The sequence below is a fragment of the Polyodon spathula genome, chromosome 5 (genome assembly GCF_017654505.1).
Source record: "Polyodon spathula isolate WHYD16114869_AA chromosome 5, ASM1765450v1, whole genome shotgun sequence".
NCBI lineage: Eukaryota > Metazoa > Chordata > Actinopteri > Acipenseriformes > Polyodontidae > Polyodon > Polyodon spathula.
Window position 1 is genome coordinate 65,935,235 of NC_054538.1, and position 288,358 is coordinate 66,223,592.

The 288,358-nt window shown below is 37.3% G+C and overlaps 8 protein-coding genes across 17 annotated transcripts in view; 4 read left to right on the forward strand and 4 right to left on the reverse strand.

The window, feature by feature from the left end:
* The first annotated feature begins 206 nt into the window (after positions 1–206).
* On the forward strand, positions 207–36,967 carry LOC121316182 (sorting nexin-17). Of its 2 annotated transcripts, none has more exons than XM_041251055.1 (14): positions 207–716; positions 15,795–15,869; positions 17,063–17,180; positions 18,250–18,314; positions 19,410–19,520; positions 23,615–23,705; positions 25,193–25,280; positions 26,350–26,419; positions 33,270–33,362; positions 34,407–34,610; positions 35,718–35,843; positions 36,121–36,198; positions 36,443–36,517; positions 36,880–36,967. In XM_041251055.1, the coding sequence occupies exons 1-14, from the start codon at positions 657–659 to the stop codon at positions 36,919–36,921; spliced, it is 1,296 nt and encodes a 431-aa protein (XP_041106989.1). In that variant the 5' UTR covers positions 207–656; the 3' UTR covers positions 36,922–36,967. The 2 variants fall into 2 exon arrangements, with proteins under 2 accessions (XP_041106989.1, XP_041106988.1); XM_041251054.1 differs by having other exon boundaries at positions 208–716; positions 35,715–35,843.
* Positions 36,968–48,215: 11,248 nt separating this feature from the next.
* On the reverse strand, positions 48,216–58,747 carry LOC121316184 (zinc finger protein 513-like). Its single transcript, XM_041251061.1, has 5 exons — positions 58,048–58,747; positions 55,404–55,535; positions 50,752–51,414; positions 49,666–50,426; positions 48,216–48,952 (listed from the first exon to the last, which is right to left on the reverse strand). The coding sequence occupies exons 1-5, from the start codon at positions 58,085–58,087 to the stop codon at positions 48,884–48,886; spliced, it is 1,665 nt and encodes a 554-aa protein (XP_041106995.1). The 5' UTR covers positions 58,088–58,747; the 3' UTR covers positions 48,216–48,883.
* Positions 58,748–59,113: 366 nt separating this feature from the next.
* si:ch211-278j3.3 (E3 ubiquitin-protein ligase RNF19A) lies at positions 59,114–92,180 on the forward strand. Of its 4 annotated transcripts, none has more exons than XM_041251057.1 (9): positions 59,114–59,298; positions 70,140–70,953; positions 73,101–73,306; positions 74,159–74,306; positions 77,508–77,670; positions 78,373–78,487; positions 82,067–82,198; positions 90,699–90,909; positions 91,874–92,180. In XM_041251057.1, exons 2-9 carry the CDS (start codon positions 70,418–70,420, stop codon positions 92,058–92,060), a joined length of 1,698 nt encoding a protein of 565 aa, XP_041106991.1. In that variant the 5' UTR covers positions 59,114–59,298; positions 70,140–70,417; the 3' UTR covers positions 92,061–92,180. The 4 variants fall into 4 exon arrangements, with proteins under 4 accessions (XP_041106991.1, XP_041106994.1, XP_041106993.1 ...); XM_041251059.1 differs by having other exon boundaries at positions 59,115–59,298; positions 90,720–90,909; XM_041251058.1 differs by lacking the exon at positions 59,114–59,298 and adding an exon at positions 69,441–69,534.
* Positions 92,181–99,928: 7,748 nt separating this feature from the next.
* LOC121316185 (pulmonary surfactant-associated protein D-like) lies at positions 99,929–108,158 on the reverse strand. Of its 2 annotated transcripts, XM_041251062.1 has the most exons (7): positions 108,004–108,158; positions 106,747–106,969; positions 106,158–106,247; positions 105,805–105,885; positions 103,081–103,170; positions 101,630–101,713; positions 100,629–101,397 (listed from the first exon to the last, which is right to left on the reverse strand). In XM_041251062.1, the coding sequence occupies exons 2-7, from the start codon at positions 106,943–106,945 to the stop codon at positions 101,024–101,026; spliced, it is 918 nt and encodes a 305-aa protein (XP_041106996.1). In that variant the 5' UTR covers positions 106,946–106,969; positions 108,004–108,158; the 3' UTR covers positions 100,629–101,023. The 2 variants fall into 2 exon arrangements, with proteins under 2 accessions (XP_041106997.1, XP_041106996.1); XM_041251063.1 differs by lacking the exon at positions 108,004–108,158 and having other exon boundaries at positions 99,929–101,397; positions 106,747–107,278.
* Positions 108,159–109,968: 1,810 nt separating this feature from the next.
* Positions 109,969–114,005, reverse strand: LOC121315321 (pulmonary surfactant-associated protein D-like). Its single transcript, XM_041249355.1, has 5 exons — positions 113,598–114,005; positions 112,925–113,104; positions 112,423–112,497; positions 111,120–111,203; positions 109,969–110,649 (listed from the first exon to the last, which is right to left on the reverse strand). The coding sequence occupies exons 2-5, from the start codon at positions 113,097–113,099 to the stop codon at positions 110,276–110,278; spliced, it is 708 nt and encodes a 235-aa protein (XP_041105289.1). The 5' UTR covers positions 113,100–113,104; positions 113,598–114,005; the 3' UTR covers positions 109,969–110,275.
* Positions 114,006–119,392: 5,387 nt separating this feature from the next.
* Positions 119,393–158,672, forward strand: LOC121316186 (low density lipoprotein receptor adapter protein 1-like). 4 transcript variants are annotated; one of them, XM_041251064.1, is made up of 11 exons: positions 119,393–119,577; positions 140,447–140,589; positions 141,881–141,993; positions 145,851–145,965; positions 146,250–146,322; positions 147,930–148,010; positions 148,133–148,213; positions 149,000–149,136; positions 150,523–150,557; positions 155,459–155,487; positions 155,846–158,671. In XM_041251064.1, exons 1-11 carry the CDS (start codon positions 119,493–119,495, stop codon positions 155,914–155,916), a joined length of 963 nt encoding a protein of 320 aa, XP_041106998.1. In that variant the 5' UTR covers positions 119,393–119,492; the 3' UTR covers positions 155,917–158,671. The 4 variants fall into 4 exon arrangements, with proteins under 4 accessions (XP_041106998.1, XP_041107001.1, XP_041107002.1 ...); XM_041251067.1 differs by lacking the exon at positions 148,133–148,213 and having other exon boundaries at positions 155,846–158,672; XM_041251066.1 differs by lacking the exon at positions 155,459–155,487 and having other exon boundaries at positions 119,396–119,577.
* A 10,770-nt stretch (positions 158,673–169,442) lies between these two features.
* On the reverse strand, positions 169,443–228,215 carry LOC121316187 (fibronectin type III domain-containing protein 4-like). The gene is made up of 6 exons (XM_041251069.1): positions 226,525–228,215; positions 213,469–213,584; positions 211,404–211,608; positions 183,507–183,593; positions 181,619–181,752; positions 169,443–171,532 (listed from the first exon to the last, which is right to left on the reverse strand). The coding sequence occupies exons 1-6, from the start codon at positions 226,598–226,600 to the stop codon at positions 171,494–171,496; spliced, it is 657 nt and encodes a 218-aa protein (XP_041107003.1). The 5' UTR covers positions 226,601–228,215; the 3' UTR covers positions 169,443–171,493.
* Positions 228,216–284,647: 56,432 nt separating this feature from the next.
* The window catches only part of si:ch73-340m8.2 (tyrosine-protein kinase Src42A), a 25,575-nt gene continuing 21,864 nt past the window's right edge, over positions 284,648–288,358 (forward strand). Inside the window, exon 1 of one of the 2 annotated variants that reach the window (XM_041251071.1) lies at positions 284,648–284,990. In XM_041251071.1, coding sequence (XP_041107005.1) covers positions 284,698–284,990 — 293 coding nt within the window. In that variant the 5' untranslated portion in view covers positions 284,648–284,697. The remainder of the gene's footprint in view (positions 284,991–288,358) is intronic. The other variant, XM_041251070.1, reaches the window with a different exon arrangement.

The following is a 288,358-nucleotide window of genomic DNA, read 5'->3' on the forward strand; positions in this document are numbered from 1 at the left end:
ATTTCCAAATTATCGACAGGTTGTAGGATTATATATACTTTTAAAATAATTAAAAACAAGATTCATTCTGATGTGTTACCAGTTTTCCAGCCGAATGTACCATCTAAAAGAGGGGGGTACAAAAGGTGCTAATTTTTTTAAATTTTTATTTTACTAAAATAAACTATAAGATAAATACATTTTCGGTGATTTCAGTATTTTTGTTAAAGCGTATATTGAAAGTCAATGTGGTGAAAACATTTTTTAATTTGAAAGAAAAAAAATAAAAATAAACAGGTTTTAAAACACCTCTTCCCAGGGTGGAACTACCTGCATTTTGCAACATGGCTGCTGTAGGGGTATTCGGGAAAGTTTAGCTGTCGAGTTAAGTTTTATTTTAATCTCTTCACAGGGGGAACCGGTTGAGTCAAAACTAGTCGTTTTTACAGTTGTCTGCGGTGAAAGGTAAATGTCCAATAATTGCACCCCTACAACCAGAAGCTTTGGACTGTTCGCTTCATATTTTTTTTTTTAAATCGGGAGGCTATATTTATCTGAAGACTATTACTAAGCAAGCTAGCACTCCGTATGAACTGGTATTTTCCGAAGTTGTCTGCTTTTTCGGACATTTCCGTGTCTAGGGAAATAGCCACGGGCTACTTTGGAATATTAACAACATGCATTTTTCCATTCCTGAGACCGAGGTTTGTTCAGGAGAAAATGGGTCCACATACGTGGTAAGTACACCGTGAGTGTGTGCATAGTGGTGTTGTTTTTGGACCTTGGCTAGTATGTGATTACTGTAGTTATAACGTTTGAAAAATAATGCGCAGTCTAATATATACAACGTTTTTTATGAGATATTGTACACGCAGCCAACATTGACTGCTTGGAAGACAACATCTGCATCGACAAAAAGGGGGTATTTGTTAAATACATTGCATTCTGTATAATAAACACAGATTAGAAAGTCTTCTAGTGATCTGTTTACTGTACTTATAACAAAGGTAGCTTGAAGAGTCTTTGTGCTGCCTTCGTCTTTTTATTTATTTGTGTGTGTATTATATATATATATATATATATATATATATATATATATATATATATATATATATATATAATACACACACACACACACACACACACACACACACAGATATAGGAAACATGTGATTAATTCATTACTTCTGTAGTTCATAAAGACATTTGTATGTACGAATATTGACAAAATGTAACCAGCAGAAGCCAGAATAAGTAGCTACGTTTGATATTTGAAACAATGTGACAACGGTTTGTTGCACTGCAAACAACGTTAATTGACAAAGTTGGGTGGCGCCGGTATGTGTTGTTGTCGCTCCCACCCGTGTAATTTTGCTTTCTCCTGCACTATGATACTGTGACGTGTAATAGATGGTATATCTACAACTGGCTGTTTACTGTTTTTAATAGTAAAATGTTTTTACTGAAATCTATACAGTATATAGTACTTTTAAGCTGGGATAGCTTTTGGAATCGTACAAACTGTTACAGGAAAGATGGGTTGCATTTGAACCGTCATGGAGTAGGCATATTCCTAGCAGCCAACATTGAAAAACACCTATCCAGTCACTTTAAGGAGGGTGGAAGGGGATTTAAATGGCACAAGTCATAGTTTAAAGGTAGAGCAAATCAAGCGTGTTTCATGCCAGCGTGTACACCGTTCTAATATATTTTTAAATATAGGTCAAAACATAAATAATCCGTGTACTATAGAAAATAAACTAGTTATTGAGGTGGGGGTTGGGTGATGTAAAGATTTATTTACAATTGTTAGTTTCCTGCTGTACCTGCTGTAATTACAGGGGTGTGTGCTACAGTAATCTTAAACCCCTTTCAAACTGGCATTTCTACCGGGTTCTGGCCACCCGGGTCTCAATCCCCCGTAGTGTGAAACTAGGTACCTGGGTCGTACTCAGGTTAAGCGAGACAAAATGCATGACAGCTGACGAAATAATAAACATCCGTGCCTGTGTGAAGGTTTCACTTCTGCAAGGAATGTTTTTGTTTATTCTGTTTAGCCATATTTATGTTGCTTTTAGACCAGCAGGGATGAAGAAACATTTGCTTTAATCAACATTTGGGCCTATGGCTCAGTCCAGAGAAGCTTGGATGGAAGCGTCAGTAACAAGCTGCTTCCGGGGCATTGATACGCGCATTGTGTACTTGAGTCTGTTGCCCAGGTCAACCCTGCTTTATGAAAAGCAGTGTGAAGTCGTGTACCGGACCCGCATGACAGGGGTAGGTTCCGACCCAGGTACAGCATGCCAGTGTGAAAGGGGCTGTAGTCAAGTTCCTGTTATCCCTGCTCAATCACATGCTCTGCATTGGCACGAGCTACGTCTGAGTTTATTTTATGTCAGATCTTTGTCTAAGGCGGCTCTGTTAATTAGTGATTTTATTCAGGATTACAATATTGATATTTTCTCATTAACCCTTTAGACCCCATAATAATGAAAGAACCCTTCTGTAGATTCCTCAGAATTTTGGCAAAAAAAAAAACTGAGAGTTCGTCTGTTTTATTCAAATAACCATAATTCAAAAGCCATGATAAATCTGTAATTGCAAATTTTAAACAGGTCAAATCATTTTTTCAGATAACACCAAACTTGACAGTTTTTGTAAAGTAAAACTTGTTTTACTTTTACAAATGTAACTGGATAAAAAAAAAAAAAATGCAAGAAAACTGTTTAAAAACTACAATATTACAAAAAGCAATTCAATTTAAATATTAAAGTTGATTATTAAACCTATGAATTTCTAGAAAGGTTATGGCTTTAAAACTGCAATAATAACTTTGTAATTGCTATAGTAACATTGTAAAATTCTTAAAGAAAGACTGAGAAGTACAATGTTAGAGAGGGAATTTCAATTTTAAGATCCCCTTATTGAACAACACAAAAGAACAGCAAGGCATTAAACTTACTTTTAAAATAAAACAAGTAAATTTCAGCTCTGGCCATTATAAACAAGAATAAAACCTAGATAATTAACCAAAACACTCTATAAATAGCAAAGATAATAAAAAAAAAATAATAATTCCGATGGCAGCTGCAACACAAAAACATTTTATTTATTTTTTGTAATTAAGAATTAGCTTGCCATCTTTACCCACTCCACACACTCCATCCTCTATATACCACCTCATCATAAAATCACCCATGTAAACCATCATGCCATAAGAAAAGTCAACTTTTACCCTGGTTACAACCGGAACTCTAAAAACACACAGGGCGTCATCTATACCAGTGCTGGATAGTCTGTTCTTACGGGATTTTAAAATCGCGAGCTTTGTTTGACCCAGGAAAAAAATGATCGGGGTACACTGAGTATGCTATTTAAGAGAGTACTTAATACTCAAAATGAATAACTCTTTAGTAAAAAGCACCTGGGCTCAGGAAGGCTCAGATCTCTCCCAACACCCTCTCTATAAAGCACACAGAGTGCAGGCCAAACATTGCAGTCAACTCGGCCCTGCTTTTCCATCAGCACTCAGTCCAGTATATATATATATATATATCAATATATCAGAAGGAAATATTTCATCTTGAAAGTAGTCATTTTGATTGGAATACGGCAAGCTGCACTAGGATGCATGCAGCAAACTGAAATGACAGGTAGGATAACAACTTATGTGCCTAATATGAAACGTATGTTCTGTATAATTTTTTGATATTACTATTAGAAAAAAAAAAAAAAAAGCATTTCGGTTTTACAGGTTTGTATGTACCAGTTTACACGTGTTTACACAATAGCGTTCAATGGAACTGCGTCTGTGTTTACAACACAGCTCCTGGATGCAGGCAGTCAGCTGGCAGATGCTACATAGAATACAATGCATCCGTCATAAATCAGTCTCTTAATATAGTATGGTACAAAACCTACAGTACTTAAGAATGTGTTGCATATAGCCTAGTCTGTACAATACTTGTTTGTGCGTATTGGCAGAATCCCTCCAACCAACAAACACAGAGTGATACATGATATTCAAGTGTCTCCGCTGGCATGTGTAGTACTTAGCTTGATCTTTTGTTCTCGAGTCATCTGTTGTAATTTACAATCACACATCAAGGATGAACCAAAGTTGTTTAAAGGTGATGCAGAAGAGTACCATCTAATTTAATTTCCACCCCAGTGTTTATAGATAAAGGGTAACAAATAAATGTCATCAACTTGTTGGTGCCTTAAACTGTTTTAAACTGCTTTCCTGTTGCCAAGTACTTGCGAATTGACACCCTAGCCACCTGGCTTGTTTGATGCCAGCCTCAAACTTTTAACCAGCCAGATCACTCACCATTTTATTTGTGCCCAACTGTATTTCCTTATCTTTAAAACTGTTGATCACAAGACCAGTTTTAAGTCCTATTGCAGGAAGTGTTTTTTTTTTTTTCATTTTTCATTATGTACACCCAAGATATCATGAGTTATTTCTGGCTGTTAAAACATGTGAGCCTGCTCAGTTGTAATCCTAACTACAAGTAGTCTTGGTTTACAGTCCATCAATAATAGGATTAGATGAAATAAAATACAAAATTGAAAGAAAAAACAACAAATTAAAAAAAAAAAAATAGAAAAATGAGAGTGAATGTTATCCAAAGATTTGCAATTGAATGCAATGCAAATTACTTTGAAAGGATTCTAGTTGCTACACAGCACGCTGTCTAACTGGCACTGTAAAGTGTTCCCGCTCTGCATATATAGCTATGGCCAAATGTTTAGCATCAACCTGTATAATTAACAAATTTCGCTTCATAAAGACGAATAAAACCTGCTGAAATAATGTTATGTTAACATGTTGAATTGCATTCCACTTTGTAGTTTTCTGTATACTTAACAAAAAAAACTGACATGATGGAAAATGAGACATTTCAAAATCTAACATGAAATGCTATACTACTGTTATGGCTTCCGGTAGACGTCTGTGATTTTTTTAAAATTTTGTAGTTTCTTTCATTTACAGATGTTTAAATAAAAGATCAAAATTATATGTTCATTTAGTTTTATTTTTATTATTTGAAATGGTTTCAATCCTAAAATTGTAGGTGATGCAAAGCTTTTGGCCATAGCTGTACTAGACTGTATTGAATAAGAATGTCGACCAGTGCACTGTTGATGCATACTTGGTGCAGTGCAGAGGACGGTATCTGATTTTAAAGTAGCAGAAGTCCTAGCCAGGTTGTTTATAAATGCACAAAGCCATGTCTGGGATTTTCTGCATCAGCAAATCTGTGTCGGAAGGGAATTCTTACCCATGTAAATGAGACAACGGAATTTATTGCATCTGTGTTGTGCTTGTGCCCAGGAGCAGCTGTGATTAACTCCATCACTCTACTGAAGCTGTCAGCTCTGCAGTGTCAGTTTACAATGCTCATTTGCATTGGGTTGATCACTCTTGTGTTACCCAGGAGGGTTAAGTAAAATCAGATTGAAGAAAATCAATTTGAACAAGATAAACTAAAGCCTTTGTTTCTCATTTCAATAATCCTTAATGCAATATCGAATTCTGAAATGGAATTACATTTGATAATACAAAATATGAAAGTCAAATATTTAAGTATTACAAAAAGTATAACTGTCCTGAACACAGAGTAGAGTAGGGCCTACTGTAGCTTTAACACATCTGTGTTTATCATTTTTGGTGATACTGTACTACAGTATTTTCTTTGAATCAAAATCCCACCAAAAAAAAAAAAAAAAAAAAAAATAAAAAAAAAAAACACACCCATGAAAGTGAAATTTAGAATGGGCTTACAATGTATTATTATTTTATATATAATTTATTTACTGTTTTTGGTGAAGGTAACTGCAAAGTATACTACATAATATGAGTGTGTCTTCTGATTAGTTGAAATGCTTGTTTACCCAGTGTTCATACAAGAGAGCCATTTGGAAAATGACTAGGTTTCACATCTGCTTTAAATTAAGTGCTCATTTTTTTTTTTTACCGCTTTTGACCTTTGGGGCACATCAGCAGTGTCCTGCTACCAGAACAGGTATTTTATGAGCAGCACTGAGCTAACCAAAGACTTTGTGCTGCAAAACTTGAGTCCCCATTTTTGTATTAGTTTAAAGGCTGAATTAACCAAAGCACTGTGCCTAAGGGCTACTCCTGTATTTCTGTAATGCAGAACAATAAAATGTACTGTGCCAGACAAGAATGACACGGTCTGTTGAATAACTATATATATAGATATATTATATATATATATATATATATATATATATATATATATAATCTGTGTGTGTGTATTCAAAACTTGAATTGCGTTTTAAACAATACATCCTTTGTTTGAATCGTCACATAGGGAGTACAGTATCCATTGCAGCTTGCCCTTAAACAAATAAAAGCAATTAGGCCTTAGATCACCAGTGAAGGGTACAGTATGTCTAAAGTTACAGTATGAATAACCTAAAATGTTTGAAGCCATAACACTGCTAAGAAATAACATACAACAGATTAAAAAAGAGCTGCCAAAATCAGTCTTTGCAGGCTGTTATAAAATACTGTGCTGTAGTGTAGTGGGAATTTCAAATTGAGTGTTAATTTGTAAGTCGTCAAGCTATGACTTTGTTGATGAAAAGGCTTTTGAGCGTTTATCAGTAGAAACTGTACTTGCTGAAGAACTGTATACAAGGGCGTGGGTGCTGGGGGTATGGCAGCACCCCCCGGCTTCAAGTACAGGGGTGTTGTGCATCTGCAGGTGCTGTGATAAATCCTGCTAGTTTTATGAATCTTATGAGCTGTGTGCAGAGTACGGCACCCTTTTCACATGGCTTTGGAACACAAATGATAATCAACCAATCAGCGCTGACTGTCACAACAGGGGCGGGATATTTTATAATTCACGCGGTGGCAGTTTCGTGAGAGTTGATTCTTTGTTGGAACATATCATAAGCAAGTGTGTACAGACTTTTTTTTTTTGTTTTTTTGTAAATTCTTCAGCAGCACCGCCTGCTAAAATCAGCTAGTCACAAATGGTGCTATGGGGGAGGCAGCTTTGTGGAGCAACACTAAAAATGTACACAGTGGCATTCTGGTTGTGTCAGATGCCCGTTCTCTAATGAACTCATCAGCATGACACCAAAGCACAAATCAACCTTTTGAAGTTTTCTGACCATTGTGGTCATCAACGACTACTGTAAAAAAAGAGCTGTTCAACCTGTTTTGACAAGTAAATGTTTCTAAATTGCAGTATGTAAGTGAATCATAACAGTACATGCTACATTTCGATTTGATTGCTCTAAATGTTTTCTAGTGAGCATATTGTAAACATTGTAGCAAGGACTGTGATTTTTAAATATGTTTTTTGTTTAAATAGATAAACAGGCGTTGATTAGTTTTATTAATATGTTTAACATAATCACAGACGAATGCGTGGCTTCCATCATATACAGGGGTTACAGTTTTGTTCAAAGGCTTTCAGCACCCCCACTACTGAAATTTTTCCAGCGCCACTGCCTGTATGGGTCTATAAATATGCTTGGGGAAACTGCAGCACTTGCAGAAATCCTGTGCAAAAACATGGTCCACATCTTCATACTGGAATTCCGGAGTGCGCTGAGTCTTTAATTCTTTATGCCTGTTCTTCACACATTTCCTGAAGGTTTGGCAGCTGCCTCTTCCTGCTGTAAAAAGAGTCCCAAAAATGCTGACGTAAGGTTTATTTAAGCGTGTTTTCAAATGAAGACTATCTATTCACAACAGTAAGATAACATAATAAATAATAATATATATATTGACTGTAGTATGTTGCATAATCGTATTATCTTAACATGCTGCATCTGCTAGGTTTGGCATATATTTAGTTGGAACTGTCAAGCCTGTGGTGATGTACAAAAATTCTCTAAATACTGTACAAATGAAAATGTAATTGTGCCATACTGCTGCCTACATACTGTAATAAAGTGAATCTGACAGGGACTTCTTACAGTATATTCCTAATGTGTGAATTCTTTATCTGTACTGAAGAATGTCCTATCCAAATGTGCACACTCTTGAATAAGTTATTCTCTAGGTGTGAAAATGTTAAGTTTGAGAAGGATCATAATATGAAATGGAGTAAGTCAAGAGAATAACAATAAAGTATTTTTCTTCCCCTTACTGTGTTTTACTAATACATAAATCATTAATTTTATTTTACTGAATTAAACTGCCTAATTCCGCCAGTGCTTTTCCACATTAGAATGAATAATCAATCAGGTTGTCGATGTTTCTTATTGAAGCAGAATAAATAAAGTGGAAATGTGAAAGGTTATATTTGGTACTATACCTGCCAAGTTTCATTGGTCTATTGTTTGTGCATACTTTTTTTCCTTGGCAGATCGGTCAACTGGTCAAGATAAGGAAAGATGGAAATAAGACTCTTTTGCAAAGCAGATTGGGCCATTGCAATTTCTATAGGAAGCTTATGACTTTGCACTTGAGAATGTTTCTCTAATTAAAATATATAATATGTGATTAATTAAGCTCCAAGTAATACCTGGAGTTGATCAAGCTGCTACTGCATGCGGTAGGAGTCTTTTGTGTCTGTGAAGTGACTTTCAGAATACTATACTCTAAGGAAGTTCCAACCTGGCAAGCTGAAATGCAATCCCATTGTTCAGTGTATGCAGTTGTGGCACAGGCCTTTCAACATCTTGCTTCTGCTTTTATTTTTTTAAACATGTTTTATTTAAATTGAAACTAAAACACAAGGGAGGTATTGTTCTTATGAGTGCGATTCAGGAGATGCAGTATGAAAGGCAGCCCAAGGGTGTGCTCACACTGGGTTTGTTTAGATGGTTTGGAACTCAGTTGGTACGTTTTGATGGGAAGTGTGAACTATAAAGTCTGCTTGGGAAATTAACATTACCAAGTCCAACTGAAGAAGCAGTCTCTCTGTTTTGGCAAACGCACCTGTCTGATTCGCTTGCTAAACGTCACTGAACAAGTGCTGGACTCAGACCTGTTGCACAAAAGAAACAAACTATACAACTAACATGACTTGGAAGTAATTCTTTTGTTTGTAGTTTAGTTCATATTCTGAGGAAACAAATAGAGCAAAAAAACTACTAATTTATTTAGGAACTACATTGGGGTTACTAGACATCACGTGAAAACTGGCATTGTCACAGTTTCAGTCTTAATTTGTTTTCCCGGTTGGAAAAACAGTAAAATGTTGATCTGCCCGGTTTTGCTATTGTGTCTGTGTTTTTTAAAGTGTAAAACTGCATCAGTGTGCTTACAAAAATACAATAAACAATGACAATGCATCTAAATGGAAGCCGACTTATTTTACAACGCAAAAAACAGTAAAAAAAAGTCCAGTTTTTTACTGGGAATCTGAACAGTAGGAGAAACTGAATTTCTGACAGAAGTGTGGCACCAAAATCCAAGCTGAATGAACAAAACTCACAAAAATAGTAAAATAATTCAATCTCATTTAAAATTGATTTCTTTAATGTCAGCAGAAGGATTGCAGAAGGCCACACAGAATTGCGTAGACTGTAGGGATTCAATACATGTATTAATTACATGAGTGAAGTGCTCCCCCAGTACTTTCTTCCACAGCAATATGTAAGACTCTAAAACAAGCTATATTAAAAACCAGAGCAATAATACATCAATAGCTGCCATCTTCAGTATGCCCTGCTGGATATTGTAAACATCCGGTTCACACACCATATAAATGAACTGAGTGCACTTACAAACTACATTGTGAACACAAACAAACTCGATCCTGAAAAAAAAAAAAAAAAAAAAAAAAAAAATGGAACTTTAGTTTGCATCCAAACTTGGTCCCTTTGCCTCGGAGATAATTGTGAACAGCAAGCAGATTGATACATTGTTTGTCACAGACCCAGTGTGCAGCCTGTCTTTTGTTAAGCACGGTATGTACAGACAGTACTGCACTCCTAGAAACCAACTGCCTCTTGTTCATGACCTCTGGGCATCCAAGTACAGTACTGGGAATATTTGATGTTTATCACTGTTCATTACTGTTCTCAAATCATTCCAAACTGGACATGTGCAGGCATCCATGCTGGAGCTAAGTAGCGGTAATTTCTGAGTGTTAAGGATTGCATGGCGGTTGTGGTGGTTGTTTTTTGCTTTATGGCTGTGGGTAGAATACTGTGGTGAGGATTCGAAAGATTGATTCTGCTCTCATGGCTGACCCCCGCTTACCTCTCAATCTCCAGGTCCTGTTCTGTATGAACAAGGTTATTTGATTTGTCTTATCCTCATGGCTGTATTGAAAGTAAGAGGCAACGATGCGAACTAGGAGTTTTTGTTGACTCAGAAATGTCTTCATCTAGACAGTGTGGGGAAGCTATAAAAAAAGGCCAACAAGATGCTCTGATATGGTGTGAAAAGTGTTGAATTTATATCAAGGGAAGTAATGTTAAAACTGTACAATGCATTAGTAAGACCTCATCTTGAATATTGTGTTCAGTTCTGGTAAACTCGCTACAAAAAGGATATTGCTGCTCTAGAAAGAGTTCAAAGAAGAGCGACCAGAATTATTCTGGGTTTAAAAGGCATGTTATATGCAGACAGGTTAAAAGAATTGAATCTGTTCAGTCTTGAACAAAGAAGTCTACGCGGCAACCTAATTCAAGCATTCAAAATTCTAAAAGGTATTGACAATGTAGACCCAAGGGACTTTTTTGACCTGAAAAAAGAAACAAGGACCAGGGGTCACAAATGCAGAGTAGACAAAGGGGCATTCAATTATACAAGAAATGAATAGTGAAAAAAAGTCGATTGCTTGTGGTACGTGACTGATTGAGGGGGTCAAATTACTGGGATCAATAAGCTACTAACAACCAAACGAGCAAGATGGGCCGAATGGCCTCCTCTCGTTTGTAAACTTTCTTATGTTCTTAACTTATCTGACAGTTACTAAGAACAGGATTTTTTACATCTTTTGGCAGTCTTGTGAAGCAACAAATATCAGCTTCCCTTGCTTTATGTAAACAAAACACTACTGTTTGCAGTCATGGTAGGTACAAAATGGAGCCTTTTAGTTTGAGGGTTTTTAGATTCTATTTTTTATATTAACTTTGCAATGGAAATTATTGTTTTTTTACTGTGGCTAACAAACCACATGTCTTGGAATTCGCTATTCAGTAAAAAAAAAAACAGTACTATAGGTGCCTAATGAATGACATCAGTTGAGGCAGTATTTTTTTTTTTTTTTGGTGAAAAAATATATACAGTAACTTTTATGCTTGCAACTTTAGGCTTACTGTGCAGTAAGTCATAACTTATCACAATTCGAGCTGGGACAAACAGGGGATTGTCATTTTCGAATATTCGCTCATAATTTAAATGCTCGTTTTGGATATTCGTTCGTTTTCAAAAAGTAATAAAAGCCATTATATTGCTCAGAACACAGGCAGGGGCAGGGGGGCATGGCCCCTGTGTGTGTGCCTTTTATTTTACAGCAAGACTTTACAATATGTAACACGTTAAAATAGAAAAATATCCCAGGAATAAAGAATAAGTTGTGTAGGACTTACTTTACCCCAGTGAATTAACTACAAAACAAAGGATGCCAAATAGCAGTTCAAGTTAAACATTGTTTTGTTTATTCCTGAAATAAATAGTACATAACGCTGACACAGCATTTTATTTCATTCCATGCCATTGCTGTTTTTTCCCAGTAATTAGCGACCATAGACATGATTTCATCAACTAATAACACAAGGTTTACATGTGCCTTTTTGTAGTTGAACAGGCTAACAAACTGAAATTTAACTTTAAACACTTAAAATAAAACAAACGTGGAAATGGCGTTGTAATATGAAAGGGGGGGGGGGGGTGGACACGACCTCGCCATTTTGGTTCTCATTTATTACATTCCACGGAACAAAGTCGCAACAAAACATATGTAATACTGTATGTAAAATATATATATATAACACACACACACGTCACTACACAACATTTACAAGTTGGGCACTGTTTAAGCAAGGCATTTCAGAATTTTTTTTTTTTTTGTCCCATGAGATTATATCCGTGCCCATGCATAACCTAGTTTGTTTACTTTTTGCTGTCTAAGACTTTAATTGAGGCTCAGGAGCTTCTGTGTTGATCCTGTTTGTGTGGTGGTTATTGGTGTGTGTGTTTTTTAAAATCATATCACTGAGCTCTTTTTCATTTGCCATTTTTTAAGCTGTCGCGCAACTTCTGATGAGGTGGTAAATAAGTGCAAGGTGTTTTTGTTTATTCGAATACATGTCAAAAAATATTTGTTTGGGTATTTGTCCCGGGACTAATCCCAATAGGTATGCATATTAAACAAAAGCAATTTTTTGGGGGAAAACACCTGCTACTCCCCCAGGTAGGCTACATAGAGATTTTTATCATTTATGTCTGACAGCTTTTAATTGTCAAAGCCACCACATCCATAAAATTGTTCTTGAAAGTAGGGATGTCACGATATGAAAATTCTGTGACGATTATTCTGTGCGGTATTGTCACCATCATTTGCGATACATCATGATATTTTACAAAGAGCTACATTTTTAAAATGTTATCTGTTAAGCTAAAGCAAATGTGGTGCTTAATTATAATACAACAGCTATTTACAAAACACATTTTAAAAACCAAACTCTCAGAACCGTTTTTAAACATCTACAAAACATAGGTATCAATTACTTTAGATAAACTAAAGTGCCATTTTAATCAAGATTGGTCCTTGTTTGTATTTATTTAATTTTTAAAAAGGGTTTTTTTTTTTTTACTGGATTAGTTTGGATGTTTCTCATAATTGTTAATCTGATTTTTAAGGATGTTAAAAATGTCTTATTCCCAAATCCAATAGCTACACTATTATTGGGTTAAACATATTTCTAATGGAGCTGGTCACGTCAGCCTGCCCTAAGCTTTACTCCAGTACCAGTAATTGAGCGTATGAAAATGAATAAATAAAAATAAAATGTGAATACAGACTAGATGTGGTAAGCCTCTCCTTACAGCTTTTTAAAATGCTTCTCATTTAGAAATTTCTAAAAAAAAAAAAAAAAAAAAATTAAAGGGTGAAATTTTGGGATCACAGTAACGAAAACGCTGGGAGTTAAAACCCAGGGTTTTTTTTTTTTTTTTTTTTTTTTTAATGAGTTTACTGCTGACCTGTACATCAATAAAATGTTAAACATTAATTAAATGAATGTTTCAAATCAGTCATTTAGTTGAAAATTAGAAAACAGCCGCAAGGATATAGTGTGCGCTGAGCGTTTAGGGAGTAGCCAAATATATTAACGTTCCTGTTCGAGTACCACACTGACCATGTCCTTGTGTCTGTGTTAAAATGTTTGTCCTCCTTAAGCTATGTAGCTGAAATATAATTGTTTTTTAATCATTAAACGGGAATACTGAAACGCATTAGGATGATTATACATGGAACTGGTTTTACTTGACTGTTTTAAGTAAACGCTGTGTTCCTTAATGATGTTGCTTCTTTATAAAGTGATTAATGATGATCTAAATTCTTGAACATATTCATCGTGTTGCTGCTCTTTGAAAGAACAGCTCGACATAATTTACAAATTGGCCCTCCCTCTTCAATAACTTGACCGTTGTCTTTTTTTCAAACCAAAATGATCCCAGATAACTGATTTATAACCATTTTTTTGTTTCTGTCGTTCTCCATATTTTTTGTGCCCTGATCTTTTTGTGTCGCATTAAAACCCAGTGAAAGGTTCATTATCGTCATCTGCTGTTCCTATTATAGCTTTTTTTCTGCATTCTGTCCAGTTGATGTGTCTTTCTCAGTCTCCAAAATCATGAATATAAAAAAATTAATTACCGAGGTTAATTAAAACTATTGACGATTAGAGTAATCGTTAGAATGTATATCGCGATTAACTTTTTATCAACCGTATTGCAACACCCCCTACTTAGAAGGTTGGCACTAGAAAATACTCATCTGAGAGGAACTGTTATTCCACTCTGAATCAAAGAAAACGTTAATAAGTGTAACTGATTGCGTAAATATATAATGCACTATTCTGATAAACTAGCATGGCAGTGCAGCATATCTTTTATTAGATGTGCATTACAATTATTCTGAATTTGATAAGAATGGCTTCAAGTGTATTTGAGAATTTTACATGGCTGTGTGTGTGTGTTTGTTTGTTTTTTACTTTTAAGTGTATCTGAAGGAGGTCAGTGATTTCCCTTGTTTAGCGTCACATTTATGTGTTATTTCAGTAGACTGTTGGCCGTATATGACTCTGGTACTCCAAATTCCTGTTCACTTTACCGGCCCATGTAAGTGGATAGATTAAAGTACAATGTGCTTCAAGTCTGATTTTCTGAGTTACTGTACTTGCAGACGCTGTTACAGAAATGTATTGTAGCTCTTCAGATGTATTTCAGTAATGCTTCCCTGTTAATCTGCTTTAGAAATTTGGAACTGGAAATGTTGCAAGTAGTAAGTGGGGCTACTGTAGGAGATTTACCAGTGTCAAAAGGAGGTTTTTATGCTAAAGACATAGTAAAATCCCCTGTCGGATTAATCTGTCTTAAAGTGAGATACTGGATCTACTCATGTCAAAGTCCTTGTTGCACTACTGTGGGTGGATTTTGGTACAACCTAGAAAAGAAAATTACTCCATGTTCGCATTCAGAATTTTGTAAGCAGTCTTTGCTCTGACTACTTTTGACAAAAGCATTGAGTTTATCAATTTTTACAGTAATGTTAGCAATTTAATCAGTCAAAGTAAAGCCCACCTATACTGCAGTACATTTAGCAGTAGTCAAGGGTGTTTATTTTTGTATGAAAAACAGGCCTATTCATATCAGATTTGATGCTACAAGCAAATGTGTAACACGACATACTGCACCACAGCAAAACATGTAGTCTTGATAAGAACCGTTCACTGCCTGGGATGTGACAGGGCGACAGGATTGGTGTCTTTTTAGCGATATTGTCGCACTGCAGCTAGGGAACTGACCAGTGAGGAACAGCTTCCCTTGTGTGCCTTTTTAGTAAACATTGGCTGAAGAAAACATCATTCTTGTAGTTTTGAAATACCCGGAGCTGTACAGTAAAGGACAAAAATTCTAAAGACATGCCGTTGAGGGAGAACGGGGGTCTGGTAAAAGCTGGCCTCATCAAGTTTCAGCTCCTGTAAAAGACCCAAACTCTTTCTCTAGCATCTATGGTTCAAATAAGTAGCAACAAAAGTTCGTCCTCTTCCCTGGAAGACATTTTGCTGTCAAGAACACTATCAGAGGAGAGTCTCCTATCATACTACGCGTGCCTGCCGCCACTGGTGTGAAAGATTTTAATTCGATCACAGGACAAGCTGAATTGCGTCTTGTGAGAAAAGGTCTTTACAGTAATTCCTACTGGTTGCAGAGTAAAGGGTTGTCTTGTTTTATGAATACAAACAAAAAAATGCTTACTCAAACATTTTTGGCGGCTTTTAATTAGTGTTATCTTGGCAATTTCACAATCTAAAAATATGTTGCAATAAGCACTTGCAAGAGACATTTGTTTGTTTTTCTTAACATTCACAATAGAGCACAGTTGAAAATTCAGGAAATCCAAATCAGTTAAAGGTCTTGCCAATCCACAGTCCTCTAAAAGGAAGCAGTTCATAACCCCAGCAAGCTGACTCGAAATGTTCTGCCCAGTAAAATTTTCACTAAGCATCCCTGTGAGAAGAGCTTGTACAGCATGAGTTTGCAAATCTGCCAGTTGTTTCGGAAAGCTGCCACGGCCTCAGACAGTATGTCAGTATGTCTTATAGTACTGGATGTACCATTGTTTGCTTCTCTCTTCCAGGCTTACAATATCCATGTAAATGGAGTGCTGCACTGCCGGGTCAGATACAGCCAGCTCCTTGGACTACATGAACAGGTACAGTAACAGTGCAGGTTACGTTTAGCAAAGCTGGCCTAATTCAGAATCTTTTAGGAAGAAATGTCTACACTGACATAGGGCTGCGAGGTCTGAACCCTTTACATCCACAGTTCACTGAGATTGGGTGTTTCCTGGTACAGTACATACAGCAAACTTGGGAATATCACCTTGAACGTCTCCTGCTAGTGTTGGGCAGTATATGCAGGGAGTCTGTATGCATCGTATTCCGGAGAACATGGGTGGGTTGCTGTTTAAATAAAAGGGGAAGGGCAAGATCTGTATTGCCTTAAGGTCATAATGTTGATCTACTTTAATTTCAATACGGGTTTAAAAATAAAATTCTCCAGGCGCTGGCCTAACCTGAAGACATTTTTTTTTTTTTTTTTTTTTTGGTGGTTTGTTTTCTTATCTCTTCTGCATACACTGCAATTTTGTTTAAAATACTTTTTATTAATGTAGGCGTGCCTGCACTTCCCGATTTTCAGAATCCAAAATGAACCCACTTTTTGCCTTATTATATAAATTTTTGCCATGATGACCACTAATCATGGCACTAATGTATCACACAGCTGTATGCAATTCTTAAAATAATTGTGCTGCAATAAAGTGTTTATCAACCTTCATACTACACGTGAATGTAGCCTGTAAGATACAGCAGTAAGATGCTAATTTGGCTATGACCATATGAATTAAACAACAAATCCATGCCATTAAATGGCAAAGCTTCGCTGGGAGTTCCAGCACAAGGCACATATTGATGTAACAAGCTGCTTAAGCACAGCAGAATTTCTACAAGTGACTCGGTCTTACCAAGCCATATAATTAATTACAGGGCATGGCATTTGGAATTAAAGTGGACTCATGTAAACTACTCATCTGTGTACAGTAGCTTCTGAAGATTAAGCCTTTCAGAAGAAACAATCAGGTCACTCATAAATCCAAAGAATGTGTAAAGGGTTAGGCTTACCTGCTTTCTGAACGTTCATGTCTTCTGCAATCAAATCTGATTTGTCAAGTATTTACCCTTGTATTTATGAATCACGTAATTTCAGCTCTTATCATATAAAAATCTAGTCTAAAGAAAGTAAAATTTATTTCAAATCTTGACCGGTCTCGGAGCTTTAAACAAATAAAGTATTCAAACCCTAGACTTTATCTTTTTTTTTTTTTATTAATCTCTCATCCCACAGTTAAAAAAAGAGTTTGGTAATAATGTAGTCCCAGCATTCCCTCCGAAGAAGCTTTTTACACTCACACCAGCTGAGGTGGAACAGCGAAGAGAACAGCTTGAGAAGTATATGCAGGCTGGTGAGTATGCTGGAGTGTCGAGCTCAGTTTTGCTTCATTAATTTGTCACAGAGGGAACTTTACTTTTTCTAACACATTCCTGTAATTTTAGCTGGTCAAACATGCAAACGCCCATCTTCCTCCATTTGAAAGGGCTGCTAAACTGACATTGCTTGGGTCCCAGTGTGTATGCCTGTGATTATGATCACTGAACAGCAGTGCTTATTATTCTAACACTAGCTCATTATTCTGACACCGTACTCAATAACTCAATTTCGTAGACCTCAAGGTGCAATTTTTATACAGTAATCTGTCGCGTATCTGCCTGTCACTTATCTGCCTTCATCAATCTCATCAGCAAGGTTCTTTTATTATTGAATAGTTCAGATATTGCAGACCCTACCAAAGGTTTCGTACACTGTGGTGTATGTGGTCTGTGTGCCACCATTGCTGGTAGTGTCGCGTGAGCTGTTCAGTGTGTTGATATGTAAATAAATCCAACTTCAACCTCCGTCTCGATCTCCTGCCTGTCACTCAGCAGTGAATGCACGCAGCAGGCGGCTACCTTGTTACAAGCATTAATACCCTGTATCTTTCTAAACAAGGGATTTAGGAGGGCTAGTTAATAAAAGCTAAATCTCAAAACAATAATTGTGTGAATATTGTAATTGTTGCAGCTATGTATAACGGTATTCGTTCATCCAACTTTTTACATGTGCGCTCTTACTCTGGTCCCACCGCTGTCAGAAATGTAATGGATTACTGTATTTAAAATATTGAGGATTTTTGTTATAAACTGTAGTGGGCATGTTTTTGTTTTGTTTTATGTGCATTTATGTGAACCTGTTAACTGATTAATATTGTATGTAAAATAATAACTATTTATGAATCCATAAGCACTGTCTCGAACAGGAGGATTAATTGCAGCGGTAGTTATGGCAACAGTACTGATTAATTAATTAATTAATTAATTTTATTTATTTATTTTTAAAGATGTGCCGTGAGACATTTAGTCAGATATTTGCTTTATTCTGTTTTTGCTAACTGCTACTGTATATAAACGTTCATCGATGCATGTGTGCTCCTGCAGTGCGACAGGACCCTATGCTTGGAGCCAGTGAAACATTCAACAGCTTCCTAAGAAAAGCCCAACAGGTAGGTCTGTGTTTTAAAACTTAGCTATGACGTTAAATCAGGTTGGTGGGTGTTTAGAATCTAGGGGTATAAATCACACTTCTATATTAAATGTGGTTGTGACAGGAAATGGATTTGCGGTGACGTCAGGCCAGAATGAGGAAGCACACAGGTACTGCAGTTGCAAAAAGACGCGCAGTTTTATTTTTAACACAAAAATAACAAAAACAAAACGTTTGCTCACAGAACGAAAACAAAACAGGTGACCAACTCCCAATTAGCAGCAAATTAATCACTTAATTAATTTGGGAGATGGCCTCCTTCTGCACGAGGTTTCCTCATTCCTGGCAGAGGACGAGTTACTCCCTCGCCTCTGCCAGAACACATTTCAAAATAAAAACAAACAGTAACACAGCTCGGCTACGCCGTCATATATATGTATGTGTGTGTGTGTGTGTCTGTGTGTCTGTGTGTCTGTGTGTATATATGTATGTGTGTATATATATATATATATATATATATATATATATATATATATATATATATATATATATATATATATATATAAACCAACACAAAATAACACAGGGGCGGAGGGGGAGACCCCGTTCTAAAAATAACTGAATGGTGGATGTAGGTCAGCTACTTATTCATGATAGTGATTTCTCTATTTTTATGTTTACAGACTTGATGGGGTGCATATTATTACTATAGATGTTCACGTAAACAATACTGCCAAACCATTAGTTTCATTTGAATTCTGTCGCTTCATATTTTATTAATGTGCAGATTTAAAATAAATGCAGCAGCATAGACGTGTGGACCAAAAAGCAGTAATGAAAGTGTACACTGTATTGTGTGTCTTTTTGTAAAAGTGATTTATTGCAAACCTCAAGTTTTAAAATGTTTTTTATTTGCCATGTCTAATCTTTGTGTTTTTTTTTCTTTTTTTAAATTAATTTTTTTAACCCCAACATTTCTCTGCCATGTCCTGATACCTCACGTTGCCTGGGGACAGAGACATGCCATTGTTGGATGCAGTGGGATGAGCTACTTTGGCTGTCCACTACATTGAATCATAGTATTGACTTTCATTCATTCCTTTTTATCCTGCAGGAAACTCAGCAGATTGCCACTGAGGAAGTTCACTTGGATGTTTACTTGTCGAACAGGCAGAAAGTGAAAGTGAACATCCTCACGTCAGACCAAACTGAGGATGTCCTAGAGGTAAGACAGAGATCTCCGGGGGAAGCTTATGAAGTGGCACAATATATAGCACCAGAAACGATGTACTGTAGCGCTGAATATTTAAGCGATAGAGCCTGTCGATGCGGGCTGTACCGTGTGGTAGATGGCCGTGACTGGAGTTATGCGTCCCGAGCCGTAGGCAAGGGCGCTAACGAAAGTCAAGGTCATCTACCACACAGTAGAGCCTCCATCGAGAGGGCTGTATCGCTATTAGAAAACGAAACAAACTTTATTTTCTCTTAAAAAAAAAAAAAAAAAAAAAAACCTTCTGAGATTTCGCCGGGTAAAAATAGTTCCTAACATAATTAGAATATAAAAACAACATACATGTAGAGAAAACGCTATTATTAAAATTATTTAACTAATATATTTATTTATTGGGGTCTGTCTTACTGTTTCTTAGTATAATTTATCTGGACATGTAAAATTGTTGAATAGTCCGTGTAGTACTGAGTCAGACTTGAAACTTCTTGTTGGAGACGGGGTGTTAGAATGTTAAGGGAAAAACCCGGTATTCATGGGCGGATTGATTTAAAATTAACTTCCAGCGGGCATCTATGCAAAATAGAAGCCCGCTAGATCTGGAAGCTGATTGGCTGTTTGCACTCAATAATTTTCTAAATAAATGTAATTTTTATATAAAATAACTTTTTTGGGGCCTTCCGAGTGGCGCATCCGGTAAAGGTGCACCGCGTGGAGTGCAGTGTGTGATCTTCGCCCTCCCGAGTCAACGCAGGGTGGTAGCGGTGGGCTGAGCCTAAAAATAATTGGCTATTCCAAATTGGGGAGGAAATAATAAAAACAATTGCTGACTATTAAATACAAAAAAAAAAAAAAAAAAAAATCACTTTTTGAATTTCTGCTGTGTATTGTAATAAGTATTTTCTTTTGAAAGGTGAAAGAACAGTAAAAGACTGATAAAATGTAGCTTTAGAGCAAACTTTGCATGGTCCTCCCAACGATTAACCAACATTAACTGTCACAAAAAGCCTGTGGATTTTGGTATTGCCATATGTCATGCCATATAAATAATGTATCAGTGATCCTTAAAGCGATGCACGTGGATGTTGTGACCTGTTGTGCTCGTCACAAAATTTACATAATCTGTCATACTACCAAATTACTGCAGTAATAGTGGATTTGAATCTGTGTTCTGTACTTCCAAACTCTGCTTCTGTGCCATTTGATAAATCTGTATTTTAATGTCATTTTATTTGAACTTTTAACCTAAAAAAGGTTCAGTCTGTTGCACCCCAAGTATGTTCTGGAAACTGTTTATTGGTCATACATAATATTACAGTGGCTGTGTTTTTGTGGTATTTCTTAGTATTGCAGTGGTGGAATTAACTCCCACCTTTCCACATGGTATATTTGAGATGTGTCGGCAGAAAGATGAGAACTTTTGCGTGTGAATCTAGCTAGACTGAGTCAGTGGGGCATTTGGATGTGACTTGGACTCGAAGCATGTCTGCCAATGCTAATAGTTTTTGCACGCCTCGTTGCCGGGTTAGAAATTGACTTGAACAAAAAGAGGCTGTCTATTAAAGTTTTACATCTGTTTAAAAAAAAAAATAAAAATATATATATATATATATATATATATATATATATATATATATATATATATATATATATATATATATACACACAAAATATATAAAAAATCCACAAGCTTCCATAGTTGTAAAGCTGTCAGTTTTTTTGGTTTTCAGTATTCACAGTTTGATTTAATCCTGGCTGTACCAGGATATGTATAAAATAAGACACTCTCTTTTTAGGGTTAGTATGGGGTCGAGTGTGCTTATTCGAAAAGTACTATGCACCATATTTACTGGATACTTTGGAGAGGTTAACTGGACAATACATTCTGACTATTTAGCCATGTTACACCTACTGCTGGTGTGTGTATTCCATGCACTGTATAAGAGTTGAGGTCACCCAATGATCAGCCTTTGTTACTGAAATTGCAGGACTCCAATCTTTATTCAGATATTCTTGACCTTTGCAACTGCATTCCTGTCTCTGGATGATATGAGATTACTCTATAAAGTAGTAATTATGTTGGAACGCTGATCTAGCAACTCTTAATGAGAGTGTTTAAAAAGATACTTATTAACAGTCTGTGCATTCTTTTTAAACATTGCAAATGCACTGCATGTGAGCCGCTGAAGGCTTTGCCATCCTAGTTTGTTTTTAAATGATTACAGTGAAAGCATGGCTTAATCTTTTATTAGGCTGCCAAGACGGTCGCCAGACAACCCATTTTGGTTAGGGTGCTGTTAGGATTTGAAGGTGAAATGGTGGATAAATACTTTGGGACTCGCTAACTGATGACAAGAGTTTAGGCTGCTTGTTTGTTTTAATAGTGTTATGCTGTATAATAATATATCTATATTATTAAATGATCCATAATTCAAGTTAAATGATGCAAATTTGTATAATAACATTAACGGTTTACAATTCAAAATTCAGGAAGTATACAATTTTAAAAGGAAAGCTTTAGCCAATATCCTCTACATTTTCAGACGCAATTGCTTCGCTACAGATACCTCCAAGCTGATTCTGAGGAAATTTGGTGGGTAAGCAAGCACTGACGACCATAGTGAAGCATTCTGCACGCAAAGCTAATATGCTTTCCCACCTCCCTTCTTTAAAATCAGTCTTCAGTCTTTTGACGAGCAGTTTTTCTTTGAGTAGTTTGTAAACATTGCAAATTATGGTCTAAGCAGAAAGTTATGAACAGAGCAAGCAGGATTTCATATTAAGCAGGTAAGAAATTAATTTTCTAAAAATGTTGGCTGAGCTGATATGAAGTATCCCTTTCGCTACACTGAACATTTATTGCATCTCCTTTTAGGGGAGTCTATAGCATATTTTCTTGTCAATCTGCTGCTATTACTATAAGATGCCAACCTCATACTCTGGTAAAATCTATTGGTAACCGAGGGCGCTAATGAAAGTCAAAGTCAACTAACACACAGTAGAGCCTTCATCGAGAGGGCACTATCGCTATTAGAGAGAGAAAAAAAAAAAAAAAAGATTCTCAGGCTGTGATTGCTTGACTCAGTAGTTGTGGGTACAGGACTGGTTGCTGTTGTCAGTGCAAATTATTGATTGGCTGGTTTTGGAGGGTAATAAAATACATTTGGATCAATTGTTTTTATGTTTAGTATTTGCTGTGAACTGAGCTTTCAATACAGCAAGTCAAAATGAAAAAGCTGGCACTTGCGTGGATTGATTTTAAATTTGATTCACATGTATGCTGTGACATTACAGCAGTCTTCTACCATCTACTAGATGCCCGCTATAGCTGGAAGCTGATTGTCTGATAATACCGAATCGTTTTCTAATTAAATACATGCGCCTAATGTTCCGTCCTTATAGTAACAAAATTGTGTGCTAAGTGCATCTAGTAAATATTAGTTAATTGTAACTACTGTACATAGCAGGTGTATTGGTAACTGTGTCTTGGAGTGTATCCCAATACAATTAAGGCAAAAGAGCGCAGGCTTTGCTTTGGAATTAATTTTAAGTAAATTTGGTCTGTTCCTTCTGTTTTGTAAGTGACGATTTAAAGTTCAAAAGTAAATATATGTCTATTTATATTTTGTCTATTTGTAAAGACCTTCTGTTTTGAGGCAGTAGACACACATTACGTGTAACAATGTAGAACAGTTACAGTCTCTTCTGAAACACACAACATTGAGTACTGAAGAGCAGAACTCCAAAGAAACTTTATCTTGTGTTATTATTTTATAAACCATGTTCAGAACTCATGCTAAGGAGAAATGCACTTTCACCCACACATTTAAAATATAACCAGGAAATATTTCACCAGCACACACTTAACAGAGCATTTTTGTTTTTCCGCTCTCTTTGCAGTACAGACTTGATCAGCTAAATCACTTTTTCAAGGTGATGGGTCCTTTGTGTAGTGGATATGAGTGTTAGATACCTTGTCTGTTGTTGCCATTATTTTCCAGGCAATCCTAATTTGGACAATCTGCTGGTAGCTTCTGTCATTCTGTGACTGCATGTTGGTTTTATATATTTTTATTTTTTATTCTATGTAGGCTGTAGCTTCGAAGTTGGATCTTCCTGATGACCTGGTTGGATACTTTAGCCTTTTCCTGATTCGAGAGGGAAAGGATGGGGGCTGTACTTGTGAGTAATATTTTTTTTTTTTTTTTTTTTTGCATTGTTAAATGGTCAGGTTAAGATATGGTATGCAAATGAAACATTGCCTTTCATCAGTAAACCAACTTTAATTGTTATAAAAGGCTGTGTTTTGTTAATATAGCATGAATTTGCCAAGACTGGTTTCACTAATGCTCTGCATTAGAGTAGATGGTCAGCTGCAGCGCTGATATCCCTAGTTGCGGTTCCCAGTACTGTTGGGTCTGGATTTTAAAAGTTGGCAGCTCCTAAAGACTAGGATTGTGGCAATTATTTGGGAGACCAAAAAGCAAGAAAAGAAGGGTCCCAGCTGCTTGACACAAGTTAACAAAAAACTTTTTCTGTGGTTTTTTTTTTTTTTTTTTTTTTTTTTTTTTTCATTGCAACATTTTTTTCAAATATTGTTTTGTAACCGTATAGATCACTTTTGTTTAGGGTTGCATTGGCGACACAGTTGAGTTGTAATTTGTGCAGCAGTGTGTTAGGAATGTGAGTGACAGCGTTCAGGCAAAATACACATATAGGCTCAGTGCACTGAGCATTTGTGAGATAGAAAAACCTCACAAAATGTGGCTTTAATTATTACCATAGGATTTTGATTTGTTATTACCTATAGTTTATTTAACTGGTTAAATGACGTAGGTGTCATGAAATCATTAGGGAGTTAATTGAACACAGCTTTGACCTTTGGCCTTAATGCAAAGTACAGGGATGGCCTTTTTACTGAGGTGGCTTAAGGCAAGGTTTTACTGTATTCATTTCTTTTCAAATTTGAAGTCCTTCAAATATCCCACGTTCAATTTATATGAATTATAATTCATAATTATACTTCCTGTTATGCATTCCAAGTCACCAGAGTGCTCACGCAGTAACATGCACTGTCCTTGCGTGAAAGAAATGTTTCATTCCCACAAACACTATCAACCATTGTAATTAAATATATAATATACTGGATACAATAATACAGGCTTATAAACGGTAAACTGTGTATGGAAGTCGTCATTGTTTCGGATTTGCTCTTTCCCCTGATGTTGAGGATGCCTTGCTTTTGTGGTCAGACGTGCAGATTTCAAGTGCAGTTTATTTGCAATGTGTGCTTAAGATCACTTGCTGTATGCTGTATTTTTTCAATAAAATGCACAGTACTATTTGGATTTCAGTGTTACTGTAACAGTAATAAAAACTGTCAATTTTCATTTGTACATGATTTGTGCATCATCTGACCACAAAGTACATGTTTTGAATACTACAGTAATATTCCCGTTGCCAGGGTAATTGACTAGTTTAGTACATGTCAGCTAATTTTAACATTTGTTAGCTTTTCATCTTGAAAAACGAATTTGTGATTTTGAGGTTTTGAACAGCTGATTTCTGCTTCTATGGTTCTTCTAATTTTGATTACTGCATGAAAATTGGCTTGTGGTTCTGTGATTTGTGTTTTGATAACTTTTATTTTTGTTTTTCAAAATCACTAGTTGTACGAAAGATGCAAGAGTTTGAATTGCCGTTTGTATCTGTCACCAGCCTTAGAAACCCAGAGTACCGGATCGTCCTCAGGAAAAGGTACAAACCCGTTGCTAACCTGTTCTCAATAACAGCCACTTCATCATCAAAATGTCACATGTCACCTTTCTTGCTAATATGGAGCCTTGTGATTAGAAAATGACAGTTAAGTCCCCAAGAGTCATGTATGTGCAATGAAAAAAAGGCGCCCTCATAAACCATTATATATATATATATATATATATATATATATATATATATATATATATATATATATATATATATATATATATATGTGTGTGTGTGTGTGTGTATATATATATATATATATATATATATATATATATATATATATATATATATATATATATATATATATATATATAAAAAAAATACTCTACTCTAATTATCTACTGCGCTTCATTCTTTCGTAGTGCTAACTAAAACACGGAACCTCTTCAAAATAATTATTTGAGAAATGTATCTAATACATTATTGAAAGTTACAGCATGAGTTGTTCTAAAAGCCGTTGAAAGGACATTTCCTAATTTGGTAATAGCTAATATCTGAGACATGCAGAACTTTCCCAGTCTGGGTGACTTGAGTGCTGCAGCCTTTAAAGATGTAGTGATTCGTTTACTCCAGCGCACTCTGTTTGTTCTCATAAACACTAAAATAAACCCACTAGTGTATATACAGTTTGTTACGGTAGCTATAAGGTCATCTTCATGAAATATTTTACCTGCGTTAATTAAAATCGATCAGTGTGTTTTTAAGTCACTGTTATCTCAACATTCGGACATAAAGGAGTTCAGCTTCGGATGATTTAATAACTCGACAGATGTTTGAGTGGGAAACATGACCTTTTATTGGTTTGTTTTTATTTTGGGAAGTTCATTCAGCAGGAAAGCTGAGCTGCTTCTGCCTTATATTAAAACGGGTTGTGGCTCAAGTTCTTGTAGGTGTTTTCTATTGTAGGTCAAACAAGTGTGTCAAAGGCTGACCTTACACTACATTGTTTTCTTGTATGCAGCCTAAAGAAGAAAGGTTTAAAAGATCTGCCAGTATCCAGCCTTTCTTTCTGAATCGCTAGAATAACTAAACCTGTTTAATGTTTTTTGTTTTGCAGTTACTGGGATTCAGCATATGATAATGATGTAATGGATAACAGGGTTGGACTAAACCTATTATATGCTCAGGTAGGTTTATATGCTCAGGTATCCCTGATTTATGTAACTGACAAGGTGTGTCACTGCCAAGTGCATAATGATTTCTTTGAAAAGAAAATTATAAAGTACATCATCATTGCAATTTATGTAGGCTAGACATGACAAAGGCTACAATTACTTTGACTGTGTGAAGATCTGTGGTATGCTGCTTCCTTGCCCTAATTCATGTTTTTGACCTGGAAGTTAGGACTGGGAGTTTGAGAATTCTAGAGTTTTTTTTTTTTTTTTTTTTTTTTAATGTAAACATATATTTCCCCAGATAGGTAGGTACCTTTTCAAAAAAAGAAACACATAGCAGATTTTCTCTTCAATCTCTTAAAAATTGCAACAAAATTTGATCAAAAGAATTGTGTTTTATTTAAACACATTTAAATCACATTGCCAGGATCGAAAACACGTGAATATTCCTAAAATGAACACCATTTGCTTAAGACTTGCAATATTGACGTACATTCACTGCACGTTAGTGCTGCATGAAACAATTATTAATGTAAACTATTAATGTAATTGCTTTGATTATTTCGATAAATACCAACACATCACTCAATAGCTAGCAAGTTGAACCATTTTTACAGATTTTTATGTACGCAGTGCAATAAGTGTCTCTGACTGCACTTGCTTTGCTTTTCTATTTCAGCAGCAAAAAAATACTCTACAATTTCTAGAGTATCTAAAATAAAGTATTAAATAAGGAATTCTCTGCGTAGTATCCTACTGATAAAAACTGTCAAAGTCAAATGATGGCAGCTAACTAATACACTGAGACAATTAAAATATACCACAAATAAACTATCATTTTACAAGTAGAAACTATTTAAGTTGACCACTTCATAAGACAAAAAGCAGCTATGGGTTAATTATTGTTTTTTTATAAATGTTTTTCTAACAATAGAATGGTATGGAAAAAAAATGTAATTTTCTTTACTTGTAAAACAAAAATGGTCTAACTTTTCTATTACATTTCACAGCGTGATGTACTTTAAGCAAATAACCCGTTTGATTTCAAATCTTAATAGTCCTTTCAATAATTATTTTGCTTTTGTAGAAGAGCTGCAGTATAAACAAAAGGAGAAATGTACAGTTTATAAAATATCAGAACAATTTAAAAAATACAGTATCTTTTTACTTAATGTTTTACACTTGTATTTGATATAAAGATCCTTCATTGAATAGTAATTTTAATAACTTATGGATAATAGTTTGTGTATTTCTTTGTTTCATTCTTTTTTAACTCTACCACTTAACAGTGAACGCTAAACACTAAGCTACATTATTATTGTTATTATATTATTCAACGAAGGGGCTTTGTTGCAGAAAATATAAATCTCTTAAGTTGCGAGTCGCCAAGCGTTTTGAGATGAACACATCAGCATAGTTAAATAGACATTTCAAAGTAATGAGGCATAGAACACAAGTGGGGAGCCTGATAAGTAAGAAATGCACTTTATATTTTCATAATATTAGGCCTTTAGCTGACACAACTTAATGTATTAATTACATCATTGGCCTTCCTTTCATCTGGTCATTTTACTTTTTTATATTTAGTGATTCAAAGTCCAATTTTTATTTTATTTTATTTATTTATTTTTTTAAATAAGAATAACAATAATCCTACTGTTAAGTCATTGACTGTTTGCATAAAGAGCAAGTCACCGTGCCAGTGGTTCCATCTGGAGGAAGAAAAACATCCCATGCCTTTTTTTTGCTTCACTGCTTTTGGACGAAACTGCTCTGGTCCACTGGAACAGCTGGATGTCTTTTTGTTTTTTGCGTTTGAGGATGATAACTTCATGTCCACCATTTCAATATTTTCATCGTTACTGCTGATGATGGAGCGGGAGGCAGACTTTTACAAACTGAATGCAGGCAGCATGAAACAGCAAGAAATGTTGTTACGCATGTTTGAAGGGAGAGGGAGTGTGGGGGGAAGGGATTTTGATCCTAGTGTAAAAAACTGGAGAAAGTAGGCACATGAAATAAAACAAAAAAAGAAAATGATGTGCGGAGTCTAGCCTGTATTGATAAATTTATGGGAAATGTTTTCCATAAATAAACGAATGCTAATCCTACTGCCTCTGTGTTCACAATCTTTATATATTTTTTTCCTGTCTTTTAGCTCTGGGAATATCTAGACACTTAATTTGCTTTTCCACATTTACTATCGCTTAAAAAAAAAAAAAAAAAAAAAAAAAAAAAACTTGCCTGTGTGTATTAGGGGGAGGGGCTCATATCACTGATCTGAGTGTTCACTGTTTGTTAAAGAATCACCGTGGCTGTGAGAACAAGGCTTAAGCGCGCTCATGATAACATTTTCATGATGATGGCAAAATTCGTCTTTTAATCAATTAATTCAAATAATCATTGCAACACTACTGCAAGTGCAACATGCTGAGATGTGGCTATAAAAGTGGAGGGTCCTCAGCTTGCATGTCTTATTGGTGTTCACTGCAAACAATTTCAAAGTTATGCCTAGGCATACCGAAGCGCAATAGAATAATGCTATGGGACATTTGGATGCCGGTGAATCTCAGTCCGCCATGGAACAGCATCCTGAATGTTTCCCAGAGCACTATAGGACGACACTGGCACTGATACCAGCAACGTGGAACAATACTTGACTGCCTAAGATCCTGGTAGACCATGTGTGACAGTGGTAGCCCATGCCTACGTCATTTATGTGACATGTTCACCACTGCAGCCTCTATAACATCTGCAGTACAGTATACAGGCGACGTCATGAATGTTTTGTGGCCAGCTGTGTGCGACAGGTTGACAGATTTAGTGGTGGGAGTGTCATGGTGCGGGCGGCAATCAAAGACAGTGGCAGAACCAACCTTGTTCATGTCCAAGGCAACCTGACAGCTCATCACTGTTGTCATGAGATCATACAGCCTCATGTGATCCCATTCTGAGCCATCATAACGTCATTTTCCAGCATGACACTGCACGACCGCACACAGCCTGGGGCCAGCACAGCTTTCCTTACTCAGAACAATGTTCAAATGCTTCCCTGGACATCTCTATCACCAGATCTGAACCCCATTGAGCACTGTGGGACGAGCTTGATCGATGTGTGCGATGACGTCATCCTGAGCCACAGATTTTACAAGGACTTTTCCAGGCACTTGAGCAAGAGTGAGTTGCCGTTCCCCGGCATGTTATCCAGGCTCTCATTCGATCCATGGGCAGAAGATGTCAGGCCATCATCGATGCCAATAGTGGGCATACCCGTTACTGATTTCTGTTGACCTTTAACCTTGTTTGACCTTTGAAAGTGACTTTATTGAATGTCTTAATGATTTCTGTACAGGTTAAGATTCTTTGGAACTGTCTATTTTACTATGTAAAACTGCCATACTAATGCAGTAAGACAATTCTGGGTGCGTTATTTTGCTTATAAAATGGCAAAAAAAAAGAAGGAAAATTACACAAACTATAAGAAATATATTGTGTCCTTCCACTGAGAAAAAATAGTCCCTGAAACTGTTTGATTGTAACACATGTTGTACTTTTTTATTTGCCATAAACATTACATTGAACATTGCCATTTATAGTAACATTTTTCGAGATGACATTTGTGAATTGAAATCAGACTGATTTCCCACTTCTGAGGGAGGATTCAAGAAACACCAAACACTGCACTGCATTGGCACTCGAGGGAGGGGTTTCAGAGGGTTTTTTTTTTTTTTTTTTTTTTTTTTTTGTGTAAAGAAATTATCCTATTCGGGTTTTGTAGTCTTCAAGAGAAGCTGACGAATAATTTTAGGCTGTTTTCACACTGATGCCAGTAACCGGTATAATTTCTCTAGATTGTAAACCAGCATTAGATAATATGTGAACAAAAGGACTTCCTTGTCAGTTGCGCAGTGCCGGAGTCCTTCCCATCCGCGACGAGCACAATCGAATTATATTCCAAACCCGACCTTGTTTAAAAGCCCAATGGTTGTGTCAGCAGAGAGCAGGAGAGATTTTAATTTTGTTTTAAATATGTTTCTGAAATCAGAGGGTAGTGGTGAGATGTATCTGCTGTGTCGAGTTTAAATATTGCATACTCGCTAGTCAGTTTTATAAGGCGCTATTTAGTTTAATAAGTAGATGCAGCTACGTATATATACAGTATTACATGCTGAGTGAGACTTGCGTGGTGATTTCTCAGATATCTTTTGAATAATGTTACCGCTACTGCTTGCCTCTGAGTTTTCTTTGTTCTGTTCTCTGACTAAATAAATACCAGAGTATATTTGCCAATTTTTCTGTAATTGTTAGTAACAGAGATGAAAAAAAAAAAAAGTTATTTCAGTTGTATGTTGACATGTTTACCTACAGAAACACTGTTTGGATAATTGTTACTATTAAGGCACAGTAATATTAATAGATCAGGTAAAAATTGGTCTATGATGTCATAACCGTGCGGTAAGACAATTAGTACTGCACGGTCATGTGCTCTTGTTCAGCCAATCACAGCACTTAATTTATCCAACCCATTTTATAAAAAGTACATTCAAAAACACCTATGTGTTTTTTTTTTTTTTTTTTTTAAGTGTGTGTGTGTATATATACACACGTACATACATACATACATACATACACACACTTAGTCAAACTTCCAAAGGCTAGATGCATTGGCCCGCCTTTGAATACCAGTCCCTGCTTTTCTGTGACTGACATGTTTTCAATATTGACTCATTTATGCGACCGATGTTGACTTGAGCTTGATACATTTTCTTCACTAACTGCGTCAAAATAATTACTGATTTTAAAAAAAAATCTAATACAGCTTTTATCATAAGGTGTGGATTTTTCTTTCAGGCAATTATGGCAATATAGTCCACATCCTTGTAAAACCCGGCAACAGGAAATACTTCTGCTTTGCTTTTCAAGGGACCGTGTACGAGTTCCATGTACTGCCGTTCGGCTTTTCTCTAGCTCATTGCACATTTTCAAAAGTGCATGGATGCTATACTGACTCCTGTGCGGGTTGGCTATCTCGGCGTAAGCCTCAGTTTCATAAACATGATTTGCTACTCTGTTGGACGACAGGATCTATAAGCTAACTGTGTGCTTGGAGCTTTTCAGCCCAATGCACTAGTGATGGTAATGACCTTCCATAGACCTCTGCACTAATCCTCATTTTCTCCTTACAGCATTTCTGCTTACCATATCAACCACTCAGTGGAATTGGAGGCCTTCCATCCACCTATTTTTCTAGTCTGACAGGGAGAGAAAGTTCCATATGCTCTGTCCAGTGAGAGCATTGGTGTATTATGTTGACTGCACCCAGAGTTTTTACAGCAATCCGAGCAATTATTTGCTTCGGGTCTAAGTTCTACGGACAAGCCCTGTCTAAACCGCCACTGTCGAGGTGGATTGCAGACATGGTTAGGATTGCATACGATCTAGCCAACCTGCTCTCATCAGAAAAGGCCACTGGTCACTCCACAAGAGGCCTTTCAACCTCTTAGGTGTTATTGTACGGCGCAGCTGTTGCAGACATTTGCAATGCAGCAGTATGGGCCACGCCTCATACATTTACCAGGTTCTACCGGCTGAATGTCATAGATCAGCAGAACCCTGGTTTTGGGACCAGAGTGTTAAGAGCAGCCACTTGTTATGCTTGAACACATTTATATTATGTGCCTGTAAGTCCTGGGGTAGTTAGCCATACACCCTTTTTGGACCTGGTGTTAAATGCTGAGGTTACTGGTGTAACCTTGCAGGATATACTCTGCAAGAGGGTTCTCCTTCACTGTACTGTGGACTATAGGCCATGGACCTTTATTGGTCCTCTGCCAGAAAGCTAAAGATAGTTTTTCTTCCTTTTTAGCACATCAGCCGATGCTGCAAGTCCTTTACTTGCGACAGATTGCGTATTATATCCCATTAAATAACGGTTACGTCATACTTAAAAGGGAAAGTTAGGTTATTATCATAACACTGGTTTCCTGAAATAGAAATGTAACCGTTACCCTTAAAGGTCGTCGAGTTCACTCCAACACAGCAGGCCTGAAGAGAAAGTGGAGTATTTTCTCTGTTGTATAATAATAGTTTTAGAAGTCTTTCTCAAAAGATGTAAGGTGAGAGTGTGATGTTTTAAAGACGTTGAACAATCATGCATCAAATAAAATAATCTCTGAACTAGGATTATGTGACTCCAAGGTCTTCTTTACAGTACAGTGCAGCATACCGGAATTGTGCAGGCTTGAGCTCTGAAGACTTGCTGTAGATAGAAATTCAGTGCTGATGCCGTTTATTATGCAGTGCTCGCAAAATACATTTCAAAGTACGTCTTCCCGCCTTAAAGATTCTGTCCGATATCTATTCCCATACCAGTTGGAAGCATCTGCATTATTTCACACTCTGAATTTCAATGGTATCTTTTGGTGCCGCAATGCCCTGCAGCCCAGCAGTTTTTTTTTTTTTTTTTTTTTTAAAGACACGTACAGTGCTTGCTTTATAAGACTGAGTTGTCGTTTTCTACCTGTTTGCCAGTTGTAGTTCAGATGATCATTATGCATGCTTGATGCTCACGGATTTGCTTTTTTATCTACTTTAATTATATTCTTTAAAAAAAATCTAGTTTTATATGTGGTCAAATAGCTATAATAAAGGGGCATAAATGATTCAGTAGGCTAATTCATGCATGTAACAGCTGAATTGTGAAAAATGCAAATGCAGTTATCAGACATGGGTTCTATGGATTCTGCTTCTGTTGTGCAGTATTGTTGAAAATGCTGCACAATCTTATTTTCCTGTTTTAACTGTAGATTAGTAGCACTCCTTCTCTCAAACTTGCTCACTTTTTCTCTTTGTGGGCCTGCAGACGGTTTCCGATATCGAGCGGGGCTGGATCTTGGTGAATAAAGAGCAGCACAGACAGCTCAAATCCCTGCAGGAGAAAGGCTCTAAAAAAGAGGTGAGCAGAGAAAGCAATACCAATCCAGAATCTTTATTTATTTAGGTATTGTGAACCCTGCAATACTTATTAACCTGTATAGTAATTCGTGCTATAGGAGACCAGCTCATCTGATATATTTCTGTCGTGTGAGCTGTAATGGGAAAGAGGAAGGAAACATAGTATCCTATAAATGCCCATGAGCATCTTGGGGGTTTCAGTATATTACTTTTACAGTGATATTTGGAAGAAAATTAACTAAAAAGTTATGTGACATTGAATCGGCCCCCCAGGTTATTATAGCAAGCTGTCACATCTGTGTATCCTCCAGAAAATAGCCACTATTGCTGTGTTAAGAACTGGTGACAGCCAGGTCCAGTACTAATGAAATACATCTATTGATTCTGCATTCGATAGATGTCATTTGTTAGATTGCTTGTTGTCAGCAGGTTTATTAGTGCTGCCAGGAACTAAATAATTCACTGAATAGATGAGAATGGGAAATCTAATTTAAAGAAATCTGGCAGTCAGTTGCAGGTGCTAATTGGTAACCATCATTGGCACCTGCCATAACCAAGACAGTTAATGGTGAGTTAACAGACTCCAAATGATATTGAATGATATGTGGGTACAACTGTGATAGTCCAATGTTGGTGCGAATAAGGTTATAATGAATGATGATTTACAGTGGAATGCTATGTGTTCGTAATAGCTGGGTGGAGTAATAAATCAAAAGAAATAGTCCATGCATGTCATGTCAGTGTCACAACAAATAGGCACTTCCAGATGTCTGGAGGCTTGTATGTAGCAACATAAACAAAACAAAATAAAAATGTCAACCTACATAATAAAAAATAAATCGGTGCAGTGTGGAAAAAATCATATCTAACAAACCAGAAGGCTCAAAATTGATTTACTTTTACAGCAAAGGCAGAGGGATGAATGTCACAGTCATGTGTGGGGGATATGGTAGCATCTGTCCACCTGTCTGTCTACTAGATATGTTGAACAGTGACCACAAATTATTTTAAATGAAACCTGTTTTTGCTTTTCTCGTTTTTGTAGTTTATCCGCTTGGCTCAGACCCTGAAGTACTTTGGCTACATCAAGTTTGACCCCTGCATCACAGACTTCCCAGAAAAGGGCTGCCATGTGATTGTCAGCGCTGGTAACAATGAGTTGAACTTCCATGTCAAACTTCCAAATGACCATATTAAGGAGGGAAGCTTTAAAGTGACGCGCATGCGGTGCTGGCGGGTTACTTCCTCAGTAAGTAGAATTAGTTGTAGCATCTGCACTCACAGTAATCTGTAATGCAGTTCACCGTGATTTACATGCATTTGATTTTAATTTACCAATTTAAAAATATCATGAAATGAATTGTGTCCAGTGTAAAGTTGTTTATAGTCTGACAAAAACATATCATGTCTGTGTATTACAGGTGTGTTTGCTATTTTAGTGTTTTTAATAGAGTATCATATAATACCTTTTACATTTTATTTGATTATATATAGATAGGAAGATATATAATCAATCACACTCTCTCTCGCTCTCTTTTTAAAAAAATGTTGTTCTTTTTATTGATTTTTTTTGGTTTTGTGGGTTTAATTTGTGATACATGGCTACTGTAGTGATCCAGCAATGGGGTTGCTAAATAAAGTACTCCAAGGGTCAAGATTTTGGATCCCAACATAGCCCTCGACCTTCCCCTGGATGAAAGAGGAGGCCATACAAAGTTTGGTTGCACTGGCTCCTGCGGGGTCCGAATGCATAAAGGAACAGACAGACAGACAAACTTTCTTCTTTATAGATTAAGATAAAGCCCTGTGTTTTTCGCAAATACGAAATCAAACGAAATCAAACGAAATGCAACATATAAAATGAAAAATCATTATAAAGAAAACCCAGAGTTACATTCTTAAATTGGGAGGTTTAGACAAAAATACTTTAAATACTTGCACTCGTAGTTGTCAAGGCTCAGCTGCTACCATAGACACGGTGTGAAGGGAAACGGAAGCTGTCACTGGCACTTGCGCAGATATGTAGGAATATGTATGTATTGTGAACATGCCACTGCTGAAGTGGAAATACATTCTCTCGCTCTCTGTGTGTGTGCATATGCACATATATATTATAATTTTTTTTTTTTTTTTTTTTTTTTTTAAATATATAGTTTCTTTATATAGAGGGTTTGACTCATTTTGTCAGAATGTAATAACAAATTTGTGTTGTTTTAATGTTTAACCATTAAGCAGAGTAATTTGTGTGATTTTGTAGTGAATTTGTGCTTACTGACAGATTCTGAATCAGATGACTTTGCTGTGTAAACGTTATTTTACAATAATACTTATTTTTCCTTTTTAATTTTTTTAGCAGGTCCCTGTGGTTAATGGTACGGCAAATAGTGGCACCTCTGGGAAGTCTGACATTAAATTGGAGCTGGCGTTTGAGTATCTCATGAGTAAAGATCGCTTGCAGTGGGTCACCGTTACCAGTCCACAGGTAAGCCACTGCTGAAAGACTTTAACACCAATGTGACCACCACAGGGTCTAACTAGCACATATTACTAGTGGCTATCCCCATTGTGCATATAAAATGTCAAGGCTGAGTGATTGTGTTATTTTTCTTCTGATGAATATAATCGCCTCCAGGGGGCTTACATATCTTGCTGTACTTCTTGGTGGTAGAAGGCGCAGTGCACCCAGATGTGTGCGAGATATGTCCTACTGTACACCCAGGCATGGGTTATTGCTTAATTAACGCTCCTTGCACTTCTAGGCAATTATGATGAGCATCTGTCTTCAGTCTATGGTGGATGAATTGATGGTAAAGAAGTCTGGTGGCAGCATCAAGAAGGTACGTATCTGAAACTGGAGTACCGTAGTATTATTATTATTATTATTATTATTATTATTATTATTATTATTATTGTTATTGTTATTGTTGGTAGTTTAGATTTTTGTTATAAAGAATGTTGTATGAAAATGTTTTTAAAAATAATAAACCTATAATTTAATTTTGGTTTTTTGTTTTGTATTTTTATTTGTACTGTTTATTTATATATAATATATATTTTTTATTTATATATATATGTATATAGATGCTGAAGAAACGTCATAATGGTTCCCTCCGTCGGTCTGATAGTCAACAAGCTGTGAAATCTCCTCCTTTACTAGTAAGCAGATTTACTGTATCTGTAAGTTTTTTGATTTTGGATAAAGATCTAGTTAACATCCCTTGAGTTTCATAATCCTGGTCATCCTCTGTAGGGTCTAGGTTTTGAGTAGAAGTATACAGTGCAATACAGCACTTACAGACATCCTCTGATACTTTAAACGATGTGTAGCTATAGCAGTTGCTCTTAAGTCGTCTTCCAAGACTGCACAAAAACTAAAAACAACCTGTCCTTAGTGTTAATGTTGTTTTATTAATACAAAATAATCTGCACTTGATTATAAATAAGATTGCCTCTTGGCCGTTTACAATGTTAGGTGCAATGATCGTTTGGTATAATATTAACTGACTGTTTCCACATAGGACTCCCCTGACTCAAACAGAGAGCCTGTTGTTAAACGGTAAGTTTTTTTTTTTTTTTTTTTTTTTTATATTATATCATGTATCATGTATGTTTTGCCTCATCTCGGTTTAAAAGTTTTAAACCGCAACATCAATAGATCTAAGAATAGTAACAAGGGATTTTTTTTTAAAACCCCACCTGAAGACATTACACACTATTGTTGTGCTTGTGTGTTTATAATGTGGTTCTGCATCATCCACACGAAACTTGCCTGTCTACAGATTAAAAGGCGACAGTTTGTTTTTAATTGAAAGCACTGTGGAGATTATACACACAGCACCATCTAATTGTGCGATTTTAAGTTTAACCAGCTTTCAATTAATGTGTCAGTTCAGTGAGGCCTTAAAGGAATTTTATTCCGAACCGCTGTGAGTTTGTGTGTGTCTAATATATATATATATATATATATATATATGTATGTATTAAACTCAAGAGCAGTGGGGTGTCGGAGGACCAAATCTTATTTTATCCCCCAACCATAACCCCTGTATTTCATCTCTCCCACATACACATATAACATAAAACAGTGCATACTACTTACACACGATGTACTGTATTTAACTGTTCAACAGTTATCCTCCCCGTAATTGCTACTGACTGTGCATTACATTACTGAAACAAAAGCCTGCGATATAAATGACCACAGATACTAGGCTACTGATTTCTGTATATTCAAATAAATAGGCCTACAGAAGTTAGTAGGCTTTGTAAATAACTAGCATTTGATATAAATACGCTATGAATAACCATATCGCCCTATGCTTAAGTATTACTTTTAGTGCAGAGGGAAAACAATTGTAGGGTACCAGGTTTAATCAAACAATAGACGACGCACTTGTGAATTTCCACTATTTATTTTACTTTCTTTTCTGCAGGATCATACTGTAGTTCTGACATTAAAACATGTTTTGCCTATTTTAAAATTGGCTTGATTGTATAGAATATGATACTGTAGTCATGACAGTTTCATAACTGTCACGGGCGCTGGGTTCAGCGCCCCAGAGCTCATTGAGAACTTACATTGCTTCCACACACGAACTTCTCAGGAATCACTACTGCGCATGAGCTCCAGGGGCGAAAGGCTTCAGCACCCCAGAATCAATTGGAAACGCAGGCTTCTGATCTGTTCCGCCCACCTCATTACTGCGTGCGGCAGGGGTCACAGAAATATATGCTGTAGTGCTGGTAAAAATGATTGTAATGTTAGTAATAGTTGCTACAGTTTAATTTAGATCATTATTATTACTTATTAATTTAAACTGGTGGGGTGGCGGCCTTTGCGCCTGTATACACGAGCCGCCGCTGATCTGTATTGTGTGTATTTTTCATTGCACACATTACCTTTCATTACCTTTCTTATCAAGAGTAGCAGAAGAACCAGCAGGCAGCATACAGTTAATTGACCCAAGGATCTTCATAGAGTTGCTTGTAGTTAATAGTGGGGGGGGGGGTGTAACACATGGTACTGACAAGACAATTCAATAAAGAGCTGATACATTGGTTTCTCTGTGAAATTAGAAGAATTGTAAAGATATTTAAATATAAGTTCTTGCTTGGAATGTTCCCATTTACACAGGAGTTCATAAAGTTATATCTTAGTGACACATGCGGGTAGACAAACAAACAAACAGCAGATGGCTTAAAGCATACACATTTGTTCTCTATATAATTGATTTAAAAATGTTCAGACATGCAAAAGTGTAAAATAGTAGACACTAAATAAAGGTCAGGCACTTTCTGTATGAAGTATACATTCAGCTGTGAGTGGGAACACTTTAGCAGTACATTGTTTGAGGCAAAGTTAGTCATCTAAGAAGATTGAGCATGGATAGTGGAAATGGCAGGTAAAGAGAAGCTTGAAATTGGTATCCTGGGGACTGGAAGATGAGAAAGGGAAGCAATTTTATTGAATTCGGTCTTTTCTTAAAAGCTGATTTTTATATTTAAAATCGCTTTTAGATGGTGAAAGTAATGAAGAGGGAGGATAGTGTGTATCGCATAGCGAATGCCACCCTGTCTGTACAACAGGAAGTTTGGTTATACAATTAGAGCAATATAATTTCCCCACCAAGATGGAAAGTATGGAGTTATGGCATTCATGTGTTACTAAATTGAGTCAAATTAAGTGTACTCATGCTACTGTGCCTGTGCTATCTGCAGGTACGTTTCACTATCTTGCACTATTCTATGCTTCTGATTTATTAAGCATTTGTAACGTAGTTGTTTTCCTTCTAATCCTTTTTATTATGTTTTGCTACAGAGTAAGCTCACCTCGGTAACCCTGCGAGGGATCAGCACGTCCAACTCTGCCAACGACATCAGCGGCAACAATATCCATGGCAACTATGCCTTTGAGGGGATTGGAGACGATGATTTATAAACATACCATTCCAGTCATTGCTTGAAAGTTACATAACTGGCAGCAGAAAGCAAAATGTGTATTACAGAATTCTGCAAGATTCTTAGCCACCTGAGGGAATTTTCATTTTTTAATTATTAGTATAAGTTTGATTTATTATTTCTAGTTGCCTTAGAGCAGTAAAAATCTGTACTATGCATTTATATTGGGGGTGGGGGGTCAGTTGATTATCAGTGTTTTGAAAACTGTGGGTGGCAGGAACATCAAGTACCTTAGTCTACTTCAAACAGTTGCTGCTGTTAATCTTTGCCAAAAAAAAACACATTTGCAGACTGAACCTTTCATTATCTCCATATGTAGCATTTCTTCTAGATGCATTTTATCTGAAAGGAAGTCACCAGTTCATCTTTTCAGTGTGTGTGTGTGTGTTACTGCACTGAATTGTCTAGGCAGTAACCAGAGCAGATACAATGAAACTATTACATTTTGGTTTACAAATTGTTCAAAAGATTGTTCTGGCCTATGATGATGATGATGATGATGATGATGATGATGATGATGATGATGATGATACAGTTAATTCAGTCAACCTTGTTTCTGACACAGTCTCCAAACAGCATTGCCAATTTCCGACATCAGGGCTGTTCTGGTAAAAATAGAACACTCGTGATGCATACTGTATATAGTTATAAAACAAAACAATTTGTAATCTTTTTAAGTGTATTTGGATTGTAAATAGTTTATAATTGATTGAAAAGTCTGCTTTACAACAAAGCACGGTTTTGAGATTTAAATTGAAGTTTGAACTATACAATGCCATAACAGCATTATGCTATTTGTACAGTAATACTGCAGGTGTGTAAATCGCTTGTGTATTTTGGGGGGAACCTCTGATGTTTATAAGGCCCTTAAGGTGATTTTGCACTTCATTGGGACCGCTGTTAGGTTAGTGGGGCACACCGCTTTATAATTTGACATGTGTATAGTATGAACAGAAAACAAACAGTACTTCAGATAAATAAATTACTCAAGCTTGTGTTGGTTAGTAACAAAATAATTTGTTTCATTTAATTTTTTTGCATTAGCTTATATGCTAATAAAATAAATTCAGTTTATGAAGTTCACCTTTGTAAGCTTGTTTAGTGAGTTGTGTGTGAATGTGGTCGAACTATCACCCTTTTACTGCCTTACTGGCATAATTAAAGCCTTAGTCCGCTAAACCCCTTTTGTCAGTACGCTGCTTATATTTCTAAAAGGTACAGTGAATGTCCACTATATCAAATGATACCAATTTGTGGCCATCCTCTGTTCCCTCAGGGCGAATCTTGCAGTGTTTGGTAGAGTTCTGTTGGCCAGTTCTGTAGAACAGCTTGCACTTGTTGAACTAATCATTTTGCACAGATTTTTGAAGGACTGGAATGGGGCAGCTGCCGTCAAGAACCTTCAAGGAGCCTCCAGAAACGTTTGCATGGAAGCTGGAAATGAATTTACATTTTTATAATTTTTCCAAAAGAAACCTTTCTCATAAATGCCAAATGTATAGTTTACTCAAGTATTTTGCACAAAAGGAGCATTAAAGATCATCATAGTCACTTTTTTTTTTTATATATGTACATGCATTAAAAAAAAAAAAATAGTATTTTGAACATTGTTACTAATATTCTTGAACATTACTAATATTCTGTCTCTTAATAGTTAATGTAATCCAAGAAAGTAGATGAAATGTAATCTAATATGTATAAAATAGAAACTAATATCTATCATTGTTTACAAAATCATAGAAAATAAAAAAAAGCGTTATTCTTTCGGAAAGGAGTATTTACGGTTTACAATACACTGCGTGAGTTCATAAAAACACGTGTTTTCGTGACCGTACATATTATTTTCTAGTGTATCCGTGACTTCTAATACAAAATGTTTACAAATTCCAGTTCATATTTTAAATTTACTTGTCGTACTAGTATTTAGTTGTGCTTTGGAAATGGACATAATAAGGCTATTCCAATTTTTTTTAATTTTTTTTTTTTTTTTTTAATATTTTGGTTTAACATATAAAATGACAAATGTAGAGCATTTTTTGCATGATTCCGTGATTTAGTCTTTCTAGGCAGAGACCAAGACAGGAAGCAGCCCCCCAAGTTTGTTGACTGATTGATTGGGACTCATGATCTGTATCTTAAACACTTTGTTTTAGAGCTTTTTTGTTTTGCTTTGTTTTTTATTAAACATTGTAGTAGGAAACGTATCCATATGCTTTCTGAAATAATGTGAGCTGCAGGGAGAACAGATGGTAGTTTTAAATAAACTCTTAAATGTTTAGATGCCAAATAAATTACATTTAAAATGTGCTGGTGTGTGTTTTACTGAATATACCACAACATGTACTTTTTAAGTTAATCGGCACAATCAAATTTTTTTTATTTAAGTGAATATGTATTAAATGATGTGTGCAGGGAACAGAGGTTTCAGTGACCTAGTTTTTTTTTTATTTGTTGATGATGATGATAATAATAATAACAACAACCTGGAAAAAACCTCATTGAGATGAATCCAGCAGGTTCTTGAACCTCAAACTTGCAAAGTAAAAAATATTTAAACATAAAGCAGTCTATAGCAGTATAATGTCATTTATGTACTTGGGCAATAATTGTCTTGGGGAAGTTGGAGGGATTGAATATTAATAAAAAGTTTTCAGTTGGGACCTTTGTTTTTCTCCCTTTTAAGAAAAGGGTTATGTAATTCCCAGAAGCCTTCATTAAAAATGTGTTTTTGAGATCTTTATATGCAGGCAGGGCTCATTTATTTTTCCAATAAAGTTGCTGGGGGGACTGGGGAATCAGGGCAACTGTTTCCAGACCAGTTTGTTCTCTATAATGATGAAACTGTAAATCCTTGTACCAGCAAGCAGGGTAGATTGTTTTGGGGGGGTGTTTTCATAGTCTTGTGTGTTCATAAAAGTTTGTTCTGCTTTAAAAAGGGAGGGGAATTTTAAGAATTATTAACCTGATTTTGAGAAAGTTTAGCCAGAATTATGACCAGTGTGGAATTTGACCAATATACCCTGTGCAAAGGGCAGAACCCTGAGGTTTCCTTTTCTGTGCACCTGAGATTTGCAGGTCTTGGTATGTTACTGGCTTGATTTACAGTGCAATAATACAAAGCCCATATGTTATACCTATGTGAACTAATTTATTCCAGGTCATGTAATATTCATGCGTTTGCATTTTCTCAGACTCCTGATACTGCAAGGCAGAATTTCAAGATGAAAGATCAAGGAAATAAGAGATTCGATTCCCATTACAATAACTTGGGCTTCCAAATTGATAGATGCTTCAAACTGGAAAAAAAAACCCGCCAGTTTCTTGAGAGAATTGGATCAGAGAGCTCTAAGAAATCAAATCAATTAAACACGACTCTTTCAGTGATAGTAAATCTTTTTAGATATATTTTCTTTTATTTCTTTGTAGTAAGCTACGCCTACGGCACACTTTTTTAAAGTCCATGGACATACTCGCACGTCACCTGTGACGTCACCTACTTCTGTTCAAATTGTTCATTTCTTAAAGGCACAGTGCTCCATTACATTGAACTTCGATCAAACTCAAGGCTAGCAAATGTAAAAAAAAAAAAAAAAAAAAAAAAAAAAAACTAGAATACTAATAAAGAACGTACAAATGTTTTAACTGCTTTAAAAATATGAACTTTGTGTTTAACATTTGGTTACTCTCGTAAAGTACTTCAACATATCGGCCAACACAGAAACATTACATGAAGGGCCCAAATTCTCAGCATGTAAGAACAAGCCCCCCATCCAGTACAAGGGAGCACAAATATTTTCTATATACCGTGTCAGCAGTCCCCTAGAAACGTACACATCTATGTTGACGATGGTGATGATGATGATGATAATAATAATAATAATAATAATAATAATAATAATAAAAACTACCCGACACTGTACGTTTAAAAACATCTGCAGTCAACGTTTTTTTTTTTTTTTTTTTTTTTTTTTTCACGGCACAGGATAGCATTTCATTCGACGACTTGTGTATAATATATACCGGTACTGATCCCGGCGACAGTGTTTCGTTGGTTTTTGGGTGTTCTATTCACCCCAAGTGTTTGTTTGTTTGTTTGTTTGTTTGTATTTTTTAATGAGGGGTTTCGGTTCTAGGAGGTAAATACCCATTTGGTAATGGTTATCAAATGGTTGCTATTTTAGGGGACCAGGGTTATGATAATAACCTAATGTTTTCAACTATTTGTATATGTGTACACAAACTGCAGTAGGCTGCACTGTCTGTGCAAATCTCACAAAGATATAAAATGTACTACCAAATCGTACAATGAAATTGCGACCCTAACGTCCATTAGGGCGGGAATGCTATTTTATAAAAGTTAACTTGGGTTGAAATACTGTGTAATCAGATTTGGCTTACATTGTATTAAAGTTTAAAAATAAATCATTATTTTCACTTTGTGTTTAAATCCAAAAATTAAATGCCAACAGAGCTGAAATAGGATTCAGGGAATTTAGCCTTGTGTGATAACTAGGAACCTACATATCCCTGGGATGATCTCTATCTCATACAGTGACCACTTTGAACAAGGAAATAACAAAAAAGTCAACATTGGGTCCAAAGTGCCACAGAAAAGCTTAGAGAGACTAGAGCAGACTTGAAATGACAACAGACTTGCTCTCTTAGCTGTACATTAATTATAATGGGGAATTACATTACAATAATATTTAGGAAACTTATTGTACTATGGTACAATTCAGTCAACTACCACAGTGAATTGTAACTGTACTGAATAAGTATCTCATAAATTCAGAGTTTCCATTATTTTTGCTAACATTTTTTATTGATTTACCAAATATATATATATATATACACACACACACACACACATTGCAAGTACATTTTTACACAGAAAAGTAATTAAAATAAGGGTGTAGACCTTTATCTTATGAGTACAATTTTAGAGGCTAATTGATAATTAGGGATACAAATTCAGCTCAGGGCATGGCACAGGAAAGGATCCCAAATTCCAGTAAAATCATGACTTTCATAGAAGGCGGTTTGAATCATGGAGTCTACCCGCTCTAAATTTCGGAGTAGAGGAGCGCTTCCAATCACAGAGGACCAGCGTGGCAGCAGAAATAATGCCCATTGTGATCAGACAGAATTCCTTATTTGTCACCTCTGGGATCTCAGGAAAAAAAGAAAGAAATGTCATGTATTGCATGAGCTTTACAAAGTGGTAAAAATGCACCGGACGTGATGCGACAAGCGTATGTGTCGTACTACACACCTCACCACAACAAAAATCCTTTTTTTTCATACTAGCCATTCACACTGTCTGCGATGCGATGGGTGACACTAAAGGGATATGAAAAAAAATAGGGTTGGTGTCTATTTTTGAGACAGCTAGTAAACTAACCAATGAGGAAGAGCTTCTTCAGTAAGCAATGGTGAAAGAAAAGATCATTCTTGCAGTATCAAAATACCCAGAGCTGTACAATAAAGGACACAAAAATTATAAAGACACTGCAATGAGAGAGAACACCTGACAGTCCATTTCCAGGTAACTGGATATAGCTGGTGTGTGTTGATACATATTTACAACATTGATACATTTCACCCACTCTCCACAAAAAATGACTTTGTATAAAATATAAACCAATGAACATAAACTGCTAAATAAGCACCACATTCCTGTGAATGTCAAAAGTAGAAATATGTAGCAATGTTTTAAATAACATGTTTACACAGATACACTAATCACAAATAAACTGAAATAAAAAAGGGGGTAGCACCTGTCTTTTACCTTAGCAAATTTGTCAACACCAGCTTGTAAGTTTAATGTTTTTGCTTTGTCTGGTTAGCTCGCAAATAAGCTTTTATTTGATGACCCAATACCAACATTTGCTTTTGGAAAACGCGAAAATATTGTAACGATCCTGGGTCTGTTGTAACCACGCTCGGGAAGGTTCTGCGACCGAGACAAGGTTCAACAGCAGCAGATGTTCAGGGGTGTCAGAATCGCCACCAATCAGAAGCTTGATTTGCAGTGGGAGCGGGACCCGTTGCAACAGCGTTGTTACAAGTCAGGGAATAAGATGTTGCAACAATCAAGGGATTGAGAGCGGGAAGCTGTGCATGCATGGGATTGAACAGGGGGATAAGTAGGAGTGAGGGCAGTGGCAAATGGCTGCAGAGACGAACAAGGGCTGCAGCGACAGAGCTGCAGAAAGATTGAAGAGAAACAGCCAAGGAGAGCCAGAGAGAAGCGAGACTAAAGAGAGCCAAGAAATAAACCAGAGACCGCACTTAGCTGGCTGTAGCAAACTGCCAAAACTGTGTGCTTTGGACTTTGTTCTTTTATTATTTGTCCCAGTCTTAACACTATGCTGTTCAGCTGTAGCTGTATCACTGTTAAGTGTAGTGTCTTGGCTTAATAAATCGCTGCATTTGAGAAACGGGGGAGGGGGGGGGGGGGGGGGGGTTATAGTAATAAAATTCACTGTTGTGGTGAAAAGAATTATGAATCGTCCTCTAAAAGAAAGAGGTGACTTTAATGGCTGGTAAATCAGTATTTCAACCTTGTATTTAGATGATTTTTCAACTAATGAAATCTTTGCAGTGGGGGTGATGATCTTTATGTGCTCCAACTTGTGTCAGGGGTTCTATGTTAAAGAAAATGCAAAGGAACATTAGAAAACGGTATAAAATTGTGGTGTTAATTTCCCAAGAGGAAGATGATAATGATCGCAAAGAAAACAGCGTGTCTTTTGGGCAATGTCATCTGTTCTTGGAAGGGTGTCACAGATGTTTCGCTAAAACAAAATTTTCTACAATTCAAAACATTCATTTTCTTTTGAATATTCATTAAATTGATTTACATTTTCTTCCCATTCTTCATCCACTAAAAATATAATATTTTTGTCAATGCATTTCAATAGGGTTTTTCATCATGCTAGTAGTTACTAAGCCTGGCAATTGCCAGAATAATCATTGGCCAACATAATCAGACGATAATGTGTTAGTGAAGTGACAAAGAACCATGTTTGAATGTTATTTGATCCTCTGACACCTAAATGTCTGCTGTATCTTAGGATACAGTGTAGGGCTCCTTATAAGGTCAGAGTCAAAATAAAATAGCATTTTAATCAAAATAGTCTATTTCCTAGAAAACGGTATCGGGAAAATATTTAAGAGACAAAAATCAGTAAAAACCAGACACCAGTTTAACATAAATAAAAATCCTGTAATTTTTAGGTAAAATTCAGAATAACCCGGAAACACGGAACACTACTTATAACCAAGGCAAGATCAATACTCCTGGAGCTTACAGACATGAGTTTATAAAGATATCAAATATACAGCACTTTACGAATCACACGTTTGGTAGCCATGTTGTCGTCATTGTGCTATGTTAGACAGCCTTTGAAACTTAGAAATGGCAGATCTTTTATACATTTCTGCAAATCAAGTTATTCAGTTAATTTGTGAAATATATATGGTGGCATGTTTCCAGACAACACCTAATTAAGACATCATACACCGATGCAGACCATGCTGTGTGCATGCAAATGAGTACAACCAACAGTTCTATAAGTTTTGCTGGAGAGAAATGAGAACCCCATTTTTGCCCTAGCAAAAAAATAAAACAACAAATCCTCTATTGTTTGCCAACCTTCCTGTTCAAGTTCCAATTTGGAGTGAATGCCTGTATTAACCGAATTTGACACATCCCATTAAGAGAAATTCAATAATGCATTTCAATGTCATGGTGGATGTTTCTGATTACTTTGCTCTGGGGCCCCCACAGCTTTATAATCATGATCACGATGGGCAGAAAGATATGTGCCCTGATGTGAACTTTAAAGTTTTGTTCAGGGCACTGAACACACATTTTAAATACAAATACTTGATAATAAAAGGAAAACGTACCTAAAGTTTAGCTTGCCGTGGAAAAAAATCAATGTGGCTATCAAACTTGAAAGTGCACAAGGAAAGAAAGGCTTTGAAGGACCAGACTGTTCAACTCCTGAAGTGATAATAGGCACTAAAAAAAAAGTAATTCTTTTCCAAAGACTCAAATTAAGCAACCCCAACCATTTTTTATGCATATAATATTTTAAACGCATTTGTCTTGGGAATGTGTTGTTGGAATTTTGAAGGCCACATATGCAAAGATATACCTCTTTAAAAACATTTATTATATTTATGTTGGCATGTGCAGATCATTGAGTAATGATTTCCTTTGGGTTTTTCAGCCAGTTATAGGAAAGTGCCCAAAATGGTGGAGTTTATCTTTGAAATAAAACCAGGAATCTAACTAGAAGGGGTGGTTGCCTAAGACCCACACAACAGCAGCTGCTTAAAGAAAAATACAAACAAATAAAACAAATCTAAACACGTTCTGCCCACTGCAGCATGCAGCACACGACAATGTGTACGGCAGGTCTTTAAAATGCTCTTCACAAGCATGTTAACAAAATAAAATGTATTTCACTTTAATAAAACATTACAGACAAATACAGAAAATGTGAATTAAACAAACACAACCTGTTCAGCATAAACTTTTTGGGTAGCATAAATGTTTAGGACTTGACAATACTGAAACTTCAGCGGCTTTCCTAGCCTTTCCACTGGTGTCACAATCACCAAGAATGGTCCAGTTCTAAAGCACTGCTACATCTGTAAAATATTTTTTAAAAATACAATTTATCAATGCTAACTAAAATAGGCAGAGGAAAGAGCGACACAAAAAACACTGTTTAATTTGGGAAAGCTCAGTATTGCGGCTGTCCAGATCATGCTTGATCTCTGTTCTTGACTGGTTACGTGCAGAAGACTGAACCAAAAAAAAAAAAAAAAAAAAAAAAAAAAAAAAAAAAAAAAAAAAAAAAAAAAAAAAAAAAAAAAAAAAAAAAAAAAACCCAGAAGATAACAGTAGTACAATAATTTGTTAACCAGAAATCAATAAAAAAAAAATACTGCATAATTAATTATCATTGGAAGATTTTAACAAACAATGTTTCATTAGTAGTAAAATTATTACTATTAGAATATATCCAAACCAACAGCTTGCCATTTTAAAAACATTTTTGGCCAAACCTGGAACCTATGAATGCATGCACCCAAACTAACTTCAAGATGTCAGAGTTATTTTTTATTTTATGACAGTGTTAGTTCTTACTCCATAAAATGATCTGAATTTTTCCACAATTACAACATGTACTATTTATTAGTAAACACTGATACTCTTTCAAGTAAATGTTAGCTTTACAATACTATTGTTAGCTAAACACTAACACTGTTTAATTTTACATTTTGTTTTCTGTTGTATACGTTATTTAAGGTTTAATCCTGCAACATTCCTACAAAAATAAAATTAGGATGATTTGTTTTTAAATTATATTTTTTTTCAGAAAATGTAAAAATAATTTAAGAAATATGACCCTCATCATATATTCAGAGGATAAATAATATGAAACTGAAAGACACTTATTTAAACTGCCTTCCATTCAGATTATAACAGTGAACTCCATGGGGTGTCCACAAGTATTGTATTATATTTACATCCCTACCTTGCTCTTACCTTTGGTCTGAACAGCCCCCCATGTCTTTGTGCTCACCAATATAAATTGGCAGCAGTCTCTCTTCCTGTGAAAATGTCAGATTTGATCTACTCTTGTCATACAGTTGACAAAAAGCAAATTTCAAAACAATTATATGTTGTGGAACTAAACAAAAATAGACACACACACCCACACCAGTTTGGGACATTACTCCTAAGTCCCTCATTATGGCAAGTAACCTTATTCTGAAAACACACTACAGGCCAAGCCATTTCAATTTAATAAGTCCTTGTTATACAAGGTGTTCATGACAAGTATTAAAAAATAAAAAATAAAAAAAATCTACTGAAATAAAATGATAAAAAGTTTATTACACATCTTTTCCACCAACGACAACAAAATGTACACATTCTAATTGACCAAATGTTTTGAGAATGTATTAAACAGAACAACAACAGGGCTGGGGGCTCATAAGTGTTTACTTCACTGAATTGGGAAACAAATCTTTCAAATCAGAGCACCCCCCCCCCCCCCCCCAAAAACACATGAGCTAGACTGTAGACTCCCTGCCCTCCAAATCAGAGAGTTCTGAGAGTTCTCAGTGTAGGTGGCAAAAAAATATATAACAGTAACAGCATGCACCAAGCAATGCCTAACTGATAGGCTTAAGACAGAACAGATACTGGCTGTCTGCAGCAAACAGGAAGAAAATGGTACTGAACCTTGTTTTATTCCAAGACCCAGGCTGGCATAAATTTATCAACCCCCCCCCCCCCCCCCCCCTTTAGGAAAAATCACCTGCGATTCGTCCCCTGTTTCTGCCTGCTGCAGTTTAGTCCAGCCCTCGGTGGAGTGGCCATGTTTCTTTTGGTGCCGCTTGTAATTGTCCCAGTGGCCTGTGGTGTAGGAGCACTCCTGGCACTTGAAGGGTTTCTCCCCAGTGTGCCGCAACATGTGGCGCTTCAGGTTCATGCTCTGGTTGCAGCTGTAGTTGCAGACGCTGCACTTGAAGGGCTTAGCGCCAGAGTGGACGCGCTCATGCCTCTTCAGGTTGGCCAGGTTGCCGCAGGCGTAGTCACACAGATCACACTTGTAGGGTTTCTCACCTGTGTGAACACGCTGGTGCCGCTTTAAGTTATCGAAGTGGGCAGAGGCGTAGTCACACTGCGGGCATTTGTAAGGTTTCTCTCCGCTGTGCGTCTTCATATGCCGGGCTAGATGGTTAGGGTAATGTGTGATGAACGAGCACAATGCGCAGGAGAAGACCTTGTCAGTTTTTTCTGGGCTGCTGGGGGTCTCCTGGGAAAGCACCTCAAGACTGCACTTGCTGCAGATCTGACTGGATGAGTTGTCTTCATGCATAAAGCCATCATCCAACACAAGGCCACACAGGCGGCAGGTGAAGGGGAACAGGAGCTCAGGGAGAGTCTGTGATTCCTCTGTTACGTCCCTAGAGTCTAGCAGGCTGTGGGAATCCATCTCTGGCTTTAAACTTGCATAGCTCTGGAGGAAGTCAGTGCTGCTATTTACATGGAGGGTCAGGTCTGAGACAACTGCATCTGAAAATAGAACAGAACACATCACTACAATAAAAAAATACCATTATTACTTCATAGAATGGAACCTAATTGACAGTACATTCCATTTACACATGTACATAGACAGCTGAACAGAGACCTCGTTATACCCCCAGTTTGATACTTTTGTACTAAAGAATTGGATATACAGTTTCTTCACTATCTTTGTGCACGAGGACATGCAATGAAATAGTTTCATTCATTTTCTAAAATTTGCCTTTGCACCCGTGTCAAAATTAGATCCCTTATCTTGCTACCTAGAATCTATTTCCTAAAGAAACCCTGCCCTGTGGTGCAAGTAACTTACCTTCAGTCTCCAAGGGAGGCTCCTCCACTTCATGTCCCATCATGTGTCGCTTGAGGATGCGGCTGTTGCTGGCTCGGTAATTGCAAAGATTGCACTTGTTCTGCTTGTCCTGTGTGTGCATGCGCTCATGCCTCTTGAGGTTGCCCAGGGAGTTGCAGGCAAAGGCACAGTACTCGCACTTGAAGGGTTTTTCCCCTGTGTGGGTGCGCACGTGTCGCTGCAGGTTGACGAGCTGCGCTGACGCATAGGCACAGTGCGGGCACGTGAAAGGTTTCTCTCCATTGTGCGTCTTCATGTGTCGTTTCAGGTGATTGGAGTAGCGCGAGGAGAAGTTGCACACCTTGCAGGAGTAGACCTTCCGGTTGGAGCCGCTGTTTTTCTTGGCAGCGCGAGCCTCCTCGGGTTCCCTTCCGTCAGCACTGTCTGCGCCGCACTTCAGGCAGTAGGGAGTGGAGAGGCCTAGGCCTCCAATGGAGTTGTCCAGCAGCTGTCCACACTGCTTGCAGGAAAGGTAGTGCTGTAATGTGTTGTGGGAATTCTCTTCCTGGTCACTCTCTGTGTCTCTGGGGTCTTCAGCGTCGCTCTCCATGCTAAGCCGGTTGTAGCTAGAACAGTCATCATCACTCAGAGAGTAGACCGGGATGACAATCTCAGCACCTGAGTCTGTAAAAATATTAAATAAAATATATTTTTTTAGAGGTCATCACGGGTACCCTTCGGGTTTTTAAATTACCCGACACTACCCAAGTTTTGATTTACTAATTTGAGAGGAAAAGGGCAGGTCTCTGACTGGAATAAAGACAACGTTAAAACAAGCTTTTGCATTAAGCCTTAACTGACATGATATCAATGTTTTACAAAAAACAATAACACACTGCGAAAAGTACACCTCAATAATAATAACTAAGGCGACTATCAGGAACTAAATCAGATACAAAACATCATAACATCCTTTTGGATTTATGTTAGTGAAAACTCTGTGATCCATTACCGTATGGCTTCTTATACAGAATACTTTATCTACAGTTATTGGGCAGCTATAGTGTTTTTTTTTTTTTTACCAAAAAGATAAAACAAAGCAGCTTTTATTTTAAAATACATAAGCAAATAAATAAAATTAAAATAAAACAATGTGGAGCACATTAAGTAAGTGTGCTTCCTCCTTTGAATGAAATATTTCCTTGGCCGAGTTTGCAAATTCCGTTTTCTCCTGCTTGGTAAAGAAATCCACCCAATGCTTTGCTTGGATACCAATGTCATGTATTCACAAGAATTTAGTGATCAGGAACGGCACTTTATTGTTACAACCAAACACAGATGCACGTCTCTTTTGCGGCTGCCGTCAAAACCCAGCTGGCTCAATTTACGGTATCTATTGCGACAGTCCATAACGTAATAGCTGTGCTGTACTACTGCATTAATTTTGAAAATGAACATAACAGCCACGTTAACAACAACAACAGAATATGGCCAATATATGAGATAAAGAATCCTGCAGCATGATTCAGTATTACATATTGGAAGCCACGTGGTTATTAATGGATCACATAATTATCACTGTCACAAACCCAACAGGATGTTATGTTATTTTCTTTCCGATTTAGTCATTACACTGGTATAGTGGTTTAAAAGGTAAACTTGAAATGGTACAATCCTACCTTAGAGAGACTACAGCAGGCTTGAAATGACAACAGACTTGCTCTCTTAGCCATAAATGAATTATAATGGCTTACGAACATTTCCTTGATGAGGGGAATTATATTACAATATTTAAGAAACGTACTGTACTATGGTACAATTCAGTTAAATGACCAATTACCATAGTAACTGCACTATACAAGGACCTTTCACTATTTCATGGTTTCCAATATTTAAAGAATTCTCAGAAGTCAGACAAGTCCGAAGAGATAGTCCAACTGTATACCTTACATGAGTTTTATGTAACAAATACATTGTAGAAAACTACTGAAATTATAAATGACAAATATAAAAAATAAGCAAGCATTTTCTAGACAACTTTTAAGTGCAGCACAAATAATACTAGAGTAAACATAACCAAAACACTACTGAAAATATATCTGTATATATAAAGTAAACATACTAACGGGCTGGACAAAACATGCCCAACGAAGCACATTTATTATCCAAACCTACCAGTGGGGGGGACAACAACAACAACTACAACAACTACTACTAATTTCAAACTGAGAACCATCCAAAATGCACCTGACCAATCATTCAACATAAAGCATTTACATATTTTTACTTACAGGAGAAAGCTGTGTGGCATCTATTGGTTATAAAAAAAATGTGGTTGCAATATATTTAAAGCAGGCTTGAGAATAGAGTTCCCTTCAGCATCCAGCTCAATTCATACTGTGCAAATCCAGTGTGAGAATGAAAAAAAAGCAGAAATCTGCCCAGCTCACTGCAGCAACTGAAAAATGCAGGTGGCTGTTCTTGGGTTTTATTTGGTTCTTTAGGCCCACTTCAGTAATAATGTTTAATGGATTTGATGATGATTGATGATAATGATCATCGTGATGGTAATGATGATGATGATGATGATGATGATTATGATGATGATGATGATGATGATGATGATGATGATGATGATGATGATGATGGCAGTAATGATGATGATGATGATGTGGTCACCATGGTGTGCTTGATGATCATGATCTAAATGGTGATGGTGATGGGGTTCAGATGCCTTTCTGAGAATTTATTTTTGTTGTCATGAGGAATGAAAATCCCCTGCAATGTAAGCAAATGTATGTAGTCCTATGATCAACTAGATCTACAGGTATTGCCAAAGGTTTTGCATCACCCTATAGAATTAACTCATTTTGCTTCATAAATTCAAATTAAACCTGCTGAACAATTTTACATTAACATACTGAATTACATACTGCTTTGTAGTTTTCCATCTACTTAACAGAAAACTACTAAGGTTTCTGGTAGACGCGATATTTTTGTCGTTTCTTTGATTACATGATGCTAAATACAAGAGGTTCATATAGTTCTTTAACACAATGGCTGTGTTGACCAACGTTTCCATGTTTTGCCAAGTTATTGACATACTGCAGTCCGTGATTATTAGCATTACAATCACAATATATTCTGGATTAATTTAATACAGCCTTTTAAACAGAACTGAAACTTTCCCAGCAGATGTGTAAATTAAAGCTGCTATGAGATCATATTCCCATATTATTTATTCCAATAGATACTACATGCAGATTTTTTTGTAGAAGTCATTAAGAGTTTTAAACAGTTGAATCAAAAGATATTTTAAAGTATATATTAGGGATGCAAGTCGGTTATGATTTTTTTTTTCTTTTTTTAAATCAGCTCTTTCAGCTGTTTTTGACATCCAAATCGGTTTTCGGTAAAACCAAAATGAAGGTTTAAAAACGAAAAACCAAACTGCATTTGTAAATTTGTGGCTACCTTAATAAAATGAAACTGACTTGCTCACAGAAGCATTTCATTTAAAGCAGCTTCCAGATATTTGCCTGCAGCATCCCTTTGTTTTGCAGCTTTGCCCTGTTCGCTGTTTATTCCAGTTCAGGGCCTCGACTAACATTTCATTTACTTCAACACTTTTACATTTGGCTGTTTTACAGTTCAGCATCATTACCTTTTTTTTTATTATGTCTACACATACTTATACAACTTATGTCTGAAAAAAGAAACAAGGACCAGGGGTCACAAATGGAGTTTAGAAAAAGGGGCATTCAGAACAGAAAATAGGAGACACTTTTTTACACAGAGAATTGTGAGGGTCTGGAATCAACTCCCCAGTAATGTTGTTGAAGCTGACACCCTGGGATCCTTCAAGAAGCTGCTTGATGAGATTTTGGGATCAATAAGCTACTAACAACCAAACGAGCAAGATGGGCCGAATGGCCTCCTCTCGTTTGTAAACTTTCTTATGTTCTTATGTTCTAACTGCCGGCCTAATGCTGAAACTACCAAGGCTTTCATTAAAAAAAAAAAAAAAAAAAAAAAAAAAATGGTTTCGGTTTTCTCCTTTTGTCTGTGTCGTTCAGTTTAGAATTTTATGCAAATATCGGTTAGGTTTTGGAAAACCATAACCGTTGCATCTCTAGAATATATGTTTAAAACCTAAAGATGAAAAACAGTTCAGTATTTTACAAGATTTTAACAAAACTAATGCATTGCAAGTTTGCCCCCTACTGTTAAAACTGATTTTTTCGTTTTTTTTTTTTTACATTTGTATCTGTATTATATAAAGGAAGGGTTATGTGTTTAACCTAGTGCTTCAAACCAGACTCAAAGAACAGATCCGAGAGTTATGTGTAAATCATTTTTACGTATGTCCAAACTGTAAACGGACCGCCGATACCAGCCAACAATGTGTATCCCACGCTGCACTGTTTATAGTGGAAACAGGTCTGTGTTGTCCAGTAATGAAGATTTGTGCCGTTGTAGCAAGTTGGTCAATGCAGCCACTGGTTTAAGGGATAAACGATTTTCATGGCCATCTGTGGTCATTCCCTTGTGAAGTCACAGATTGTTGCAAAACATCTCATACAGCTTTTATAGGTCCAGTGAATCACACCACCACATACATTGCACTTAGCGAATATCATTCACAGTACATTTCAACTGAATCACTCACAAACCTTCAGAATCTTTCTCGAATCCTATGATCTTGTCATCGCTGTCTACAAACTCCAGGTCCTGGCCCAGGAGGAAGTCAGTCTCCAAGACAAGGTTCCCTGAATTATCCACTCCTAACCCATCTTCTGAATCCACTGCAATCAAAAACACCTTGTCATTAGACACACAACCAAAACAGCAACAAATATATGTGCAATATATGCAGAACTTGCTTTTTGATGCCATTGGCAAACCATACAGTCATACGACACTGCACAGCTAATATCAGCATTACACAAAAGGCAGGGAAAATGTAGGATAGACCCACAAATGGTGTACAAAGAAAAAGTAGCTTTAAAGTAACTTTATTTTTTAAACTTAAAAAGAAAGCAGTTTCCTTTTGGTTTTACTTAACTATACAGTATATAGAGACATATCAGCGAAAACTCCACATTTTCATAGATGCAAGAGCCAGAGCCATCTAGTAAAAAGACACAACGGATCCATATATATATATATATATATATATATATATATATATATATATATATATATATATATGTTTAACATACCTCTGTCAAGAGAAAGTGTGTTTGAAAATAAACATTGAAGGTATGTATAGACTTCTGATGCCATGGTAACCACGCATTTAATTCTCTTTGAATTTAATGTCTTTGTGATACCATTCACGATCTCCTGTTCCTTTTTATTTAAACCTTCAGGCATCATGATATCTAGTTACAATCCATTTATTTTCTTTTATTCTTCTATGCTGTACATTATCTAATTTTATTCTTTCTAAAACCACAAACTTTAGCTCATCCATGGTGTGACTGTTCCTTGTAAAGTGCTGAACTATTGGTTCATTTACTTTATTTCTTATGTTTGATTGGTGGTTCAGTATTCTATTATATAATGATGTAACTGTCTCTCCTACATATTTTATTTTATTACATTTTACGCAAAACGTACCACATACAAGATTGCTATCCTTGCATGAGGGATTTTTTAAGACTGGATTTTTAATTTTTTTTGTTTTGCTTTATTTGTGATTTCACTTATCTTTATATTTGCACACTTTACATGTGATTTTACAGGTTTTCACCTCCATTAATGTATCCATGTTCATTTTATGATTACTGTGGTCTAAAATGTCAGTCAATGTATGCATCCTTTCTAAAAGCTACGATCAGTGCTTTCGGAAATATTACATTTCCGTAAATGCTTCCAAACTATTTTAAATACTGGGTAATAATTTAAAATATATGTAATTATTAATGGTACTCTCTTAACCCTCTCTTTCCTTTTCTTATAATCAAGTAGTTCATTCCTATTGAGTTTGTCAACTTTTCTCAATTCTCTCTCAACAATTTGTTCTTTATATCCTCTTTTCTTAAGATTTATTTTTAATTCCTATATTTATTTTTAAATTCCTTTATCCCTATACACAGTACTTTAGGAATTGCCATTTTAGTATAGATAAGATGTGCAGATGACATATGTAGGTACTGATGTATATCATTAGGTTTGAAGTAAAGATCTGTTTTAACAGATCCTTGATCAAATTTAACCAAGGTGTCTAAGAATTCAATTTCAGATTTTGTCCACTTTAAATCCTTCGAAATGTTAGGGTGGTTATATTGCTAATTTGTGAAACTGTATAAGAGATTCTTCTCCATGTGTCCATATTCAAAATATGTCATCCACATATCTTATATATTCTAATGGTTTCTTGTCCAGTTTACTCAATAACATTTCCTCCAGTTTGCCCATATACATGCTTGTAAAATGCACACCTCATTTTGAGCCTACTGTTGTTGATCATTCTGTTGTAACTTTCCAATTGTGAAATAACTATTTTCTAAAACTATCTTGATCATATTTAATATTTCTTCCATCGGTATCATGTTCTTATCTACTCTATTTTGCAGCGCCTCTTTACATGCTTCAAATGTCATGCCTGGGAACACTGGGGTAGAGGGATTTTACATCCATGCAAAATAAAATGGTATTCTGTGGAAGTTCAACCTTTATATTATTAATCTGTTTCAGAAAACATAACATAATTTAACATAACTAGGTACGCTTTCAACATGTGGCTGCAGCTGCCTTTCAGCAACAACATATGTTTGGTTATCAATTGTACTAACAATCATTCGTAGCGGGTGTTTTTCTTTGTGCATTTTTGGGTTACCTCTAACCAAACCTGTTCTTGATTTTGCAGAAGCATGTCATTTTTTAATTCTTGTTGTTAATTGTTTATACTTCATATGTATTTCTATTTTGCAATTCAGTCCCTACTGCTTTTATATAATCATTTTTGTTCATTACTACCAGCCCAGAAACTTTATCTGCTGGTCTCATAATGTCAATTGCAGTGTAAAGATAAATTTCCCCTCGGATACGCACACAACGTTTTTTTGGGTGGGATAACTCTTCTTTTGTTCAATTCTTGACCACTCAATAGTGCTAACTTTAGATATAATAAACTTAACGCATTGAGTGGCACATTTTTGACTTGTAGTCCCCCTGAGATCACTTTCATGTGAAAAACTAGTGAACAGGGAAATGACACTGCAAAGTCAGAGATATGTATGAATGACTTGTTTTCTATGTCCTAGTACAAATGAAAACGTTACATGCAACACACCATATACAGTTACTTACATTTCACAGGCTGCGGGTTGGACTGCTTCCTTCTGGGCATTTTCAGACCACCTTCAGTCTCGTGTCTCAGACTAAAAACCCGGAACTCTTCATTAAAATACGCGTTTTCTGTCCTTTGATTTTTTTCTTAGTTTCACTGCACGTCTATCATTATTAGCAATATCCCCAAGTATCCAGGAATATGAATCAGACTCGTACATGCTGTGTTCTACATCGACACAAATTTAATGCCTGTTTGTATTACGCATCCAGTAAAGTCGCTGTGGGTTCATTTAAATATTATTATTTAAATATGAACCATGTGCAATAAAGCAGCAGCATACACACGCTACTCGATGGTGCCTCGATAGGAAAATCTAGCTGTACAGTAGTTACACAGACCCGACTAAACTTAATAGCATCTAAATGCAGCTGTTTCGGTCTCCAAACTATTTTGTGTGCGCTGCAATACAACCAAAATTACAGTAACAAACTCACTCTGCCTTTAAACTTTAGCGTAAGTAAATGATTAAATGTTTTTATGTTTTTATTTGACCACTATATCTCAAAAAATAAAAATAATAGACTATATTTAATAATTAATTCGCGTAATGAAACCGCCTCCATTGTATACACTTAATTCTACTTCCTTCCAGCTGTCTTGGCTTCCGCCAATCTATGTGTTTCCGTTTCCACCACAACAGCAGATACCGTTTTACGACAAGTAATGTTCATGGGATTTGCAGTCCTTTTTTATTTATTTATTTTTATTTTTTTGTAATGAGAATATATGCTGTGTAGTTTTTAGAATTGTATTTCTTGTTTAATTTAAATAGTATAAGGTATGACGCCGATTAGTCTGGAGATCAGGTGTTGATTCGATTCGGCTCACTGCACTAACCAGGCAACACCACAGTCGACTGAAAATAATAATAACAATTGTAACTACATCTTGTCAGGGAGGGTCACGTAGAAGCAGAGCCTCGTTATCCTACCCTCATAATTAAAACCACCGTGATGGGATATTCGCTCCCCCCAAATAAATAAATAAATAAATAAATAAAAAATAAAATAAAATAAAATAAAATAATGCCAGAGACGGTGTATTGTCAGCAATACCAACAATAACTGCAAAACGCATCATTTGATTGGCAGGCAAAAGCGCAGACGTTTTACAGCAGGGGCGGGTTTGTTTTGGGAACTCAGCTGTTGGATGGGCGGAGTCAGTTACAGTTTGAGAACCGAAGCAAAAGAGCGCTGATTGCAGGGGAGGTAAGGACCATATTCGGCACACTAGGTTGAGATAAATGCTTGAAATGTGAAATGCATCTTGATACGTTTTCTATATTTGTTGGTTTAGCTAAAACGAAATGAATGCATTTCTTTGCTTAAGGGACTATCTATTTAAAACAAAGGAGTAGGCTGGAAGGGGGTAAATCTGTTAACCTTGCCACTCCCTGCATACGCTTACCCTGTGATGCTCTGACCGAGCTCTTATTAAATATTAATAAGGCAGTCCTTAATATTCAGAATTGGACATGTATTTGTTTCATATTTTACCCATGTGACTGTTATTAATAATGCAATTTGTTATTACAGTTATTTGGCGCTGCAAGTAAATTAACAAAAACTGTGATGCGAATTGCTGGAGATACCACTAGGCTGCTGTATCATTAGATTGCAGCCATTCGGGAGGCAGGGGGGAATCAGCGGAACCGCATGTTACTCACAATAGTAATTGCATGTTGTAACAAAAAATACGTTTTACAGTTTGTCCCGTTACCTTTTCGTGTATGCATTGCTACCGGCGCTATGTAGAATTTTCAGCGCACAACTTTATTAACCAGCATGATCTTACAATTCGCAGTGTTACTTTTGCATAAAGCCGACGGCAGGTTTAACTCTTTACCCAAACACCGACTGGTACAAGCAGGGCCGGATTAAGTTTAATGGGGGGCCCTCTTTCCGTATTCATTTGCTTCCCTTTACTGTTTTGCTACCACCACAATCGATTAACATTAATGTCAAATTATTCAGTCTTACGTGATTCGATGTTTGCATTAGCGGCAGTTTTGAAAATGAGCATTGGCCACAGCGTTAGTCACTGGCAGTTTCAAGTACAAAATGGGAAATGTAAATTGCACTCTTTTGTCGTAATAGCAAGTTATCTCAAAATGTGTTGTCCTTACAAATATGTACGTGTATAACAGGGTTATAATAAATGCAGCCAAATGTTCAGCAAATAATACAAGACTAGTACACAGCGCTTTCTTATGGAATGTTGTTTTATTATTATATTTTGAGTCAGCAGAATAAGCAGAGCTGCACACGCAGAAACAATTTTTTTTTTTTTTTTTTTTTTTTTTGTGGGGGGTACCAAATGAAGCAGGTTGTGTTTTAAGACAACCTAAAAAACTTCATGGAAACCCGGTTGAAGAGGGCTGTACGAGATCAGTAAGTCGCACAAGGCCAAATTGGAACTCGGGCGCAAACATAGCATCCGGTATTTTACTATGAATTAGATTATTTGCATTTGGAAGGAGAATTTCTCAGTCTAAAGAAAACTATACAGAACTACACACAACCCGAAACTACTACCAAAACAGTGAGAAAAAAGGTACAACTTATTCTTATTTTTCCATGCAGACTGCCCCACTGTAATCCATTTAAAACTAGGTAGTTCCATCCTGTTGATTTCTCTCCAATGTATTTTCCTAAGTACTGGTACCTTCGCATGCATTTGTTGGTATTGTATTAAAATAGCGTGTCAGCGTTGGTGTTTTTTAACACATTTCTTCCTGGCGATGACACTGTACTTGCTGTGTTTATGCATTTCAGCGTTGCTCTTCCCTTACTAGGTGCTTCTGTGTCAGACATTTACAGGTTCTGATCTGCCTCACGTTCGCGCCGCAGCACACCTGATAAAAGTGGCACATGACTTGATCGCAGGTCAAGTCGTATGATCAGGCAGTTCCTGCTAGTCCAACACAATACGACTTGGTGAAACAGACCTGTTGTTCTGATCCATACAGTCACACGGTACTTATTCATTTTTTAGATATTGTATTATGAATGATATATGCTTTTGAGGCCCCTCAAAATCTGAGGCGCTGGGCCGCAGCCCAATCCTGCGCTGGGTACAGGGGAACAACAACCCTTGCTTTCTTTATGTTTATATGGTAATGACATAGAAACTGCCTACTATTGGATAGCAAATTCCATAGGTTCCTTGTCAAAGTTCATTTTAGTCTCTGCTGTAAGAAAAATACCCAGAAGACTTCACAAATATGATTATCACCCGCTCCCTCTTTCAATCAGAATTACAGTAATACAGTAGTTACTTTGATTTTAAAAAACAAAACAAACAAACAAACAAACAAAAACGCCAGGGATAAGACTCTTAAGAGTTTAGTTGTCTGTATTTCACTGGGAATCGCCCTGAATTGCTTATGTGGTTGATGCAGTCCGTGGGGGGGGGGGGGGGGGGGGGGGGGTGGCAGTAAAATGCATCTCTGGCATATCCCAGCAAGTGCGCTGGAACTAGGGGTGCTTTGGCTTTGCATGGCTTCCATCATATCCAGGGGTTACAGTTTTGTTCAATGGCTTTCAGCACCCCCACTTTAAAAATTGTTCCAGTGCCACTGTATCCCAGTGGTGTATTGGCTGATTACATCATCTCTAGTTTTTACATTAGAGTTCAGCCCCTTAGTTCAAGCCCTAAATTCTACACAGAATGCATGAGCAAGTGTTTTTGAAGGTATTTAATGAAGTAAAATATGGAGGCAGGTTGTATTGCATAATGGTAAACCAAAAGGCCTTTTCACTCAGCGCCACATTATATTCTGAAAGAAGAAGAAATGAACTGGTATGGCTGGCAACTACTAGCAAAATGAAAAACAATCGGTTCTGTGTTTTAATAATAATAATAATAAAAAACTATATGTTACATTGTCAGACATATACCTCAAACTATATTGACTCAAGTCACATGGTTCTATCTGCAGAATTATTTAACATAAGCATTATTTTATAAGCATAATTTCCTGTTTATCTGATTTTAAGTCTTTTAATTAACTTTTCAATTTTGAACCCCCCCCCCCCCCCCCCCCCCCCCCCCAAAAAAAAACACATGTCCACGAAACAGTTGGACTATATGTGTACATGCTTTTATGTTATTATTATTTAACTTGCTTGTTTGTTGTTAAGTAAAACATCTCCTTTACTACAATGTTTAATATTAATTAAAGGATTATCATCTAAAATAGCTTGACAAAACTTTTGATGCTTTTATGATGGGTCAGTATTTTTATGATACTAGCCTACTTGCACAGTACAGACAACAGTGTAGTGTTTTAGTTTTCAACAAACAAGTGTAATATGTGTGTGACTGACTTCTGCAAAAGAAAATGCATTCATTCTTTATCTTTACATATACTTCGTGCCTGATATGTCATAATGAAATGCTTAGATAATAATAAGTATTTTTATGGCCGCCATTTTAAAAATAACTTTGACCATACCTAGAACCCCCTTTAAGACATGTTCATACAGTTTTAACATTAGTTTTAATGGATTTGTAAAATGTAGGAAAAGACACTTAAATCTATATGCCAGTTAGTTCTGAAGTTATGGAGGTATACAGTACAGTTGGCGGCCATTTTGTTTTTCCCATTTTTGAGGGTCAGCAACACAAATTTCAGCTTGGTATACAGCATTTTTGGATTCAGCTGGTCAAAATCATTAGCAATCAATTGTATACCACATTTTAACACAAAATGCCTTATAACCCATTTTCCAGACCTCTTTATAAGTTTTGGGACCAGACTAGTGGTGTTATCTATAACTTTAAACATTTAACCATAGGATACATTGAACCTAAATAGAAAATTAGTAAAATGTTAAACAACCATCTTTTATAAATGTTGAAAATGAGTGGTGCCATTTTGGGGAGGTTGTAAATTTGATATCAGAATCAGGAGAGGTAATCTAAAATGTGGTTATGATAACTTCATAGAGACTAGAAATAACACACGCTAATCCTGAAATTTAGGCTGTTAGACATGTACTAAACGGTATAGCACACAGGCTCTGTACAGTAGTTCTTCACAGGTTTCATGTGTAATTTAAGTGGCATTGTAATGAGATAATACAAATTGCAGTCCGTTTCAAACTGTGTTTTACAGGGGAGTATGACTAAGCAATAGTGAGATTAGTTTGAGCTTCTTTAAACACAAGGATTCCTTGTTTGAAAAAGTATTATTTCAGAGTACAGATTAAAAAATGTGAATCATTATTTTTGAGTGTACTCTTCCAAGTAGCATGTGCAAAAATGATAAAATAATAAAAAATGCCCATAGCATAGTATACTCCAGAGAACTCTTGTCTGGTGCTGAGATCCTTGACCAATACAATCATATTCTTAATAGCAAGTAAAACAGGAATCTCTTATTTGTCTTTAGACACCCGTTTCTTTTTCTGAAACTATGCAAAAGGCTTGATATTTTAATAGCATTATTGAAGAAGCTGCTCAGTATGACAGTTGTGTTTTCTCATTTTCCACAGTTTGTTTCCTTATAGTATACATGGAATGTAAAGACTTAAAGCATTATTTTCAGACAAATGTGATGGTTAATGGATCTTTAAAAAACTGGTATTAGTGAATACAGATATTGTTTAGTTTTCCTCACATTATCTGTGTTTAGTAAATTGTACATGTACTATTCTTTACTGTATGGGTTATTCATTATTTGATTGCTTACAATACTTCACACACACACACACACACACACACAGGTCGCATTAACGCAAAATAAATCCATTGGACGGAAAAATATTTTGTCTTGCGTTCACGGGACGCACAGAATGGGAAAGGGACGCAGACATGCATATTCGTGGAAATCTGTTACACTGCAACAAAAAGACCATATGATGCTTGTTTAAAAAAAACTGTTCTGCAATATAACAGCATTGATTAAGGTAACCTCCAGTCCTGTAGGTGGCAGCAGTAAGACTCATTTTTGGCATACGCAGCAATATTAAGGATATCTACTTTTAGGCCCTGTCCACACTGCACAAGAGATCTCGAGAACCTTACTCAGAAGCGTTGTAACTAATCCAGCTCAAAGCGTCACACCGAAGTACCGTTTCATGTTTAGTCGGACGTAATGCGCACACGACTGCTATTAAAATGGTTGGGTTACAGTTTCTAGCAGCGCAGTCAACAGTGGAAATTAATACGGTAGGATCCCACCATACACTGCATTTTATTTTAAAATAATGTTTTATGCCCCATATTAACAGAGGTCCAATTGTTTATCCCGATCCTACTTCTACTAGCTTCATTTTTGCAGACACCTAATTTAGCGCTGTTCTTTTGTTATTTTCCCCACTAGATGTCCTGACAGGTGTTTTTTTTTTTTTTTTTTTTTTTTTTAACCCATAAAAATAAATATCTGGTGCGGAGTGTACACTGACAGCAATTCCTTCAGGTGTCTGTTCTGAGTATTTCGCGAACACATCACAAAGCATTTTGGAATATTGGAGGATACGCAAAAATTGCAGTTCGATATTACAGTGTCCACACTTCTGACAGAACCGGAATCGAGACTAACCCCCGAGGTAGACCTATAATGACCTATTCCACTATTCATTTAAATATGACATGTAAATTAAGTATTATTTGGAGTTTTGGGAAGAAACAAAAAAAAAAAAAAAACTGATGTCTACTGTTATACTGTTTCTGCCTGAAATGTACATATCTTTTTTTCTAGAATAGATCATGGTTTAATTAATCTACACAGAAACACAACAGAGAAGCACACAGAATATATTGTAGGATAAGTAATCTGTATTATTTTTATTTTTTTTAAATAGCAGGAATATATGTTCTAATCCAAGGTTATGAATGTAGCATGGCCAGGTCCTGTTGTAGGTGAGCACCCAGGGTCTGGAAAGTAGGGGTGGGATTTCAGAGAATACAATTGAGACTGCAATGGCCAGGTCATTTTGTTAAGAGAAGTGCCTGGTTCATTAAAAAATAGAGGGTTATTTCAGCACATATTGCGCATTGTTTGACTTAGACCTTTTTGTATCATTCGTTCATAGCACAGTTGTTTTCTTTATACACATTTTATATAACATCCCCCCCTTGTTTAGGATAGCTTAAAACAAAACGCCCTCTGTACAGAAGTTACAGCATAGTGTAATATTTCTTAATGTTTGTCATTTAAGGTTTAACTCAAGTGTTATATTACAGTACATTACTGAGTGATACATGCTGAAGTGTACAACGCTTTCAGTATCTTCAGCTTCTGTGTTTATGATGAATTGGTTATATTTTATCAGTTATTTTTTAAGGCTTATTTTGTATTCAGAAATGTATTGTGTACCGGCTGTGCATATGAGTACTTTTTTGTTGAGAATTTCACCCCTGGGTTCCACTTTGTGGTGAATACACTGCCATAACTTGCATAGTAGCCCATAGGAAGCACTGCATGTTTGTAATTTACAGTGATGAATGTGACTAATAGGTCTTCTCCACCCACGTGCTTACCACACAGTTTAATGTTTTCTACAAAAGTAGCTGCTTTGCCAAAATTGGCATTAGCACTTATGTAAAATTAATGAAAACACACGATGCAGTATTGGACACACATGGCTACGTGAAGATGCTTTTGTTGCCAGTTGTTCCCAAGAGGATATGTATGTAACACACAATACTAGACTGATCTAGCCCATTAAAGAAAGTGCTGCTGTAGGACTACCTTCCTCCATTTATATCCATCTGGCTCCCATTCTAACAAAATCAATACTCACACAGTGATTGTCAAGAATTATGACACCAATGCTTCATTACTGAAAAAAGCCAGCTCCATTTAGTGATTTAATCCTTCCACATCAGAAACTGCAGCAAACAAAGACACCCCTCCCTCAAAAAGAAGGAGCAATTTAATGAAATGCCAATTGGAAAGCTGCCATAAGCACAGTGTGATATAATAGGATTTGCCTTGTCAGTTCAAAACTTCATCTTCTGTCATTGATCCAGTTTTCCAGAGATTCTACTGATACTGTAATATGACTACAGTGAGACTGCTGTTAAAGACACCAGCCTTGTTCAAACATTGCTTCCAGTCCCTGTTGAAAAGGTAGTTCTGAAAGAAACACCTGTTATAACAAAACCATGTATTTTTTATTTAAAAAGTACGTATATTAGCATGACTGGGCTTGCACCTCTCCGATTTTATATCCAGTTTTCATTCACACTTGCATATCCAAATTTATTGCTCAGCAGTATTCACTTTCACTGGGGAAACAGCTGGTTGGCTAATGACAATGAAGAATGTCATTTTATAACCCACTTTCATTTGAATGCCAATAGATTTGGCTTGATAATATTTGTGATGAACCTCTTGACTTTTATTTTTATAAAGAAACCCCTTAGGGTCTAGAACAGTTATGAATATGGTGTCAATGTGTATCCAGTGGACTTCACTTCACATTTCTGAACAAGGTCTCAGTGGAATAGATACTTTAAACCTCAGGAAATAAAACATTTTACAGAACGGAAAACTGTGTTCAACTTATATTACCAAGGAAGTATTGAAGGTGTTGGTGAATTAATTACATTCAGACATGCTTTAACTTTATTTTATTTATGTAAATTAAAAGGTAATCTTTGTTAAATCTACAATCTATAATCAAACTCGTTGCTTAGTCAGGAGAGCTGCTTCTGGCCTCCTTTTGCAGTTTTAAAAACAAAAGATTTAGATGCAGATTAAATGAAAGCCATCTTGAAAGTAAGAGATTGCGGCCTCAAAGGTTCTCTTCCTAGTAAAATATCAATGACAACACTTGCCAGTTTCCCATAATCTGTATGGGTTTGGTAGAAACAATATTAGGTACAGTAGCTTTCTGGTTGAACACACAGGATAGTTGGGGGAGAAAAAAAAAATATATTGAACGAAAAATCCCCGTGGTATGAATAAGATTGATGGCTAATATACAACTTTGAGGAATATTGTACATATACTTCATCCTGGAATCATCAATTCTGTCATTTTTGTTGCCCAGATATGGGGGAGTTCTGTTGATCACGACTGTGACTTTAATGCATAGGTACTTTTTAGTATTGGAAAATACACATTGCTAAGCAACAAGAAAGGTTGCATTTCTTTAGTTTTACTACTTTGTGTGAATGCAGAGGATAATTTTGTCTAATTTAGGGGTTTAGAGCAAAGAAGAAATTGACTGCAGTACCCTGACCCCATCACTCTGAACCTTTTCTAAATTTAATTAAACAATTTTCTGTGGTAGGAGGGTTCACTATATAACTCCAAAACACAGAGTACTCTATGCAAGTGAAGGCCCTTCAATTATTGAATTGTAACAGAGAAACTTAATAAAGCGTTGTGTAGTAGAGGTGGCACCCTGATGCTTCATGGATTTGTACACCATTCTCAGCCATTGCTCTCATGATCTCAATTTGATATGAGGATGGACTAAATAGGTAGGGTCAAGTATCATCTGTCAAGAAAAACAGTGTGTGAGAGACAGAGTTAACAAAGAAATACAGTAACAATTGCCTAATTTTCCATTATAAATACATGAGTACAGCCTAATGGCGAGCCGTTTCATAGATTCATAGCTATCCCCTATTTTGTTTAAAGGCTGTGAGAACAAATGGTATGAAAGCGAAAGGGTTCATTGCAGTGCTGAACGATTATTCTTTGTGTTTGTGTTTTAAAGGGCAATTCACATTCAAACCTCAATTGTGCTCCCCTTGTTAACAGTACTGTACACTTTTATCTTGGTATCCCCCTCATGTCAGTTTGTATGAACGCATGTACAGTACATGAAAAAGAGCCACTTGTTTATTTTTATTGGAGTTATATTGAAAAATGGCTTATAAACAGGGTGAAGAGTTCAACTCTGGATACAGGCGTAATACATTCGGTATTCCAAACTGGGACCGACCAAATTCATGACAAAGGAACTAAATTGATGAAACGTGTTGGTTTAGTCATGGCATTCACAAAGGTATGAAAGAAAAATCAAGTTACAAATAAATACTGCAAGTTACAAATAAGAAGGCTCTGTGAGAGCCTTCTTATTGCAACCTTCCTGATTTCTATGCATTGTAACGTCATTCCACGCGCATTGCAAGAGCTCAAGGGTGCCAGACGCCGGCAGTACTGTAGTTAGAACATGCAAATACTGTAGCTGATCAGACAAGCACAGATTTCACAAGTTTTGTTTGTGATTGCGAGTGTAGGACATGATAGAATTCTAGTCAGCATGTCCAAGGTAATTAATAAAAGTATTGCAAAGAATGCAAAACCTGGAAGATTAATATATTTATTCTGCTGGCACAATGGATAACCACACTAATAAACCATGCTTAAGTGCGCTGGTCTACTGCTCTTTTGAGCTGAGTGTTAATATTTGGCAGCATGTCTAAACTCGTAATACATTTGCTGGAAGGGTTTTTGAGTCTGTCTGCCTGGCTCTTCTGCTGTGCTTGATTACAAGTCAGAGTAGCATGAAAGCACCTTCCTCACTCTGGCATCCAATATACTGACTGGCCAAAAAACAAACAAACAGTGGAACATTCACATTTTTTACAGGTTTCTGTGATTTGGGCCTGTAACAGGATAGTGTCAAGAATGAGACTCAAAGTCAGGAATATCTGCAGTTTAAGCGCTGTTGTGCACTTTTAATACACGAAACACGGGAACAGATACAGGCACAAGGGCCAAAATAATAGGTTGAAACAAAACAATATTTAGCTCTGACTGTATGCTGGGCATTTGCCCTCACTACAGACCTCCCAACACAGTATAAACAGTTCCAAACTCACACCAACCCCCAAACAGGATTTTCCCCTCCTTAAATGCCATGTGACTGGAGCCTAATTAAGCATTAAGCATTCTCATGTGTTTTATAGCAGGGAGGATTTTCCAATTTTACTCGGGTGTCTGCTTTTTTTGTCTCAATTTTTTGATCTTCAGTGATGAACCATGCTGGTTGGCCTGGTGGTGCCCTCTCTGTTTACTGTTCACATGGATGGATTTAATTAAGTCATAACTTTTGTGTGCCTATACTCTTAACACCACAATGAGGATAGATGTATTGATCAAAGGACAGAACAGAGACACAATGAGACAGTGGGATTTTTGTCAGATTGTCAGTTGTCAAAATGGAGCTCTGTAGCCCACTTGATCCTTTCAGTTTTATGGTGCTGTACATTTAAACTTCCAGGACATGCTCCTATCACAACACTGTTTTCAAAATGTATAAAGCTAAATTGAAAGGTCCCATTGAGATGACATGTTTAATTTCTATAGACGTCCCAGGTAGAACATCTTCTATGCTGGTATTTCTAATAGCTGGGATGGTGCATGTTGTTTTAGGTCATTTTTCTGAGTTCTCATCTATTGGTCACCAGATCATCACTATTTCTCCTCCACATCACAGTTGGAGAGCTGCCTACAAAGTAATCCCACTTACTAGGTGAGTAAGCGAAATATATATAAGATATTTGAAAGAGGCTAAGTAAAGCAGTAGACGATATAGCAGGAAGTCATTGAATAAGGGATACATTCTTATAGTAAAACAATTGCTACGCGGGTGCTCAACGAAAGCTTGCGCTTGTTAACATCAAGGAGGAGAGCATCCGCTTCATGAAGAGAACTACGACACAAAGCCCTTCCACTCCAAGATGATGCTTATGAAGGCAGAGGCAATTTGAAATAATAATAATGTAGCAAGTGAGGAACAAAGGAAGTTTATTTTTCTCTCTAACTTGCTTGTAGTTGATGAACCTTTTCACAGTATATTAATAAGTAGCATTTGAAGCATCAATAAACATGTTTTAAAGAGATGGAGATGGAAATGTGGAGAGGCACTAGCACATTAATATCAGTTCTGAATGTTGCTTGTTCAGGATCATGGTAGGACGGTGAAGGTGGGGAGCAAGGTTGAAAATAACAAGAGGATAATAGCAGTAGTGTCATGAATAGAATCATCTGACAGTAATGCTCTGCTTTTGGGAATTTAAAATGCTTGCCAGACACTTTGATTTTTCTGTTGTTGAGTTTGTCTTTTATTGTTTGCAGGGTCATGCACAGCCATTGGAAGTGACAATTAAGTGACAGTGAATGAGGTTAAATGTGCTGCTATTAATTAAGAACATGACCCTTCAGCTAAAATGAATAAGCTATGTCTCCCACTCACAAGGATTACCTCATTCTTGGACCATCTCCTTTTTGCGCATTAACTCAATTCAGGATGCTTCACTTCAGAGCTACAGACTGTAATAAAGAAACTTCATAATTCTATCACTCCCCCTCTTTTATGCTGATGCCAGTCCAGCTTCCCGAACTTCCGCCAGACCATGAAGAGGCCCAAGCAGCATCAGCATCTCAGCTTCTTCAGCTTCTTCAGCCGGAAGCCCAAATCCGACCCCAGGCTGGACAAGCCAGTGGGCCAGGAGGACAGAGCGCCCCCCAAAGACCGAGATGAGATTGCTATCACACTGACGCCCAGCGAGCATGGAGACAAGGGCCTTGTCGGAGGAGAAGGGGGAAGAGGCGGGATTGGTCTTTCGTCTGCTTCCTCTAGCCACGAGCAACTGCTGCCCTACCTGGAGTGCCCTTTGTGCCTTCTCAGCCAGCCACGCTACCACTTCCCCCAGCTCTCGTCATGCCCCCACCGCACATGCTCTGAATGCCTACGTCAGTATCTGCACATCGAGATCACAGAAAGTCGGGTGTGCATTGCTTGTCCCCAGTGCCCGGAGCTGCTTGCCCCAACCGATGTCCGCACTATCCTGGGTGACGAAGCCTTACTGGAGAGGTACGAGGAATACCAGCTGAGGAGGTTCCTGGCTTCTGACCCGGATACCCGATGGTGTCCAGCACCAGACTGCAGGTGGGTGTTTGTACTCGTATTAAAGGGCTATGCAAGTCAAAAACAGACACACTGTAGTTTTGTAGTTCTGTGTTTTTCACAGGAATCCAATGGAAACTGCTTTTTTATATTTATTTATTTTATTATATCCACTATCATGTATCCACCCTAACCGTTTATCCACCATGATCAATCTCTTCAGCAACGTTAGTTTATTATTGAACAGAGAAGATTAGTTCAGAGATTGTAGATCCTACCAAAGTTTTCTTACATTGTGTTGTATGTGCTTCGTGCACAAACATTGCTGGTAGTGTCATGTGAGCTGTTCAGTGTGTTGATATGTAAATAAATCCTGTTCACCTGCAGGGCCTATCAACTTCAACCTCTGTCTTGATCTGTCTGTCACTCAGCAGCGAATGCACGCACCCACACAACAGTCGGCTAATCTGTCAAAACAATAATTGTGTGAATACAGTAATTGTTACAGCTGTGTATAATAGTATTTAAAACAGGATTCATTCATCCAGCTTTTTACATATCTGCTCTTACTCTGGTCACGCCGCAGTCCGATATGCGACAGACTGTATATATATATATATATATATATATATATATATATATATACACACACACACACACACACACACACACACACATATATATATATATATATATATATATATATATATATATATATATATATATATATATATATTAAATGATTTGTATAATTGTGTTGCTGATATACAAGAATAAGAATGTAGAGCCATATAGTTAGTGAATGCATCCTCTTAATTTATAACATTTATTTACTTAATACTGCAAGTTACAAAATAATGCCATTCATAAAAGAATAACAAGCATAAGTAGTTTACTTGTTAGTGCATGGTAGAGAATGAGACTATTCATGAGAGCACTAACATGTGCTTTCCATTATCTCAACATCTTTTAAGCCACGGGCATGCTATAACACCACTCAGCATTTCTAATGCTATCTGTACACTTCATCACGATACAGGACTCCGCTGTTCAGGCTCGGATTGAAGGATATGGGGGCTCTACGCTAACCCATATTTTGGGGGTCCTATACATATTATGGCGAATGGTGCTATTGGCATATTGGTTAATCCGACCCAGCGCTGGGGACAGGAAATGTGAGCAGAGCAGGGAACGGGGAGCGGGGAGCTAGCCAATTGTATATGGAGCGGGGGAGCGGAGTGGGGTAGTTGCTGGAGCAGACATTTCCAGCCCACTCTTTCACAGCACTGAGAAGAACTGATTAGGACTAGGGATGGATCTCTACCAGGAGGTAGAGGGCATTGGGCATTTGGCATTGTAGTCATTAGCAGGAAGCTGCTTGCGTGAGAGTCTCAGAGACCAGGTATGCTGGAATCGAGAAAGAAATGCCTTGCCATCATAAAATCCGGCCCTATGCTGTTTGTTTTCTTGTACAGTTACTCCCCTGCTTCACTTTAAGCCAGTTCCCACTGGACTGCACTAATGTCGTTCAGTGGTCACAGGCCCTACTCTGATTTGCTAATTGTTTATGGTCATAGGCTGTGCAGTTAAATTCAGGTAAACATGAATGGATTCACCATGGCAACCTACTACTGACTGGTCAATTTTGAACATAGGGTATTTTTTCAGGGGGGCTTAGGTCAGCCAGGGTGTCCTTGGCTCACCACACACCAGCAACCCCTATAGACTGTTGGTGCGCCTGCGAGCTTGCCTGTAAGCTTCCCAGAGCTGCGTTGTCCTCCAATGCTGTAGCTTTAGTTTGACTATGTGGTGGGCCTGCAGAGGGAAAAGAAGTGGTCAGCTGATGGCACACACTTCGGAGGACAGCGTGAGTTCATCTTTGCCACTCCCAAGTCAGCGCAGTGGTAGTAGCAGAGCTGAGCCTGAAATACAATTGGGTATTTCAAATTGGGAGAAAAACTGGGTAAAATCAATTGGCAACTACTAAAAAAAAAAATATAGTAAAGGATTAAATAATGTCTGTTATTCAACACAATAATGCTGTGCCACAGGGGTCTGTTATTCAATGTATATTACAATAAGCTGTGCCCCAGGGGTTATATATATATATATATATATATATATATATATATAATATATATATATATATATATATATATATATATATATTATTCTTTTTTTTTCTTTAGCTATGCAGTGATAGCTAATGGCTGTGCAGAGTGCCCAAAGCTGAGCTGTGGTCAGGAAGGCTGTGGGACCGAGTTTTGTTACCACTGCAGGCAGCTGTGGCATCCAGACCAGACCTGCGACCAGGCCCGACGGAAGAGGTCCCGCAATGCCTCTGGAAACAATGACGCTTCCGCGGTGTTCATTTTTAATGAGGAAGCAGGCAGCGGTACTCTTCATTGTTTAATTTCCCACAGTCAAAGAGTTTTATATCCATTCTGTCACATTTCAATACAGTCTTGTTATTATGTAAGTCTCTGGAGCTTAAACTGGGTACAGTTGCTGCATAAGTGGGTCAATTTTGGTTAATTACTTAAGATAAAAACAATCAATGTGATTTAATAGCTTAGTCAGGTGCTGCTTCTTTGAGTAAGATTGATTGAACTTACATGAACCAGGTCCTTTGCATTGATGGGAGATCCACTCAACAGTTTTATACAAAGAAGTATGCTGTATTGAAGTATTTTTTCATTTGACAGAAAGACAAGTGGATTGGAGCCTCAGTCAGCTTTTCAGCTTATAGAGACCATTGTTTTAGCTAAACTTACAAGGCATGAGTCCTGGGGATCCCACATTTTAATATCAGAATGGTGTGCCATTAGTTACGTTAGTTACATGTCCTTTCTGAATTAGCTGTTTTTTTTTCCATATGAAGCAAGGATGTGCTGTGCTCTGTGCGCTGCTCCACAGAACAGGCAAACAACTGGGAGTACTATCTGACAAGCTGCCACGTCAGTAAATGGCTGTGTTAAGGGTATCAGGCTTCTCTGTTAGTCCAGCTGAAGGAGCTGGCTGTTTCAGATGATGGTCACATGGTCCCTGATTTGAATTCATTCCATAAAACCTATACTACTCTACAAGAAGAGAATACTCTGGATGTATACAATATATTCTCAGACACATATGTTGCTGCAGCATCCGTCACATGTGCCAAACTACATATTATTGTTACTTTCGGCTAAACAACACAGAAGTACAGGATGCAGAGACACCTAACCATGACTGATTTCTCTTGTTTCAGAGGTTGAGGAAATTAAAGCCTGCCCACGATGTGGGGCTTATATCATGAAGACAAACGACGGCAGCTGTAACCGAATTAACTGCACTGTCTGTGCCTGCCAGTTCTGCTGGCTGTGCATGAAGGAGATTACTGACGTGCACTACCTTAGGTATGTAGCATAAGGACTTTGATTCTAGAAAAAGGTCGGATGGCACAACCAATGTAACTGTTCAGAATTCACTTCCAAGTATGCTACTTTCATGGCGCAAAATGGTTTTATAACAATGATAATTAGCTACTCTAGACATACTGATCCAGGTATACAGTTTCTTATAGAAATAATCTGTTTAAAACATTCTGGCTGGTCTCGCAAACAAAGATTAGCTCTAATCTTGGACTACCTAATGTTACTTTACAGACCAGTATTATTGTCAGGGTCTGTGAAGCCATGTCCATCAACTAACTATTCATTATGAAATATGAGCACCTACATATACAGTACAGGGTCCTCATTATGTTCATAAGGGGTAAATCATTGTTTTTTTTTTATAACAACAATATAGCAGACAGTCCGCTTCAGTTCAGAAAAGGTTGATTAACCCCCCAGACTTCTTTTGAAGAAGATACTGAGGATGGATAAAAAGAAAATGTATGATATAATATATCTGGACTTTCAAAAGACCTTTCACAAAATCAGACGCAAATAAGGTTGCACAAACACATGGATTTGTAAACTGAGAGTACTTGTAGTTGAGGCCATGAGATTATAGCTATTGGTTCTGGCTCTTTCTTATCAACATAAATGATGTAGCGAGGAAGCAAGCTTGTGTGTTTGTGGGATTCAGATCGCAAACTGAATTAGACATAAACATGACAAATTAAATATATGTTAAGAAATGTAAAGCATGTCGATCACAAAAATGCTGGATTCAAATACCTATGGGTATCCCTAAAGTAGAACAAGCCTGCTAAGAGAAAGACATTGTAGTAGCAGACTCATTGTTGACAGCAAACAGGCAATGTGGAGATGGAATTGAAAAGGTTAAGAGAATGCTTGGCTATATTGTCAAAAGCTTGGGTTTTATTACAAAATGTTATTATAGCTGCCACATTACAAAAAATGACATTGTAGCTTAGGAGAGAGACCAGTGAAAAACAACTAGACCAATAAGCCTAGGGGTAAAATATATGTAAAATACATAAATAGAGCCCTGCGTTTTTCGCAAAATACAAAATAATGACTTGCATTACGTGAGAGGTAGATGTTAAAACTTCATGCTGATTTGAAGTCGGCTCTCGCCAAGGTAAGCACCAACTAAGACGCAGCTTTACAGTAAACTAATGTGATCCATCTGCATCTCCACCCATTTGCATTTATTTTTCTTCTGCCTGGTGTTGATGGCTGAAGTGTAATGCTGGCTTCAGGGATCAGCTTATTTGCCTCCCCAATGCATCAGCACACACAACGGCTGCGATGCTGGCTTCAGGGATCAACCACAGTGCGGTCTCCCCAGGGCATCAGCATGACAACCGTTTGGATTGAGTTAAGTAGTGTACATTTCTGGGGTCTTCAATTGGGCACCTTCCATTCTCTGTGTTTTGGCCACTGAACCCGACATCTCTGAGAAACCAGGTTGTAGAGTGTGCCACAAATCCTCGACAACCCGCCTCCACTGGGTAAACCCAGGCTCTCCATCCTCGCTGTTCCGCTTCAGTAGCTAGTTGAGCAGACCGAAGTTTCTTCCTCTCATACGCCTCATCCACAGCATCCTCCCATTGCACGTTAAGTATAGTCGCAAACCATTTGCAAACAAGTCGAAAGTCTTGGGTGAAATACTTGGGTGTACCCAAGTACCTAATTTTCACGAAAGTTAAGGTTTACTTACAAGCCTTGAAAACACATTTCTATGACATTTCTGGTTTTCCCAGCGTGTTGGGAGCAGTAGACTGCACACATGTGCCACTAACCCCTCCAGCTCATTCTGAACATCTGTATCGGACCATGATCTGTTTTGTGTCAATTGTCTAGGCTACTAAGTAGGCCAAGTTTAAAAATAATAATAATTGAAAAAAAAAAAAAAAAAAAACCAGCTCAAATCATTTAGTTTCAATTTAAAATAACATTTTATTCACATTGTACACCAATGTGTACAATGCAGCAGAATGATTTATTTTGTAATACTGGTAGGCTAAAGTAAAAAGAAAGTGTGCTAGGTATTCATTTGATTTTACTACTTTACTGTATATTGTATAGGCCTACTTTACAGATTAATATTTTTACATAAGTAATGTGCAACCTACCCAATACACATTAGTGTTATTTCAGCACAATATTTTACATTTAAAATGCATTGAGCACTATAAATATATGTGTGTGCGATTTTATTGTATTGTTTTAAACCCAACACCTACTTATGTCAGACAAACATGTCTGGTTTAGCGATAGGCTACTGTATGATTATGAAAAGCTTTTTATGGGTGTAGATGGGGGCCCCGCTGTATAATCTGATGGGATTGAACTGCCTTTCATTTTGAATATATATTCAAAATAAGTAAAATGAAGGCCGAACAGAATGTATTATTTGGACTCTTGCACCCTTGCACATTAGACGTTATCCTTCGGGCAGTCTCTGCTGCAGCAAACTCAACTCCCACTATGTATTTGAACAATGTTGCATGACTCTCGCAATGTACAGTGGTCTTTGTCTTATTAATTAGTGGATAATGATTACTAAATACTTGTATTTAACATGTGTTCTTGAATTATATTAAGTGTAGGGTGCCAATACTTTTGTCTGTTCTCTAAAAAAATACTCATAATGCTCTTTTTTTGGATTTTGGCGAGGCCTCATTATTTGTTGTTAAGGAAGGGTTGAGGGATAGGTCACCTGTTCACTTTAGATCATCATCATCATCATCATCATCATCATCATCATCATCATCATCATCATCGGCCAGGGGCCTGTCTGCTGGCTTCATCTATTTAATTCAATCATTAATTTGTTCATTAGTTCAATCATCATTAGGTTTGAATGCAGCGCCAAGTGCTTTGATGGATGAGGTAATGGAATATCATGCAGATCGCCACACTAGCATCCCATAAATTGCTTGGCAATCCTATTGGGGGGAAAAAAATCACTCAAGGAACATTTTAATACTCTTCAGTGCTAAGACAGTGACATTATTTATATCGTTTCACAAAGCAGATTATGTTCCTATCCATAATTCATCACTAGCTGTCTAGTATCGCCTCCCATTATACCCTTCCATATAGGGTCATTTCAAAGTGCTCTACACTAAGAACAAAAAGGTAAATGAGACGGCTGTAGGTTTCATGTTCCTCATTCTGTCTATTTGATTTTCTTTGCAGTCCTTCTGGTTGCACTTTCTGGGGTAAGAAACCCTGGTCTCGAACAAGGAAGGTTCTGTGGCAGGTGGGCATGCTGCTGGGAGCGCCAGTGGTCATTTCTCTCGTCGCAGGCATCGCCATTCCAGTAATAATAGTTGGGATACCGATCTACATGGGGAGAAAGGTAAATGTTTTCACTATTCACAACTTAATTTATCACAAGTTGCACGGAATCCTTTTCGAACAAAACCATGGCAGGTATTGTTTTGGGGTTTTTTTTATTTTTTTATTTCTCGGTTTTTAAAAAACATTTTAAACCTGCTCCTTGCATGCAGTGGAGGACAAATCTTAATATACAAAACTGAATAAAGTTTCTGCTTTACACTGCTCAAGACAAAATAAAATTTATCACCAGAAGTGTAACCCACATATAATGCATCCATCAGTGTTTTACATTCCTGAGGTCAATAGTAATGCATTACAAATCAACCAAAGCTTAGTAGCAGGGCACATGAGCCTTATACTGTACTAAAATATGAGGAATTAAGTAATTTGGTATAATATAAACATACATAAATTAATAATTAAATAAATTGAACTGCACTGTTCAATCACCCTTACACCATGTTTTTAAGTTACATTGGATATTCAGTAATAAAAACCTAGTTAAAGGGCTGGTTCTTTTTCATTCCTGTCAAGTAGTATCTCCAAGGTATCTTGTTGAGCCTGGCAGCTCCTCAAATGGGGCCTGGCTCATTGGCATGCCCTCAGTTGCTAATCATGTATTATTTTAAACACACTAACATACCTTACAATGGACTGTGTCACCTCGCTGTGCCAGGCAGCTCACTGATGTGCTTTGGTCCCTTTTTTAATAATTTCCCAGGTCTACAGTCGATGTAAGATAAATAATATCTCAGGAAGTAAACAGTACATGACTGTAACGAGCGGGGTTGTCATGTCAGTGTTCGTCTCTCCGGTCATAGCAGCTGTGACTGTGGGTAAGTAAACAGGGTAAAGCCTTTTTCTGTTTGTTTATGACTGTATGACTTACCTGTTGACCTGAGATTCATATCCAGTGAAGGATGTACTGCAGCCAATCAGCGGGTTTGTTGTAATGCTTTCCACATGCTTTGCTTGATACTGCACTTGTATATCAGTCATTAACTGTCCTAAAATTGCTTGTTCTTACAGTTTCCTCGTTCCTTGTTCTTACAGTCATTGACTTGTTGAACAGCTTGCAGACTAGATGAAAATATAGTATTAAAGTTTTTTGCACATTCCTTACTATATAATGGAGCTTTTACTGGTTGAGCAGTTTCAAATGACTTGTAAATTCCTGATTTTGTTCTTGAGACCAGCAACTGTACAAGCCAGCACATAGATAAGTGGTCAATTGTGGCCTGCAGGCCAAATCTGGCCCGGGGACGTGTGTCGTCTGGCCCATGGAATCCTCCTTGGCAGGGCTGTATCAAAGGTTGAGTGAGAGCGGAACTTCATTTTAGTATTACCACAAGGGGGCTGTCATGACCTTGTGACAGCAATACAATGAGTTCTGGTGATAAATTTCCCTCCCGACCTGTGAGGGCGCTAAAGAACGGGAGGGGAAGTATCTGGAAGGGCTGGCCTGACGTTCGTTTCCGGGACCTAGAAGTCGGTCAGCCTAGAAAGAAGCGAGACACTGTTGTAAGACCGTATTGACCTGAAAGGTAAACGAGGGGCAGGTGCAAGTAATAAAGCAGCTGCAACCGTTTACCTAGATGTTATGCAGGAGTACATATAGGGGCCAGGGTAACGCTGATCTTTTCCTTCGTTTGGGTTAAATAGTGGGAGAGAGAAGGACAGAGAGAGGAGCTCTCAGAGTTTAAAAAAACAAATACATGTTGTGTGTTATTTTTGTCTGTCAGTGTAATTGTCTGTTCTTTGTCTCACAAATAGACAGTTAAAGCACACCTCCGGAGCTGTCGCTAGGAATAAGCACTCTCCGGAGCACCACTGCACTGAGCACCTGCATGTCTACACTCACCCAGGACTGGTGACCGTGTCGTTGTTGTGTTCAGGACTGTGCCTTGTTTTTCGTTATCCCCGTGCTTTACACATTGTTGTGTAAATGTGTAAGTAGTGAGCACAAATGGAGACAGCTTCTTCATGGTCGCTTAATTCTCTCAACATATATAGGTGGACCAGAATGATTCCAGATTTGCTGTGTTAATTCTGTTTTCAGCAATGACTATGTCTGCAAATCTACTAGTTGTAGTTGCAGAGCTGCTACGTCAGTTTTGTAAAGCACTTTCGTCGCACGTGACGAGAAGTCACCATCAGGGTTGATTAGAAACGGATCACGTCCTTGGGAATGTTGAAGTTGTCAAAGTGAGCACTGAAATTATCTTTCTGTCTGTCATAAGTCCACTGACTACATCGTTAGTAGCAATTTCCTCTTGGTGCTTGCATAACCAAAGTGCAGCAGCCTACGCAATATTAAGTGTGGCAGAAATATATCTAGTTTCTTCTCAAAAAAGCATCCAGTTTTTATACTAGGTCGATGATAGTTTTGTCTTGTCCTTGTAATTTGAGAGCATTGAGGTGGCAAAAGATGTCAGTTAGGAATGTCAGTAAATGGCTTGTTTTTCGTGTTTAGATCCATGCCGGAATGTTGAACTAAACTCATTTGTCGCTTAATAGATGCAACGCAGATGGTATATTATTTTTACTAATATTTATTTGGGGGTTACAAAGACCTACTATCACAGTTGTTACTTATTTTCCTTTTTGGTTTGTTTTCAACCCACCTGACCAGCTTTTTTAATGACCAGCCGGTCTGCCATGCGCCATGCTGCAACACATTTTTAAGCATTATCTGGGGTGGGTGAGGGGGAGGGATATTAGAAGTGGCCAGCTGCAGCTGCCTATGGTTCATTTGGGTCGCCTTAAAAATTCAATTGCCAACCACTGACGTAGATCATCTTCAGTACAGTCCATCTTCAGATCATTGCAGGACAAGCTTCTCATTGTCTAGTCCCCTGAACCATCTGCTGTTAACATGGAACCATCCCATTTCCAGAGGAAAACAAGATGTCTGCAATATTTACAGTTCAACATTCCCTACTGTTCATGTTGACCAATCCTAAAACAAACAGTGGCATTTCACACATGTTCATCAACTGATGTGTAGTATGAAAGTTACTGGGATCATTTGTCTTCTCTCTCGACCTCATTTGCAGCCCGTGAGGCATCATTAGATACTACGGTTCTGTGAATTTCCTGTTTCAATCTTACAATAAAAAATGAGACAGAGCTGTCATTACTTATGTCTTTTAAAAACGGATTTACTCTCTTAAACGGGCCTGATCCCTCTGATGTTATTCTTGTAGCAGTCTAAAAGGTTGATTCGGTAAACCTTCTCAGGAAAATTCAGGGAATCCCCCTGAATGTTATCAACCATCTATTGTAAAGTCAGTCTGGATAACCATATGTAGGTGGTTGATGCAATCCAGGGTGATTAATAAACTCAGCAGTTTATCTTTGTTTTGAGGCTCACAAACTATGTTTACAATTTATATTGGCCAAATGCATACCTTTTTATCCCACACAGGGATGCATATCGCTGCCGACCGATGGAACTAATTGAAGTTGTTGAGGGCTCTCAGATAGAGGAATGAGTAAGGAAATTACAGTAGTCTGTCGGTGCATGTGTGTGCTTAAGTGACACTATGTTCTCTATGGATAAATTGATCTGCTTTAATAAATATTAAATGAACTGAACATATTTTAAAATATACTTGTGGCAGAGCAGAAGCCCTGATGCTGTAAATAAATAGTGTGTGTGTGTGTGTGTGTGTGTGTGTGTGTGTGTGTGTGTGTGTGTGTGTGTGTGTGTGTGAGAATGTAAGATTGGCAGGGGCAGGGTTAAATCTATCCCTGCCAACAATCACAGGTGTGGCCATTCCACAATTAGGTAATTGGTGCTAATTGGGGATTGTCCACATCTTAAAAGAAAGGAGAAATCCTTACTCTGGTGTAGTTTGGAGGGCGAATGTTTGTGATGCGAGTATTGTATTGTATTGTATTGTGATTTATTATTTAGTTTGAAGCTTTTATTGTGGCCATCATGCCAGTTTATTTTGTTCTTGTTTTTGTTAATAAACGTGCGCACCAGCGTTTAAAATGAAGCTTTCTGTCTCTGAGTCTCTTTCCTGCCGGTAACAGCCTGGACTGTGACACTACCCTGTCACAATACTAAAGATGATCATGAATGGTATCCATTACATTAGCTTTATGTGTAAAAATAATCCCACAAGGTAAAACACCATGGCTCAAGAAGTCTTTGAGTAGGTGCAGACTACCAATGAATTTACAAATACAGTAAAGTGTGTACCACTTTTTCAGTGCTAATGTAAAATTTTATCTACAGAAGTGCAGAATTATTTTATCTCTTTACTCAAGGTTGAGAACCACATAGCAGATTGTTTTGGATTTTAAGTGAGCTTTTCCCCTATGTAGAAACACTTCATCTGGCAGAATTAAATGGGAGAATGTCGTTAAGTAAGGCCTGTAAAACAATGTCTTTCTTTTACTCTCAGGTGTGGGAGTCCCGCTCATGTTAACGTACGTGTACGGCGTGGTGCCCATGTCCCTCTGTCGAAATGGTTGGTGTGGGGCTGAGAAGGATCAAGCAGAGCCAGGGAAAATATATCTGGAAGATTTAGCTAACTGTAAGTGCTGCACCTGGCCATGAAAACCTCTTTTATCTTGTTTATAAGGTAGCTTGGGAATAGTACAATATCAATATCTACCAGCTGAAAAAGACAAACCCAGAAATCATATGGCTGGAATGTACTGTATATCCCTGAAATAAAAAATCCCTAACATACGTTGTATGATGTACAGTGGCTCTCAAAAGTATTCACCCCCTTGGACTTTTCCACATTTTATTGTGTTACAACATTGAATCAAAATGGATTTAATTAGGGGTTTTTGCCACTGGTCAACACAAAAAAGTCCATAGTGTCAAAGTGAAAAATAAAATCTACAAATTGTTCTAAATTAATTACAAATATAAAACAGAGTAGGGGGTTTAGTTGTTTTGTTTTTTTATTAAACTGGAATTTTTGTCAGTGCTTACTATCTATGAGAAGATTTATTTTCGGTATTTTAGTTTTAACAGAAATCAAACCGATATTGAGAGGTACAGTAATATTTTTCATAAGAAAAACAATTGCATCACACTAACTACTGTTTTCTCTCCTGTTCTTGTCCTGCCCCATAGCAACCAATACACACTCCCAAAAGAATATAGTGCTGCAGATCAGAGCCTCTCACGGCCCCGCATCTAAAATGCCTTAAATCATATAATAAAATATTGCAGCGTTTGTAAAGCATAGTATTATTAATAAAGGCCACCCTCGTATAATCGCTGCCTTCGTTTAAGGACCGCAGTAGTTTTGATCAATTTTTTTAAAAAGCTGTGGTGCCTATATATATATATATGGGCTGTCAAGCAATTAAAAAAAAGAATTGTGATTTAATCTTCAGACTTAAAAAAAAAAAAAAATCTCAGTTAATCTTGGTTTTAATCGCATATTTAATTGATACAATTACGGCATCCATCTCATTTTTAAGTTTGTGATTATTGTTTTTATTATTATAATTATTATTATTATTATTATTATTATTATGGAGAAAACAACCCAGTGTAAACATCCTGTTTTCCTATTTCTGGATTCTTGTTATAGTTTTATATTTACTTACAATCCAACATTGTTGTTCAATTGTTTGAACCAACTGCTAAATCACAATGGAGTCAGTTTATTACTCAGCTTACTGCATTTACAATGATCACTTTCCTTTACAGTTTCCTTTACTCATAAACCTCTGTTTAAATAATAACAATAATAATGATCATTTTAAATGATCTTTTATTAATAACTTGAAATTGTCTAAATAAAACACAATATCAACTGAGTAACGGTTACATCGTCCACAATTGTAAATAATATTGTTTATAATAAATGTGGTTATTGAAATAAAACAAAACTACAATGTTAACGGGGCTGCGGTCAGTAGCTATCCCACAGCTCTGGTTATACTTCCAGTATTGTACTTAGCTTGAATCATGGTTTGCAGTGATCCTGAATTTCTAAAATAGTACTCTGTCGAAACTGATGAGTTTCATTTGTTGTTGTATGGTTGATGTCTGTAGCAGAAAAACTATTAAGTGTATTTTGAGACGTGAAAGCATGTTTAGCACGCAGGTGGTACAGCAGACTAGATGCACTTCTGTGATACCAAAAGTAACCCTCTTTCTATCCAATGAACTGTAACAAAAATAAACTTCTCATTCACAAGTCCTTCAGTTTGAGTGTTTTGCGTTAATCGCAGAACATAACTGTGATTGACAGCCCTAATATATATTAAAGGGCGTTATGCGCGTCGCAAATGGCTGGTGTGCGCAAAATGTGCTATATCACTCCAGCACTCACTCACCCAATCACTGATGCAGGTGCTTTCTGAGGTACTACAACAATGGAAAACACCCAGTTGTCATACAAGGTTCCATTAACATCTATATAATGATTATATTTAAAAGAACGATTGTGATAGCAGCATCACTAGTTTTAATACATGTTTAAAAAATGAACAGGGAAGCTGCAATCATGATCGGTCTTTCGGACTGAAACAAAATGAATCACTTTCCCAAGCACGTGTTCTTGGTGCTGAAAGAATAACTCGCAAAAGAGAATCAAGAGTACAGCACAGTATCATAGAAGCCTGTATACTATCTGTATGTAACAGAATGAGCCGGCAGGTACTCAACAGCTACCTGTATAATGTAAGAAAGATTTACTTTAATAGACACATACAGCAGTATATCAACCCTAGAGTGATCAGCAAAAAACAGATGGCTAGCATTTTCCAGTCTGTAACAGCTTTCAGTTGTCCTGGGCGAGGCTTGGTTTTAGCACTTTTTCTTGGTAGTTGCTCTCCTGGGCGAAGGAATGTTTTTTTATTGCGTGTAATGTTTTGATGGAACTGGTGGCAACTCATTGGTCATGTTACGCTTGTCTTCCAATGCTGAGGCCAAACATTGCAGCACCTGGTCATGGTGCCAAGTAAACTGTCCTTGACTAAGACCCACCTTACATCTTGTAAAAATGTGCCTTAATATTGCAGGTGATGAACACAAAGGACATGAGGGATCCACTCCTACCCAGAAGTTTAGGTTATGTGTTGATAAGAGAACATCATGAGGAACTGATGAGGAAACTGATCCTGCTCTGTTCCATTGTCTATAGGTCTTACCTTGCGTTGTTCCACACTCTCCCATCTCATCCATTCTCCCTGCTTGGCCTGGGAAACGGCCTTTACACACCTCATCCTCTCCTCCTGCTTTTGCACCACGTTGACTACCAGCTTCCTCCGTTGAGCTGCCTTGTGCCCTGTAGGAGGAGCTGAAATGAGACCAAGACCCCCTCTTCTATGCTGAACTTGCCCTATGATATCACCAATTCGAAGGGCAGCCTTTGCATCTTCCATGGCTTTCTTTGCTGCCCACTTTCTTCCAGTTTTCAATACAGGTACTGCCTCCCTTACGCATATGTCGCGTGATTCTACTAATGTCATTTTCAGTCGGACCTTGGCGCACTTAAACTCCTTGGGGAGAGCAGAGACAGGCAGCTGTAGTATTCCTTTACCATAAAGTCCCACTCTGCTGAGGCAGCATGGGACTCCCAACCATTTCCTAACGTATGAACTGATTAAAGCTTCCAGCTTCTCAACTGTTGTACCTTGTACAGAGTCAGTGGCCACAGCAGCCTCGGCAGTAGACCAAACTGAAAGCACCAGAGTTTTAGTTTGTCCAGTAAAGCGCTGCTGTCTGTGCTCTTCAACCCTTCCAATGGTTGTTGTCTAACTTCTCCCACACAAACTATGTCCTTTAAATCCCCATTGTATCATCTCCCAAGGCTTTTCACTGGCTTTTTGGACACTGTTGGTTTTGCCTCACCGTTAATGTAGAACTTTTTATCTACTACTCTACCTTTTAATTATAGAGATGCTTCTTGATTTAGTGGGCTTGAATTGCATTCGTGCCCATTCAATGTTATTGGTTAATTTGCACATTAGATAAACATTAAATACAAATGTATGCATGTCCGCAAATTTCATATGCTTAAGCACAAATTTGAATTGCTCTGAAGGCCAAATTTGAATGAAAATGGCAAAGTTTTGCGCAAAGCGTGATAGATGTGTTTAGCTAGGTGCCCCATCCTCAGCAACATTGGCAAAGGGCCGCAGTGCCCAAGGGATATTTTGTCCTTCTCTTTCATGATGACACTTATCCAGTTAGCAAGTCGCTACAGTATATTTTTATTTAAGTTATATGTTGAATAGCCTACACTGTCCTGTGGTCAATTGTTTCATTTCTCCATTTAGTAGTTTATTTATATAATTCAGGGGTGCCAATGCTACCGACTTGTGTTGAGTTTTGATTCTGCATTCCATGTGGAGGTTACATTTGAGTGTAGTCTCATCTGAGTAGTATTGGTATGTACTGTACACCTATGATAGCTGCTTGGTAGGGTATTGTTCACAGTCCCTTGTCATGTAGTATTCCAATTCTGCGCATTCACACGTAGCTCTTGTGCATTTCTGCTATATTGGTAATGAATGCGCAGGTGGTTTTGCGAGGCACAAACACATTTGCGAATTGAGCAACTGTTTTTTTCTTCCATGTTGGAAAATATCAACTTTTGTGCAAAAGCACTAATTTTTGCGAGGGGATTGCGCAAAACTTTCAATATCTGGGCCTAGAGCTCCTACCCGAGTTTTGGTTTCTTTTTGTTACTTCTGCTTTCTTATGCCTCTAGAGCCCCACCACAAAGCTATCGGCTAAGCTATTTTTATCGAGGCGTCATTAACTTTAACAAGCAGTCAACCAGTTGACCAGTATCCTTAATCTGTTAAAAGAAAAGCAGCTGTGGATTTTTCATGGGCGTGCACATGCGAGAACTTGTGACATCTAGTGGTCAATCCATTACACTGCAGCAGGGAACAAGCGCTTGTCATTCTCATACTAAGTTTGATTCTGCACCACAGTAATCAGATCGGTGTAAATGTGTGTCAATTGTTTTGTAATTTGCCTGTGCCTGTTCTGTGGGGAAATAAAATCCCCACAGATCATTCATTCGAGGCTGTTGAGTTGAAGGAAGCAGGAAGCTATGCCCTGCTACCGAGCAGTTAATAGTGAGTACTGTGTAAAACTGTGTGTTTTTGTTTGAACCTTGTTGACGGTGGAGAGACAAGTGTTTGTGTTTTGTTAACTGGTAAATGGCATATCCATGCAGGTTGGTTAGTTTCAGTACTTTTTGTAAATGTTTAGTTGGTCCCCCGAAACGAGTTAGGATTTTCTTGGTTTTTCTTTATTTTGAAATTAAAAGTGCCCATAAAAGAGCTAAAACTTGAAGTCTGTGTGTCAGTGTTAAAAGGGCACACGAACAGGAGCGAAGTGAAATCTTTCACATGTGGTGGCAGTGTGTGTGGGTGCCCCTATAGACCCAGAAGAAAAAATTGAAGATCTAATTGAAAGAATAAAAAAAAATACAAAGAACAGGAGATGGAGGCAGGAGAGTGGCCTCCTGGAACTGGAGCCAACAGAACTGGAACTGCTGCTCCAGATGTGGACAGCACAAGAGAGAGAAGCCCCGCTGTCTCCAGCTCAGGAGGGAGAAGCCCCGCTGTCTCCAGCTCAGGAGGGAGAAGCCCCTCTGTCTCCAGCGCAGGAGGGAGAAGCCCTGCTGTCTCCAGAGCAAGAGGGAGAAGCCGCGCTGTCTCCAGAGCAAGAGGGAGAAGCTGCGCTGTCTCCAGAGCAAGAGAGAGAAGCCCTACTGTCTAAAGAGCAAGAGGGAGAAGCCCAGCTCTCTTCCGCGCAAGCGGGACAAGGAACAGACAAGGGGGAGGTGAAGAGGGTACCTCCACCTCAGGCCTAACCTCCACCCCTACAAGTCAGTCCTCCCCTGTGCGGCGAGGTCCCTTGCCCCATGCTCATGGATCCCCTGCTGGAATGTGCTGATCTCCCTCTGTTTGACCTAGCGCCCAGGTCGGGGCACTGCCAGGCACAGTTGCACTCTCCCGTCCACTCCCCCAGGAAACCCAGAAATCAAGATAAGGGGTGAGATGTGACGGGCTTTCCACCTTTCCTCCCGTTGTGTTCCCCCTGACACATACATAAAAAAAAAGTTTGTTTGAAAAACTGTGCATACATTACATACATATATATATATATATATATATATATATATATATATATATATATATATATATATATATATATATATATATATTATATATATAAACTGAAAAATAATGTACATTTCAGAGTTATACAAAAAGGCCTTTTTCAGGGAACAAGTAATGGGTTAACAACTTACAGCTGTTCTGCAGCAATGGAAGTAAATTAAGCCTTGAAAGTTGATGCTAACAATTCCTACAGGTGTCCCAACTTTTGTTGATTACTTACAAACCCAGTCTGTTTGTAAGTCTGTATAAAAGCAGTGTTGGAACAGACTGTGTTACTACACCCTCTTAAACATTATTTGGACAGTATTGTACTGCAGGAAGTAGTATATTGCTATCATAATTGCGAGAAAAAGGCAATTAACAAAGGAAGACAGACAGACCATTATAACCCTTAAAAGTGAAGGTCTTTCCTTTAGAGTAATTGCAAAGAAAGCCAAGGTGTCAGTGAGTAGGGTTTCCTCCACCATCAAAAGGCAACTGGAGGAAACAAACTGGAGGAAACTCTGACAGGAAGAGGTCTGGCAGACCCAAAGCCACAACAGAATCAGAAGACAAGTTTCTGAGAGTCAACAGCTTGCATGATAGGCAGCTCACAGGACAACAGCTTCAAGCACACCTTAACACTGGTCGAAGTAAGCAAGTCTCAGTTTCAACTGTGAAGAAAAGACTTTGAGCTGCAGGTTTGACAGGTCGAGTGGCAGTAAGAAAGCCATTTGATTTCCATTGTAGAAGAATGCCACAAGTGTGTTCGGCTGTTATATCTGCAAAAGTTGGCTACTTTGAGTCAAAAATTTGGATTAAATTTTGTTAAACAAAATGATTCCATGATTTCTTTTTTATTTCCAAGTGTTTATTTGTTCTATGCTTTAATTTCAGAGCACATTGAGACATTAAACTGCATAAATGTCAATAAAGACTGGAAAAATGGAGGTGTTCTAAAACTTTTGACCGGTAGTGTATATATATATATATATATATATATATATATATATATATATATATATATATATATATATGTATGTAATGTATGCACAGTTATTCAAAGCTGTAGTGGTTAATCTGAACACTGTCATATGAGGAGGAGGGGGTTAAATGTCAGCAAAACTTGCAAAGAAAATGTACAAAATGAAATTTACTGGTTGCATAAGTATTCAGCCCCTTAAGTCAGTACTTGCTAAAAGCACCTTTTGCAGCACTTACTGCTATGAGTATTTTTGGATAGGTTTCTACTAGCTTTGCACAGTAGGATGGTGACATTTTTGTCCATTCCTCACGAGAAAATTGCTCCAGTTCTGATAAGTTTGTTGGGGATTGTCGATGGACTGCAGATCTCAAGACTTGCCATACATTTTCGATTGGATTCAAGTCAGGACTTTGACTGGGCCACTCAAGAACATTAATTCTCTTCTTGTTCAACCACTCCAGTGTGGCTTTGGTTCTGTGCTTCTGGTCATTGTCCTGCTGAAATGTGAATTTCCTCCCCAGTTTCAGAGTCTTGGCTGACTCAAACAGGTTTTCCTCAAGGATTCGCCTATACTTTGCACCATCCATTCTCCCCTCTATCCTGACAAGCTTCAAAGTCCCTGCTGAAGAGAAGCATCCCCATAACATGATGCTGCCACCATCATGCTTGACAGTTTGGATTGTATTGACTGGGTGATGTGAAGTACTGGGCTTGCGCCAGACGTAATGTTTGGAATTTAGACTGAAAAGATCAATTTTTGTCTTGTCTGACCACAAAACCTTTTTCCATATGTCTGTATGCTTTTTCGCAAACTTCATAACTGTTTTAAGATGAGGCTTTTTGAGTAATGGCTTCTTTCATGCCAACTCTCCATACAGGCCAGCTTTGTGTAGGGGCCGGCTTATCGTTGCTGTGTGAACACTGACTCCCATCTCAGACACAGAACTTTGCAGATCTCTCAAGGTCATTATTGGCTTCTGAATGACATCCCGAACCAGTTTCCTGCTTGCCCGGCTGCTCAGTTTGGGAGGGCGGCCTGATCTGGATATTGTCTGGGTGGTATGATGCATCTTCCACTTCTTAATGATGGACTTCACTGTGCTGAGAGGGATAATCAACGCCTTTTTAAATTTTCTTGTAACCTTCTCCTGCTCCGTGCCTCTCTACCACTTTATCCCTGACTTGTTTCGAAAGCTCCTTGGTCTTCATGGTTTCTTTGTTGGCTCACTATGTGAGCTGCAGCTTGAAAGTCTTTATATACCTGAGGGAAATTATCTACAAGTTAAACCACTTTTAAGTACACACAGGCTGAAACCATTTCACTAATTGTGTGACCATTCAAACAAATAATTTGCACCTGAGCTGATTTATGGCTGCAGTAGCAAAGGGGTTGAATACTTTTGCAACTGAGATTAATCTGTTTTTCTCTGTAAATCTTACTTATTTATATTCTATATGCATTTTTTAACTTTATCAATGTGGAGTAGTTTGTGTAGATTCTACATGTAAAGTCTAATTTGAAAGCGTCGTGGAGTACGTTCAGGTGCCAACAAAATGTGAAAACTTTGCAGGGTGGTGAATACTTCTGCGTGTGTGTGTGTATATATATATATATATATATATATATATATATATATATATATATATATATATATATATATGTGTATGTATAGGAGTGTGTGTTAACAGGTACTGATTAATTAAATGATTGTATTACAATATTATTTTAGAACATTTCTTACATCCACTAAGGGCACAATGTTGCAGGGGACAGGTTAATGATTGCAATCTGATTTACTTGATGTACTTGAAGTGAGGCCACAGGGGTGACTTGAATACATTACATAAGATAACACATTTATGTAACATATTTTGATGAAAGTGTTTTTTTGTGTGTTAATTCCTTGATATTTGCAACCATCAATTGACCATGTAAATTTAAACTTCTTTTTAAGATCTAATGTTCTCTTATGTAGTCAGTGACCACTGGACTGGTCAACCCAACCCAGCGGTCAGTGAAGCAAGTGTCCATGAAGTGACCACTCTCCCCAGCACCAGCAGAAGCCACCCAGACAAGGAAAATAATAAAGAGCAGGACAACCAATCCGCAAGCACCGTGGCCCTGGCAGGGAGCATGTTCAGTGACGCACAGGACCCCTCCTTTTGGTAAAATTCCAGTTTCATTCAATATTCACATAGAGCAAAGTAGCATAGCACAGAGACGCAACTCCTTGTTGGGCATCTGGGTGGGGTGTTTTTAAATCTGCTACCCATAATAACATCAAAGTACTGGTAAAAGGTGATCATTGATAACCAGGTTCATACTTGAAGTACTAGGAATATTTCCAAAAGTTGTTGGTACAGTAATGCTGTACAGCCGCTATGTATGCACTGTACTGTTTATATGTTTATGACCCTGGAGCACCATGGTTACATTTACAAGAGAAGTTCAGATATTGTAACTACTGTCATTTGTGTATGATTTCATGTTAATCAGTATTCTTTATTGGAATAAATTAAGACATTTTTATAGTAAGGACCTCCACTGTATTAATTGTGTCATTGTGTGGCACATTGCTTCTCCCTAGATTACTCAACTTTCCATTTTCTAACAGGTCCACAACCTGATGTAGCTGATTGAAGTAACTGAAGGTGTCCACTTTCTCTATGAGTCTTTTACGCACGTGGTATTACATATACTAATTGACCCAAAATGGATTACTGTTTGTTTGAATTACCCCTCTGCAGACATTACCTTGCACATTACCTTGAAGGCCAAAGGGTAAACGTTTCCCACCTGTGCAAGTTACATTGCATGAAAAATGTACAGGTGGACATTAAAGCCTCATATTATCATACCATGCTTTGCTTCGTGTGGATGCAGGTAATAATAATGAGTCTGAAATAGTTTTATTAGGTCTCTTAACCTGAAGATCCACTTTAGAAGAGGAGTCTATTTGTTTTCAAAGGAAGATAGCACTTGTTTTTCCTGTCGGAGTAACAGTTCTGTGTTTTAAAGCAGATGGTACCTGCAGCAAATTATGCAAGGTTATCAAACTGGTGGCACTGCACTTGAACTGAATACAGGTGAGGCAGCATGGACCTTATGCTGCTGTCTGTTGTGTTTCAGGGAAGGGAATAACATCGAGGTGCATGTGGAGATTGAAGCCCATCCTAGGGACGGTCGAGAGCAGAGCCTCAGTAGCATCCTGTCCAGCCAGAGCCTGTCAGTGGAGTCCCTGGGGTGTTCCCGGGAGCACCTGTGTGGAGGCGAGCTGAACCGAGGGGCTACACCCGAAACAACAAGCATTGTTTAAAGTACATTCAAACAGCTACACCCTGGCAGCCAGCAGTATTACCTTCCGCTGCTTCAAACAGCATCCAGCTATACAGCAGTTTGAGAGCCGTTGTCTCATTCAAATATTTTTATCCTGTTTGTTGTTGTTGTTGTTGTTATTATTATTATTATTATTATTATTATTATTATTAGATATTAATAAACATTGTTTGTAATTTTAATTTTAATTTAAGTTTTGTTATCTTTTCATAAATTTAGTTATTTTCATGCAAAGAAATGTAGCCTGCTCCTCCTTAACACTAAGATCTACATTGAATCCTATATAACTCCATTTAGCAGACTAAGGGTATACTGTAACAGTATCAGTGACTCTTTCTCAGTCACATGGATACTGTCTTGGGTTCTCAGCTCCTGTTTAGGAGATATTTTGGAAATATGGACCACTGTATCCATAGCTTCACATTGAAGATCACTGCTGTAATAATTAATGAAACAGATTTAAAAAAAATATATATGTTTTAGCATGGATACGGTTGGTTTTTTAGTGATTTGAGAACACCTTATGAATAGTGTATTATGGCAAATAATGAACCATGGAGTTGTTGATTATAATGTCAATGTAGGTTACTCTTGTTTTATTATGAGGTATGCACAGATATTTGCTAAGATAGTCTCGGTGAATCTAGACAAATCTAATGATTTAGCATAGCTTTATAGTACCCACAGCTGTTTTCCCACAGCAAAATAACCTGCCTGGTACAGTACATTGTCTCTACTTCTACTAAACACTGTACAAAGACAGGGACTTCAATCTTTCCACAAAAAGTTAGTGAAAAGCCTAACCACTTTCATAATTCAAATATAATTTTTACATAATGGAACAAACCACTTTTTAAATATCATGTTTATTTTAATTAACCTGGAAATGAAAATGTTTCTCCACAGTCATTTAATGTTTAGAATACTGATAGTCATAACTGATGATTTATCGCATTGAAGAATCTTAAAAAAATGTCTATAGCTTTGCCTGTCATTGTCAAAGCTAGGATCGATAGATTTCAATGTGTTGTCAATGGAAGGAACATCATGTGATTTGTTTGTTATCATGAGACTGATTATGGAACACCATAAACCATGGTCTTCAAGGTGGTTCTCAGCAAACAAAACCCCACAAAAAGCTAAATCAGTGAAATAATGTACTGTGGATTTTTTAAACTGATTCAATACTTTGAGTTGGTTACGCTACTTAAAACATTTCTAATTTAAATGGAACTCACTCAAAATGTTTGTTTGCCCCTTTAATACAAATAAAAACATATATTACACCTTTTTAATTGGCTGACATTCAGTTAGAAAACACAGAACTAGGGGGTGTTGGCTGCTTTGCTTTTCAAATATCTTTTTTTTTTTTTTAATTGCAGGATGATTTAACTGGAATATCAAAGAATGACTTCATGGAAATGTTTTTATGCTGGCTAACCATGGTTTCCTGTCTCTAATATTGAGCACCAAAATACAACTACACTATGCTACGCCATGTGTATAATTGTAAATGAAATCAGCATTAGTTGTGGGAATTCTAATTAACCCAAAATGTGATAATGGTTAACTGAAATAAACTGGTTAATAATGGGGACTTGAGTGGGCTTACATGTCGTTTTATTAAAGGAAAGACTGATGGTAAAGATGGTGATACAACTTACACCCTTTTATAGTGAAAATGACAAATATCTACTAACCAGTGCATAAAAAATGAAATGGATTCAAAAGATAAACTATGACTGGACATTGTCACTACCTATGCAGCTACTTAAGTAAATAATGCAGCTACTTAAATAAGTTATTTCCAGAGCTGCTTGGCAAATAACCTGGTTTTATGTTATTCACATAATATACAAGACCCAGTTGTAGACTGTTTTTCACAGCAGTAGTCCCTGTCGCACAGAAGTGTCTGAACAGTTATTTTCTTTATAATTTGAAATCAAAATTACCATTGTTAATACAAATTGATCTCCAAGTCATAAAAAAGGGTTTAAAAAACAAGTAGTTGTCAAAAGTGGTCACATTTATTGTATTACAGAAGAGACAACATTGTGTGAAAAATAAATGGCATTCCAGTTAAAAACTCCCAAACATTAATCAAAGTTCTTCAAAAACTATGTCATTCCAAGTCCCACAAAACAAACAAACAATAAGGCAGTTCAGTCTCCATTCTCATTATCATTGGGTTCACCGCCTTTCCAGTTTGTATGTTTCAATTTAAATCCCTAATGTCTCTTCTGTTCTTCTGTTGTTCACTCCTGTGAATTAATTTCCAAGCATGTCAAGGAGCCTCTCATTTTCAACTCGGTTTCTATGAGTGTAAATCTGTCAAATTCTTATGCCACTTTTCTAGCTTAAAACATTTTGTGACTGTCACTCTCAAACCCCAAATCAGTCCGTCCCACCCAGCTGTAGCGAAAACATCTGAAATATGATAGAATGTTTGCCTTTGAAACTAGGAATGTACGTGACAGGATGAACGTGTGGTGAAAGACAACAGACTCCAGTCTAGTTTTCCAATTAATGCGCTTGGTTTTATTTCCAAAAAACCCAGGTCACCAAATACGCATTTAAACAAATAATAATAATAATAATAATAATAATAATAATAATAATAATAATAATAATAAACAATAGAGCCGCCGGGATACACAACAATGTGTAACCCGACAAAGCAAAGAGAAACGGGGGTTTGCAGTCCCAAATAATAAACAGAAAAACAATCCGTCTTCCTTTTGTGAGTCTGTGAATGGGAAAAACACGAGGAATAATAAACCCAGCACATCTGGGTTGTCGCTCCTCTGACGTACTCCCGGAGCGTCCCGTTAGTGCTCTATAAAATACAAAAAGGAGAAGGGATTAACAGGTCAGCCCGGAACACAGACAACCAGTCTTTCAACTCCCTTGCTTTGTTTCTCTGTTCGCTGTTTGTTTTGTTTTCGTTTTCGCTCTCTCTCACAGTACCTTGCCTGCAGGAGCAGAACCCTGGGCCACGCCCCCTTTTGTACGCTCTGTACCGTTCCCATTGGTCAGCGAGGGCAACCGCCGTCAACCAATACGCGATTGCCATCACGCTTTCCGACTGGGTCGATGACGTTGCGCACCACGGCTCCATCCCCTTTCCAGGTGGCCGACTTCCACCTCTCCTGGGGATGACTGCTCCTCCTCCCTAACGCCCTCACCGGTCGGGAGGGAGATCTAAAACAAGAGTTCATTCTTTCTTTGTCACATATCCTACCGCTCAGAGTGGAGCCAAAGGAACACTCGGCCAAATCTAACCTTCCCATTACTCCCCCCTCCCGGGAAAAATAATCCGCATTTTGGTGATCTTTCCCTGCATGATGTACCATATGATACATATAAGGCTGCAATGACAAATACCACCGAGTTATTCGAGCATTGCTATCCTTCATGGTGCTTAACCATCTGAGTGGGCCGTGGTCCGTGACCAGATCAAATGAATGTCCCAGTAAGTAATACCTGAGGGAGTGGGTAGCCAATTTAATGGCCAGGCACTCTTTCTCCACATCCGAGTAATTACGCTCCTGAGGAAGCATTTTTTTGCTGATGTAGAGGATGGGGTGCTCCACCCCATCAACTTTCTGGGACAAGACCGCCCCCAAACCAACTTCTGACGCGTTGGTATGGAGGAAGAACCTCTTGCTAAAATCTGGTGATATTAGCGCAGGAGCCTGGCACAGTTTTTGTTTAATGGTCTCAAACGCTCCCTGACACTCTGCTGACCACTTCACTAAATTTGGAGCACACTTCTTAGTGAGGTCTACCAGGGGATTGACCACGGTGGCATAATTGGGGATAAAGCGGTGGTAATAACCAGCCAATCCCAATAGTGACCTCACCTGGGACTTGGTTTTGGGGACCGCCGCGTCCACCAAAGCCTGGACCTTGGTGGCCACGGGTTTCACCCATCTGTTTCCCATGATAAATCCTAGGTACTGGGTCTCTAATTTAGCAAACGCACATTTCCTCAGGTTCGCTGTCAGCCGGGCAGCCCTTAGAGACTGAAGGACGGCTGTGAGTCGAATTACATGCTTTCTCCACGTGGAGCTATATATAACCACATCGTCAATATACGCTGCTGCATACTCACGATGGGGATGTAACACCTCGTCCATCAGTCTTTGAAAGGCGACTGGCGCACCATGTAGCCCAAACGGCATGGTTTTAAAATGGAACAGTCCGTCTGGAGTTGAAAATGCCGTTTATTCACATGAATCGCGGGTCAAAGGGATCTGCCAATATCCCTTTGTCAGGTCCACAGTTGAGATAAACCTGGCCGTCCCCAGTCGGTCAAGGAGTTCGTCGATCGGAGGCATGGGGTAGGCGTCAAACTTGGCGATAGCATTGACCTTTTGAAAGTCAACACAGAAGCGATTAGTGCCATCCTTCTTAGCCACTATAACAATGGGACTGCACCATTCGCTTCTGGAAGGCTCAATGACCCCAAGTTCGAGCATCACCCTCACCTCGTTCTGGACGCCACTCCGCCGGTTTTCTGGGATCTGGTAGGGCCTCTCCCGAACAGTGATCCCTGGCGGAGTAATAACAGCATATTTGGTAAGGTTAGTTCTGCCGGGCACGTCAGAAAACACATCCCCAAATTTCCCGATCAATTTATGCAATTCCACCTGCTGATCCGGAAGTAACTGTTCCCCCATTGAAATCTGACTGGGGCTAGGGGCCTCTATGTAGGGTCCTAGATCATCCTCCATCTCGCCTGGGGCTATGAATAAGACCTCCCTTGCCTTCCAGAGCTTTAATAAGTCGATATGGTAAATTTCTGTTTTGTTTCGGCGGTTGGGTTGCCTAATTTCATAATTTACTAGTCCTACGGCCCATATCACCTCATACGGCCCCTGCCATTTAGCATACAGCTTCGATTCAAAAGACGGAAGAAGCAGCATTACTTTATCTCCTGGTCGAAAGGTTTGAATTTGTGCATTAGTATTGTAATGCTGCTGTTGCCAATGTTGAGCCGATCTAAGATTGTCTTGATCTAAGCGACCAATTAAATCAAGACGTTCCCTTAGTAGGAGCACATGCTGCACCACATTTTTAGAGGAGCTTTTATGTTCTTCCCAACCTTCTCTCAACAGGTCGAGGATGCCCCGTGGCTGCCGGCCATATAACAACTCAAAGGGGGAAAATCCCGTTGAGCTCTGAGGCACCTCCCTCACAGCGAAGAGTAAGGAAGGAAGAAGAGTAGCCCAATGTTTCTGCTGCTGACTCACAAACCGTCTTAACATTTGCTTCAATGTTTGGTTAAAACGTTCCACCAAACCATCTGTTTGGGGATGATAAACAGACGTCCTGATGGGATGTATCTTTAGCATTTTGTACACCTGCTGTAGCGTTTTTGACAAGAAGTTCGTTCTGTGATCAGTTAATATTTCTTTGGGAATCCCTACTCTAGCCAAAATCTGACTTAACTCTTTCGCAATTGCAGTGGCACTAGTGGACCGCAAAGGAACTGCTTCCGGGTACTGCGTTGCATAATCCACCATTACTAATATGTGCGTGTACCCGGAATCAGAAGGCAGCACCGGCCCAACTATGTCCATTGCAACGCGTTCGAAGGGAGTGGAGATAATAGGCAGTGGGACCAAAGGGGCGGGGCACACTCGACCCGGCGCTACTCTCTGGCATTCCGGGCATGTAGCTACATATTTCGCCACCTTGGTGTAGAGTCCTACCCAATAAAATCGAGCCAGTATTCGGTCCCTCGTCTTGTCAACACCAAGGTGTCCTGCAAAGAGGATGTCATGTGCCAGCCTCATGACCTCGGGTCGACAGGACGGGGGAACCATCAACTGTTTGACAGGCTGTCCTGTGCCCGGGGTTAGATTTACCCTATATAGTAAGTGCCCCTCTACAACAAAGCGGGGATATACCAGCGTCCCGATGCCGTCAACATCCTTACCCTCAATAGACCAAGCCTGTTCCCAAGCGTGCACCAGTGTGGGGTCATTGTTCTGCTCCCACACTAGGTCCATGCTTGAGGCCCACACGTCCGGGATATTGACAGGGGCTGGATCAGTCTCCACCCTCAAGGGTCCAGTAACCTCGTCCGCCCGGTCACACTGTGTTCCCACTCCCTTCGATTGTCGTTTGGGACCATCAGACCCTTCCCCTGCCAGGCCCCAATTGTGTCTGATCAAGGCACCTTCCCACTTTTCCCTCCATCTCTCCTTATGTTTTCCTAGGACGAAAAAGTGGAGAAAACAGTTCTGCATGGAAAGGAAAAATGGTGCCAATTACTTCCTTTCCTCGGGGGTCTGCCGTGTCTACACGTGTTTGTCGAGGCTGCCGATATTTTTACCAAAGCCTTATATTGCGGCCATTCTCGACCCAGAACAATTGGGTGTGGTAATTTTTCGGCCACCCCTACTACCAGGTGGCGCTTTATTGGGCCTACCGCTAAATATACTTTTAGGGTGGGGTATGTCACCGTGTCTCCATGGATACAGGAGATCGCCACCTGACCTTGTGGCTGCCACGACACACCGCCGAGGAGAGCTGTCTGAATCAAAGTTTGCTCACACCCTGTGTCCACTAACGCATGGGTCTTCACATTCCCCAGCATAACATCAACCATACATGGGCCATCCCGACCATTTCCCCATTTCCTACCTGTCTCCGATGCCAGGTGACACGCAGCCACGTCACTCTCCATAGCTGCCAGGCAGTACCTGGTGATGTGTCCCGGCTGCTGGCACCTAAAACAGACTGGTGGGGCAGAGGGAAGGGCCAGTACATATTTGTCCCGCTGTTGGTATGACAGCAGGGCAGGGGAAACCATTCTACCCTAGCTGGGGGCCAACCTCTGCCGCCATGGCAAGGGGGCTGGATGGCCCGATGGGGTCGGTGATCTGGCAGGTCTTGGTCCGGGGGGTGTTTTGATGGTGGTCCCTGGGGAGGGCAGTTCATCAGGGTGGATTGGGAGGACATGAGGGCGTCCTCAAAATTTTCGGCCAACGCCATGGCCTGGTCCAGTAGCTGTAGCTGGGTAGTTGGGTTGTGCCGGTGAATCCAGGCCTGCGTTTCAGCCCCGACCACATGGCAGAACTGCTCCATAACAATGGCCTCCCCCATCTGAACCCCGGTCTTCTGGGTAGGGTTCAGCCATTGCGCCATGTGGTTGCATAACCGCTGGGCCACCACCCTGGGCCGGCTGTTCGGTGGCCGCCGGAACTCTTGGAACCTGACCCGGTGAGTCTCCCCCATGATGTTAAGACGGCGGAGGATAGCCTGTTTCACCAGGTCGTAATGGGTAGCGTCGTCGTCTGTCATGGCCTGGTATGCTGCTTGCGCTTCCCCAATTAAGCAGGGGCCAAGTTGGCTCGCCCAGTGCTCCCGGGGCCATGCTGCAGTGGTGGCCAGTCGCTCAAAGGCCACAAGGTAGGCTTCCGGGTCATCCTCTGTCGTCATTTTCTGGGCCGGGGTCTTCGGGGCAACCATCACGGGGCCTGCTGTTGACATCACCCCCATCCTGACCCTCTCGATGAGAGCCGTATATCGCTCCTCCCTCCTCCGTTCCTCAGCCTCCCTTCGGCTGTCCAAAGCCTCCAGGACCGCTCGGGAGGGAGATCTAAAACAAGAGTTCATTCTTTCTTTGTCACAGTACCTCAATAAAATTGTACCTTGATTCAGTGCAAACACATTGGCTGCACAGCTTTGAACATAAATGAACACTTGAACATGAACATTAACACATCCAAGCCAAATCATTGCTATGCAAAGCCACATCCTGGCCATTTTGAGAGCCAGATGAGGATGCCCCCTGGAGGATTACTTGCACATTGCAAAAGAACATTAAAGCCGGGAATTCAGAAACCACTTGAGGACGAACCGGATTCAGAAACTTAAAATGGACAACATCAAAAATAGAAATCATATTAACAAGAAAAGGAGCCACTAGTGGGGTTTATTCTATATATCTAAAAGGAGGAATATCTAAATATCACCATAATTTCAACGAAATTACAGAAATACACCAGTCTTCATGCAGTGTTACTGCAGATGTTTTATTTACCATTGGTAAAACAAATGACTTTGTTTTAATGATCTACAGTATCAAATGTATTGTGTTTTCCTCCAAATGACCAGTTAGTTTCTAGTGAAACAAAACAAATAAACTGAGCAGAAAGATAAGTAAATACAAAAATATACAGTGTGTTGGTTACATTGTTAAAGTGAAGTGAGTATAGTTATGTTCACTGGTAATTAAAGCTGTATCTACTTTTATATTTTATCTAATTATTCAATGTTCTTTAAAACTTGAGGTATTTGAGGCATACAAAATTGCTTTTCTTTATCGCTTAGTGTGGAACTTCTAAAAAAAGTCACTAATGTCCTTTAGTCCCCATTTGTTCATATCTAGTATTTCTAATTATTTTACTTTTAAACAGTGCAGTTAGTTTTACAGTTATTACTTATGAATGATATTACATTGTCTAATAGTTTTAAGTTTATTTATTTGCCATTCAAATATAACCTATAAAATGACACATGTATATAATATAAAGATAAGATTCCAAAGTCATTGAATATTTATTTGAACTGTGTTAAGTTTATGACTTCCTTTAAAAAATACAGTGGTATTCTATGGCATTCATGGTGTTTGATTTTCTGACAATTTACGAGAAATGTATTCATGAATCATAAGCATTCCAGGAAGTGCAAAGGGATGTGTTGACTGTGTATTTATGCAGCCCAATATTTTCATTTTGCACATTGATATTAGTGACCTGGGGTTGCAGTTTCTGAACTTCACAGCAGATGTCCCTATTGCTCAATATTATGTCTGAAAGTTATTCTTCTTTGTCTATTAATGTAAAATTGACCTAAAATACTTATTTCAAATTACTTTTTCCCCTGAAATGTAAATACACATACCTGTATTTACAGATACAGGTTATTTTACAATTCACAAACAATTATGTTAGATGTTCCACATGGAACATCATTCCACATCCCGTCAGAAACCAGAACAACACAGTCTTCCTGTCCTTTATCATTGTTGGGTTCACCACTTTGCCATTTAGAAAACTCTATACGTTTTCCATTTAAATCTTCAAATGTCCCTTCTGTTCTTCGGTCGTTCGCTCCTATGAACACATTTCCAATTTGTTTGGCAATGACATGGAGACCATCATTTTCAGCTTGGTTTCTTGGAGTGGCAATTTGTCCACCGACCCCCGTACAAAATTTCAAGCCGTCTTCAAAAGTGGCTGAGGCTTTCATAGTTCCAAAAAATGTATTACCACTTCTGCTCGATAATGTAAAAATTAAACCTGCAAAGAAGTGGGAACATTGTATAACATCATTTAAATTACATTATGTGTATTGATGCTTCACAACAGCTACAATGCTTTCAATTTCACATGATCATGGTTATATTAAAATTGGCTGTATCCTGATTTGAATCTGAGACACTAGAGGTCAGTATTGTATACTTTAGGTGTTTAATTTGCTTACTGTTTTAAAAAAGTCATACTTAAAAATAGCCTTTTTTAATCCTCTTACGTTTTTCAAGATTTGAGTAACTGTCCTTCAGTTTTTTAATCTCTGCCTCTAATTCAACAATACGCCTCAGATCCACAGATGCACCTGAAATCAAAAATCATAAGAAAAGACCCACATACAATTATATGATATTTTAGAGACATAAATAAAAAAAATAAAAATTTAAAAAAAGCTTGCATAAGACTTCTGACTCAACACTGTCAAAGCAAAAAAGTACATCTGGTACTACACTAGGTTAAAAAAAAAAATGTGGAGGATAATTCGCGCCAAATTAAATAATAAATAACAAAATAAGTAAATATATACATACAAACATACACACATACAAACATTACAAAGAAAAAAAGTATTTATTTATCTTTTTTTTTTTTTTCTATTTTATTTGCATTGCATTTTATTTTATTTTTATTTTTTTATCTTTTTTTTTTTTTTTATTTTGGGCACGACCTTTTCACTGTGGTATTTCTCATTATGCGTCAATCTCGCTGAAATGGCGGGACAATCCGGTAAATGACTCGATGATCTACTAATTTTGCCACCGTGCTGTGCAGGGGCGTGCTGACAGGGGATCGTGCCAATGAGAACGCTGACTGCAGTCAGCTGGCAATGCTCCCGACCAACCACAAAAGAGCTGCATTTTCTTTGCTACAGTGAAATCACTGCTACCCCAGTAGGGGTGAAGAATGTTACATAATTCTTTATGGATTTATTTTTGTTGCTAAACCACATGCCCTCCCAAAGGGACCCACTAAAGTATAAAGTTTTTTTTTTGTTTGTTTTGTTTTATATCCAGTAGTTAGAATGTGGTCACCTGAAAGACCTGAGGGCCGGTTGTTGCTGTCTGTAAAAAATTAAAATAATCAGCTCAAATGAGTTACGGGTGACAGACTATTGCTGGAAACAGGCGCAAGTCAGTGATGTAAAAGCTTCCACTTCGTTCCCGTTGCAGGACGTCCTCTGCTTCTCTTTGCAGTTATTGAATTGGTTCAGTCATTTTTGAGAAAGCTACTGTTTTTCTCGATTTCTACGTAGACTCGTTAGGAGATAATCGAAGGCACTATAGCTTCATTGTCCCGACTCCCGCCCTTCCAGTACGTAAGATTGACGCTCTGCGACACTAGAGCTAAAAGATTGTGCCAAAATGTAAAAAACGAAATAAATAAATACATAAAATCCGAAATAAATAACGAAATACACTGTATAGAAAAATTGATTTATTTATTTATGAAATGACTCCGGAAATGCAACATTTACCTGTAAGCACGACTTGTCAATCGTATTTTCTTAAACATTGTGCAGTACTAGAATCATGTTTGAATATAAAAAAAAATAAACTATAATATGCGTTTCTTTCCAAACTTTATTAGCAAGTGGAAATGCATGCCAGGTAAGATATATTAAATTAATTTATAAGCTACAGCCGCTTTAAGTACTTTGTAATAAGTGTGTACCTCTGGGTCCCGGTTCCCCTTGGTCACCCTTGTGTCCTTTTGGTCCTACTGGCCCTGTGTCTCCTGGGGGACCCCGGACTCCACTTTCACCTGAAAAGACAGAAAACATGTTTGGTTGAGGGATGGTAATTATTAAAGATGCCACGTTTACATTTTTTTTTTTTTTTTTTTGTAAACGTTTAAAACTACCTGTAATAAATAGGACGATGCCATTTAAACCATACAAAATAAATAAACAAACAAACAGTAAATATATTTATGTATTTTATTTATAAATGTATTTATACTTTAACATACATACAAAGCACCAACTCCCCAAGAGATATGGTGCCCATACATAGATAATACGTACAAACATATATTATATTTATAGAGAATTGTGAGCACCAAATACTTGCCAAATTATTTACCTTTCAAGCTCTCACTTGTTCTCAAATGTTACTTATTAGAAACGTTTTCCATACATTCATTACCGTTGTGTGCTAACAAAACCTGAAAAATAACTCTTAATCAGTGCTTTTTCTGACATGTTGTTTACTTAGACCTAGCTTTTTTTCTTTTTTTTCAATATCGACTATCTATCTGCTCATAAAATACCGCTGTTGCATGTGCCAATTGTTTAATTCATTCAAATTCTCAAAAAAAAAAAAAAAAAAAAAAAAAAAAAAAACATAAATTAGTGGCAGTTACCGGTTATCTTAAAGCAGTTTATTCACATTGTCGCTTACAGTGATGGCAGGGTGCAGCCTGCTTGTTTCTCTCAAGGTCGACTGTGTAATTATTAAAAGCGAACTCCAGAACCGCAGGTACTTTTAGTGTACCCTCCGTGTTGTTGATGTTTAGTTTTTTCGTGCCTGTGACAAAACTCAAATCTCTATTTTTTCCAGGATTTTCTGTAACCCGTGATCAGAAATGTGTCTTTGCTTCCCGCCTACACATTTTGATTCCCGGGCTCTCTGCTGCTTGTGACGTTTGATCACAGAACGGGGCTATAGGCTAGAAATGTGTTTTTTATTTCCTTAGCAATGGTCATAGCAACCATGGCAAGAACCTGTTTATGTGCAAAATGACAAGATGATTGCGGATGTTAGAGACATAGGGAAACGTGATTTGAGAGGGGTAGGGGCCACATTTCCATTTTATGTAGCCCTTAATGACCAAAAACTTTTTTTGGGGGGGGGGGGGGGGAGGGGTTGGAGTCAAGCTTGTTATTACCAAGTATAAAACAAAAAACAACTGAAAACATTCGTGAGAAAATACAGGCAGTTTATCAACACATCATTAGCAGCCACAAATCCTTATGAAAGCACATGCTCTATATCCTAAACACTATCGCAAACATGGAAGCAAATTAATCTCTTAAAAGGTACCCATAAAACCAATCTAGTTGGCTATCAGCTAGCTATCACCTTAATAAATGGCAACATACACCCAACAATTTAATAAACACCAAACAACGTTTAGCTAACTGTTAACAGTCATCGTGACCCATACTTTAAAACACACATATAAACTTCAGATAGTTTTTAACTTACTTTAAAGCCTCCCCAGCTATGCATCCCAAATGATCAACTGGAGAATGCTGGAATGGCAAGCAGTATGGGCAATGCGCTCTGCACAGTAGGATGTCATCCCCTCTGCACAGTTAAGTTTGTGTGCACGGGAACGACATTGATCATTTGTTAAATTAAAATAATTTTGTAACTGTGCATTCACCTTTTAATAAAACACATTAAATATAGCCCCAAAACCGCAAGATCTGTTAAAAGTAGCTTAACTACCGCCTAAATATTTCCCGCGGCTACCTTTTCCAAGTAGCCCAATTCCATTTTAAAACCACAGACCTGGAAACTGGTAGGGGATCTAGAGTGGCGACTATGCGATTCTTTAGCCTGTAAATTGAAAATCCAGTTATTTTCATTGATAGCTGTGTGAATCGGATTATTTAGCCACTAGAATACGTGCCTGATGCTCCATATCCGACGTCCATTGGAGGTGAGATTGAGGACTCGCTAGGTTTTGTTCCCTGTTTAGTTGGAGCTCCGATTTTACTTTGATTTGAATATTTTTCGTTGACTGAGTCCTCAACCACATCTCCAGTTGAACATTGTAATTAACTCTGGGTTGTTTTATTCTGCTTAGGTGCCCTTCAGTGCTTTACAATACTACATGTGGTGCTGACTTGTGAACTACACTGTCTGTATATAGAGTAGCCGGTGTTAAGTACTATGCCGCTGTCTTTACAAAGCCCTGGAAAATTATCAATTTGATATAATCGCTGGCTGTAAATGTAAAAAGCATATTTCTTCTAATAAATAAAAACATTGGACTCCATTTTTGCTTGTCTTCTTTTCTTGAGGTTCATGCATTGCTCTTTCCCCCTAAAATAATTTGTGCTGTTAAAGTAGGGCAAAATTGGGGAAACACTACATTTGAGTTGCTCTTTTATAAAGCTGGTGTAGTCTGATTACTGCATGGCGTAGCGTTGGTGGCCTAGCCTGAATGTAGCCGGTGCGTGCTACTCCCTTACTTGTTGGTTCCCCCCTGTTACATCTAGACCCCTATAATGTCTAGTTAATAATTAAAAATAAATAAATAGTTAAAAATAAAGTTAGTCTCTTCCAGAACACACTAGTGCACTCCCACCCTAACCCTAGACAACCCTCTTCAATCCTGCAGACAGCACACTGCAGCTTTAAATACATTAAACAAATACATACATACCTGATGTACCTTGAGGGCCAGATTCTCCCTTGTCACCTTTCTGACCCATTAACCCAAATGGTCCAGCTTTCCCTGGAGGCCCTAAAAGATACAAGCTTGTTTGAATTGTAGTTCAGACAAGCTCGGACAGTGGAAGATGGTTGTCCATGAGTGTACATGGCAAATGTCAGCCAACTCAGGGACTGCTGCATTCACAGTAGAGCAAAAAACAGACCAAAGGTGTCGCAGAGCAGGCCACTTTTAGATATACACTACAAAAGCAAAGAGCTAAACCTCCTCAAAACAGCTTAAAAGTAGCTAGTGTAACCGAGCATGTGACTAGACATTTGTGTCCCAGTGAAAAATGTGTGTACCTCTGGGCCCTGGTTCTGCCTTATCTCCTTTCTGTCCCATTTGTCCAACAGGTCCATCATTTCCTGGAGGACCCTGGGCACCTGCTTCTCCTTGACAGACAAAACAAAGTTTAAAAGATTATGCTTTCCCTGTGAAATTCACAAACCTCTCTCCACTCTGTATGTCTGCAAAAACAACATATGAATCCAAATTAACATGTATTTATACTAAAGTAATTCAAAAATGACTACAAAAGATTTGGAAGCAAGTAGTTTTTCGAGATTTACGATTATACTGTAAATACAGTAAAAACTACTCACTTCTAAATCGTTTGTAGTCATTTTTGTATTACTTTAGTATAAATACATGTTAATTTGGATTCATATGTTGTTTTTCTGACTTTATGTGAATGAAAAGACACACATTTGCCCGTTTTCCCATTGGAAATAGTGATATTTTGAAATATCACTGTCCTGGTCACAAAAGCAAAGTTTGTGGGGAATAATAGCCATTTTCTATACTTTTGAGGCATAAGCAATTAGGAAATAACACTTACTACCCAGGAACAAAATTGTATTGCATAGTGTAATCAGTATATGTTTTATTTACCCTTTTCTCCTCTTTCACCTTCTTTTCCATCCCTTCCGTCTCTCCCATCTCTTCCAGGTAACCCATTGTTACCAGGAGACCCGGGGATTCCTGGGTAACCAGAGCATTGGTTACCCTTGATGGGATCTTCCGTATAACCAAGTTGCATCTCTAGTACAAGCAGGGTCACTACAACACCTAGTATTTTGTTTATGGGCATCTTGGGTGATTTTGCAAAGTATTTCTTCAATAGAATGACAAAATATTTGTTGTAACTTAACGTTTTGAAAAAGCAAACAGAAAACAGCCTCCTCACAATGAAACAGGAATTACGGGTTCACTAACACATTAAGACTTAATGATATGATTGTCATAATCTTACTCAATCAACCTCTGTATTTTTACCATATGCAGCACATCAAATTATTGAGGATATCGCCAGAAAATTGTCAAATCAGACTTTATGTAAATGCATGACCTTTCCTGAGTATTCTTCTTAACAAAATGTATTTAGCACAAGTTCAAGGTAGACTTTGTGCGAAAAGCAATTTACCCAGAGAAGGGCATTGAGGTTTTTATTTTTTTTATTTTTTATTAAATCAAATTGACTGTAAATTACTTTATTAATATTTTTAAAAAGTCCCACAAACGAATTTACTGCCCACAAGTTATGTGGAAGTCATTTATTTCACTATGCAACTAACAAGACAACCTTATAATATAGGATAGTAGTTTAAAATCTACCAACTGATAACATTATATTAACAAATATAGTAGTATATTTCTGATCTATGTTATTTTTTTGTTGCCTGGTTACCTGGTAAAGCTAAATATATCATCCCCATGCACCATAGTGACCCAGTTAGTGATTCCTCCTGTGAGAATTACTCTGCGACTCCAGGAGTATCACACACAAAATTAACACATCTACAGGTCTTAGCATAAAGTGATCACTCAGGATGCTATACCCAGTGCTGTTTGGAGGCTTGCAGCAATAATGAAAACGATACCTAACATTTAAAGGTATGAGTCTGACCCCTCAGTAATGTTCAGTCTATGTGTAAATACACCCAAAGTGGCAGATGTCCCCAGTCTTTTTCACTGGATGAATTGATAGCATGATAGCATCCTGTTTTCTGTTAGTCTTTCAGCAAGGCAGGGCAAAATAACTTTTACTCCTTATAAATACAATATGTATCCTTATAAATACAATATATAGTACTATACAAAATGTTCATATTAATGAAAGTTTAGTCATTAATAAAGAAATAAACATACCTTATATTTTTGATCTTTCTGTGTGTGTGTTTTTTTCTTGCTGGTTCTTGTGGCAGCATGGAGTTTGTTACTGTGAAATCAGAGGAAGGTTTTTTGGACAGTGCCAAAGAAATGGTCATGTGTTTTCCCAGTTTTTATCTATTTTCCTGAACTTGCTAAAATGAATCTGACAAATTGCCTACAGGAAATTCCAGTTAACTTTTGGTTTGCTGGTAAAAAGCTGGTATTTCAGGGAAAATGAAACTTATGCTAACTAATACATGGCATTCCAGTAACATGTTTGTTTTAATTTATTTTTCTCTTTGCAGTTATGGATCTGTAAATTACCTTCTAGTAGTGTATTCTTTCACACACTGTGAAGAATATTTTCTCTTTGTCTGTCTCGCTCTAGATTACGGCGACTTGCCATTGGAAAGATTATGCAAAAATATTGGTCATGTTGAGATCACGAGATAATTTTTCTCAGGATCTCAAGGAAACAAATGATTACTTCTCGTGCTCCCCCCACCCCCCAGTAAACCGTCAGCAGCTGACTTGATTTTCCCAGCAAGTCAGGGCTAAATTGTTTTTACTTTTTATAAATAAAATGTATATTACTATACCAAATTTGCATGATAATGAAAGTTTAGTAAACAAACTGCAATGTTGACAGTCTGCGAGGTTAACATCACCAGACTCCATGGTGCAGGGTATGTTTAGCGGAGAGTCAACCTATTAGGAAAAGGGACACTGAACTAAGACTGTTATGGAACTGAATGTGATGTGACCGTCAGGGGTGGGACACTGTAAAGGGACTGTTTTGGTCTGGTGGGCTGATGTCAGGAGGGGTGGGATCAAGGCAGGCGTTATAAAGCAGCAGCGTGCCCTCACCACGAGGAGAGCGTTATAAGTAACTGAAGAGATTCAGTTCTATAAAGTTTGTGTACACGGTTGTTTTGCATGGTTGGGCTGACAGCGGCCAAGTATATTCAGAAGCCTGTAAACGACTAATTGCAGCCGCTTCTATTACTAGTTTGCCAGCAGCTACGGCACGTTCAGTTGGCTCCCAGAAATTTAACTGTGAATTCGGAGAATCAAACTTTTTTCTTGCTGGTTCTTGGGACACATAGAGTTTATTAGTAGTGAAATCAGAGGAAGGTACTGAAATATGTTATTGTTTATCTATCTATCTATCTATCTATCTATCTATCTATCTATCTATCTATCTCTCTCTCTATCTATCTATCTATCAATATCTAAAGTTTAACGGTACGAGTCTGCCCCCTCTCAGTGATGTTCAATTTATGAACTGGATGAACTGATAACCTGGTAGCAGCACCTCATCCTGTTTTCTATTTGTCGCTCACTCTCTACATACAATACTACTCCCACCCCCTATAAACCATCAACAGCTGTGCTTTTTTTTCTTACTGGTTCTTGTGGCAGCAGGGAGTTTGTTGGTAGTAAAGTCAGAAGAAGGTATAGAAACACAAACACACACACACACACACACACACACACACACACACACACACACACACACACACACACACATATACATATATATATATATATATGTTTTTTTTTTTTGGGACAGTTCCAAAGAAATTGTCTTTGGAACTTCTGGTGAATCACACTTTAAGTACATGGCTACAATACAACTTCCCTTATACATAAAGTAACAGTTTCTTTATACATTGATATTATGCAGCCCATTGCACTACATCCTGTGGTTTTTCACAATCTATTTGATGCTTTTACCACAGTCTGTTGAATGTTGGAAATACTGAGATGGAACACCTAATGTAAATGTAAGTCTATTTCTTTAATATGTGCATAACCAAAAAGCAGCCTTACAAATATTTTTAAGTGTTGGAAACAACTGTAACAAAAACTGTCCCAACAGCAAGTTAAGTTATTGTCTTTAACAACTAATCCCACTGCCCACCCCACACCCCACACCCCCAAACACCACCCCACCCCACCCTACATTTGTCAAAAAAAACACACAGCACTGCATTTTTGCACCACACTTACAAAAACATAACCTATAGCATATTGTTTCTTTTTTTGTCTTTTGGAAAATGGATGCTTTTCTTTTTTACAAAATACAGGATATGTATTGTACTGAACAAACGTATTTGTTATATTTCCTAAAGAAAAAATCGCTAGAAAATTGAATTATGTGTAGCATGTGAAACAAGCCTTGTTATTTTTGCTTACACTACAGCAAAACAAGGGTAAGGGTAGGCAAATGCTGCAGCTAGTATCTTTATATGTTTTGCCTTACGTTTTAAAATTGACATATTATTATGTATTTTCTTTGACACGGTACATCATTCCACACGCCATCAGGAAGCAAAATTGTGCAATCTTCAGAATTTGCACTGTTATTAGGTTCACCAGTTTTCCATTTTGTAAACTTTAATGGTTGATTATTTAAGTCTACAAATTTCCCTTCTGTTTCTCTGTCATTCACGCCAAGGTATGCAACATTAGTTGCTTTGACGATCTCAACGATGGCATCATTTTCAGATTGGCTCTTAGGAGTGGCAATTTGTCCACCGGCTTCACTACAGATTTTCAAGCCCTCTTCAAAAGTGGCTGAGTCTTTCCTGGATCCAAAGACTATGCTACCACTTGTGCTCCAAACTGTAAAGATGAAGCCTTTAAATAAAAGTAATGATAGTTATACATATGGATTACTGTTGTGCTTTTCATGCATACAGTGTAAACGTAACATTGGCAGAAAAGTTGAACTGATATTTTTAATAAGCTCAATACATTGCCCAAGATACTTATACTTGTTACAGCTAAAGTCCTAAATGAGACAATCTGCATATGACCTAGTTCATTCCCACATTATCTAAACTGGACATTGAACAAATTCTCACTTTTGGTAAGTCATCACATACAAACAAATGATTCCATTGGTACAATGATAGCTCATTTCTCTTGAAATGAGCTATCCAGCACACTCGCCATTAAACCAACACCCTCAGGTGAAGGAAGAGCAAAAAAATCTAAATCTAAAGAAACAACCGTGGGAGAGTCACACTCATTTTCTAAAACACTCTCCTGGCTGAGCCAAAAAAGCAGCTCCCTGGAACTTTACATAGACTAATGAAATATCTTACGTTTTTCATGGGCAGAGTAAGTGTCCTTCAGTTTCTTGAGCTCTGTCTCTAATTCAGTGATGCGTTTTTCATACATAGGTGTACCTGCATCAACAGAATTTTTTTTTTCTGGTAAAAGACTTTAAATAAAATGAAATAAACAATCATAATAATAAACACAATAAAAAATACAAACACTAATTTTATAATACTAAAAACGGTAATATATAATACTAATTTTAGTATTATATATGTACAGCTGTGGCCAAAGGTTTTGCATCACCCTATAGAATGAACACAATTTGCTTCATAAAGTCAAATGAAACCTCCTGAATAATGTTACATGAAGTTATTGAATTACATAACGCTTTGCAATTTTCCAAATACTTGTTTATTTTTTACGATTCGCCACCTCCAGCTGTAAATCACTCTCAATTTTGCGTGCAACTTCATAGCCAATTTCAAAATTTCAAACAGATTTTGAGATGCCAAGCTTTCTGATGCCCGTAGTTGTTTAGCACTGGGTTCAAGTACGGCCTCCAAAATCCGAACTTTATCGGCTATAGAAAGGTCTACACGTTTTGAAGCCAAAATGACACACGACAATCAGATTCAATAAATGTACGTCTGTGTTATGAAAACGGATACATAAATAGACGCTGCGACGCGTGCGCACGGTGTACTCGTGTGCGTATTGTAGCCATAGAAATCGTAAAAATAAAAAAAAAATAAAAATAAAAATTGTCATTAAGCGGCAGGAAGTTGCTAATATCCAAAATCCATTAACATTAACGTCTATGAGATGGGATTAGCGCCAGTGAAAATGTTGTTAATAACCCAAAGTTGTCTTTATCAGGGTTGCTAATAACTGGCATCTATATATTAATGGTCACAATTACAAAATTCTAGGTGATGGAAAACTTTTGGCCATAGCTGTACTTTAAACTGTAGAAACTGTGCAAAATTAACAAAATAAACAAAGCTACTGGATACTGCTGAATATGATCTACAATGGCCTAGCTTATGTGCAAATGTGTTCTTTAATTTATTCATAAAGGAATTCAAGTTTATGTTGCAAGACCCCCCCCCCCCAAAAAAAATGATGACACTTGGGCTACAGCAGTGTAGCGGATGCCCGGAAGCAAGCCAGCGAGTCTGTCCTATCTGAACTAAATCTGTGTGCTTTTGTGTGTGTGAAAAAGGTAGCTTTGCTTTAATCAATCTTATTTTTGTAAAACCATTTTAAAACAGTTAACAAGTATAACAGAGTGGCATATATGTAATTTAACTTTTTTTTGTGGTAGAGCAGTAAAAGCAAACGCACCTGGTGATCCTGGTTCCCCCTTTTCACCCTTTACATATGGACCAGCTTTCCCTGGAGGACCCTGGACTTTTTCTCCTGGAAAGGCATATGTTAGTTTGAACTGAAGGCTATACAGTAAGAAAAAAGCCAATCTTGATACTATCACACTATTTATCTCACAGCTGTACATTTGTAAAGGAACTAGACCACAACAAAAAGAAAGGTATTGTGCTTTATATGGGTTAATGTGGGTTAAATAACATGCAGATGTCTCTTCAACTAGCTAAAGACCAAGGAGATGTAAAATAAAATAATCATGATTATGTTGAAAAAGGTATTGCAGAATGTGTAACACTGTATGGCAGTAATAGTATGTAATGTGTTACAGGCTGTTTGGTAACCATTTTTGAAATACATCATACAAAGTACATTTGAATGTGGTTGAATCTGCGTTTAATAGCAGCTCAGAAAGCAACCAGATATCTCAAAGTGGATGCGTTTTTATTGACGGTCTTCTACTCACCTCTATCCCCCTTTTCACCTTTCGGACCAATTGCTCCTTCTTTTCCATCCCTCCCATCTCTCCCATCTCTTCCTCGTAAACAATGGTTTATCTGGTCTTGATCTTCAGTCAAACCAAGATGCATCTGTAGTATAAGCAGGGCCACTACAATTGGTAGTATTTGAGTCATGATCATTTTAGCTAAAAAAAAAAAGACCATATTACTAATATATTATTTGTGTCAGTATTTATTATCACCAATCCATGTTTTAAACCTATGTTTAAGTCTTTGATGTCTCTACAAACAGATTACTATTGTTCTGACAATAAGATTTAAAATGTGAAGACACTCTGCTCATTTTTTTGAAGAGCATGAAACAATGAGCTCTATTTTCAATCAGTCAGAAGCTCCCATTACTGTCGAGACTGAAGTGGAGCTCTTTTAACTCTTATATTTAAGTCTTGACCTTAGAAAATCTTGTGCAGGTGCAGTAGCCAATTAAGAGATTGTTACTAAAATATGTGATTTCAACAATGTATTTAATTGAAGGAAATAATAACTTTTTTGTCACTATTGACATATAATAATTATTACATGCCTGCATAAATCATACACAGTAGTTGTTTTACAGTTTAGCAACCTTTATGTAAACGCTCTTTGAAGTTATGATTTTAAAAATGAAACATAGCTTACCTTTTTTTAACCTTTTCTATTTGTGTTTTTCTTAAAATGACCTTGTAGCAGTCTAGCTGAAATCTACAGCACAAGTTGTAACAATCCCCTATTTATAGGGGATTGTTTGGAAAATTGCAGAGTCCAGAAAAAGCTAAACCTTACTTCCAAGAAATAACATGTCTTGTGGGAGCACAAATCAGCAATTATTTCGCCATTCAGCTTTAAATTGGATTGTGGTTTACAGGACGAAGCCAAAAACAATGATACAAAAGTAAATAATGTCATAATACTGAACCATATATCTATAGAATCAATTTGAAGCTTTTCAGGCAATGTTAAACTCCTGTTGAAATTTTGTGGGTTTTTAAATCGTTCATATATATGTGAGCAAAACAAAATACATGCACAATTCATTGGATCATTTTTATATTGTGAAAAAAAAAAAACCTTTGACAGGGTGTGAACAAGATGACTTGTTTACTCTTTTATGCAGCTGCGCCTGGGCAAGATTGCTTATTAATCATTCAGTCGGTTCCAGGCACAGTCTGCATGTGAAATGCTTTTGGCAGGGAAGGCAATTAACCCTTCCCTGCCAATTTTAAACACCCATGCACAAAGGCATACATACAAATTAAATAATAACAACACATAACAAAACACAAAACACGCACATGGGGGGGGGGGGGGGGGGGGGGGTGTACTTCGACACATGGGTACGTGATTTATATGCTATTTCCTAGAAGCCAAGCTTTATTATTATCTTGGGTTGCAAAGCCAAAGTGTTCTCTGACACTGAGATTAAATGAGGAAAGTAAATTGTACCCTGGAAAACATATGCTTAAAAACAGGATATGAACTGTGATACATACTTTTTTAAATATGCTGACTGGATTAAAAAAAAAAAAAAAAAATTGTAAATGTAAGAGAATTTTAAAAATCCCCCAGGGTGCAATGTATGCAACTTTATGTGGTCATGTGACATATCATGTAATCCACTAAGCCTGTATAAACTGTGTTAGAGTTCTGTGCAACTATTTTGCAACAATCGTGGGCAGGCTGAAGGATATCTATGACTTTATAAGGATTATCTAGTTTTTTTTGTTCTGCAAATGAGGCCATAGTTGTTTTACCTTGCACAAAGATACTGCAATTGTGGGAACAACACTGTAGAGAAGAATACAGACTAAACCAAACTGTCTCAGTGATGGAGATTTTGCATTAGAAATTGTCTTCAAGAGGAACATCATGTTTCAGGTGGTCTCCTTTATAAAAAGACTGACAAAGGTTTGCAGTTGGTGCATACAATGTCATGGGTTGGGCATCTAGGCAAGCATAAAACTTTTCCACAAATTTCAAGTAGATTTTTTTGGCCAAGGTTGTACACTGATGTGAGTAAGTTTCTTAATATGTTCTCAGAGTGTCAGTTAGCATGTGGAAGAGGGAGGCCAGGAAAAGCTCCCCTGATATCCCTTCCTGTACTTGATGTTCCATTTGAGGAATTGGCATGAATGTGATAGGGCCCCTGAAAAGAAGCAGATCAGGCAACAGGTTTGTTCTGGTAATCTGTGATTATGCTACACATTACCCAGAGGCTTTCCCAATGAGACATGTGAAGGCAAGGCAGGTGGCTACAGCCTCATCACAGCTGTTCTCTAGAGTAGGCATACCAAAAGAAATACTTACTGACCAGGGAACAAACTTTAGGTCTAAGCTGTTAAAAGAGGTTTACAAGTTGCTAGGAATTAAGACTATAAAGACCATACCTTACCACACCTAGACAGACGGGCTGGTAGATAGTTTTAACCAAACGCTGAAAAATATGCTGAGCAAGTTTGTTGCAGGTACCGGCTCAGATTGGGATTTACCTACCGTGAAGTTCCCCAGGCATCAACAGGGTTTTCTCCCTATGAGCTGCTGTATGGCAGGCAAGTGAGAGGTCCCCTGGATGTGTTGAAGGAAGGATGGGAATCCAAGAAAACAGAAAGCCTGAATGTCGCAGCATATGTTCTGAAGATGAGAGATCATTTGGAGAGGATGTCTGCCTTGGCGAGAGAAAACTTTGAGGAAGCCCAGAGACACCAAAAGACCTAGTATGATAAGGCAAGCACCACAATCTTTTTAACCCTGGACAGCAAGTTCTACTCTTGTTACCCACCAAGGACAGTAAACTTTTAGCCAAGTGGAAAGGCCCTTATGAAGACTGAAGTCTTTATGCCATATCATCAAATAGAGAGGCAAATCTACCATGTGAATCTTTTAAAGGAATGGCACCCAAGGCAGCAGAAAGCTACCAACAGATGTTAATCAGGACTGGGAAGGATGAAGAGGAGGAAGAACTACTGTATTTTCCTGAAGGAAAGAAACCTGCGAGTTGGGACTTACGTCACTTGACCGTAGAACAGCAGAATGAGATAAGGTCTTGTCTGAAACCTGAGATATTCCAATAAAAACCCTGATACACTAACTTGGTTCAACATAAAATCCATCTAAAGGAAAGCAGGCCAACGTGCCAGCGACCCTATAGAGTACCAGAAAAGCTACTCTCTGTGCTTAAAGCCAAAGTGGAGTTGATTTTGTCTTTGGGAGTAATAGAAGAATCCACCAGCGAATGGAGCACTCCTATTGTCTTGGTGCCAAAGAAGGATGGCTTTAACCCTTAGCGGTCCATTTATTCCCCATTTATTATCTGAAATTTGTGAATACATGTTCTCATTTCGAATGCCTGACTCCAGGTGTTGCTGGACATTCGTTTCATCCCAGAGAGTGACCACTGCTTGTACCTCGTCAGCATCCCAACAACCCCACCCACAGCCTGCTTCGGCAGAGCCAGATTCAGATATGTTGCGAGTCTGGAGTTTCACAAGTATGGGTCGGCTCGGATCGGGTATCTTGCTAGTGGAAAACCACCCGAGCCGTGAGGGCCTGGAGCCTTCATGGCTTGGGTGTGCAGGTGGAAAAGGGGTATGAGATGCTGTTTATTGGGTAGAAACGGACCACTGAGCCTTGCAATGACTGGGCAAAGTGAAGGATTCAAATGCCCAAATTACTCAATGGTATCTGAGTCTGCAACAGTTTTCTTTTGAGGTCAAACATAGGCCTGGAACCCACAATAAGATTGCTGACTTCCTTTCTCGTATCCCCAAGGTACACGAGAACTTGAAGAGGGGGAAATGTGATGGAGCATGCCCCATTCCACAAATGAAAAATGAAAGAAAACAAAGTACAAATAAAAAGTGATAACTTGGGACTTCTGTTTCTATTAAAACAAGAACTGAAATAAGAACCACTGACTGAACGCAAACCTTGATAATATGTAACGTTGTGCTAACTGGTAAAACAATATAAACAAATGTACTTACCTGTTGTTGTATAGTGGATGGTCTGCTGGTTGAAACCTGTAAAAGAGAATAGTGTACTTGATTAAAATGATTTACTGAATACTGGATGCACTTATCTCCCTGAAAAGATGCACACTTCCAGGAAGATATGTTGACGCGATAGTTAATAAAGGAAATTATTTAATACTTTGCACTTTAACTTATTCTAGATGGGGTTGAGAATTAGAAGTTTAGCATAGTTATTTTCTAATTTTATCAAGTAAAATAAAACTTGTTTGTGTGGGGCACTATTGCCTAGTGAAACACCATTTTGAAAGAGGGCATTATTAAGCCCTCTGTTTTACTGTAATTCAGGTAAACAGAGCACTGCAAGCAAAAGAATGGCTGACAACAAGGATCCCATCGGCAGCAAAAAACAAGAACCCGAAAGTATGATAACAAATATTTGGAATACGGTTTTACCTGGTTTGGTTCTGAAGAGGATCCACGGTCGTAGTTTGTGGTGTGTGGTGAAGTGCTGCCTAAGGAGAGCTTAAAACCATCGAAAATGTTGTGGCATTTACAGACAAAGCACGGTTTTCTTCAAGGGAAACCTATCAATTTCTTAGGGGCCACACGAAGTACTCAAGTTGGCGGCTATGACTAACAGGAAGGCTCACTGTGCATCTTTTACTGTGTCACACTGGATAGCCAGAACTGGTAAAACCAACAATATTGGAGAAACCTTTTTTTCTACTCTGTGCCAAGCAGATGGTTTCGATTATGATGGGACAAAGTGCTGCCATCCAGCTTCATTAGTTTCCCCTGTCTAATGATAGTGGTGCCAGGCGTATTCACAGTATGGGTATTGACCTGTGTGAGCAAGTGCTCAATGAGCAAAGTTGTTTTTTTGCCATTCAACTGGATGAAACGACTGATGTGTAAGGTGTTGCTCGGATGCTGAGCTACATTAGATTTGAAGATGACGGGAACTGTTTGCTCTTTTGGATGGTTTTATCTCCGATGCTGGCTAGTAATGGCAGTGCTGTGTAGGCATTTGCAGTGTTGGTGCTCGTGCCATGACAGGAAAAAACAGCGGGGTAGTTACCAGAGTGCAGGCTCTTGCACAACAAGCCATTTGGACTCACTGCATGATACACAGGCAAGTCTTTGTTGCAAAACAAACAAACAAACAAACAAAATGACACCCGTTCTGAAACAAGCGCTCGACAAAGCTGTTCACATTGTCAACTTTATCAAGTCTCCAACAAATGCCTGCCTGTTTGGAGTTTTGTGTGATGAGATGGGAGCAGGGCCCTGTCAGCTACTTTACCACACAGAAGTTTCCTGGGTGTCGCGGGGCAAGGTGCTCAATAGTTTGTTTGAGCTCAGAGAGGACGAGATGCACCTGTCCTTACTCTCACTAACAAAGTCAAAAGCTGGATCAAGAATCGTGGCAGTCTGGAAGCATTACATTTATTAGATAACTTCTTTGATGAGAGCATCTTTTCAAAGAGTGTCTTACAATCCATTATCACCAGTCACCTGGAAAGCCTTCAGATACAGTTTCGAGAGTACTTCCCTGAAAAGGATCAGAAAGCAAAGGGGTGGATTAAAAACCCCTTTATTACTGAAGCGACTGCAAGTGCTAATTTGCCACTTACAGCAGAAGAACGATTGAAGGACCTTTCTTGTGATGAAATACTGAAGCTCAGATTTTCTCAGCCACCTCTTGCTAACTTTTAGATTTCTGTGTGACAAGAATACCCAGAGCTATTACTAGCAGCTCTGAAATAGCTCATGCCTTTCCCATCTACCTAGCTTTGTGAATTAGTTTTTTTCTGCACTCACTTTTCTAAAAAACAAGTACAGGACCCGCCTCACTGTTGAAGATGTCCTTCATCTTTACTTGAGCCACACAGAGCCCCGATTCAATCATTTGTGTTCATTTGTGTTTTATATTTACAATGCATAACAATTCACTCTTTTGAGTCTACATGGAGGTTTAATGGCTCCAATTGAAATGGTTGGAACACAAACTTAGGCTTAAATTGTTAATTTGGCCCAACCTTGCAGTAAGAACTTAACAAATCATATAGCACTGTTTTTTTCTCTTTTAAATCCAAAAATCAGTTTTTCTGAATATTACAGATTAGTCAAAGGTTGAGCTCAGAGAGATGCTTTCTTGTATATGATGTACATTAACAACACACTCTCTCTCTCTCTCTCTCTCTCTCTCTCTCTCTCTCTCTCTCTCTCTCTTTGTGTTTACATTAACCCTAACTGTACAGTGAATATGTAATAAATTACGGGGTTGAATAAAATAATAATAAAAACAAAAAAAAGTAAACCCGGATTCTTTTACACGGTACACGGCAACATTTTTATTAAGCTGTTCACACACTGTCTGGATGACAAAGGGTTAAAGCTGTCTGTTCCCGGCACTCTTACACACAATTTCACAGTATCATTACCCAAGGAAACCAATCAGTGTGCAGTAGTACTACACACTAGTCAGCTGGTGCCTTTCATTCACTCTCTCGCTGCACACAAGGCTGAGACGGGGGAAGACGTTACACCTGCTGGATCTCTCACCATGGATGCATTAAAATCAGCAGGGAGAGCCATCATCAAGAGCCCCGGAGTACCCCGGCACACATGGGGCACATCGAAGCATGAGAGTGAGTGTTTAACATATCAACTTTATTATTTTGTGACGGTTTATAAAAGCGCTGGGGTTCGCTCAGCTGAGCTCCTTGTTGCTAATGCGAGCGAAGGCGTTAAACAAAAGGCAACTTGCTCTATCTACCTAAGCCTAGGTCAATAAGAACCGGTTGGTTTTTCATGGAATTCTTGGAATTGAGTTTTGATTTTGGTTAGACAATGTTTTTATTGTACTAAATCATACAAACTTATGGTTTAAAAAGACTGTCATGCAATTTTCTTTGTTAAGGATGCGAATTGAAATCCTTATTACAAATTGTATTAATATTTTCTTCTGCCCCGGTCTTTCAGAAATCTTGTCGCAGGGTCCTAGTGCTGGTTTAGTTATGAGTCTCCTTGTGTAGCACACGTAGTATACTTTTTAGATGTCATATGAGGAAGCTTTGTTTATTCCGAATTATATAATTTCACCATTAACTATGATTAGAGAATTCGGTTACTGATAACTAATGCTGCTTTCCTAAATATGAATATCTCGAGATGGCAAAGCTTTCGTGTTGAGCTGTGGTTGGTGGCAGGTGTGTGATGACACACACCTTCCCTAACATATTTGAACATTGTACAGTAGTTGATCTTTGTCATTACAAAACATAATAATGCTAAGTATTATATTTCATATAACAACAATAATGCGAAATAATAATAAAATAATGAAATAATTTAGATTAATTAAAAAACGTTTCAATTGCAATTTAAAGAGGGCGGTCCTTAGTAACTTACCTGGGTGAGTACTCTTTAAACCTGTTCTGTGAGTTCAAAGTCTTTTGTGTGTTTATTATATTATCCCTTGAGAGACTCTCTTGGGATGTTTGCCTAACTCATGCAGTATGCTCCTTAGTAAAAAAATACATTCATCATCATGATGTATAAAATACAGAAATAATATATACACGACAATCATAACTCCAGTCTGTATTTCTTCATTCTGCCTTTGAAATGCTGATTTCCATTCCTCCTAGGACCTTTCACCATAGACATGCTGAATAAAGAAGTAGGATTTTGCTGTTAAAAGAATAATTATATCAAAGACTTTTTTTTTAGATATTTTTAAAATCTGAACCCAGCAGACTTAAATAATATCTAAAAACGCAAGCCCATTTGAAACTTACAAGTACGGTATACCTTTCACATGGGTTTTTATCTGTGTTGTAGATGTTGTTTAGCATGGTGAATCCCACTATACAGAGACTGCAAACTGACTGCCTCCTTGCTGTCCTGCTCCTGGTTTATAGTATATAGTATTGGTGATGATATAACACCAATTAGAAGTAAACAATGAACCAACTGACACGCTCCACCCCTGTAGTGTCTGAATTGACTGTGGTGTCAATATCACATTGAAGTACATTCACATATTCTAGTGTTGTATTGAATGTTGGAATGTAGAATTTCATTTAGTGCTATTCAATCTTGACACACTGCAGGGAGGAAAGGCTTATTGCACCGTTAATGGGGTGTACTTTTAAAATGAAGAATTCTAACATCATTGATGTCATGGTGCTATGACATTAAATACAATTTATCACCACCGTAATTAGGAATCTTTTAATGATGGTAACAGGAAACTACTTTTTAAAATGAGGTTAACAGGTGAAATCAGTTTTTTTTTATTATTTAAATGGACCATTTGGTCAAGCAGGTGAAAAGATCAGCACCGCCCCCCCCCCCCCCCAGTTCTATTGCCGAGGTCACAATGAAGCCCAAGCTGTTACTGTTTGTCACTGTTTGTCATTAGTTTTTTCCAATGGTGGTAGTTTGACTAGGTTATACCATGTCCAGCATCTGTGTCACATTTTTTTAGACAGGTTGGAAACAAAATGTGTTCATAGTAAGATAAGCCACACAGCTTGGATGGCGCTAGTTCGTGTCCAGGCTGTGCAAAGAGGCTGAACTTTGCTGGGGATCCTGAGGGGGGCATCACATTGGCTCTGACACTCCCGGGGTGGGGTGTGGGAAACCAGCAGGAATTGCTTCTCCTCATCATGCAACAGCGACCCCTACTGGCCAGACACCGAGCACATTCGGAGTGGATAAGAGGCAGGGCTGGTCTCTGTTCTCTGAGCTCAGTAGCCCGCCCACCTCTGCTGTGGATTGCTAGGCGTAAAAGCGATTCTGGCTTTAGGCTTGTGAGATTTGAGGACGCTCACACGCCCTCAGAACGTCTGTGCTGTGTGGGGACTCGCTGCGGTGAGGAGAAAAAAAACAACTGGACATTCAAAATTGGGGGAAAATAAATACAAATAATAATTGATGACTCTAAATTTAAAAAAAAAAAAAGTGTTCAAAGCCTTTTTGGAGAATCACTAGAAGTGTAACAGTGTAGCTTCATAAAAGGTACATCTCCACCATAGCACTAATACTTCCTATTTTTTTGGGAGCTGGCTAAATAATGCATTCTGAAACCTGCTAACCATATTTTATGGAAATAGTTTCCTGTTAAGCAAACTGAGCTGGCCTGGATTCTGCACCTTAAAATCCTCTGGTGGCCTGTCTCAATTTGTCACGATCACAGCTTGCTTGTACAGCCTGTTCCACTCCTAAAGGGATACATCATAGTAGAACGAGTTTATTAAGACACCACTATCCATTGCCACAATCTATGGTCAACTTATATTTAAAGCTCATACTGTAACTAACAACATTTGAATTGCTCTTGGCACTGTTTGTAATGATCCCTTTAGGGTCTAACTAAAGCCACTTTCTGACACCTCACACCCACGAAACAGCAACTAACAATGTCACCTTCTCTTTTACATCACTAGTCACTTTAAATAGATTCAGAAATTAATAAACAAGCCATACATCGTCGTGCACTGAAAGCTAGGTCTCGTTGAGAGGGATTGTTAAATAAGGTTATTATTAGGTTAACACATTAAACCTAAGTACTGCAATACATTGATATTTCAGGATGACCATATGGGACCACTTGCTAATAATAAAATATTGTCTGGGTTCCACCTCTGTTTATTCCTAAAATTAAATTATGACTTGATTTCATCATTACCAGTGGATCCATGTCAAATTATGTGAAATAATGGGCGTGGTTTTTTGACAATGTTTGCAACAGTGCAAAGTTTGCCTTTGTTTAATTCTAGTTATATTTACATTTTCTCTCCTTGTCTAAACTTTAACCTGGAGCAAACAATATTGCATTTTTGTTGCTGTTGTATTGTCTTTAAGGGAGCCCAGGGATCGTCATGAGTTTGCAACAGAAAATGTGAACTGAATGCAACACAGTCAACCAAACTGACATAGTCACCTGCTCATACCATATCAACCTGTTTGTGTATTTACTGGGGTGAATGACCTTGAATAGGCTGCCACCAATGATCTTCACACAATGCAGTAACACAGTACAGCTAACTTTAAACAAATGACCTGATCTGAATCTACTGTAACTCACTAGGTGAGAGCCTCCGGGTGTAAGTAGAATAGTGTAAACTGTTCCTGAAAACAGAAAAGCATGGTGACCAAGTTCAGTCCTAATTTGTGGCACACAGTACATGGTGTCCAGTGATCTGAATTTTCTCACCCACGCAAGAAGAAGCGATGAAGAGTAATACATCTGTAAGGGCGACACAGTCAACAATGGCCATCAATATAGTCATGCTTTTTATACTGTATCTTATTTTTCAAATGTGCCAATGCAGTACCTCATGTATGTGGTGTTATTTTTTTTTAAATTCAAAACACTGACACTGTTATCATGCCACTTTATCTATAAGGGTGTGCTTTACCGTTATTGCACCTTCAGTTGTATAGCCTTCAGAAATAGTATCATAAGCCAACCCTGATAGATAAGGCAAAATAGGGTTTGTATCTTTACCCACTGATAAGCTTTGTTGTTGGGGACTTTGTAAGGTTTAGGTTAAGGTACAGTACGATACATCTATTTCGCAAATATGTACTTCTGATAATTGGTGGGGTCATGCATTCTCCATGAAAGGCAGGTGTGAACCAAAGAATAAAATAATCAAATTAATTTCATACAAAATATATTGAACATCTGATAAAGAAAATAGGCCCAGTTTAATAGCGGGCAGACAGCAGGGCTGCGTTCAGTAGATGCCTAACCTCGCAGAAACAGCAAAACTATGTATTTATCTATCTATCTATCTATCTATCTATCTATCTATCTATCTCTCTATCTCTCTCTCTCTCTCTCTCTCTTCTCTCTCTCTCTCTCTCTCTATCTCTCTCTAAGTCTCTCTCTTCTCTCTACAGGAATTACAATCTATATATATATATATATATATAAGAACTTACTAAGGATAGAGAGACTGGATATGCGTTATATATAGCTGTATATAAGACATATTGGCTGCCTTCTTTCATTGTAACGACGGAATGACATTTGAATAAAAATACACAAACAACTAAAACAACATAAAAAAACTTCAGAAAGGACTGCTGTTCATCTGTAATGAGTTACCAAAAGCTTACGTTTCGTTCAGAACTGTACACTCCGATTACTATGTGTGTGTACACTAGTTTGTAATTTACATGCTAGATTGAGGCTCCCATCTCTTCGGGGGCGTTACATGTACATAGTCAGTGTTGTACGTTTATTTGTTTACTGTGTGTGCTTTTTTTAGTAGAGGGAGAAAAAAATATCTTAATGTTTCTTTATTGATAGTGGCGTTTATACGAGGGCGTCTATAATTAGAGGGCATATATATATACAGGCTCCCTTGAGAAAGATATGTACAACATATCGAAACGTTGGGCAGCTGGCTCTTTGAGCTAATATATATATATATATATATATATATATATATATATATATATATACAAAATACAGTAGATATATAGTTCAATCAGTTCATCGTTAACACAGCGCTATTTCTTTCATTTTTTTTTACAAAAAAGAATGCACACAGATATGTTGATCAAAAAGTCCAGTATTTGGAGAAATTACACCTCTGGTATTGTACTTCTGCCATTTTGAAATGCCCACCAAGTAGTCCCTCAGAATGTTAGCTAATGATACAAAGCACTCTCGGTGTGCAGGTTGTTCAATAGAAAGCACCACATAACACTCTGGAGCACTCTGCCTAGTGAATGCACCCCAGGTAGCAACCAGAAGAAAGACCCTTTATTCACAGCTTTGTGAAGAAGGCTATTGGGGGTCTTTTATTTGCAAATTTGTGCTTAGTAGAACCCTGGTGTGTTAGTAGAACCCCAGTGTATTCCGGGGCGCTGGAGCCGCAACTCCTTCAATGTGCTATTAGGATGCCAGCTTCCTAATTCTTGTCTTGCTTTTTAGTTTCCTCAATCCTCCCTTCCTCATCCTCTTTGCTGCATTACCTCTGTAACGGTCCCCTCGGGGTCAAGTGAAGCTCACTTCCTGACCTTGGAGGCTGACTGTGTCACATCGCCCTCCGAGAGGAAGGTTCCCCGCTGGCCAGAGGGAACCCCCGGCCAAATAACTTAACTATGTTTCGTTTTCCATTCTGATGCTAATCTATTCATTTGCACCCGTGCCAGTCTCCCCCTTCGGAGAGCAAAGCTTGCTACCAACTTTTGTGCTAGTTGTTTGACTCAACTTATCGAAGGTGGCTCTTATAGCTGGGGGGCGAGACCCCTGGCCCTCTTTATGTGTTTATTTCTTCTCTTTTCCAGCACTTTTTTTTTTTCTCCCTGCGTTGATCACGAAGCTCTCCATGCGGCCTCGGAGCGTCAGCCGAGTCTGACCTCTCTCAACTAGATGACTCAGTAAGCCAGAGAGACTTTGGTTTGTCCTCCTATCATTCCTTAGTTTCTCCTTGGGGGAAGTCCATCGCTTCCCGGCCTTGGAAGTTGATCGGTTCGGCCTCACCTCCGCAAGGGTGGTTCTCCGATTAGTCAAGGGGAAAACCCTATTCTATTACTATATCACAAGCACTGGAAGACTACATTAAAGTCTTAAAAGTCTAAAAAATCATCATGATATGTTCAAAATGCTGGCTGAGATTGAGTGAGCATATAATTACTGAGTACAACAAGTCAGGCTACCTCTATGCTTGCCATTTTTCAAGCAGGACTTTGAACAACAGCTTATTGCAACATTAAACAGAATTAATCTCCTGTCTTCTGTAAGGTGCACACCAATTTGCATTTTCGCTAATAATGATCATGATTACATTACATATTTCTTCTTACCAGTAACTAATGATATAATGCATTAAAAGTAGAAATGTAAACGATGCAGTTAAATTGAAGCAGAGTAAAATATGAGCATGTGTTGATGTATATGTGAAGAAATATGACCCCCTTTACTTGCATTTCATAGTGAATAAATAAAAATAAACACTTAACACTGACCCTAACCTCAAAAGCAACTAATCTGTTCTAGTAGCAAGCCATATATATATATATATATCTATATAATATATATAATATATATGTACTACACAGCAACCACAGACTGATTAGCAGGCAACATGTAACATGTACTTTTGTAATGTTTTTGCTGCATTACAAATTTGAAGCTACTCTGAGCTACAGAGTTAGATCTTCTGTTTCTTTACACGGAGTCATTTTGACCTATCATGCTCTAAATGTGACATATGACCATGTACATGTAACATATGACCATAGCATTTCAAAGTTTGGATTAGACATTAGACAAAAGTCTAAGAAAATATCCATCTGCCCTTCAGTACAATAGGGTAACACAGAGATCCATTCCATTAACTTGTGAGCAATTCTCTTTTGCACTATCCAAATGGTGTGCTGTTAATTGAATATTGGCATTGAGTTCAGTAAATCTGGGCAGATGCTGTGTTTACAGATGCTGTGTTCACAGATGCACCCAAAATGAAACTGAACACTTGTTTGCAGATGCAAATGATCTTTCGGCATGGCCGGAAAGGATTGTTTCATTGGTACATTATTAATAACTTACAAGGTATATACTGTAAAGTACAAAAGTTTGTATGCAGTTGTTGTAAAGTCTCGTGCACAAAGGCTTAAATGATTCATCTTAAATTCTGGTCATAATGACTAATGTAGGTTTAACAGTCTATAAAAGCCCAATTTAGCAGCCTTCTATTAAAGTGCATATTAATCTTTTCTTGGCAAGAGGGAACATAAATCATTTATCATTTATTGGATCAGGTTTTTCAGTCTTGCCTGTAATTATTTACAGTAGATAGATGCAGTAACTTGTTACTGATAGCTACCAATCAAGAGGAATAGAAATGCACTATAGAAATGCACTATATTATTATTATTATTATTAATAATAATAATAATAATAATAATAATCAATGGAAACAATGCTGTTACATTTGTACAAACAATGCTGTTACATTTTTACTTATTCATTTACATTTTACCCTCATGAAATGTGACATACAAATATAATGTTGATGTTGGCTGACCGTATATATCATTTATAAACAGAGGGGTCTATTCATAAAGGGTTAACGCCCGTAGAAATGAGGAAACAGGAGCACATGATCGGATTTCGGCCATAACCGTCTATTTAAGGCAGTTCAGATGCGTCGTTAAGCCCCAACGATTTTCATCTATGAAGGCATGTTTTAATGAATTGAGAGGAAGCTTAACGATTGCCTCAGCATAAAGATTTCATCGGTCCTGCAGTTAAGAATGGAAATCTTATGCGTGCGGATGAAAATGTGTTTACCAGTGCGGCTAAACAAAATGAAAATACAAATTATTTATTGAAATATATATTTTTTTCCCTAAGTTATGACAGGGGCACCGGAATCAGGTTTTGCAAACTGCCCGTGACTGGCAGCTGCTGACTCAGGATTCGCTAGTGCTGTCCATTAGAGGATCCATTTTTCTTTTGGCAACAGCTACCGACACCACCCAGAGAACATTAATAATGCTGATTGTGTTGTCAGAATTCACACATACTCTTTTTATTGATGTATATGCTCTGAGCACACTCTTAAACCCAGGGGAGACGTTTAAGGAGGACAGAGATATTCAAAACTCCTGTAAGTGGTTTTATTCATGCACTGGGCGTTCTATATGTCCAGGCAACTTCTTAATAATCATGCAAATTAGACTAATTTAATTTAAAGATTTAATGAATCAGAGTAGTAGTCGTGCTGTTTTCAGTTTATTAAATGCTGTAAAAAGCAGATTGGTTGGTTGTGCAGACCACTGTAAATCCCAAGTAATAAGCTGTCCAATCAATCAGGTGCCTTTACAAGTTTAACAGCATCAGTACTTCAATATAGTAATACAAATGGCTATAAAATGCAAAAAGCTAATACACCCACAGCTACGTTCTAAAACATTCAATATATCACTCGCAACAACTAAAATAAAAATCCTATACCTTAGCAATGCATCCAATATAAAAGAGATAATAAAATTCAAATATATATGCTTACCTTCCAGTATATGGAAGTGTAGGATATATTGAAAAACAAGAACTGTCTTCAAAAGGCAGAGACTTCTGAACAGCAGTCAGTTTTTCAGAGACCCACAGAGCATGGCTCTGAGGTTATGTAGGAATTTCTCTCCATCGAGTACATTGGGATTCCCAATTAAATCTGCTCATCAATCTGCCTTGACAGTTCCTATCAGTATCTTTGAGTTAATGATACATTCTAGAAGGATCCGGTCAACTCTTTTTAAAACTAATTGGAATCAGATTTGGCTCCCTTTTTCCTAACCCCTCCTTTCTCCAAAAAGTCAGGTAAAACAAAGTTCACAGGATCCTTGCTACAATACAATGCAATATGATACAAGTTTATATGTGTGTTTGTATATATATATATATATATATATATATATTATATATATATATATATATTAAACGATCCTTGCACTCTCACGGTTCGTTGCCCCTTTAAGAAGTAGACACAGGACACAGAAATGGATTTTTAACAGCGCTTGCGCGCACTTATAATGAACACAAATCAAATAAACAAAAACAAAACAAAACGTAACTCAGTTTTGGAGCTCTTACTATACACCACCAGGTCCCTGACTAACACGCAGGACGGCTAAGCCATTTACCTGCTACACAAACACAACACAAAACGAAAGGTTTTCACACAATACCTTTTTTTTTTTCCTTTGAAACAGCTGATCACACACACACTCAGGCTCTTCACTCAGCAGCCCTGAACAAACTGGCTGTATCCTTTAAATACCCTGCACCTGGCTCCAATTTACAATTAGCACCAGGTGCAGGGGATTAGGTGCAGGGCATTCTCACATGTTTTAGCAGGGAAGGATTTTAACCCCCTCCCTGCTATCTTACAATATATATATATATATATATATATATATATATATATATTATATATATATATATATATATATAACATCAACTTTCTGTGTGATAATATTACCTTGAGTATACTGTATTCCTTCTGAGTAACATATCTCATCACCTTTTCAGTTTGGTTTAGGGCCCCTTATAAGATAGCTTTAGTACTGTTCCTGAAAAACAGTTTCTTTGGAACAACTTTTTCCCTGACCTTTGAAAAACAAGAGATACTTATTTGTCCTCTTGTAAGCTTGTGAGGTGATTCAAGGCCAGCACTGCGTTTTTTTCAGTTGTAAAAAATGGTTTTCTGGTTGTGATGTGTATTGTTTTGTTCATTGGTGATATAATGTCTGCTGTTGCTGAAAGGAGGGTGTCAGTAAATCAAAATCATAGCCAAAGAACGACTACGTCTGTAAGAATTGTCCAGTACTGTGGTCGTAAAGAACTGTTGGGAAGGTAGATAAGCTGAAATTTCCAGATGAAATGTTGGAGGTTTCTAATGCGCTATGTAACTCATTCAGTTTCCAGAGAGACTCATTAGATATTCCCTGCATGCTGATGAACCTCCTCTTGCATGCAACCAAGCACTTACCAATGTCCCATTGACAGCAATGTGGAAAGGTTGCGTACAACAAATCTGACATTCAATTTCAGTTAATTCATATCAGTGGTCTTGGACTCAAACCATTTGACCCCAAATAATTGCTTGGAAAGTATACGTCGGCAGCCTAAACACACTGTAGAGGTAGCGACTGCGGAAAACCATGTTCTCTAGATCAAGACCTGTTGCATCAAAACACTTAATCAATTACATCAGCTATCTAAGAGTTTATTATGGTATAACATCTTCATAAGAATTTAACAACAAATGACAAAATAAAGTGATGTTAATGAATCCCATAAACATTTGTTAAAATCATGTAAGTTTAAAAAATGACACGCATGGAGGTGGGATAAAAACATTTAAACTAAATGAAGTATATTATAGTATACAGTATTACACACCATCACAACCTTTACATTCAACAGTCAGACCACTGCGTTAACAAAGGACACGTCACAGTACAAGGCAGCTTTTGATTTCCGTAGTGTATGAAATAGTTAAAGTGTTCCATCACTACGGCAACCGTAGATCACCGCAGAAGACAGCAAAGAGGAAGCCAAAAATGTGTGTCATACAAACATTTTTAAAATGTATTTTCAGAACTGCTCATAGAAACTTATACACATTTATAACAACCAATATTTTAGGTTCTCGTAAATGACTTTAAAGGATTTCTGGATTGTTTTGCAATATATGGCAATGGTATGTTGTCTGTGGAACATTGTAGTCCAGGGACCCTTTCTGAGAAATGTAAGACTATAAGAAAGTTACAATTTCCACATTGAAATGCAGCCTAATTCCCAACCCTTCTCAAACCTGCTACTTTAATATTAGAAAAGCTGCATTCATTATATATGTGTGTTTCTGCTGTAAAAAACAAAAACCTTAGAGATGTAACATTCAAATCTTAATGATATTGGTGGTAGTGAAATTCCTTAGCTAGTTAAATTGATACAATATACTGTACACTGCACACTCATTTCTAATCATTTTGAAATTAAAATTGTATGTCTCTCACAACAATCCTATATATGCTTATCAATCAATCAATCAATCTTTATTTTTATATAGCACCTTTCATAGTGGACCACCATCACAAAGTGCTTTACAAGATGCAATAACAACAAGAAAACCCATAATACTTTAAATACAGAGAAATGCATAATACATGATATACAGTAAAAAAAAAAAAAGCATAATACATTAAATACAGTGGAAAGTGCATAATAGATAATAGATGATACTAGCATAATATATGAAATAGTACATTAAATACAGTGGAAAGTGTATAACACACGATAGTAGCATAATACATGAAACAGTAGCAGCAACACAGCAGCTACTAGCAGATATTAGGCTTAAAGATCATGGAAAGCAAGAGAGAACAGGTGGGTCCTGAGGGATGATTTGAAGCGAGCAACGGTGGGAGCATCACGCACCGAAGCTGAGAGAGAGTTCCAAAGAGTCGGAGTCACGAAGCTAAACAAGCATTGTCCAAGTGTGGTGCACTTTTGCTTGGGGATAACAAGCAGGCCACAGTCGGAAGACCAAAGGTTACCGGCAGGGACATAGCAGGTCAGCAGGTTGAGGAGTTATTCAGGACCTGTATGATGAAGGGCATTGTAGGTGAGAAGGAGAACTTTGAATATAATCCTGAACTTTACAGGTAGACAGTGTAGCTGGGCAAGACGGGGGGGTGATGTGATCACGTTTTCTACATCTGGTAGGAATCCTGGCAGCCACATTCTGAACTAGCTGCAGTCAGTTTATGGTGTGTGCCAGGAGACCACCATATAGAGAGTTACAGTAGTCGAGAGGAGACAATTGTATGACAAAGTATCTCCACATCTGGAAGGGAAATATAGGGATGGACTTTAGATGTTTCGAAGATGGTAGAAAGAAGATTTGACCACGGAGGAGATGTGGGCATCAAAGGAGAGGTTACTGTCAAGGAGTACACCAAGGCAACAACAGACAGTTTCCGAGGTTCAAGGCAGCTACGTTGAGATTCTTAAGTTTAGTTTTAGATCCTACTAGAAGGAGTTCAGATTTACTAGTGTTCAGTTGAAGAAAATTGGCAGACATCCAGGCCTCGATGTCTTGAATGCAAGCCGAGAGCATGAGGGGCTTCCAGGGTCGAGGGTCGGTTTCAGAGATTCCAGCATACTTCATTAGAATAAGTGGCATTGGTCAGTGCGTACCTGACTCATTTTATTGATTGACATGCAGTTTACAATTCAGTGGAATGCATAAGATAGGACTCATTCATACTTCTGTAAGTGCAGAAATCGATCAATATGTGAAAAACTCTGTCTAACATTAACCGGGTCACTGCCAGTAGCTTGTTGAATGTTTATATTATTTGCCAGTGACCAGAGATTGTTGTTACGGTCTTACCAGTTTAAGTGTATGACCTATTTTTCATGAACATTTATACACTTAAACGGAGTGTACACTTAATTCAAATTATAAAAGATTACTGTACTGGTAACAAAATGCATTATGTTACAGTCCTAAGTATTTAAATAACTGGCTTTCTGAAAAAATATATACAATTTGACTTTAAATTAATTAATTACTTAATAATTAATAATCCCAACAAAGAACCTTAAACTCTTGCTCTGTTTGGTATACGCTGGAGCCAGTGGAAGTGAGTTACATAGCAACAATGTTATCTAGAATATGCAGGATGGCAGGCACCTCACAGATAAGCAACTGGTGTTTTTTTTATAGATATTTAAAGTGTGATATATATATATATATATATATATATATAATATATATATATATATATATATATATATATATATATATATATATTGTGAACGATCCTCGCACTCACGGAGTTCGTTGCCCCTTTAAGACCAGACCCAGGACACAGAAATGGAATTGACTTAAGCGCTGGCGCGCACTTTTAATAAACACCAATCAAATAAATTAAACAAAACAAACAAACACCTAGCTCCTTCTTTGGAGCACTAACTAAACATAAACAGGAACCTAACTATCACGCAGGACGGCTAAACCGTTTACCTGCCACAAACATTCAAAAACACACCCTCACACAATACCTCGATACGACTGCTCACTCACACAGTCGGGCTCTTCTCTCAGCAGCCCTGGAACAGACTGGCTGCCTCTCTTAAATACCCTGCACCTGGCTCTAATTTACAATTACCACCAGGTGCAGGGGATTACTAAACAATAAAACAATTACACAATTAAAACCCATAACACCCAAATGTGCATTCTCACAGGTTCTCAAGGTTTTTAGCAGGGAAGGATTTTAAGCCCCTCCCTGGTACCTTACAATATATATATATATATATATATATATATATATATATATATATATATATATATATATATATATATATATATATTTGCATTTACTGAAACAAAAAAAACTAACATTTTTTCAGTTCATAGGGACTATTTTCTGTTGTGGAAGGTTATACCTCAAAATGTTAATACATCTTTAGAAACTATAGATATCACCTTTCTTTTTTTTTAATAAAATGTTTACAAATCTGTTTTAGTAAAAGCATTAAGGCACTTCAGGGCATGGGTTGTGCTGGATATTGTCACTTCTAACATACAGGTATAAAGGCCAAGAGCTAAAAACGAAAGCGATAAATCATTTCTGTAGTGGTTTAGTGACCTTTCTACTCATTGTACTAAATGCTTGAAAAACATTACTGGCTCGTAAAGATACCATACAGCTCAAATACTTCCCCTTGGTACAGAAATACATCCGTGCTGTTAATAATCCTGCATGGCTGCTTCCATCAAGCCTGGCTGTAGATATCAGTCATCATATTTAAATATCTAATGCAAGGTATATGTAAACTCAACTTTTTTTTAATTATTGTTTATTTTGTAACACACAATTAACCCCCGATTGGGGGATAATTCAGTTTTATACAAACAATAAACACACACAAATATGATTCTGGATGGAGGCTGATCAGATATGTGGAATTTTAGTTGACATGCAAAACTTGGCAATTTGTTTATCGTTGTGTTGTATATTTTTCGAGGACCTTGTATTTGTATCCTGAATTATATTTCAAGTTGTATGTATTGAAACAAAAAAAAAAAAGTATGTTATAAAATCTTACACATAATGCTCAAAAAGCATTGTAGTTTGGGATGAGAAAATGTTTGATGCATTTTCCTCGAGGCTCTTTTTAAAATATCTTCTTTAATGCAAATTTGAACAATATGATGTGTGCTGCATGTCATTTCATTGCATTTTTATTGTCAGAGCAATCTGGATCTGCCATAAACACATTTTAATGAAAGAGAGCCAGCTGAGCCTACACAACACACTGTACATTTACTATGAGAATTCAAGTTTGCCACAACATGCTCATTTGTTTTTACTTGTTGGAAAAATAAATAATAAAACTGAGCTAAATCCAAATTGTCTAAAAGTGGATTTAACTCACCCAGCTAAACTACAATCCTCACAGCACAAATCATTAATGCTCATTTACTGATTTTCTTTTACCCATTCTGGTAATAATAATAATTAAAACAAAAAAAAAAAAGTTTAGATATGAACATCTCTTTAGACATAATGAACTTATTTTACTTGGAAGTATAAAACAGCATGCTGGTATTCTTCTTTACCATTGAAGTCTAATACTGTTGTCATGACTGGCAGTTATTTGAACAATATTGTAACTAGTTGAAGTAACTTTTTAACATATTACAAATAGTTACTTCTCATCAAGATGATACGAAAAGTGTGCGCTTGTTCCATTGTAGAAGCGCTTTCTGATTTCCATATTATGCATTAACCATGGTCCTTTTTCTTTTTCATGTAAAATGTAACACATAATACATTAGCACATTTCGTTACCAGTCTGAAAAGGAACAATTACATTACAGTTACAAAAAATGTAATCAGAATACAGTAATGACTTACTTATATGTGTCACTCCACAGCAATGATGGTCCGCATATTTCTTTTTAAGCAAATTCAGAAAAGTAGAAAAAAAAATTGCTTTCATATCAGAAAGTATACTATGCATTCTGCCTTTCTACAAAGTAATTCTCCTAGGTCTTTTGAGCAATTCAAAGCAGTTGTGCTGTTTTGCCTTCTCAGCTGATTGTTTGTGCTGACAGGTGATTGAAAAAAAGGAAAAGACACCAGTTCCATGGAATGTCACCAGTTCTATGGATTGTTAAAAAACAATGACTTTACCAATACATTGGTCATGGTTTGTTTCAAGTATTTTTGTGTTTCATGTGTTTACTCTTTGTGAATGTTTATTTTCCATCTACAGAGGAATGTACTGTAATGCTGTTATAATGTGGTTCAGTGGTTAAACAAAGTGCTTTGCGACCAGGAGGTGGCCAGTTCAATCCCAACCACTGACTCACTGTGTGACCCTGAACAAGGCACTTAACCTCCTTATCGTAAAACCGAGGTCCTATTGTAAGTTACTGCAGCAGCAGTTGTGATGCACAGTGCCCCCACCAGTCTCTGTAAGTTGTTTTGGATAAAAGCATCTGCTAAATGACTAATTAATAATAATAATAATAATAATAATAATAATAATAATAATAACAGCCCTGTTTCAAAGACTGTCAAGTCTCCATCATGACTGAAACTGACATAATGAATGAAAATTAAGCTCATCTAATACATAACACATGTCACAGATGCTAATTTGAGTGACAGTCTGTTTACACAGTCTGCATTTTTGTCCAACCTACAGTATGTACATTTTCTGTGAATTCTGAACGGTTTGCAATGAGTGAGCTCCCCAGGATGCACTAGACTTGACTGCTGTTGCATGCATGCATGCTGTTTCCTGGAACGGGGCAGAAAACTGGCTAATTCCTCTTAGACGCCATTTTGGGAAAGGGCACTTCAGACTTCTTTCCCTGAGGTGTTCTTCAGCTTTGTTGGTTGTGGCAGCTTCCACTAATGACAACATGGATCCTGTCGGATAATCTTATTGGTCAATTGGAAGGTGGTGGTGCTTGGATGCAATAGAAGGGGCAAGTGTGGTGATAGCAGTCTTTGCAGCAGGAGCACATTTCTGGGATCGTTTGTGTTTCCAGACCTTAGTTTTCAAATTCCCTACTTCCCTATTCTTTTTGTTTTTGTCTTTAATGCTGCTTCCAGTGGCGCTGGACCGATTTTTAGAGTGGGGGTGCTGAAAGCCATTGAACAAAACTGCAACCCCTTCATATGATGGAAGCAGATGCACAGCATTTCAATCCAGGGGGTGCTGCTGCACCCCCAGCACCCCTAGTTCCGTCGCCCCTGGCTGCTTCCTGTTGCCCGGTGTCCAAGTAATTAAATTGGACATTTGTTTTTTTTTTACTTAATTTTCAGTCTGGCAGTGGTATTACCACATGCTTGAATCTTCCACAGTAGCTATTTTCATTTTTAACAAAGTCAAAGGTACCATACAAGGTTCAAGAAATTTCTGCTTCCAAGCCTTACTTTTAGGTACCGCACTTCTATGGCCATTTCACCTGGAGAGTGAAATTGTCCCCAACCTTTAATACTTTCCTTGGTGTCAAAGCATGCCGTCGGCTGCAAAGCGTGTTTGTCAATATAGGAAGCAGGTGGTTGGTTAAAACGACCTGCAGTATGCAAAAACAGGTAAAATATTGAATTATTTCATAATGTATAGCCACTTTAAGTTGCTTATTATATATGCTAATTTAAAAAAAAAAAGTTTTTGAACTCAATAGTAGAATTGAAGAAACATAAACAGACATGCTTTCGATTCAATGAATGAACATGTGTGGCTTCATGTGTTCAAACAACACAGCCAAACTAGGGGAAAGAGAGAATACTTTCCCGTGGAAATCAGATACTCTGTCACCCTGCGGAAATTTCACTACTGATATTGATTATTCATTTGATCACAATTGCTTTCCTAGCAACATTTAAAATAGCATTAAACTAACAGTGCTGACAATCCTGATAAATGTGTAATCACATTTCATTTTCAGCTGTTTTGCTTGAAATAATGGAAGCAGCTGATTGCTGTAATTTCTGTGGATACAAATCAAGCTTTGTAACACAGAATATGCAAAATATATTCTCAGTATGGATGTCCCTTGTGTTAAAATTATGTAATTCTGCAATTAGAATCAGATGTCACCCCTCAAAAGCTATTCATGAAATTCATAGCTTTTAGCTAACGTCAGCCATGTTTTAATCAGATACTTAAAATTGATTTAAATTAGAAAATTTTCAGTCTCCTTCCTCAGATATTCCAGTTGGTAACAGCAAATTATGCAAATGTTTTAGATGTTGCATGCAATACTGGTGCAACCCACTGTTGATAAATGGTGGTTTGTGAATATTTCATATCAAACCCATTATTATCATGCATAATGTAAACCAATATTCTAGTAATTCTCTCAGAGATGACCTTCATTACAAAACCAAACAACACTGTCAACGTACTGTCTCCCTCTTTGTAGCGGGTTATGGCTCCCTGTTTTCCTGTTCCCAGTTAATATATTCTTTTAAAGCACTAATCTTGCTTCTCAGAATTTAACACACAAGCTTCTGTACTTTTGTAATTCATCCTCTTGGGAATATATCCACTTTTTTGAACTTTTTAGCATCTAGATGAACTATCTGATATTTCTTCTAATAACAATTCATCAATTCCTTCAATTCTTAATTTTGCTTTCCTGCAGGAAAGATTTGCATTGCCAGAGAAATACAGGCTGTGTTTGTCCTTGCTGTCTCTTATTCTACTCCATGAAAACTTTATGAAAATTTGTTCCAAAGTCAATCATATCATTGAATCTAATTACCTGCAACACGAGGATTAGCATCTTGCATGATGTGTAGAATCATAATGATGTGAAACTTGGACATGTGCCAATCAGGGTCAGTGAAACCAGCCGTAACTGTTGTATTTTTAGACACTATTATTGGGGGGGAATTGGCTGGCAGCTTACATTTTTCATTTGGTCCTTGTGGGAATGAATGCACTATTTTCTGCTGCCAGGCAGAATGGAAACTGATTTTAGTTTTAGTTTGACCATGTCCCACTTTCTACCCTGTATAGTGTCCTAGATTTTTATCCAAGATTTCTTTTGTAGTATAAGAAAAAAAAGTAAGACTTGTGACCTTTTAAGTATTAGGTGTCTAACATTCCACAGAATAATACCTGCCAAGATATAGCCCATTAATTCCATGTCATTTTCTCTACTATCTAGCAGCAGTATGAGATTTGACAACAACACTCAATCAGATGCTTATTTGCACCTTAGAGGGTTTAATTGTACTATATAACAGATAACATTGCAATACAACATTCTTGCTCACCCTTGTTAATGAACTAACAAAGGTATTTACATTCATAGTAATATTGAAGTATTTCTGTTGCTGTTATTTCTGTAATAGGTATTAAAACATTTTGACAGTTTCTGTATTTTCATATTTTTGTTCACATGCTCTGGGTCATTAATCAACTGGACAGTGAAGCCAAGCACACACAGTACAGTACACCCTCGCTATAGCGCCCTTCATTATCTTCAGCTGTAGGAACGAACCTGGTACCTGGACCATAATAAAAAGAGATAATATAAACACACGCTGTCAACATCCCCGTGTGTACTCACGCTATGCCACTATCAGTGAAGTCAACTATTTTGTCTTTAAAAAGCGCATGCTGTGTAACTATGCCTCCGAAACGAAAATCATTTGATGTTGCTCAAAGCTGGAAACTATATTAATCGTTTGAAAAAAGTAGTAACGCAGGCATGCTGCTCTGACGTGAATATAGGTTGTCAAAATCGGCAAAACAAAATCGATTAAAGAAAAATAAATAAATAAATTGAGGATCTGATGAACTTTTCATGTCGGATTGATTTGGAATAAAAACGCAGTTAGATATTCTTGCGCGTTGGATTAAGATTTTGGTGCAGTCTGAAACGATTCATGTCAGATTGATTTTCAATAAAAGTTCAGCTTCAATTCAGGATTTGTGCTTTCTGTACTGTGTTTTAATTCCTTAACGCAAAAGCAGAATACTGCATACAGGAGACAAACAGGTACGTGTAATTCTAGTTGTATTTACAATCTCATCTCATTAATTTACTCCAAAAGTTTATCCTTCATTTCGATTGTTCTTTCGTTGTAATGAACTCCTCGATATAACGAACAAAAGACTTAGACCCGAGCAGGTTCGTTATAGCGAGGGTGTACTGTATTGTATTCACTGTAGTTTCAGAGGTCTGTAACAATACAGAGAAATGTAGAGAGGGAGTTCTGCATGTGTTTGCCAAGCAGTAGTCTTTTTAAACCACTCTGTTCATGGATGAGGGTGCATGAGAGGAACACTATCCCTCTAGAACTGCTAGCTGCAGTACTATTAAGCCACAAGGTGCCACAAATGACTGCTCTGCACAATGCTTTGTGAGAAAAGAGTTCATAATTACTGTCCTCAACAAAATGTACAGTTTTAACAGTGTCTGCCTCTTTCTTGAATAAAAAAATATCAACCACTCTGTGACTAAAATAACATTAGTACAGTCGGATATCTGTTGTAATTGCACAAATCCAAGCTTCAATCAATAGAAACAGAAACAAGATGCATGTAAGTTTTTTTTTTTTTTTTTTAATTCTTTAATATTGTACAATTCGGTGTGTTAAATACATGTTGTACATTTATTATATACATTGAGCACATTATACTTTGGTCTTAGCAACGCTAACCAATCAAGGTCCTGGAGAGCCAATTGAAATTATATAATTAATTATTTCAGGGTCTGGATGGAGGGTTAATTGATTCAATTAATTAAGAAAGAAATTTAGAACAGGATTGGAACAAAGACCAGGAGTGGAAGAGACAACTTTGGACAACCTTGGGTTATAGTATCTTCTATACTGTATTGAGGTGTTTTTGATATGCTTGTATACAAGAGATGGCTTTATAAAAATATGAAGCTAATTCAATGTGTTACATATATGGTGAATATTCTAAAATATACAAAAGTCATCTGACAAACGGATGACTTATGGGCTTACTAAACTTACAGAATTACTTAATTTAGTTATATTTGAAGAGAGAAGATTATTTGCCATATAGAGTAAAACACACTCAAAGGATTTATTTATTTGGCACCGTGCTGTTTTTCTTAACATTTTTATCCCCATTTTTTATCACACTTTTTTTTATCATTCTGAGTGCCAGCACCACTTCCAAAAGCCTTTTACCATCTCACAAGAGGTGAAAGACTCTCTCTTCCTTCTCTCCTCTGTCCATTACTGATGTCTCCAGCCTACTGTTGAAATCATCTACTGCCACGTGCCCCTTGGACAACCTGGCCAACAAATCTCACCCATCTCTGTGCTTCTGATCTTGCTTCAACCTGTCCCTGGATTCAGGCCTGGTTCCTGCTGCCCTCAAGACTGCCTGAGTAGTGCCATTGCTCAAAAAACCCTCTTATCTATCTTCTGTCCCATATCCAATCTTCCTTTTCTCTCCAAAACTCTTGAAAGGGCTGTAGCCAGCCAGCTGATGAAACATCTCACAAATAACAATCTGCTTGAATCTCTGCAGTCTGGCTTCTGACCGCATTACAGTATTGAAACTGCTCTGCTCCGGATTGTAAATTATCTTCTGCTTAATGCTAATGCTGCTGCTCCCTCTGTCCTTGTCCTCCTTGACTGTTGCTTTTGGTACCATAGACCCCGTTCACACTTACTGGGCCGTCTCTGGATTTTAGTTAATTCATGTATTTTAAATAATTCAGCAGGAGAATCAGAGGGAGATGAACTGTGCAGTTTTCATAAGTAGGAGACAAAAGCAGAATGACAATTTAAAACTATATCTTTTTTAATATTACAGTTTTCAGAACAGCTTAGGAAGTGGTCAGACATTTTGAGAGTTTATACATGATTATGTATCAGCATTTATTTTAAGAAGCTCTTTACTTCCAGCAGTGATGACTTTTGTCCTTTTAAATAAGGATTTCTATATTGCAGAGCTGCCAGAGAATTGGACAGACACAAAAGAGACACTGATGGAGGGGATGGTGTTTAGTGTCAAATACCTGGGAATGACCCTGGTGGAGCAGCCCAAAGGAGAGGAGATGGCATCGGCTGCCATCAGGAGGATAGTTTCCACGGTGAGTGTCTTCACCGCTATATTAGCAGCAAATATGTTCACATTTCACAGGTTTAGGCAACTACCACGGCCGCGGGACACATAACAACACACATCTAACTAAAATACAAATTAAAATAACTCCCTCTCTATAATACACATTTAGTGAAACACAAATGTAACTTTCATGTGGGTTAACCAGATGTAAAGCACTATGTAATCAACAATAGATTTTTTACAACACAAAAAAAGGTAACATTCCCACTCGTGGGTCATTATAATTAGCAGTTTTTAAACTATAAATAACCTGGCTAAATGGCGGTTGTGAGTTCATAGGAGAGAATAAAGTCAGAACAAATACAAACATTGCTAGGAGGATTGTTGTGCAATATTTTTAATACCAACAAATGCATTCTTGGGTTTCAGTGCAGAAGGTCTATTTCATGAACTAAGCTGTGAATGGGAATCTCTTGCAATGAATAACCCCCCTTTTTCCCAGCTGGAGCCCTGACTTCAGATTAATTTGATCAAGCCAGTGAATTGAATTAAATTAAATTAATGTTTTATTTTGTGGTTTCCATGGAACCAGTGCTAAATTGGAGGAACTGTATTGGTAGCTGTGTTTGTTGTGTTTCACTTTAAGATAATTTTTTCATGCATGTAACCTATAACAGGGGTGTTAGGTGGATTCCCAGATTTGTATTATAGTGTACAACAGAATAGACAAAATAAACAGAATATTTGTGATTATTCAGGTCTCCCGTTTCCACCTATAACAATTAAATAAAATCAGGTTGAAACTAAATATTACATCTTATTAATTAAAAATGGTATCCTATTCTGTTCCTAATTAAAGTTTACACTGAACACAAAGTACGATGTACACGAAGGAACCTGTCAGTCTGTCTATGTGATCACAGAGCTCTATAATTGCATGATATTTATACTATAGCTCTAGTTTTGTATTTTGGAAGAGGGATACATATCACAGAAAACAGATGGAAATGGTTCTTTATGACACAAAATCTGTGTGTAAACAAATAACATGCTGTTATAGAAGGGTCTGTTTATGAGCTGCTGATAAATATTGGAACATGGTAGGTACTGTAATTACAGCAATCATTGAAAAAAATAGAGAATACAATAGAGAATGTATTTGGGCTTTTTTTGTTATGCAAGTTTTATTTTAAATAGTTGCAACCCACACAAGAGACCAAGGCGTGAGAGAAAACATACATTTTATCTTGGATTTCTTTGTGTTAGTTAACCACAATTTGTTTTTCACAGAGAAGACTTGCTTTTGTATTTACCAGGCTAGAGCCAGCGCAAAGAAGTTTCAGAATGTTACCCTCAAAGTTTCACCGAAGGGAATAACCCTAACTGACACAGAAACAAATGAACTTACTGAAAACGTCTCTATATACAGGTGGGTAAAGCAATACAAAATGATACACTCTCTTGTAAGGTTCAATTTGTTCTTAAAGTAATCAATCAAGTCTTCTTCAGATAAAGTCAATCAAAAATAGTTTATTTAGGCGTCAAAATGCAAACAGGAACATTGCAAATCAAATGCTCTACATTAGTGATCTCACTCACAGGCCTCAGTTGATAGTGTTCTTAGCTGCCATCAGTGTAGATGATTCTGAACTGAGCTTAGTTTTCATGACATCAGAGATGTTGGCTTTTTTCTGAGCCGGCATGGCACAGAAGTGTTCATTCCTGAGCTGGCATCCGTGTAGATGTTTCTGAGCTGAGCTGAGCGCGTGTTTATCAGAAAAAGCCTACATGTTCCAATTGTATAGTGTGTTATTATGCATTCTGTCTCCCTTACCTAAGTTATAGCATGTCACTTTTAACAAAAGTAAATAGTTTTAGGACCAGTTTTAATTGGTTTGATTATGGTTTGTATATAGGCTCAAAATAGCTTTCTAAGCAGAAACAACTTATGCGAAAACAAAAAATGGTATCATCCGTCCAAGGCAAGGACAATATATAGATAAGAGTTTCAAAATCCTCACACTTTTTAATTGTCTTTAACCAGACTGAATTGTCTGTATTGTTATTCCACTTGTGCCTCTCCGTGTTTGTGGACCTTGGTACACATGTATTGCAATCTACAGTATAAAAAATTACCAGAGAGTAGGTGCAGCGCATATGACTAATGCAAAATGTCAGCTCTCAAGCTAGAAGGACCTGGTAACTAAATCTGGTGGCTCTTATCTTTTTTAGTGTGTGAAATATTTTCTGGTTAGACTACACACACATCTTTTTTACGGGAATTTGTTAAGTATTTAAAGGAATGCCTGCTACAGTCTTCCTAATTGGGATACGTGTAAACAGAGATTGCTTTTCAGAGCAAGACAGGTCATGTAGCAAACAGAGATTGCTTTTCAGAGCAAGACAGGTCATGTAGCACAGTGCAGTGAGCACGCTGTGCGTAAATTGTGTAAACCACGTTGAACTCTTGAAGGAGGAGGAGTCTCCTGTGGTTTCTCAGGCTGCTGTTGCAAAGAAAGTTGGCGAGTCAACATTGCAGGTTCCTTGCCTTGTGATGATATATGATTTCATTCTTTTTCATTTCATGTAGAAATAAAAAACAGCAATTTAATTTTGGTTAGAAATAAAAACAAAAACAAAACATTGACTCATGTTTTATATATTCGGGATATTGTTCCTTCTGCTGAGATGGCCCGATAAAGCGGTGCTGACTGTACTATGTACTACTGTCTTAAAGGTGATAAATTGAAGCCACTGACTGATTAATCTCACTTAAATTAAACATGTAGTTGAAACCATCAATGCACATGTCAAATTGTCATGTTTTTCACCATGATTCTCTGCCTACCCCTCTGCACCAATTACATAAAATATTAATGACAATTAAACAACATTCCTCGAGCCACCTTCCAGTCCTTGTGGAGCCTATGACAGGTTATTTCAAGGCTGACATCAGGGCAAACCCAATATTAAGAATATCTTTGTTCTTTATTGCAAAGCGCTCTTATGGAATGTTGGTCATTTATTTGTCTTTTATTTTTTTGGTTTCTGTGTAGTGATAGATCTGGGTTTAGTTTTTTTTCTTTCGCTTTTTTTTTTTTTTTTTGGTGGCCAATGAGGCAGGCTGCACATGCAGTTCTTCAACACAGCCTACATACGGATTGTAAGTCCAGTTTAAGAAACCTGCACGATTATCAGTAGTCACGCAAGGCCAAACTGGAATGCTGACAGAAACATTTAAATATACCTTCCCATATTTTAATATTATCTTTGAGGAAGAATTTCTCTCCCTCAAAGTAATCTGCATGTAAATGTAAACACAAATTGCCCAAAAGGTTCTACCAGAAAAAGCTTGGCAAAAAATTGAGACTATATTTATTTTTGCATCGACACCAAGCCAATGACAAAATCAAGAAAACACCTTTTTTTGGGTTGTCAATACAATTCAGTATATTTTATTTAACAAGTGTTGCCAGGACAAATTACAGTTGGATTTATCAGGACATTTTACAGCTAAGGTAAATCCGTTTAGAGCTGGGATTTCATTATCCTGGGAGATTCCACAGTGTTGTATACAGCTCTAATACAATCCGGGGGTCTTCAGGTGGGATTTCGGTTGATCAAATTGACCCCCTTGTTCATTATTTTTCACTACACCCTACCGGTATTGAATGATTTTGTAAGGGTCCTCATATTGCACAATATAATGCACATGTCTATGCTCAAAGTCATGCCTTTGATTTATGGAGGAACCTCCTTAACACTATAAAGAAGAATGATTGTACTTTTCTAAATTCTTCAGGTCTGGAAAAGGTCACAGAAGTTTCTTGGGAACAGCCAGCTTGAATAACGTTATTAGTAGCTTCAATAAAGAGTAACAGTTTTAAATCGTGCTAGTTCATCCTTCTTCAATTTAGTAAATGCTCAGCTAAAGGAATATTAGAATTCTAAAGCAGAAATGGCATAATAGTGAAGAATGTCAATTTTGTTTTGCAGTGCTTAAAGATGTACAAAATGAGAACAGAAGCCCTTTATTAATGCTTTGTTCTGTTTCTCTAAGGGTAAAAAGCCAGCAATTTCAGTTTCAAGGATCTGTTTTGTGATGTATTGATCCACTGTTGAGCTGTGGAATAGCTGACACCATGTAAACAAAAAAAAAAAAAACATTACTTCAAAAAGTCTTTTGTCCCAGACAAATATCGAAAGGTGAAGGGTCACCTTTCTTGTGTAAAAGAAAAGCTACTGGAAAAAGCCCATGAATTTATTTCAGACCCAAAGCTTCCCGGTTTTTACTTGTGTAGTCTGTGTTTTAGGGATGTACAATACCCAATTGTTTTTTATCAACATTTCAAAAACAAGCGGCCAAGTAAACCCAACTATTACCCAACAAGTACCCAAGTAAACCCAACTGGAGAATACATTTCCTTTTATTAAAAGTACAATTATATTACGCATGAGACTTCAATTGTTTTTGAAATGTTTTGTCATATCATTATGTATTTCCCAAGTATTAATAAATCTGCTTCCACTGACTGCACCTCAGCACTTTCAACACCTCCTCACTTAAAATCTCCTCTGACCTAAAGCGTTATGGCCGGCTGACACTTTATTGTTTACAAATTATAAAAACCAAATTGATGATAGAGCCTACATTTTAACACCTGGGTTTTGGTATCTTCTGATAAAGAAGAGGGAGACTCCATGCTTGCTTTGCACAATTTGAAACTGTGAGTGGTTACTACACCAATTCAACTTTATTTTCTAAAACTGCCAAAAAGTCTTCTAACATTGTTTACATTTTTTCTCCAAAATGTCCACCTTTTAAAAAAGTGCAAAAGATTATAATACACAATATCGCTTGAAACCTGTTAAAGAGAGGTGCTTGTCCTATGAGAACTTCTCTTTTGATCTAGTACTTGCATACTTCAGGGTGGTGGGTATAGTATTCTGTAGTATTTTTATGACATGTCTATAATTTTCTGAATTACTTTCAATGAGATTAAAGTAGCAATTTGCTGATGAAAGTTGCTGTAGTTACTATAGAATGTTGCAGTAAATGGTAGGATTTTTCTGTGGTTAAGGGGCAACTTTTTGTATGAATCTTTCATATGTAGAACTACACGTCAGTATCACTGGTCAGCTGTGCTACACACTCATAATGTAGTCTGAATCATCTAGATCCATCATAGTACAGTAAGAACTAGGGACACCATTACATTGAAAAAAAAGGATGATTAGCATGTGCACGGATAATAGTATCTAATGAAGAGTCTTTTTTTTTCGTAGAATTTCGTATTGCACTACAGACAAAGCTCAGGACAAGGTGTTTGCCTATGTTGCCCAGAGTCAGTATAATGAGACATTGGAATGTCATGCCTTTCTTTGTCCCAAAAAGAAGACTGTAAGTATTAACAGCTTTAAAACTTAAAATCTCAATGTATTACTCTGACTGAACCGTTACAAGACGGTCACAGTGTCTATAAAGAATAACTGGTCTGTTAAGAACAACAAGTGAATATGTAATTGTTGGCATTTGCACTGAGAAAATAATAAATAACCATTGAGTGTAACTGGCTTTGCTGAAACATATAATACACAATATTACAATATACAGTAATGCGATTTAAAGCTGTAAGTCTAATGTTACGTCTCTGATATACTCAAATCTTTGTTGTTTTTCCATAGGCCCAGGCTGTTACACTGACTGTTGCTCAGGCCTTCAAAGTTGCACTGGATCTCTGGGAGACAGCACAAGAAGGTGGGGCAGTCAGTTATAGTATTGTTATACAATAAGCACCAGGTGATCCTCAGGATGTGAGTACTAAGGGTGTGCTATTACTCACACTCATGCTCAGAATTGCTTTTAATTAGTCAGCAGGTATTCAATAAATCCATTTAACGTCTTCATTTCAAGAAAAGCTGTCCTTCACTAATGTTTACAATTGATTACCTGTCAAGGGCATTGCGTGTTTTAAAAGCCAATTAGAAAATATTGGAATAAATGCATGCATATCTGGGTACTGCATAGGCAGGTCTAGTTGGAGACAGCAGCGTAATGATAGGTGTGGCACCAACAACATCCTGTGCCTGTATGAATTCCACTGACATGATTAGTGTCTAGTATGGCATCCACATGTTTGATGTGCTGTCCGTTTGTTGGGTGGGGGTGGGGAGCTGCATGCAGGGCAACATGAAGAGAAGGGGATATGTATGGGCGATCGTGAGTCACACATGCATGACATGAACACTACCAACATTACTGTAATATGGATCTATCTGAGATGTCCTAGCATAACAGTCTGTTGTGTGGATTTGCAGATGTTCAATGGCATAACACAGTCTTTTGCAGGGGGGTGTTGGGCTAGCACTCGCATTACTAGTAACATGGAGAGTAGGGGGTGGAGGGCTGGGGGGTGTGTGCTTCAAAAACAGGACACCCATTACACAAGTGATATCAGCACCAGCAAAATGGAGGTGTATGAAATCCACTGTTTATGAAACTGTTTACATGGGCTAGTGTCATGTCAGTTTGAGAGGGCTGCACAATGACACACATAACACAGTGAAACAAAATACAGAGATGTTTAATGGGATGGATGGCCTCACTGTCACAGTTGGGCTGTACACATTGTGCTGTCATACCAGTATGTTCTGTGTTCACCATTTCTCCAGTGTCTTAGGACTGTGTTGGCAGATAGCACACACGCACTTTGGGGTTGCAGTATAGGCAATGCCCCACCGTGTTGGGTGATGCAGGTGCGCGTCCCCCCCCAACATACTGGAATGGCAGCGGACGTCATACACCTTGTTGACAATGAGGGTGGATGTCCCTTGTGTTATCTGCAAATAGCTGTGTTGTTCTTCTTACCTGATGATGGCTGTCTGTAGTTGCTTGTCTTGACTTGCTTCTTCCACTGCTTGTAGGGGTGGGGATGCAGGGTTAAGGTTGAAAACCCTAACATTGCGTTTCCCTACTTTTTTTTGTTTCAAGACTAACACTAAGTTTTTTGCAAATATATATGTGTGTGTGTGTCCGTTATTGAGGTCAGTAAGGTGTCCGTTATGTAACATGACTGTGCCGACCCCTGTTCTGAATGTGCAGGTCACACCGGTGTGTAAAAAAGATGATGGCACCACCTAGTGGTTTTGAATGTAACTGTTTTTTTTTTTTTTTTTTTTTAATTATTATTCCTTTTTGCCAACTTGAACCACCCTCCAACAAGTACCGATACAAAAAATGTAATTGCTGGAGAGGGCATTTGTTGCACAATTTACCCCACTGAGAACAATTAATGCAATTATACAATTTGGTATTTATATTTCATGTCTAACAAATAATTTTATTGTATTTTATTTTTTTTACAGACAAAAGCAAGAAAGTGCAAACATGTTGTTCCTGCTCAGCAGTTGAATCTAATAGTGGAATGAAAAGCCACTGTGTTTCAGGTAAGACTATTTGCTGTCTTTTTTATCCTTCTGCCTGATTACATTTCTGTGAAAAAGTGATCTGATGTAACAAACCAAAAGTGAACAGGATCCAACTAGGATTTGTTCTTCTGTTGTCCCAGAATGGAAACCCCAGAACTTGACATTTGCACTACACAGGATTCCACTATGCAAGCAGCTGCTCAACAAGAAGGCCTCTGTCTGCAAGTACACTGGGTTACTATGTGCTTGTGTGCATTGGCATCCGTTCCAGACAGTACCTCAGAATATTACATTATTATTATATAAGTACTTAATGGTGTCGATTCAGTGTAAACCAAAGACGGATTAGTGGGGACTTCATTAAAGTTTATTTTTTAATCGTTCAGTTGACTTTAAACTCATCATAGAAACCAGGACCAGAGGGAACAGTTGGAAATTAAGTGAAGATAGATTCTGGACAGAGTATATAGTAGACTGTCTTTTTCACAGAGAGGGTGGTAAATGTGCATATGGAATGTGTTATCAAACCACATTGCTGATGCTGAATCATTCAGATCCTTTCAAACCTGACTAAACAACGTTTTGTGATCAGCTGGTAGGAGCCCTTATTTTTCCATGTTCTTTTTGTTTATTTTGATATTTGAACAGATGATCTCTTATTAGAAAGACAGTAGCAGTATTGAATTCTAAAAACCTTAAATGTTGTGCAATACATTATATCTGCTACAAAGTTAAAGAAAGCTTTCAGTCTGCATGCATCACTTTCAGGTAGTCGTTACTGTTTCATTTTCTTCAAGTCATAGTATCTCACTGTCAGCCAAGTGTGTCAGTAAGTGTCAGGGGAAGTAACTAGTTAGTTTATGACAGTAAAGAAGATGAACAAATGGAGACATTTTCTAGGTGAAATGATCAAGAAATCGTAAGACTAGCTGAAAGACATTGAAAAAATAGCCATGTATAACTAATATGCTACCAGGCATCAAATATTGCAAAAATGTTTCTTTCAGATGCAGAAAAAACTAATGGTCAAAGCAAAGAAGAAAAAATAAGAAAACCCTTTTTCTCCTCCTCCTCCTCAATCCACCAGTCCACATCACGACACAACACTCCAATCCGGTGGTCACCTGTCAAACAAGATTCATGGGTGTGTACAGTGCTTCTTCAGCTGGCTGGAGTATGGCACAAAACTATTTACTGGACAGTACTTTAATCTGTGGACCTGGCTTTCAAAACAGTTTGATGTTGTGAATCTGTTCCAGTGATGAACCACACAAGGGGGTACTGTAGGTGCCTAAAGTCAATCTAAGCCAGCAAAATGGAATCCAGGGAAGTTAGGTTTGGGTTACATATTTTAAAACCCTAGTGTGTTGACCTCACTGTTGTGAGATATGTATGTTTTAACATACCTTGAAAGAGACTGGAGAATAATCCCCACATCATGTAGAGCTCTGTTAAACTTCAGGTTTTGAAGAAACTAGAAACCTTTGCTGTAGGTATTGCACTTTTTTTTTTTTTAATAAGCTGTCCCAAATGTGATGGTTTCCTTCTGTAGTCTGGGTCTATCAGCGGAGCTCGATTGCAGGACCAGTCAGAGGCCAGGGAAGCTGCTTTCTGGTATTATTATGTTTCCCAGTACAAACACAAATTGTATAAATAACTTGGTATCCCAAATAGTTGCCAAGTCCTAGAATACATAGAGATTTTTAGGTGCTGAGTCCCTTTGAGGCCTTGCCTGGTCACACTGCAACTCACTCCACTTTGGAGAGTGCTATTACAGGGAAAGATATCAGCACACTTGCATGACTCATTCATGTGCTATATCTGACTGGAATTAGGATATAAAAAGCTGTATCTCAGTGTTGGGTCAGTTTTAGTCATGATGGGAAACATGTGCCAACTTGCATCATGCTCAACTTCGACTGGCTAAAGGTTTTTTTTTGTGTGTGTGTTAAAAACTCAATACATTATTTTTCCAGCAGAGCGCACCAGAGCGCTTTTAATGGTCTGCTGTTTTTCTACACTATAGTGTTATGCCAAATACCATAATATATAACAGCACCACATTCAGACACACATTTCTGTATTTTTTACATTCATTATGGATGTTGCTAAATTGCTTTTTATACTTTCCACTTTTGTCTATTTTATTAACAGACACTCTTCATACACAGTAATCACTAATCAGACTCCCTTATAAAAATGAAATACAGAAAGCAAAATTCTAAAGCATATTGTTTAATTTTACTTGAAAACAAAATATTGGATCAGGGTTTTATTTGATTTTATTTGGAAATACGTTGAAGGATATTTTGTCATTATGGACAAAATAATTATTGCTTCCAGCAAGTAGCCAGGGGACTTTTGAAGGGCATCCCAAGGATTTGTCCATATAAGCCTTTGATTTTCTACCAAGTGAATGCAGATAAAAACAATGCACCACTTTGCATTTGTAATTGACCCTGAGAAGCCTGTTTGTGAGTGTGGTAATAATCAATCCTGCTCATCCTGTTTTCTCCTTTCTTCTAACCAGGATGTGGATGATGGACTCGACGATGCTTTTTCCAGGTAAGACTTACTTCTGATCAATATGTAATATCTATTTCTATCACATGAGTATAGATGGATTTGGATAGTCTGTTCAGTCAATCAGAAGTTTCAGCACAGAACTGCACACTAATATAATCACTATATTTTTTTAGAAAGTTAGTTTCCTCTCCAGCCACTATATATGAGAGGTTTGGTGTCTAACCATAAATCAGCATGTTTCCAGGCTCACACGATGTACCAACAGCCAGTCATATCTGTGGTAGAAGGTATGCTTAATGCATATTTCATGTCTTCAGATCAGTTTGTTAGTTTCCTCTCAGGCCAGTATTCATTAATATCTGCTACCCCAGCTAAGTTCTTCTCTATTTTGTTTTAGTGATAATATAACCTTACAGTTCTGTCCTTTGCTGGGAGAATGTCAGAGGCATTCATCTCAAATTAAAATTAAAAAAAAGTAAATTAAGATAAACTAAAAAACACCAATAATGTGCAGTACTTTGTAGCAGTTATCTTTGACCTAGAATTCCTGCATTCAGTAATACATACATACATATATATATATAAATAAATAAATAAATAAATAATATATATATATATATATATATATATATATATATATATATATATATATATATATATTATATATAATATATATTACGTTAATTAATTAAGTTCATTGCATGTTCCTTATCTGGGTCATTTTCAGTTTCTAATTGCAGAGTTATTCAATATGAATTTATTAAAATGTAAATATGTTCCCACCTGTTCTCTACTTATCTGTGTCTTTTGGCTTATTGCTAAAAACAAGAGCAAGCCAGACCACATTGTTTTAGTACAATTATATCCTGCCTTGCTTAGAGGGACAGATTACTGAAGACATGTTACAAAACCAGTAATAAATATGAACATTTACAGTCCTTAAATTAACATCCTGCAGTCTTTGTTTTTGTAACATGAACAGTTGCCTTTTCCTTGCAGTGGTGCAGGCACATTGAAAGCCCTCAGTTGTACGCAGTGTTTCAGTGTGACACTCGGCTGCATTTCTTTAACTAAACCCCTTGTGTCAATTAAAAAAGCATTCTTCAGACCACTTTCCACATACTTATTTACAGTACAAACACGTTCAAGAGTGTCCTAGAGGGCAGCACAGAAAAGAAGTCGAGCAGAACTAAACTCCCCCAGCAGCGTACGTTTTGTTAATACTGACGCACACATCTACACCCGAATGGTACGGAATCAAAGCTGTTGAGGACCATTGGCTTGTGAACAACTGAATGCTTTTACAGTATTTTCCAGCCTTGGAAGTTACAATAATGAAATTATACTTTTTAGGTGGTACATTTAATATAGTGTGTGATTGCTAGGGCACATATAATGGTGGCCCTGCTATTTCATCAAAATATATTGTGTAGCCTATACATTCTTGAACTAATGGAAAAGGCACCAAGTACAATCATATACATCCCAGAAGACTGATTTGGTTGTGGTTGCAAGAGCATGTTCAATGTTCCAGCTTTTTATCTCATTTAAAATGAGGGTTTACCAGTGATACTCCTGCCACATTGATATAACCTGGTACAACAGTATAGTACGACACTGTACAGGGCACACATATTTTAAATATGATCATACATTTTAGAAGCACCTTTACTTAATATACTGAACATGGTACTGTTGTGGCCTTCATCTTGTCTATCACTGTGTCTCAAGAGGCAACAAGCACATTTTTCATACAAAACCCATCCAGCAGCAGCACTTGTCAGTCACACAGAGCATTTGCACATTGTGATATGCAGTAAATAAACGATTTGTCTGCTATTCAGCACTCTAATGGCATGAAGTGTCTCTGGGTCAGTGCTACTGGCCATAAATAGGGAAAAGATTGTCTTCAATATCATTCGATATTTAGCTGTTTTATTCTCGGTTGATTGAATCTCATTTCATGATATCAATCTACACAAATAATGTTTTGCCATGCAAAGCAGAAGAGACTTGTATAAACAGCTTGAATAAGTTTCTGTAAATCTCATCTGACAATTTACATTTACTAACTATTGTGCATATGTGTAAATATGTACATAAATAAATAGACCCACTTTACCATAAATCTACCACGTAACGTGGACTATGTGTAAAGTAAATTAAGGCACACTCTTGCTTAAGAAATAGCAGTGTTTTGTAATACTGGAGTTAATGCAATTTTTTTTTTTAAATGGTGTTGAGATTTTTGCACATGGCTGACATATTTTTTTTTGTCCCATGTAGTTTAATAATTAATTAAACCAACCCCCTAGCTACGCCACTGACCTCCGTTAAATTAGTGTCCCACAGACTGTTACATCACTGTAAGCTTTTGTAAATTGTTCAAATGTATCTATTCATTTTGCTGGTGGTCTTAACTTATCAAAGAGTGTGTAACAGGGCACACAGAGTGTGCCAATATATCCTACCAGGTAGAGAAGGGACTGAATGCACTTTGTTATGCCCCACTAGGTTGTTATATATAATTATACATGCATATTTGTGACTGGTTAAAATCATGGACTTCATTGATTTTTAACTATAATACTATACAGGTGTCCTGGGGAATGAGTAGACCGAGAAAAAGTAGATAACCTTATAGAATTTAAAGGGGAGGTTCCATTGTTTCTAAGGTTTACGCCTACTAGTACTACATCTAGGGAATTAGTAGATCGCGCCCAGGGAATTAGTTGATCGGATATATTAACTAAAAATAAATCATGTAGAATGAACTTTGTTGGGGCTCCCTAGTGGTGCATCCAGTAAAGGCGCTCCTCTTGGAGTGCAGGACGCGCCCTATAGTCTGGAGATCACAGGTTCAAATCCAGACTATGTCACTGCCAACTGTGATTGGGGGTTCCTAGGGGGCTGTACACAATTGGCAGAGCACCACCCGGGTAGGGAGAAATAGGTCAGCAGGGGAATCCACAGTTCACCATGCACCAGCAACCCCTGTGGCTGATAGGGCACCTGCAGTGGAGCCATCAGATCTATGTTGTCCTCTGGCTCTATATATAGGTCTGGTGGCCTCGCTGTGGATCCACAATGTGAAAAATGACAGATTGGCAGGAGCACATTTCAGAGGATATGTATTCCAGCCTCCTTTTCCCAAGGGCGGTGAAACGGGATCAATTAATAATTATTGGCATATCAAATTGGGGAGAAACCCAGGGTAAAAAAAAAATGGTGACAACTACATTTAAAAACATAAAAAAACAAAAAAACTTTAAGTGACATTATATGCCTGTTTGTTTAACAAGCATTATAGTAACTCAAGAGGTTTTTGTAAGTGTCATTGATATGTCTGTTTGTTTAGGGTTTACACCTTCTAGTACTACATCTAGGGAATAAGTTGATCGGATATATTACCTAAAATAAATCATTTAAAATTAAGTTTGTAAGTGTCATTTATATATCTGTTTGTTTAACAAACATTATAGCAACTCAAAATGTTTTTGTTACATATTTAACGTGTAAGCAGTACTGTAAGGATAGGTATGCGAGCGATTATCAGAAAGTTAAAGCACGATTTTCAGTCATGGACAAAACTGAGCTCCATGCTGCAGTTACTAACTTAGGCCATGATGCACAGCAATTACTGATTCACTTGTATTATTATTATTATTATTATTATTATTTATTATTATTATTATTATTATTATTATGCGTTTTGTTCTTTTATTTATTTTTACAGACAGTATTTGTTTTTATTTTCTAACCTTATGTACATAGGCTACATGACAAAACTCCTGTTCTTATTCAAACAAAAAAAATTACAAATTTAGCTATCATGATTGATGACTTTTTTAACTAGGATGTTAACATTTCGTCTTTGTAAACTGTGATAGTTAACGCTAGGTCTACTGACAAAATAATAATAGACCTTGCAATACTACAATAATATTGTATGATTGTAGGTTATTAGAATATATTACTGTGCATTTCTCCTTTCTGAAAAATATTGTGCTAATGACAAATTAGAGTAAATAGCTTTGATAATTTAACCCTGAATATGTTAAGTCATCAAACCCTTTTTTTGTTATTTCTTGTTAGATTTGTTTTTTTGATTGCAAATGTTGTATTGCACACTAAATGCCTTGTGTATTTTAGAATTGGTCTATGACCAAACTGAACCTGTCAGTATTCAAGGTATTCTTAGGTGAGCAGAGGATCGATTGCTGTTCTGCCATATCAGCAAAGGTTTTGAAGTTTATAGCCACGGTTTCTAGAAAAGGCCCTCCAGTTTTTATTGTCCTTGACCGTGAAATAAAGAGCTGGAGGACACCCTGAAGATATCTGCCAATGATTGGCCCTCCTGGGTAATCCAGTGTTCATTTCCTCTTTTCATGTTGTCTGCGAATGTGCCCTCAGTATGTAGTAAAACATTTGGCTGGTGGAAAACTAATACGATGGGCTGTGAAAAAATTATGACATTTAACTTGATAAGGTTCTGATATCAAAAGTAATAATTTCTTATTGATTCTTGCTATAACAATTTCCATTAAAAAATCTATCTATCTATCTATCCTAGTACGATTTATTTTTTTATAAGGTATGCTGTAATATTTGAGCTGATATTAAAATGTTGGAAATGCTGTGGCTTAGGATAAATTGTCTTCACTCAACAGTTATGTAACTGGCATCCCTAGCATTTGAACTGTGTATTCTTATAATCCACTGGTCTCCAATGAAGGACTGGGATGAAAGACCACTGCCCAAGTACACTTTGCCTTTTTTCCAGACCACAAATAAGAACTAAGTCACTGTGTGAGAGGGGCTAGCTAAATGTACTGTACTATGCTGTGCTGCAGGGGTTGTGTGTTCTTTGCAAAATCACACATGTCTCATTAAAGAATGTTTGCCAACTGCTGTTTGTTGTTTTCTAATATTGCAAGCAGCAATGTGGATGGTACCAGCACAGCCACAGGTAAGCACGGTTTGCTAGTTTTTAGTGTGTTATTTTCTTACAAGAGTAGCTGCAATCTCTTAACACTTAGGTGATGTGTTTTAAATTGTTTGTGACAGTAAAGGTGAGAAAGCAGAATACAGCAAACATTTTGTGTGGCGCATCCCAAGGCTTTGCACGGTACAGTATTACAGTAAGACCTCAGCATCGCAACAGTAAAGCTTTGGATAAGGACGTTTTCTACAGACTACTGTAAACACTAAAATATGCCAGACATGTACATCACTGCCCACAATACTCTCCCTATCGCCTCACTTATTCAGCTGAGTGAATTTAGTGAGATTGCCAAGCCCCTAATCTACCTGTTTGTTATTTTTAGCCTTGCGGAGTTCCGGACCAGAAGGCAGTGCTCGGACGCCATGTAACTCTGGAAAACCTTCATTGGACTGACAGGGGCAGAATCAGTAGCAATTACCAGGCACAGTCTCAGAAGGATTAAAAAGAAACATGAAAACTAAGGTTTACTTCAACTGAACTAGGAAACCCAATTGGATAGTTGAATGGGGTAAATACAAGATGAAATAACTTACTGCAGACACACTGATGACACTTATAAGTATCTTTTTTTCCACATTCAGATTGAGTGTTGGCTGTACTCTTGAACAATGCAGGATGTGTCGACAAGGTGTTCATGTATGCATAGTATAGTGAAGGTGCATGAGGGTCACCAGCTGTGTTCCATGACCCTAACCCTAACCCACACATCACCTAGCCTGTGGATTAGCATTTCAGCCCCACCCTTCAGAACAAGACATGCATTTTCATAATGAATTTGATAGAATTATTTTCTGTCTCCGTATAATAGAATGATACATGAAACCATTAGCGCAACTACTTGAGAACTAATATAAGTTATCCAGATCTTGCTCTAGCCAGATAGTGTACTGCCCAGGGGGGTTTGACACACCCGCACACATGCATGGAACAGAACAGCCAACTTGAAAGACTGATAACTCAAGGTGGCAATTACTTGCACTGATGGCTTTAATTCAAGTAGTTGTAGCTAACAAAATCATTACCTTGCACATCCATTCCCTGAATAAACCTCACATGTTCAGTTTTTTTTTTGGTGGGTCCCTAAGTGGCTCACCTGGTAAAAATGCAGCTGCGTGGTGTGCAGTGTGAATCATACAGTGCAGGTTTGGATATTCCAAATTGGGGAGAAAATCAAGGGTAAATTAACTGGGCACACTAAATCAAAATAAAACAATTATTAATAAAAAAAAAAAATTGATTCACATATTTTGCAGCCAAATGAAACAGCAGCAGACAAACTTTATTTTACTTAGTATAGTGCCAGATAGGGTTTTTTAGAATATGGTTGCTGTAGCATGTTTTCTCTCAGAACTCCACATTTGAACAACATGAAACATTCATTCTTTTTTTTTTTTTTTAACAACAGCCACTTTTATGTTTAGTTGGGTCTATGTTTATGTTTAACACTAAAATGTTTTTAGCTATTTTGTGTGTGAATTGATCCTCGTGTGCACACACAGTATATCATTGCCCATGATTCCTTTGTATGCGCAAATGATTTTTTGTTCGATCCATCGCATCACAAGGCATTAGCTGACCGTTTTCAAGGTATCAAAATTCTTGTCTTTAGTGATTATTTTACATTGCTTTGAAAAGGTTTCTTGTTATTACTTCATGGCTGTCTGTTAGATTAGATTTTCTATTATAGAATTCTATAGGTGAGGTCTTAATCCATCCTTGTTCTAAGGCTGTCAATAGAAATATTGAACTTTTTTGTCTCGTCAGTCTGTAGTCACAGTGCTCCCAGCATTGTGCACAGTGTTTAGGCTGGCAAACTTTCAAGGAAGTAACATTACTCTGTGATGAATACAGAATTAAAAATGCCTGAAGACCAGCTCAGTATGTCATACCCCTAGAAAAGAAGACAAATATCCTACTGATGTACCCCCTCTGGAAAGATCTGCATCTATACAAGGAAGCTGAAAGGAGCAGATATTTTACTTGTGGAGATAAAAAAAAAAACTAAACAAAGCCATTAATAATGCATGTGGTTGTTTAAGTGTATATATTTTTAATTTTAATGACTGTGCTTCAATCTACTGTCAACATGGCTATGGTAATGCTTTGCTCCAGGTAATCAACCAGTATTTGTAAAGGGTTTCATTTTATTACAGATTTGTGATTTTAGTACATAGTATTATAATAGTGTAATAGTGAAGTAAAAATATGTAATTTTAAGAAAAACACATTACCTTTACCATTACATTAGTTTGTAAATACAATATAAAATAACTGCAAATATTTGAATTGAAAGAGGAAATAAAAGGGGTGTTTGGATTTAATGAGAATTATAAAAGGTTATCTTTATTCCGAAAGTGTTTGTTTAAAACTGCCAGAAAAAGCCACAGCTTTTTTTTTTTTTTTTTTTTTTTTTAAACAACCTAGATTTTATCATCCACCTATACATGGTAATCTAGTGCTATAAAATGCTCCTATAGTTTACCATGGTAAATGTGCATGATAACTGGGCTGCCATCCATACTACAGTATTAAGAAATTGGATGGGCAATGAGCAATGGTCTCATGTCACAGGAAATAGTTTACATTGCAAAATTAAATCCATTAAAATCCTGAATACATCAAATGTTTCCATTGTAAATCCATTTAAATGGCTGAAGTAGACAAAAAAAATCACATTTGAATGGGTCTTAAAAAGCCAAACATGTAGCGTCACCAGACCAGCGAGAACACAGTAATATTATATTATTAAATATAATGAAAGCTAGTAAATGACTTGCCATTGCCTCGTTAGTATCATCTTGTCTCCGCTCCACCTTATAGGGTAGGGTGCCGCGGCGTGCTGCTGAATATTGCAATTATAGAGTAATAATCCATAGAATCACACAGGTCTCTTTCAAATAATGGGAGAGACTGAATGTTCAGTAAATCAATTTTTAAGTGGAGACCTGCTTCCAGAGATTTTATGGCACCGCTCGCACCGTCCAGTTCAGCTAAACCGCCGCTCGACCCACTTGCAAACAGGGAGTTGGTAGTAAGAGACGGGGAGGGCGCACGGGCCTCCACAAGTGTCTCTTTTGTTACGCAAGCCTTGCATTTAAACAAGATGAATATATTTTAAAAACAGAAAAATTAAGTCACTAAAAATCAGAAAACTAAAAAAAGAGGTAATATGAGAAATACGTTTTCTTTTTTTTTTTTTTTTTTTTTAATAATGAATATAGGATGTGGTCTGCGGAGCTCGAGAGACTTGTCTTCACATACCGGTGCTCAGCAGCGCCTCCTCTAGACTGCATGTTCAAGCGACTTGTCAGCATTAAGGGTCGCTCAGCTGTCTTAATCCTGATCATAGTGGAGAACAGCCTTAAAAGTGTGTGCATATAATCAAGTGGCAATCATCTCAAATTTAAATTAGGGTTGGATCATTTTTTTCTCACAGTCGATTTGCGCTTTATTTGTTGAACGAAGACTAACAACTTCAGCTTCATCCACATTAACGTTGTACAACAAAGTAGCCAGTAGTAGACTTTCTCTATTGCCGAATGTGTGCGATGTTAGCAAGCATGCAGACACGGCTTTGATGAGGCCACATCATAGGTGTAATTTTGAAAGCGGCTGTTCAATTCGCAAAGCTGATAATCTAGTAAAATATGATTCCACACTGCTCAAATATTCATTAGAGTGCTCCCTGGTTGACTTTTCCCAAAGATGAAGTAACAAACTAATCATCCAGTCGATTTGGTCATTTTCTCTTTCAACATTTATTTTCACATGTTGCCATTTCCACTGCTGAAATAGATTTAAATTAATAATTTGATTCGGAGGCAGAGGATGGTATGTGAGTTGGTTTTGTGGCTTCATTATCTGTCCGTGTCTTAAAAAAAAAAAAAAAAAAAAAAAAAAAAAAATTTACTCATTTGTTTTGGCATGTTGACCGCCGCACTACTACTAATTAGTCTACAATTTGCTTTAAAAAAAAAACCTGCACATTTTAAAGAAATCCATGTCAACTGCCTCACAAGCTGTCAATCAAACACAGCTTACACATTATTCGTTGTGTGAGAGGAAGATCCCACCCAAACATTGCATCACAATGACTACTTTGCTCTGATTGGCTAAAGCCAGCGACATTTTCTCCATAGCCTGTTTGTCCTAAACTTGAGCTCCCACCTTCGAGGTGCACAGTTGAAAAAAAAAAATTTAAAATACTGGTACTTAAACTTGGCATTTGCATAGCCGCAGATTTGGGTGGGGGGTTGCCCATCCTTGGCTACGCACTTCCTGCTTGATTAATGCCTAAACTTTAGTGATACTGGGAAAAGCTTATCCTTTTGAATGGTGTATTGGGTTAGTAAAGAACTGAATTTCTAACTATGTATGCAATATACACATTTATGCATTTTTTTAAATCTATAGACCACCCTTCAATCATATATTGGATTAGCACATCACTGGATTTATAACAATGTATGCAGCACACAAACCTACGCAACTTTATTAATATCCCTGCGTTTTATCAGCCATTGTATGACCTAATTTACATTCCAGCATGCCATGTCAAAAATAATGTTGCAGGTACCTCCAAATAAGTGGAAATGACTGATTGGACACATCATGTATAGAATATACTGTACAGTAGACATGGCCACCCAAGTTAGTTGTTTTTTTTATATATACTTCAAGTGTTAGTAAACACACATTAGTATGTACATTGGTTGACTCAGTTGGTATTTAATTTAGATAAACATAACATTTAGTAAAGGTTACATGTTTAAGAGGTACCATTATTGATTTTTATAACAGCTCCAGCACCTTGTTTTGCCACTACATACCTGCTACCATCTTCATAAGCATTAGTGCTGATCTAATATATTAAAAGTTTCTACAAAATAAAAACTGTTTTCTTAAATAATATGAAGCCCGCATTTCGTCATTTATTCCAGATATGTTGATATTTTTAAATGCACCTTTTTCATTGTGTGTCAGATTTTAAACATATATGTGGTTATTGGGAAGGCCGACAGCAAATTAATAAGTGCATATAAAAATATAAAACATCTTGGACTGTTTACTGCTAGAAATTATGAAAAATGAAATGTGTCATACAAATCTTTATTTTTTTTCACTGCAGCATTACATGAAGCCAAGTTCTAAGTAAATATCATGTGGGACATATTGAAATTGAGAAAGGAATCTATGAAAAAGATCTAGGAGTTTATGTTGACTCAGAAATGTCTTCGTCTAGACAATGTAGGGAAGCTATAAAAAAAAAAAAAAAGCCCAAAAGATGCTTGGATATATTGTGAAAAGTGTTGAATTTAAATCAAGGGAAGTAATGTTAACACTTTACAATGCAATAGTAAGACCTCATCTAGAACATTGTGTTCAGTTCTGGTCACCTTGCTACAAAAAAGGATATTGCTGCTCTAGAAAGAGTGCAAAGAAGAGCGACCAAAATTATTCTGGGTTCAAAAGGTATGTCATATGCAGACAGGCTAAAATAATTGAATCTATTCAGTCTTGAACAAGAAGACTACGCTGCGATCTGATTCAAGCATTCAGAATTATAAAAGGTATTGACAGTGTTGACCCAAGAGACTTTTTCGACCTGAAAAAAGAAACAAGGACTATAGGTCACAAATGGAGATTAGATAAAGGGCATTCAGAACAGAAAATAGGAGACAAACTTTTTTACACAGAGAATCGTGAGGGTCTGAAACAATCTCCCCAGTAATGTTGTTGAAGCTGACACCCTGGGATCCTTCAAGAAGCTGCTTGATGAGATTCTGGGATCAATAAGCTACTAACAACCAAACAAGCAAGATGGGCCGAATGACCTCCTCTCGTTTGTAAACTTTCTTATGTTCTTATGTTCTATAAATCTTAAATAAGCTATTTAGTATATAGGCTAGAAGTAGAACAATAATTAATCTTCATGAATATTAGGAAACATTGCAGTCACATATATCAAATTGTTCCATTAACAAATGTGTAGCAATAAAGAGATTTTTGTTAACCAAAATCACAGCAAAGCTAGGGCTACCATTTTCTTAAAAGGAATATCAGTTGCCAGTGATTTGCTAGCAGCTTCTGACTCCCACTTTTTCTTCATTGGCCAAGTTCAAACGCCCTTCAGAATCAGCATGAAAGGGACTGCTCAGTCCAGTGCAAATATAAAGCACTTTGCCCTTAGTCTTTATTCTGAGACTTTATTAAATTGATAACCAACCGTCCAAACTGGACTTGCAGGCTTTTCAATGAAACTGCATAATGAAGGAGGCTCATCTTCATCTGGTGGGAATCAAAAGTTCGCAGAAAATGTCTAGTATCCACCAGTTTGGACAGCTGAAAAATCTATTTGTAATAAAAAGTCAGGTTAGCATTATCTCCTGTCTCAGCAGACCAATCCATACACTGGCTTCAATGGGTTTCCTTCTGGAATTTCTGGTGACCAGCAACAGCTAAAACTTTGAGCATGAATTTACTGTACTAGTTTCAAGCTTGTAACAGTGATGACAGTCCAGTATTTTAGTGCATACCTTCACATTTTCTGATCCAGCATAATCATCTCTTAAGCCAGCATGACCAGCTGAGAACTCACATAAGCACTGTAAAATATATGCTGGCTATTAACTGCAAATTCTAATGGGGTTAGCCATGTCAGGTTAAAACAATCCTACTGTAGATGGCTTCGTTGTCAAAATTTTGCTACAATAAAAACCCCTGTTGCTTTATATACAGAATTTCTGCAATAGTTTTCATACTTACAATTTAGTTGCTTTCATAGAGTATTAAGCTGAGATAAAGGTGTAAAACGAGTAACAGTAACTTGTTTACTACAGTTTCCATTTTAGGGTATTTGAACAGGCTAAACAATTCTACACAGTTTAAAAGCAAAAAGTACTGCTTATTAGATTGTGAGATTTCCTCACTCCTGTGAGGCTGTGTGGGCTTTGTTTCTCATTCACTGTTTAAAGCAAGAAGAATCCACCCCTTCATATTCTATTTTTACCTTTTGTCAAAAATCCATCTTTGTGAAAACTCTGTCATGGTAGGGGCTGACACACCATCAAAAAACTCACAAGGAACAAGAAGTGCAGTTTTTCTTAGAAATTATTATTTTTATTTTACTGAGGACAATGGTAATTATATCCCCATGTACAATGCATGCCTTTGTTTTTAAAAGCACTGTTTCTTGACTGAATAGAAACCACAGAAAAATAATTCCAATAGTGTTTCCCAAGCTGTAGTGAACCCTTTATCTGAACACACTCTGCCTGAACCATCCCATTCTTTATACACTCTACACTTGAAGGCACGCGTACCATTTTCAACCAGTCAATGTAATGAATCGACATTTGTGTGGAAGGGAACGGTGAATACAAAGTATTGAGCTGCCAAATTGTTTGACTTGCAGTGTTAAAGTACTCTGATTAAATACTGGTGATCCTCTTCCATTTTTTTTGAATTACAAGTTTCACACGTGAGCAGCTGTATCATTAGTTAAAAAATACCATTCCCGAAGTCACACTAGTCTTTAAAACAGTAAACTATAGTTCAGTATTATTTCAATATTATTCAATGAAATCTATGCAAAATGGGATTTCTACTCACAGCATTGTAATAATAGACTTTAAAGCATTACATGTAATTGCTAGTACTTGTAAAATGGAATTTGTATATGGGACTTTGACAAATGTTGAGATTCAGATATGTACACGAATTAAATGGGTTTATGAAAATATCAAAGCTTGTACAAAGTGTTTACTTGCAATGGGGAATGCAAATTAAGTACATGATGTGTAGTCTTTGAAAGATGCCCTGCCAGTAAAGGTCAGTAACTTATTATTATGAGACAAAGAACAATGGACTTCTAGTTTACTAAACACGAATACAAGGAACCATTAGTCAGATCTGCATTTAAGCAAGTAAAGCTACCTTTTGGCTCTTTGGAAAACAACACAAGCATCAGAGCAAAATAAATCTCAGAATTATTGAGAGAGTAAACGCTGTAAAAAAAAACAATAAAACAAAAAAAAACCTTACCCATGTACGTGCAATAGCAGAATAAATATTGACAACCTGTTACTGTACCTGCAAATGTGTTTGTCATGTGTAGAATAAGAACATTATAGGCTCTAAAGATACAGCAGTTTATAATATGCTTTGTTTTGAAGTGTATAAAATGTCTGGTGAAAATAAACTAACTTAATTAAATGAAGGAAAATGAATCTTTCCAGTCCAGAACCATTCTCATTTTTTGACAGGCCTAAGCTGGGGAGTTAAGTTCAGAACTGAAGCCTATTTTTAAGGTGAGTTTTGCATTATATTTTCCCAATTACAAGGTTTGGAACTACAAAGAGTAACACTCATTCCTCTGTCTCAGGCAGTGGTTCTTTTGGGTTATAACTTTTAAAAAAAGAACATTGTCACAGAAATGTATTATACTAGGTGTGTTGTAAAGCGATATATAACTACTGTACAGGGCACAATCTGTGTCTGAGGAGATAATATTCTTCTGAGTGGATAAATCTGAGATGGAGTAAAGGATTATTTACTAGTAACAGAGGCTGTTTTCCAAGCACATTAGATGTCACCACTAGAAGTGCTTAGGTCCTTCCTTATTAAGGCACATGTTTTTTTTAATTTTTAAAGTTAAACATATATGCTATTTTGTCATAAAAGCCTTTGGACAGTGTCCCACATGTTAAAGGATCGATTGAATAGATTGAACTATTGCCCTAACATCCTTACACCACCGGGCAATAGTCTCCATCTGTCATGTGATTGGTTCACATCATTGTGAGTCCTGCCCCTTTTCAAAGGAACAGCTTCCATCTTCACTCCTCACAACAAGTGAAAATGGCTGAACACCAATTCTGTAACTTAACAGCAAATGAATTACAGAACATACAGAAAAAGAAAGATGCTCCAAACACTAAAATGGTTAATAAAAACATCACTGTCACTGTTTTCTGACTCGACAATGTAAACACATGACGGCCAGGATATAAACTAGATTATGCAGCAGTCAGCAGGCCACAAGGAGAGCTGATAACTATGCGGTATGAACGTCAATAACATTTTAAGTGATTTATTTCTATTATTTATTTATTTACTTATGCTATATAAGCTATATTTAAACAAAATATACAAGTCAATATTTAATTACTTATGCTGTATCAACTATACTTAAACAAAATATATAGTCGTATTTACTATCCAACCTTGCCTCAACGATTTTCTTGACCGATTCACATATTAAATATGTACTGCAGACTCAGCCAAAGTGAAAATTTAAATGCCCCTCGGGAAGACTATTGTTACCTCCAGGGTGCCTGCGGCTTCAGGCATTATAACCCCGTCGGTAACAATAGTCTTCCCATGGCTCCTATACCCTTCCTCTCTAGTCCACATTTACTATTATATACATCTCTCTATATACAATTCTCCAACATACAATGCATGAATGTTAAAATGTTGTGCAGTGTCAAAGACCAATAAAGCTGCAGGCTATCATTTATATCTACTGTAATCCAGGCGTTTCAGCACAACTGTTTGTATACACAAAGGGACTGGGATTGATTCTGATATCTTTCCTGGGATAGCTTCGAACTCAGAGGCAAATAGAAAACACATTATTCTTCCCAGCCCTGTGCAATCCCTATTCTCAAAAGAGACTTGGAAGATTTTAAAATAGTACTGTAACAATGGTATCACAACAATATGAACCACTATGCACTGACATGATACCGTGGTCTACCAACAGTTCTACACTACTACAGTGTGTGTTTCTTTCTGTAAGGTCTTTGTTTGTAAAGGTCTAGGAACTGAACTGAGACAAACAAATCTAAATTAATATGGCTTTCAATAAGACACCAGGTTTCTAATTATTTTTGATCATTTTAGGTTTAAATCACTCCAAGGCAGAAATCTTCATATCCAAGTTTTTGGTCTTCCCTTACACCTTGTTAAAAGAACAGGATTCCATTATGAAATCATGGTAAAGTATCCTGATATGGTACATATGTTGTAGACATGTAATAGAAGCATGAGTTACAATGCAAATGATCATAATAGACTTATGTGGGTTGATAACCTGAAATAATATGATCTGGGCTTTATTTCCTCAGAAATATGGATTGAACTTTACCTTCAGGCTATCATAAGAGCCATTAAAATGAACTTCATGATGTGATTTACAGTATTTAACTGATGTTTGCTATTCTTCTCAATCAGCAAAGAAGGCCCAAGAGAATGAGTTAGTCTAACAAAATTTATTGTCTGTCAATCCTTGGTCAGTCCACCTCTGCGCTGACTCGGGAGCAGCGAAGATGAACACACACTGTCCTCCGAAGTGTGTGCCATCAGCCGACTACTTCTTTACACACTGCAAATTCACCATGCAGCCACCTAGGAGCTACAGCGTAGGAGGACAATGCAGCTCCTGGGCAGCTAACAGGCGTGCCTGCAGTCGCCCGGCCAGACTACAGGGGTCACTGGTGTGTGGTGAGCCGAGGACATCCCCCCCCCACCACGACGCTCAGCCAATTGAGCGCCACTTCCTGGGAACTCCTGTCCATGGTCAGCTGTGGAATAGCCCAGACTCGAACCGGAGACTTCCAGGCTATAGGGCGCATCCTGCACTCACGCAGAGCGTCTTTACTGGATGCGCCACTCGGGAGCCCCTTTCATGACCATTTAAACAACCCCCCACCACTATGCACATCTTGAGCTCCCTGTGGCCCCTCAAGGTTTGGACATTGCCTTATCTGGCCCGCCAGAGAATGGAATTGAGTACCCCTGATGTAAGCAATAGAATGCTGATTAGAGGATAAGTACTACTATTAGTAAACACTTACAATTAGCAATTTTGAACACTGCATTTAATTTATATAATTTAAATAATGTATATTGCATTTATATTTTTCCATGAAGAGTTGGTTTCTCATGCAGAGTCCAATTACTTAACTGTCTCAGAAATGTGCATTGTTAATTAAGAAAAGTAGCAGTATAGAATGCATACTTGTTTCATAGCCTTATTATCTCCCTGAGTTAGCCAAATATAGGTTGGTACGTGTACGTGTGTGTTTTTTTAGTAGGGTGAGAAAAAAATACCTTAATGTTTCTTTACTGATAGTGGCGTTTATTTGAGGGTGGCCTCTATTATATAACTGCTATATGACTGCGGCGTCAATACGAGGGTCTCTTTAACTCGAGGGTAGTGCCAAATTGAAGTAATATGGTGTGTGTATATATATATATATATATATATATATATATATATATATATATATATATATATAATGAATATAATCTTCAGACGCGTATAATTAAGTCTGTGTAGTGAAGCAAGACCAGTAACTCTCCAGCTAATAGTCCTCATCAATTTTAGTGGTTTCTAGAGCAAATGTGGCACTCTAGGAGCAAGAGTAATCTCAGCACAAATGATCTTTGTTACATCCCTTGCACAAATCAAACACATTCAAATCATGTTCTCCATGGGAAATATAAGGCAGTAAAGAGGTTTTAATGGTTACTATACATTGATTTATGGAGGCAACAACCTTTTCTTTATGTGTTCAGAGCAGGAGGCTGACATGTCCTGTACATTTCACTTGTATTGAATTAAATCTGCATAAAATAAGATTTACTCATATTCTTTTTAAAAGTTTAACTTTTTAACAGCAAAATTAAACCCCCCCTGGTTAAGTTTCTATTCAAATTCAAAAGGTTTAATACCAAACCGTGTCTAAGAAGGACAGGACGGATGGACGGACAGCTTATTAAACACTCAATAATGCTACATGTTTAAATACTTACTTACACAAAAGTAATCATGTTTTAAGTGTCTTTTAGTATTTCTAAAGTTAAAAATATACATTGTCTTCAGATTAAAATATCATACAGAGTGAAAATCACAAAATCCAGGCCAACCGACATTTGAACATTTTCTTGTAGCTTGTTGGGGTCAACAGAATTATACTGCCAGAAGCACATTAGTTTATTTATCATAATTAATCAAATCATTCAATAGCCAGAACTGGAAATCAATAGCCACTTCTCACAAGACATGAGTAAATAGATAATCAATAATGTGCACAGCTATGGCCAAAAGTTTTGCATCACCCTATGGAATGAATATATTTTGCTTCATAAAGTCGAATGAAACCTGCTGAATAATGTTGCGTTAACATATTGAATTACATACTGCGTCACAGGTTTCCATATACTTAACAAAGAAATGACAAAATGAAAAATGTGACAGTTGAACTTAAGGAACAGTGTGGAAACTGAAGTCCTAATCAAAACAACAAAAGAAATCAGAATTTATATCAGATATTTTAAAGTTGTATAAAACATGTATGGGTGGCAGTATTGTTTGAAGTACCAAAGAGCAGCTCCGTCCTGAGAGTCAGCAGCACACCACTGGATCGGAACTAGTCCTGGGAAGCATGTTATTCCACTTAAGTGGAATAACAAAAATGTAGCCCAAGCTAGATATACCCATGCTTGTGATATACAATACTGTAATATATAATCATGAAAAATGACATAACATATTATAGTTATATTGCACTGCTTAATAATCTGTATGCCTCACTCCAGTCACAGCCATACACCTCTGGGACTACATCATTTTTTTGACTGTTTGCTTTTACAGAGGTTCTGTCTCATTAGACAAGCAAATCAATATGATCTTTACTTTTTAAAAGATGATCAGTTCTACCGATGTGAAAATGTTGAAAACAGAGGATTGACCTTGTCTGTGACCTGGAAAACAAAGGTAAGAGCTGTCCTGCAAACCTTGTACTATATATGACCTGCAGCAGCTGTAAGACAAAAACAAAAGCTGGTAAAAGTACACACCTACTTATATAGGAATCATTCAATATAACATTATGTGTTGTTTATTTTAGAGCAACAGTTCAGTTGTTGCACAGAAGCAACACGAATTTCTTATATCTTTATTCTCCAAAAAGCTTCAAAAATGGAAGTTGCTTTTCAAATTTTAGAATGGCATTTTAGATTTAATCTATGCTGTGATATTAATACAGCAGAGACCTTCTAAGGAAGAATGTTTGCTTGGATTCATCTGTGGCAGCCACAGTGGAAAAAGGGATTACATTCGAGCCTGTATCCAAAATGCTATTCAGATTTGTTGCAAATCCAGTTTTATCCTCCTCGCCCTTGTTGGAAAAGATATGACTAGGCTGAGTCAATGGCACAGAAGCAGCAGTAATATATGCAGAGCTCCACAGAGGTTGTGGTCCATCGAGTAAAGAAATCCAATATTTTCAGTTGAGCCATGGAATGTCAGGTTTATACAATGCTTCCATTAATTAAGTGAGAGGGAGAGAGCAGAGCTGAACTGGGGACAAACCTAGGAAACAGGAATTGAGCACTTCCAGGGTGTTTATGTTAAAGGGGTTCAAAGAGAATTAAATAATTCCACGATGATTACCTGTTGTGCACTTTTATTGTCTCACATTGGCAGTTTTTAAAATATTTTGTGTTTGATGTGGGTGCATGCCAAGCACCTAATTTGAATAAAGTTTTGTTGTATTAAAAGAGCTAATTTGGTTTGTGACCACACTTTCTAAAAACAAACAAACAACAAAAAACAGGACACAGAGTATAGTAGTATATGATTTAATCTGAAAAACACATAACTCCAAAGAAAAAATTATTTCTAGTGCAAAGGGATTTAATTTACTGCCAAAGAAAAAAATTTCTAGTGCAAAGGGATTAATTATGCCATATAATATATAATTATATATATGTTGTATTAATAGATATATATATCACATATAGATATCACTTATATAAACACATGTATTTATAATGGACAACATGTCCAAGCAGGTTCGTTGAATCTTTATAACGTTTCAAAGTTCACAAACCTATCACTTCTTAGAAAAAAAAAAATGATTACAAGCTTTTTGGAAAAAGAAGAAACGTTGTGTCTTGAATATTGTTGTGGGCTTCAAAAATATATTTAATTATTTTATTCCATTAAGTGTTTTTTTTTATTTTATTTTATTTTTTACTGATTTAAAAAACTGAATTGAATTGAACACAGCATCATCACTAGGCCCTTGAGAAATTAACAGAAGATTTGACTAACAATTGCTCATGTGTAATTTAGTTCTACAGATAACAGAGATTTGTAGCAAATGTCAATGACAGGATTGATTCACGTATCAGATGTTTTCAAGGGCACTAGGCACATCTTAAACACACACTGCTTTAAATGTTACCATTAGAAACAGTTTTTTTTTTAAACTCACAATTATTCCCAGTCACTATGAACCAAAATAAATTCCATTGGTGTCTTTGTTTTACAGATTCCGGAGCCTTTAAATTCAGATTTATAGTCCTTATTGAATCTTGCAATGGAATCCAGGGAGGATATATTTTTCTCAATGTAAAAAAACTTGTGCATGAAACATGTAGAGGGTTTGACTCCTCCTTGATCAGGGTTGGACAGCAGTAGAACATTTTTATTTCAATTTCATTAAAAGTTTTAACACACAGTTTATTCTGACATCAAGGCTGCACATGCACATCCCTTGTCACAGTGCTTGTTATAATATAATCAGCAAATGTATTATTTTTGACATTTGATTTTTACAGCTTTCTTTCCACTGTATCAGACCCCTTTCTGTTATTTGGAAGCAGAGTGTAAACTTTGTAATTTTGGAGACATTTTAATGGTTATTGGTGTAATTCCCCGCCCCCCCAAACATAAATAAATAAATAAATAAATAACAGTAATGTACTGAATATACCATCGTATATCATTCAGAGATTTAACTGTTAAAAAATGTAATTGCTATTCCAAAAAAATGTAAACAAATTTAGCGATAATATTCTTTACACCTCAATATGTTCTTTTGTCCATCTCAAACAATTAAAATAAACACTTCGATATGTTTAAAATATCTTATTTAAGATATAGGTTTTATTCTTACACACTTTACATCAGCTGTACAGTATACAGTACTAACCTTTCTTTCATTGCACTTTTCCAATGCCCTTTAAAACAGTTTGGGAAACGGTTTAAAAAAAAAAAAGTTTATACTGAAATTGTGAACGCTGTTTTACCCTCTTGCAGATACTACTAGCAAAGGCTAACACATTATCAGTCGCGTTATCAGATATAAACCTAGTAAAATGTTTTGAATTCATGTCTTATCATTTAACATGTACAGTGCTTAACTGTGACACCAGCACCTTATCTTTTAACACGACTATTTTATGAATTGTAATTTGCTATTAGCTAACGTGTTAATAATCTGCTGTGAATTTCTCAAGGCCATAATTATAACAGTACATGGTTATTGTTGATTCACAAGCACAATGCATTTTTGACTGAAAGAAAATAATTTTTGATATTTCTGTGGCAAGTTAATAATAGTTGGATAAATATTGCAGGAACATCATAACCTGTCATGTACTGTAGGCTCATAAGTCAGTACTCAAATAGGCTCGAAAAAGGGAATGGAAATTTTACCCAAACCCAGGCTTCATGTTCTTCAATAGAATCAGTGTGTATCTGGATAACATCCACATCAGGTATCTTTGTGTCCTATATCCTGCCATATATGGCTGCTCCTAAAACATGTGAGGGTGGCAAAAAAAATGACATTTCATTCCAGAGAATGCACAATGTTAAGATAATGCAATGTGTCAACCCTATCTTCTCGTCCTTCGCTGTTTACACCTGTGAGTGGACATCCAAGATCAGATGGATCTGTTTCCAAATGATCAATCATCAAGATAAATTGGGTGCTACCTTGCATTTGTCATGCATTGTGTTTGAGGCCTCATGCACATTTCCTGCAAAGCTAAATGGCTTAGACTGCGACATGCGTTTGGGTTAAAGGCCTCCCACCATGGAACCATTCCACCATCTCACAAAAGCCTCTTCAGATGGTTTGTCTTTAGGCCAACATACTGTACTCTTGGGTCAGACTTCAATGATGTTGATTGATGGCGCTTTCTGAAACTGTAATAAAGAAAGAACCATCAGTTATAAACGTGTGTATTTATTTCCAGTGGGAAGGTGTTTTCATTGTTTTGAGGATATGCTTTGTTACAATATTCTTCAGTTGTGCGGGTTCAGTGGTTCAAGCCGCTCCATCTGTGTGGAACAACATCTCATACAATAAGAGATACAATGCATAACTTAGAAATTAAAATACTATTGAGAATTAACTGTTTAACATATTGTGTGACAATTTAACTTGTGAATTCTGTCTTAGTGTTCAGTGCACTGGACAGACTATTTACACAGGATGAGAAGCACTGTACAGGAATGTTGACAACTATGATTTATAATGTTACAAAAAAAACCCATCACAATTTGCACAAATGTAATAGACAATAGTCCATAGTTTTAAGCACCATTTATTTTTTTTACACCCTCAATGCCAGCTTCTGTGACTTCATCTGTTGTTTAGCAAAGGTAACTGCTGGTCCCTACAGTATGTGAATATCTGTATACCCAACATCCAATTGTCTTTCACTATCTTACATAATTAAATTGGGTCCAATACCCAGCAACACTAAATATCAGAACAGCACACTATTAGCTTTATTATCATTGTTTTATATTTTAGTTTTAAGTTAAGTGTGCTGCATTGTGTGTAATCAACCAGGTGCCAGGGAACTGATGAGCATGTATAGTATTTTGCCTAAGTAGAAAACCCCCCTCTTGATTCAATTATCTTCCCATTGTCGGAGGTCTCCCTGCAATTTCACAGATGTCACTTATCCTATTCAGACCTTAATGCTGTTTTTTTTTTTTTTTTTTTTTTCAGTTGCAAAGTACTTTTCAAATATATTTATGGGTAGGAAATTCCCAAGCCCATAACAGGAAGCTTGAATGTAACTGTCTGCTTGCTGTTGACTAGAAATTACAAAAAAAAAAAAAAAAAAAATAAGCTACATCACAGTTTTAAACCTCTAACCTGCAACTGATTTGTGCACATATATGGGCATGGATGGGGTCCAGATTTACAGGTTGGTTTTCAGTTCAGGAAACATCATGCCTTTGTTGTTTATATAGCGTCAAAATTCCACTTTCTCTGACAAAAAAGTCAACTAACTAGTTTTCCAGTTTTTGAGTAACCACCGACTGAGTTTAAATTTCTGCTTTAAGCACACCCCTTGACTGGCTCTGATGAAGCTTGTTACCTAATTGACCCCGACATTGCAAAAAGAGACCATTTTTATTGCCACAGCTTTATTTATTTGTACAGGAAATTAACCCATTGAGACAGAGGCCTCATTTACAAGGGGGTCCTGTCATGCACAGACACAATCATATATAAAACAACACAATTAATATTTGTGTGGTCCAGCCTTAGACAACAACAACTAAACAAAGGCGCAGTAATGCAGCATTTTTTTTTTCTTTTTCAATATGGACTAAAAGAAAAGCAAGGGCATGGAATTAAGCAAATCCCCAATATGCTCATTATAACCAAAAAATGAGAGGTTATGAAATTCCATTCTTAAACCATGTGAAAAAGTGTTCCAGGTCTTTGGGAGTCAATAAGAAAAAGCCAATTCTCCTAATCGTGTCTGTATCCTTGGGACTACCAAACTACCAGAATCATGAGATCGCAAACTAAAGCCAGGATTGACCTTTTTGACCAAGGTACTATGATAATCAGGAACCATGCCTTTAATAACTTTAAAAACGAAGCAATACCCGTGATAAAGCCTTCAATTTGTCAATGAGAACCGTCCTAGTTTTTTATACGTCTATCAGTGATATGCCAAAAAAGGGCACTCTAAAACAAAACGGCAGCACGAATTATATATTACATCCAATTTTTGCAAAGACTGCTTGGAAGCAAACTGACAGATAAAATCACCACAGTCCAAAACAGGTAGAATAGTAACAGTCACTAACTTTAATATTTAACCTGAGAAAAACAACTTTGTATTCCTTAAAAGGAAACCTAGTTTAAGTCCTAATTTTGAAAGCAGTTTATCAATGTGATCATTAAATGTAAGATGCTCATCGATCCATATACCTAAATATTTATATTAGGAAACTTTCTTGAGTGATTCACCATACAAAGTAGTAATAGTCCAGTTCTGATTACTAATTTTCTTCCTATTACAACAAAATAATATGGTTTGAGTGCAGTCTGCAGATCTCTCTGAAAAGCCTGTACAGAATATCCAGTTGTATATAGAATAGTGTCATCCACATATCACACAGGTGAGATTTGAACCAGTGATCTTTTGGTTACAAGCCTTAACCACTAGACCACACTGCCTCCTAAGTAGTCCATGAACCAATCCACAGCCCTGTCACTAATTCCCAGGCCACTCAGCCCTAAGTTCACCTGAGTTAGACAGGAGATGTACAAAATAGAGTGTCTATTGACTTTGATTTTAAAACTAGTTTGTTATGTAAGTAGCTTACAGCATTTTGGGCATTTAAGCCACCATGCATGGTGGTAAAATTTGCTTCTACGAATTATTCAAAATCAAAATACAACTCAAATAATATTCTCTTTTAATGTCTGTAAAATAATATAATACAACAGTTCTCAATTGTAGTTCCCATTCAATTTGAAGACAAACAACAACAATACTTTTGGGATATGCCTGCCACAGGTCAGGTATTTTACTGAGCATTTTATGTCAGACCTGCCGATAGGCCCTTCTGGGGAGTGACATCCTCGGTCCCGCCTACCGAGGGAATAAGTAGTCACTCCACAGAGATCACATTCTCTTTTGCTTCTCACATCAGGTAAGTACGGTAGGTATAACTAACCTGTCCAGTTGCTGTGATTAAGCTCTCACTCCAGTTTTCTGGAGTTCCCTTGCAATTTATTGCCTGCAGTTCATTGCTGGAAGTCAGCTTGCCACTTTCCTGGAATCAGAAACCCAGCTTCTGTGAACTGAACTATACTCTGCTTTCTAACCTTACAGCACATGCCGTTTTGTGATTTTTCCTCTGCTATTTGCAGCTACAAAAAACAGCCCCGCTGTTGAGTCAATTCTGCCAGATAGTCTCGGCCCGCCCCCTTGGTGCGCTCGGCCAAAAATCTGACAGTTCACCGGCCACTTGGTGTGGTGACTTTCTACCCTCACAGCTCTTGTGTGTGTGCGTTTTCTTTACTGCCTTGCAGTTAAAAAAAAAAAAAAAAGTCCTTTTCCAAAGTACCCATCTGTAGGCTATACTCCACTGCAAGCTACATGCTGCCCCAGTTATGTGACTGCACATGGACCAGACTAGGCACCCTTGCCCAGTACCTTCGGTGCTTGCACCCTCTGTGCTTGGTGCCCTCAGTGCATTGATGCTTCAGTGCCCCTGTGCCCTCCGTCTGTAGGCTTTGCTCCACCCTGTTGACTGCACTGCACGTGGTCCAGACTAAGCACCTCTGTCTGTAGGTGCTCGCTGCCCCATTGTGTGACTGCACACAGTCCAGAACCAGGCTATGGTGTTGAATTACCTGGATGGCTGGTTGATGTGTTCCCAGTCGCAGGAAGGGGCAGTGGCCGACATGGCAATAGTGACAGAACATCTGTCGAGGCTGGGTCTCACCCTCAATGATGCCAAGAGCCAATTAATCCCAGTACAAAAAACGTTTTGCTTTAAGCGTGGCTCAATGCCTTCCGGCTACATTCCAAACATGACAGACACCGTCGGCTGACCGTGTCTCGCGTATGCTGGGAAGCCTTGCACTGGTGGAGGCGAGCTTCTCACATGCACGAAAGTGTAAGGATAGGGTAATCCACAGCCGTCAGGTGGTGATGACGGGATCATGGCTTTCAAAGTTCATGCAATGGACTCTCTACATCTGGCACCAGCTACAATCAAATCCTATTTGTCAGGAATTCAACACCAATTTCGCTTGATGTCCATCGCTTTTCTACTATACTATCAATCCCAGCTGTTCATCGTCTCTTACGGGGAATTTCCAAGTGCTCACTGGCTCCATCTCCTGCTCGCCTGCCTATCTCTATAGACATTCTTGGCAACTTGATTTCCATTCTCCACCAAGGCTGCTTTTCTCCATTCGATGATTTAACTATGGAAACCATATGCCTATCTGCATTTTTGGGGTTTTTGGAGATGCTCTGAATATACAGTTCCTTCTATTTCCAGCTTTCCTACTCTAGGTATCCGCTGCAGTGACCTCAAGCTCATTACCTCACAGCTTACTAACCTCTATCATGTTAAGTGTTTTCCTTCCTTTTTGTGTTAAATATTTTCTCTCTTTTTTCTTCTTTTCTTTATGCTATTTTTTACTTGATAGCACTGGAGGGTGCACGTACATTGAAAGAAAGCAAGATGTGTTCCGAAGAGACCCAAAGGGGGCCGGGGATGCAAAGATGCAACACCGGGCCGAAAGCAGTGACAATAATTAAGGATATGATTTTGTCAAGTTAAAGACATGTAAAAATCATGGCTCAGTCACAGCTAAAAACAGACAATTTCACGGAATGGCCATGGCTAGATTTGAACTTAAAAAAAAAAAAAAATTAATATAATATAATGTAATAGTTTAATATATTTACTAAATAAACATGGTGTGTGGTTCAGTGGTTAAAGAACAGGGCTTGTAACCAGACGGTCCCTGTTTCAAATCCTGGCTTGCTCACCGAGTCACTGTGAGCAAGTCACTTAACCTTTTTGTGCTCTGTCTTTTGGGTGAGACGTTGTTGTAAGTGACTCTGCAGCTGACTGATAAAGGCATCAGCTAAATAAACAAATAATAAACAATTTTTTTTTTGTTTTTAAACCGTACCTTTTCAAACAACCGTAACAAGACTATGCTTACTTTTAATTTTAACGATGTCCGATTTCACAAAATAATGTTAACGCTGAAACTTTATTTTTTAATAAAATTATCTGGTTGTAAATTGAGAATTTTATAACACTATCCTTTTCATTCATGTCTACTTAAACACATCTATGGTTTTTGGTATTACAATATGTATGTTAAAAGTTAACTTTTGATTTCATTCTGTCATCTGCACTGTTGACAGGTCCTACTGTTAAGCACTGCGCAGAGCAACTACTGCAAGAACTGCAAATCAGGGCTTCATGCTTATCCAAAACTGTAAACTGACCTCCCTTTAGGTTTTGCATTATCAAGGGTATGCAATGGTATATTTCTGCACAAAAGGCTTTGGTTAATTTTAAGTTTGTTTCTCCTTTAAAGCTGCTCCCTCCACTTTCATGAAATTGTTTGGGATACTGCTCTGCTAGTTGCCTAGAACTTAATTGTGCCATTTTACTTTTTTTTTTTTTTTTTTTTTAGTTCTGTGTAAGTATTCACCTTTATTTGACATTTTCTAATTGCTTTAACTTTGCACTGCTCACTTCCTGTTTTCATGCTGAGTGGAAAATGACAAAATACACGGGTTCTGTGAAAGCTGTGACCAACGTGATATAATTGTATCCTTAGCAACAATACAGTTCTTAAGAACCTCACAATCAAAATCACAACAAGTTTATTTCAAAGTGTACTAATGTTACTAATTTACAATCACATACTCCACACCATATACAAAGTAGTAGTATGCACAGAAAAATAAATTAAAAGCAACCAGTAATAAAATATGCCAGTAATTTCAGACTTCACTTTTATTTTTTTTAGCCTCTGGATATATTCTTCAGCTACAGAGCCGTACACATTTGCCCAGGCATGCTCTCTCGTATTTGCCTGTGTCGAGAAGAATATATCTCTCTTCTACAGCGAAGCAACGTTCAGACTCCACTCCCACATCTCTCAGCTGCCAACGAAAAACAAATGTGCATGTCTCTTAACTAGCGCATGGAAGAATGTTTAAGAAAATATTGGTACATTATATTATGCCTGACTGAGAATCCCAAATTCTCAGACAGCATGCACCTGAGAGCAAAAAATATTATGAGATTTATAACTTTCATAATGTAAGAGCGCCAGCACAAATTAAGCACTGACCGTCTGCCTCCTGGGTCGCGGTCTGGAGCTCAGTCACTCTCCCATCACTAGTCTCCTCAAGCACCATCTTGCCCACTGTCATTGACAGAACGTAAGCTCAGCACAGTAAAACTATTTAACAATAACCCTTCAACAGTAAATGTAAAACAGTATAGGAGAGCCCACGCATCCACCTCCACATCCACCTCCACAAGACTATAAGCACTCTCTCCGTCTGGCAAAGCAAGCCAAACAATGCAACTAAATACTGAATGACCAACACTGTAATATATACAGAACGTACTACTGACATTAGGCGTGGAAATGCACAAATGGGAATTACATAAGTGTTCTGGGAGCAAGCATTAAAAACACGCTAAATACAGTGCTATTGCGTTGGGCAATGACAGCCTTAACACAGAAACATAAGACGCAACAGTCTAATGGAGATAACAATGCACAAATATGTAACACTGCACCAGGGATTTTACCATGACTATGGGCCTCCCCTACATTATGTCATTTAACCACAAATGAAAGAGAAAATTGTTAACAAGGGAAGATTGGCAATGCTACAGGACGGGATGATCCAATTCCAACCCTTCTTGGCCTACAAATTAACGAGTAACTAATACATTGCCCCAGTGGCCCATGTCTGCTTCCCAATGCTACCATAAATCAGATCAAGAGAACCGAACTGTAATAGAAAAAAAACAAAATAAAAATGAATTACACTCCAGTGCATTTTTTTTCACATGCCGTGGTTTTGCAGGGTTGCAAACTGACTGCTCAGATAGGGAACGGATTGCTTGGGAACACATCGAACTTTTGCACTTAACTGAAGTCGTTTGGAATACACTTAATTTCATTAGTCAATTACGGTGCTGGCTTTCCTCATTTGAGTTGCTTTATTAAAAAAAGAAAAAAAACCATAACACAACAATACTAAAAGGTGCTGTTTTCTCTGTGTTCCTTGAAGAGAAGTTACGGTTTTTCTTTTTGTTTTCTTTGCTGTTATTTTGTATGGTTTTAGAATTTGGTACATGGGTTTACGTTAATGAAGTCAGGATGAGCCATTTTGTACATGAAGAATTTACAAGTAGGTATCTTTTGCCATTATAATAACTATTTCTCCAATATAGCAACATTTTGTGTAATAAGCATTAACCTTACGCAATACTTGTGCAAAGTTACCGTTTGTGTAGTTAGCCTCCTCTTAGGTAAAATACTCCACGACACCTGCTCTAGCTTTCCTCTGGCTCCAGTATCCAGAGCTGCAGCACAGACAACCTTAATATTGAGTGCAGACATGTTTTTGCTTGCATTGTGAATATTGTGTAAATTTACAGAAAGTATTGACCAAATCTTTCCTTTGATAACCCTATACCCTCTTAGGACAAGATAAGCCATAGCTATTTTAGTAGATTTTTTAAATGTATTTATTTATTTATTTTTACAACCAGTTGTTTTAGGGGTAATCCTGGGATAATCACAGCTACTTTAGATGACATATAAAATGATACAATAAAATCCAGCTGTGGCTTATCTCAGCGGGATAAGGATGAATCATATTGACCACTAAATTACTATTTCGATGTGTTGCAATTTTTTAATAAGATGTGTCATGATGGAACCCCTTGTACATTTGATAAACCGATAAATCACCAACTACTGGCAAAACCATAAATCCCGATACACAGAATTATGATCTTAACACCCAGTAGTCTGCTATTGGTGACTTATCCAATGTAACACATTCATTTTTTATGTAATGAACGCAATGCAAAGGTTCCAAAATGTCATATTTTCTCTAGTATTCTTTTCAGTTCACTCTACAAATAAACAACGAATGTTCATTATCCCTTATTGTTGCCATTTACTTCAAAGAAGCAATAAGTTGGCCAATCTAATCATATCATAATGGGATAATCACATTGATCTGCTTCAGAGTCTCATTATTGCCGCATTCACTTGTCTGCCCATCATGGTTATCATTAAACCCACAATAATGACAGTTATATCAAGCAGCTGAATAGGATTTAATTCATTCATACTTTTGTATCAATGTTTATTATTACGCACCATCCACACAGTGAATTAGACATGAGGCTGCGTGGAACAGATGCAATTGCCGTTTCATTCTGGGAGAGGCTTTAAACCGACACTATATTCTGACAGGTGGACAGACGTGCTGTTGAAGGAATGTATGCCCACAGCATCGCCAGGGGAAAGGTGGGGCTTACATTCACAGAGCGGTGGTTGGAGCTCTTCTTATCACTTTGAATTAATGCAACTGAAACAAATATATTTTGAAGCAGGTTTGTTCCAGATTTATTATCTACACCACTTTCTAACAAGAACAAACAAGCTATAAACATTATGTTATTTTAAAAAGGGAAATTTGGTAAGATCATTTCTTGTTTAGATTCACTTACTATTGTAGTACCATTTCTGCTTCAGTATTCACATCCTGCTGATTTTCAGATATTCTCAGAATCAAATCTGAACTACATCTGCGCAACAGCTACAAAACTCTGCCCTTACTGCAGTCTTGTAATGTAATGTCGTTTTGAAGGATTATAAATGACTTGTACTCACTATTGAAATTGACCTAACTTAAATAAATAAAAAATATCCTTTGTACAGGATATTCTGTTTTGAAAATCACTTCTGCAGTACTATCCAAAATGGTTTGTATCCTGGTCTCTCATCTTATTATGCTGTCATGGTTCATCAGAATATTAACAGGTACATGAGCAACTGTTTTTTATTTATTTTTTTAAAATGTAGTCATCGGCAGTGGTTTTTAACTCAGTTCTCCCCAATTTGGAATGCCCAATTGTTTTTATCCCGGTTCACCGATGCAACCTCCCGGCGATTCGGGAAACAGAGGCTGAAACACGCGTCCTCCGAAACGTGCTCCTGCCAATCCATCATTTCAATCCGTCAAGCCACCAGACCTACAGTGCCGGAGGACAACACAGATCTGAATGGCTCCACTGCAGACCCCCGCAGGTGCCCTATCGGCCACAGGGGTCGCTGGTGTGTGGTGAACTGCTGACCTAAGCCCTCCCTACCCAGGCAGCGCTCGGCCAATTGTGTGCCGCCCCCTAGGAACCCCCAGTCACAGTCGGCAATGACATAGCCTGGATATGAACCTGTGATCTTCCAGGCTATAGGGCACATCCTGCACTCCACGCGGAGTGCCTTTACCAGATGCGCTCTTTGGGAGCCCATGAGCTACTGGTTCTATTCATTTTGTCTTATTTGATTTGCACTACACAATGGGGAATTAGTGCTGGTGTAATTTTATACGTGGGAATGGGTTTACTGTGTGTCTTTTTGGAGTTGATTTGTTTGATGAAATTATTGTTTACAGAAGGGCGCACAGTTGAGAAATGCTGCCTGCTAGGTTTGGTTGAGAGGAAGGGCAGCGAGTGATTGGCTGTGCCAGTCCTCAATCAGCAGGTGGGCTGGTCTTGACTGTGTGTCCATCAGCATAAAAATATCAGGTGGAGATCGCTCTAGGCAACTGCAACACCATGCTACACAGAGGGGAGCTGCGTGCACTCAGCAGGAATGACAGCTATGCAACCCTGAAACTGCAAGACGGTGCTTGTGAAGGCAATGCCCAGCCATGGCCGTATGAAGTAGCAGGAGTTGTTACATGTATACCTGCTCATAAGTAGGTTAGTTTGGGGATAGTGATCCCATGTAATGTATATTGAGGGTTACGTAGTGTAGCCGGTCCTGGAGCGGGATGCCTCGTTTATAAGGCTAGCGCTCACCCTGTGTAGCACCTTTTATTTGTAGTTTTTGTATTGTGTGTTATGTACAGCTTGCAGCATGTGTCCTCTGTGCGTTACCATCGTTGGTAACATCACATGACCCCTTTGTTTACTTTCTGTGTTTGTGAATAAATCCTGCGGCCCTGTGCTGGAGTTTCAACTCCACCTCCCAAGTCTCTCTGTATTGCTTAAGCAGCGGCTACTCACACACGTGACATGAGCACCCTGTCACAGGTGAGTATTTAGATGCTGAATGGACTGAGACACTGGCTCTTGGTTAGACCTGATCTAACCATCCCAGTGGATAAACAAGCACTAGCTGTATTTGTTTCTCTATGAGTGTTGAATGCCAGACCCTGCACTCACCTTACTGTGCAGCAGCCCCACTGTATGTCGCTCAGGCGTGCTGTGCTCAGAGGAAGGTTTGGCCTTTTCCTTGCTGTTGTTTGAATCATTATCTTTAATGATGTCATACTGTCTGCAGAACAGGACAATCACAGCTGGGAAAAAAAAAAAAAAAACAGAAATGTAACCCAGAAGTATGTGTATTCCAGACTGATATGTTAAAACTCAAACAGATGAGGTAATTCTTTTATCATTTAATTAATAAACTACAAAAGCATTGTTGGGAACAATGACTCATTTTGTCAGATGCTGATGAACTTTTTGTACACTATCTTACTAGGTAAGAGAAAGAGAGTGAGCCAGTCACCCTTGCTTGGATTGTAACACATTGATTACAGCCATATTATTAGAGAATGAATGCTGTAGAAGGTCCCTATTAGGCAGGAGGTGAAAGAGAGTGAGATGCGACATTGATATGGGCAGATCTGAACTGTCAGCTCTGGGTCTCTCTTAATAAAGTCTGACAGGAGGAACTCTTTCTGCTCAGAAGCCCCGTCACCAAGCAGGTCGCAGGAAATGACAGTTTTTATAATCTCAGTTTCCTGGGATTAGGCTCTAATGAAATGTATAACAGCAGGAGGTTTTCTGTGGAATCTCTATGCGTTCTCGTTAACTACAGAGGACAAGTAACTGTGTCCCTGGCAGATTCTTTTGTTTACAGTTGCAGTGGTCTATGCATGTCTTTTAAAGTCAGATTCTGAACTGTTTGTTTATTTTGGTATTTCTTTATCTGTGGTGGTGATGTAAAAAGTAGGTCCTTATTTTTCTGATTATTATTATTTAATTTGTATTGTGTGTTTTTACTCTTCCCTGGTTGACTGACAGGACACATTGGGTGTGTTCTACTTTCTCCCCTAGAAATGCTGCCTACTAATTTCTGGGAACTGCATAAGAGCTTCCCTATCAGCAACAGGAGGTAAATACAAATAAAGATTTTCCACTAGATTTCTGAAATTAAGTTTTCTGATTGGTCATCCTCTTTCTAAAATTGTAAAATATATATATATATATATATATATATATATATAATATATATAATATATATATATATATATATATATATTATCACTTCTTCCCTATTTTCAGCACTATAAATCAGTCTAATTATCTCGTATAATAACTGGTAATAAAGATTACTTTAGGTTATGGTTGGGTTTAGATATTCCTGATTTTCCAGTACAAACTATGTATAATGAAAGATCAAGGTGGATTGGGCTAGGGTAAGGGTAATAACATGAAACATTATTAGAAGTGTCATAATATTAGTGCTGTTAATAGTAAGATGTCATACAATATCTACCCCACAGCTGTACATAAGGAGACCATTCTCTTATTAGTTACACAAATGTAGTCTAAATATTGCATATTTCTATACTATTTTCACATATTCCACAATGATATTCAGCATTTTTTTATAAAGTGTGCCTGGGGTCAACCCTTTTAGGAATTCATAGTTGGTTCAGGGGAAATCCACATTTACAAAATTATATGCCAATAATAATTTAAAAAATGTGACTAGTGAACTGAAAATGATCTTTCTATGCTAAGCAATCATACTATTAATAAGTGCTTTACAAGGGACGAGCGTTATACCAGGCATACACATTGTAGGAGGGATGTCAAGTGGAAATGCCTATAATTCTGAAAACTGCAGCATGTATGTATAGATGTATGTAAAGAGAGACAGGGAGGGGCTTGTGTTATGATATGTGAGGTAATTTGACGTGTTTCAATATTTCACTCTCTGTGTTAGTGTGTCAGAGTCTATTTCTTTTCTTTTTTTTTTTTTTAAGGAAGGTATAGGTTTGTGACAGTGTAATATTGCCTTTGTCTAGAATAAGACACCCACCTGCCCACATGATGAGCACCACCACTATAATGATCATCTCCCCAGTTTGAAGCTGTCGGTATTTGAGTCCCTGCATTGTCGGGTCATCTGCAAAGACAGTCAAGAAAACGCTGTTAGTTATTCCTGCAGCACTATCCCCTTTCGGTCTTTGTTTAGGCAGCACAGCTCTCTGGCTAACTCTGCCCGCCATAGGGGATAACGAAACAGAGACCAATGGAGGGGTTATTCTGACGTTCACATTGAGGATTTAAGAAAGTAAACGTATTTGGAATATAAATGCTTTTGTGTCCGTTAGGTATGATATATCCCAGTGTGCTGTTCTACAAGCCACACATTTTGCTGACAGTTATGGGGGCTGGGGGTTAAGAACTGTTGCCACGTGTATTTAAATAGAATGATGGAGCCAGTATCATGCTTGGCTGCTAAATTGACGATACTCAAACTCAAGCTACATCTAACAAAACTGATTTCAGCACGATTGGAATTCAATGGTGGGTCTATTTTTTTTTTTAATCCTTTCTTTCCATAATCATGTTACCCAGTGTAGAAGCAGTTCAAAATTGAGTCATGTAAGCTTTTGGCCGCAAACATTAAATTGTCAGCTTTTCTTTCGCCAATAAGAAAAAACGCTTTTAAAACACTTAGAAGCAGAATGCTGTGGCGCTGTACACTGTCTTGAATGCATGGATTGATATACAAGGTGGGAATTATTATGGAATGTTTTGTTAGCTACAATCACATTAACATAGATTCGGCGCTCTAAGTGTGTTGGTGTGGTTAGGGAAATGACACATCTTTATTTTCCAGTTGTCACAAAATACAACACAAACTCTGTTTAAAACAAACAAAAGTAAGCCAGTCGCCTATACTGTTAACAAAAGTAAAATCATTTGTTTTAAGTTCACGTTCAACTTCTGCTTCATATCAGCATTTTCATATTCTGGGATTCTAAACGTTCTAGTGCTGTTACTGAACAAACTATTTTAAATCAACATGTGCACTTCTATTCTCATGGCAAGACCACATACCATTTTTATCTCAGCTTTTTCATAATTTGATATTCAAAAAGTTGATAAGATGGAAAAAGCTCTACTTCTCCAAAAGAAATCTGAGTAAGCACATCCACTGCATTGTTTTCTGTAGGTATTGAACAAAATATGGACACAAAATAATAAATACATGTTTGATATTCAAAGCACAGCCACAGGAGCCGACAGTGCAGACATTGAAAAAACTAAAATATTTTCTTGCTCTGCCTATTTGGTTGTGCTAATGACCCATTGGCAAACTAAGTAGAGCACACAGCTGAAACTTAACGCTCCTTAATTGTCAGTTTTGACAAGAAATAAGGTGAAGGTAATACATTAAAATCACAACGATATGCCCACAGCATAGTATTTCAGATTCATAACATTTGTAAGTGCTCCAACACAGCACAATGCAGACTCAGACACTGATAGAAATAAGTGTAAAAATGGGTCGACTTTTGGTAATTTTTTTAAGGTTTGCAAATTGATTTGTATCAGCTGGACAGCAATATTTCAGAAATCCAGTGTCCTTTGCTGTAATAACTGTATATTACTTATTATACTCATTAATTTACACTGCAGAAATGCTATACTCTTTCAGCTACTCTGTGCGGATCACACTGGAAACAAAAACACACTGGAAACATGAAAAAACACCAAGTTATCAAAAGTGCCCAACCATTTAAAGTGGAAATATCAACAACACAAGCCAAGTTTCAAGAAACCATTGGGACAACCTTGTCCAGCACCAAACAAACAGACACAACTGTAAAAGCGGTGGGGCCAAGGTTGCCCCAATTGTTTCTACTAACAAGATTGTCCCAATGGTTTCTTGAAACTTGGCTTTTTGATATCTCCACTTTAAATGGCTGGGCACTTTTGATATCATGATGTTTTTTCTAAAGCTAAGGTGATGCATTGATTTATTGATGCATCATATGGTTTGACAACTATCGATAGTCAAGCGTGTGCATCGTTTTTGTGTAAAGGGTTTAAGCAAAGGAGAATCAGACATTATTTTTTGCATTAAACGCAGAGCTTCTCTGCTCCTCTCAGGTCTGACTCACTGAATCTGCGTGCAATTGAGCTCACCTTCCTGGATACTCCAGTAACACAACAAATCTGCGTGAGCATTTAATGAGGTAGCACCCTACAAACCTTCAAACAAAATCCACATTTATTAATCTTAACTACCCTTGAGTAAAAATGAAGATAAACAACTGAGATCATTTCAAAAGTTGTATCTTTGGTCAGAAGTGTCAAGCATCCCGGCAACGTCCGTCCCTAGTGAGCAGGTATTCAGTAATGCTGGGCAGATTGTAAGCAAGTGCCAGCCATCACTCAAATGAAAATGAAATGTGGACGCTATCATGTTCCTTAACACAATTAAAATATAAAGTGCTGTAAACAGAGATAACCTTAAAATTAGTTTTTTTTTTCTTTCTTTTTCTCTTGTTTGGTTGTTACTCCAACTGGTTATGGATTTAAACCAACTTTTTTTTTTGCTTTGACCCCCAACTGGTACAAATAAGTTAAAAATTATATATGTATATAAGCTGTTGACCTGTTAAAACTAACCCCAAACAAAACAAAACACAGTTTTTAACAAATACCAAAAAGGCGACACGACTGAGCACACATTCAATCAGGCCTCTTATGTTCTTCACACAGCAGCAGCCCTGAACAGACTGTCTGCTTTCTTTAAATACCCTGCTCCTGGCTCTAATTTACAATGGCAGCCAGGTGCAGGGGATAATTAAACAATGCATAATAATTAAACAACAATTAAACAAATAAATACATGTTTTTGGCAGGGAGGATATTAACCCCCTCCCTGCTGTGTTACGATATATACACACTGCTGTGCAAAAGTCTTAGACATGTTGCATTTTTCTACTCTGATGCATTATGAGCATCAACAATTTACTCAAAGCCTCCACTAGTGTTTTCTTCTATTATAACAACCTTGACTTCCATAAAGAAGGCAATATGTTGAGTGAAATAGCTTGCATCACTTGATTTTCAAGGTGTGGTATCCAAAGCATAATCAACAAGTACAGAGAAACATCATCTGTAATTGACAAACCCAGGACTGGAAGACAGGTGTTGTTGTCATAGTCGAATTTGTGTTAGTGTGCACAATTTTAGCCTTTTAGTCTTGTTCCCCTTTCTTAACAGAGGTATTCTTACTGCAACACATCCTTTAAGACCTGATTTCAAGAATGACCTTTGTACTGTTGGTTTGATCATATTTTCATTTATTCCATTTCTGGAAACATTCTAAAAATGCAATTGATAAGCTTTACACGGACCGGTAAGGCCTTCACAACCTAGAAATATTACAGTTGTACATACAGTACAATTTTATAATATACCAGCATTGCAAATCATTATATTTTTGTTAGATTTAGCTGGGAACTGTGCAGCATGTGATTGGAACAGAAATTAAAGTACTTTTTATATTTATTTAACTTCAATATGTTAGTAATGTACTTTAGCTTAGGTTTTGTATTAATGTATATTAATTTACATGATTGATTAATCTATTAAGCTTAACCTGTTGTCAGAGCAATAATAATCTTTTTTTTTTTTTTTTTTTTTTTTTTTAATTAGCAAAACACCAGATTTTTAATATTAGAAGGGCCTGTGAATTAGGATCCAGTAGAGGGTTGAGAAGGGCTACTGTATTTTTTATATGAGAAAAACTTTCGCTTTATTATAGAAATAAATGCAAACATTTAGAAGTACACATGTCTATATTTTCTTTCTATTTAATGTGATATAATTAGTATTTTTATAAGAATAATTAGCAGGGCAGCCACCAATAAATGTATACAGGTTGTACACATAAAAAGCACATTGTAATAATCTCAATGATAATTTCCACAGAATTAATCCTCATCTGTTTAATAAGCAAGCAACCAAGCAAGCTAGAAACAACCCATACACCAAACAACCTGGGACTTCAACATTTGCCTATGAGACATGCACGAAGAGACCAAATAAAATGCTGTATCCTGTTTTGTTTGTAGAGTTTTAATTCATATCTTCATTAAAATTACTTACATTTGCTGTAATAATCCAGAGGCCCCAAAATGCTTGGCTAAAGTATTTCTCATATCCATATGTCATGAATATTTCATTTCAATTCTGAACATGAATATTCATCTTGATTTATCCATTAGGGCTGTTAAAAAAATTAGATGCTTCCCCAACAAGAATAATCCATCAATACCTATAGATTTTTAGAATTAGTTGCCAACACTGCCAGAAATATATGAATAGACTTTAAGTTATTACAGCAAAAAAAAAAAAAAAAAAAGCCATTGAAGGAAACATACACTCAGATTTATTTTCAAACTAAACCTGACACCGCAATAGCTGTTTCTGTGCTTTCACTCTGTTTGGCGAAAATTAAATTATGGATGCAACAGAATTTCTTGCAGCTAAACTGCAATACGACAGAGGTTATGCTGCTTGGCTCTCCACGTCGGCTGAGTAACGTGGGGGGCTTCAGTTTGGTTATTGATGGGCTTGAAATTAGAGCGAGTTCTGAAATGAGAAATTTCTGTGTTATTTTTGATCCTCATCTAACTTTCGGAGCACATGTTCGAAATGTTACCAAGGTGTCCTTTTTTCACCAGCGTAACACAGCCCGCTTAAGACCTATTCTCTCATCTATCTGATGCCTTTGTCTCCTCTCCACTTGATTACTGCAACGCCTTGCTTCCTGGTGCCTCAAAACATGCTCTCAATAGGCTACAGTATGTTCAGAATTCGGCTGCTTGAGTCCTAATAAGAACTAAATTATTTGAACATACTGTATAACACCGGTTTGACACCAAGTTACACACTGTGCGAAACTTGTGATCTGCTGATGCTGGGCACTTAAGAGTTTCAAAAACCAGGCTCCGGTCCATGCGAGATAGGGCTTTCTGTTGCTATGCTCCTAAGTTATGGAAAGCTCTTCCACAGATAATTAAGGATTCAAAGAATGTGGGTACTTTTAAACGACACTTAAAAACTTTTTTTTTAAAAACTGGCTTTTATGAGTTTGCACAGTACTTGTGTTTTACTTTAACGTATATAGTCTGCTGGGATTGTTTATGATTATGATTTATTATTCTAGGACTTAAAGCGCTTTGAGATGTATCGCATGAATTGGTCTATATCAAATAAAGACTATTATTGCTACATATACAATATCTTATTATTCATCTTGCAAACCAATGTTTTTGCCTTAATAAATTACATCAAGAACATTTTTGTTAAATAAAAAAATATATATCAGAAATCTGTAAGATAACTCAAGTTAATTGTTGTATGTTCATCGGTGTGATATATGATTGATGAATACAAATGAAAGAAAGAAAAAATAACAAATTGATTAATAACAAAAGATGGGTAATGCAAATGTGCTTTAAAGTTACTAATTTGAGGAAAATTAATGATTGAATATAATTGATCATTTTACTTATACAGATGGCTGTAATGTATCTGTGGTTTGATTTCCCCCCCGTTTTCAATCCCTCTCCTCTATCCGACTTGTCTGCAGACTTGGCTTAAGGTTTAAGAACTTTGTATAAACAATGAATGACAAATGGTCTTTGGAAATTTCAAAGTGATTCTTCACTAGATTAAGAAACAGACACAGGAACAGATATGCATCTAGTCCTGGAAGATACAAGTTATTTGAAGTTAAGCGTCTCCAAAAAGGTGGCCATGGTCTGGAGAGATCTGAGTAATTTATGGTTCAGTTCTGAGCAAACGGGAACAATGGGATTGCGGGGCAAGCATGCTCTGTGATTAAAGCATTTCTCTTAAGAGGAATTAAGAATTATATGAGAATATTGATGCAAGATCTTATTAATCAATAAAGTTGATGACTATATTACAAACAAACCTGAAACTTGGCATTTTGAGGGAAAACTATAATGATTTAACTGTTCATATGGAGAAAATACTGAAAACAGTGATTAAATAAATACAGATATTGTAATATAGACTGTTAGTAAAATGTTTTCTTAAAATTAAGTTAAGTTAAAAGGGTAAAACAGTGTATTGAGATGACAAATTTGGTTGTGTATATCCAATCTGGTATCAAAATATTCGTATTGGACTGGGCATCACAGATTTACAGGTCTAATGAAAATCCAAGTCAGATTAAGGAAGTCATGAGAAAAACAAGTTTTACATCATTCATTTAAAAATTAGGTAATTAACTTCAAAAAGCTCTTTCTGATATCAGCCACCAATCAAAGTACTTATTTTGAGAAAGACAGTGATTAGCTCAGAGTGCAAACACACCTCTTTGGCGAAAGTTTAAGAAAAGATTTTGTGTACCAGAAGGGGGTCTAGAAATTACCATCTACCTGTGACCGTTTGTTTTGAGGACAAAACTACCCTTTCCTGTGGATACTCTGCTCAAATTTTTTAAAACTGTTAAAAGAAAACTTGAACTATTAAAGGAAACTGTGAGAGCTCTGAAAACTGAAACGGTAAAACAAATTGTGTAGGGTAGTGTAAGCTGGACAATTATTATATTTATTCACTATACCTTACAATAAAGAGCGCTGTTATTAAAAACTTCGAGTGAAGATCAACGTGGGTATTCAATAACTTTGATTCAGAGAGAACACCACTTCCTTCTTCAAAGACACTCTGACAAAACCTGGAATGGATTTGAAACTTTTGGCTAACCTTTTTTGCTACGCGAGTGGAATTCTTCATTGACTGAGCTTAGATCTGAGTTGTTGCAACCAGACCTTTTCAACCTTCTGTATTTCATTTCATGTTTCTATTTGAAATAATATCTAGAGATTGGTTTTGTGTAATAAAATAATAAAATTCACATTGTCTGTGGTTTGTTTTATTTGTTTTATGTGGTTTGTTTTGTTGTATAAAATTCAAAGCTTTAACCATTAAAAATGTAGCCAGAACTGCAAGTTATTATTAGTATAGGAAGTTTACAGTGGTTAATTAATATTGATCTATAGTAATGCATGCTTAAATAATAACTTGTGAGGATACTGGGCAGTGTATAACCCTCTAGACATATAGAAAGTATTTATGCACAACAATAACAGGCAAGAATCCTTGGACAGGCTTGCAGTTATCGCTTAAAGGATTTGCAAGGTTTACAACAGGTTCCGACTGTTGTGTTTGCAATACGGTCAATGTTGCTGTGGTTGCTGGGTTACATGTTGCCTTATCTCATGCTTGCTGTTGCCGGGATGCGTGATGCTGTGAGTGAGTCACTGGTATGTGTACGACAGAGACGCCATCTTTATTAAACAGTACAACAACACTGTTTCGGGTCAGTTTTGTACCATAAAACATCGTAATTGAGGTTATATCTTTGTAAATGTATATTTATTTGATGTTTTATTTTTTCCTCAAATTGAGGGTGGTAAATCTGGGCTGCGTTATAAATTTGAGTGTGTGTTAAATTCGAAGGAATACGGTAATATGAAGTAATGTTTTAATCTATATTTCATAAATAAATGAATCTTTTCTGCATTTTCCTCTCTTTATTTTTCTTAAAATGACCTATTAAAGCTTAGAGAGCAAAATTTTGGCAGAATTTTCTATTTTTGAGTGTGCGAGTTAAATGTACCATAACCCCATTTTCCTACCTCTGAATGGCACTAACAATGTTCTCACTGCGGCTTTAGATCGTTTGGTTCTTTGCTTGTATTTGATACAGTCAGCATGGCCTTATTGTGATACTGGTAATCAGGATTTCTGTTTAAATGGGATACAATTCTGGGAGAAGGTTCTTCCCAGTGCTATTTATATTGTTTAATTTGTGACGTCACTCTGTTTAATTGGGATCCAGTATTTTCAAATGATGAACGGAAATCGCTTTTTGGAGCAAGACAGGTCGCGTAGAACAGTGCAGTGAATATGTGATTATCTGTGACTTGCGTAAATTGTGTAAACCACGTTGAACTCTTGAAGGAAGAGGAGTTTCCTGTAGTTTCTCAGGCTGCTGTTGCAAAGAAAGTAGGCGTGTCAACATTGCAGGTGCCTCGCCTTGTGATAAGATGTGATTTCATTATTTTTAATTTCATGCAGAAATAAGAAACAGTGATTAAATTTTGTTTAGCACTAAAAAAATATAATGTGATGCAATTTCATTATTTTTCTTTTCATTAAGAAACCAAAAAGTATGACTATGGTTGTCTCAACTGCCTCTCATTTAATTGGGACAGCTGCTTATTCTGGATATTTTATCTTCTCCCGAGGCGTCCCGATAAAGCAGCGCCGATTTGGAATATGGAGATATTTATATATGAGGTCATTCCAATGATGCATGGCCTGAGTACCATTGTCAGGCTTCATCAAGAGCAATCAGCTTTAAAACAATGCATCATCTTGCAAGTGCCTTACTGCAGCATCGTCACATAAATTATTGTTTTGTATATAGTAGCAATAGTTGTTTTGTTTAAAAACAATTAAAGACTCAACAACCGTGCTGGGACTGTTCTGTTGCAGCCTGTTCCTATCTTCTTTAGTATTGTCAGTTTGTCACTGAAGACGCTAGGGAGGCTGCACTTTGGAGCCAGCATCACCCCTGTTATGTACTGATGTGCTAGGGAGTACGCAAATAGGCATATCCCTGGAGACAGCACTACACTTCAGCCATCAACACCGGGCAATAGGAAATCCACATCACCTGGCACAGGACAAGCACTGAAGGCTTCTATATTACAGCAAAGCGTTGGCTGATTCCCACCACGACTATCTCATTTAATCTTGGCGAAAGCCAAGTCTGAGTGAAGTAAATAACAGCTACTCTCACGTAATGAAAATATAAAAAATGTCTTGCGAGTAGTTCAATTAATTCAAAACAATTCAACAATCTTTAAAACAAATAAACAAACAAACAACATTCATTCACTTGTCTTGTGCTCAAACAACTTTTCTTAACTCACCATATTATCTTTCTTTAAAAAATAAAAAATAAAAAAAAAAATAAAAAAAAATTCACATCTAGACCTCAGGTAAGATCACGATGAACATCAACACTGATGGCAGAAGATAGTTCTTGAGTCTTGGCTGGAGAACGAACGTTCTGCATTAAACGCGTGCAGTCAGAAGGATTATAAAAAATGTGCGGCACTCAGGTAGCATATGCCACCAATATTCACTCCTTCATTTTTAGAAATGCAATGACCTGATGAACACCAATGACAGCTTGTCAGAGGAGGCACTGCCTACTCACATTTTAAAATACATAATCTTTATTTATTTATTTATTAATATGCAACAATAAATATATAGCTTTCACACACAGGCAGCCACCTGATCCAAATTCTCCTCTTAGTCATGGCAGCTGAAACACTGATGTTGCTATAAAAAAAAAATAGCCTACTGGTTAACATGATGAAATTGGCCTTTGAATAGACACGAGGAACATGTTTTGGCTCTACTGCTGGCATTTATTAATAAACTAATACATTCAAGGGTCAGAATGCTTATTTAGTCTGCATACTCTGCTCTACGGCACCCTCAGAAAACTAGAAAAATACAACAGGAAAGCATTTTATTTTCCAGTTTAAGTACACAGTCCTACTATAGGTAATGGAGCTTTACTAAATCAATATCAGAACCAATTTTATTCAACATTCCAGTGGATTACAAATGTTTTTCAAAAGCTAAAAAAAAATAATTTCAAAATGGGGTATCCCTCCCATACAAATCTGATCCTTAAGGATGTTTATTGCTTGGCAAGTGGAAGACGTGTCGCTTATGAAATTAGGTATTCTGAACCATTTTCATACATGATGGCAGAAAACAAATCCATTTTCCATGGGACTTATGTAGCTAACTCATTGGCAAGTTTTTCAAGGGGAGATTATAATTATCCAAGCTGTGTAACCCTAATCCATCAAAGGCAACTCCTATGAGCTTTGGGCAGATCTGCATCGCCTGGCATATGAGATAGACCTGTAAACCCAAAATTCAGGACTGACACGTTTTCTTTTTCTTCTTAGGGGTTACCATATAATGCTAAATATCTCAATACATTATTGTACAGTTACAGTATAGTCATACAACCACAAGCTTGTTTATACTGCATATGGCTAACTGGTTAAGTACATATAGAATTTGTTTTACAAGTTTGTTTTCAAACAACTATTAAAGTAGATTTATGAACTAAAATAATTCACTTTTTTAAAAGTTCTGCTAAACAATGTGCCTTTCAAGTTTATCATAACTGGATAGACTGTTCTCTCAAAATTGTAATTGTGACATTATACACTAGGATGGACAGCCTCCATATACCCCAAAATTACAATACACTTTTGCAATAAATGAATCCATGTGTTTGCATGGATTCAAGTAAATATCAATTTCTTAGCTGTAGAACATGAAATGTCTCGAGTAAAACAAATAAATTAAAAAAAAAAAGCAATTTGGGTCCGCTTAAACTGAAGTCATTGAAGTCAATGTTTTCAATTTCTTAACTGCAGAAGCATCTTAATGTACCACATCAGACTGTTTATATAGTCATGTATTCCTTCAGATAAAGTTCTAATAGCTTCATAATGAGCTGGTGAACATTCGGTACAGGTTTTTGAATGAATATGTACTTCACAGTGCGGGAGTGCTGTAAGGCTGGCAGTAATCATGTGCATCAGAAATTGCTACCTGATTCAGTGGAAAACAAAGTCTTTGAATGCAACTGTTATTCCCTGATGGCACTGTCCAACACACTGTATCTTATATTAAAGAAGTTACTGTATGCCACGTTTTTGTGGCTTTGCAACTGAAAGGTTTCTATTCAGCTTTAGTTAATACTAGTGGGCCCATTGAGGATGGCTGCTGAAATAGAGAACTCTGCCCTGGGGGTTGTGTGGGTATGTTTTTTTTTTTTTTTTCTGCAGCACCCACTTCCACCCACTCCCACCAAGAAGCTAATGCTGTACACACATGCACACATATTGAGAAAGATATTTACAACATACCGAAACGTTAGGCAGCTGGTGCTTTGAGCTATATATATATATATATATATATATATATATATATATATATATATATATATATATATATATATATATAGTGACAAAGTGAACTATAAAATATATGGGAAAGTGGTGGAGGGTGTGTATATTAGTCCAAGAGTGACAATGAGCCTGTACCCTCTCCACTGAATTTGGGTCTGTGGCAAAGAGCCCCGCCCCTGGGCTATTTATTTGTGTTATATGTTACGTGTACTGTGTTAATGTTGATATATAGTCATTGGTACACGGGATATAAATGGGCCTGTGGAACACGAGTTGTTTAAAATGTATATGTGTATTTAGGCACGAGGATTGCACAGCACTTCATGTGCAAGTAAAATGTAATAATATGTGAGCACGGGGAATTGCACTTTATTAATTCACGTGCAGTTGTAGTTCAGTGACTGGAGAATGGGACTGGAGATGGAGGTTATAATAATAATAATAATAATAATAATAACAATAATAGTTAAATTTCAGCTCACCGTGTTTGTCTGTGTAGTTCGTTTTTGTTTGTCTCTTTATTTTGGCGAAAGTGCCGTGTCCTGTGTGTTTTGTCTTTACAACCTTTTATTTTCTGTCTGTTTCATTTATAAACGCTGAGCGAAACCAATTGTTCAGCTTCATCAAACTTTATTTCCTGGTTCCTGGTTTCTGGTCTGACGTCACCCGCAACGCCATTTCCTGCCACAGGGTCACACAAGTAAACTGCAGTCTTTGACTGCCAAGGTCAGAAAAGACTACAATTCCCAGAGTTCCATAGGGGCGACCATTTTGAGACAAGGGTTTTTGCCTGTCTCCAATTAGGCAGCCATAAAAGAGCCTGGGTATTTTCAAACACGAGATACGACAAGGATACGACATACAGAGATAAGGTTTAGTTAGTGCACCTGAATAAAGAGCTAGGTTTTGTTTGGTTTATTTTGTTTACGTTGTTGATATTTGATTTGTGCGATTCTGGATAAAGAGAACACCATAATGACAAAATAAACATACAGGCCCCACCCTGTTTACAACAAAATACTGTTATCCAGAGTGCTTGGAATCCATCAGACTGTGTTCAAGACCCCAAAGAACAGTGACAAAACACCCCAGTCTGTCATCCATCCATCCATCCATCTATCTATCTTGTTGTTTTACAAGATCAATGCAAACCATTTTACAGTGTACTGTTTCCAATTTTTATGGCCAGAATGTCATCACAGTTGTATTTACTTTCTATTTAAAGGCCACTGAAATGCCAATACAATCTTAAGTGCATAAAAGAAATAACATGTTCTTGAAATGTAAAATGACATTTTTGTCTTTAAAACACTGTTTTCATGCACTCTTAAATTACATATTGCCTGGTCATAAGTCCAGTATTACCCATTGGTTACTGGTACATTTGTATAGTAGACCTATTTTCATGAATAAACAGCTATTGTCTTGCTTACTCTCTACTTATACTGCTTGATTCAGATCTGCCTGCAGGCTTGGCACAAATAACACCCACAGATCATTAGGTTGACTTTATATTTCACAATAACATCTCATATTGCTCAAATATTAGTGCAAATAATTCACCAGTTTTGCTCTGTAACCTAATTGTAGCTTATAGACACTGGCCACACTTATACTGCAAGTCCTACATTTTAAACCCCCCCCCCCCCCCCCCCCCCGCCCCACCCCCCCCCCAAACATTCCCCACAGAAGCCCCATACTCCTTTGGGATACAAGTAAGCAGCTTGTAATAATTTATCAGATGACTGCAGCTTTTATTATTAATGGTACATCTGACAACAATTTTAAGAAGACAAATCTGCTCCCACCTCTTCAGGTTAATGTCTGCATCTCTGTCATTACTTTCTTTTTTTTTGGCATGTGCATTTAAATAATCACATCTGTACAAAGTAAAGTCTCAAACTTAATTATATTTGTTTGCATAATTTTAATAGGTACATCTGTTAACTAAAGGAAAATACAACTGTTTACCATTAGCAGAAGTACATTCAATTAAAGCACATAAATATTAGAAAATTGAGCCATTAATTTGATTGGTCACCTAGTGGCCACAATCCGTATAATGTTGGTACTTCTACAGATTTGTTTTTATTAAAGTAGATTTATTGTAAAATAAAAGGGCAGATCATTAGATTTTCATGATGGATTTTTCTGTATCGTAACACATTCCTAGCACAAGTTCAGTTAATTTCAACAGTTTTATAGTCTTTTTTTTATTATTATTTTTCTCAGAAAGCAAGATTGAAAAGGCTTTCCGGGATATTTTAATCATGCCAATTCCAGGAAAGATGAGAGGCAGGGATTATCTTATCGTGGCCTGGAATTAAACATTGAAGCTACTCTGGCTGCTTTAAACCTAATTGTGTGAACTTGATAGAACCATTACAAATCCAGAAGAATGTAGTTGTTTGAAAAGGGGAACTATTTTATTAAACCAAAAGAGCATGGTGTATCTATACCAACACATGCCAAGCTTCTACACTTAAGTACTTCAGCAGTGTGTGGCTCAGTATTGGAACCTCTGGTCAGAAGTCAGCAGGTCACATTTCTGCAAATAGTAAAGTTTCTATATAGTCATCATCTCAGCATGGTGTACCTGAGATGCTGTGCTGTTACAAGTGCTCTACTGTGGTGTAACCCAGGGCCCTGTGGTGTAACCCATTCCTATATTTATGGGAATTTAAAAAACCCACAGCGAGACACCATTGTGCACCTTCTTAAATACCAGCCCAGTATCTAAAAATAAATAAATAAAAAAATCAATACAGTATATTTATATACAGATAAATATTTATGATATTTACTTTAAACCCCTTTAAACTGTCATTTATCTGGCATATTTCTGTCAGCAATAATCAGTGACTATTCCTGTGACCTTTACTCTAACAGCACATCCATACAAACCTAACGTAAGTAAACAATCAAGTATGAAAGACCTCCAAGGACAAACTGTATTGTGCCTGTAACAGTTTCACAGAACACAGACTGCTTAAAGTACAATCTGGATTTTGCCAATGAATATTTAAAACCTGGGTCTCTGTCCTTTTTGAGCGAAACTGAGCCGTTTTTACAAAATATGGAAACCATTAATGTACATTTTACCAAATCATACGCGTATAAGCCACCTGGATTGAATCTACACCTTATTTTTAGGGTTATTCCTGGGATAACGATGGACACAATGCTGACACAACTCAGGCTGATAATTCCCCATTTAAAAAAAACAAACAAAAAAAAAACAATGTAATTTAAAATTCCAGCTGTGGCTAATCCCAGCAGGTTATAGGGGATTGAGTGTTTTTCAAGATGACTTGATGACAACAGCATAATGTTATTTGTACATATTATTTTATTTTATACAATACTAGTTCCTGATTACTAGGTCTCATTTCACAGCCAGTCTAAAATTAAGCATCAATCTTTGCTTAAATTTGCAGTATTTTACTGGCATGGCGTGCAGAGGACAAGATAAGCTACAAGAAGGGGAACTAATGAAGACAGCACAGTCAAATGGGTAATAACATCAGTGGAAAAGCGATGTCATGAAAGCAACAGAATTGTGACCCATTGAGCATGCAGCTATGAAGGTCACACAATTACACAATGTGAAACTACCATGGGAACAACAGTATGAAATTCTTCCAACATTTAACCCTATAGGAGACTATAGGAGAAGGGTGATTAAAAGCCTAGCTAGTAAATCTTTAAATAATGAATACTCTATTGTAAACGACAGCAGTGAAATCTCGCTATCATTCGAGAGACCAGCAAAATGTGGCCTTTATATGGGTGGTGGCTGTAATACTAAAGGTACATATAATTTTTTGTAATATGCTTTGATTATTTTTAAAAGTTACAGTAAATTTTAGCCACATTTGGTAGTTTGCAGTTTCCAGTATTTTGATTTTATTAAGATGTAATTTAACAGTGGCTTGATTTGTTTGGGACTGTTGATGGTGGCTCTACACTTCTATCAGAGGGGGGTAAATCAGGACTCTAGGTTGTCTTTTTATTGAGGTGGCCTAATGCAAGGTTTTGCTGTAACTGAATATAGACACAACACAAATGTTAACAATCTCTCACTTCTCACTGCTTTATATAACGGCATTTTCATCTTTGTCTTATTCATAAGGTTTGTAACAAAAACCCACACAATCTATAATGCCACAGAAATCAATAGGCATTTTTTTCACTATACACTGACACACACAACTGACCAAAAAGAAAAACGCAAACAATCCAAATTATAATATAATAAAAAGGTTTAAACTTTAATAGCTTTTGCAAATAAAACCTTTTGATTTAGCGCAGCACTTTTTCCACCTGTTTCTTGGTGCACCTCCAGAAGCTTCCTTTGAAACCTCCGTGATCTATATAGTGACAGTATTTATTATGAGAGAAGGCAACTGTCACAACACAAACTGTGCCACCAAGGTGAATTTTCTAGGGCCTTGGCTGTTCCGCTGTGAACAGTTCAGATAACCCTTCTGAAATATATAGTACGGGCCTAATTATGGTCGTTTCTTATAACCTGTCTCAAAACAGCCTTTGTTAGTAATTTTTTCTAACTTTTTTTCTATTTTTAATTTTAATGAACTTGCTTGTTTTCAATTAGAGATGGTCATTTGAAATAGTCACTGTAATTAAATACTTATTTCGACTTTGGTGGAAGATAAAGGAAAGCGACACAATGACCAGTTTTTGTTTATGAATTAAGGCCACTACCCACCAGAAGCGATGACAAGCACAAATGTTTGGCAGTATGACAAAATGAATAGAACCTATACTTTTGATATGTACCGTTCACACCACAGGCGACGCAGGAGCGATGCAGGAATGATACCAGGGCGACGTGAAATAAATAGGATTGAATCTTATTTTCAGCGATTTGTCGTGTCACAACTAGAGAATTGAGCAATCAGAGAACAGCTTCAATGCACGTGGTCCAGCAGGGTGAAGCAGTATCCAGAATGACAGAGGAAAAAAGAATACTTGCCATGGAAGAACACCCAAAGCTTTATGACAAAGATCATCGCATTTATAAAGATACAGATTTGAAAGACAATACATGGGAGTCCATTTCAAAGGAAATAGATAAGCCCGGTGTGTATGATTTATTGCCATACATGCTGAAATACCGTCAAAGAAGACACTCATAATTTCCACATCATGTTGATGAATATGTACCAGTCTTGATCAGATGTCAGCAGTTTTTAATAGTTGCATAGATCTGGCAGTTTGCAAACTTGTCACATCGCCTCTGTGTCGCTTTTGGTGTGTATGGTCATGTCGCTGCAAAAGTATCTTGTCACCCACTGAAAAATCGCATTGCCTCTGGTGTGTGCCAGCCTTTACTCTCAAGCCAGTATTAAGAAGCTAACCACAGGCTTTCCAGATTCAAGAGCTTGAATTGTGATATTAGCTTTATTTAAACAGGACAATGTCTGTGATTGTTAATAATGGAAAGGTGCATCCCCCTAATGTTACACTGCTTATTATCCTACAATTCATTATCCCTTGATCACATTGTGCAGTTGCCAAGTCATCCTACTTTACTAGGGCGTGTTCACACTGGGTCCGTTAAGAGGGTTTGATCCGCACTCGGTACAGTTAAGTGTGAACAACAAAGTTCTCTTGGAAAACGAACCGTACTGAGTCCACCTAAAGAGGTGGTCTCGGTGCGTTTGGCAAATGCACCGAGTCTGATTCGCTTGCTAAACCTCATTGTGAACAACTGCTGGACTCGTGCACATAAGATACTAACTATACAAGGTAACCTGACATGGAAGTAAACATTTTGCACGTTGCTTTGTTCATATTCTGAGGAAACAAGTAGAGTAAAAAAGGGTGATGGGATTGTCACAGTTTCAGCCTCAATTTGTTGTCCCAATCAAGAACAGTAAAAGTGCGTGTGTGTGTGTGTGTGTATATATCTATATAATGAAGTAGAAAACTGCATCAGTGGGCTCTACAAGTTAATAGCAGTTACTTGTTTAATCATTCTGATTAGGCATGTATACCATATGCTTAAATGGTAATAGCTGATCTATTTTTTAAATCTGGCTTTTTGTACATTTAAAATGTTTTGACTAGATGACAATATAAAGAAAACAATCAGTGGATATGATCTGCAATAAATTCACCCAATGTTTAATTTTTAAACTATTATTGTGTTATTATATAATGTTATTTTAACGACTTCAGAGTTGTTATGGCGTCAGTGAACTGATGAAAAAATAAAACGTCCCAGTTTTTCACTGTGGAAATCTCGACAGTGGGAGAAACTGAAGCTCTGTAAGAAATTTAGTCAGACACCAAAATCCAAGGTGAACTGGACAAAACACACAAAAATAGTAAAATCTATTCAATTTTTTCTCAAATTACTTTGTTTAATTCGCGACAGTAGGAGAACCATGCAGAATTGTGTAAATAGTTCCTGAGAAAGGGGCACCATCTAATACTGTACCACATTTCCATCTGCCCCATTCAGCCAGTCTGTAAACTGATCAGAAATGAAAAAGTGAACTTAACAATCAAAAGTGAAAGGTCTAGTGAATCTAAATTAAAATAGTAAAAGGGGCTGTTAAGTATTTAAGGTATGGGTTTCCCACTGATGTTCCTCAACTTTCTCCCTGGGGGACCAACCGCTATGTTGTGTAAGAGGAATCTAACTGAACTGATACAACAAGAGCTTCACATAAGATACACCTACCTCCAGATAGAAAAGACTTTCCATTACCATTGATTTTGGCTTCAATTAAACCACTGACCTATACAGCTATGATCAAAAGTTTTGCATCACATAGAATTTTAGGTTTGAGACATAATAAAATACAAATAAAACTACATGAACATAATTTAGATATTTTATTTAACATCATGTATCAAAGAGATGAATAATGTCAACGTTACCATATTCAGCAAGTTTCATTTGACTTTATGAAGCAAAATTAGTTAATTGTATATGGTGATGCAAAACTTTTGGCCATAGCTGTAGTATTCACTAAGCAATGCATAACCTCCACTTAGTCACCCAGCCAACACTACTACACCTAAAAAAAGAAATGCATTGACTCATTTTCTTCAATCTAAACAAGAAACACTTGAATTGACAACTTATCATGTTTAAAGTTAAAAAACAAAACAAAAGAAACATCTTATACATGTATAGATATGAATACAATAATTTTACTTACACAACAAACAGTATATTCTATAACTTAGCTTGATGAGGTACAACAAACCACAGGATCTGTTCTTTCTAAAACATGGTGAAGGGAGTCTTTGTCAGTTACTGTAAGTCACGGTAGAACTGCTTGCACAATGCACCACAGTGTTCTGTACACTGAAGCACATCACTAGGCAACTACTTTATGCTGATCATGCTTTGAAATGTTAGCTTGCGTAGTTCAGGGGGCGTGCAGCAGGGGGCTTCCAATTTCCTGTCAATTAGTACCTATTCTCTATTTAAGCCCTGATCACTTGCACCTTCGCTGTATAGTGTTTCGTTTTGAATCCTGACTGGTAGCGGTACGTGTTACTCTGCTTAAAAAAAAAATTAAGAAAAAAATTCTAAGAAGATCATTCTTCAAATATATTCTTATATTCGCAAGCTTACCTGCTTCCAAATGGAAAAGCCTTCTGCCCACGCTGTTTCTCCTGACTCGGACGACTTCCTACCTCCGACTCCTCTACCGGTTCGTCTCTGTTCGACCTCCTGTCCCTCCTCTTCCCGGCTTCTGACTGCACCAACCTCACCAGCCCACCTTGCTTCCACCCAGCCTTCAGCCAGGCAACCGCGCCGCTTCAAGCGCGGTTCCGCCAGCCAGCCCCAGCCGCAGCTTCATTATAAAGATTGGATGACACCTAAGCTGCTGAAAGTTCTCTTCACGAAGGCTATCCCCATCCCCGTCTGCGGAGACTGCATGTCCCTGTTTCTTACTTATTGCAAAGCCTTATCAGCCAAGCCAATTCTTCCCCCACCGTCTGCAATCTTCTGCAGTCAGGCCCTCCCCTTCCACTACTCTCGCAACTCCTGTCCCGGCTGCGCATATGCAAATCCCTGCTCATGCAGTCCAGCTCCCCCTGCCTGCACAGCCAGTGCAGCCACAGCTTCTGCAGCAGCAGTTACACACTTTGCCCGTCCCCTCCACCAGCGATTCCCCTCATGTCATGCTTAATCAGCTGCAAACTTGGCTCCAGCCTCTCACAGACTCTCAGCTATACCTCAGCGCTCGTCTTGACAAACTGGAGAACCCTTCTGCTCCTCCTGCCTTCAGTTCCAGTACTTCTGTTCCTTTTTCCGGTACGTCCTCCTTAGCACCCCCCATTGCTCTCCCAGAGTTCAACCTTGCCTCAGCCACTGCATCAAGCTCCTCTTCTCCTTGTGCTATTGCCAACCATTTTATTTCCCCAAAAATTTGGAAGCGAATAATTGAAGGCAAGGACATCAATCTTGTCTCTATTCTCACCGCCACCTCCGAGTTCTTAGATTACAGAGTGGTCAACTAAGGAGACGTTTCAGTCACCCTGAAGTCCTGCGACCCACAACTTCAAAAAAGCCTTTCCGTGGGAGAATTCGTCCTCGCCTTCTCCATTTATCGTGACATTCTCTGTTCCGTTTATCCACACAGATTGCACGAGCTAAATCGGTATCTCTTTCTCGTAATTGAATTATCTGTGCGCTATAGGGGCACTCTATTCTATCAATACCACCGCGCATTCTCAGCCAAAGCTGCTGCCACCCTTTCAGCTGACAACCGTATCACGGACTGGTCCCGTTCCGACCCAGATCTCTTCACTCGTATCTTCAGCGGCATTCGCGCCAATGCCTGCAGCGCGTGAACCTCCACAGTGCGCTCCACCTATTTATGCCCTAAGACAGCAGCTAGCTCTCTTCAACCCAATCGGGGGTCTAACGAGCTCCCCTTTGCAGAAGTCTCAGACACTGGGTACCTCTCCCTCTCTATCTTCTTTCGTGTCCTGGTCCTCCGTGACCATCTTCCTGCCGAGGGGCGGCTCCCCGAGTCATAACCCTTCTTTGTGTTTTCGGTTACTGGGTCCTTTGCCCCTGGGTTGTGCCGGCATCGCCGCCATCAATCAGTGACCACTTTCTGTATCCTGTCTTCGGTTGCTGGGACCTTCGCCCCTGGGCCTCGTGTCGGCATCGCCTCCCTCAGTCAGTGACCATCTTTCTATCCGGTTTTGGTTGCTGGGTCCTTCGCCCCTGGGTTGTGTCGGCATCGCTGCCCTCAGTTAGTGACCACCTTCTATCCTAGCTTCCATGTCCAGCTTTGCTGGTCTGCTACTAGAGTGGGCCTCGCCTGCTCTTCTATCCTAGGTCTGGTCCTTTCTAGCCGGCACTCTGCCCTACTTACCGCGCCCTTCTGCTTCTTCTGCCTTATCCTTACACCCCCAGCTCACCCCCCTTGAAATGTCAAGGTATTCTGGCACTGACTGCTTACAGCAAACAAAAATGAAGAGGCTTACTTCCCAAAACTACCAGAATTTTCAGAGTATAACTTGCATCGTTTTCAAATTTTTGTTTTTACTTTGAATTCTTTCATCTGCAATCATTCTATTTTCAGCCTCTCACTGTGGGATTTACAGATTCCATGGGAGAACTCCTGCTGGTGATGCCTGTCTCCACTCCACCAGGATGTATGAATCTGGGTGCTGAAGTCTAGTCTCCATGGTGATACGCTCTCTAAGAAAATAGAATTTACCTACGGACTAGCTTACAGCTGGCTTCTATGAGCCCTATTTGTCAGGGGTTGAATGAAAGTGAATATGACATTTTTCACTTCTAGGTATGATATTGCAGGCCAGGTTAGTGCTTGAAACCCATTATCTGCAGCCCACAAAGAGGGGAACAGAATACTAAAATGATGTCCTGTTCATCTGTCTGACCAACTGTCTTTCACACTACATAACACACACACACTAAGTAGGTAATGGAGGTCATTGTCACACAGGTAGACTAAGATATAATCGGCATGTGGGATACCTTTGATTTTTGACCTATCGATCACGCTCACAGAATACCAACCCGATTCTCAGTTTTTTACGTTTTCATGACAGAAGTTGAAATTGCTAGTTTACGGCTTTCACAGAGTACCATTGACCAAGAACCAAAACCACTGATCCAACAATGTCCAGCTACGAAGTCTCATAAATTGGAGTCACACACACACACTTCCTTGCATTCCTATACTTGTGAGGAGTTCTCACTGACTCTCACTACATTTTTATTTACTATTTCTAACTTCAGTCAGACAAAACTCCACACAGGGTGAAAGTTTACAACAAGCTAAATATTTTGGCACTTTTAGTCTTTTTTTTAAATATTTTTTAAAGGCATATTTAGTTCTTAAAAAGGTGTTTTACAAGTTGGGGACGTCCCCACAAAGTCGTTTTTTCAGGCGTTACTATCTTTGTTGGGATATTTTCTCAAATTTTGTCGTCCCCCCCCACACACATTTATAGTGTTCAATATATATATATATACATATTACACTGCACTGATACAAGGCGAAACATGTCTGCAGTTACTGTACTTTGACTTTTAAAACGCTGTGAATGTAGAAGCCTTTTGGCAACTTTCATGTGATTTGGTTGGCTTTTGTAATGTTCAAATTAGTAAATATCGACCTAAACATATATTTAATGACAAAAACATTATTTAAAGTATATTTGCTGCCTTATATAATCAATATTTTTATTATTATTTTTCCTACATAGTATCCCTAATAATTGTATAATAATTTGGTTTGCAACTTTCGACACTGAATAAAAATATTAAAACACGATTTCAAAATGTATTTAAAAATACATTTGCAATAGTAAGTATATAGACTTTTGTAAAAGTCACCTTGTGTTTTATCTGGATTTAAGTCTACCATAACACCTAGCATAAATTATCTACTCAATATAAATCTCCTATGATGATAAATGATTAATGAGAAGCATTTTGGTAAATAATTATATTATATATATATATATATATATATATATAAATATATTATATATATTATATATATATATTTATTAATTTTAATATAAAAATAAGTTTTCATATAATTCATGTACGATGCTTACGTACATTCTACAACAAGAAGAGTCATAGTACCAACACATACTCAATATTTCAAGTCTATTATTTGTAAAATTGATTACTGTCGGTAAATACAATGTAGCCCTTTTCTGTACTGTATAGCTAGTCAAAAGTGAAACTGAAAATTTAGTAAAAATACTAATAATAAATTCTCAGTTGTGGTACAATAATAATATTTAAAAAATAACAATATAATGCATACAATCAGTGTCCTACAAAGTACAGTATCTAGTATTATTTCTGTTAATTACAGGGACTACTGGACTGTGGGTGAGAGGGAGAAGAGGTCAGGGAATGTAAATTGTGTAAATGCAGTACACCCTCGCTATAACGCCCTTCATTATAACGAACCTTCAGCTATAACGAACCTGGCCCCTTGACCCAAAATAATAATAAAAAAAAATTAAATAAAAAAAGATAATATAAACACACGCTGTCAACATCCCGGTCTGTACGCACAGGACACCACCTCGCAGTGAAGTCAGCTCTTTTGTCTTAATAAAAACATGCGCTGTGTAACTAGGCCTCCGAAACAAAAATCATTTTATGTTGCAACAAAGCTGGAAACTATCTTGATTGTTTGAAAGAAGCAGTAACGCAGGCATGTCTCTATCATGAATAAAAAGCACTGTTTTTTGGCTTCTTCATCAACCATGGGGCAAAGCAAAAAACCAACAACAAATATAAATTTTTCATGTCAAACTTTTAATTTGGAATACGCTCAGTTTGGGATTCTTGCATGTTGGATTAAGATTTGGTCCACTTTGAAACGATTCATGTCGGAAATTGATTTTGAAATAAAGTTCAGCTTCAATTTGGGATTTTTGCATTTTGTACTGTGTTTTAATTATTTAACGAATAGGATAAAGGCAGAATGCTGCATACATGAGACAAACAGGTACATGTTTTCTTATTTTATTCACAATATCATCTCATTAACTTACTCCAACAGTTTATCGTTCATTTTGCTATAACGAACCTTGATACAATGAACAAAAGGCTTGGACACCAGCAGGTTTGTTATAGCGAGGGTGTATTGTAGTTAGGGTTAAAATGTGAGGGTGCTTGTGTATGTGAGTGTGCGTGTTCTGTTCTCTGTCTGTCTCTTCCCTCTTGCCTCTCCCCATATCGGCTGTCAGTGAAGGGGTGGTGATGTGTGTGTGCTGCCTCTGTGCTGTATCGAATTGGTTAGGAAAATATGCAAATGAGGGTATGCGAGAGTGCCCAGTGAGAGCCTGAGGCGGCAGTATTTAGGAGGGAGTGCCGCTGCCAAAAGCGTGGTTCGGTTACTGAGATTTTGTGACTATTAAAAGAGCATTTTTTTTATAGATGGTACTTTTAAGTACCAACTGAACCACAACACAGGCCTGGTCTCCAGTTATTGCCACCGTCAACACTGTGTCACCTTCCGATAGAACCCACAGCACCCTCCACGCTACAGTATATATACACAGTATTTAATTTAACTGATCGAGCTGTCTGTAACACTGCACATGGTGAACATGCATACTGCCTTGATTTTGTACCAATCTTCACCAAGGTTTTATTTTATTATTCAATCCTAGCCTCCTATATACATTTCGAATGGCAATTTCCTATAATCTTTCAGTTACTGTGTGCATATTACCCTCTGTACAGTAAGTGCCTGCTCTGGTTTTCATATGAGGTAATGGATGCAGATACTGGAATACATGATTCTAGCTTCAGCATGGCTTCTTTTCTTTAACTGGTCAATTCAATCTAATTCTGCTGATTAAAAGATTATTTATCTACTGTATTTAAATTGGGGGGAAATGAATGAGCTACAACACATTCTGAATTCTAGGGATTTATTTTTTTTAAATACATTTACATAATCTCATTAAAATACCACTGGAACACCCCACCCACCCACCGTGACACAGTCACAGAACTGACTGCTTGATAGGAAATGCAGAGGCTGTAGAAAAACACGACCAATATTGTTGATTTGTCATCATGCAATTATCTGAGGAAGAAGACTTTCTGTAAATGCTGTTGACAGTGATCTACTACCACAGTTTCTTTATTAAACATGACAAACATTCACAAGTGCAGGACCAGTACTAGATGGAGAATATACTCTACTCCTGGATGATAAACACACAAGGAAATGTATTGCAATTGCTGCAAATATTTTGTAAATCCAGAGGCTACATATCATTTAACTGACTTTTTAAAAATTAAAAATAATACATTAAAAAAAGTAAAGACCAAAGCATTTGTCCTATAATGGCATAATCAGATAATCAATTTAGTGTACGCGCTAGTATAAAATCTGAGACACACCCAATCTCCTTGTACTGTTAGTGTGCCCTGCAGTTATTGCTTAAAGATATTATGAGATGCATGTAAATATATGAAGGATAATAAATAATACCCACAATATTCAAATCAGACAATTATTTGTGTACAAGTGGTCACTAAAAGTTAATAATTAATTAATTATAAATAATACCTTTTGCAAGAATCATAACCTCCCATCATCCAAGTGACTACGAAAGGAATACATTTCACCTGTGCTAGAAGGGTTACTTTTCCAAATTGAAGAACAGAGAACCTGTTACATCACAATGTAATGATACAGAGTTGGAACTCCTCTACAAAGGGAAATCCTGAGCACCAGATCAGAAGAACTAGTCAGAACCTCTTCACATTCTGAGGTTTCTTAGCACAGAGATACTCAGTAATTCAAACCGACAGCACTACAGCATGGCCATGCAGTCTAATGGGATATTAACACATGTAACTGGGTAGGTACAAGGTTGATAATTTCCAGCCATGCAAATTAAGCACTTGTTTATAATAAGCATCACTGGTTTAATTATGAATTGTACTCCAGGAGGAAAGTTATTAATCCTGAAACATCCGCTGACATCCTTTAGGAATAGTGCTAAGGTTATAAATGGGGGAACTGAGTTTGTCTCCAAGCTTTGGTTCTTTGAAGATGTTTTGTGATTGCTTATTTGTTTATTTGTTTGTTTAATTATAGCATATAATAGAATACCTATGCAAAGCAAGTTCTAAACTGAGACCCTTGGAGAAAAGCGTTCCATCTCAAGTCAATGAAGCAATCCCAGTCAGTTAAATTATGTTAATATCTGTTCCCAGAGCACACACAGTACAGAGCCATGGATTTAAAAACCAGAGCATGTATATCAGTAAACGTCACTTGCTACTACTATAGTTAATCTAATTACCTCGAGTGAAAGCAAACTTTATTATATGTACCAATACATTTGGGTTTGTTTAGATTTATTTCCACCATGTTTTCTTATCACTTACATAATGCCAAGTCATGTTGTTTGCTTGTTTTTTGTTTATTTTATTCTTCATCTGTGTACTTGAAACAAACATCATTGCTCAAGCACTTAATTTATTACTAGTACTCAAAATGTCACTTATATGAAACTAAGTTAAATGCATTTCAAAACTGCATGAATACTGCTTTCAAGTGAGAGCAATTATAACAAGGAAGGAGGTTTTAATTGGTGTAACAAAAATATTGACACTGGGGTGGGTTTTATCCTCGGTCAATCCAGCACTTCAGTGGCACATGCTGTTTTAGGCGTGGTATGATATCCAGTCCATGTGAGTCCATTAAGAGAGTTAATGACTAGCATTTTTACTGACGTTTCTTACATCTTTGAATAAAATGGCATCTCTGATCAAAGGAACATTCTTTGTACATAGCTCTGTACTTGGATTTTGGACTGAACAGACTGCAATGCTATAGTGTTTCTTTCTATGCTGATGATGCCCAGATCTTCCTCTCCTTTCCCCCCTCTGACTCCCACATCTCCTCCTGTATCTCTACCTGCCTCTCGGCCATCTCCTCCTGGATGTACTTGCATCATCTTAAACTCAGCCTCTCCAAATCAGACCGCCTTTACTTCCCCCCTCTTCCTCCCCCACCTCTAATCTCTCTATCTCAATTCCTCTTGAATCCACCACCCTCTCCCTCTCCTCATCCAGCAAGAACCTTGGTGTTACTCTCAACCCCTCCCTCTCCTACTCCTACTCTCAGCACAACTCGACTGTGACATGCTCCTGTCACTTTTTCCTCAGCAACATATGCAGAATTTACCCCTTCCTCACCAACTACTCCACACAGCTCCTAGTTCAGGCTCTGGTACTGTCCCGCCTTGACTACGGCAACTCCCTCCTGGCCAGCCTCCCTGCTTCCACTATCTATCCACTCCAGCTCATCCAAAACTCTGCTGCTCACCTTGTCTTTTCCCTTTCTCATTTCTCCCACGCTACTCTGCTCCCTCCATTGGCTCCCTCTTGCATCCAATTCAACTCTTCTACTCGCCTATCACTTTCGTGACCATTCTGCTCCCTCCTATCTCCAGACTATTATTTCTCCATGCACCCCCCCACCTCTCCCCCTGACCACCTTCCGGCGCCTCCTTAAGACACATCTGTTCAGACAGCACCTGTAAACCTCACAACTCTCGACTATACTGGACTATATGGTACCCAGATGCATCAGTACTTGCATCACCTTGTGCTTGCTCTGACCTGCTCCACACTTTGTTGTATTCTACTACTGCTCTCAATCAAAATTATACTTTCTGTATCCTGTACTTGATTTTACTTCTAAAGGTAACCGTATTCACTGTTTTTTTTTTGTAATTGCTCTTATTTGAAATCATTTTTCTTCATTTATTGTACTTACTACTTGCTCTTAATATAATTTACTCTTACAAGCAAATAATTTTATTGTAAGTTTAACTGCTCTTAGTCGAAATCGCTCTTAAACGTAATTATTTACTGTATTTATACTCTCATTTGATTTTGCTCTTATTTACTATTGACCATATTGTATTTTATAACTGCTCCTATCTGTAATGTGACATTTTGTAATGTGATAGTTTGTAACAACTGTAAGCCACCCTGGATAAGGGCGTCTGCTAAGAAATAAATAACAATAATGCTGGAAGTTTAAAAAATAAATAAATAAGAACGACTAATTGTCTATAAACATAGGTTACTATAAAGCAGACATAGCTTGAATTTGAGGTTCCATTTTCTAAAATGTTTTTGTTGACTTTATTTTCTTTCCACATTCACCTGGAATTGTTCTTTGTTTAGATTTTGTACCGAGCAGACTGGAATACTGGAATGTTAATTATTTATTTTTAAGTGGAATCAGCACAAATATGGACATTGTGTTCCAACAGATTTCTTGTCAGTGGGCTTCGCATTCCCCAATCTTCCCAATACTAGTGTGGTGACTTTTTCACTTGAAATTGTTCTGAACGATTCTGGACTGAACGTCCGTTTATGTTTAGATTTGTTTGTATGTTGGAGCTACTGCACTAAAGTAAAGGACCCCTGAGACACACTTCAAACAGGTAGGCCAGGCATCTCTTTGTAACAATTTAATATAAAGTGTGTGTGAATAAGAGAATTTGAATATGTTACGTTAATTAGTAACACTTGACTGCACAAGTAGTATTAGATGGATGAACCTCCATCCACAGTTTTACACAGTTTATGGGTAGAGTTGGTTGTGATTTTATGACTCTCAGTCCCTTACACATAATGCACCAATGCTTTGAACAAATTGCTTTCTGTAGAACTGCCTTCCTTTGGGACCTCAGCGACAGTACTGTTTCTTTATTCCAATCACATACGACCCTTTCAGACCTAACATTGTCCAGTAGGGAGACTTGCTACTGTGTTTGAAGTCATAAGAAGTTGTAAGAAACATTACCTTGGTTTGAGCTGTTGGATGGGAAGCGGTCCGTTTCTTTCAAGGTTCGAAAATGAACCCGCTTGCTGGCTTGACTCTCCCCATACAGCCCAATGGACTGGACCTGGACGATGTAATCTGTGTCTTCATCCAGATCCCAGAGGACACAGGCGCGGTTCGTCGTGTTGATTTCCCTGATGAACCTCTGCATCTGTCCATCTTGCCTCTATAAAAGAATTTATAAATTACATTAACAGGCCAAGATTAATAAAAAAGTCACATGTGATTTTGTATCTATAATGACTGTGCAACCTCAGGTGTTGTTGCACAGCAGTGTAGTTAGAGTTTTAAAGTGTTACCTTTTAACCGAAAGTTGCCAATAAGCGAAAAGCACCCGTTTTCCAGTGTATTTATATGGAACAATGATATATACTGTAGTTGTACAAATATGGCACTGAAATACATGTGTTTTAAATGTTAGTGTTAAAAAAGAAAGATGAAACATGAAATACCTAAACATAGGTACACGCGTGTGTAAAACAAAACAAAGAGTAGGCTTAAAAATTGTTTGCTACAATTGTCCTTGCAATGAGTAAAGCGAGCACAATTTTTTTTTTTGTACTTAATCAATTTCAAAGAACACACTTTTAAAATAAGAAATTGTCCAACGTTGTCTGCTTTTTATAATGTACCACCTCCTGCTGTAAATCCATCTCAATTTTGCGCGCAGCTTCGTAGCCAGTTTCAAAGTCATGATTCTGCCTCAGTCCGTTATAAAAGCTGCATGAAGTATGCACATAAATCATGCAAGTGCGCTCTGTAGCACTGGCAACTAGTAATAAAGTTGTCAATAAGCGAGGTGCAGTTGCTAATATCAGAATTACATCAACATTAGAGTCTATGGGAAAGTCTATCAGAAAATGTTGTTAATAACTGAAAGTTGTCTTTATCAGTTATATAATTAATAATTAACAGCAATTTTTGAGTGTGTGACCAACCTCGTCTCTACGAGCATCATCGAGCAGGGAATATATACCAATTATAAATCAATTATTTTCTGTTTTATATTTGTAATTAATTTAGAACAATTTGTAGATTTTATTTTTCACTTTGACATTATGGACTTTTTTTGTGTTGATTAGTGGTTATAGCTGTAACACAATAAAATGTGGAAATGTCCAAGGGGGGTGAATACTTTTGAGAGCCACTATATTATATATTATATATAAAAATAAAGTGACGTACAGTAGCTGGCTATTCCATGTATAATTGCAATATATTTTATTTTCCCAATGGTGTAACTGTTTTCAACCTTTTAACCACATTCAAATGTATCTCTGGGACTCATCTACCATATTTGTAGGTCCCTCATGCATCCTCATTATTATTTCAGCTCTATGTAATCCACTTAGTTTGTATTTATTCATCTTTCTTCTAGCTTTCATCTGTCCCTCTTGAATTCCTCCCACTTCTAGAATTCTTCAGCCGATTTGTAAATATGTTTCTTCCAGATTTTTCTGCAGTTGAAATCACTGCTATTCCAGTCACGCTTTTAGAAATGATTTGCACAGGACAGCTTGCTTTAAGTGGGGTCCTGCACTTGCCCATCTGAAGCACAGGTAGGTTCATTTTGTGGTGGATCAATCAAGGGGCAATCTAACCAGGATCCCCTGACTTCTTACTTTAACCACTCTGTCTCCTACAATAGTGTAAGTCTGGGAGGCTTCAAATAGTTTAAAGCACACTTTTGGTGTACATAAACATTTTAAGGTAAGCTTTAAAATGTGTATTTGCTTTATTGTTTTATTTATTTAATTTTTCCAATACTTATTAACAGCTATTGGTTAATATACAGGGTAAGTCAGGTACTTAGGCATATTTGTTATTATTGGTTGCCTCTCTGTTTCTTTAATGAATTTGAATTTAGTTGAGAACTTCATTATCGGCATAATATATTATATTGTCACTAATGCCTGACTTACGGGATGCCCTGTATGCTCATAAGTGTGCCTTTGTCTACTATAATTTATACTTAAACATACTGTACTGTAACAGCAAAGAAAATGAACTGTTCCAAAGGGCTTACCTGCTGAGAGATGGCATAGCCGATGATGACGTCTCCCTCTGGGACATCCCAGGAAACAGTGGCAGCATTAGCTTTCAGCTGGGTGACAGTAACGTTGACAGGAGCTGGTGGCCTATCTGTAGTGGGAAAGATGTAATCAGATACATTGACAGAGTTATCGGAAGTCCACCCCGTCTCTCTATATGCATTTCTCAAGGACCTGTCGAGTTTTTCGCAATTCCTGACACAATCCTGACATACCCATCCATCACAGAGTCACTATGTAGTCAGTGGCAGTCCTTCTAATACATCAACTGAACATCATCTTATTAATTATAGACACTTTAAGGAAGCCACATTTCTCAATAAAAGCATCTGTTTTCTTCTTTTTTTATGACATTTGTATTTATTATACAAATTACAGTAGAGTTAAAAAAAACAAAAAAACAAGGAACCTAATGAGTGAGGAAATGAATCACTAGCTTATTTTAAAACACCCTCTATTTACACATGTGATTTTGTATCTATAATTACTGTGTAACCTGAGATTGCAGATTGAGGTGAGATTGCACTGTGATTGTAGTGTAGTTAGAGAGTAGTCATTACTTTTGTATTCCTGAGATAATTTAATTTATCTTGCGTTCGACAAAACGACTTGTACTGTCGAGATCCTGGGATAAATGCTCTCATGATAATGCAATAACAGATTGGTAATATTGAGATCCTGAGATAGATTATCTTGTGATCTTGACATACAAAGATTTTTTTTCTCAATGGCCTCAACACTATTCCATGTACAACTGCATAAAAAAAAAATCTCCCCTATTCACAATTATATTTCAAAAACCACTAATAGAGAAATCTGATCTCTCATTTATGATGGAGGAGGCTTATTTTAATATAGACTTAAATCTAACTTAAACTGTGACAAAGTCAGCGAATAATTCAACATTAAACATTTTCTTTAAAAATGTAACTGCCAGTAGCAGTGTTGAAGCTTAATTTTCACTTTTTAATATCAAAAGATTAAACACATAGAAGAATAATTGAAAATCGTGCTTTAACCTAACTCTTATCTGTGACTGTAACCATTATAATCATTGACTCTGTACGAAAAACGAAAACAGTTTTAAGTTGTGGCTCTAACTGTAGGGTCCGTATTTGATTTTGTTGAGCCAGCAGTATTTTGGGCAGCTATTATTTGTGACTGACCCCATAAACTGGGTATAAGACCTGTTTCAATATGCCAGTGAAGCCTTTGAAGAAAAACAGTGCTCATTCTAGTGCACATTTACTATGGTTTATTAATGCACAACTTGTATTATAATGTGTAAACCTCATACATGTATTCAAATTATATTATATTTTACAACTGGCTAAGTTGAGTGTATTGTAACCTATAATACCAATGCAGTTAGAATTATTTTTAAAATAATTTAAATTTAAGTACTTCTTATTATAAACGAAACAATGTCTTACTTTTTCTTTTTAGGATGTTAAAAGGAGTATAAAGGTCAGAGTTACATCACCTCATGCTAACAGATTGCAATAAAATACAATGTACATACTGTATATTCTATATAGTCATGGTCTCTGCTAACCCTTCACTGAGGTGCTCCCAAGGTTTGATGACATGTTCTGTGCTTTCCCCCCACTCTTTACAGCTGAACGAGAAATAAGCTAGCCCTCTGGTAATGGTAAGTGAAGATTCCCTTGAAAATTTTCTAAGATATAGTTTATCAAATACTGGAAAAAAAAATAATATAAATAGATATATATAGGATATATATATATATATATATATATATATATATATATATATATGGAACTGTTAAGTTTGTTAAACTGTATGACTCATTTTTTTCCTTAAAGGTTGGAATCAAATTTTTGTATTTTAAAAAAGAATGGTGTCAAATTGTTTTTTTTTGTATAATCCTTCATTACAAATAGACATAAAATAAAGACATTATATAAAGTAAGAGAAAGCTCTGTATTGTCTGACATTATTTTCAGAAGCTCTGCACCCTAAGTAATAACCCTAATAAGGTATTATGTACATTAACAATGCTCTGGGAATGCCAAGTGGTGTTAAACTATGTAATGTTTAAAATGCACTTAATTTCCTTTGGGAGAATTATATGTTACATATTGTGAAATACAGAGACTGTGTCCTGCCTCCACAGAAGATTTTCCTTTATTCCTAATTGCAACATACATAATGACATGTTTGCAACAGAAAGCATGTCATTCCCGTCTAGCTGTAAAATCCACATTTTAATACTAGTTCTAAGAATAATCTTCAACTTTCATTGGAACTGGATACAGTATTCCATTTTTATCGATTTTAGAGCAGCAGTATAAGATTGGATAAGCGATTCTCAGAAAGCCTGTTTATCTCGCTATACTGAAACTACTATTCTTAACTGTATTGTAAGATGTTAGAGTATTCTGTATGTGTTATTTGTCCACTACAATCTTTTTTCAGCCATGTTTGTGTCCACCACATTCATTCACAATAAACTGCAGGAGAGAGATCTAGTTACAAAAATTATTTTAAAAATATTAGTTTAAATACTGGACATTTTAGGCACTTGGATTTAATTTATCTTTAACAATAAAAATTTGTGTCATCTGCCATATGTTTTAGATAGCACGTTACACTAACTGCAGTGGAATTGCAGTACAGTGTTACATGTGCAGTTGAAATCACAGGCAAAAGACTATGTAATTACAAAAGGCCCTAGCAACTGCTAACCTTTTGTATTGCTGTTGCATTGTAACTTCATAACCACATGTCACTGCTGTTTCTACAATTACTAGCAGGGTGCTAGCATCGGCCATACCACTTTGAGTAAGCCTGATCTCAGAAGCTAAGCAAGGTTGGGCTTAGTACTTGGAAACCACCTGAAAAACCATGTGCTGTAGAAAGCTGATGTAGTCCCCCTACTAGACATTAAATAGGACTACTAATTATTATTGTTATTATTATTATTATTATTATTATTATTATTATTATTATTATTATCATCAAAGGTATTTCTGATATAAGCCCCGTTTATACATTATTGGTCTAGCCTGCCATGAAAGGAGATAACCTTGGAATGTCTCTGCAGCAACAATAGCGTGCTGTTCTTCACAACAGAACCGACGATGTAAAAAAAAAAAATACTTTGTTTTCATGCTATATAAAATAAATGGCTTGCAAATCAAATCTCGCAAAAACAGAGGTTGCATTTTCGCAGTATAAAATCTAGGAGCATAGTGCTATGATGAGGACTGTCTTCCTCACTTCCACTCTATGTCAAAAGCACAATGGATTCAGACACAACCAACCACAGGTTCCCTGATGCTGTATGCTTGTTTTCTTAGGGTTCAACACAGAAGATCATTTTTTTACTTAAAATTATTAGAGCTCCCCAAGTTGTTTTTCTCAAACACACCAAGAAAGTGCTGCTGTGGGATATACATTTACATGAATATGTCTGTATTATAAAACAATAACTGAAATTAATTCAATTACAATGACACTATTTGGGCTCACACACACATTCTGCCAGATAAACAGGTAATACAGCTGTAGTGGACCATTCTATTCCTTCTTTCAGCACATTCCATTACTATAATGGACAAAAGGGTAGATTAAGGGAACAGCAATCAACAGCATGACATGACCCACAGCCAATAGATTGATGCAGCCATAGAATTACACTTCAGCGTTAAATGTGGAATTTCTCATGGGCCACGTAAGAAAGTCATTCTACTGATGAAAGTAAAAATCAAATGCATTTTGAACACACTCTGTCCTCTGAAACATGTGCTGTCAGCCGATCGCTTCTTTTCACTCTGCAGGCCCGCCATGCAGCCAACCCAGAGTTACTGCGCCGAAGGACAATGCAGCTCTGGGTAGCTTACAGGCAAGCCCGCAAGCGCCTGGTCAGTCTACAGGGGTCGCTAGTGCATAGTGAGCCGAGGATACCCTAGCTGACCTACTCCCTCATCACCCAAGGCAGGGCTCGGCCAATTGTGCGCCGACCCCTGGGAACTCCCGTCCACGGTCGGCAGTGGAATAGCCTGGACTCAAACTGTAGACCTCCAGGCTACACGGCGCATCCTGCACTCCACGCGGAGAGCTTTTGCCGATGACGTCACTCGGGAGCCCCCAAAGTTACTTATTTTTGAGCATTTTAACCCTTTGTCCAGGTCCGACATTACAATTTTCCCTTTCCAGTTCAATGTCGGTCCCTGTCAATGGCCGAGTGAGATCGATAGGAGCCGAATGAAGCCAAAAAAATAAAAAATAAAAACGTGCCTTTGATAGCTCCATGCACCACAGAGATAACACAGACACAAAGGAGATAGCTGCTTCTACATCCAGCGCTCAAAGAATATCACGTACATTTGCAGAGCTTTTTGAGATGTTATAGTAATAAAATAATGACTTGGATCGCATTACTGAAGAGTTGTAAAATGAGTAATCAGGAGTGGATTTATCAGCATGCATGTCTTTAAAGAGGTATGTGAAAAATCCAATGAACAAGGGGTGGGGCTTGGCTGGAGATGCAGTACTGAGTGTCCTTTTGCGAGTCAATGCCTTTTAAACCTGTTTTAAAAAATATTTTAAACAATGTGTGTAAAATAAACAGCATTTGTGAAAATAAATTGGACCTGAAGCACCTGACTAGCGCTGAATAAATGGACCGCTAAGGGTTAAAGGATGGTATGTCACAAATCAAGCCCTCTTAGTCGTCACATTGTGCACAGCTCACTTTCTACTTTAGGGGCAATGTGCCCCAGTGCAATGCATAAGAATGTGGTTAACATCTGGTCAACAAATTGACTTAGTAGTGGATATGACCATGTAGCTTCTAATGCATCGTTTATGTGTAAATACAGCTCAGGCCAAATGTTTTACATTACCCTACAGAATGATCTAATTTTGCTTCATGAAGTCGAATGAAACCTGTTGAATAATGTTGCGTTAACATATTGAACAAAAATCTGACAAAAATTAAAAAATGTGATATTTCAAAATCTAACATGAAATACTGCACAACTATTACGGCTTCTGGTAGACATTTGTGATACCATTTTGTAGTTTACGTGATTACATGAGGTTAAATCAAAGATTTAAATTGCGTTCCTATAGTTATTTTTTTTAAAGTGATGTCTCAAGCCTAAACATTTAATAGATCAATTTAAAAAAAAAATAGTCAGAGAAAAAAAGGGACCATGAACAAAGTACACAGAAAGAGTACTTGGAACTGCAAACGCAAGTCAAAAAGGAAGTTAGAAAGGCCAAGAGAGAGATAGAAATGAACATTGCCAAGGGGACTAAAATCAATACCAAAAAGTTTTTCCAATATTATAACAGCAAAAGAACATTCAAGGAGGATATAAATGGCAAAATCATAGATGAAGAGAAAAAAAATAGCAAATATATTAAATGACTACTTTTCACAAGTTTTTACAAAGGAGGATACGGACAACATGCCCCACATGTCATCCAGTTCCTATCCAGTTTTAAATAACTTTAGCATAAAAGAGGCAGAACTGTTAAAGGGACTAGGAGCTCTTAAAATAAACAAATCCCTGGGCCAGATGAGATTCTCCCAATTTACAAACTGCTAATTAAGATCATGCAACAGTCTCTTGAGACATGGTTTACCGACAGACTGGGGAATTGCAAACGTAATACCAATCCACAAAAAGGGAGTCAAAACCAAACCAGTTAAATACAGACCAATATACCTGACTTCTATTATATGTAAACTTACGGAAACTATAATAAGATCCAAAATGGAAAAATATCTATATGGCAACAGTATCCTAGGAGTCAGTCAGCATGTTTTTAGGAAAGGGAGATCATGTCTAACTAGCTTGCTTGAATTCTTTGAGGCTGCAATATCGACAATGGATAATTGCAAAGCATATGACATGGTTTATTTAGATTTCAGTAGGGATTCAAGGAAATGCATACTCATGGATTAGGGAGTGGTTAACAAGTAGAAAACAGAGAGTACTGATTAGAGGAGAAACCTCAGAATGGAGTGAGGTAACCAGTGAAGTACCACATGGATCAGTATTAGGTCCTTTGCTCTTCCTAATCTACATTAATGACACAGATTCTGGTATAGTAAGCAAACTTATTAAATTTGCAGACGACACAAAAATAGGAGGAGTGGCAAACATTGCTGCAGCAGCAAAAGTCAAAATGATCTAGAGAGCATTCAGAACTGGGTAGACACATGGCAAATGACTCTGAAATCAAAGAAGGAATCTTTGAAAAAAAGATGTAGGAATTTATGTTGACTCAGAAATGTCTTCATCTAGACAATGTGTGGAAGCTATATAAAAAAAAGGCCAACAAAATGTTCAGATATACACAGAGAAAGGTACTGAATTTAAAGTAAGGAAAATAATGTTAAAACTTTACAATGCATTAGTAAGACCTCATCTAGAATACTGTGTTCAGTTCTGGTTCACCTCGCTATAAAAAGGATATTGCTGCTCTAGAAAGAGTGCAAAGAAGAGCGACCAGAATTATTCCTGGTTTAAAAAGCTTGACAGGGTAAAAGAATTGAATCTATTCAGTCTTGAAGAAAGAAAACTATGCCGCGATCTAATTCAAGCATTCAAAATCTAAAAAGGGATTGACAATGTCGACCCAGGGGACTTTTTAGGCCTGAAGAAAGAAACAAGGACCAGGGGTCACAACTGGAGATTAGATAAAGGGGTATTCAGAACAGAAAATAGGAGGCACTTTTTTACACAGAGAATTGTGGGAGTCTGGAATCAGCTCCCTAGTAATGTTCAAGCTGACACCCTGGGATCCTTCAAGAAGCTGCTTGATCAGATTCTGATCAATAAGCTACTAACAACCAAGATTGCCTCCTGTTATGTGTACCCTTTCTTATGCTCCCCAAATGTTAAGCCTCCCTTTAATTACCTACAATATATGCACTGGAGGGATTACATTTGGGGAGCAGCTTTTAATAAGCAAACAATTCTCATTTTTAATTATTGCTTTTAAAATGTGTTTCTATTAATTTAATTCAACATGCATAATCATCTGACTGCAACATTTAGGTCAGCAGCAACACAAGCATTCTGCTGTGTGTTAAATAAGCATGTATTTATTTATTTATTTATTCGTTCATTTAAATGCTTTTGTGACAATGAGTAGCTGGAGAAGTCAGGCAAGAGTTTCAGTGCATTCCATCTATATAACTATACATGTAATGCCCACAAATACTGAGAATGTAAGTCATTTTAGAAACAAATCTCTCTTCTGCAGTGGCTGTAAATGTCTGATCATAGGATATGCCACGTGAATCCAACTGTGTTAAAGTTGAATGCAGCAAAAACCACCATTTGTTGTGATAGAGCAAGACCACTGACTTGTTTAACATGTGACAAGGAGATATACTGTAGTGGTCCAAATCATAGAAAACTTGCAGATCTGTAATAATTAATATTACTATAGAAAACATAAACAAAAAAAAAACAGTTACAACTAATTGCTTGTAGTACTGAAACATTTTATAAGCTAACACATGCACATAGCAACACAGTTTTCTGTTTTTTTGTCTTGTTTCTTGTTTGTTTCACAATAAAAAATATTTTGCATCTTCAAAGTAGTAGGCATGTTGTGTAAATCAAATGATATAAACCCCCAAAAAATCCATTTTAATTCCAGGTTGTAAGGCAACAAAATAGGGAAAATGCCAAGGGGGGGTCAATACTTTCGCAAGCCACTGTAGTATTTGAATCTATTATTGGAGTTTGGAGGTGAAAAAAAGATTCATTTTAGGAAAAAGGGACTCTGTCTCAGCTTCTTACTTACAAAAACTGAGTGTTACCACCCACACTGCAGAATAACTGTTAGAAAGGAAGAGATACTTTCCATGCTGGGTGATGTCACCTCATCTGTCCACTCCTCATTAGTGGACTCATTCAAACCACATATTTCACAGGACATTATTAACACTTAAATTACGCAGTCCAGCAAGAAGCACGGGGGTGTATTAAATTAATTCAAACAGTGTTGGACCTTAATACCGCCAGCATCGAAATACTTAATCTTTTATGTCAACTAACACCTCTAACTGTGCAAGTCAGTTTATTTAATGGATTTCTTTCACTAACAACATATAAAACACCAGGGACCTATGTATTTTATTGATCTAAAATGACAGTGGTATTATGACCCTCCACTGTGAGATCAACTGGATACACCCCACGGTCTGTAATATTTAACATTTTTTAGGTAGAGTACCACAAGCCCAGCCAGGTGTTAGTAATGTCGAATGGACTGACGTAAATATCTTAGTTCAAATAGAACACAATGTGCAATGAGTGATTGCATTGCATCCCTCTATATCTCCCATGTTGTGATTTTGAAGAGCATAAACGCTGGATGCTGGTGTGATTTGGTTAGCTCTGGCCAATCCATGGAAAGTAAGAGATAGAAAGAGTTAGCTAATTAAGAATGTGGAATAGTTCTTACTGTGAATGTGTTTTCTATAGATTTCCTATAATAATAAATTAAACATTCTTTATTTCCACTATAGTAAACACCCCACCACAGGAGACGATATTGAGTGGAGTGCAAAATCTCTATCTATACTACATGGAAAGTAATGAACATTATTGTTGCTGTGAAAATGTAGATTTCTATGAAACATTTTTTTTTTTTTAAATAAATACACTTCATACTTCATAATAAAAGTAATGTATTTGTATTTCTAAGTGTTTTAGTTTTTTCATGTCCTATTTTTCAGAGTGACTGCAGCCACGCATGTCAAAATTGTCACAGACTGGATATTGCATTTACTTATAATAAAATTAATCAGTTTAGAATTAATTACTTCAAACAGGTATGAAGTATCAGCTTCATATCATTTACATTTTTTTTTTTTTTTTTAATTAAAAATGATCATTTCAATAGCAACACTAAGTTGATCAAGCTGGGTCGTAACACAGAGCCTTGTACAGCATGTAGTGTACAACTAAGGCTACTACCCTGCTGATGGGGTGCAGCAACATATCAAAAACTATATTGCAGATATGCCTGTGGCAATCTAGGATAAACACCAGACTGTTTGGGCAGTTTTTTTAATGTATTGCTTGTTTTATTAATTCAGGTATATTTTTAATATCTGATTTTTAGGGATGTCCATGCATATATTAAACATGATACAAAGTGAAAATGTGCCAGTTTCTCAAATAGTAGTATAGGACTGAGCCCCTTTCAAATGCCAGCTGTGTGAATCCCCCCCGTCCCCGGTTAAAGTCTTCAGAACACTAATAACACTAAAGAGTAGAATGAGTCACTTTAAAAGTTCAATTTCATCAATTTGTAGGCAGACCTATTTAATGGAGAACTCATTTTATTTTCAAAAGCTTACAAAACTAATGCACTGTCAAATCATTTAAGCTTAAAACCAATTAACCTTTAGAGGTTTTATTCAGACTTTGGTGTTCAAAACTGATGTACTGTAGACAAATCACAAGTTTAATATTTAAAACCCTACAACGAAATCTGCCTAAGAAATTACTTTCAGTAAATTACCATATTGTCCATTTTGATTATTTAAACAAAGTGGGTACTAGCAACCAGCAAATGCCCAGATAGAAGGCGTGCATACAAACCTGTAAACAAACTGATATAACTCTTATAGATAACAGGGCCAACTGATTTAGTCTATACGCCGTCATATGTTGACATACAATTAACAGCATTAAGTATGTTACTCAGAGATTCTAAAGGATAAAATCAGCAATAGAGACAGAATACAGCTAGGTCTGTACAATATAAGGTAGGATAGTGCCACGAAAGAACAAATGGCTTTATGCATATATTTTAGATGGCAGTGACCATTTCATGTGTAACCAAACCTTGTAAAAAAGCATGGTTCTATATCCTGACAGTCCGAGGTCAACCAGTGCAATAGGGGCTATTGCAACCCTAATTCCACTCCATCAAAGAACTAGAGTAGCAGACCACATATGCTGCATCAGCCATGCTGCAGATTCTCCACCAGAATTCAATAGATGTACTCATCTATTTGGAATCTACAAAAAATATGACCTGTTTTATTTCCTAGGTTGTATGTATGATAATTCTGCATATGACAGGTTTAACAAATGCTACATTTGACACTATACTAAAATAAGGGGGTTCAGCTCTGTCACCTTACAAGATAGTTACCAGCGGTTATGAGCCTACATGACAATAAAGCATACTGTCTGTTTTATGATTCGTCAAACTAAATAAATCCATCTGTACAGACCAAGCATAGTTGTCTTCTTATATATAAACATATACATACATATATATATATATATATATATATATATATATAAGTCTCCTCCAGTGAGAAATCCCATCGATGGAGAAATTTAGATAGCAACTCCCATTTCAATTAAGTCCAAAGCCCCAAGGAATTCTCAATAAAAACAATAGTCCTTATTTAAACATATTTAAAACCACGGTAAACATAATAATGGTTTACACATTTTGACCTGTAGGTCTTCCTCAGAGCACAGTAGAGATTCTGTATATACATCTGTGGCAATGTGCCCCACCCCTGTGTTTATTTATGTTTTGTGTGTTGCGTGTGGTGTGTTAATGTTGGTGTTTATGTATAAAGTGCACAGATTAAAATATGGGTTATGAGCACAGGTTATATATCGTAAAGTGTAATTTGTATTTAGGCACGAGGATTGCACAAATCGATTCACATGCAAAGTAAAAGTGTATTGATATGTGAGCACGGTAGTGCACAGATTAGTTAAGGTGCTGGGATTCAAGTGAATAATTAATTGGTAATTGAATCCCGGCACAACAGTATATATATATAGATGCACGAAGCACTCACTCGGGCTTGTGTGTCCGAGAGTGGAGTATATAAAACGATCAATTGCTACGAGTGCTGGAAGCTCCAGCAATGTACTTGTTTTGTGTAGTGTTCGTCCACCCTGTTTGTTAGTGTCTGTTCATTTTATTCATCTATTTATTTTGCCCTAAAGTGCCATGTCCTGTTTTGGTGTCTTTTTAAAAGCTTTTTATTTTCTCTTTAATAATAAAGCACGCAGCAGCGCTTTCATTCACAATTTCACTCACAGTGCTGTGTGTTCATTTCTGGTCTGACATCCCCACTAAAGCCAGCCTTTCACAACATCCCTCCTAAAGTCCAACTTCCACTGTCTCAAAGTGGCAGGAGGGTGGCAACGGGTTCTCAAGACTAAGTATAGTGGGGTCCGCTGACTCTGGCAGGTTCAGCCATGCTATGAAAGCTTGAATAATATACTGGAAGGGGCACTGACCAACCCACCTGGCCATTGTGGTGAGTAATGACAGGTACATCATTATATAAAAGAATACAAAACCACCTATCAAATATAAGAAATAAAATATTAAATGACAATATTTACAAGGAACAGACACACCATGGATGACTTAAAGTTTGTGGTTTTAGAAAAAAACTAAAATTAGATAATGTACACTATAGAAGAATAAAAGAAAATAAATGAATAAATAAACTAGATACCATGATGTATGAAGGTTTAAATTGGAAGGAACAGTAGATTGCTACATCATTAGCTATACAGTGAATGACCTCACAAAGACATTAGATTTAAAGAGAAATAAATGTGTGGTTACCATGGCATCAAACGCCTATAAATATGTCCACTGTTTGTTTTCAAACTCACTTTCTCTTGACAAAGGTATGTTAAACATACCAAAACGTTGGACAGCTGGCTCTTTGATATTACAAAAGGATTAAAATCAAAAGAAAAAAGTAATATTGGTAGACAAAAATGTGAATAATTTATTAAAATTTTTTTCTTATATCAGGACGTTTCGGTTTGCACGTCTTTAGCTGGATGGAAAGCGATATATAATGTTCAACACGGCATAATATTATACCCTGGAGGACACTGTTGTAGATCAACCTGACTTGACATATAGTGTAGAACTCACAGAAGGGATGTCTTCAGGCTAGTATTTCTCTATGGCTTCTAAGTCTGTTTTTGCAAAGGAGATTTTGCTGAAAGATGGTAGATGTATTTATTACAACTTTTGTGTTTTTAGTGTCAGTTTCATATATTTCCTTTCTGTTGTGTTCAGCTTATATACCTGTATAACCATAGTATACGCAAACCTCAGTGCATTCAAATATTCTGCATGCAAAAGTTACCATACCTATGGATACGTACATATATATATAATATATATATATATAGATATATATCTATATTATTATATATATATATATATATACGGTATATTGTGTACTAATGACGTTACTGCTTCCTCCCTCTTTGTTGCTGTTTTTTGAGCATTTGTATTGTCTAAGGTAGACTACAGCATATCATTTGCCAATATATTATTTTCAAAACTACTAACCGCTATGGAAATTTAACTCACTTTTCTAAAATGTATTTATTTAAACTCCTGGATTTTTTAATATAAAAGTCACAATATTGCTTGAAATCCACCCAGAAATGCTTTGCAATTTTCATTAAATTTTTTCTGGTGTCTGGCCAAAATATAATGCTGCCATAATCATTTAGGAGAAGGTTTCAGACAATAAATATTGTGCTGTTTTGTGATCCATTTCATTTCCTTGTTTTCTGGTGGTATTCAATCAAATTAATTTCCAAGTGTCAAAGTTCGGGTGGTTACCCCCACCCCCACCCCCACCCCCACCCCACCCCAACCCCACACACAAACACACACACTAACACACATAAAATGAAACAAAAGTATAAAACACAATTAATCAAGACAAACAACCAAACTAGTATTGAAGCCAACTTTCCAATTAAAATTACACACAAATCAATACAAACTGATCTACATTTCCTGCCAAAATCTAATTGAATTCACCCAAGAGACACTTATTTTGTTTTCCTATAAATTAGACCTTAATTGTTGTAATTTCCCAGCTGTTCCATTAACTTTCTCTTGTGAAACAGAACATTATACATATTTTTTTTTTGTCAATAAAAGTAGTTTCTGCAGGAATATCACTGTATTATTTAAAGATAAAAAACAAGAGTTGTACTTACTTGCTCCCACCAAACAGATGTCACAGCTAAACAGCACCAGGATAGCAGAGTTCAGATACATAGGTAGATATGCCATGTCTTCTAGTAGAGCAGGTTCTTCTTATTGTTAAATCAAATAATGTTGTCAACTAAGATCCAACAGTCCTATATCATCGGTTGAAAAAAATAAAAAAATGAAACTACATATTATGCATTTTTAACTGCAACTATCCTATAGTCTAAGTTCAACTAAAACATATACCTTCCGTTGCGACTAGTTTGCAGACGCGCATACCAAAAGCTATTCTAGTAGACGCACTCGTACATTTAGTCAGAATGATTTAAGAGTTTAATTGAGTGTGGTGGTCTCATAATTGTAGACCCATTCAATTAAACAATTCGATGTTTTAAAGCAAAGCAAAAAAATAATAAAATAAAAAAATGGTATGGTATGGTCAAAAGCCTTTAAATCTGTTCGGTCCTACAACACAGATAGATAGATACTCATTGAAGCTTCAGTGCAATTTCAGCACTTTTTGTTCTCCAAAGAATGTGTTCCACAATGATTCTAAAAAACAGTGCTTTGCACTTCCAAGGCTTAGAAATCTAATTTAAAATAATAATGTGCACTATACTCAGCTCTGGCAAAACAAACAAAAAAACGCTATCAACAGATCGTGGTGGTAAACAACTCAATGAAACGATAATATGCGTAGTTCTTTCAGAACCGCAAACAGCTCTGTGCCAAGCAGTTAAACGAGATGCACAATGTTCGTCTGTATTTTCGGCTCCTCCGGCCCGCCGTAGAGCAACTAGCTGCACTCTAAGGTTCTGAAAACAGGGCAGCACCTCCTGCTTCGCCACTTGCCTTTGGTACTATCTACGTCCTTTAAAGACGTTTCATTTCAGAAACAGACCACCCTGTCTGTCTGACATCAGCTTGCAAACTGTGGATTCAATGGTACATGATAATGACACCTGGTTTCCCCATCTCTGCCTTAAGTTTCAGGACTCACAGAACTATATAACCCGCTGCAAGATTTCAAATATTTTAGGTTTTCCCATCTTCTTGGAGATAAATGTCCTGTCCGAGCAGCGGAAATTTACTACACAAGATAGGAGCGCTCTGATATAGAACCAACCTTTTTTTCTTTTTTTTTTTTTTTTATAAAATAAAATAAAATAATGTATGCATCATTATGCATTTGAGTAAAATACTTCCAACTATCCCTTGGCCATTATTCGTATGCAACTTGTAGTTATTACGGCTTCCAATTACGGTATTCCCCTAAAGAACATTAATTAAAAAGAATGCTTGTCTGAAGCAGAGAACCCTTTGATATCACACTGGTTTGAAAAGCATACATCAATACTGACGAGTAGCTTTGCAGATGGTCCACCCATAGCGGCTGCTAAATGGCTTGCTGATGTCACTGGTCTTGTGCATGGTCTGAACGTGCCACTGGGTGAATGTCACGGAAAGGGTATAACTACTACACTTTCAAAATCAACAACTCCCCTGTAAGAAATGCAGTGAGGGTTTATGAAGCCACGAATGTTACTGATTAAATGGCTTATAAAGAATGCCCTATACTGTGAAATGTTTCATGTAAAAAGTTGGCTTAACTATAGTGTATTATTTGCAAACACAGGTGACTAACAGAGGCATGTCAAATTAGTTACCTGCTTAAGATTATCAAAATAAGAAGTGTATTTTAAAGAATGGTGAATAGGTTATACCATAATAGTGCATTTTACAATATGGATTATTTTCATATGTATTGCTAGTAGTTTTGTTTATTTTAGCCCACAGACTACATTAAATGTGTCAGTGCACACAGAATAGAGAAATATTATACTATTACTATATTTTCCCAAAAACACAGAAGTACAAAAATCATTTGAACAAGTTTTTTTTTTTTTTTTCTGTCGAAATATACTTAAAGCACACACACACACAAAAAAAGATTCCTTGTACAACATACTGTCTGAGAACTCGAGTTTTACAAGGATTATAGTCAAAATGAAACATCATAATTTATACAGTTCAGAATCACTGCCCACAATTAAGTCTTATGTGTGACTTAAGTCATAAGTTATTCTATAATTATTATTGAGCCTGGTGCTTTGTGTGTGTGCATGTGTACACACACACACACACACACACACACACATACATATATATATATATATATATATATATATATATATATATATATATATATATAAAATCTAGATGTATGTGTTCCTGGATATATGAATTACTGTCTGTCTATTTATCTTTTAAGATCTTAAGACATCTTTGTAATTTAGACCCAAAAATCTTTCATTAATGAGTGCATATTTCCTGTGAAAAAGTTGTTTCATTAAAACAATTAATATATTGCTTCCAATCTATTAAGCCAAAAATGTATAATATCAGAATAGTAATTATGCACTGGAAATGCAGTTTTTTGTTGTTTTATTTTTTGCAAACAGACCACTCATATCTTGCTTTTTTTATACAGTATAAATTGTTACAGTATATCCATATGTTGGATAACAAAAAAAGGAAAATTGAAACGCTCCAAGCAATGGTGTCCATCTGTCTGCATTGTTTACTGTTTTGTTTGTATCCAAGACCTTACTTACCACTCCATATAAAATCTACAAATTATTTATGTAAGTTTCCTGGTTCGCTGGGTCGCATTAATCCAGTCAGTCATTAGTTATACATGGAATTAGTTCCCTTTCAATTCGAAGACGACCAACAACCATACTTTTGGGATATGCCTGCCACAGATCAGGTATTTACTGAGTATTTTATGTCAAAGCTGCTGATAGGCCTCTCTGGGGAGTGATGTCCTCGGTCCCGCCCACCGAGGGGATAAGTAGTCACTCCGCAGAGATCACATCCTCTTTTTCTCACAGCCAGGTAAGTAAGGTAGCCATAACTAAACTTTCCCAGTGGCTGTGATTGAGTCTTTAAAAGAGCTCTCACCGAGTTTTCTCAAGTTCCCTTGCAATTTATTGCTGGAAGTTGGGTAGGCCCTTCCGTAGAATCAGAAACTCAGCTTCTGATGACCGAGTTAAAATGCTTTCATTAAAAAAAAAAACAACAAACTTTTCAACAGCCTAGATCGCCCAGCGACTGTAGTCTGCTTTCACTAACCTTACAGCTACTACCCCTCCAGCTTTGCTGTGTGAGTGTGTATTTCCACTGCCTTGCTGTATATATATATAAAAAAATAACTGTGCTTCGTCCACTGAGCCTGGTGCTACCATGTCCCACTGTAGAGTAGACTCCAAGGATATTTCGACTCACAAACCCACTCCGATGCATGTGGCCTAAAAAAAAAAAAAAAAAAAAAAAAACGTCTTTCTTTTTGTTCTCTCCTTTTCTCTACTGTCTGCAGGCTGTGCTCCACTCTGCTGTAAGCTACGCACTGCACTGGTTACGTGATGCACACGGTCCACTGCAACTGTCTGTAGGCAGTGCTCCACACCATTGCAAGCTACGCATTGCCTTGGTTGTGCTCTCAGTGTCTCGGCCTCGGTGCCATTGGTGTCTCGGTGCCTGACAGCCTCTGTGCTCAGACTCTCCTTTGATCGACGCCCTCGATACCTTCGGTGCCCTGGAGCATCAGTGCCTCGGTGCTTCGGCACCCCCAGTGCTCCACAGCCTTGTGCCTCAGTGCTCAAACACTCCCTGCACCTTTTGCATTCGTGCATTCGGTGCCTCGGTCTTTTGACACCCTCTGTGATTAGACATTCCATGATTTGGTGCCTCGCCACCGACACGTCTTGTCTGGATAATGTCTGATTTTCACCCTTGCACGTCCTGTGGAGGAAAGCTTTCCCTATAGGACAAACAAATCCTCTGTGTCTGATGCTTGGGCCTGGGCCATAAATGACAGAATGTTCTGCCCAATATGCGCAAAGTCCCAGTAAAGGACTCTGTGCAGGAGACTAGCAGTTCATGGGTGAGACTTTTTTAATCAGCTCAGCTTGAACTTCAGCAGCTTTGGAAGCCCTAGCCTCCCCTCTTCTCCATTTGCCCTCAAGCCCTTCACAGGACAGTCCCTGTGCACAGGAAACAGCCCAACGATCTCACAGCCGCTCATGGTCTCTTTCAAGAAGCAGTAAGCGGACAAGACACTCAAAGCAGATGAGAGATATCTCTGAATTAGAGTCAGATGGCCCAGGTTTTGGAGTATCTGGCCAGACAGCAAGCTTCTTCCCTGCTCAGACACCAGCCTCACCCATGGCACCTGCCTCGGAACTGAGCCCATCCCTACCGGTAGTTGCCCCGGACCTCTCAGAGCAAGAAAAAAGCACAAAGGAACAGGATGCAATCTTGATCTCGGCTTCCTGGGATGGCGAGCCCCCCCGTACAGGACGAGATGGAGGTCCATGAATTGACCCAAGGGACGAGCCCCAGTTCTGAGGTTACCTCGGAGACTGATGTCACTTTTCTGTCTGGCTCAGTTTAGGTGCTTATGGAGTGCGCCTTCAACTTCCTCCAGGTCCCCACAGTCCTTTTGACCATTAGGACATGCTGTCTCCTCAAATTTCTGTCTTGAGTCACAAATATGGATCCTGTCACTCTACTACGGCCATTAGAGGTTATTACATTTCAATTAAAAAAAAAAAATAAATAAAAACACTGAATACAATAATTTAAAAATTGTATGGAAGAGCTATAGAGTTACAGTCCCATTCCCCATAAGTAAGCCAAGCTTGCCATGTGTTGTCAGGATTTGACAAAACCTGATATGGACATGTTGTTATCTTTACCATATGAACTTAGACTCCATTCACACTTGCGATTTAAGGTGCCCCAGGGCCACCTCAGGCCCGTCTTTTCTCAAATGTGAACCCTCCGAAAAAAAAAAAAAGACAAGGCCTGCAATTGCATGCCTTTTATATCATATGACCAATTTGGTTACATAGTTCAATAGACACTTCCATACTCCTACATGCGCGAAAGGAAAATAGAGCAAACAGTAATAAATAATAATCATACTAATAATTTGTCGTTTAGCAAGCCAAATTTGAGCAGTAACAAGCATTCAACCACCTTTTATTGTTTGTGGTATTACTTAATTCACATATGTGAATGCACAAAGGCGCCTTAAACCGCAAATGTGAACAGGGTTGTAGACCTAAATATGCAGTGGCCCTGAGGTGGCCTCGGTAGTGTGAACGGGGTCTGAGGCCACCTGAGTTAATACAATACAAAGATTAGCCTTGTACAATGATTTAATTGCATTGTCTCTTGTTTAAATTTCAATGTTTCTAATGCTAATGTATTTGTGGAGAAATTATTTGAGATTTATAAAACTAAATGCTGTTTTCAATGTCAAATGCCGTATTGATTGTTTTCCATGGATCCTCTCCCACATTGCCATCAGAGAAACACACCATCATTCCCAGTAGAGGACAATACATGACAGACAAGTGTTGCACAATTTTGAACCTTTAATTGCTAACAAAGCAGTTTCATTAGCAGTTTTAAAGAACAGGTCTGAAGCACATTGATTTCTTTTCAAATTTCGGACGCTCAATAATTCAATACAATAGTTCCTAACGTGATCACTTTTCCTACCAGAATGACTACTTCATTCATAAAGTATATCAAAAGAGATTCAACTAAACATATTCTGCAAGAACAATTTCAAACTTTTCGTGAGTTTATGGGTTCAGTCTACCAGTTTTTTTTTTTTTTTTTTAATTTGTAGAATGTACAAATTTTGTATATTAGCATGTGTATATATGCATTCTTAGTAGTTAATGGCGCTGGCCTAGCAGTCTTTTGCAGTGGCAGATCCTTGTTGACCTACAGAAAGGAAAAAAATAATTCACTAGGTTCTGTTGCACTCCATCTTCCCTTTTTCTTGAGAGAAATGAAAGTCCTGTATTACACATATAGAAATATTTAATATGAAGTATTAAAATGTGAAGATACAGTGTTAAAACCTTTTTAAAAATTGTATTTACAAATATGAAATGTGTAATAAACCACATTATGTAGTGCAGTAAAATGGCTTAATTGAATCAACTGCATATTGTAAAAAACAAAAAACAAAAAAAAAAAACTGCATTTAGGGCATACATACATGCTTGGAAGAAAAAAGTACACTTCATCTTCTTGTAAGTATTTAAATTTGTTGTTGTAGGTCATTTGCATCTGTATTAGCCACCAGCAAAAACACTACATTTTAATGATCTCAGTCCAAGACGAAAACATTCAATTTTGATAAACTGTGATAAATCTTATGTAACCCTTGTCCTTACTGACTGCATCATGCTGTGTTCAAGCATCCAGTTCCATCTCATAGCGCCATAGCGGCTGAGATATATTTGATACACTAGGTTTCCAGAGTCACAACTGAATATGAAGATTGAATCCAAATGTTTACAGCACTGTGGCAGGGAATCAACCCTGATGCAATGGGCCTAAGTTCTCATTGTGTTGCTTGAGCTCCAAACCTTACAAAGGGTCAATAGGAATGTATCTTAAACAGGACCTTTTCTATAGAGCTGATGCAAATAAGCAAGTGGGCATTTAATGTTGTTGCCAGATATAGATGCAGCACCTCTGCACCACAGTTAGACAATTAAAATCAGACATCAAAAATCCAATGTTTGATAAATGTGTTCACAATTAAATAGATCAAGAACGATTTATAAAGAGAATGATACAATTACAACATTGATCATCAGAGTGCTATTATGGGGTCTTCATTAGAATTCCAGGTCACATAAACACAAGTGCTGTTAGAAACAGTTATACTCTTATAACCAGTTATATAGACAGTCTCTTGCAAAATGCAAACACATCATTACAGTGTAACAAAACATAAGCTTTCCAACATATTCAAAATAAACAAGAAATACATTAAAAAAAAATCACTTAACATACAAATCTGTGCAATAAATGAATGAAAAATAACCAAATACTAAACGTACGCAAAATAGAAAAACAAAACACACAAAAACAAATCCTACATATTAACCCAAGTGTAATCGTGCCATCGGCAACACACTCAGCATGTAATTGTAGTATTTACAAATCAGGAAGCTTATACCCTGGGCTTGAATTAATGATTTTTAGGTGGGGGGTGGGGGGTCCAAATATAACAAGTTTTGTTTCCAAGCCAAGCAAGGTTAAATATCTTAAAACCAACATAGTAACCAAGCAAACATAAACACAAAGAAAATACAGACACTGAATAAGCGGTTTAAGAAAGAAGAAACTGTGACAGAAAACATATCAAGTTTGGGGAATGACTAGAAAATGTAGATTTGCAAACAGGAGAATTCTCTCTTACCTCTCACTCCAACTTTGCACCTCATTAGCAAACATCTCCTGCTGCCTGTTTACCCCAGTAATGAAACTCTGGCTCAAATGCATTGTGCACATGACAGATATCCCTGTGCATGTTAGACCCAAAACAAACACGACAACGGGGCACTTCGGTCCAAATATTAACTGATAGACTCTAAAGCAGCTTCCTTTGTTTTACTAATTTTCTAATTTAGTGGGGGTAGGGTGACCACCTTTTCAAAATGCAAAAACCAGGCACCTGCCTTTTTCCTTTTTAGAGGGTTGGGGGTATTGTATATTTACACATTTTACACTGTATGTTTAATATTTAAAAACTCCTCCTTTACAGACACATCACTATCAGTGCTGTCACTTCGACTTTTGCATACCTGTCAACTCATTTTGATGATCACCTGTATATTTTACTTTTCAACCCAGAAGATTCATTCAAAACCTTTAAGAAAAAAAAGCAAAATGACTGTAAAATCAGTTTCAATGAATCTATTTCCGCTGTAACTAATTAACAAACTGTTTAAGAAATTAACATTAAAACTGTTTAATTGATTAACATTCACATCTATTTTTTTATTGAAAAACTAAACGCAATTCAGAATATTTCCACTACCAAAACAAGTGGACATACATGAGTAAATATTCCAAATGCTTTTGGCATACTTTCCCATACAACAAACAGTAACGCATTGCTTACGCAACACCAACATTAGTGCACAGCGTTATGTTTTATTATCATTATTAATGTATTTGCCTTAATCCAATGCAACATAAATGAGGGCAGTTTATTCAACAGTAATATAAACACAGTATATTAAAGTTACAAAACATATGCAAAAAGTAAATAGAACATAACACAATAAAAGAAAAGAACATAAAACAATGCTCAGTTATATTTCATTTAGTATATTTTGTAGCCTTCTGCATCTGTGCAGGGTATTTATAGTTCTGAATATTTAAAAGTGAATGCAGATGTTATATTTTTTATTAATGAATTATCCTTTTTTTTCTTACCTGTGTCTTTTCCACCACACTAAAGACAGCTGCTGCAATCCCACCGCTGCAAAAAGGGTCGCCTTCAAAACATAAGGTTTTTTTTTTTTTTTTTTTTAATTATCTTTATGTATGCCTGCTTTAAAAAGTGATCTTTCAGAGCGAAGTGACCACTGGCAGCAACTGTCATACTGCAATTGCCTGCAAGGCACAAAGTGTACTCTTCATTGAGAGGTGAAGGAGCCATGACTCCTGGGTAAAGTTCAGCCCATTGTGGTAAATGTCTTCCGATATATTGCGTCAGTGTTTTTTGTTGGTTTTTTTTGATAGATGTTTTAAGCCATCTTTGTGTTCCGATTTTCAATATGGTTACAGAAGAACTTCCAGAAACTTTGATTACGCGCTTCATACTTATATCTAATTTAATGTGAGATTGTCGCTTGCTTACAAGCAGATCTAGAAAAAGCGCCTAAGGTGACCTTGCCTTGATAATTTAAAAAATAAATTAAATTAAAACCCATACAGTTTGTGTTTTATGGCCGTAAAATCTGTGAAATTGTGAAAAACGTTATCATTTATGAATAACACTATGTAACACAATTTTTGTTCCTGGGTAGTAAGTGTTATTTCCTAATTGCTTATGCCTCAAAAGTACAGAAAATGGCTATTATTCCCCACAAACTTTGCTTTTGTGACCAGGACAGTGATATTTCAAAATAACACTATTTCCAATGAGAAAACGGGCGCTTTTGTGTCTTTTCGTTCACATAAAGTCAGGAAAAAACAACATATGAATCCAAATTAACATGTATTTATACTAAAGTAATACAAAAATGACTACAAAAGATTTAGAAGTGAGTAGTTTTTCGAGATTTACGATTATACTGTACATTTACTGCAAAGTTTATGGGGAATAATAGCCATTTTCTATACTTTTGAGGCATAAGCAATTAGGAAATAATTTACTTACTACCTAGGAACAAAAAAAATTTGTTACAAGGTGTAATCCGTAAGGAGTGACAGCTCTGCTTTTAGAGTAAGCCATGTCACATAAACAATGAGAAATCAGTATAGCTAGAAATTAAAATAATATTGTACGATTTTTTTTTTTTTTTTGCTGTCACCAAAGCAGAACAGTGTCAGGCCACTGGGGAACATATGCTGCGTGAGTGTAACCAGTCACAAGATAGTGGGACTATAGCTTATGTCTTAGATTGGTTGTACATTGCGTCAGTCATTCTGGGGCTGCGTAAGGCATTGCAAAATGATGCGCCAAGGGCGGGGTTTTGCTCTAGACAGCTATGCTATGGTTTGACTGTAAGATTGCACTGCGTCTAGGAATCTGAGCGGAACTTGATCTTTACATTTAGGGACTGCCTGTCCAATTAGGGACGGGTGATCACCCTAGTGCGGTGGGGGGTCAAAACTAAACCCCCCCATCACAAAATAATGCCATAGAAAGGAGGGTTGCAAGTTTTAAGTGAGGGGGTTCGACCTACCCAACCCCCTGCTAATTCGAGCCCTGCTTATACCATTTAACACTTTCCTCCAGCATATATTCAATTAACAACCATTCATTCAACACAACATATCTTTCAAACAATTGATATATCAGATAACAGTTAACCAAAACAAAAGAAAATTAGACACACTTACCACTGGCGAAGTTCAGCACAACAACGTCAGTTTCCGCAGTAGAACAAACCGATCTAAAAGCAGTCAGTCTGAAAAGGCAAGTCATTTTGCTGCCCCAAACCAGCTTTTATTCTAGAACAGGGGTCGTTCAGGGTCAAACTTGGAACATGACTTAATATCCAAATGTGGCAGAGCTACACAAACAGTGGGCCCCTTACATACAGTTTGGGTGGCACTGTAGGAAAAAAAACAAACAAAACTACAGCAAAAATGAGAGGGACCTGTGCTGCTAAAGGTACCAATTTTTGAAAGACCATTTTTCATGCAGGATTCACTGAGTTAATTCCATTGGAAAATTATTAGTGCAGAAATTAAATATCAGGTTTTACGCAGAACACATATCACGCATGGAGTAACATACTTTTCTTTCCACTTCGGCTCACATCGTTAAACATCTGTGACTTTACTGATATCCTGCAGCTCTTAAATTGTGAAAAAAAAAAAAAAAAGTTGCCATATGGTTGTGGAATATTAACTTCATCTGGATATTTGCAAAAAGACAGGATATTAGCACAGCTTGCAGATAATGGGCTGTCTACTGATGCTCATAATAGGAAGCAAGTTAGTTATTTACAGTAGCTACTTAGTTTTTCTGGGATTAAAATGTCTATCCATTAATGCATTAATGCATCTGTCTGTACCGTATTTGGCCTAAACACATACTATCATTTTAGTAAATTTTCAATTAGAGAAGTCCTGAAAAGCCAGCTTTTACTTATCTTTTCTTCAAATACAGGACTGAGTGACTAAATAACTTAGTTGACTTAAACAATGTCAGACCTTTTCATAGGAATCATCCCACACATTTTAGGAAAGATCTGTAAATGCAGAACAAAATCAAGTTGGTGAGGGACACTAGAAGAAAAGAAAAAAACAAGTAATGTCAGGAAAAGACATCCCCTGCCTCGGCTATGAATTGAAAATGAAAGCTCTCAGTATGATGAAACAGTTGATGACCATAACATATCAATAGTATGTTTACCAGGTTTCATGACAATTTGATAGGATATTATCCAGATACATGCAGAAATGTAAGCAGACAGACAGACAGACAGACATTCCCAACAAATGCCCTGAAATGCACACCAAAAATATCACCTGGTGACAGCCAGAGAATCTGCCTACATTTACCATCATTTTATAGCTTATGAAACAGGGATAACTTTGCATTTTTAAAATGTCTTTTATTATGCTCAGGAAAGCAATAGCATTACAGAAGGTCCATGCTCAGATACAATAGATCAGTTATAATACACCTGAATATTAAACTTATTTATTCAGGTGTATAAATTGGAGAGATTCCAAACATGTGTTTAGCTCTAAATGAAGTGCTGCTGATGTTGTAATGTTTCACCACGAGACACCTCATTGAGATGTATTATCTAGTGCTCAAGAGCATTCTGTGGGATTGCTGGGGCAGAGGCAGCGTATTGTACACATTTTCAAAAGCACAAAAGGTTACAAGGTCACCGAACACTCAACTGGAAAGTTGAAAAATGACATGACGATTAAGTGTACTCTGAGTAAAAACATTTGTATCAGGTTGGAACCCTAAAAACCATAACAAAAAAAAAAAAAAAAGGCATAGCCATGTTAGAATGTGTATACACATCAGTATGAGTAGCTGAACCATTCTCTTTGTTTTACAAAGGCACATTTCAATTAATAGAGTGTATGACTGTGTTAGAAAATAAGACCCCACCCTCAGTCAATCACCATTTCCTATATTGAGAACAGAAGATTGTAATACAGTAGTAAACATGTACAGTAAGTCGCTTTGATTTAGTAATTATGCTGCAGTTTATGATCAAGAAATTAGTAGTATTAAAGACCTGTGGCAATGTGCTCCACCGTTGTGTGTATTGTATGTTTATCTGTTGTATGTAGTGTGTTAATGTTGGTGTATGTATAAGTGCACGGGATATAATGTGGGATTATGTAGCACGAGTGTTTTAAATTATATAGTTGTATTTAGACACAAGGGTGGCACAATCACTTCAGATATAGTATGTGAGCATGGGATTGCATGGAATCTCGCCACAGCGGTATATATAGAGGCACAAAGCACTCACTCAAGGTTGGGTGTTCAGTGTGGAGAGAACAGGAGAGAGTGAGACTAATTTAATGATAATAACAATTGCTACTGGTTCTAAACCACCTCAGCCCGGTACTTGTTTGGGTCAGTGTTTTGTTTGTCTATATGTTTTGGCCAACATGCCATTTTGTTTTGTCAAAGTGTTTTTGTTTTCTGTTGAAACCTTTTATTTTATAATAAACCAGCGCAATTCACTCACCAGTCCTGTCTGTGTCCTGTCCACTTCCTAGCCTGATGTCACCACACGCGTTATCTTTGACACAAGACCTAAGAAGTGGTGAGTTAAATTGAATTAGTTCACATGTTGGTAGTTTTCATAAATGGATCCCTGTTCACTTTCCAGGCCTATTAATCATTTTCTCAAAAGTTAAAGTTTGTGGCTGACACATATACTGGAAACAACCATGCATTGCAAAACCTTAGGAAGACGTATACAAATATTCTGGGTCAGCCTTTTCATGTAAAAAGCAGTTGTAAACAATAGAGGGTAATGGTGCACTCCACTTACAACATACTCTAAGGGACAATGGAAATCAGTACTTTATACATGAACATAATAAACACAATTCAAAATGTTCTATGTAACTGGAAACAGAAGTACCTTAAATATAAACAATACAAAACATGCCCCTGTGGGCCATACAATGTAATAAGTACTGTAGTACAATTTTATGAATTTATATTTTCATTAAATGTGTATACCTTATACGTTTAAACTGTACAATGGCTGTTCCAACAAAAACATAGAAGAAAAAAAATAAACAGCAAATGTTTTTCCTGCCTAATGTCACAAATGCCATCGTTAATTACAAAAAACATTATTGTCTTAGTAGGTTAAATATGGTTATTGGGTAGCATTATTTGGATAATATTAGTTTCTTTTAAGTGTCATTACTGTACAAAATCAAAGAAAAAAACTGCATCTACTACATCTACATTCAGCCTTTTCATAGCATTTAACATTTCTTTTTGCAGTGATCTATATGGCCAAGCAGTTTCCTCACATTGTGGAAGAACATGAGCTGGATGCTCTGAGAGAAGAGTTCACGGATTACCAGCTCATAGATCCTGAAGATCTTCCAGCTGAAGAGAAGCTGGACAAGTACTGGGGAAAAGTTGCACAGATGACTGCTGCAGGTCAACCAAGATTTCCTACTCTGTGCAGACTAATGAAGTCTGTACTTGTCATTCCCCATTCAAATGCCAGCAGTGAGAGAACATTCTCCACAATTAGGAAATTGACAGAGTCTAGGGCTGATTTGGGAAAGGACACCATTTGAAGCCTGCTTTCCTGAAAATTGAACAATGACAGCTGATGTTTATCCTATGAATATATCACTACAGTTAATATTTTGTAAATGTATCTTTGGGTTTATAAATATTTTGGATGGTTTACTATGATTTCAGGTAAGCTTGTACTTGTGATTGCCGAATCTCACTCGTCTAGCTTTCTGTCTATCTAATTTTTCTTTAGTTTTGAAAGTATATAAAACCATCCTTGATTGGTTGTTGGAGCCTTTGGAGATGTCAGTCATTTGGTAAGCAACCAATGGTTGTTTAAAACTGCTTAAAATGGGAGTCTAACGTAACCATTAAATCATGTATGAACTAGGATAGGATAAACATCACTGTTGACTCTTCAATCAAAATGCATTTCACTAAAGCCCCCGGTCAATAGAAATACCTTTTATTATGAGGTGCAGCATTTCAGTATTTTGGTTTATGTTTTGATTACTGTCTATACCATGATTTTATAGCGCAGCATTACCGGAGAGCAGACCGATTTGCTTTACATAACCGGGAATGCTTACCGATCCGAAAGAAAATCTTTTTTAAAATGTTTTTGTTTTTTACAGAAAATGTTGATGAGTTGACAGATCTATCTGAATACGAACATTACGTAGCCATCAAACAATTTGGTGTAAAATGAAAACCAGACACGGTATTTAAACAATTAATTCTGATCCTGCTTCCTGAGAGCTGTGGCTACCACTGATACCTTTACAGTTTTTAGGTAGGCACTCTCTGCTGCAGCAAACCACAACTCAACTCCCACTATTTATTTGAACAACGTCACACGACTCTCGCAATGTGTCTCTATGCTAGAGCTCTCACTTGGAATGATGCCATGAATATTGAAATGAATATATTGTGGTTCTCTTCATTAACATATTTTCTCTTAGTACATACAACAAAATGTTTACTTTGCTTACTTTGCAACGAAAATGCAAATTGCGGTATGTTTGCCCTGCAACTGGCTCATCTTAGTACACCTACCCCTACCCCTTGTCTTTCTCCAGATAATTCAAGCTGATAATAAACATTCTAGAATTTCTTTCGGACAAAATATCTGCTTCTATACAAGTCTGGTTCGAAAGGATTTATTATTTTTTTTTAATTAAAATATATTCAAATAAATATATTTTTTTTTTACTATGAAAGTTTCCTGTGGTAACTTACTAATATTAGCATCAGCTCAAAGTACTATCAGTACAGTGTAATAGCTATTATTTTACATAATGCTTTTTTAATGGCTTTGACTATAGGTCAGTGAAGACGTGGCTTTATTAAAATTCTGTAGGAGTGGATTATTTTCAGTGGCACAGCCTGTCGGAGGGGGGTGAGATTATGGCAAATTGCCTCCCCTGGAAATGGCAATGAGAAGAAGGGGGAAGAAGCTCTGAGATTTATATTATTATTTTGATTGGAAATTACTCTACAGTACTGTATTTATATATAATATAATTATAATTAAAAATATATAATAAAGAACAAAAACATTGATGTGACTTCAGGCTGTAAGAACTCTGCTAGCTGGCCACGCTCTGAAGCTGTCACTAAACACTTTGGTGTGTCGACAAGGTAGTTAGGGTTATCAAATACTAATCCCATATGAAAAACCAACCAGTCACCGTTAAAACAATTCCAGTGTCTTATCCTGTGTGCAGATACAATAAGAGACACCTTAACTTGTATATACAACGTATTAACTTAAAAAGTGAATATGTCTCTCTGTTAATGAGCATTACACTTCACAGAGACATATATACACACATTTATAAAACAAAGTTGAAAGCGTTTCCAGGAGAGAAAGAGTAACAGCATGTTGTTCTGTTTGAAGAATTTAAGGATTTGTAATTTGTCAAAGCCAGACAGAGCCTGGCAACATGACAGCGTTACAGTAGATAAGTACCAGTACTTCAATCTATGGCTAAGATCTGTGTGAATGTGAGTTATTATCATGCCAACAGTAAATGCGACAGGGTCCAACTGCAGGACTCATGTTTAGCATCCTTCCCGGAATTGTGCGTGATTTTTGGATGAGAGCAGAGAATTGAGTTATGAATGTCGATGTGTTGGAATTGTCATGAATTGACAACCTGTTGGTGACCCTGGGGTGCCGGAGCCTCCTCACTTTTTGACAAAAGAAACATGTGCACAGCTGGGAAGATGCTTGTATAGCACACAATGTTTAATTACAGTTATGACTGCGTATACTTTTACTTTGTGAGATGTTTCTTTGAAACAAAAATGCATTCTCAAAGTAATATTTTCATTCGTTCCTGAAAACCGTTTCAACCCTCCCCGCGCTAAACTCTCACCCACGGACCCCGGCCCCAAAACTTTAAGAAAGGCTTTGGCTAATTATTTGCAGACTATATATTGACAGACTCCATCTAATTAACAGTCTCTGAACAATTTCACATTTTACTGTTGTGCTGTTATCAAAGCCAGGCTTCTATCAAATTCGTAAATATATAGGCTGATGGCATCATCAAATTCCATCTGTTCATCAATAATTTAAATGCACCTCTTGGCCCACTTCTACCAATGAAGTGGCAGGTTTTCTGGGTATAACAAATGTTTCTGCTGGATGTCTATTTACCATTGGCGGACTCCTTAATCTGACTGTTTGCAACTCATATTTCATCTAAGGTAAAACCTCCAAACTAACTGGAACAGCAGACTTTAAGATCACTTACTAAGGGAACTTTGTGGTAATCAATTTCATTGTAATGTACTTTTTGACAGATGCCGCAGAATGGAAGGGAAGCTCTCTAGTTTGATGAAATACTGTAGATCTGCCAATAGTCAATGGCTGGTTTCCCATATTAAGATTAGTTAAACGAGGCAGTCTTCCCAGCGACAGCGAGTGGAAGCGACAGCGAGTGGGAGAAGTACAGGCGTGGAAAAGTGCAAAGCAGTTTAGAAGCAGTAAGGAGAAATTGCATCTTTAATTGCTTTAATCGGAAAACACAGGACATTGGGGAAACACAGCAGCTCAAAGTCAAACAGCCGCGTGTGTTTTTCTGATAACAAGCTGAAATTCGGAGCAGCTGATTCAAATTCAGCGCCGTTCTGAGACACGGGCGAGGGGAGGAGCCAACAGCACAGCAGAACAACGCAGTTAAACGAGGCAGTCTTCCCAGCGACAGCGAGTGGGAGAAGTACAGGCATGGAAAAGTGCAGAGCAGTTTAGAAGCAGTTTGAAAGCAGGTTGACAGCTGCAGAAGAAACTAAACTTAAAAAAAAAAACCTCAACATGGTCTTCAAGCCTGTAATCTGTGACACCTGCTTGATGTGGGAAATCCGAGAAAACCCAGAGGAGCTAAACCAAGTGTGCGTAAAGTGCCACGCGATCCAGGACTTGCATAAACTAGTAAGTATGTTAGAAATGGAGCGGGAAGAAGTGCGACAGCAACAGGATCTTGAGGAACTGGCACACCCACAATTCATGGAAGTCTGCATCACCCCTAACAGACTGAAAGCCACCAGGGAGATAGAAGGTCAGAACAGCTGGGTTCAGGTAGGCAGAAGCAGGGAGAAAAAGAAACTTCGTCAAACACAACCACCAGAAATCAAAACAACCAACAAATTTGAGTCACTTCAGAATTTTGATGAGCAGAACCAACAACAAGAGAATGAAAGGAACAACATCCAGGACCCTATTGACAGTGGTGACCAGACAGCAAAGGAGGTCATGATTGTTGGGGACTCCATATTGAGAAACACAGCAAGTTCAGTTAGCAGTTTTACTACAACAGTGTGCTGCTTTCTGGGAGCCTCGGTCAAGCACATCACTGAGAACGTAGACAGGCTCCTAGAACGAACAGGAGACGACCCGGTAGTAGTCGTCCACATCGGTACAAACAACATTGGAAGAGACAGACCAAAATACCTGCAAAACAAATTCAGAGAGCTAGGAAGGAAATTAAAAGAGAAAAACAAAACTGTGGTATTTTCTGGTTTACTACCGGCACCTTGCAAAGGACCATATGGACAGCTGGAAATAATTAATCAAAACGCATGGCTGAAGATGTGGTGCGCATGGGAAGGCTTCACCTATCTTGATCATTGGACCACATTCTACAACGAGGACTATCTGTATAGACGGGACGGACTGCACTTAAATAACAAGGGAACCAGTCCACTTGGAGAAAAGATCCTCGAGCAGGTTCAGAAGCATTTAAACTAGAAAGGAAGGGGGGAGAAATCAACAAAAAAACAGAAGGGAGACCGCATCAAAACAAGAACAACAACTCAGGTAAGACAACCATTAAATGCATTTATCTGAATGCTAGAAGTATCAGAAACAAAATTCTAGAACTTGAAGCTACCGCACTAACAAGTAACTATGATGTGATAGGTGTTACTGAAACTTGGTTGTCTGAAAGTGATGGGGACGAATATAATATTTGTGGGTATACACTGTATAGGAAAGACAGGCAGGACAGAAGAGGAGGAGGGGTAGCGCTATACATAAGAAACAGTCTTGAAGCCCAGGGGTTAAACCTGGACAAAGAAAATAAAGCTGAATCAATATGGGTCAGAATAACGGACAAAAATTCAAAGGGCATAATAATAAGAGCATGCTATAGACTGCCAGATTCAGACGGTGAGCAAAATAATCTGTTATACAATGACATTAGAAATGCGTATAGCAAAGGAGAAGCCATACTAATGGGGGATTTTAACTTCCCCCATACAAAATGGGAAAACCCGGTGGGTAGCATGAAGGATGAAATAGAAATGGTGGAAATGACAAATGACTACTTCCTAACACAATTTGTCATGGCACCGACTAGAGGGGAGGCATGCCTTGATTTAGTCTTTTCAAATGACGAAGACAGAACAACTAAAACAGAGGTCAGAGAACCACTGGCAAACTCAAACCACAACATGGTCTCATTTGAAGTGTTTTTTAAAAAACCCCAAAAGTAAAGACTAAAGCAAACTATGAAAGTATGAAACAGAGACTAACAGAAGTAGATTGGAGTAAAATAGAGAAAACACCCACAGAAAAAGGATGGTTGTTCTTCAAAAATGTACTACTAGAGGCGCAAAACAATTACATCCCTAAAGTAGACAAATCTAAATGTAAAACTAAATTGCCAAAATGGTTTAATAGATCAATTAAAAAAAAAATATTCAGTGAAAAAAGGCACTTTACAGAGCATTAAAAAAGGACCAAAAAGAAAGTACACAGAAAGAGTACACGGAACTGCAAACGCAAGTCAAAAAGGAAGTTAGAAAGGCGAAGAGAGAAATAGAAATGAACATTGCTAAGGGGGCTAAAACCAATTCCAAAATGTTTTTCCAATATTACAACAGCAAGAGAACATTCAAAGAGGAGGTTAAATGTTTAAGAGATACAAATGGCAAAATCGTAGATGAAGAAAAAAAAATAGCAAATATATTAAATGATTACTTTTCACAAGTTTTTACAAAGGAAGATACGGACAACATGCCCCACATGTCATCCAGTTCCTATCCAGTTTTAAATAACTTTAGCATAACCGAGGCAGAAGTGTTAAAGGGACTAGGAGCTCTTAAAATAAACAAATCCCCTGGGCTGGATGAGATCCTCCCAATAGTACTCAAAGAAATGAAAGAAGTTATTTACAAACCGCTAACCAAGATCATGCAGCAGTCTCTTGACACAGGGGTGGTACCGACAGACTGGAAAATTGCAAAAGTAATACCGAGCCACAAAAAGGGAAACAAAACTGAACCAGGTAACTACAGACCAGTAAGCCTGACTTCTATTATATGCAAACTTATGGAAACTATAATAAGATCCAAAATGGAAAATTACCTATATGGTAACAGGGTCCTGGGAGACAGTCAACATGGTTTTAGAAAAGGGAGATCGTGTCTAACTAACTTGCTTGATTTTTTTGAGGATGCAACATCGATAATGGATAATTGCAAAGCATATGACATGGTTTATTTAGATTTCCAAAAAGCTTTTGACAAAGTCCCGCACAAAAGATTAATTCTCAAATTGAACGCAGTTGGGATTCAAGGAAATGCATGTACATGGATTAGGGAGTGGTTAACATGTAGAAAACAGAAAGTACTGATTAGAGGAAAAACCTCAGAATGGAGTGTGGTAACCAGCGGTGTACCACAGGGATCAGTATTAGGTCCTCTGCTATTCCTAATCTACATTAATGATTTAGATTCTGGTATAGTAAGCAAACTTGTTAAATTTGCAGACGACACAAAAATAGGAGGAGTGGCAAATACTGTTGCAGCAGCAAAGGTCATTCAAAATGATCTAGACAAGATTCAAAACTGGGCAGACACATGGCAAATAACATTTAATAGAGAAAAGTGTAAGGTACTGCACGCAGGAAATAAAAATGTACATTATGAATATCATATGGGAGATACTGAAATTGGAGAAGGAATCTATGAAAAAGACCTAGGAGTTTTTGTTGACTCAGAAATGTCTTCATCTAGACAATGTGGGGAAGCTATAAAAAAGGCTAACAAGATGCTCGGATACATTGTGAAAAGTGTTGAATTTAAATCAAGGGAAGTAATGTTAAAACTGTACAATGCACTAGTAAGACCTCATCTTGAATATTGTGTTCAGTTCTGGTCACCTCGCTATAAAAAAGATATTGCTGCTCTAGAAAGAGTGCAAAGAAGAGTGACCAGAATTATGCAGACAGGCTAAAAGAATTGAATCTGTTCAGTCTTGAACAAAGAAGACTACGCGGTGACCTAATTCAAGCATTCAAAATTCTAAAAGGTATTGACAGTGTCGACCCAAGGGACTTTTTTGACCTGAAAAAAGAAACAAGGACCAGGGGTCACAAATGGAGATTAGACAAAGGGGCATTCAGAACAGAAAATAGGAGGCACTTTTTTACACAGAGAATTGCGAGGGTCTGGAATCAACTCCCCAGTAATGTTGTTGAAGCTGACACCCTGAGATCCTTCAAGAAGCTGCTTGATGAGATTCTGGGATCAATAAGCTACTAACAACCAAACAAGCAAGATGGGCTGAATGGCTTCCTCTCGTTTGTAAACTTTCTTATGTTCTTCTTATGTTCTTATTAGCACTACTCTACCTAAGTAAAACTACCTAACCTAAGGTAAGATGCTAACCAGGGTCTGTGAAACAAGTCATTAAAGGAATCACTTGCCTTCATTTTGCCTTAACTTGCCAAATTTCATTGCTCATTTTTCACAGAAGACTTGCTAAATGGCTTACTGACTTTATAAACACCATTTATAAGGACAAAGCTCAGTCAATCTGAAAGTGACCCTGTAATTGCGTCTTCAAGTTTACAGTGAGCAAAACATTAGCTAGCTCTTACTGAGCACTGAGATCTGGTATACTCTATAGATATTAGTTTATGCTGGGATTGCTCAAAAAAGCCACAGGCTTGCTCTTTTAAACGGCATTAACAAATTATACTTATCGAGTGAAAAGTAAGTGCTGACAATGCATTTGTCTGAAATTCACCATTATTTGCAACTGAGAACAGAACACCATGCCAGGATTAATTGAACATATATATCCTCACTTTTCTGGCTCAGGGAATTGAGATCACAGAAGTTTGGCTCAAATTCAGCTAATCCTACTTTCAGACCTCAGAGTGGTACTTCGGGTGACATTCTACCAGTGGTTGGTACCTTTGTGGCTGTGCTATCAATCACCCTTTGTAAATATTCTTTACAGTCCATTTCCACTGAAGATCACTTGGTAAGGGGACTTTTGAAAGAATTTATTTATTTATGAACACATATGCCATTCTTTGCCATTCTTGATAGACTACAGGACTAAAAAAAAGTTGTGAATTCCTATTCTTCATTAGCAACAAGCAACTGATTTCAAAAGAACTGACTTCCCTGTGTCCATGGGCAAATAGTTAATTAGCCTGTGTAGAAACCTGTGTAATATTGTAAGGCATTTTAAGAGATAAAGTTGTGAGAGACATATCACTCTGTATTGGGAACAGTCAGACAGTATTGTACTTGGACAAATGACTGAGCTTAAAGACAGAGCCTGTAGGAACCATCTTGGATCTATAAAATAGAATAAATACCCTTTCCAAATGACATTTACCTTCACAGTTTGCACCCAGTTAGATATTAGTCTCAGTTTTAGACAGTGTATCCAGTAAATAAATTATACCTTCATTGACCACTAATCTGTTATAAGGGTCCTGAAATGGTTAGGTTTGAGGGATCACCCTGATTGGCTAACATTCTAGATGTGGTAAATTCATCTCTTGTGGTTCAACAGCTGCTACCTTATCAAGCAAACGTAACTGAACACATCACCCTGCACTCAAATTCTACACACTGTTAAAAATACAGTGAATTCATCTTCAACAGTATCTCTACTGATCTCCTATGTATTTGTAAGTTTTAGCATTTTGTTGCTGCATAACATAATTTAAATAATAAAACAATTATTTTGGAGGTCTCATGTATAGAATAAACAGCATGTATGATATGGATGATGCATAAGATACACTGAGAGTAAACGGTAACATTCCTGCTCTCCGCCACAGCGCTAGCAACAAAAGCTAAACGGTATTATGATGTCATTTTTTTGAAGGACTACTTTCGCAATGGCATTAAGCCACATTCGCACATTGTAAAAATAAAATAAAAAAATGATCAAACTATATATTTTAAATATGTTTCTTATTTCAAACACTACCTACAAGCATTAAGACAAGTCCAGGGAATGTGCTTAACAAGATATAATTGCAGGATATAATTGCAAGATATAAATACAATTTTAGGGGAGTGATTATCTCATGCTAATCACACCACTGATGTGTCTCAATGGCTTCCGGTAGACTTTTGCAATATCATTTTGTAGCTTTGATTACGTGATGTTAAATAAAAGATCTAAATTATGTTCATTCATATATATATATATATATATATATATATATATATATATATATATATATATATATATATATATATATATATATATATATGGCCATTGCTGTACATTGCAGTTACAATGTACTTTTGTTAAATACATGTAGTTAAGATGAAACCGGGAAGTTTTACCAAATCTTCTGCCTCAGAGGCAAAATGGATTGACAACAAAACGGAAAGTGCATCTGGGTAGTGGCAATGTAGTTTCCCATGCTGCCCTACCAAAGGAAGATATTCTGTATCAATGGCCTTCCTAGGGCCTGTAATGATGTTTTTAGTGAACTGGACTGAGACCGCCAGTCCCAATTCAGTGGCAACCAACCCACCAGAGATACAATCAATCAATACTGACTGGATTAAAAACTGGATGTAGTCACCAAGCACACTATTAGTATTTTTCAAAGTTAACAGCAACAGTTCATGTGTTGAGAATGCTGTGTCTGGTTTAAATGGGACAGCTTAGCTAACCTTTTTACATGTGAAAATGACATGACATAGATACTGCAGTGATAGTGACCTGTCCCATCGCATAAGCACGTGTTGCATTGTTTTGTAAGGTTACTCCTGGGTTTAAGAATCTTACTCTGGTGAGTAAGGTCAGTGGACAGCTCACAACTATTGCAATGCAGCAGATAGCAATTTTTTGTTTGTTTTGAACCGAGGTTCATGTTTGGATCACTCCTAAAACTGTCTATGTCTGGAACTTGGATTGACTAGCCCCTAGAACAGGGAAATAATATGGGTCTAAAAAGAGTGGCAAGTCAAATATGTAACCAGTAAATGCATACATAATTATTGGTTTAATAGGATGTATTTACAAAAATAAATAAATAAATCAGTAAACAAAAAGCTGTGTAATTGACTTAATTTAGCCCCACCCTTATCTATTTAGCAAACATCCATTAAGTTAATGTATGCATAGATTGCAGTAACAAAAGCAATGAAAACTCTCTAAAAACCTCAATATCTACTCTACAGTATATATGTTATTTCTTCTCAAAATAATGCTGCTGCTCATGGAATCAATGAACACTAGGTTAGCACAAGCAGGGCAAAGATTAAAGGGGAACACAGCTTAGAAACAAAAAGAAGGATGTAGCTTCACATGACAGCTATATCAATACATCTCAGAACACAAGGGCAGTAGGAGGGAGTTCAGTTTTACTTTAACTATTCTTTTAAGGCTAACACATCAACCTCCACATATGTTTATATTTCTTACATATAACCCCTTTAGGTATCTGGCAAGCGCACAAGAACATAATGTTTTTTCCTTCACTTTTCTTGGGAAGCGTTACAAGACGGCAGAGTGGTAGTGACGTTAGGCCAGAAACAGGAACTGAACACACAGGCAGTGCTGGGGTGAAAAGCACACTGTGGTGCTTTGTTTAATTTAAACAAAAATAAATTAAATGTTTAAACAAAGACTCGATGTTCACAGAAGGAAATAAAAAAGCTAAACAAAAACACGGTCTCGAACACAAAGAAAACAAAACAGTTCTAAGGTCAGGCTGGGCAGCTGCTTTCACAAAAGAAAAAAAACAAAAAAAAGACAAAAATAAAAAAAGTAGAATAAAAACAGTTGAAGCACAGACTCAGCCTTCAGGGAATCCGCTAAGAAAACAAAGAATAAGACAAGGCTGGAAGTGGGGTGGTGGTGGTTGGGAAGGAGGTAGTAATTCAAAAGCATGGCAGGACTGCGTTTACAAAGTAGGGTTATATACCTAATAGGTTGATGGGAACTTGCCGGTAATTGGCTTGTAGATTGACCAATGAGTAAATGTGCTGTAGTAGGAACTGCATTAATGATACTATAGATTTTGTGCCTGAAAAAAAACCTTGCAATATTTATATTCTAACAGAACAGTCACAAGGGCAGACCTCATCAGTTGCAGAGTGAAGCAAGCAGGCAGATACCTCAGCAATGGAAACTTATTAGCTTCAGTTCAATGTGTATTTTTTGGAACCAAACCAAGATTAACTCCTATTTCCCATAATGCTGCTGAATTCTGCTGCAGGGAAATGTTAATCAGATTAAATATCATTGGGATGTTGCTAGATTGTATACTTACATTTGCATATAGATAAAATAATAAGTAATGTACATGCAAAACATGGCTGGTAAAAGTAGTTTGACTCTGTATTGTTGCTGGTGGATCTAGAACTATAATAATAATAATAATAATAATAATAATAATAATAATAATAATAATAATAATAATAATAATAATTTTATAAAGCGCCTAAATGCATGCATCTCAAAACACCGTAAAACACAAAAAACACAGAGAACAATATGTACATACAGCATATTAAGAGTATACAAAATACACAAAGAAATTACACAGATCAAAAACCAAATCATGATAAAAATGACTGAACATAAAAGTTTATCATTAATTGTTTTTAATTGTTGTCTTAGCATCGCTGATAGATTAAGGAAGGTCGTTCCAAAGTTTGGGCGCATAGAGGCAAGAGGTCCTATGCCCATGGAGCGAAGCTGAGCGTTGGGTATTGCCAATAAACCTGAGGATGAAGAATGTAGATTACATACGGGTGTGTGACGTGTAAGCAATTCAGCAATGTAACATGGGAGCTAAACCGTTCAGAGCCTTATAGGTTAACAACAGTATATTAAAATCAATCCTCCTCTCAACCATCAACCAGTGCAAATAAGCAAGAACCAGTGTAATATGGGCACCCAGTTTAGTGCCAGTTAAAATGGGAGCAGCAGAGTTCTGAAAAACACACTCTGATGGCACACTACTGGCTGGGATGCAAAACAGCTTTTACACTGAGCTGGGGCAGAGCATCGGCATGATCCTTCCACCAAGAGGATCAGTTTCCACTGCAGCTAATGGCATGGCAAGGTAGTGGGTTTTCTTCTTTTTCTAACTGTGCCTTCAAATTAAGCATCCCATCTTCAGGGGCTTTCTTCTGCAGTTTTTATTTATTTATTTTTTTTTTATCAGTAATCCGTTTTAAGATACCAACTAGACCGGAAACCTGCCGAGGTCTTTCTTTCGCCAGTGGATTTGGAAGAGCTGTAGCTGAGGAAGGTCCAGGAATGTCAGTAGTACTTTGGGATTCCTGTGGTACAGTGGTTACATTACTTTTGAATCTGTAGCAAGTGCCTTAATTAAAGCAAGCTCTACAGCAGTGCTATTTGGACCATCTGACTGAAAAATGGTTTTTCAATCTGGGGTCTAACTGGTAATAAGCAATCTGGAAGTTGATGCTGCAGAATATCTTGGCCAAAGAAAGTGAATGTCCTTGAGTGGCTCAGTCAAAGTCCTGACTTGAATCCTATTGAGAATCTGTAGAAAGACTTGAAAACTGCTGTCCATAAGCGATCCCCAAGCAACTTGAGAGAGCTTGAGCAAATCTGCCAAGAAGAATGGACACAAATTGCACCAAGCCAGTGTGCAAAGTTGGTAGAGACTTACTCAAAAAAAGACTTGCGGCTGTAATTGCTGCCAAAGGTGCTTCCACCAAATATTGAGTTGACGGGTCTGAATACTTATGCAATCAACATATTTTAGTTTTTTCTCTTTAGTCTTTGCTGACATTTACTGTAACTTATCTTACTCAGCTTGAACATTCAAGTTTTGAATAAAATATTAAGTTTAAAAAAATATGTATGCATCATTTTGTAATTTCACAAAATGGGACACCATAGGAAGGGTCAGAATACTTTTGCAAGGCACTGTATATATTGTACACTGAACAAAAATATAAACGCAACATGTAAAGTGTTGGTCCCATGTTTCATGAGCTGAAATAAAAGATCCCAGAAATTTTCCATACATACAAAAAGCTTATTTCTCTCAAATTTTGTGCACAAATTTGTTTACATCCCTGTTAGTGAGCATTTCTCCTTTGTCAAGACAATCCATCCACCTGACAAGTGTGGCATATCAAGAAGCTGATTAAACAGCATGACCATTACACAGGTGCACCTTGTGCTGGGGAGAATAAAAAGCCACACTAAAATGTGGAATTTTGTCAGACAACACAATGCCACAGATGTCTCAAGCTTTAAGGGAGTGTGCAATTGGCATGCTGACTGCAGGAATATCCACCAGAGCTGTTGCCAGAGAATTGAATGTTCATTTCTCTACCATAAGCCACCTCCAACGTCGTTAGAGAATTTGGCAGTACATCCAACCAGCCCAGGACCTCCACACCTGGCTTATTCACCTGTGGGTCTGAGACCAGCCACTCGGACAGCTGATGAAACTGTGGGTTTGCACAACTGAAGAATTGCTGCACAAACTGTCAGAAACAATCTCAGGGAAGCTCATCTGCATGCTCGTCAACCTCACCAGGGTCTTGACCTGACTGCAGTTCGGCGTTGTAACCGACTCCAGTGTGCAAATGCTCACCTTTGATGGCCACTGGCACGCTGAAGCAGTGTGCTCTTCAAGGATGAATACCGGTTTCAACTGTACCGGGCAGATGGCAGACACCGTGCATGGTGTCATGTGGATGAGCGGTTTGCTGATGTCAACGTTGTGAACAGAGTGCCCCACGGTGGCGGTGGGGTTATGGTATGGGCAGGCATAAGCTACGCACAACGAACACAATTGCATTTTATCGATGACAATTTGAATGCATAGAGATACCGTGACGAGATCCTGAGGCCCATTGTCGTGCCATTCATCCACTGCTATCACCTCATGTTTCAGCATGACAATGCACGGCCCCATGTCGCAAGGATCTGTACACAATTCCTGGAAGCTGAAAATGTCCCAGTTCTTCCATGGCCTGCATACTCACCAGACATTTCATTCATTAGGCATGTTTGGGATGCTCTGGATCGACGTGTACAACAGCGTGTTCCAGTTCCTACCAATATCCAGCAAATTCGCATAGCCAATGAAGAGGAGTGTGACAACATTCCACAGGCCACAATCAACAGCCTGACCAACTCTATGCGAAGGAGATGTGTCGCACTGCATGAAGCAAATGGTGGTCACACCAGATACTGACTGGTTTTCTGATCCACGCCCCTACCTTTTTTTTTTTTTTTTTAAGTTGTCTGTGACCAACAGATGCATATTTGTATTCCCAGCCATGTGAAATCCATAGATTAGGGCCTAATGAATTTATTTCAATTGACTGATTTCCTTATATGAACTGTAACTCAGTAAACTCTTTGAAATTGTTGCATGTTGCGTTTATATTTTTGTTCAGTGTATATATATATATATATATATATATATATATATATATATATATGGTATGTGGAAACTCATTTGTTTTGAGTGCTTTTTGGAGTTGTTAAGTTTGCAGACGGGCGCTCAGTTGAGACTTGCTGTTTGCTAGGCTTGGTTGAGAGGAAGTGCCAGTCCTTAATCAGCAGATGGGCGGTTCTTGACTGCTCAGTAAGGGATCATTCTGGACAACTGCAGCGCCATGCTACATACAGGGGCACTACGTGCACTACAGGAGGAGAGTGTCCGCTCTGCAGGAACTACAGCTACGCAACCCTTAAATTCCAATACAGTACTTGTGAAGTATGAAGCAGCAGGAGTCGTCGTATGAATACTGTCTCATAGTAGTTAGAGGATATTGATCCCAAGTAATGTATAGCATGGGTTACATAGTGTAGCAGTTTCCTGGAGCAGGACGTCTTGTTCAGTAAGGATAGCGCTCACCCTGTGTGGCATCTTTCATTGTAGTTTTTGTACTGTGTTTTATTTTGCCTTTAGTACATCTTCTGTATGTGTCCTCTGTGCGTTACCATCGCTGGTAGCGTCACATGACCCATTTGTTTACTTAGTGTGTTAATAAATCCTGCGTGCCTGATAAGTCTCACCTTTTCACAAGCTACTTTGGTAGTACCTTTCGGGTAATTTGGGTTTCTATGTAGTTTTCTTTTAGGGAGAGAAGTTCTCCTTCCAAATGCAAACAACCTAAAAATATGGGATGGTTTATTTAAATGTTTCTGCCTGCATTCCAATTTGGCCTATAGCGACTGCTGATATTGTGCAGCTTTCTTAAACTGGGTTTCCACAAAGTTTTTAGGTTGTGCTGTTTTCTGGTCTGAAAAATGTATTTCAATCTCTCTTTCCTACTTTTACCTGAAGAGACCTTTGAGGTCTTGAAAGCTTGTGAATAATTATTATTTAGTTAGTCCAATAAAATGAATCACATATCCTTCTCTTTGTCTAGTATTTCACTATAAAATTCTCAGCAGACATTTTCCACCAAAGAAAGAAAAAAAGATGCACAAATTACTCAAAAAAAAAAATTAAGAATGCTATTCTTTTGCCAAATTCCTTTGCAGTTTCACTTTGGTAATTTCATATTTTTTGGGCTATCTGACTGAAGTGAATCTGAATCGGACACCAATGATTAATTAAAGTAGTAAAAAAAGCAAAAGTATTCAAATAAATTCAAAACTTGCCATTCTGATCGCTCTGTTCCTTCTCCCTGAACTACAGAGTTTCCCTATCCCTTTCAGCTTTTCACAAAAGATTTGGGTCCCTCTTAAAATAGACTTTGGGGTTAAAAGATGTTTTGTTTCCGTTGCTCCAGCTGGCTGTTCTTTGGTCTGCCTGCTTGCTGCCACTGGACCCATCCCCTGCGCAGCTGTGTGATCTGATGCTGAACATTTATAAATTCATCTCGCCAGTTCCTGCCATACCTTTTAAATGTGTCCAGGTACGATGGTATAATGTCTTCAAATCAAAAACTGCACTTTCAATGGCAATGTTCAATTCAACATCTGAAATTATTTTTTAATTAATGCATTTTTTTTTTTTTTTTATGTTTTAACAGACTATTTTTTCTAAAGTCAGGCAGAGGTGGAAGGATATTTAATAAAAATAACTTTTTTGTTAATTAAAACATGTTTTTACATTTAATTTTTTAATTTTTTATTTTTTTTGTAATGTTGGTTGATCCATTTTATAAACGCAATAAGGCACTTCAGGGTGTGGGATATACCCTAATATCCACACACCCAGGGGGATTAACGCACCCAGGGCGTGTGGATATTAGAATATACCCCACACCTGAAGTGCCTTATTGCTTACACATTGTACGTACATCCTTTGAGATACAAACCTGTAGGGTCTGAACACATTTTTTAAATGCCATTACCAAGAAAGAAAATACAGTGTTACCACTTCTGTTTTGGTTTGAATTGTTATTTGATTAAAATTACATTTTTAGCGTAATTAAGAGCTTACAACCAGGATTTTTCACTCTCAGCATCCGACCTGAAATCACTGTCACCGTCAACAAGGCTCAGCGCAGAATTCTCTCTGCTTCTCCACTGATGAGCATCTCTCTAAAACTTTGTAGAAATCCATGTTGCTTACATCATTAAGGGGTGTAGAAATGTTTCTGCAGTTGTGTGGACACTTTAAACCGGGAGTAAATTCATGTTATTATAGTAGGAACAGTGCATGACTACAGAAAAAACAATATGCTACTTAAGTTTTAGAAGGGTAGACCCGTATTAAAAATCTGAGGGTGCTGTACTAGAATTTTATTTCATTATATTCACAATAAATGTAAATGTTGTGCCTGCATTTCATAACAACAACAACAACAAAAAAAAACACTAGAATGTATTGCATTATAGCAGACTGCCTACAGTTGTGCTATAGGCAGCCAGCTATAATGCAATCCTTTCTACAAAAGAAAGGATTGCTTTATAACAGCACCACTAAAAGCAAATGCTGAATGCAAACCAACATTCTGTGTATTAGGGGCAAAGTTAGAAAAAGGTTTCCAGCCAATACAATCAATTGTTCCATTCAGCAAGACCACTACATCAAGTAGTTTTGGGTTTATTGCTTCACCTTCCTGAAGGTGTTATATATAACAAGCAATGCAGGATCTGTGCCAAAACAGACAGCATGCCAACCAGGTGAAGTACACTTAACAGAACATTTCAGTTTGAACTATAACATTAATAATTCATGTGATGGCTCTTCAGAGGAGAGTTGAAAGGTACAGTACATCCTATCCTTTTTACTGACATACAGTTCTTGACATTGTCGAGTGGGGAGATATTGGAATTAGTACAAGCATTTTAAATCATTAACGAGAGCAATGCTGTTGGTAACATCTTAAAAAGGTGACAATGTTGATAAAAAATGTAAATTATACCAAATCACGCTTTTATTTACAACGAGGGAAAACAATACATATTTCTGATGACTTTATAAGCATTTGGGCGACAGAGTAAAGGATCCCTTCATTGTAAATAAAAAACATAATTTGGTATAATTTAATAATAATGCTACTAATGATAAATGAATTATGATTATAGCAGCAGTTTTTATTCTGTAAATATTTCATCTAATAGTTAAAAAGTACAATGTGGGGCTGTCAGGTCTAGTTTTCAGGGAATATTGGCACAGACATTATATTCGAACCAATGGAATACTGTGTGTGTGTGTGTATGTATGTATGTATGTATGTATGTATGTATGTATGTATGTATATAATAGAGAGAATACATGCATGTCTCCAGTTATATGTGGTTTTCATGATCACGTCGCATTAAATTCTAGCCAAAATTGTAGATATTTATTAGTACTGCCACAGCCTTATCTTTTCACCTATTGATTTGCCCCAATGCCACTGTACTTTATTCATCCATGCACCCCTTCCTGCAATTTCATCAGCCAGTCTGTTCTGGGCTCAAGGTTATAAACTGTTAAAACAAGTGAATACATCTCATTCATGACCACAAGTACATAAAAGTCTAAAATATTTTCATAACTACGAATATTGAATTATCTAGGTAGTCTCTGTATTGTCGACGTTACAGCCGCGTTCTATTAAATTTCTGTTTCAAGATGAGTTATATAGCCTTTTGTTAATTAAAATCCTCCTTTTCCAAGTGCAAATTAACTCCTGACAAATTTGCTTTTAAATTCCCACACAAACAAAATAAACAGTCGCAAAATGCACTGTTCTTTAAGATATTAACGTTATTTCGTAAATCAACATAATTTCGGAAATCACATTAGCATGACTATTTAATTACGAGACAGGCATAACAACTGCTTGAAAGTGCCAAAATCAATGCTACATACCGATTTGCTGATTAACACTGGAGTTATCATTTACGACCATTTGAAAATCCTGCTCTATGTTTCTTGCTGTTAGTGTGTCTATTTGCTGATTTCTCTTGACATATCCTGTTTAACATATTTGTATTTCATAAGAACATTGTTCTCATAACCTATAGCTCTCAATAATAATAAATAGGGGTCTACTGTCCCTTATCTGTCTGACAGACTGGTTACTCAATACTATGCTTTGTCTTAGAGATATCAAGCAAAGACTGAAGCAGCTAACAAAAAGGTCTTTACTGTAACAGGTAAATCATCATTTTTTTTCAGCTACTCCCTCATTGAACAACCGACCCGACCTGAAATGTGAATAATTTAAAACAGTTGATTAAACTTGAAAACAGTGTATGCATGTGTTTGTGTTCTGTGTTGTGTGCATTTAAATTCTGTGCTTTCTTTTAGTATATGATGCTGCCATCTAGAGTGTTTGTGAACGATGTCACCTATAAATAAAGAAACAGAACAGGGGACATAATGCAAAATCATTTGAATGAAACAGATTTTGGGGTTACAGTATACAATATTACAGAAGAAAATTTTTGTGTTTTAACATATCAACGTCAAGTCAAAATTCACAAAAAAAAAAAGGAGCTGAAAATATATCTAATCACTTCAGGGGCAGGTTAACAGATGTAATTCATAGCTACCCTGCTTTAAATTGATAGATGGATCTTCTATTACAAACGGGTTATATGAATGGGTTGCTTCCAATGAGCAGTGCTCTGATTTAGTGCAGATAATACACCAATCATTTGAACAAGAAACTGAAGAAATTTGTCAATCTCTTCAATATGACAGAGCAATCAAAGGACTGTGGCTCTAAGTATCTGTGATAATGTGAAGGATAAAACAGTGCATTTGCCATTTATGCAAAGGTATGGTGCAGTCTGGTTTCTAATTATTCTTACCTAGAAAAAAGAGCTACATAAAAATACTGAAGGAGAGATAAAAACTAGAGTCCTATTTAACCAAGAGTTGCTCATTTAAAAATGTGATATGGTTTTAAAACAAAGGTTCTTGTAAATGTAAATTAAGTTATACATTGTCTGCAATGAAGGTGACTGATCACCCCGTATGGTTTCTCAGACATGCTATACATTAGTTTTCCCATGTTACGAAATGCTCCCTAATGAGAGCTCTGATGATGATTTAGATGAATTGAACTTCAGATTCCCATTTGTTTTTGCTACAAGTAACAGGTAAAAGGCCTTTTACTTGTGTAATAATAACAGATAGACATTGGATCCGACTACTCGGCACAACCCTAGTACTCCCTAAACCTGGGGTACTCAATTATTTTGGTGAAGGTCCAAAATTCATGGTAACAGCAAGGTCAAGGCCCAGAGCACATTTTCACTCCCATCCCCATACCGACAAATAAACACAGAGCAACACCAATATAGTTTTTACACATGTTGTTGGTTTGACAGTTCTTCATTAGGTTTAAGAAGTTTCTGGGGGAATCAAAACTCTATCTCATTTTTACTACTCTGCCTTCTGTACTGACTTGTTACTGCATGAGTTAGCAAAGCCAAACATTGTGTTTATCCATTGCAAAAACAAAGCAAATTGTAACAAACAAAACTGAAGCACAAGTAAAAAAAAAACTGAACTGAAAAATTGCTGCTTTCTCTATCAATTAAAAATAAAAACAACTTACAAACAATACAAATTCAGTAATGTTACATTTACATACAGAATTGGCTAATACTCACAATAAGTGAGAGAAGTGACAAGTCCTCAATGGTCCTGAGTTACAGGTGAGCTCAGCAAGAGCAATACAGCCAGAACAGAACACTGATATTAATAATGTTCGTCTTGGAGAACGAATATCCACGCACATAATGTGATCTGCAGATACCTAAAACAGGAAACATTTAACTGCATGTGTTGTAAGCCTGACTTGGATTGCAGAAATTGACAATTTTAATTGCCAATACAGTACAATCAGCATACTCATTGCTACGCTTTGCACACATAGCACATTTTGGTGGATCGTGGAATGATGTGATATCTCAGTCGTGCCTAGAGTTCTGTCCATTGCGTTACCATTGCTTGCAAAGAGAAGTTCCCTTTCAATTCGAAGGAGACCACCAACATACTTATGAGATATGCCTGCCATTGGTAGGTATTCACTGAGCATTTTGTATCAGAGCTGCTGATAGGCCCCAACGTGCGGTTGTGGCAAACACGACATATCGATACTGTCCGTTTAAAAGAGAACTAATTGCGTATAAAAGGGGAACAATTAGCTTGTTGAGGGGGCTCGCTGGAGGTCACTTCGGGTGCTGCATGGAGGTTGGCGGTTCCTATTTGCTATGCAGTCTGGGATGGAAGGCATTGTGTGATGTCATCAGGAAGTTTTGGAGCTGAGGGCTGTGACTGTGATGGTGTGTTCGAACAAAAACAATTTGAAAAGAAAAAAGTTTTCTATATTATCAGCGGCTGCATGAGGAAAACGTTAACTAAACTACTTGCCAAGTACTTGGAACAAACTACGTGCCGGAGGCCAGATGAACAAACAAGGTTAACTAACCTGTTTGTTCCAGCAGAACAGGTCGTACAGTTTTGAACATGGGTAGTTTGGTTTTAAGTTATTGTAAGGATTCCCGCATCGTTGTTTCGATTACTAAAGGGATATTGACATTTCTGTGACTGATTAAATATCCAATACAGTCTCTGTAAGGAAGAGAAAATAACTCGAACACAACTGACTTGCAGCATATTAAATGAACATTACTCTGTCTATCAGAACTGCTAAAGTATTACCGTCAATCTTTGTGTATTACAGACTCGCGTGTTGTTTTCTTTACTTTATTATTTTTCCCCTATTTATTTAAATATTTATTTATTTTGTTTTGACCAGTAAATGTTAAATATTGCTTTATAGTATACTGGTGTTATTTGTTTCTGTATTTTATTTTAGTAAATTGTTAATTAACTTTTGCTTTGTTAATTAATTGTTGGGTATGTATATTGCGTTGTGTGTGGTTGCTGAGACTATTGAAACCCGGCTTGCAGTTTAATAGTGTAACTTGGCTCGTGAGGGTATATTCCCGCAACCACTGGCATTGATTACTAAAGAGGTCTCTTTGGTAATACAATGGTAAAGTTAGTTTGTCTCTTTGAAGGACTGTATTTAAAGCAGGTTTCTAATAGGGATGAAAAGCTTTTCATTGTCTTGTACTGTTTGTTACTACCATAGCAATTAACTGTTATTTTTTTTATTATGTTTGGTTAATTAATATTTTGTTCTGTATACGTTTTGTTTCTTTATTTTGTAATTTGGTTTAATTATTATGGGTAAATGGACTTGAAGCTGGAAGTAAATCCATTATTATATATATATATATATATATATATATATATATATATATATATATATATATATATATATATATATTTACTTCATAAGCAACTTGTTTAGTTATTCAATTAATTAATAGTCCCCTTTTTCTCTGGTTGACTATATAGGACTTGATTAGGATGATGGGTTTTCTGGTCCTGGTAATGTGGTTAAATTAAATAATTTGATAGGACATTTATTACTATCTGGCACCCTAGAGCTTGGCCCTGTTACACGGTGACATCCTTGGTCCCGCCTACCTTGGGATTAAACAGTCGACCCATGGAGACCATTTCCTCTTTTGCCTCTCACCTCTGGTAAAGTAACCTTCTGTGTTACAGAACTGAGTGTGTTTTTGAAAGAGTCTTTTTGAGTCGACTGCAGTTCCCTTGCATTCGTCCTGAGAGCTGGCTTGTCGCTTTCGTGAAATAAGCGGCTCTGTTTCTTGGCTTCTTTCTCGATCCTTTCTCAGAGACTGCCTCATCTGTATATGCTGTCTGTCATGTGTGAGCGACTGCCTGCGCAGTATTTATTAAGAGTGCACGTGTGTTGTCTTTTCAAGCCTACACTCTCAGGGAGAACACCGTTCCTCCGCCGGGGCTAGGCTTTGCTGTATTCCTGCCATTGAGTGATTCCGCCGGCCACCATTCGAGTAGTTTGGGCGAGATAAAAATAAAACCAAATATTATTGTATTCTGTTGTTGTTGCGTGTCCACCTGTGTGTTGATCCTGTCGCACAACCCTGTTTTGCCTGTGTTTGTGCTGTGAAATGTAGCTGCGTGCTGTTAAAAAAACAAACAACAACAAAAAAAAAAAAACAAAGGGTGTTGTCAAGTCAGCCAGTCGGTAATTCTTCCACCGGGGTTGTGCTCTACCTGCCCCGCTGTTGAGTAGACCTCGCCGGCTGCCTCGGCCCGCCCACCCTGGTGTGTTAGGCCTTCAAAAAAAAAACAAAAAAAAAAAAGTGTTTTCTCCCTCTATTGTTTTTTCACTCACCCGTCGCAGCTTCCTCAGCCTGTGTGTCTCCCTGGTGTATTGTGCACACTGACTAGGTGTGTGACTACACACGGTTAGGGTAGGCACTGCTGCATTAGTTGCCCCCCAGTGCTACAGTACCCTGGTGCATGCTCAACCCTTGGTACTTCGGTGCCTTGGTGCACACGGTGCTCAGTGCACACAGTGTATATGGTGCCTGGTGCTCACGGTGGCTGTTGCACGGTGTTTGGGGTAGGTGCACGTGGTGCTTAGGTACCTTGGTACACGCGTTGCTAAGCACTCCCGTGCCTTGTACTCCATACAGGCGCATTGTGCAGCGCCTTGAGTTAAATACTCACTGGTACTGAAGTGACGGTAAGCATGTTGTGGTTTCATGCTTGCACATCCTGCAGGGTGAACATACCACAGGCGGATGGGCATTCTCTATGTGCACGGTGCTTGGGTGTCCAGGACACCACTTTGGCGCTTGGGGATGATGCCTTTTGCGACATCTGTGCGGCTTTTCAGCCTCATGTGCTTCACAATAGGCTAGCTAGGTGGCTCCGTCCTCTGTGGCCGAGCTGTCAGCAGCCCTGGGGGCCTCAGTCCCCCTGCTCCTCCAATTACCACAGAGCCACTTGCAGGATATTCCATGAGCACAGGATTGGTTAACAACCCCTAACCGCTCCCCATCTCTGCATGCGAGGCGGGTTATGGACCTAAAAAGGCACAGATGGCCCAGGTCCTGAAGTTATTGGCGTGGCAGCAGGCTCTTGCTGCCCCGGTCGCGGCTCCAGTTGTGCCCTTGCCCACCCCAGTACCAGCTCCTGTCTCCCCCAGGGAGAGCTGGAATCGCCTGAACTGATGGCAGAGGGGGACGCGCTTTCGATAGCGGCCTCCTGGGGATAGGGCTCCTTCCCCACCTATCTTGTCTTTGTGAAGTGTGATTTTCTGAACTCCTACCATAAGGTATGAAAATTTTATCTTAATTGTGTATTTTCAAAAAAATTACTAATGACAGTTGTTTTATTGGCCAGAGAAGGGTTATGTTGACGCTTACAAAATCACTTAATTTGAGCTACTCATACTGTTGACTTGTTGTATATTTTGTTTCATTCATAACTCACACTGACTATCTGCTACTTACTAACAGTGACACCTACTGTACCCTCGCATACCACACTCTTCACAATTCAAAGCATTTCCAATGTGAATGCAAGCACAAACATAGATTGGCATATGACTTGGTGGTCTGGTCAAAATGTGCTTGCGGTCCAGATTCGGTCCGGAGTCTGCCTATTGAGTACCCCTGACCTAAACTTTTAAATGACATTTTCATACCTCTCGTAAGCTAGCAAGTGTCTCATTTGATGTTTTACAGACTTTATTTTCATTCAGATGGTGTTACACTTACTTTCTGTGCTGCAGCTATGGATCTATTCGCTTCTGTCCAGTATTTTTTATTTATTTTTTACTTCACAATCAATTGTTTCCTTAAATAAAAATATAAAAAAACTTTTCAGTTAATGAATTCCTCCAGAGCCACCCCTATACCCCTCAGTGTGACACCTGTATCCGTGATTCTGATATATCTGATATGTATATTTTTTGCAATACATGTGATGTCTGAATTGAACCTTTCTTAATCTCTGTCAAGGTTGATGCCACTGGAGAGCTTCTGTGCCTGGTGTGATGCTGTTTTAAATTCACACTCTCATATCAAGGACAGTTTTATTCATTTAAGGGTTATTTTTAAATCAATTTAATTCATTGACAATGACTACATAAATGCTCCCCACAGCTTATGATGATGACCAGTGGCATAGCCAGAATTTTTGCAGATGAGTAATAAGTTATAAAAACGTTTCTGCAAGTAAAAACCACTTGAAATCACCCTATTAAAGAACCACTACTATGCAGTTATCAAACATACAAATTAAATAATAGAAAGAATAACCTATTTTACCTGATGTTCAGATCCCAAAGTCCATCCTGTGTGTCCTCAGGTGTCTTCAGAGTTGGTCAAAAGCAGAGGGCGTCTAGTAACCTCCCAGACGTGGACTCGTTTTTATCAACGAAAGTCTGTAAATTAAAAGTGAAACGCGATGTAAAATGCAATCATGGAATCATTTCTAATTCTGTAATTCATGTCTGTGTAACATGAAAATAATGTACGATTCTCAATGTCATAATTGTGCAAACGTGAAATAAAATAATGATAATAAAGACTGAAATGATAATAAACATAATAATTAATTTTAATGCATGATACAAAACAAAAACTTAATGAGCTTGAGTAGATTTTTGAACCAGATTTGATCATTTATACTGACAGCTTCCTGGTATCACATAGCAGCATGGGCGAACCTGTGAAAGTGTGAATAATGACTAAAAAGACCAGAACACCAACTGCCAAGTACAAGGGGGATCTGAAGGCCATCAGTCACTTATTATTCTCTAAGCATTATTAAGCTCTTCCACAAATTTCTCCATCTTCTACCAATAAAACTTTAAATCTGCCGGCCATTGTTATTTGTTCTGGTATTGATTAAACATTAAGGTTAGCACTTTTATCATCAACCATATTATACATGGGTCTCGTGCCACCAACATGTATAAGACAGTAAAATGCCAAGGTTTATAGGATAATTGTCGTTCACCGTGTATTATAATGAAATAACTAGTGCATTATAGTTATTTAGAACATGGACTATAATTCGTCCACTTTCATGCTATACAAGTCATTTAAATATTCACCACAACAGTGACTCTGGTTATGAGATGATACTCACAACCACTCTGGTTATGAGTGACACTCTCGCCTTGGCTAATGTGAGTGTTCATGACTCAACTATCAGAAAAAGACTGAACAAGAATGGTGTTCATGGAAGGATAGCGAGGAGGAAACTACTGCTCTCTAAAAAGAACATTGCTGCCCGTCTGAAGTTCACCAAAGAGCACACAGATGATCCACAAGACAGACGAGTCAAAGGTAGAACTTTTTGGCTTCAATGAGAAACATTATGTTTGGTGAAAACCAAATACTGCGTTCGAACAGAAGAACCTCATCCTCAGTTACTGAATCTAAAGGTTCACATACTCTTTCCATATGGATATTGAATGTTGACTCATTTGTGGATAAATAAATATTGAAAAAGTATTTCTTTTTTTAATAGGTTATCTTTATCTATTATTAGGATTTAGATTAAGCTCTAATAACATTTTAGGTTTGATATACGTGAAAATCCTAAGGAATTCACAAACTTTTTCTCAGCACTGTATCTATAATATATATATATATATATATATATATATATATATATATATATATATATATATATATATATATATATAACAAGTAAGCAGTCATGCATTCAAACAAACACCTATAAATACCTCCAATGTTTTGATTCAAACACAGGCTCCCTTGAGAAAGATATGTACAACATATCGAAACGTTGGGCAGCTGGTTCTTTGAGCTAATATATTATACACACACACACACACACACACACATATATATATATATATATATAATCCCTCATGCTGACATATGGGTTATGCAACTCCGCTCAACTCAACTCAACTCAGAGACTTTTGCACAACATCAAAAGATACTCTGACATTTTCAAATACTCTGGGTCAGACTTCAGTTTTTTTTGTTTTAAAGAAAATATCTGTATCAGACATGAATACATTTTTGTACTTTTATGTATAAGATCTCAAAAGGCTTACACTATTTTACAAATTAAATTGAGAAAAAGTTAAGGAGGCAGTTGCCAAATATTCTGTAAACCAAGATAAAATGGTTGGTATAATAAAAGTAATGCTGCGCTTATTATTAATTAGGATATGCAACTAAGGAACTTGAGAGTCCATACCAATAACATATAATAATATGAACATACTGCATACTGTAAAGCCAAATTATGTCCATTGTTCAGTCTGGATACAGACCAAGGTATAAAGCATTACAACATCAATAAAATTCATAGGACTGCAATTTACTGAGATTGTAATATTTTATGAATAGTCTTAGGCTTTTCATTGTACTCAACATGAAACTATAAAAAACCAGGCCAGATAAATCTAGCGCATTATTCTTCAAAATGCTGCAGCTCTGCACTTCAAATTTTTATGAGATTCTTAACACAGCAAAGTGTCTGCCCCCCCACCCCCAGTGTGGCAAATTGTTTCAAAACAAACAATTTAATTTTTTTAATTTTAACACATTTAAAAATTACAGATCTACAGAATACCTCCATTGACCGGATGATGGCAAACGGGTTTACAAGTACCACATTTAACAGTAATGATACAAAACCGTTCATCACTACAAGCAGTGTCTTATTGGAGTTTTTTGCTTTCTGCAAAGCACATTATAAAAATGCTGATATTCTATTGATTTTAAAAATATGACAGAAGCCACCATGTAAACGCAATGCATTATATTTGGTTTAACAAAGAATGCATTTTAACAAGCTGAATGGATGTGGACCATAATCAGATTCTTTTGGATGTCATGTGATGTATGATAAACTGTCGCTTCCGTGTTTTTTTTTTTACTAAAACAAACAATTAATACAGTATTAGCAAGTTCAATAATGGAAACTAGAAATTGATCAAAACCAAAAATCTTTGGGCTTAATGTAATGGGAATTACATACACTGCATAGGATTCAGTGGTTTGCAAACAGGATACACAGTCACAGACAAAAGTACTGTGTTGACACCCTACACTTAATATAAGATAATTTCAGAAAACACGTTACAAGCATTTGTGAACATTAGCCAGTAATTAATATGGCAAAGACCAAAATACACAATTTCCTATATTTTTATATATAAATCAATTAAGCAATTCCTAATATCTATTCATGAAAAATGTATTGGCACTTTTACATTAAAAATCTGTAAAAATGTTATAGAACTAATTAAAAAATATATTAATTGATTGAAACTAATCTGCATGGTAAATCGAAAGATTGAATAAATAAAAATAATAAGAATAAATACCATCTGCTCGGATGAAGATCAGTAGACGATAGACAATCTTCCAACGACCCAGAGCATACGGATAACTCAACATAACGACCCAGAGCATACGGATAACTCAACATAACGACCCAGAGCATACAGATAACTCAACATAACGACCCAGAGCATACAGCTAACTCAACATAACGACCCAGAGCATACAGATAACTCAACATAACGACCCAGAGCATACAGCTAACTCAACATAACGACCCAGAGCATACAGATAACTCAACATAACGACCCAGAGCATACAGCTAACTCAACATAACGACCCAGAGCATACAGCTAACTCAACATAACGACCCAGAGCATATGGATAACTCAACATAACGACCCAGAGCATATGGATAACTCAACATAACGACCCAGAGCATATGGATAACTCAACATAACGACCCAGAGCATACACTCAACATAACGACCCAGAGCATACAGATAACTCAACATAACGACCCAGAGCATACAGATAACTCAACATAACGACCCAGAGCATACAGATAACTCAACATAACGACCCAGAGCATACGGATAACTCAACATAACGACCCAGAGCATACGGATAACTCAACATAACGACCCAGAGCATACGGATAACTCAACATAACGACCCAGAGCATACAGATAACTCAACATAACGACCCAGAGCATACAGATAACTCAACATAACGACCCAGAGCATATGGATAACTCAACATAACGACCCAGAGCATACAGATAACTCAACATAACGACCCAGAGCATACAGATAACTCAACATAACGACCCAGAGCATACAGATAACTCAACATAACGACCCAGAGCATACAGATAACTCAACATAACGACCCAGAGCATACAGATAACTCAACATAACGACCCAGAGCATACAGATAACTCAACATAACGACCCAGAGCATACAGATAACTCAACATAACGACCCAGAGCATACAGATAACTCAACATAACGACCCAGAGCATACAGATAACTCAACATAACGACCCAGAGCATACAGATAACTCAACATAACGACCCAGAGCATACAGATAACTCAACATAACGACCCAGAGCATACAGATAACTCAACATAACGACCCAGAGCATACAGATAACTCAACATAACGACCCAGAGCATACAGATAACTCAACATAACGACCCAGAGCATACAGATAACTCAACATAACGACCCAGAGCATACAGATAACTCAACATAACGACCCAGAGCATACAGATAACTCAACATAACGACCCAGAGGATACAGATAACTCAAAATAACGACCCAGAGCAATTTACTATTTTAACAAGGGACAGCTGAACTCGTTAATGGAGGTATTTAAAGTAGCAGGTATGCAGTCTAGGGTTGGATTGTTGGGAGACTGGTGTGTGTATGTGTGAGAGAAGTGACACACAGACATACTGCATTGACACAGACACACCGTACTGTGCTTTATTACACTTTGCTGTGCTTTAACTATTGGGATCAGTGTTTCCAATACATGTTTCCAATAATGTGTAGCATAGCTATAGTTCTGAAATGGCTTGGAAACTACCTGCATCCCGAATCCTTGTATACTTGTTGACATTCCATTATCATATGGTTAAAAGAGTACAACCAAAGGTTTAGATCGCATTTCATTCCAATCGGGAATATAACAGTTTCAAAATAATGAAGAGACATTTTGTAAGCTCAAAAACAAATATGGAGGTGTGTGGGTTAGTTGGATACTTTTTTACAACATATTTACTATTAATATATGCTAATTAAACAATTTTTATGACATTAAGTGTTTTTTTTTATCTTTCAGTAAATACAGTACATCATTAGTACGCTTAACATCTGGTAAATTGTGTCTAGGGATATATACTGTATATATAATCTTTAAAAACACCATAAATTGCCTGTAAGTGCCATGTATTCTTCATTAATATTGCTATACTTTTATTACAGGTTTGTAGTAATGAAGCATCTAGAAACCTCAGAGATATATACATCTTTTTCTTTTATACTGAGAAAAAAAGTACTAAGAAACATTGATCACAGACCTAATAAAATGAATCTGTTAATTTCACTGTGTAAAGAGTGCTCCGTTAAAATACTTATATTTTATTTGATTCTTGTTTGAAATGTTGCTCCTTTAATCCTCCTATTATGTTCAGAATTTAAATACGTCTATTAGGTTTTGGGTCATATTGACCAATTGAAAAAGCTTCAAATTGATCAAATTGTTTTTCTTTGCATAGCTTTTACTCTTTTATGTTAAATTTTAGAAATTAATGTAAACTATCATTATAAGAAGTGCAACAAATATTTATTTAATAGTAGCATAACCTTATATGACCATTTTATTATACAGAAACCAAAATTGGTTTTGGTTTCTGTAGGGGATGAATGAAGCTTGAGCATAGTGCTATGGGGCAATTTCCATTGGAAAAAAAAGTCTCACCTTTTTCTCACTATTTTGGTAGTATTTTTGGGTTGTGTGTGTTTCCATTTGAAATTCTCATTCAAAAAGCAAATAGCCAAATTAATATTGAAATATGGGTTTCCATGAAGTTTTTTAGGTTGTCTTAAAACACCGACAGCGCAGCCTGCCCCATTTGGCCAAAATAAATAAACAAATAAATAAATAAAGCATGACCCCCCCCCAAAAAAACAGATTAGGATTGCTTGGTACTATAAGTACCTAATAAAGCTATTTCTGGACATGTTTCCATGCAAACAAACAAAAAAAACAAAACAAAAAAAAAAACATTTTTGGTCAAATATATGGCTTTTTAATGTGAGAAAGGCGATTTACTTTGCCTCTGAAGTTGTACAATGTTTTAGATGCAGACTTCCTATAATGTGTGACGTGTGTGGTATGTGCGTTCCTCAATAAAATACATTCAACACTTCTTTATAAATGTCCCAATAAATTTGGATATGCCCATCATTTCTGTCTAGGATGAATGACATGTACTCTCATGTTCCTTTGTAAATGCAGGACAGAACTGTGAGATTACATTGCACATGACAGACAGTAGACAGCAGAAATATGCACAGATACACTCTGCATTTCACACTGGACTTGTTGTCATTGCTTGAAGGACAAAAATTGGATCGTGCAACTTTCTGCCTGGACAATCTGGATAAGAGCAATCACAGCAGGAGCTCTAGGCATTCCTGATCTTTGAATGAGGGGGTCACTCGTGCCTTGCCCAACATCTCCAGGACAATTATGCATTGATACAGCTTGCCAGCTTTCCACATTAAATTGGTATCAGCCCAAAGGCCAAAAGCATTGTATGCCAACAGATCAACTACACTGTAGATGACCAGTGCCCAGTTAGGCATTGACAGGTGTCAGTAAATTGTCAGCTGATCCACGATGTCAACTCCCCCTTTGAAGGAATTGTAGTCCTGGCTTCTTGTCACCACTGGTACACAGTGTTGCATCTTTGTGCATTGTGATGAGCACAATAACTTTGTTTTTTGGACAGTATGTAACAACTGCTGTACTCTCTGTAAAGCACATTTTCAAGAGTGCACAATTCGGTTCTGCACAGACCAGTCTGTGAAGTCTCTGTTGCCAAGAACTGAAAAATAACCGGTACTGTACCAAACTTAAAAAAAGTGATGTGTTTATTTTAAATGACTTCTTTTTTAAGTGTATGGTAGGATAAGATAACTAAGAGAGCAGTGCTGATGTCATGGCAAATTCTGTTCAGTCACAAATTACACCCATGTTGAGTTACTTGAGGACTTTCACCTTGTGGGAAATGTAGTTAAGTGTTATATACTTTATCCTCTGACATTTGATTTTAATTTTTATTCCACTCAGCACTATAAAATATATACAGTTCTAAAATATATCTTTAATGTTTTAGGACAATATAGTTTAGTGCCTGTCACTGAATTTATGTCTTCCTTTCAACTGCCCTTTGGCCTTGTGGAGATACAGCAAAATAAACTCATCATTGAGAAAGAAGATAGCAACCTGTGCTCTGAAAACATATTTGCTTGTCAGTAGAAGCTATCATTTTTTAACAAGATTGATAGAAGCCCTTGGCTGATGATAACATTGAGGTTAGTGTTAAAAAAATTAAGATGGTGAATTACATTATTTGTATACCAATATGTACATTAATTATGTGCGTGTGAAGCGAGGCTGTCTCTGTGAAGAAACCTGTGTGGTTTAAAAAGGTACTGTTGTAGTTTGTGTGTGTTTAAAAACCATTAGGTTTTGTTTTGGTAATTTTCTTTTTGTTATTGTAAATAATAAGAAGTACACGTTGGTGCTTAAACCTGCAATTCTGGGTCTGGGTCTGTATTAAAAAAGGGCAAAACGAACCTTTGTTACATATGGTGGCAGCGATACTAAGCCTTATGGACCCAACACAGATTTTAAAAAAATAAATAATGAAACATGAAAATGGAAGCCCTAATAAAGAAGTTGGAGCAGTCGACTGCTGTACAGCAGTACACGGGTACAGAGACAGGAGTGGAGGCGGCCAGACCTGGAGGTCTCAGAACAAGAGGGGTCGGAGCTGCAGCGGGTGCTGGCAAGAGTGGCGTGGCCTGCACCACAACATCAATCACCTGCGGTGGACCAAGAGTCACGGATCATCTCCACACTCATTATGATTCGTGGGGGTGGAGAAAGTAACTCTACCAGCTCGAGGTGCGAATTTGATTCTTGTATTACTATGGACAGAAGCATACTGGATACTTGCCTCCAAACATCAAAACCAATTGGTGTCAATCACAGAATCAATTTGTGTTCTTTAATAAGAAATCTCTGATTTAAGTCGATATGTCAATGACATTATATCAAAGTATTTTCACTGTTGATAGTTTCTAATGTATGTATTTGTGGTATACTGCTGATGAAATATTATGAAATCATGAATGAATTTGGATATGTCAATTGCAGTAAGCTGTATCAATTATTATGTTTATTAAAAAATGTAACTTTCTTTTATGTCAGTTTGCTGCTGAACATATGTAGCACCCAGGAGAGGCACTTGTTCTTTCTGATCGGGGTGGGATCAGCCAGGCAGAATACCAGAAGGAAAATATAAATTAGACCACACTACTATGTCAAGCAATGAACAACATTAACTAAACACAGAATTATAATTTTAAACTAAAGGGCAGTGCAGCTCAATACCTGCATGGAGACGGGGCTCACAAAAAAAAAAAAAAAAAAAAAAAAAAAAAAACAATAAAACCAATACAGCCTGTCTCCAGCACTCCTCTAAAACCCCAATGCCTTTTAAAATACTAGTTTAAAAACACATACATGACAAAATGGATCCCTAAAGCACAGGAAGGGAGATACGCCTTTAAATTCGGCATCTCTTTCTTTCCTGTTTGTCTTCCTACCGCCTGCCGAATCAGAGCCCCTAATCAGAGTGTTAATATTAGAAGCATGTTTTGTGTCTAGGTGTCACGTGCACAGCGCAGCTGTATGTAGATGGGGGTCTGTGCTGGCTGCACTGTGATTTGTGCTCGGTTCCGCCAACCAGCTGTTTGCGTGGGACCGAGGGTCTGAGTGATTGGACCGTGTGTATGTAAATGTACCCCTGTGTGTGTGAGCCAATAGGGTTCAGGGGGGATCACTATTTAGGAGCTGCCTGCGTGCAGCTTGGGGTCATGTTGTGGTTTTCATGTAGCTGTGCTTCCTCGAGCTGTCTACCTGAGCTAAACCATTTGATAAGAGAGCGTCCATTTGCCTGCTGTCCCATCGCTTCCTGCTGTGGACCAGACCCGTTGCCACTACAACATACAGCAGATTGTTAAGTATCTGGAATGTGGATTGAATGCATTGACTGATAGATTACTGCATTTAATAGATTTAATGAGTCCTGCTTTCAGTATGCTCTGATGAAAACAACAAGTTAGAACCCGTCAGCATACCTGTTTTTACCTTGTTTTAATTAATAAAGTATGAAAAATTGACACAGTTTTGGGGTGTAGACTTATTTAGCAGGAGACGCTGTCTTTTCTCTTTGGCGGTACCAACATCTAAGAAGTGTTTCCTATTAACTTAGCTTGTGTTTTTCATGCATTTGATGTGCGTTTATTGTGTATTTATTGTGTTTGGGTATTCAAAGTTATTTCTGCTACAAGAGTTGTGTAGCACTAACATTTACAAAAATGTACTTTATACAATATTGTGAAAGATACATTTTTTAAATTATTTGTTATTGGAGACTAAATTACTCAGACCCAAAACATTATCTGGACAACTGCCTACAGCAATTCAATCAAAGACTTGACTATTCCATTTTGGCATGGACATCAGATACATAAGGTTGGAGATACGCAACCTAGTAATAACTTCAGTGAAAGCGGTTGTACTTATTTGCATTGCAAATTTTCACATCTGCAGTTTCTGCAAGGAAAGTCACTAAAGAACAGTTTGCCCTCACAAAAAACAAACCCCATAATTGATTTGTCTGCTCCCCATAACTACAATGCTCAAAGCATAAACAGATTAATTCCTTCCAAGCCACTCTCATTGCATTATGCCTCAATAAACAATGACATTCAAATGATTAAAATTGCCAGCTCAGGATCTTGGCTTGCAAAAGCGGATTTTAAAGATGCATTTAAAATCATGCCCTTTTATCCATCACAATGGCACCATTTCAGAATTAAAGGGAGATCGCATTTTACTTTGCAGTCCACAAATCTATAATTTCTTAACGGAAGCTCTTTGCTGGATACTATTTAACAATTGTAGATTTCCTTCCGTACTACATCTTCTTAATGATTAATTTTTTATGTATTTCAAAAAAACCAAAAAAAAAAACAATGTTACTTTCCCTAGGCTCCTTCACTCATTATATATCAGTTAGGCGCACCCCATCAGAGGACAAAAGATCATTCTACTTTTCAGAGTTTTTTTGGTATAGTTCTTGACAGCGTTAAAATGCAGGCTTCCTTACTCCAAGAGAAATTACAGCGTACTCACTCTTTCACTGTAGCATACCATGCAGCCGAAACAATTACAAAACAAAAGCTTCTCTCATAGACAGATCATTTATATCCAGCTAATTACATCTAGCAAAAATCTGTGTACACTTTACAATTGCAGATGAAGGGCTGCCACTCAGATCTAAAGTTTTAAAGATCTAAACTCTCTCTCTTGTCATTGGAGCAGCATCTCAGGTTTTCACATTGGGACATCCTTCTTTGCAATGCTGATCCCTCTATTGCTTCGGGGGGGGGGGGGGGGGGGAATTATCAAGGTTGCAGAATCCTGGCCTCACAAATTAGCTAAATATTTCAAGCTCTACTCTATCACTGCAGCTTGTTCAAGACTGGTGCTGGGACTGCTGGGACTGGTAAGGCTGGTGCTGGGACTGCTAAGATTGCTGATACTAGTGCTAAGACTGATAGGACTACTGAGGCTGTTTGATGCCACGATTAAAAATACTGATTTAGAAGGCTTTACTTTAAATATAGTTTGCCAACCCTCCTATGGCCTGATCTATAGAAACGCTATAACACCTCCTCCTGGGACACCTCATTGGTTCTGTGGACATATGGCAGGACAAGGCCATTCAGTCTATTTTCACCCATACTGCTGTGAGACCAAACATATCGAAACAATGGACTCAGCTAAACTCTTTCTACGTCATGAACCACAACATAAACCCAGATATGCCTGATTTGTTTTTTTCTTATAGTGTCGCAATTTCTTGAAGATGAAGATGAAGATGAGATGACAGTAAATAATGTGAGAAATCACGGAAACAGCGTCAAACTGAATGAAACGGAATAAAGCTGAGGTGAAAGAAGGCGCTACGACTGAAGTCAGGTCTGAAACATACTGTAGCGTGTTAGGGGACTGCAATAGGACGCCAACAACACTTATTTAAAAACACAGCGGGTTCAGCACCATGAACAGCAACAAACGCGCACCTGACAGCAAGCAACTACCCACCGAGTGCTGCAGCGCTCATAGATATTCACGCAAAAGCGGACCAACTGAAATCCACCAAAGTCCCAAACAGCGGGCTTGCGCACTACCAGCTACAGTTTCAGCTTCCAGGGCTGGATGGCACAGTGCCAAGTAGGTCGCAACGGCCTGTGTGCTAAATACTCATGGTACACTAAGTACTGTATAATGCTATAAACATATGCCAGGTAGGGCTGAACTTGGACAGAGCATCAGTGTGCAGTTAAAGTGACGAGAAATAAATAAACCGATACAAATAAAGCAAACAGCTGCCCAGTTTACACATGTCCTACATCGGTATTAAAAGCAGTACTTCCTCAGATTTCTCTCTCTCTCTCTCTCTCTCTCTCTCTCTCTCTCTCTCTCTATATATATATATATATATATATATATATATATATATATATATATATATATATATATATATATATATATAATATATTTATTATAGGATTGTCACCTAAAGTACCTATCTTAATGGAGATTCTTCTACCCATGGCATCGGTGCCATCGCACAAAAATACAACACATAAAAAGTAGTAGAAAGCAACAACTATTTGTCGTTATACTGGGGAGGGGGGAGGCGTTGCAATTGCGCAGGAAAAACATTGATTTATCAAGACATATCGCAGCTAAACATCACACAGGAGTTTCAGCAAAAAAAAAAAAAAAACAATATTAATATAAGAAAAAATAACATCAGTAAACATTCTTACCTAGACTTGTCTTCTTCTGAAAGAAATGCGTTATAGATTGATTTATTCGTTTCATCTTTGAGTATGTACAGTACCGAACCTTCCACTAAACAATATATGGGACGACCTAACGAGAACAAAAAATGGGACTGACTCTGAATTCTCTGAATTCATAAGATCATAAGAAGGTGTTGTACTACTAAGCGGATCTGGATCAGAATCACTGATCAGTAATCTTGATCCAATTCTGGAGCTACACGCAGTGTAACTGGGGGAACTGACCAATGAGAAGCCAACATGTCTGTGTGGCGCGTAGTTTCAATACCCAGTTTACAGTAATGTTACGAAAAAATGACAAATAAAAAAAATAATTATTTAAAAACATGTCGATTATGACACTCTTAAAAATTACTTTTTTTCTTCCAGAAATGTACCTAGCCATTTCAAAACTAACACTAACTCGCCACACACACACATGACCTTTCCGTAGCCCTATAGGGTCTGTGCACAAGATGGCGTCAATGGGCTTCCGGTTATACCGGCAGACTTACTTCCTGTTTAAAACTTGTTGATGGTGATCGTAGTTCGTTTTTGGTGTACTCGTGTTTGTTGAAGATTATTTCGTTATTATTCTGTTAGATATTGTTTTATTAATACAATCAGTGCCACAGGTACAAAACCGAAATCTGTGAAATATCAGAAACGAGAGGGAAGCACCTCAGAGCATTGCTGTGTCTTTTTTTGTTCAACGTCGAGAGTAAGCTTTCACTCATTTCCCGTAAATGAAAAACTTCATTATGCTGCTTTATTTGTATACTCTTAACAGACACTCATACCCAGGCTTTACTTGCACATGAACTGCATACAGGCTACCCATGGTTCTCGGATTGTGCCACCTTTTGTTCTGTTTCAGTACAGCTGTGAACTGGAGGAACAACAGGTGTTCCCAGCTGCAAATAGTGAGCTGACTGGAACAGTAGTGCAAATGTGTGGTTGCACAAGGCCATTCTAGCTGCACATGAGCACTGGCCACGCGTCAGTATAAATGGGTCTGAATCCTTAACACAATCTGTAGTAAAACAAATGAATTAAATAGAAGTCATAAAACACCACACATTGACAACCATTAAACAAAGGAATTCCCAACTAGAGGAATTTATAACTAAGTTTGTTAGTACACTAAAGTTTTTAGTATTTAGTATAACTTAAAAATAAACGATTGATCATGTTCATTAGTGTAAAAAAGTATTAGAAACTTTAATAATGCAAAGAAATTTTAATTGAACTCATGTAACTGTAAATCAAACCTTGAACTTGAACAACTTGAACAACAGCTACACTAATTTGTATCCTTCACTCAAACTGTGCGGCTTCTCATTCTTCTTCATCGATCTGAAACAACTGGCCCTCACACTGATTTCACCTGTCAGCCTGTCTTTGTTTGATACTGGTTAACAACAACAATATAGACGTTATGTCTGAGGGAATACAGTGCTTGAAATAAAATATAAAACCATCATACCATTACAACAATAATTTGATGTTGTTGTACAGTTTGCCACTTAGCTAATTTTATCATAAATGTATTAAATTCCAACTGGTTATGCTATCATCACGATATAGTACATGTTATTATTTATTTTCTTAGCAGAGAGACTTAGTTAGAGTTGTCACAGAATATACATATTTCAGCATTCACAATACAGTAAGAGCAGGTCAAATATACAATGACCTCAGTCCTAAGAGTAACTTTAACTAAAATACTTACAGTTCGATAATCACAATATAGTAAGAGTACATACAATACACTTCATATTTTAATGTATTAACATATAAACAACAATATAACGTACTCATTAACCAAGTATCCTTATTAAATATTGATTTTACCACAACAGTTTTACGGCTATGCAAAGACTGAAAATTTTAAACAACTCCCCCTCATAGTTGCAGAGGTAGCTGGAAACGTACATTTTCAAACCCTTTTCCAGTTTGTTTGATGGAGCTTTGCTGCACAGTTTAACTATTCTATGGACATAGTGATCCTTGGTAAGTCCTGAAGGCAACGTGTATAAAACAAGGCCATGGCACACTTCACAAGCTGTCATAAATCTGACTTGAATACTGTATTCTAACGCAAGCAGACATTAACCGGTAGCAACTATGCTGGTATAAGAGAATGTGGAAGTAGGATGTGCACAGAGCTTATGTACTTTATGAGCCACTGTGACTGTATATAGCCGTGTTATACACTGGGAGTTGTAGTTGCTTAATAAGTTTAATTAGGGGTCACATTTTGCCCAAGACTTACACAATGCACTGTGCATAGAGACATATTTCTAAACAAACAAAGTGCAAATCAGTACATAAAATAAAAGTGTTACTGCAGAGCTTTACACAGTACCTTCCACAGTTGTGTTCAAAGAGGTAATCTCTATCCATTCTCTTATTGTGCGCTCCAATAATGGAAGGCTGAGGCACATACATCTTTTGTAAGATTGCAGGTTGCTTTGGCCAAACCATCAGTAAGATTGGTTGCCACAGTGGCCTAGCTGTTATCATACCAGCTAACTTTCTGCAGGCAATCATCCCCCCAAAGAATCTGATTACCCTGTTGCACATCTACACCACTGGGGTTATGTGTATGCCAAGCATGGTTCCTTAATTTGCTATACAGATCTATAAAAAAAACATCCAAGTATTTAAAAAATAAAAAAAAGGAAAAACAGCAGTTTTTTTTCACCACTCTGAATCTCAAAAAGTATTCAATCAAATGCTCCCCCTTCACAGGGTTTGTTGAGCTTGCCAATCCAACCACACATAACTTTTTCATTGGTGGGGTTTTACTCCCCCTTTGAGCTGGTCAACCAGCACATACATTATATATATATATATATACTTTTCATTTAGTACTGGTCAGTACACAATTCTTTATTTACTTTGTACTTATAGATAGATAGATAGATAGATAGCATTGTTAAATGATTTATTAAAACCCTAACATCAATATACATCTATATATAAATTAAAAGGCAATCAAATAATAATACACAGTATATGTGTAGACTCAAGACTCAACTCAACTTTAGTATGTATTTTGTCTCACTGGTTCAGTCCAGTCACTCCCAAACTCCTTCTCCAAAAAAATGATTTGTCTTCCTTTATATGCATGTGGCCATTCCCCAATTAGTACTCAATTATCTATTTAGAGAATGGCCACATTACACCTGTGGGTCCTGATGGGGATGGGGTTAATTCCATCCCAGCCAAATTTGCATTCAAATTCCACTTATAACAATAATTCTTTTAAATATGTATGAGTATGTATGAGTATATGAGTATAGTCTTCAAGATGGTTCCATTATTTTGTCCAGTTTTTACTAACTCTATTTTCCAGGTAGTACAAACGCAAAAAGTATTAATTGCAGAGTGAAATTGTAATCACTTTACACAAGGATTGTTTGTAGGCTGATTACTCATAGAAAACCAAACACAGCATTTAATAATACATTTCACATTACTGAAGCGTGACAGTAACAACAATACAACTGGAAAGAAAAAAAAATCATTAGAAGTAACTCATGTAGCAAACTTATATTGCAACATGAATGTTAATTTTTTTTTTTTAAATACAAACTATATTATCCTAATGTGCCTACAGCCAGCTGTACTAGAGGTATTAATGAGTGGCAATTTATTTCAAGGAGATAATAACGTGAGGCAATGCAGTTCATGGTAAAAAGGGTGGTATTAACATAAATTAATTATTCATGCAAGCTGGTCAAATGCCACAGAAAAAATACTGAGAGAATGTTTGTGAATTACAGTGGAAGAAAGGAGTAAAGTTTGGAGGATTGATACTATAATAGCACACCTCCAGTCTGAACTCTAGTTTTATCACTGGTACGTGAATCCAGTTTGTGTTGCTGTTGCTGCTGTTTACCTAAAGGGTGTGGCACTCTACATGCTGCAGGGCATTTTCTCTTTATTGAGTGCAGGGCAGCATGAGAACAGAACTGATAAAATGACACTGGGGCAGCCCCCTTTTTGTCTTTTTTGCACAATGTTCAGCTGTGTATTTAAGCAGGTTTTATATACTCCCACGCCAGAATTGCCCGAGATTAGTTAAGCTATCTAGTATTTTTCATTACCAAGTTTTTCTTTTAAAAACATTTAAAATGTTATCTTCACATTATCATCATCTTCACATTATCATCACAGCCTTTGTTAACATCCAGATGCTTGCAAATTGCTCTCTCTATCTTGATGCTGCCCTTGGGCACCAGAGACCATCTTGTCCAGCTGTTGCCCATTCTGCTGCCCAGATTCTCTGCCTTTGATGTTCCGTCTGACTTATTATCAACTATTCTTTTGTTGGATTTCATGTTATTTGTCCCCGTTATAGTAAGCAGACTTTGTACAGTGTACTCTTCCGGTTCAATTTTCTATGCAAGGGCCAGCGAGAACCTCTGTGATGTTTGTCAAAACACATTGGTTGAAGGACTTCCTTTCTTGATACTTCTGGCTTAAACAAGCTACAGTACTGTAGTTTTCCAGACACACTTGACCTACCTCTCTTATCTAAACTCCACCCTGCACAGCAGCACAGCATGTAGGGACATCACGTGTGGAGATAGACGCAGCAGGCCTCCATGACAAATTGAGTGAAGAGCTTTGCTGCAGGTTACACAGCTGACAGATGAGAGTTCAGCAGGTGGCTTCCAAACTAAGGTGTAAAAAACAAAAAATAACAAGTGATTGATTATTGTGTCACTTGTTACATTTCCAGCTGAGTAATTTCATAGCTCCAAAATACAGGACTAATTTGTATGCTCTATTTTAATTGTACATTTTAAACTATTTTTTCTTACTAGCGCTGAATGTTTTTGAGGTGCATCAGTAGGAAAGACTATATAAATCTAAAATATGTCAAAGTGTTGCATTACCGTAATGGATCAAGAAAAGATCTATTAAGACTGAGGCATGAGTACCAAGTATTTATACTTGCAGTACCCATCTGTCTACTGTAAGATTGTATGATCTTGCTTTAACACAAGTATGTGGAAGGGAACAGCTGGTGTAGATACCGAAGGTCCAACCAGGCTGGGTACACTGAGGGTCCTACAGGGGTCTTCGCTCAGCCTGTTACTGTTCAACCTTTATATACAGTAATCATTGGTTCCTTGTTTCTAGGGGATTTAAATTGAATTTACTCCATCTGTCTCGCAGATACAGGGCTGTGTGTATATGACTTTTCCTAAATGTATGTCTTAATTATCCTGACAAAGTTTGAGATGCAGGGTTGCAAAATTAAGGGAAATATAATACCCTCATACCTAGAACTACCAGACCCAGACAGATTGACCACTATACAAATGTGTTTTGCTTGTACAGTACCTTAGTGTTTTATTAATTGTATTTTTCAACCAGGACTCATATTATCTAATCACATTTCAAATGATCTAGTGTGGCATCTGTAATCTAAGATGTCTATTGTACCTCAGTCAGGCGTCCACTGAGTGTCAGTTATGTAAGCAGGTAGGGTATCTCCTGTGATCTATTTTTAGATTCACTCAGGTTACTAAATATATCAGAACCAATCACTGTTCAATAAATAGATCAGCACAGTCTGCAGCCTTTAGTTTACATGGCTTCTTGTCTGAGCTGTGAAAAAGAGTCGCCAAACGTATGACTGCTGATCAATGTTTCTGAAAATGAATCTAGAGACAAAGTTGCCACTGACAGAAAATTGAATGATAAAGAATGGGGTTGTGTAGGAGAAACGTGCAGCAGCAATGAGAGTAAAGACAGTGACAATGAATTGCCAAATGTGTATTGTGCAAACACTTAGGCTTCTTTGAGAACATACTGTGCTGTTGCAATTGCATAGATTTTTAGTTATATAGTTTGATGTGTATTTGCTCTTTGTTGTGTCGAGAAACAACACAGTTATATATATATATATATATATATATTATCTATATATCAGAACCACATATATATACACACACACACACACACACACACACACACATATATATATATATATATATATATATATATATATATATATATATATATATATATATATATATATATATATATATATATAATTCACAGCACTGAACTTGTTTGTGGATCACCAATGGGGTACATAATGTAAAAACAAGTGCCTAATTTTTTCATTTTTTTCTGCTACTTTAATGAGATCGATTTATATACTAATTTAGTGATGTTACACTACAAAAACCCTTTACTTCAGCTGTCATAAATGTGTTACACAATTTTTTTACACCATTCTTCGGAAATTCTTAAAAAAGAAAGATTAAAAAAAAACAAAAAAACATGGGGATCCCCCTCCCTCCCTCAGATCTGCATTGATCACATCAATAGCCCTGGGGGACTGAGCAAAAGCAGGAAACCACCAATTAGAGGAGATTTTTCATCTCTGGGTTTTCATGACAATATTTTTCCAGTACTTTGTTTTTTTTTACTTGTTGAAACGGCTACTTGTATGCAAGGATTAAATCTGCATTTGTAGAATACCTGTTCTCATTTGCTTCCCTCACAGAGAAGTTTCAGAGTGAACTGAGTACTAAGTGGATACTGAATGTCATCAACGCAGGCAGCCACATCTTGAAGGGAAAAAAGTACTTCAGCAACATGTTAGATCTGATAGTCAACAACGGCAAACTGTTCAGAAGGGCAGTAGCTATTCTCCAGCTAATCTTGTTACAGAGGACCACAAGCAGCTATAAAGTAAATGTGATTCAACGTTTCCACACCTACTGTCTGCACATTATATATTTGAGATAGTTTCATAATATCACCATTTAAGTTGGTAGCCCCTTCATTGATATGGGAAGTGAAACCGGTGTCAACTGGAAAAAGAAAACAAGCCCCATTACGATCACATTTTATTCATTCCAATCATATTCCTCACACTAGCAGATAACATGATATATCCAGTTTTGGAACACACCCAAAGCATACATGCAGAAAGCTATAGGGGAAGTTCAAACTTAAGAATGAGGAAATGTCCCCAAGTAAATACAACCTGGAACATCCTTACTGTATATTTATTATTTTAACTAAGTATATACTGAACCTGTTTTTTCCCTTTTCCCTAGAGATTCACAAGTCGCTGCCCCATCAATGCCAGGAGCCCTTTTTGAAGTCAATCTATGAGACCGAGGAGCTAAGTGATGAAATAAGAAATGCAGAGATCTGTACTCACACCACACTAGTGGCCACAAAGTTCAAGACTAATAAAAACCCTTGTATTGTCTACAGTTTGATAATGGAGGGGTGACCTGGAAGAACTTAATATCCTATAATTGAACATTCACTCATTTTTGCATAATATTACCATAAAAACTGTTGTTTGGAAAATGTAGAACATATTTTGTTTATCTATAGTTGAAAAATTGTCACCATGGGAATATCCAAAGTCATTAAATCCCTGTCAATCTGTTTTTGCAGGTGGTGCCCACAGCAGTAGCACTCTTGACTCAGGGCTCAGTAACAGAAGCTCAAACATTCTGATGACATTTGTAGTTTCAAACGTTCTGTGATGGTGTTCGTTGTCATCCTGTTTTTATTGGGTTTTCTTTTTTTAGTTTTTATATATTATTTATATAATATATATATATATATATATATATATATATATATATATATATATATATATATATATATATATATTTTCCCTTGTTAATTTACCACAATGGTAACTGTCCCCAAATGATTCCATGGTTTACTGTCATTGAATAGACTCATAAGCTGTCAATTGACAGCATAGCAATAGTAGTCTGTCAGTGAGACAAGTTACTCATTAAGTTTTTTATTATTAAAAACCAGGACCTTAAAACAAGGAAAGACCAAAGCACTTGTCATATAATATCTACGAGGATGCATTGAGACAACAGTCACCCCTAAAATATATCATCCTGAACTTCATCTCAGTTTTTATCTCCTTGTGCACTCAATGAATCCGTGTTGTGAATCCATACACCGTAAGGTTAGGAGGATCATATAATCAAGCCGTTTACAACATACTTTACTTTAGCGACGGTGTTTAGGGATTTTTTAACAATAATAGATTGCTTGACTTTAAACACAATCATGCATGGTATAGAAACAAATTATTGTATTTCACTTTTAATGCTTTTTTGTATTTGTTATTTTATACATATTTGAATCATCCTTTTTTATCAATTCATTTTTACCAGTGCATCATCCTAGCACTGTTTACCATGAATCAATAATTTATATATTGAGATTCAATAGGCAAAAAAATAAAAAAAAAATCTACTGGCTTTAAACCAGGCACAAACAAAGACTCTGGGACACATTAAAGATAAACTACAGGAAATAAACAGTGAGAAATAAAGTAATTCACTTTAGCATTTGTGGTGGCCATCATTCATCATTTAATATGCAGTTATAGTGAAGCTATGCAGACCGGTTTGTTCACTAATCTATCATGTACAGTAATTAACTTGTATAGGCTTTGCTTCAAATCCGTCTTAAGTCACAAATAAAATGAGTTTAGTGTACTCAACCAAGACTGAAGTAGATATTAGCCAGCTCACAAAACCGTCATATTTCACTACATTATTATTATTGAAAAAAATATATCGATAAAAGGGACTTTTTAAAAGGCTCAGCAGTGTAAATTACCTGGTGTACAGTAAACCGTACTTAAAACAAGGCAAACCTGTTCTTGACATTCTTTTGGCAAGGGAGGCATTAATAAGTGCTTCTCTCCACATTATTGCTTCATTTTCACAGAGGCAACAGCAATGGGAAATGTTGCTTGTTGTAAAGAACACTGCACAGGATGCCCATGCTCTTGCTGCCTTTACCCAGTGGAGAATGATGCTTTAATCTACTGTAACCCCATGAGTGTCAGTCTGTATGACTACACTGCTCGCACTGCTGAGGACCTGAGCATACAGAAGGGGGACCGACTGGAAATACTGAAGGAGGAAGAGGACTGGATATATGTGAGGAAACAAGTAGAAGAGGGCAAGGAAGAAGAGGGATATGTTCCCAGGAGTTTTATTAGGCTGGTAGGGAGTATTGAGGCTGAACCGTAAGTACCATACTCATTTTGAATTTACTGTGTGTGTGTGTGTGTGTGTGTTTGTGTGTGTGTGTGTGCGCATTGGTTATATAATAACAAATCCTTGTGTTCTTTTCATACACTGGACCTAAATGAAGGTTTTAAATTCTTAGGGTTTGTTGCTCAACTTGCAAACCAAAACCAATTTATTCTGTTGGCAGACAAAAATATATATGTGAAAATATTTTTGTTGCTTAGAGTTCTTGTAAAAATGATATGAAATGCAGAAAGGAAACAACCACCAATGGAATTAAATGAATGATTTATTAAATTGACAGATAAACATGCTCGTAAATTATTACGTTATTTGAATTTGGCCAATCCCATTGGAACTTGTTAGCCACCCCTATGCTGGTAAAACTATGATGAATGAAATATATGAATTAAATAAAAACTAATGCTAGCAGGCAGGACAAATGGCACCCAAGGCCACATTCCCCTAGACAAGGCACGCTACAAATGACGAATGAGAAGGTCCGTAGATGAAAGAAGGTATTTATAGGGTTCGATAATTACATATGTGATTAAGGGGTGGTTTCTCCTTTCAAAAATACAACGACGTTTTCAATACGTGTAAAAAGCATCTGTGAGAAATGAAATAATTGTCTTCCCCAAACCATACAAGTCCACTGGAACTGCAGCTCCTCGACCGGGATAGTTCTGCAGGTTCAATTCATCACCTTATAAAAGCAGATGGCTCTCACTCCAAAGAACTTTACAATGTCACGAGAGCAACAAAAACAACAATATGTTTAATAAGTAGTCTGAACAAGATTGTTTTAAAAAACATATATTTTACTGAAGACAATAGAGCTGCCTTATTGAACCCTATTATAGTACTGAAGTACTATTTTTGGAAGACATACTATGTTTGCAGCCTTACAAAAGCAGACACTAAACAAAAAGAAAACCGCTAATGTTGCAGAACCAATAAAACAACTCATGTGCATGTAGGAGATTTTAATTATTTACATTTTGCTTTTTAATGTTTTCTTTCAGAAAAAAAAAACTTAACTAAGCATTGCGGTGTATTCTCTGTGAGCCTGAAATCTGTTCAAAGTTCAAAATTTAAGGCATAACATACTTAGGAAAAAAAATCGGTCTGCAGACTTTTTGTATCAAGTAATACATTTTCCAGAGTACTGTTTAGTAAGCCTTCAGAGAAAACATTGCAAAAGATCAGTACTGCAGGAAATGAAAGCATAAATGTCAGGTATGAGGACATGCAATGAATAATAAGCAAGGCCTCAAAATAAAAGCTCTCACTAAAAATGTCACATAGTACTTACTTTCCTGTGTTGCTAGAAAACAGAAATAGTTCTCTAAGAAGGTATTACCACAACATTGTGTAGTTAATGGTCTTAATGGTCTTGATTCACTATGTCAACCCCTTACCAATACCTAGGAGGAGAGGAACCCCTACATCCAATAATAACTGTAACAGGCCCACAAACAGGAACACTTCAAATAAAAGTACAAGTAAGGTACAGTTTGATTGCCTATTTGGACAAACAGCCCAAAATATGATTCATATAAACAACGACAAAAATAGAATAAAACAAAAGCAGTTCTAACAATGTATCATAAGACAGCAAACATTTATACAGAGTGGTAATACCACAAAATTGTTAACAACAGCCGGTCGTCAACAGCCGGAATACCAGAAATCACCATCAATCAGTCAAATAAGTGAACAAAATAACAGTGTGCAAATCAATATACACAAGAAACGAAAGAAAACACCCTGCGACTTCCTCACGGTTCGGCAGTAGAGACAGGCTGCCATAGGAATCGCCACAAAACAAGATATATTGTGGTTTAAAAATGTAATAAAAACAAGATATATTGCTGTTTATAAATATAATAAAAACAAGCACTATTATATTACTTTAGGAAAAGGTTAAAATATGCTAAATATTAAAAAAGATAAGTGGCTAAAATGCAACTAAGAAAACACATTAAAAGAAAAGACAGTGGAAGGCCCTGGGCCTAATAATATAAAAGAACTCATTATTAGAACGTCTCCACCACAATGCATGTTCAAACACATATTCATTTCCTTAACTACCTGAGACGAGTTCCTACTTCAGGGTTGGGCCTCACAGCAACATTGACACCACTCGTCCTACAGATACCAAGTTTGAACAAAAACATAAATAACTATACCAAAGTTAAACAATGATGAAGGTTAAACAATGAAAACATGACACTGGGAACAAATGAAGTGGAACCGGCTTACCTGACTAACTGCAGCACGAACTCTAGACAGACCCAGCAGCAATCAAATCGATGTAGCTGTTCAAGAGGAAAGGGAACTACACTGCTTTTAAAATGTGATACTTGATCAAGGTGTAATGATTTAACATGCAGCACCTGCTACAATAACCTTAACTTAAGGTTTATTCAGTTTTACATAATTGATTTAAACAGCAATGGATTTGAATACCATCACTGAGTTGCAATGTCTGTAAAAGGTCAGATAAGATCGTGCTTGAGTGGTTTTGTACTTGAGTGGTTTGTATGGATTTGGTTGTGGGTCCACCCTCACCTCAATTAGAGCTGCTCTAAGTTCCTAAGAAAGACGGTACATTTCATTTCAGGGTGTTTAGAAAAAAAAATACAAAGACGTTGCTTCAGTCTATGTAAGCTACTGACCCCAAGAAAACCAAAGATGGTGAATCTTGGTGTGTCCTAAAATCAAAGAACATGCTCTCAGTCTTGTATAATTTTAACACAATAAAATGTTTGCTACATCAAAGTCTGTGTGAGTGGCAGCACTCCTATTGGGAAATTTAGTTCAATAGTAATGCCCTGGAGTTTGGCCTCATGGCTTGAATGACTTCTAAATCAGGGCACTTCAAGCTCTCCCCAATTCTTGTTCTTTTCTCGCAACTGGAACAGTAACATTCCTGTTCCATTAGGCAGGCCTGATTCATCCACTTTGAAATTTTCCTCACCAGGTGTAGTAGGGTGTGACAGGGATGGCTGAGTGGTGACGTCAAGCCAGAGAGTCACACAGCCAAAGTACTGCAGTTGTAAAGGCGCTGTGGCACCGTTTTATTTTTAAATAACAAAAATAAATAAAATATTCAAACAAAAACCACTTGCTCACAGAGCAAAAAAGGTTTTAAATAAAACAAATCCCTAACACAAAACACACAGGTCAGTCTGGGCAGATCCCTTTCACTGATCCTATGTTTACTTTTTCTTTTCCTTTTTCTCCTCACTCCCTCTCGTTCACTCTTCCGAACACCCACCCAGATTGCAGAGAGCTGCAGGTTTATATGATAATTAACTCGGGAGATGGTCACCTTCTGCACAAGGTTTTTAATGTGGAT

Excerpts from the sequence above, each read along its gene's own strand:
- si:ch211-278j3.3 (XM_041251057.1), top strand. The coding sequence starts at position 70,418 with ATGAAGAGGCCCAAGCAGCATCAGCATCTCAGCTTCTTCAGCTTCTTC. Across the intron at positions 73,307-74,158 it reads TAATGAGGAAGCAGGCAGCG|AGGTTGAGGAAATTAAAGCC; the intron begins GTACTCTTCATT and ends CTCTTGTTTCAG. Across the intron at positions 77,671-78,372 it reads CGATCTACATGGGGAGAAAG|GTCTACAGTCGATGTAAGAT; the intron begins GTAAATGTTTTC and ends ATAATTTCCCAG.
- LOC121316187 (XM_041251069.1), bottom strand. The coding sequence starts at position 226,600 with ATGGCATATCTACCTATGTATCTGAACTCTGCTATCCTGGTGCTGTTT. Across the intron at positions 181,753-183,506 it reads GGTGCTCATCATGTGGGCAG|CTGTGATTGTCCTGTTCTGC; the intron begins GTGGGTGTCTTA and ends TTTTTTTCCCAG. Across the intron at positions 171,533-181,618 it reads TGGGGCTGCTGCACAGTAAG|TTTCAGAAAGCGCCATCAAT; the intron begins GTGAGTGCAGGG and ends TCTTTATTACAG.
- LOC121316185 (XM_041251063.1), bottom strand. The coding sequence starts at position 106,945 with ATGCCCATAAACAAAATACTAGGTGTTGTAGTGACCCTGCTTGTACTA. Across the intron at positions 105,886-106,157 it reads GGCAGAACCAGGGCCCAGAG|GGCCTCCAGGGAAAGCTGGA; the intron begins GTACACACATTT and ends TGTATCTTTTAG. Across the intron at positions 103,171-105,804 it reads TGGCCCTCAAGGTACATCAG|GTGAAAGTGGAGTCCGGGGT; the intron begins GTATGTATGTAT and ends CTGTCTTTTCAG.
- LOC121315321 (XM_041249355.1), bottom strand. The coding sequence starts at position 113,099 with ATGATCATGACTCAAATACTACCAATTGTAGTGGCCCTGCTTATACTA. Across the intron at positions 112,498-112,924 it reads AGGTGAAAAGGGGGATAGAG|GAGAAAAAGTCCAGGGTCCT; the intron begins GTGAGTAGAAGA and ends ATGCCTTTCCAG. Across the intron at positions 110,650-111,119 it reads TTACTCTGCCCATGAAAAAC|GCTTCATCTTTACAGTTTGG; the intron begins GTAAGATATTTC and ends TTTTATTTAAAG.
- LOC121316186 (XM_041251064.1), top strand. The coding sequence starts at position 119,493 with ATGGATGCATTAAAATCAGCAGGGAGAGCCATCATCAAGAGCCCCGGA. Across the intron at positions 146,323-147,929 it reads CTGGGAGACAGCACAAGAAG|ACAAAAGCAAGAAAGTGCAA; the intron begins GTGGGGCAGTCA and ends TTTTTTTTACAG. Across the intron at positions 150,558-155,458 it reads CTCGACGATGCTTTTTCCAG|CAATGTGGATGGTACCAGCA; the intron begins GTAAGACTTACT and ends TATTGCAAGCAG.
- LOC121316182 (XM_041251054.1), top strand. The coding sequence starts at position 657 with ATGCATTTTTCCATTCCTGAGACCGAGGTTTGTTCAGGAGAAAATGGG. Across the intron at positions 717-15,794 it reads AAAATGGGTCCACATACGTG|GCTTACAATATCCATGTAAA; the intron begins GTAAGTACACCG and ends TCTCTCTTCCAG. Across the intron at positions 33,363-34,406 it reads AGAAAGGCTCTAAAAAAGAG|TTTATCCGCTTGGCTCAGAC; the intron begins GTGAGCAGAGAA and ends TCGTTTTTGTAG.
- LOC121316184 (XM_041251061.1), bottom strand. The coding sequence starts at position 58,087 with ATGCCCAGAAGGAAGCAGTCCAACCCGCAGCCTGTGAAAT. Across the intron at positions 51,415-55,403 it reads ATTCGAGAAAGATTCTGAAG|ACTCAGGTGCTGAGATTGTC; the intron begins GTTTGTGAGTGA and ends ATATTTTTACAG. Across the intron at positions 48,953-49,665 it reads AAACAGGGGACGAATCGCAG|GAAGAGAGACTGCTGCCAAT; the intron begins GTGATTTTTCCT and ends ACATTTTCACAG.